The sequence below is a fragment of the Chiroxiphia lanceolata genome, chromosome 5 (assembly GCF_009829145.1).
Source record: "Chiroxiphia lanceolata isolate bChiLan1 chromosome 5, bChiLan1.pri, whole genome shotgun sequence".
Lineage (NCBI taxonomy): Eukaryota > Metazoa > Chordata > Aves > Passeriformes > Pipridae > Chiroxiphia > Chiroxiphia lanceolata.
Window position 1 is genome coordinate 14,537,898 of NC_045641.1, and position 287,733 is coordinate 14,825,630.

Here is a 287,733-nt window from a genome sequence, read left to right on the forward strand (position 1 = left end):
TTAAACAGGATCTTTGAAGTTCAGGTTCTCAAACTTTATCTTGATAATAGCATCTAAAAATTTGGAATTACGTACAATCTAATTAGCATGAGATTTTTCAATCTCATTGCTACAAGCCAGCAATAGCTGTGGAGTCACAGTACTGTCTAACTCTTTCCAGAGAACACATAGCACCTGAGACAGACCTTCAAAGGTTTTTTTTTTTTTCAAAAAACAGGGGCACAGTGTGAGAAGTCTGGGCCTGACAACAAAGGATGCTATAGTATCCCCACTTGGAAGTGACATGCTTTATGAAGAAAGATTAAGGAGCTGTTTTTCAGCTACACTTCTCTCACTACCTCCTCCCAAAAGTGATCACTTTGCTGGCTCCCCTCCAGCAAGGGCTTGAGAGGAATCAAAGGATGAGAACTGCAGAGAGAGCCTGCAGGCAGAGGTATGACAGAGAGCATCTTAATGGGGAAGAAACTGCAGACCAGAGATTTCTCTTGTGTAAGGGAAAACATAGTGGAGATACTGCAAGGACTTGAAACTTACTGGACACCAGACGTATAATAAATTACAGGATTCTCCTACTCCCTTTCACACAGTGAAGATAGGAATTAAAACACCCCAAAATCTGCATACACATTTTAGCAGCATTTCAGCAAATCACAGATCCAGAAAACTTCAAAACCTCTTCTGTTAAAAGGATTTTGTTTTGCAAATGTGTTTAGAAATTGATAACTACCTGACTCATCACGACAGAAGTTATTTAATGGTGTAGTACTAGTCACCTGTTATCAATGGTGTCCTTTGAACCTGTTTTGAGACTACAGAGCACAACATAAATCTGCCATAGCTTTTTGGCACTTCCTGCCAAGTACTTGCTCATACTCTGCAAAATTATGTAGACTATTAACCTGACATAAATTTTAAGAGTCTGGGTCTTCCCAAAGAACATGCAGAGGGCAGACTCATAAAAGTTCTTAACAGCAGAGACCAGCACCAAAACAGACAAAGAAGAACCATTCAAACCTCCACCTGAATTCAGGTACAGCAGTGCTGTGCAATTGCTGTACAAGGAAATGAACTGAAATAGTCCATGAAAAACAAAACACCTTAATAACTCTACAAAATGTCTCTTTGAAGAGACATCATATGCTTCATCATATCTGAGCATCTACAGCAGTGAAAGCATAGCTTATTCTCAATTTAGAAATAAATTTATGAGATAATCCTAAATATTTCAGTATGAAACAGCACATGAACCTTAACAAACCTCATGTTCAGCACAAGGTTCCCACAAGATTCAAAAGTAGTTATCATAAGATTTATACTAAGTCAAATATAAATGTAAATATTTCTAAGGACTCTTAGCTTCTAGTTTCGATTTAATTATTTTATAGACTTGCTTAATATGTTATTGCTTAATATGCTTAAAATGTTTTGACTAGTTCAGTCAATGTTGAACAAAGAGAACAGGAGTGCAAATGACTTAAGAAAACTGTTCTTCATCTGGAAACAGTTTTTCAACACACAGTGATAGGTTTTCTGCCCATCTGTTAAACCAGCCCTATCAAATTGTTTTGAGCACAAAAAAGGGGGATAGAAAAAAGGATTCACAGTATTCATTATGACTCACCCAGTATTTTTCACTAGCTTTGCTTACTAAGTGTAACACAGTTATTCTATGTTCTATTCTTAATATATATTAAATCCACCTCTAGATAACAAACTTTTCTTACTGCACCATAACTGTGATGAAGTGAAAGGTCTACATTTTTATGCCAGCAAAAAGCAAAAGTGCACAAAAGGGTTTTTGCTGGTGTAATGTATCCTATTTAATTCCAGAACTAACACAGGCTGACTTGGCAAAAATTTCATTTACACCACTACATGTATGCTGAAAGGACTACCTGGAAGACCCATGCCAGCAAAACTTTTCTAATGTAGACCAGACCTAAGCTACCCAGGCACCTCAGCACTGACAGAGCACGACATTGGCATATTCACCAGTGGGGCTCTGTAAGAGGCACCTATTTTGATTTCCAGGTAGCCCCTCAAGCACACCCCACCCAGGTAGACAGCAAGATGAGAATTAAGAATGATGCTGTCACACAGCAGTGCATGGGCTGCTGCTCAGAAAAAGTCTATTACAAGCAAACTGATCTTCAGCACAGTTCACACTGCAATCAAACTGCTGTGCTGTGAATTAGTATTTCCCCAGTTTTCAGAGTAAACAAACAACAACAGTGACAATAAAAGGGAATACATATAACAAAAACAAACTACTGGACAATACCTGACATTTTGAAAGAGAGATACTGAATCTGTGCAACTTTCTCAAGAAGGTCAGATGATTTAACGTGGGACTTGTCTACAGACAGTTACCTGGTTTTGGAGATGAGCTATTTTCATCTTAATGGCAGTTAAAGTACAGATAACCCGTAAACAAACCCAGCATGTCAAAAACAGTATCATAGCAAGTGAAAATATTCAAACCCAATTCAAACTACTCCATTTAATGATTGTATAGGTCTCATAAAACGAAAGTACATTAAATAAGCAAAAAAGATCAATATGACTAACAAGCACCTGCCTATTGATCAAGGAAGGAAACTTCCTTGATGCTTCACTCCAATTCACTGCTTCTGCTCACACAGCAGGGCTCCTCTCCATGAGTCCCTTACACCCCGACCCAGCGACTATACAAACTGCCACTCTCTTTTGTTCTTCTCTCATCCCATAAGTTTTGAAAATAGCATTAATACTTATATTAGATATACCATACTTATACTGTTTTATGACATCAAGACATAATAATAAATTCAAAAAGTAACAATAGGTGTTTGGTGTATGGATGAAGAATGGAATTGTAAATCAGCTTCTGATAGACAGGGTATTTTGTGCTGCAAAAACAGCTAATGAAGAATTATATAAGAGTTTCAAAAATACAGAACAAGGAAATCACAATAAAAATTAGGGGTGTTCAAGAAAAAATTATACCACAATTTCTTCAACATATTATGTTCACGAAAGACTTCCAGCTCAAATATGAAGATAGTTGGAAGGCTTGGGATGGAATAAACTCTACAAAAGAGGACAACAAAGATGAAACCATTCTTTACAAGGAAAAGTTGCTCTGCCATTGACTCTTATCATTCCACTTGCTCTGTGTTTGTCTTTTTATCTTTTCTTGATTTTTTTTCTTAAAATGTATTTTAAGACTTCAAAATTCACCAACAGAATTCAACAGTATTAAAGCAGTATTAAAAAATCAAATTAGTTTACTACCTTTTGTTAAACTCTTTCCATTTGTAGTTACAGAAATTAATGACAAAGGGCGAAAAAAGGAAGATACATGCTTTGTTCGCAAAATGGCTCTGCTCAATTCTTGTCTGAGTCCATGTAAAATTCATTTCTTTAATTTTCTCATTCACATTTAGAAAAATGTATTTAAAATCATAACAGATACCATGGCAATCTCAATCCACAGCATGCAGATCACCTCATATCTATGTGCAGTGTTAAAGAATGCTATCACAACAGAGATAAAGCAAAATTTAATTGGAAGAAATTATTTCCAGGAAATCTGATTAGATTGCAGATTGTTCTTTTTACTCGTTATGTCCCGTAGCATTAGTCAAAAATTATTCTGTCATAAGCAAATGTTCAACTGGCCCAGGTTAAGAGTCACTCCATTTACTCTTTCTGAGTTGTGTCATAAGGTCAGCTTTTTCTCACCCCTCTGGAATTTGCCAAGTCTTCAGAGACCTCCAGGGGAAACAGGGAACAGTAATGACTCAGACACTTACTTGTACATAATCTGACCTTAATACAGATTTTAAGAAAGGGAAGATACTGAGATCCGGTACCAGACCCAAGTCTGTTGTGATTCAGTTCCACACCAGTTTATGCTAACAATTTGAATTCCAGCTGCCATGGTTCTCTCCCTTCCTCATCTCCCAGCTATGTCATCTCCTTCCCTCCTCTACAGCCACACATGCATTCCCCTGAAGGTGACCCCTCTAGCTTTCAGCCATCATTCACCATAAGCGCCTCGCTCCCCTGGATACATGTTCATCAGCACCTATGTAAGGAACAAGTACCTGTAAATGGCAGAGATGCAAGGAGAAAAGAATCACAGAAGAACAATTTGTATCAGTTAACCAGAGACTGAAGCCGATCTTTAATCCACTGTGTGTATGAATCTCTACATTAAAGCAATAAAATACAGAACTCTGTAAAATTTTGGTTTGTACTGACATCAAGTTTTCACCATCTTAGTCAGCAGTTAGCATGTATTCGGATTTCCATTTACTCAGTAACTAATTAGCACTAATTAGCATATGCCTACAACATATAAAGAAGTTAATGCACAAATTAGTTGTGGTAAAAGCACTGAAAAATTTCAAATCAGAAGTGGAAATTCTTCAGAAAACAGAATTGAACAAAGTAACAAACTTGGAAGAAAAAGTGTCAGATTATCCGGTATTGAAACAAATACCTTCAGTAAAGGTAAACTGTGAGTGGGAAAAGTAAAGGAACTTTTAAATGGAAATTAGACAAATTCAGATTATTCAGATAATACCTGTTATCAGTCTTCTTCAATTGCTCGATCACTGCCCTTCACAAAAGTAGCTTAGGTGGATCCTATGTATATTCATAGTAATTCACTTACCTAATTCAGCTATTTACTCATGTTTTAGAGGGAGAGGGATTTATTACTTGGCAAAGGAGAGGGATAATGCTTCACTGTTTTACAAGCCAGAGAAGAGCAGAAGTCCCTAACCCCTGGAGCACTCCTGGTCTGTGGAGCAATGATGCAGTGCTCGCTCGGTGCCAGGAGAGCAAAGTTCTCACCAGCCTGCGCCCAGTCCTACATTTGGCACTGCAGCTTTACTTGCCTCTGTAGGTGTGTAGGTTATTAAACGATCCACGTGCACAGATCTCATCAGAATTAGGCCTCCTATGTTCCTAACTGCTCTTAAGAAACTATCCAATACTTGTGTATTGATTCAAAGTATTGATTCGGTACAGTTTAACATGCTGGTTGAAGAGTAAAAACAAAACCAAGCACTATCCCCTTCCCTGGGAAGCTTGGGGTTTTTTTAACATGTATAGCTTTAGTTCAAATCCAGGTTTCTCCAAGCAGATAAAAGCCTTTACTAATCAGTAAGGGCTATGTTTGGTAAACGTGAACATTACAGATAAGTATTCTGGTGAAATAATCTTCTTAAATTCTCTAAAAATATATTATTCAACCAAAGAGGATTCCTTTCCCCACTCCAATTACAAGTAACTAAAACAGGTGACTTTTTTTTACTCCAATATTTTATTATGGGGGTGGGAGAGGAGGGAGAAAGAGACTTCTATGGAGAACAGGTCAGGAGTAACACTACTGGCCATGAAGGCGAGTGCAAAGGCAAGAGAACATGACAGACATCAGGACATGGCAGAAAGGATGACAAGAACATCAGGTAAATAGCAAGAACCATCACCAAGAAACTGAATATAAAACTACGAAAATTACAGTAGACGCCCATTATAGAATAATTTTAATGAACTTGCAAAGACAGCATTTCAGACTAATTTAACCAAGGAAAACTAAATGAAATCTCTCTGAAACAAAATAGGCTATACAGATGGAAGTCTAGTACTGTGGGTTTTACCTCTGGGAGTTGCAGCCTGCACAAGATTCTATTCTTTCATTACAAATCTGTTGTGTGGGGGGCGGAGGAGGAGTAACTGTGTTACAGGGATAAAAAGAATAGCACAATTGTTGTAAGAACATCTAGTTTTCTCTATGTATTTCTATCCATCACAATCATTCTTCAACTTCACATCTATTTTTCCTCCTTACCTTACCCTATACTGTGTCAGTAAAGAATATTTTAATGCTGGGGGGAAGTACCCTATAAATAACAGTCCCTGAACAGGACATCACTAATTCATTAGCGATGATCATTAAACAGCATTCGTTTTAAGAGAACATAGAAAACAAAGAACGCTGATCAAGCTCCATCAGGAGAGAGAGGAGGACTGGCAGGAATAGCAGCTGTGCTCTAGCTCAGATTGGATTCGTGTTGGCAGAACTGTGAAATAAAGCCTGCAACATATTGTGCCTTTATCAAACCTGCTTTCTCAATAAAAGGCATCCAAGGAATTTAATGCTTATGTTTTGCTTTTCATAGGCTATTTTACTTAGGATGATTTGTGTACAACTGAATTTATAAAAGTCCAAGATGCATTTATTTAGAGATGCTGCTCCTTCGAACAGTGCCATCTCACACACACATCTCACAGCCTCATTCATCTCAGTATCTAAAAGTGCTCCATAAACGCCAATTGAACAGATGCCACGAATCTGAAAAACATTACTGCCTGAAAATTTTATGCTATCTGACTTGGTTACAATAGTATGTTTTATTACAAAGTAGAAAAGGCCATTGTAAGGGGAAAAGTGTAATTTAAACTATACATTTAACAGCATTTTGCATGTATCAATTTTAATAATACATTTTTCACAGTCAATCATGTAAAAGTCAAGTTCCTCCCTTGCCAAGGAAAAAAAAACCTAAAAACTAAATAAAAAGACCCAAAAATTTCTTTAAAATTTTTAAAAAAATTATATGAGATATATAAAACCCTCTAAAATTCAAACAATTACAGAGGTATTTGTAAGACACAGATGTGAAAAAAAAATTTCTCTTTATTTTCAAAGAAATGTGAAAATGAATATTTAGGATTACATTATACAGAAATTTATGCACATTTTGTACACCAATCAAATGAAAAAACTGTTGTTTTATTTCAATCTCTCATTTCTGGGCATAGAATACAAAAAAAGGAAGAAAAACCTAAAGAAAGAAAGGACAGAGAAATGTGTAGGAAGAGCTCAAAGCACATAAATATAATGTTGTTCTTCATGTTCCCTTGTAGAAAGTACAAAAGTAGGTCACCTGTTATGTGTTACAACACAGCAATGTAAACCAAATTCTGTTTTGAGTACCTTGGTGGGGAGAATCTTTTTGAGTATAACATTACATAATACATTGGTGCAACTACCTCAGCCTGCCTTAAATAAGTAGCACTTCAGAATTTGCGAAACTGGTGAACCAAAACTTTCACAGCTCAGACTTTCAAACCTGAAACTGGGGCTAGAAACAGAAGCCCGAGCACAGAAATTCACAGGAGTTCAACGACTTGTTATTTTCCAAGCAAGAATTCAGAGAACTTCCCTAGGAGTGGGACCACTGCACTCGTGCCTTCTCAAGTGGGATCACTTATCCAGGGAAACTGAGCAGCATAACTATTTTCCTTCTACAGGTATGTATACCAGTTCTTCTTTCCATCTACCCTTTCTTTGAATGAGCCTCATAACCCTGATTTCTGTGCTGCTATAGAACAGCAGACCATTATTTTATAAATAAAGCTTCAGATCAAAAAGAAAAAAAAAAGTGTCATTCACTGCAATTCACAGATGGGTGAAAGGACTGCAGTAATGTTCCAAGGCAGAACTGCCTTTTCTTTTTGCTTTTCTTAGATTCTGTCTGAACCTAAGCAAGCTGCCAATTTATTTAACCCGTCCACAAATGAAGGTAAAAAAGGATTTGTCCAAGATGACATATAGTTATAATAAACATAAAGCAGAAACTCTCAGATATCTTTGCCTATTGAATTCCCTTGGACATTAAAAATAAACTTCTCCAGACCTAAAAATGCTCTAATTGATTCAAAATCCAGCCTGGTACGTTCAGTCTGAGAACCAGATCATATAACAGTATGACAGAAACTTTAAATAAAGAAAATTCTACCATAGATCCGATTTATTCACATTTTGCACACACCAATAAGAGAATTACCTGTAATACTTACTTTTTTACTAGAAAGTCAACATCATGCTTTACATTTCACCAGAGAAATGTGTGTGCCTTGGTAATACAGATAGGAGCAGCATTCATTATATTCACAATGGCAGAATTATAATTTCATTTCTTATATTACCATGAGCAACTACAAAAGCAGGTTTTTAAGCCTGAGGCAGACAGCAGAGAATTCATTCTAGCAATTATGGGTACTAGTGCAATAATTAATATTTTTTGATGTATCAAAGATCATATCTAGATTATAAACAGAAAGGAGAGCATGACTTCAACACCACTTCTTCAGTCATGCTTACTTTAACATAAGTTCAAGCAAGGAAAGCCTAAAAAGAGCCAGAGAAAATATAATGTTTTCAGATAATTTTAAAACCACGTGCAACTACACAGAATGGTTTACATTCAGATGTTTCCTTCTTCAAGTATGAGTAAAGTGCTACTCTGTAGGTAATGATGAAGGACAGTCTACATTTCAAACAAGTTAATATTTAATAAATAATGAAAGAGAAATTTTATGTGAGTTTCATGGACTGTTAATTTTTTTCTTAACAATTGTAACTTGAAAAGATCCTTTGAGCGGTGGAAATTTTTTCCTTACTGCCATTTTCTCCACAAAGGTGGTGGGGTACCATGGAGATTTGTATATTTCATTATTATTAAGGGAGAATTACTTAAAACTAGTTCTAGCACATTCTGTTTAAAATCTTGTCTTGAAGTTGCAGTATTTGAGTCTACCCAGATTTTGTTTTTCACAGTAGTTTTTCCTCAGGTCTTTAAAGCTGTATATTTACACAGCCAATGATGTTCACCTTTTAAACAGTTAAGGAAAGGAAAGCACCACATTCAGATGCAATTGCTACAGCACTTTCTCATGAGACTTAAAAGAGCATTTGATGCATGAAGCTTGAAAGTGAAATGATTTTTCCTACTACTTTTCATTCATCATGCAAGGTTGCAGTTTGTAAAATTGCTCAAACACGATAGAGACTGCATTTTTTTAATAACTTTTAGAAGACAGCACTTGCCTACAGTTCCCATCTCTGGATCTTACAGCATTTTTGGCTACCATTTTAAGCATTTTTATAAAGGGAAGAAGTTGAACACCAAGTAAGTTGTCCAAGTAACAAGTTCACATTTAAACCCAGTTACCACACGAGTCCTGTGAACAGTGCTGTAACAGAAGCATCATTCTTTGTCTCCTAACTAATACTGTCCTGGGATTTTGTCCAATGATTCATCCATGCCCAGCCGATTAATTCATTTTTCCCCAGGTTTCTTTTCCTTTGACTTATTTCTACCCATGAGAAGAAATGGAGAGTTATGAAGTCTACCAAAGTGGGAAAGGTGAAGAAAAGAACTTTCTTATGCTTTCAACTATGTAATTTTTTTAAACTTTAGGAACCAGCTTGGTTACACAAGTGAAAATTCCAAATCCCGAAGGATTACTTTAATGAAAGGGTGGTCAGGCATTGGAACAGGCTGCCCAGGGAGGTAGTAAAGTCACCATCCCTGGAAGTGTTCAAGAAACAACCAGATGTGGCACTTAGTGCTGTAGCTTAGCTGATATGGTGGTGTTTGGTCAAAGGTTGGACTTGATGATCTTGGTGGTCTTTTCCAATCTTAATGATTCTATGATTCTATGATATTATTTCAGATTAAAAACATAAAAAGACAGGAATGACATTACTCCATTTGTACAAAAATCTAAATTTCAGCAGAGATTGATTCTAGTATTGTAAATAGATTTGTGTCTGTCTTTTCTCCTTCCCAATCCTCACACAGATAATGATATTACTTCTGACATATTTAAGCAGAAGAAATGCCAAAAGAAAGACTTTGGTAATTGGAAGAGAGGAGAAAAAATTATCACCATTGTGCAAATAAATAAAACCAGAGTCAAAATCCACTCAAACTATGGCTTGAACTTATTTTTCCATCGCCATTGTAGCAGGCCCATCCTTGGAGAAAAGCTCATTTTGGAAAGCCTCTGGGCAAAGGGTAAATTATCTTAAATTCAGCATTCCTTCTTGGTACCTTTTTGCAAGTAGGATTCCACTTTGGAGAATGCATTACGCACTGGAGAATCTCCATTAGGAGAATGCAACACTTAAACTGTTTCTGTTGTCAGAAAGAGTGCAAATTCATACCACTTCTAGAGAATTAAGTCAATTTTATAAATATTGTATACTTTTTTATATACATATACACATTCACACAAAATATATCCATGGTATAGGTATCACAGGAGCTCCAGGATAACAAGTCTGTGCACACTGTTCAGCTGTACAAGTCAGCCCCGCAGTGAGCGCTGCCTGTCAGTGGCAGTGGTGACAGCAGTTTTAATCAAGTCAAGCAATCACAGATTTCCTCAAGAGCAACCCAGAGTGTTTTGTGCCAGCTGAATCAGCACCCCAAAATCCCAGGTTTGGTAGAGGATCCAGAACAGTGTTGAGAAGGCCTTGGGAGGTGGACACAGCAGGCATTTTGAGCAGCCCAGTATTTATCAGCTAAACTGAACAGCAAAGAGTTGGGTACTGCAAGTAAAACTACTTGGATACAATTTTCTTCTCTCACAAGCAGCATAACAGAATTTCCTCATTAAAAGTTCAAATATCATTCAAATATCAAACCAAATAAATAAATGACTAACTCAGTAGGAATTCAAAAGACAAAAGGCAGTCAAAGGAATACATTTTTTCAGAGGGTAAAACAATAGCTGCCTGGCTGCTTTCTTGAGCCTCAGTCAAAGAACAGGCTGGCCCAATCTATGACCTGCTCAGTGTTCACAGCTTTAACATCTAACAAGCACTTCCTAGATAAGAGTAATCAGTGGAGATTAGAAGCTATACATTAATCTGTGAATGTATAATATTTGTCAAACGAGAAACCAGAATCTTGTATTATTTTGCAGGTGCTAAAATTACTCAAAAATAATAAATAAAAGCTCAAGCTAAAAAATTCAACTACATTCAAATTTATTTCTAACTGCTACTATTATTCCACTGTGTCAGTAACCAATAATGCTATCCCAGAGTAGAATATTACTGCCAACTTTACAAGCAAAAAATAAAAATAGGTTTTGCCAGAATTAAAACTGCATTTCTTCCCATTTATTTATTCATTCAACAGATGCATTAGCCAAGATTCTGCACAAAAACAGAATATTAAATTATATCAGCTGGATGTATTTCTAAAAAGAATCTAAAAAATTAAAAAGATTAGTGATTTGGTGAATTCATTTCTTCATCATCAACTAGCAGCTCTCGGCAATCTTAAAACATACTTTGAAAATACAGACGCTTTCAGGCAAGCACAGAAAGCGAAAAATAAACTTTGCATCGTAATCACAGATTTAAACAAAGATTTAAAATTACAGATTAGCAATTTTATGTGGACTCTCTACAGTCCACAGTTCTCTCTGCAGCTGCTGGTCCATGAAATTTTTGGGATCAATCCCATTTTCATTCTCATTTCTTTGTGTTGTGGATGTGCAAATCTACTCAAGGCAATTTTGTGCCCAGCTGATCACAGGATGCTATCCAGCAAATTGCCATACATGGCAATTGTACCCAACAGAATTACACTGTGATACCAAAGTGAAGAAATATTGATATTGCTGAAGAATTTTTTCAAAACCCCAAAAACTTAAAGCAAGGTTTACAAGTCAAGCTCTTAGCAGATTTGTACAAAAGCGATCATAAAATTCAACACTCTTAGTCCATTTATAGAAAAAGATCATTAAAAAAATGATCTATATGAAGCCTATATAAAGAAATCTGAAGGGCAGCTCAGTCACCCTTACAGCAATTCTCACAACTTCCCTGTCCTTGCGTGAGACTCCTTTAGTTCTCATCAAATATTCATGCTACTAACTCCATGCCTGGCTCATCCTAAATAGGCGTCTTTTCTTCTTCCTCCTGCCACATCACACGAACATGTAAGATACAGGTGGCATTGGGAAGGATAAGAGAAGCAGAAATGCACCAAAATACAAAGCACCTACATAATAATGAAAAGGTTTTTTTAGGATAGCATAACCCAAAAAACCAAACATAAAAGCACTATAACCAGTTTGTTCCATTCATAATATTGATTTGTTTAACATATAGGACCTATATGTTTATAGGTTTTGTTTATCAACTATATTTACCCTTAAATTACTAATTGATGGTGGAAGCAACAACTCCCCAAAGTCAAAATCCAGGTGAAATATTCTCCAAACAGGTTTCTGTATTTTTGTCCTGTGTTTAATAATCTTCCATGCATACTGCAAGGCCTGTTTCCTTAGAGATGTGGGAGGGGAGGGTTTAATTTCAAAAAGCTGGATGACGAAGTAGAGAATTCTATAGTGTTTCATCAATACGTTTTTTAAAATCTCATTAATTATTTGCATGTTTTGGAGGTTTGTTTCACTCTCCTACCCCCCTTCCAATGCAGTTGAGGGCTTAAAGCAATTTAGATAGAAGTAAAGTTAGTGCAAGAAATAATTTATATTCTGACTTTGCCAATACATTACTTTACTTTAGAAAAAATAATGTCTTGAGAGATAGATACATGAATTATTTTTCCACTCAAAACCCAATTCTCTCCTTATTACTCCAAAGCATTGCCTTGGTTTAACTTTCTTTGTCTAGTTAGACATAAAAAATCTGTGCTTAAAGACCTGCTAAGAGAATAAATGTGAAAAATTTCTATAGTCTGTGCATTCTTCAAAAAGAAATTGGTCTTGTATTATAGAGACTGGATAGATTCATGAAATAGAGACAGACTTTCCAGATCCGCCCTAGGCTTCTAGCACATAACTGAACTGTTTTTCTACAAAACAGAATAATACGAAGAGAAACTATGAAGCAGATACAGGATGCTCAGGTACTGCGGTCATGGACATTGGACAAGCAGCTAAAATCCTTAGTTTAAATGTTCATCCACTGTCTCTAACTGTCCATATAAATTTGCTCTAGATTAAGGGTACTGAATACAAACAAAACTTCTGTGTCTAATATCAATCTTTATTGCCACAAAGTACACTGCAATACCTGCTTTGCCTACAGGCTTCAAGATTACTGAGAGTGGCTTTTATACTCTCACAAACTGTCTGAAGTACTTGCTATCATCACAGCCTGTAACATTTATCAGGGTATGCATTTAACTGAGAGCCATAGAGTCCTTACATACAGATGCACTCAAAAACCACCGGAAAATCCCCATTGAAGTATTCTACCCTAGACCTGTATTGCTTATTGTGATAATGCCAGCTTAAAGATTTTGGAGTGGGAGTGTTAAATAGGGTATCAGCGAGAATCCAATAAATAGGTAGATGCCTAGAATTTTTTGATGGCGGTGAACAAAATAAGTTTCTGACGAATATATGAAAAAATTGCAGGTAAAAAAATAATTGCCCTGGTGGGGGGGAACAGCAAAGGCTGGCTGAGTTTTTCTTTCTTCTTCAAGAGCAAGACAGCAGAAAAGATATTACAACATTAAACAACTTTAAAGAAAACCATTTCCAATCTAACCACCAGCAAGCTTAAAATAGTAACCACTTTCAAAGGGCAGACTCTCCTTTCCTTTCATTCTTTCCTCACATTAAAACTAATCTGCTTGATTAATAAGAGAAATAATGTTCTCGATATCCAGTTGTCTCTCAGACAGAGTAATTTCTCACTGGGCACCATATCTACTGTGGAAAGAATGAGAACTAGAAAAGACCTCTACTCGTATCAGAACAGCAATTTCTTTTTTAGAAAGACAGCATGGTAACAGGCAGAGTCAGTCTGTAATAACTCACGTGGTTTTCCTGTTGATCGGTTGTTTCAGTTGCTATATTCCATCTTCCACTGCTCCTCCAGGAGCTCCTAACCAAAGCTATCAATTTGAAGAGTTGCCAGCCTACCTAGCAATAGTGAAGCTTCTCACCTTGAAAGGTACAAGAAATAATGCAAATCATTCTTCCTCCTTCTTACTCCAACTACACTTCATAGCTCCTATCACTGCAACTCATTTTACCTATATGTTTTAATTCATTACACAGACCATCAGTGAAGGCTGATGAAGAATTTGACAAGTTTTTTCTCCATAAACGTATTTGTTCATCATCCATCAGTGTAATAAAAATGTGACACTTTCAACCACTTTCAATTTCTCAGGATTTTATTAGCAAAACAAAATGTAGACTTCAAGCCTAATGACTGCAAAGCCACTTCCAGGTATCAACCACATACAAAACAAAACAGTATTTCCTTTCTCAGACATACCACTGACACTATTGCTCTCAGCCTTCTCCCAAAAAACAGCAAATGAAAGCATTTTTCATACAAGCTCTGGTTTGCTTCAGTATTACAGTAAGTGATTTCAAAGACAACAATTATGCAGTGAAGTTAAAAATACTTTAGAAGATGGAAAAAACCCGAAACTATGGTTTAGGCACAAAAACCCTTGATATTTGAAAGGCTTCACAGACAAAATTAGCTCTTCATATGCATGCATATGCATGCATTTTAACATAGTTTAGGTATTTATGTTAGACTCTAGAGCTACAATATATATGTTTTTAAAAACCCCAGAAAATATGATGGGTATTACATTTCACTTATTCACTGAAGAAAATAAGAGGTATTTTTCAATAATCAATTAAAAAAATTAAACTATGTTATGGATACAGATTATGAAAATGACTGAACCCAAACAAGAGAGGAAGAAAGAAAATAAACTGAACATGATACCAACATAAATCTCAATTTAGATCAACATGCACATCAATCGAGTACTTTTTTTAGCAGAGTAAATGTGAATCCAACACACTGCACTAACTTAGTTCACCTCTATCAGACTGATGTGAACAACAGTTCCTACATTTGAACCGGATGCAGGGGCTGACATGGTTTTAACCACTTAGATCTGTCATTCACAACAAGAAAGGGAATCTAACTACCATCCATAGATTTTATTTTGTTGTCAGAAGAAAGCAAAGTATGCTCATGTCACTGCAATTATGTGGAAACATGCAGAGTTACTGTGTGTGGTCACTGAACTTTGATTTTAAGGGTAGTAAGCCTACTGGATCTTTTTCACATGGTTTTTGTAGCTCTTCAAATCAAACCAGCCAAGGAGCTGAGCAAAACTGCAATGTATAAAGTCACCCTAGTAGTAAACCTTACACTGTGGGTGATCTTAACGAAATTAAAGGGACACAATTTATGTGATACCTCTTCATGTTGTGTTCACTCTTTACTAACGGGCAATTTAGATCATAAGACTTGTCTCTTAATTTCAGCTAGAAGAATTGTCACTACTAGGCATGCCATCTGAACAGTTTATCTTAATTAAAAGAAAATGGTACTCCCTTCCAATTTTAAAAAATTACTAGAAGCAAAGTCCATCCAAGATCTCTGATGAACAACTCTACAGAAAACCCTCGTCTTTTGTCACTTTGTTTTAAATTAGCAATTCCACATAAGGGAATTGATGTTACAGCAGGAAGGTTTGTAACCCAACCCCTGCATCAGGGGATTGTAACGGGGTATCTAGTGCTGCTCCGGCTGCCCATCCCACATACTTGGCTAGGCATGACATTCACACCAACAAGGATATCTGATGGAGAATCCTGAACCAGATCCTGAAGTTTAAACTCTGCATTTTAAGCTCAGCTACCAGTGAATCCAGTGCACTATAATAAGCCAGGCAGAAAGCTTACTGACACGTCTATACCGATGTTGATCTGTGATGCACTAGCACAGAGCTGTCAGGAGCTACGACTTGGAGACACAGCCACACAGCAGCAGGGAATAATACCAAAACCTTCTTCCAACATACAAAATATCTTGATGAAAGCAAAGAAAGCAACCATCTGGGACTTCAAACCACAAGGCAATACTTCCTCATTCTACAGCCACACAGGGTAAGGACTCCAGCTCCAGCACGTTCCAGCTACCGTGCTAAACTACTTTCCAACTTTGGGAATCAATGTTCTTTCAGGCACACTTGCACAAGCTCACACAATGCAAGCAGGTGGCTTTTTTCTTTGTATGTTCAAAGCAATGCAAATGATATGATGCCAGAACTTCCAAAAGCCTTTCCATAATATGGAAACCCTCACTAGAACTCAGTAGCAATTGCCAACTTAGAGCTAAGAATATTTTACAAAAACAGAAATCTCTCAAATTCTCAGAGTAGTCAAAGCACAATTTTAATGCAGGGAAAACTAAATTCACAGCAATATTACAATTTTTAAAGAAAATGAAAAAAAATCTTCAATTTTACAGTTAGTTAAACTTTTGCCAATAACTACTATGAGATGCAGCACCGTTAACTATGGATGTTTATACTAGAGGACAAATCACCTCCATGGGGAAAATCCGGAGTCAGACTGATGTTATTTGAATTACTATTAAATTTACCAGCCATATTTTGTTCCTGAGAATAACTGATAATACTTTTTTTTTCTTTTCACTGAAATAACTGTGCAATAATACACCAAGACTATGATTTAGCTATATCACTTAACCAAATTTATTGTTATGATATGAAAAGGATACTTTCTCTACATATGAATGATTTTGCAATTGGTTGAATTGCGCTGTTTTTGCAATTCTTCTTTGGTATCACCTTGTTGTGCAAAGCTAAAAGAAGATACAGTTTCAGTCTAAATAGCTAAAGGGCATTCTGTAACTTACACATTTCCTCATGAGTACAGAACCTTCCAGTGCTGAAAAGGTCAACAGCTGAACTAACATGGAATACTACTGAACAAATAACTTATGCCTAACAATTACACAAACCCAAATGAATCTTATAAGACATTCTTATTTCGTGGCATAAGTAGCTAACTTTTCCGTACTCAGGGTGCTATGCTAACATGAACTCTGCATCTTGAAAAATGAATATATATACATTACATAGAAAAATACAAAATATATATATACTGTTACAGAATTTTATATATATGGTTTATGTATAATATATTTTAATATCAGTGTAAAAATACTCGCCTTTTTGTTGCTTCCAAAGGTCTTCATCTTTGCAAATACAAGAGGAAGCACAGTGAAACAACCTATAATTAATCTGGAAAATCCAGATTTTTCTATGGACGTAATTCTAAAATGGAGAAATTGAGATCAACAATGTCCCATGTGTAAGACTGTTTCCTGACAACGGAAATATGGAGTTAAGAAAGGCGAAAAAACTCAAAACCCAACCTAAATAAGTCATTACAGAAAAATAACAAAACAAAGCAAGCTGTATGGCAATCAACAATAAGAGAGAAAAAATAAGCATTAAGAATAGGACATTGAATGGAAAATTAATTTTGTGGATGTCAGTCTTTACCACAGAAAAGGAATAACAGCCTTAGAACAGTTCTTGATAGAATAAAGAAATGAGAATAAAGTACTTGTGCCAAAAGAAAGGACTGTTATCATCTGACTCAGAACGGTACTTATATACAAATTCTAGCACACTTTTTTGTCATCTATTCAGCATATCACTCTTAAATAATAATAAAACCTTTATGACTAGAACTTGTGTACTGCACAAGAATCAGATTTACACCTTTTCAACATAAAAGCATGCTGCAATATGATCCAGGCCAGCAAGCCATAATTTCAGCATCAGGTAAAGCAGAACACATTTACAGATTCAGGATAACAAAGATACATCAGTGCAACTCCCAAACCCAAACAGCTATTATCCACTGCTTTTTTTCCTTGATATGGATTTTCAACAACAATTAACAAAGTTCTTTGCAACTGACTATCGAGGAAACTAAGATGCAACAAGGTAAGAAACACGTTTTAGATATGGATCACAAGCTGCTACAATAGATATAAACCATAAAATATCCAGAAGAGCTGTGTTAGAATTGGGCATCACACTGCCCAGAGTAGGTAAGTACAAGGTACAGAAGGATCTATCCAGCTGGAACTGTGCAGATGCACCACGTAAATAATGCTAAACAACAATCCCAGGGCAAGATGTCCAAAATCACCTGATATCCATTTTCAAAAGTAATTCAAGCTCTAAAGACATTATGTGGCACTAAAAAATTTGTATGAGTTAGGAGCCCAAGTCTCTTGCAAATATGAGAATACATGACATTTTTAGACCCAGAAGGAGTAAAATTCTAACCAGTCACCAAATGAGCAGCAAGATTCAGGCTAGGAAACAAGACATGTAGTACAAAGAAAGAAAGTGCTGCTGAAGCATTCAGGGGGCATAATCACAGAAACTGAAAAAAGAACAGTGCAGAGAACAAGGGAAGTGAGCAGACACAGTCTCCCAACTGCGCCAATAAAGATCTTCATGAACGCCCAGGATTTCTGGATGTTAAGATAGTTTGCGGTAGGTTTTATGTAAAGTTAAAGCCTAAAATGCATTAAGAGAATGCTAAAGCTCCAAAATCAAGGACTCTGATAGCAAACATTAGAATTGGGTACTTCATTTGGCCCTGATAGACCTTGTGATTCTAATGAGTCTTTTTAACAAAGTAAGCTTATTTAAAACACTGCAATACAAGAAGCTGCATTCAGAGTGATCTTAGCAACTCTCCAGCAAAGTTTAGACCTCCAGATCCACAGATGACCTGCCACCGTTTTGGAATGCAGTAACAGTCAATGCTAGGACATTACTTCCTCTGTGTGGAAAGTAAGACAGTAGATAAAAGGTGGAAGAGGACCAAGAAATACTCTATAACTTCCATATTTTTGGACTTCCTGCTCCCAGCAAAGCAGAACATATTCTAACAGATAATTATGACTCCTGAATTGAATTAAAAGTACTACATGGGTGTATGCTATGGTAATTGCCATTCTCTCTACCCTGTGTACTCTTCGTCTATTTAAATGCACTTGCCTCTGTTCCCTTATGCTCCACTCTGCTTCATGCTCCTGCCTCTGCATTTATTTTCCCCCCACATCAGACCCAGCAGCCTCAACCCTTCACAGCTCTATTTTCTGTCACCATCTGGGTCTCCCTCTCCCCTTGTGTTGCCATTCTCAGTCCTAAGACCCTTCACCACCAGTCTCCTGGTTCAGGACTCCTGCTGTTCCCTGATATTTCTCTTTTCATTATCCTTTCACCTCACTTTTCACTACCCTAAAAGCCAAAATACCAGGCAAATTCTTTCTCTTCCATTCTGTACTGACACAGAAACAGGTATAAGAACAGCACATTTTTCTGTTTATGCTGGGTGCCTGCACATGGCTCTTTTTGCCCACTCTTCCCTATCTACCCTTTGAGGATGATGTCATCTGTTCACACTATCTTAACTAGCATCTGCACAGCAATGGCTTATAAGCATGTCTACCCATCCACCTACTCCTGATTGCCTCCATATGGTACTGCTTCTTTTCCTGATTTTCTCTCCAGAAAACTCAAGCTTAATATATGTTCACAACTCAGCTCCTTATCATTTCTCTCAAACACTTTCTGCAGATAAAACTTCTGCCAATATCACCTCCTGTGATGTAGGTAGTCTTTCGTGACCCCTTTGCCTGTGTTTGAACCACATATCCATGCTGTATCCAAAATCCTGTTACAATCTTCCTCCGTGTGTACATCCTTTTCTTCCTAACAGTACAGTTCATCCAATACCTCCATCTTTGTTCAGGTACACACTGAAGAACTAGAAAGGGAGATGAAGATTCATCTGTTTGAATTTAGACGGGCTTCCTTACTAAGTCATACTGAAAGTGAAGCAAGTAAACCTCTTTAATATATTAGTATTTATGCTTCCATTTCAGGAATCCTCTTTATCACATCAACCCTTCAGAGTTATGCTGGTATCACTGGTTTCAAGCTCTTGGGAGGTAGACGATACAGGGACAGTTCAAAGGGCTCAATCAGTTGCTACTCAGCATAGCCAGCTGGTACCTACTGATCTTCGTTCAAAGTTTCTGCAACCTTTATTTACATATTTTCTGAATGTAAAGGAGGACAGAACAGGAAGCATGCTAGATGGATATGCAGCCATCTTAAAAAACAAATAAAGTATCCCGTTACCTAGAGATAAATAACATGTTGGACCGATGTCCGAAAAATAAAGAGAAAAAATAAACATGTCTGAGTTACACATGTTAATGCATTTTATAATTGCATTAACAACTTAAAAACAAAGGAGCCCATCAAAATTTGACCCAAACTGCCATCTTAATAAATGCTTATTTAAGAACCCTACTTTAATATTTAACACTTTATTACATTTTTTTTAAAAATTAAAAATCTTTTAAAACAAGAAAAAAAAAAGAAAAAGTCGCACACTCCCCATACTCAATTGAGATTAAAAACTATCCATAGAACATTTTATACTCAGATATTTTTAACTACTTGTTTCAGCAAACAGATTTTTAAAAATATTATTTTGGGGTTTATACTGACTTTATTCCCAAGGTTTATTTAGTCAAGTACTAGTCAGAACAGATATTGTGCTACATCTCTCATTATGTGGTTGTGAGCATTGTTTATACTGATAGAACAGATTCAGAAATAAGTTATGAAACAAAAAGTGAAAATGAAGACACCCCCTCCAAAGTGAAGGTCAAGAACATCATGTAAGACATCCTTACAAAAACCTGTTAAGTCTTTAGCAAAATTCATGAGGAACATACAAGATGTTTTTTAGAAGTTAACATTTCAACAAAATTAACAACATTCACTGCTATGTATACATTGTACATGGTGGTGGATCCTAAAAATCATTCTTTTCTGATTCATGAATTAACTAAATTATCAAGTCATTTTAAGGGTCTGAATAATCACTGTGAATCCTAACATTAATTTTTCTAATATACATGCAGGTACCAAGTTGTGCTGAAAATAATTTATTGAACAGAAGACCTAGGCGACCACTTGCATACAAACATGTAAGATGAGATTCAGCATGGCTTAAAGAAGCAGTATTATTTCAGAGATGTTCTTAGGACAAAAACTGGAAAAACCCCAAGCCACCAAAAACCCTCAGAAATGGAAAGTAGGCAAATTCAAACATAGATTGTTGGAAGCTTTTTAAGTAATAAACGTTTAATCCTTTTTTTCAGTGTCATGTGGTTTCCAGCGTACACAAAGTAAAGAGTGAAAAGGTAAAAATAAAACAGGCATACCCTTAATATATTCCAGAATTCATAAATCATTTGTAAATTTAGTCCTTTTATAAAAGAATCCTTATATAAATCGGGGGGAGGGAGGGCATCAATCCCATATATGAAGCACAATTTAAGCCCAACATCACTGACCAATCAAAATTAGTGAATGCACTGCATCTCTCTGCAGTGAGGAGAAGCGACAAGGTAGGCTGTCATTCTGCAAAAGCTGCCCATCGCAAGCTTTCCTCTCAGAAGCACTGCTCTTCTTTTTTAGAAAGCTTGAATCTCAGTGGTGTCTCTGGAGACAAGAAGCCTTCAGTATGTTAAATTACTTTCATTATGTATTTTCAGATGCTTATTGATTCTACCGTAGGAAGAGTGGGAGACTGCAGCAGCCTGTAAACCAGAACTAAAGCAGTTGTATACATTAGCAGTATGCTGAAACAATGGCACAGTACAGGCACAAATTTTCATTAAGGTCATTTTTTGAAGATATGCTTATTACCCTCTTTCCCTTCTACTCTGCTAACAAGTGAACAAAATGAATCCCTCCAACCTGGAACTGCTTCACCTGCATCGAGAATTTACCAAATCTTTAGTGGAGGTAAGATCTGTTCCTTATTATGGTATACAGAATAAGCAACATTTAACAAAATTAAAAAATAGGAGGAAAAAGCAAGAGATCAGATTCAACTTATATTAAGTACTGATATATTGTTATATTTGAGGCCAGGAAATATTCAAATGCTATTTCCCCCTCCCCATTAAAAATACAATGGTAGAAAAATGTTGTTCTGTATTAAAGTCTTATAGAATATTAAGACGCTGTTTTGTTCATACAACATAAAGACAGCACAGTTTAAGCTCATACAGTATTGGGAAAACAACCACATAATGCAATTGGGAATATGTTTTTCCTCCCTCAGCAGTATTTCCAAATATTGGCAGTTAAATATGTTTCAGATTTATTCAGTTACTCTTCGAAGGATCAGACAGTCTGTAATTAGTGTATACTTATTGTTTTATGAAGGTTGGCTAATATGACTAATTTCTGATTGCTTAAGAAATCTCCCTTTTTTGTTGTTTTCTTTTAAACTCATTTCTTTCATTACCCTGTATATTCAAGCTATTTAGTAAGAGCATGGATTTGCTAAACATTTATTTCAAGAAAGGAAATTGTAGCAGTGTGCAAATTAACCAAAAGCATATTTCCTATAAGGCTCATTAACTCTGTTCAGTTTCTCATTAAAAGACAAGAGAGTTGTATGTATAAACTACCTGCTCACCAGAGCTATAAAACTACATTTTCTAGCTGTAGTCACAGACACTCTACATCCAACAGTTATTGCTTCTAGTCAGGGGTTTTCGTAACCTGCACTATCCGGAGAACAGGAAACTTGTCCAAAACAACTAAATTCATGTAAGCTGAAGGAAGAATACAATTTTATTAGCAAATAGAGAACACACTGATTTCCTATGTAATCTGTAAGGTCCAATTTTAGAGATCTGTTATTCATTAATTAAGTGATACTAGAAAATATATTCTTGCATTACTTTATTTTGAAATTATAAGCCCTACTTTTAACCTTTTTTTTCCTCCCCTTCACAAGGGCATGCAGCAACTAATTCAGTTTTACAACTGACAATATGAAGAATGCAGTTGACCGGGTATCTTTGTAGCTGTATGACCTACAAGCAGCAGGATGCATCACTAAAATGTATTCTTAAGACATAAAGGAATTAGAAACAAAACATGGAACACACTTGTATTACCATTTACGTGCATGACACTTCAACAATATACATGGAAGACTAACACATCTGCTCAGATTTTCATTAAAAGAAGAGTGCAATGATTGATTCTTAAAATGGTGAGCATTTCTTAAAGAGGGATTTATAATTTAAAACCAGAATTGTGGAAACTACTGATGCATGAAGAGACAATGAAACATGAAATCTCAAAAGGAAAATATGCATACTTCACCAGCAAGCTGAATAAAGGTTTAACCAAGCTTTTTCTATACTACTCATTAAATAACTTATTTGTCATAATGACTAACGGATATTTTTCCCTCAATTTTATGATACTATGTATTCTCCTTAAATCAAAATAAACCAAATTAGGTAACTCATGGTTACTCTCAAAGCACATGAACTGGATTTTATGATGTATAGCAACTTCTTTGACTAAGCCATCACTCAAAAGTAATGAGCAGGAATATTACAGAAAGAAATACGGAACCATAAACTAAAGGATGTCTACATGCACTCTGAAAACAGAGATCAGAAATTATTTCTCTTTAAACCTGGAAAATAAAAGCAGGCTGCTACAAAATGCAACAGGGGAAAGAAATTAACATCACTTAAAAGAAGGTTTATTTGTTATTGCTGGCTTGAAACTCAGAACAGACACACAGAATATGCCCTGCTCTCTAGAAGTATCTGAGGCAATTAAGAAGTCCCCGTGTTTAATCAGGATTTTTTGCCGCTGAACTGCAGGAACAAAAAAAAAAGGAAAAAAAACCTGCAAGGAATGAAATAAGAGCCCAGCTATCACTTGATTTCCAGGTTACATGTCAAAAATCTCTCAGTGACACCATGTATCAATTTATGACAAGCTGCTGCCACGATCTGAAAGGCCCTTGAGGCTCAGAGAACAGGTAGGTCGGCAGCCCATGCCCCCACCTCTGCTCAGCACTTGCAGGGAGCAGGGACTTACCCAGACAGGCGATGGATGCGCTGGGTAAATGAGCTCCCTGCCTTCACGTTTCTGCTTTTATTTAACTGAAATAGAATCAATGCAGCAAGGAGGTGATGTTTAATCTATTCATTAAGACTCTGCACATCTGAACTTCTCTGTTTTCACAAAATTTCAGTTGGCATAATGTTACGGTGAGACTGTCATTTGTTTTAGCAGATCTGCTTTTGATTTCCTCCTGGCTTTTGCTAATACAAAAGAACTTCATTTATCCAGCAATGCATTTGGAATGGTTTCTTGAAATCCATTCACAGCCAGGACAGCATACACAGAGGAGATTGTATTCCTGAGGGTTAATATAAACAGAATAGAGGTTGCCTAAATTAGAAATGAAACAAAGCTTTTGAAATACTTTTTGTTTCATTTCACACCTGAGATTAATACATTCTAATTTACATCTTCTTTTATTTAAAAGGCACATGTGAAATAGCTGTTGAAGAATAACAAGAATTTTCATCATACAATTTACAATTAATAGTATTGTTCAATTGAGGCTTTTCAAAACTGTAGATGAAATCCATTTGCATACTGCATCCCAAGTGTGCTTAATTCATACCTTCATTTTAAAAGAGCTCATTTTTGTTCACCTTAGTGCTATCCATTTTAATGTATTCAGAACAGAACAAAGGTCGGCATTCAAAGTTATTTTCATGCCAAGTACGTCCCCTCTTAAATTTAAAGCTACCTAAAAAAAAAAATAAACCCTCAAGTATCATAGCAAGAAATTGAATAACTTCTCAATTATAAACTCAAGAGCTGCCTGACAATATAAACAATACAAACATCAGGTATTACATGCAGATGCTACATTTACAACTCACCAGCATGAGTAAAACAAAGCAGATGAGCCACAAAATAAAAAATCTCCTAGATGTAACAAATGCTACTTTTTTGAACCTCACTTATTCCTAAGAGAAACATGCTATGTATGTAAATCTGTTGGATTTAACTGTAGTTTGTAAAAAAAACCAAACAAAAAACAAAACAAAAATCAAAACCAAAACCCAAAAGGAACAATTTTCTAAGTACTATTTTCTAAAATCATTTTCTTAAATCTATTCTGGAATAAAATTAAATACTCAGCCACTCCATGTAGGTGCTTATTTCTTGAAGAAATTGAATATTCAAATCAGAAAAAGGAAACGTAGTCTTTTATAATAAACTCCATTTCCCCAAACCCACATAAATTTTGCATTTGAAATTTTATATACTTATATAAAATTGTTGCAGTGGCAAGCATCATGCATGCATATAAAAAATAAAAAGAGAAAAGTGATCAGAAAAATTCAAGCTCTGTAAAAATCTCCTGAATTATAGAACTTCCATTTCAGCCCACAACATAACTGTAAATTTCATAAGAGAGAGGTGACTAAATTGGCATAAATAATTAAAATGTTCTTTTTATGATACATAAACAACAGTGCTCCATGTTCCTATCACTTTCTTTTTCCACAAGAGCTTTTTAAAATGATCTTGAGCACTAATTTGTTAATACTTAACAACCTGCTCCTAAAATGACCCTCAAAGCAATACAAAGGCTATGCACAAGTACAGTTTATTCAACAAATGGGCCTTTTGTGAAAAACCACATCACTATAAACAAAGCCTTGCCTCCTTAAGTGGAAGCTTTTCACTTTTTTTTCTTTTTTTAAGCAAATCCTGCTTTCTTTTTAAAAGGAAAGACCTTATTCTAGATCCTCAGGCTTTTGAGTCCATGCCAACTAAAGCTCTAAACATACTGTAAATGAAGAGTTTGGTAAGAATAGTTGCTTTTCCTCCCTCCTCCTTCCCCAGGATTTGTCTAAAATAAGTGTTAAAAAAAGAAATCAAACAGATCCATATTTTATTTCACCTTTCAGGAGAAAAACCAACCGCAACAAAAGAATGTGTTTCTCCCCCATTCTGGAAGTCAACATGCAGTCTGAATCTAACATTACAGTTCGAGATGCCATTGATGACATCGATACCAACATGTACCGACCACTGTCATATCCATTAAGCTTTCAAGTTTCTCTCACTGGATTTCTGATGTTAGAAATTGTTTTGGGACTTGGCAGCAACCTCACCGTGCTGGTACTTTACTGTATGAAATCCAACTTAATCAATTCTGTCAGTAACATAATTACAATGAACCTTCATGTACTTGATGTAATAATTTGTGTGGGATGTATTCCTCTAACTATAGTTATCCTTCTGCTTTCACTGGAGAGTAACACTGCTCTCATCTGCTGCTTCCATGAGGCTTGTGTCTCTTTTGCAAGCGTTTCAACTGCAATCAACGTCTTTGCTATCACCCTGGACCGATACGACATCTCCGTAAAACCCGCCAATCGAATTCTGACCATGGGAAGGGCTGTGATATTAATGACATCAATATGGATCATTTCACTTTTTTCCTTCCTGATTCCGTTCATTGAAGTCAACTTTTTCAGTCTTCGAAGCGCAAGTACTTGGGAAAATAAGACACTTCTGTGTGTGAGTACAAACGAGTACCACACTGAACTAGGAATGTACTACCACATTCTCGTTCAGATTCCAATATTTTTCTTCACTGTTGTAGTAATGCTAATTACATACACCAAAATACTCCAGGCCCTAAATATTCGGATTGGTACAAGATTTACAACAGGACAAAAGAAGAAAGCCAGAAAGAAAAAAACTATTTCTCTGACCACCCAGCATGAGACCACAGATGTGTCCCAGGGCGGTGGAGGGAAAAATGTTGTCTTTGGTGTAAGGACTTCCGTGTCTGTCATAATTGCTCTGCGCAGAGCTGTAAAACGGCACCGGGAGCGACGGGAACGGCAAAAGCGAGTCTTCAGAATGTCCCTCTTGATTATCTCAACATTCCTTCTCTGCTGGACACCCATCTCTGTTTTAAACACCACCATCTTATGTTTGGGCCCAAGTGACCTTTTGGTAAAGTTGAGATTATGTTTTCTAGTAATGGCATATGGAACAACTATATTTCACCCTCTACTTTACGCATTCACAAGGCAAAAGTTTCAGAAAGTTCTGAAAAGTAAGATGAAAAAGCGAGTGGTTTCAATAGTGGAAGCAGATCCCATGCCAAATAACGCTGTAATACACAATTCATGGATAGAGCCTAAAAGGAACAAAAAGATTACCTTTGAAGACAATGAAGTAAGGCAGAAATGTTTAGTACCTCAGGTTGTCACTGACTAGATTTCAGTATTCACCAAAACACATCAAACGGAATATTTGAACAAACTGTAGAAAAATACTGCCAAATAAGAAAAAAAACTTTTTTAACTATTGGCGAGACTGTATATTTTCAATATGTATGTTAAATAGATTAGATCTTGTATATTCAATTTCTTCATTATGTAAGATATATGTTGCATGGCTGTTTGTTAGCGTAACACCATGTGTATATTTGTCAAAAATATTCAAGTCCTCTTTTTTTAGAAAATAAATAGCCTTACAGAAGTGCAAACTTTTAAAAATATTTGTATGGCTCAGTTTCTCTGTAAGTATAAAGGAATTTTTAAAGAAAAATTGCACTTGGGAATACTTTTCTAGAGCACCAATACAACATTTTGCATGATACGGTATATTTAAATTTAACTCGTAAATAGTATTGATCAGAGGTATTCTGAATGCTATGCAGCTACAACCTGGACACATTTTGACCTCATATTTAGATAGCTCCTTATTTCAAATTTCTCCAGCATGTGACTAGCATGCACGTACAGACAAAGCCATTCACATGATGTCCTTCAGTTAATGGTTTAGAATCAGTTACTTTTTATACGGGGGGAAAAAATTCATGCTCGTCCAAAAACGGAAAGTATTTTTAAGAAAAGTAGAAAGTCTTGTGTATACAATCTCAGATCCACAGTTTCTACATTTGAATAATTACACAGTAGGGGCTAAGGGCAAAGAACAGGCTAAATCAGGGAAAAAAACACAGACAAGTTGTTGGGCTTGATGCTAAAAGACAACCAACCAACCAACACTCCTATGCAAAGCTGAAGGGGTTTAGCTAGACCTCTAGTGTGACACGGGGACCTTTTATACCGAGATTTTTCAATCACTTTCACCCATCTACATAGAAGGATATGGCTGTTAAGTCCCACAGTTAAAGACGATGATAATTTTTGCTGCCCTCAATAACTCTTTTATTATTTTTACTTCTCCTTCAACGATGTTCAGTTCTAGCTATGCAACTACTTTGTTACAATCACCAATACTGCCAGCTACTCTACTCCTGTTTTCCCTGGGTGGCCATGGTATACCTTTCTTCTATATTCTCTTTTTCTATTTCTTCTTAAACCTGCACTGAAGAATCAAGAAACATTAAGAAGTTACCACCATCCTAACACTGTAAGCAAGAATTAAGATATTCACCCAAACAAGTCTGACAAGCTGTTTGCACCATGCCATCCTTAAAAATTTCATAATTTCAATGAACAGTGGCTACACTGATTGAACAAGTTACCAGTTAAGGGGGGGGGGGGGGGGGGGAGGAAAGGGAAACAAAACAAAAAACTGCAAAATCAATGAGCATGATTTCACTTGTCTTGTTACATATACTGACCAGTGTGTTACCAGCTACCACTATACTTAAAAGGTTAATTCTCAATAAGTACTAACTTATACAAAAAAAGAAAAGCAGAGCATAGCCTTGAATATGAGAGCTACTTTGACTAAACTATTACATAGAAAATGAGGATTTCTGAAGCATTTTTCTGAAGTTGCATACACGAAAAAAAGTGTCATTTTACGGGAACAAAAGGTTCTTTTCTGTTACATTCCTAAATTATTAATCATATGTGTATTGCCAAAACTGGTTTTGTGGTTAAAAAAATCCCAGTGTTTGTAATGTATCTTAGTTTACTTGGGCTCAGGCTTTAGCTTATCAGAATAGAACACTCAAAAAATAATACTACAGCTCCATATTCTACAAAGAATAGCCACTTATGATCATCCAAATTCTACCTAGAAATTTTGTTATCTGATTGATAATAATTGATTAGCTGAAATTACTGTGTAACATACATTCAAATATAATTTCACTGGCTTTTCTGTGAAAACTAGCCCAATGACACCTGCATTCAACTGTATCCATTTACTGTGTTGTTTTCATCTAAGCTACTTCTAGTTTCCTACAAGAATTGAAATCCTTATTTGAGAGGCTGCAGAAGTTTTATGCAATAAGCTTTTTTTTCCCCCATATGCTCTACATTTATCACTTCAAAAACATTCTTTCGGGAATAAGTTCTTCTGAGAAGAAATGTACCCAAAATACCTAAGTAGAAACTATTGTTTTTTTCTTTTTTGTAGCTCTTCTTCCTTTCCCTTTCAAGCTATTCTCTCTATTTTGAACACCAGAAGGAGGAAAAAGTGGGATGTTGAAGGTTAATGGCGTAACATGATTTCACTGACTACTTATCATTTCCAATAAAGCATTCTTATATCAAAAATATTATTCATTTATTTTAAAAGAAAGAAAAGAGAAATCATAATGAACACAAAACATAAATAAGTTTGCATCCCTATCTGAAATAAGCATGTAAGAAAAGCTTTCAGACTTGAAAGGTTTCTTGACAATATGACTTTACTTTTTAAAATTAAATAAATCCTCAAGAACTCCATGTTTAGTGCTAAAGCTCATTCATTAGAAAGTCAGATGCAACAAAGAAGCACTTCATAGCAAAGAGAAAGAGCAGCCTAGGAATTAGTCAAAGAGATTAAGTCCAGTTTTAAAGGCTATGTCGATCACAGTCACTGATTGCCTATAAGAATATAAGCAAGTTCATTCTTACATTTATTATCTTTCATCTTCATTAAACTTTAGAAAAATGGATTTATACCATGTTGGAGTACACTCTGAGAGCTGCAGAAGAAAATTCTGCATACAGCAGGGAGCAATATAAGAAAGGATACGTGCGATCCTATATACACACAGAAGCCATTACAAAACAGAATCGTACATGATCTATACCACACAACAGATTTAACCCAAACACACAAAATTAAAGAGTAAATAGTGAAGACACACTGCATATCCTACAGACATAGAAGAGGATTTTGAGAGGGATATGAAGGTGTGCCGTGGGTGCTTGACAGATAGACTAAAACAGAATGCAAAAAGAGGCAGCATCACTGGAGAAAAAAGGGCAAATACATGCCACAGTATTGTACAATCAGAAGCCCACTACATTCTTAAAAATGATCTCACCACAGTGAGTCATTAGTTCAATTACATTTCACACCACTCAGCCTAAGGCAAGCAGAATTGTACAGGACTACAAAAATACTAATTCCAGCAAATACATCTCAGAAGCACAAGCAAGCACTGCCAATTTCCACACGTTCTCTGTCCCTGAAGTATTAGTTGATATCTTACTATGTTGTTTTCTAACTGCAAACGCCTTTCCATTCAATTTTACACTGTAAAATGAGGTTATCCCACACTGAAAATACAAAAAAAAAAAAAAAAAGATGAGTACAGTACCAGTATCTATTAGAATATTCAAGAATCACACCTCCACACACTAGTATATCGCAAATCAGTAGTACAGAAATGTAAATACATCACAAATATCTAGTTTCCAGCAGGTAACATTTTTTATGGACTACAAAGCACTGCTACATAGACAGAAGTTCTGTTTACTTATTAGTTCCAGGGGAATAGGAGTCACTTCAGTGTTTTCTAAATATATTAGATTAAAAATGTATGCATCTGGATACACATCAGATCAATGCCTCTCCCTTCAATGTTACATAAATACACACATGTACGTAACACATAATTACTATATATCCACAGACACCAAAAGTGAGGCTCAACTTTAGCACCTATTTTATATTTGTAAGAGGACTTTTCGATAAGAGCATCATTGAACTGGACAGACAAGCACTGTGTCCCACCATGCATAGACTTAAACATCTTATCTTTCCCACAACCACCTCGGGTTTTGTTGTGTTGTTTTTTTTTTCTTTTTAAATGAAATAATATACTCAACAAGACATAGGACTTACCTGGACACAAGGAAAAAATTTTCTACTATGTTAACCATTACATATACTATTTTCAGTCCACATAATACTTCCTTTTCAACATCAATGTTTGTGCTAGTCATCAAAATTCTTTGATAACTGAATATTCTAGACATGTGTTTGTTTCCTCTGAAGAAACTTTCAGTTGCCAATTGCCATTAAGCTCTTTTGAAAGGAGAGAATACAGCATTCTTTAGCAAAGTTTCAATGCAGTATTAAAAAAACCTAGAATACATTAAATTACTCTTCCGTCACCCATTGGTCAAACAAAATACCTTCAACATATAGCTAAGGACAATCAGCTTCTGTCTTAAAACCTTCCAGCTTTGTAACAGCTGAATTCCACTCCCACTTCACACATTCTACCATAATATCACTGAATTTCATTGTCTTACACCAAGAGGAAAGAATAATCTGACTGTTACTACTTTCTCCTTTTTCTACTTCATAGAACACTTGTGCAATTCAAGAAGCAAAATTAAACACAAGGTTTGGGTTTTGTTTTGCTGGGAGAAGGTTGAAAAAAAAAACCAACTAAAAAACACATAATAACTGACTAGCAGGAAAGTCAAAATCACTCACAGCTAGTAACTGTTAAATAAGAAGAATGTGAAACAGGTGAAGAGGAAAAGGGCAGAAGGTAGAACCACTGTAAGGCAGCTACGGTCATCAGGACCACAGAAAAGTGGAGGGTAACATGCAACTCTGTGGAAAAAATGCTAACCCTATTTTTTAGATTATAACAGACAAAAATACAAGAAGAACTTATCTTTGTATCATCGAGTGTGATACGTGGTTGTGCCAAAGTTGCTGGGAGGAGAGGGGAGAATGAGACAAACAAAGGCTTTTGATTTAAAAAATTATACACAGATAACAGACAAAACAAGGGCATGCATTATTCTACTATCTCTTTTCCTACAGATAAAGTATACATTTTACTGAGTACAAAGGATATACAGAGTGCATGCATTACAAGAAGAGACCTGAAAGGTTATTCAGTGTCTGCTCCCAGCGATAAATTAAAAAAAACGCTATTGAATTTTCCCTTTAGTCAGACAATTTCAGTCCGGATGCTTTGAGTGTGTTTCACTACCACAGTATGTTTTCAATTACTGCTTCTTTATCTCAATTTAATTATTTTTGTAGAGTAATACATTGAAGGAGAAATATCATTAAACATCTTTATGTTCTTTGCTAAAATTACACTTCAGTGATTATTACAAATTGAGCCAGAATGGAAGAAATATCTTCCTGTATATTTATGTTATAGATTTCTGTACCAGTTGTTTTCATGTTTTACAAAGAAACTCTCACAAAATGAAAAGGAATTCACTGAAAATGAAAAAACAGAAGATTCACAGTGAAAGTTCTGTGACAGGTACAGAACCTGAAATTATTAAAACGTATTTTTTAATAGTTTGAATTAATTATATCCTTTGAATATAAGTGTTTGTATATCGCCATTCTGATTCCTGACACTGCGCAGCCAGGCAAGCAGCCAGGCAGGCTGACAGCACAAAGCTGTTGGCAAACAGCACACTCTTGTTTCCTTTTCAAGCTGGGTTTTTGGAAATGTACTTTCGGTTTCTGTTACCCTAATATGACCTCTAACTTCCTACCGCATATTGTAACAGTTTACCTTGATACTGTATCTGATAAACAAATCAATGTCACTGGTGAAACAACATTGCTGTAAAATCTGTCACTCTGGCTATGTCAGACTGTTATTAACAAAGAAATATTAGTATGGTTTTACTTTTAACTGTACCAGGATCTCTCACAATCTGTTGTGAGATTTTTCTTCAAATTAAACTCCAAATCGGTTAGTGGGGGGGGGGGGAAAGCACAGTAACCTATTGCTACTATGTACCGTGGTTTTCTTCCAAATCTTAATTCAGATGTTTTTCATAAATCCTTGTCACAAATAAATAGAGAAAGAAAAAGGGAAAAGTAATTAAAAAAGGACAGCTTCCCACATTAGTAAATTACAAATATCAGTGATACTTTCTGTACCACTATGCAATTACTATGGGCTGAAAACATGCATAAGGCAAAAGAAAACGGGAAAGGAACACTATTTGCAATGTATGTATCATCACAAAAAAACAGATAAGTGTGAGCACTGCTATTGTAAAACACCTTAACAATAATGAGGAAGATCTATTACTCCTGCTAACAGCTCTAATAGCTAATAAGTGAGATCTACCAATGAATGAGAACGAACAAAACAAAAGATGTGAAAAATTGTTGATGAGAAGCTTGATATGACCTGGCAATGTTCGTTTCCAGCTCAGAAAGCCAACTGTATCCTTGGCCTCACAAGCATCAAAGGAATCTGGCCAGCAGGCAGAGGCAGGTGATGCTCCCTCTACTCTTCTCCCATGAGATTCCACCTGGAGTACTGCATCCAGCTCTGAGGTGCCAACACAATACACATGTTGATCTGCTGGAGCATGTCCAGAGTGCCATGAAGATGATCAGAGGGCTGGAGCACCTCTATTATGAAGAGAGCCTTGAGAGAGTTGGAGTTGTTCAGCCTGAAGAAGAGAAGGCTCCAGGGAGACCTTAGAGCACCTTCCAGTACCAACGGGGCCTAACAGAAAGCTGGAGAAAGACTTTTTACAAGGGCATGGAGCAACAGTGCATGTGGAAATGGCTTCAAACTGAAAAAGGAAAGGTTTAGACTAGATATTAGGAAGAAATTCTTTACTCTGAGGGCTGTGAGGTACTGGAACAGGTTGCCCAGAGAAGCTGTGGATACCCCATCCCTAGCAGCATTCATGGCCAGGCTGGATTGGGCTTTGAACAACCTGGTCTAGTGGAAGATGTTCATGCCCATGGCAGGGTGCTGGAACTAAATGGCCTTTATGGTTGCTCCCAATGAACCCCATTCTAAGATTCTTCGAAAAGAGCCTGTGGGCAAAGGAAAGGTTTTAACACAGTTCTTTGGTTCACCAACAATAGCATACCAAACCTAAAAAAGAATCCTAATGGAAAACTAATTTTTTTGTGTTTTGCCAAAATATCACAAACCTGCACATAATATGGAGCTAAAATAAGATTTAGCATATTTAATGCTACTGCCATCAGTAAGTGAAGCGTTCATGAGATTTTTTTTTCAGAGACAACAGACTTTCTAGGAGTATATTTGCATGCAATAGAAACAATAAGTGTTAATTTATTTAAAAATTCATCTTCTGAACAGTTACCAAGCAAACATCAAATCAGGAACAAACATTTAAGATAGATAATTTCAACCATATGACATTATATGTCCATAAATATAAAAAGGAGCTGTACAGTTCATCTGCAGTTGCATCAAACATTGATGAAGTACAAAAAAGTGCACATGAAGACAACTTAAAGACATCTTTAAAAAGATTAATGTATTCAGAAGCTTCTAAAAAATCTTGCCTCAGTTGTACAGTGAAGATTCCAGAGCAGTTTTAAGTAGAATAAAAGTGGGAATGACTTGATTCAGTCATCGATTTTTTTGTTACACGCCAATTTTTTTTTCATGTTTCTACTGCATCTTTAGTTTGCGAGTCAGGTCAGCGAAAACTGGGGGACATGGAATTGCAGACCTGTCAGAGAAACAGTACGTTCTCAAGATAATGGGAAGTTCATTCTTTTAATGAGGTTAGATTTTCATATCTTTCCTTGAACTTACATGGAAAAAGATATGAGACCCTGCTGGTTTTCAGCTGAAGAGAGTTCACCTTTAAGATAACACCTTTGAGATAAATCAGATTTAATGCCTGTGGATACCTGAAGGTCGGACCCAAATGATAAACATGTAAGACAACTGGATTACTTTATGTTTCAAACCATAACTGAGAAGAGTACATAAAATTCTTGATCAATATTTGAAAATTATGTGCACAAGTCAGGAGTCAAAGAGGAAAAACTACTCCTGTGAAAACAGCCTATTTTTAAAGCTGTTTCCTATGAAGAATGAAATCTTACTTTACATTTCTCATTACTCTGTATTACATACAGTAACACCTTCAATGATCTTTTAGGCAAGACAGAAATGACAGTTACAGGGATACTGCCTCCCATCCAGGACCTGAATAAAGATTAGTCTTCAGTCTTCTTTTTTTAGCTATTTGGTTAGATTTTTTAGCCTGAACTGGCTCACCCTTTAACTAGAAATTAACAGAATAAAATCGGTTATTATGTTTAAGATTTGAATGAGTATTTACTTGAGAAATTACAACAAAACTGTTTATATAATCTAATTTTTCAATTATTTTATACTTCTGAATTTGCCAGGCCTCATTTTCCAGCCCTTAGCTCTTGTCGTTTCTTTCTCTGCTAATCCAAGAGCCCTTCTGCAGCCCTTTATTTTCTCCCCATGAATGCACCTCTACAGTCTTAATCTTCAAGAAAAAGAGCACATTTAATCTCCTACTGTGATACGTATAATTGCATTTATTCACAGGTAACCACAAAACTATGTTTTTATCTGTAGAGCACAATTCCCTATGCAATTTTCCAAAGTACAGATTTGCTTGACACAGCTGCATAAATGCGAGAACAGAAACAACATTGGTAAAGCAATCCCAGCAAGAATGCAGTCAAGTTCTAAAGCTTTACAGAAGTTTAGTACCTTACTTACCCCTATTCCTCCTTTCCAGCTCCCCTAGTAACAAAATTATCTACTAAGAATGTAGAATAACAGTGAGGTGAGGAGAAGATGGTTTATTTAAATACCTACTTAGGGGAACAATAAATTAAAGGATTATGCACACAAAATAAATCTACAATGCATCCACACAATTTCTTTAATTAACTAAGCAAAACACACAAATTTGTTTGACAATCCATATTTTCCATAAAAAGGTAATTGACTATCATTAATTCAGCTTTACAGCCCTGAATTCTTCTTTCAAATGAATTCAACTTGTCTACTACTTTTCTAGAGCAGCTTTGTATCTACCTGACCTTGATTTCAACATAAATACTGCACTTCTCCTCCTGAATGTTGGAACAACATAAGTTGGACTTTCTCCTTCTCCATTCAGTAAGGTATTAAAAACTAATGGCTTTGGGAACTTAATACTTTTGTATACCATCCTCCTTACTCATTGGATTACAAGAACAAATTACCCTGCCTCCAAAGAGATAGCAAGAGCTTTACTGAAAAATCTTCCTATTCTAAATTTTTATGAACAATCTGGAAACAAGTACATTAAAAAGTTTATTCCATGATAGCTGTCTTTCTGGTTCCAGTCAGTAATGGATTTTTCTACAGTATTTTAAATTTTTCATATCTATACTCTATACTTGTAATAGCACTCATTTGTGTTTATTCATTGTTTTCCAATTGTGGTTATTGTCTTTGCTTTGTCACTACATTAGAACAAGCCTTCAGCCAGGACTACCCTCTTTCTCAACTGCCAAAAAGCCAGTATTTCACAATCTAATACAGTCTTCTCAGCAAGCTTTCAGCTTTCAAGTTTGTCTAAATACATTTGCCTCCACTACTGAAAAGAAGATCCTCTGCACTGGAAAATTAACTATTCCAAAAATGAAACATTAAACACTGGGTTTACTCTCAATTTGCCCTATGCATCATGACTTGCACCTCTGGCAACAAGTGGCTTCCAAATCCAGTAAGTTTATTATAATAGAATCCAAAATAATGTTTCTCCTTGTTGATAATTCCTGTGTTGACTGTTTACCACTGGCTGCAGAGGACATACAGTCTAGGCTCCCAACACCACTCCTCCACACATCTCGGAAACACACTTTGACAGCAATGATTCTATTTTTCTAGTTTAATTCAGTGGGTTGTGAAAGCAACATCTTTTGGGTTTTGTTAGCTGGTTCTCAGATCTATATAAACTTACAGGTACTTCTACTGAAACTTCTCTTTCTATTGCCTCCAACGAAATTTTCCAAACATGATTTGCTACCAGCATTATTTGATCTTCTAGTAACCATTCTTAGCAAATGCTCACTTCTTTTCCTTGGTGATCAAAGGTTACCTGTCCACTTCATCCATTTCTATTCTCTCTCACCCTGCTGCTGAATCTGACTGTTCAAAAAGAAAAAAACCCTCTGTTTCGTCAGACATACCATTCTGAAGTGTTATTTCTAAATGAACCATGTTCTTCTGTATAACCACCAGGTTATACACTAATAAATGCTTCAGTCCCAGAAGAAAGACAAAGATCAATATTATGAACTGCTTCTCAGTGTTATTTCCTTGACCACTGAACAACTGATTGCACCACTGGCCATAGATAAACAAAAAGAAGCACATCCTTCCAGCTACTCTCGACCCACATACCTAGAAAAAAATATGTGTGACATTTCTCCACATCTTCCCATGGGGAAGTGATCATAATTGAACTCAAACCACCAAATCTGCTCACCTTAGAGATCATTACTTTGGTTCTGGGAGGACTACCCTGAATTTATTTACTATTGAATTTCCAAGAATGTAAATGCTCAGGAAAGGAAGAGGGGAATGCCAATTCCTATCACAGCTTCAGATGGTGCACATACAGACCTACCTGAAACATAAAATTCCCGTTTCCTTGCAGAACCTCCACTCAGAATAGAACACACAACTGGATCCACAGTTTCAGATGTATCATTCCAGCTGTAAATGGAGCTACAGAACTAAATTTTTCCATAATAGTTGTTAGTGTCACCAACTTGTTTATAATAGGTACGGAGTCCTAGCTGTTAATTGTTTACTTAAGCTTTTATACCTGTTGAAATACAGTAAGAATACACTACCAGTTTAGAGATGACATCTCTCTGCTTTGTTGATATCCCTGAGTTTATCTATTTTCTGAAATTATGTAATCCACCCTGCCTTTCTTTTCATGAACATACACAGACACCTGAGTAGATACTTTTTGCTTTGTTTATATAATATGTAAGAGACACTGCAAATTATTTTCAAAGTCTTGCCACCTATTCATACTTCTTACAATGTATTGGTAATTTACAAGACGCACAAAGATAATCTTTCAGAGATTCACCACTAACATCTGTCTCTCTTCCCTTCTCTCAGTCAGAAATACTTCTTCTAAACTTTTTTCACATCTTTGGTCAGTTAAAAAAAAAAGAAAGAAAATTGAACAAACACAGACTTTATAAAGTGAGTGCACAAAAATTACTAGATTCAAAGGCAGACATAGCCTACAGATATCTTTGGGTCTTGATAATATTTGTACGTCCCCTGGAAACTGAAACCCATAGCTTTCCTTTCTACTTTTAATTATGTAGTTCTATTTAAAAAGTATGACTATCCAGTAACAATACTCTGTCTCAAAACTCAAAGATGCCCTAAGATCTGCCTAGTTACACAACCGTAACAGTTTCATACCAATTAGAAATACAAAAAAACCTCTGAATTTGTATTTATCCTGTATTTGGCTGAACACAAGCATTCATAACTACAAGCTTATATGTGTTGCTGGTTCCCTCAAATCCTTTCCCATCACTCTTATGACACACCTTAGCTAACAAACATAAAAATACTTACTGTTCAAACACTTGAAATAGTCAAGGGGTAAAGCAAAAACAAGGTCCAAACCTTGCTGGAATATCATCCTTCTGGTGGGGAACAAATATCCCTTAACAGTAAAACGGAAACAGGTTTGGTATAATTTCTTTTCTGCTCTACAGGAATACTTTGAGAAGAGAGTAGAAGGAGAATTTTGTAATTAAAGAAACAATGTAAATATAGTTTTCAGATTTTAGAATTACACATATAAATTCACTAATTGCAAAATAAACAAACAAAAACTGGAAAAAACCCCTATCTTACGAGACTTGGCCTTTACATGTAAGCCCATTAATGAGAAAAGAGAGGATAGTGTAATTGCTAAGACCTTTTATAACTTCCCTTTACATCACTCCTTCTATTCTTCATTTCCAACCAGTTCATCTTTCAAAATTCCCAATTCCCTCTGTTTCAGCATTACCCCGGCGGGACTACAAACCCCGGATAAATCCTCTAGCTCTCAAAGCCTCAGAACATCTGATACATTACCAAAGCAAATGGAAAATACTGCAGTTTCATAAGTACTGGCTCAATCTCAAATACAGAACTGAATGTGCTACCAAGGCAAACACTGTTCTTGCCTCAGGTGCCTGACCATACACAAGAAAGTTTAAATGAGTATTTTATCAGCTGCATGATGGGTGCACCTTCTCTGCTGTCCTGTTAATAATTCCTCCTCTAGAAGAAAACACTGTGGCAGTCCATCACATCCCCTCTCCCCTTCCTTAGTAATTGTCCAATAACATTTCTTTTCCACTGGAGTTTTCTGAACTGTTAGAAGGAAATAAATCAGAGCTGTCAGGTCCCAGATTTTATGCTGTACCTGCTGAAACCTAGCTTAATGTAATACTGGCCTACAACCAAAACTTCTATACATTAGATTTCGACAATAACGATCATAATTTATATTAATAATGAAATAGCAGCAATCAGATTCAGGGTAATGGAAGACAAGGAGTTTGAAAGTACAAAGATTTCCAGAAATGTAAGGAACAAAAGGTGTGGACATCTGTAACTGAGAGAAAGAAAAAGCAAGACACAGAAAAGTCTTTGATGGGCCTGGAATAAGGGCAAAAACTGTTAGAAATACTCCACATGCTAAGGCAAAGGCAACTTGAACACATCGTAATTCACTTCCAACCCTCTGACAAGGTCTGTATACTTGAGATTGAAATTACAAAATACTTAGTAATACAGCAACATCTAATTTTTGAGTAGTTATAGCTAAAAGATTAATCTCATCAAAAGCAGGAATCAGCTTAATGCTTACATGAAAAAGTAGTTTCACAATTCACTTAATATGGCAAACTTGAAACTTGTTTATGGTTGTTTAAAGGGAACTAGACATCAAGAAAGCCCACTGTTACAATTAGACTTGGATTAATTTTCTAGAACTGTATGCATAAAGAAAATTAAATTTCAATAGGTTCAAATAGGTATGACTTTTGAAAACTGACACAGAAATGAAACTACAGTGATGCTATATCAACACAAAATCAAATTTTTAAAAACCTGAAAAAACCTGAAATGTAAATTCGAGCCCTGGTAATTTAAAGGTTATGCTGAAGAACAAAATTGCAACAGGATATTTTTTTCTTGTATCAATTCAAACTTAAGTCTTTTCTCTCATGTTCCTGTAATTATTTAGTGTCTTCTACTGAAAATGGTTAGAAAAGGAATGCATGCCAGAGATTAAGTAAAACATACTAAATATTTATCTAAAATGCTTTGTCTAACACCAGGTTTCCAAGTTAGGATTCCTAGTCACAGCAAAGCACAAGCTGATGGCGAAATCCGTATGTTCTGTCTGCCTTGTTCTAAGAGGATAAAGAGGTCTTACACCATTGGCCTCTTACTAAAAAATTAAAAACTGCATTAATTTTTGAAAGTAATTTTGTTACATGCACATTAATTTGGTATCTTACAATCAACTGTTCAAATTAATGAACTTGTTACATATTATCAAGATTTTTCTTTATTTCAAAAGTCAACAAGAAATAAATTCACCTTCCCACCAGAGAGGGTTTTTTTGGCCTGGAATACTAAGAATAAAAATTTGCTCAACAATTTCTTGCAAAATCTTCCATCTTATGGCAACAGAGCCTCAGGAGAAACAAAACAAAGCAAAATAAAAAACAACTCAACTGAAAGGGACAACACAAAATTGAAGAACATGGAGATTACACTCAGGTACAGAAAGGCACAGATATTTTTTAGTCCAAACAATTTCAGTGAAGGTCTGGCAGTGTTACTGCTAACACCACCGGGGACAGAAGAAAAATGTTTTAGCGGGATATTTGCACTTACTATGGATGCAGATGCACCACCTGAAGCAGTGGCACTCAAAAATAATGCAGATGGCTCTGAGCCAGTAATATAATTCAGTCATTCTCAGCAGGACTAATTACCCCAGGCAAAGAGTCATGCGAGCAAAGCCATGTAATTTCTATTAATCAAATCAGTTCACTTACCCCTACAGAACAATGCACTGTGCTACACAGACATATGCTGTATTATTCTAGAGGACACTTAGGTCTTGCACAAGGCAGTAAATTGTAAGGCACCTAAGTCCCTAAGCAAAAGCACCATGAAAGCAACTTTTTCCTCCAGACTGATATGTGTTGATTCTTATGAGAAAATGTGCACGGCAATATTAATATCAACAAATCTGTCTGCTCCGTGTACTAGCAGTGGAAGACTACACTGACATGAGTAACCAACTCCATCCTCACTCAATATAAGATCTGGCTTGGCAATCATACACTGTAAATTATTGCTTGGAACAGAAAAAACAGGATACAGGAAGAAGGTGGCAGTGAAAGGGAGCTGCCATAGTATCCATGGTAGGTGTTCAGACAGTTTACCACTGAAAGTTCAGTAATACTTGCGTACAGACACATAACATATATTTAATGTTACTTCAATAACTGCAGCAGTTAAAAGGAAATGGCTTTTACACAACAATATTTTACCTAGGGAACAAATATTACAGTCAGCCAATCTGCAATCACTTCAGAATAAGTCTCGGTGTTTTAGTCAGATTATTTATGTTACTTTAATGCTCAATTAATAAGGCACACTGGGGAAACAATAAAGGTAATTGCACCTTGCAATAGATATGGCTAACTGATATAAAACAAACCAGTGGGAACACCTACTACTAAAATTAGTTGTTTAAGTTTTCAACAAATTAGAACTGTTGCCTCCCAAAAACTGACTAACAGTGCTTAGTATTTTGATAAACACAAACCAATATTCATCACTGATCCCAAATATTAAAAAACTTACAAGAGTAAATTAACATTTTTCTTATAAACAGTCGAGCAGTTTGCATTCTGACATTTGCATTCACGTAGTCAGTATCACTTTCCTTTTTCCTGCTCATTGCATTCTCCTAGACAATACTGACATAATAGCTTTTGAGGGTCAGTTTTTGCAACACTCAAGTAACATCACGAACAGTGCGAAGTTTATGTGAATGTCAGTCACAACCAGAAGAGAGGTAATTGTGTCAGAGGGGCGAGATGAAGGTCTTTGAGGATATTTATCTAGTATTTCATCTGAAGGAGTGATAAGAGGCTGAACTAAAGTGATGGCATGAATTTTCCAGTCACACTGTCCTAATAATAATCCCGGAGGTGTCTGGGCACAGCGCCCGACAAACCAACTTGTGAAGCACATTTTACAGCGAGCATTCCAATTAAAAAACCCAAACAAACAAAAACCACAAACAAAAAAACTACACACACCACCAAAAAACCCCCAAACTTCCCTATACTACATTTTCTGTTAACAGAGTTGGGGGTGGGAGTAGCATTTCCAGGAGGAACAAAGGATTGGTTACTCAGTCCTCCTACTTCAAGGTAAAACCACCCCTATCTAATTGTCTCTGCTCATTGCAGGGGGATTGAACTAGACGAGCTTTAAAGCAATTCCAAGCTACTGCATGACTTTATGATTTTATTCCTGGTATACGCTTTGTCTAAGCTGTTTTTAAAACAGCTTCAAATACTGACTTCACAGCTCCCCTGAAATTATCATTACTGACAGAAACCTTTCCTAACATTTAAGATAAAAATTTTCTTTGCTACATTTCAGCCCCTTTACTTACTGTTTCAATCACAGTGGACATGGAGAGCCATTTAGTCCCTTCCCATTTGAAAATTTTTTATTTATCTGAAGAAAAGGTCTGCCTCTCAGACTTTCTTCTCCAAACCAGAGCCACACACATTCAGTTCCTCTACTCACTGATCTTCATCTCTGCAGAACTGTTACCCATACAGTCATTTCTCCTATTCCTTCTGTTAACTACTTATTGCCAGGACTTAGCACTTGCCTGGAAGAGAAATGAAATCAGTTCAGCTAAGACGTATCTCCAATTCACTGAGAATATTTTTCATTCTAATCCTGTTTCCCAACACACTTTCCATTCTTCTCTGCTTGATTATTGCTTGTAAATTTAATAAGCACATATACCGTATTACATCACTCAAATCATGAATGAAAACACTAGCCAGCTGCAGAACACATTTCAACAACACCCCACTTGACATACTGCTGGGCAACAGTGAACAACTGATAAAGACTTTTGGGGTAGAGCTTTCTCTAAACTCCTGCATTCACTGCACATTTTCATCAGGATTCTATTGCTGATCCTGCTAGTGTGACATGGTGTCAAGAGCCTTATTTAAATCAATGGTGTCAAAAGCCCTACTTAAATCAAACTAGAAGACAGTCATTGATCTCTCTAGTCCCAAGGCCTGTTATGCTGCCAACAAAGAAAATACAATTGGTTAAACAGGATTCATTCTTGATAAATCTATGTGGCCTACTATTTAATAGCGCTTTTATATTATAGACTCCAACAAACAATTTATTTGTTCTAGAGTTTCTTTGCTTATGGAAGTCAAGTTAGTTTGAATTATCTAAACAAAATCAGTGGCATTAAGTTCTATTTTCAATAAAGCAAGCTCTCCATTAGATTCTGGAATCTAATCTCTCCCCCTCCAGGAATTCCTAAAGAAAACCACTAAGAACAACGAGACTACTCTCAAAAGCAGCTGAGATACATTAGGATGAATATACATATTGTTTATATTTGTATTTATAAATATTATAAACCTTTATATACATATATATATACAACATACATGTACACAAAGGAACATGCTCTCCTTTTTTTGTGAAATAGGTCTATGTTTGAACAGCAACAGAGAACAAAAAGGGGAAAAATAGACTTTTTAGTTTTAAAGTATTTGGAAATATTTTGCTCTAATTAATGTCATTTTCAATGATGGGAAAAACACAGACCATATTGTCTCCCTCTATTAAGCATTATTTTGTATTACTGTATGACACAAACTGGGTGATGAGCTGCAGTAGTATAGATAACTTCACAGTCTTTACAACAATGTTCCTTTTCAGTGGAAACTCCGGGGTATTAAATGTAGTAGCAACACCAGAAAAACCCACTTAAATAGAGAAACCTGAATACTGGACAAGACAAGGTCCCACCAAGGCAAACCACAGGCAAATGAGGTTGTTTTCCTCCTTCCATTCCCTCTAATTTCTATTCTAATGGACATACCAGCTATATTCAGGTTATTTCTTGTTTAAACCCTGTATTACTCATATCATTTACCCCAGAAACGTGCTAAGTCCAATTTATTTCTAGTCTCCACAAGACAACTTTTCAGGCTCAAGATCACTGTCACCTTTGTGCAGATGTCACTAGTTCTGGGGTGCACTTCAGAAGACCAAGCTACCACCACCTATACTATGCCAGCTACAAAGAGGCCTTCCAAGCATCGTCAGATAGCTTCTTTCAAATTTTATTTCACCCCCTATCATGCATATCCTAACTAATTTCGATTTTCTCTAGCCCAAGCTATACCTCATCACAAGATACATTTTCTTGAATTTCCCTTAAATCTTCTATTGCCATGTTAGGCCTGGTGAATGAATTCCTTGTTTTGCCTTGCCTGCACGCATGGTTTTTGCTGTACCCATTAAACTGTCTTTATCTCGACCCACAAGTTTTCTCTCTTTCTTTACCCTTCAGATTCTCCTCCCAGTCCCACTAGGGATGAGAGAGCAAAAGGCTACATGGGGCTTGTTTGCTGGCTGGTGTTAAAACACAATGGGAACACAGTACATACACAGGGTTTTCTCCATTTTAGCTAGACTTCAGTAACTGACAATATTTTGCCATTTCTCTACAATTATTTAGCTTTAAAGCAAAGTCATTGTCCTATCTTTGTCTATCCTCTCTTAAGTTACATGAAATATTGTCCTGGAGCAATTTCTATACTGAATACACCCAAAACTGTGTTTTAATAGATCTCTTCTCCTTTATTTTATGGCTGCATAGTTCAGTCACAGACTCAGTCTGAGTTTACAAAAGAGCAAAATTATGGCTGGTGCAAAAGCCTGCCTACAAATATATGCTCACAAGGTCATTCAAACAAATCGATTAACTTGCTGTGACGTAAATTATAATACAACCATATACAGAGATGAAGAGTTTATGATCATTAAAAGAAGTCTAACCATTTATATCAATAATGATGACATCACTTATAGGTATCCAGCAAGGAAAAATAGACATCCTTGGTTGTCCAGAGCTAGCTCTGTAACTGACAGATGGAATTACCAACCTGCCTGTGCTTATGCTGGCCATTTGCTGCACAACTCAGAATTTTTTCAACTTAATCTGATAAGTTACTGGCTGCAGTTAAAGACAGTAATTTCTGTATACCCACATGGAAGAAAGTAGATATTTTAATGCCTGCAGAATTTCTTCTGTGAAAGGAACTGTATATAGCGTACCATTTTCCTGTCACATTCTATTGTTTAATCTTACTTAGGAATGTTTCTTTTCCACTTGATAAAATATTTGTATTTAAATATCAGCAAGGAGCGTAGTCAGGGCGTATAATTCACTGCATTAGGCACTGTGAGACATCTGAATACCATTGCTTGTTTTACCTATCTATACACTGAATCGTACTGTATAATGCAAAGAATCATCACTAGAGAAGCAGCTAATAGCTTATTCAATAGACAATCACAACTCTGTTTCTACTTTGCTAGAGAACCCAAGTATGTTGGGAGATAGAAGAGTTGCAGAAGTCCGGGTTTTAATTTTTTATATATATATATATACATACACGCACAAATTAATCTCTAAAATTACACAGGAAGTTAAGTTTTCCTTCTTACTGTGCCAAAGTGTGAAGTTAATTTCAAAGAATGTGAAACTCCAACACAGAGGAATTTGAGATCTACTTTAGCTTTAAGTAGAGATCTCAGTCAAAATATTATCAAATGCTTTCAGAGAAACTTCCTATCATCATCCACTGAAGCTGGAAATCTGCAGACTACTAGCAACTTAGAGTGTCCAATAAAAAAAAAACCTTCTCAGTAAAAGCTAATTGTTTCTTATAGTTTCTCTGACTGACCCATATTTCTATCTAATTCAAAGACTTTATATTTTTATCACAGCTTTTCCTATCACTGCAAACTGAACTTCAAGACACAACTAAGTAAAAGCTGTAAGTGAACTAACATAGATTTGCTGCAGAAATATATGTGGAATACGTATACCTAAACAGGCACATATACATTTGTGTCCCCCAAACATACACACAGAGTATAACAGTAATATAAAAATAAATTGCCAGTTATCCCAAGATTCTACCCAGAATAACTTATAAGCAATGGAAGGCATATTACAGCCACAGAAAGTGCAAGCCTTTCACAGTGAGATCACAGTGCGCTGATTTTGACAAAGCGGAAATTATACTGCACCACACATACAACAGAAAGGTAATAAACAATGGGAAGATTTTTTCTTTGAATGAGATGAAAGAGATATTCAGAAATATCTGGCTAAAACCACAACTTAATATTCATCTTGGCCGTGAACCCCAACTCAAAAGAAAACCTCCATGACACAGAGGTTCCTACCCAATACCAGGCTCTCACACCACCTATTTACTACCATCAGATGTTGTAGTACTTTTGAAGCCCTCCCAAAGTGTTCATATCTCACCACCGAATTACCAGTGCCCACTGTCTGTTCCCAATGCTTCCCACCCTCCTGCCACCACTGAGCACTGCATCACATTTCCCATCTTTCTACAGCACAGCATTTCCACAACCTCACCCCAAGCCAGCACAGCCTCACCGCTCTCCTGCCCCACACCACCCCCACCCCCCCACCACAGATCTCCCACACATCCCAACGCCTTCCAAGTTCAGAAGCACAGCATAGCACAGCAATGCCCCAGCCATACCCTAAGACCCACCCTCCCTGCAACACGCTACATTCCTGCTAACAGAAGACTTTACCTGGCCATAAACCATGTAGAATCAAGGATTAAATTAAGGACCACAAGCCTTGGCTACCCCCATGGACCATAGGATGAAACTCAAAAGGGCTCCCTTGAAGGGACACATTTCCCTTCATCTTTAACAAAAATTACTGAGATTTTGCTAAGCTTCAGGAGAAGACCAAGTCTTTGAAAACAAGAGACTCAAAAGACTGTGGCACTTTAACAAAAGAAAGTGCAAGTTCTTTTTTGAAAGAGTGAAATAAAAAAATAAAAGAGGAAGAAGAGTAGTAAAAGGCATTTTCTTTCAAAGAAAGAAATCCTAAAAGCTACACAAGATACACATCCCAGATTTTACCATTAAATTGTACTAATTTTTTAACAGGATCTAGCACTCTATCCCAGAAGACTTGTAATTCAGGTAGTTAAAAGACAGTATTACTTTATATATCCTGAATATGTAAACAGAAACCAAAATGGAAAGAAAATTTTTAAAATATCAGAAAAATATTCTATCTTAGAATGCTACAGTTGATGCTTAAGTGCTCCAGTCAAACTGATACACTAAATAAATATATAGACTTTCTGTTTGCAACACAGCATCTGCCAATTATAAGACTAAGTCATTGTCTAATAATTTTTTGATTACACAGTATAAAAAGAGCAGTACTGACAAATATGCACAATAAACCTCAGGATGATCTGAACATTTGATTGTTCAGCCCTCCCACAACCTATTTTTGGAAGCTGAAATTTGAATACTATTAACTCGAAGGAGAAACAGTTGGCAAGATACCATATACACCACCACCAACTGATCTCCTAGACTAATGGGATGCTCCTCACTGTGTCCTGCAGCAGAGTGTGGAACTTCCCAAACTAGCTCAAGTACGGAAAACAATGTACCAATGTAACATGATTCGTGAGAACTATCTCATCTTTCTTCCTATAATGTCAATAAAATACAGGGCAATTAGTCACTACTGCAGCAGGATGCTCCCAGTATCTGAATTCGGTTAGGCACCTGTGTATCATATTATCATATGGCCTTCATAAAGGTCACAGGGCCAGTAACTTTCTTTAGGATGTGAACCGTAATTTAAACTATGCCTTATCATAGTGCAATGTCTTCCAAAAGCCAAATACCTACCTGCTGCCTCTAAAGGCATTTTATACAAACATAAACCAAAAAGAAATTGCTTCACAAAGAAATTGTTGCCCAAAAGAACACAAGTTATTATGACAGAACTTTCATGTTATTAAATACCTGTATCTAGACAAGTCACATGGAAAAATGGAAAGTATTAATAAGTTCTGTCCGTGCCATTTCTCAGTTTAAATCAGGAAGCAGACAGCAAGAACCATAGCAAAAGGTTTTGAGTACTTCTTTAAGTCAAACACTAGTGTTAGTCATGTGAGTGTAAGCTAAAAATGCCTCTCAAAGTAACTAAGAAGGACTCACCAAGTTCATTGAGACTCTGGGCAGCTTTTGTTATCTCTCTGCTTCCTCCTTGCAGTTGTCCTTGAAGTCTCTTACTGAGATACAAGATGCGTATTATCCTGCGCAGCAAGTCGCAGGCAGCCTGCAGGGAAATCGTAGCATTAGGGGCTATTATCGGTATATCAGGATCACATAATGCCGGGCCACAAATATGGAAATAGGAAATATGTATGCAAACAAACCCAAGGAACTTCAGAACACTGAAATCCCTTTTTTTCAGAATTTTTGAACATCATTCTATGTTATAAAGACCAATACTTTCTAAAGCTGGTGATTACATTTATGGGGCTACTGAGATTACACTGTCATCAGCTGTGCAAAAAACAAAGGCAACTCAGAACCCAATGACAGAGGCTCGTTCTATTTCTAACTACAAGTGAGCTTTATTTTATACTGCACATCTGTCCTCAATATTCCTCCCCTCTCTAAGCTCTAGTAAAATTAGGAAATTGGCCTCGACAACCAAATATTGATCCAAAATAAGCAAAATGGCAGCACGTACTTCAGAGGACAATAAAACTTAATGGCTAAATTGTTATTACAATATTGACTCTTATGGTAGGAATATACATAAAAATTAATTCTCAGTAAAACTTTCATAAAGCCAGTGACCTTCACTCAACCAATTATTAGTTCACATTCTTTCATATTCTTATTAAATACATGGCATTCTTGATTAAAAATGGAGGATGGATGTAAGACACAGATTTTTAGGAAACATATTTGTGTATGTTTTCATTAGCACCAAATCAGAAAAAAAGGCACACCCGAATCAAACATAATAGTTTCGTAATTGTTCACTCAACTAAGATCTTGAAACAGGTTTTTTCCTACACATTAAATAATAGAGAAACTGTAAGTTAAATCAAGCGTAGAGTTCCTCTAGGGTTGGACTGGGTCAGTGGGGTTGGGAGGTACATGCTATGGGAACAGCAACATTCTGCAGTGGGTAATATCTAAACTAGAATTCAGAAATGTCACTCAGATTTCATTACAGTCATAGGTTCAGTCAAACATCTGCAATCAGATTAACAAGAATGGTAAGAAATTTGGAACAAGTCAAGATATAGTTGCTCTAGAGGTACTTTCTTTGGTACTGAAGGCAAAGTCTCCTGAAGTTTTAACCTTATGGATATAAAAAAATAATTTAAAATTACTTTAAAAAATATTTAGCATCTGAGAGTCTTTTAACCTCTTTTTCATACTCAAGTTAATTTCTTGAAAACTAATGTTAAAGTGTAACAGGAAAACATACACAAGTGAATCATTTCAACTAATATTCACTACAACTTAGTAGTCTCTTCCCTATGCCAGCACAAAACAATAAAAACACAAATATTTATAGTTTAATTTTATTAAACATCTAGACAGAACAAAAAGGAAAAATTAGAAAAAGCCCCCTTGAGGCAAATCAGTGAAAAGCCCAATTATTCTCTCTATTTTGGGCTCTCTACCACAGTCTGAAGTGCAAGTTTCCTAAGCATTCTAAGACAACCACATGACTTCTATTACCATTAGTGAGAACTAAGTGGGGCTTATCCTGCTTTGAGAGATTAATATATTAATTTTTATTAATTCATTTCTTTAATTAGAAAAATCTTAATCCACATATCACTTTCCTATCTGTGAACTAAATTTCTGCAAGATGAATCAGAAATAGCTTTTTATATAGTGCACTGTGCTTTGCCAAATAAGAGGCCATAGTATTACTACTTTGCTTTCAAATTTAATTACTTTCTAATCCAATTGTGTACCTCTCGCTAACGTTTTTCCCAAGGAATTTAAGTTCAGTTATTTTCTGACCATCTTTTACTTTACATGCCAAAAGATTATGTCTTTTTCATTGAATTGTTGCTCATTATCTCCTGTCTCAAGAAACAATCTTTTAAAATGACAATCAAACTGAGTATGAGATGGGAAAAGTTACATTTAGATACAGGAGAAAAAAAAAAATTCTGGCCCTGTGAATTAGGAGGAGGAGAAAAATCCAAAGACACTGAAAATGCATTCAACTTCACAATGATTGTTACTGCAGTGTGCCCTTGACAAAGAACCTGTGTCACCCAAGTATTTTCATTTACGTGAACTGTTCCACTTAATAAAACTCCCACTCACTGTAAAAGAATGCAACATATAAGGACCATGTAACAGAAATAAAAAATTTTATCTAATAGCGGAGTTGTTCACAGATGCCAGATCCTCTAACCTGACCACCTCCATAACAGAAGTCTGAATTAATTCAGCAAATGTTCCATTCCTGAGCTGATACAGTATGGTTTTCTAAAGGAGATGCTTTCAACCAAGAAGAAATGAATTCCACTGTTGAAGCAAGAATTAATTTGGAAAAGGCTAGTGGCCCTGGTTACACTGGTTTAAGTAAAATTAAAAATAAAAAAACATTTTTTTTGAGGTTACATGTTAGCTATCTCCTGAAGTTTAAAACAACATATCAGCAATAACAGACATTACTGCTTACAATTCAAGACATTGAAAAGCCTCTTACTTTTAATCTCAAGTTAATTTAAAGAAATTACTGAAAGAAGACTTAATTATAAAGAGAGGGACACTTGAAAATGTGCCAGTGTGTAAGCCATATGTGCAAGGTACTTCAATGAATATATTTTGTTGTTTATGAAGCCTGAAGAAAGAGGAGACTGCCCACTATCTTCAGACTACATTTACTATTTATTTACAGTAGAATCAGGATGCAAGCTGCTACTGGTAAACATTTTAAAGAGAGAATAATTTTAAAATACAGAATTATTATTCTTTTAAAAATGTTTTAAACATTTGGCTATTGTAAGTATTTTTAAACACCAAGATATCTGAAACCAAGAGACCATGTAGAAAACACTCAGTTAAACAGAGCTGCACAGAAAATAACCCTCTGAAGGACAAACTCTCTGTCTACACATTTCAGCTGTTAACTACTCCCATTTAGCTTGTGATCGACTATGGAAAGAGTCAGAAGAGGACAGTATGATTTAAAGCAGGAAGTAAGCCTGCTGAGTCTGCTGCTCCCTTGGGATGCCATGAAGCTCTAAAAGAAGAGCAAGACATAATATACAGAATCACACAGTAGAGATTTAGAATTCAGTACTAGACTTGAAGTTTTACTTGAAGTGAGAATGTTGTACTATATTAAAAACAATTAAGGATGGCAAAATCTAGCTTTATGCAAGTCAAATATTCCTTCAGTTTGTGAGTAGTCCCACAGCAATCAATGCAGAGGTACTAAAAAAACACCATCACGAGTACAAGAGGCCCTGCAACACCACACATTTCAGCAAAACACACCTGCCGACCCTACAGATTTTGACAGAATCAGCTGATATCACTACTACATTTGAAAATGTCACAAGCCACAAGTCTTGCATTTAGAAGCAATTTCATGTCCTAAGCCCTGCCACCACCAGGAAGCAAACTGTCTCCTGGGCTGTTCCTCTCCCATCCTCAACAAATGAGTCAGACAGGTAAAGGACACCACAGGACTGCATCTTGGGGAAGCAGGAGAGCTGAGATTTCCTATTGACTCAGCTCTCCATAAGTCCAGCTTCATGTCATAATTTAGGTGTCCTGACCTACAGTGTAGTGCAACATAAAGTACTCGCTCGGTATCTGCCAACATAAGGAAGGGAGAGCTGCTCTCATGCTGAGGATGGACTCTCACTGGCAGAAAAGCTGGAATCATCATTCCTCTTTACACATTGAGGTACCCATCCAAGTGGATTTGAATGCTAGGAAGGATAGACTAGCAGGCTTCTGACTAACAGCAAGAAAAGCCAGATATTACAAATCCCCTGGTACAGCCTGAGTAATGCTGACCCCAGATGGATGCTGCTTTCACACCACAGGAAAACCCATGTAACCCTGCTACAGCCAAGAGAAAGCAAAGAGCACCCAAGAAACATTTCCTAAGCTGAGGGACTCATTCTTCTCAGACATCCTTCTGCAGCTTGACTTTGTGTAAGGGCAGGGCAGAAATTACCTTCATCTTTAGCCCCAAATTCCCACAACCTTTTCCACCTATTCAACATACATCAGAGAACAACAAAAAATCTGCACCTAAACTACCATATGGAAGTCACGGAATTTTATCCAGTGACAAAAACTGTAACAGCTGGAACTGAAAACAGCAGGATAAGTGGCCAGCCAAACTGGCTGAACAGAGTGTTAAGAGCTTCCTGCTGAACTTCACTGCTACTGAAATGGATGTAGAAAGGAGCAGTTCAGCCAAGAGAGCTGTGCAGCTGCTCCACCAGCCCCCAGACTAGAAACTGCATAAGTCTGCAGCTTAATCTACTCTACGACAGCAGTCACTTGCAGATGGCAATCTACTTGAGTGTACATCCACAACTCAAAATTCAGCTACTAAAAGGTAAGTTCCTAGTTCTGCGAATCTAAGGGAAACTTGCAAAGACAAATAGTTCAAACAATAACTCACTAAACACTTGTGGGGTTGGAGTTGTGTTGCTTTTCAAACCATAAACTTAACAGAATACAGACACATGACTCCTAAAGATCTACAGAATAGTTTTCAACTGTTATAAAATTATCCATGGAAGTGTTTGACACTTATCTCACCATGATTGTGATAAGCTCTGTCCCACTGCTATCCTCTAACAGCAATCTACATTCCCCTGTAGACTCCACTTATATTTAAATGACAAGGACAACTATGAATGCGGGCTTACAAAACTCCACAACCACAAGTGACTCCTTAAGTTGCATCCTTGCTATTTGGGAAGAATTAATTCCCAAACTCTTTACTAAACTGCAGCCAAGCTCGCATCAACTTAGGGACTAAAAGCATCTTCTACACAACAGCACCATAACATTAAATACCAAAATTACACAAGCAGTAATGAGAATTTAATTAATCTGTACTCAGATAACCCTTCCCTCCATCTCTCACTTAAGCTAGTGCAAAGGTCATTTTCCTACCTTGCAATATAAAGCACCTCTCAGCAGCTCATGAAGAGACACACAAATAGTGATTTTCACTGAGAAATACTGACAACAAACTACAGGCTACTGGAGTAGAAAAAGACCACTCATGTGTGACAATTGTGAAATAACACAGGTTCAAAAAGGTTTTTTTAAAATATGTTTTTAATGCAACTTACTTGAAGTTTTGCTAGCTGAGCTGTGCGAGACACTATTTTGTTGTAGGGGTCAACAATTTTGACTCTAATTCTAGAAAGAAGAGAAATTTATTTATAACAGGATTAATAAACAGCATTATAGAACATAAGAATTTATACTTTCTAATCACAGAAGGAATGGCATCATCAACATCATACCTATCAACAGTACTTTGTAGAGCACCAATTCTAGTTTGCATCATTTGGAGGACACCTGCAAAATAAAGTAGATTTTTTTACATGGAACACTCGTCAATTACAAACACCTGAAAATGATATACAAAAATGGCACAACCCATTTAACACTATTTATTTGTCATAGTGACTAGACGGTTCAGAGAAACCGATGGACAAAGAGGACTGAGAAAATAAAAAATTCTCCTTTAAGGTTTTCTTCCTGTGCATAAGCATCTTTACCAAAAAGTAAGGTATCAATGTCACTGTAAGGTCATCTAATTTAGATTACAAACAGAGCAAACTACCCTAATCATGTTTATTCCAGATTAGTTTGGCAGAGCAGCACAAGGAAAGCCAACAAGCATGTTTGTTTTTTCTTGTTAAATTGCAAACAAAGTAGTCAAGGATAGCAGTCATTTTTGCAATACAGAATCAGCCTGCTGAAAATTTAATTAAGTTACACAAACCCAGGCCTATGAAATTATTTTTGTTCCAGTTATTGTTAGCATACTCAAACTTACTACGTTTTTGTAGAGCCCTGTTTGCAAGCACGTCATCAGTAAATTAGGTAAAACTGCAGCATGATACAGTAAGATGGAAGACAAACAAAACTACTGCTAATAGTTACATTCGGGTTGTCCTGTACTGTCCTGTACTGTCCTGTCCTGTACTCACTTACTTTGTATAAATATGTAAATTTCCATCTTCTCCCTATTTCAGAATTATTAACTTGGCTTAGCGACAGACTCATGGGTTCTCTGGCATTTATACATGAAATGGCCAGCATGCAATTCTCCCACATCAGAGGATGAAGATATGAGATATAGTGAAAGTCGGCAAAATAGGCTGCATTTTCTACTCTACTTTGCAATAACGGGGGAGGGGCCAGTGGTATGACATTGCTGCACCTATGGCTGTGATACTGCTGTCAAGCATACAGCAGGCCTCTTCCCAGAGGGCAGAATAAGGATGGGTGAAAAGGCAATCTACCTTCTCCATCGGCTGTGGAAGATACAGGATGATATCATTTAGCCTATCTTAAGATAACAAGCAGCTCAAGATACCTGTAGAACTACCACTAGACAGAGAAGAATATGTATTCCAGATCAGCGTACCATTAAAAAAGTGGGTAAGCCAGAAAAAGAAAGGACTCTACAAGCTGGGTGTATCAATTTGAAATATTTAATGAGATTCACTTTCATATAACCAAATGAGTATGCGTGCTGTAAATTAGCTCCATGATCTTCAATTGCTAACTTTCTTGACAAACATACCAAAAGCTACGCATTTCTAACTTCACAATTAAAAAATCCATTGATATCCACATTTTCTTTTCTCATTAAGATTGACTCAGTGTTTCCTTTAAGAACATAACCCTAAGTAAATGGATTAATTTCAACAAATTCTAGGTGAATTGGATTTTATTTTACTTGGGTTTATTATTGTAAAACATGCATTATTTACCACATCTGCCTTACAGAAAACTTGTCTAACTGATTAGTTGTTTTGAAGTACATCGTTCTTTCCTCAGAGCAATTTTAGGAAGGAATGCCTTCAGATACAACCATAATTTCAGAAAACACAATTTCACTGAGCACAAATTGTTGAAGATCGTGACTGAACGGTATTTATCAATCACAAGATTTACTACAGATTTCTATCTACTTTTTATTTGGAGAATAAACACATATTTCAGAGTTCTATGCTTGATTCTCCAACTGTTTGAAAAGTTATTCAGGAGCTACCATTGCTAGATTAAATAGCCACCTGTTTAATTTTACAGCTATAGGCAAATGCTGACAAATACTGTATCATCCAAGAAGTTCCAAAGGCTAAGGATATACTATAACTGTCAGTAACCAAAAACTCTGGTTATGCCAAAACCTGAAAGCAAAAAAAGGAACAAAGATAAATTACTTAGCAAGTTACAAAATGGAAGGGGAAAAGGGGATATGCTTGGAGCTGACAGGATATGCAATTTAGCATTTCATACAGGTAAGTATCTGTCTGCACAAAAAAAAACCCCAGAACAGAACAAAACCATATGAAGTTCCCAGCAAGAGATAAAGAGCAGAATGGCAGGTTTAATGAGCTCCTGGCACGAGACCAATATATTGCAACCATTTTCTATACAGATTCAGTGGCTCCTAAGTAAGGTCTTTGAAAGTCAGCAGTTTATGTTCAAAATTAGATCTAAAAAAAAGTGGAATAAAACAAAGGTATGTATCTAACTTAGTAGCCCCTTATAAGGAAAAAATATCTCAACACAGTTTAGATTACGTGTTAAAGCCTCTTTGGTTAAGATATGCAACCTATGCATCACATGCATATGCAACATAAAGTGGTGCTTACGACAACAGATATCTGCCAACGTTGCAACAAAATTAGGCTTATTTAGGAAAATATTTTAAAAGGCCAAAAAAGGCTTGATTGCTAAAGTTCCTCAGAACTAATTATTGAAATACATTTTCCTGTGAAGCAGTTACTACAGATAAGTATCAGCCAAATCTTCTTTCTCCCTGGAGCTCCATCTACTGACATCAAAAAAAAAGCTGCCACATGCTGCTTCTCAGAAGTCAGATCTCTAGCCTCAACATGAGGGGCCAAAGTTGGCAGTGAATGATATTCCCTGCACAGATTCTAAAAATGCTTCCTGCACTGTAGGAATAGCAAGGATAATATAACAGTATTTACCTTCCAGGGATTCAATTCCAGTTGCTTGGGCCAATAGATCTTCATGTCTTGCCACAACCTTAAAAAAACGGAATATAGAAATCAACAGAGAAAAATGGGGCCATGCACTTAAAATGAGGATTAAATATATCGTCATCATTCCTACTTTAAGTATTTAAGTATCACCATCCCTACATTAGGCAGACACAGAAAAAAGCAGGTACATCTTAAAGATGAAGGGGTTTTCGGAACACAAGGGTTTTAATTCACAAAAGCAGCAAGCTCAGAACAAGAAGAGGATCAGTGTACCCGACAACTTAATTAAAGCCAACAGAGCAATCACATTTCAACACATCTTCATATGTAATTGTAAATGTGAACTTACTAATCACACAACAATAACGTATATTCACCTTTTTCTTTCTATGTATGACATTTAGAAACTAGCTCCCAAAGAACTGGCCAGCAGGGGTAGGCAGGAAGCAGGTTATGAAACTACACACAAACCCATTGCAAGGTCCACTGTGGATTCATAGTTTCCACACAGAAAATGTCTTCTACTATTGAAACTCAAAAGCCTTTCTAAAGGTGTAGAGGTGTGTTAACACAGGTTTTATATTTGCCTAGCTACAGGTAAGTCTAGCTACTTTCCAGCAGAGGATGAAAGGGTGCAAGTTCTCCCTATCTGCTCACAATGTCATTCCAAAACATCTGTTAGTTGACATGATCATTTGGAAAGACTCAAAGAACATTCTTGCAAGGAAGAGTAGCACACAGAGAGACTGCAGAGATATGTATCTCAGTATACAGACTACAGCAACTGAAACTGTATGTGGCTTCTTGATAGGAAGCGTGGGCTTAACTGAGTTTTCAGAATCACTAATAGTTTAGCTGGAAGTTGTACTTTTAGTTACTACTTGCAGAGCAGAGTGAGCAATTTCAGAACTTACAAGATCACAAGATTACTAAATTTTTGAATATTTTATATCATCATGGCTAGGCTTCGCGAACGAAGATTTGGGAAGGCACTATCCACATTTGTTACAGGCACGCTGGTGGCTTATGAGGCCAATACGTGACAGACATATCCGATTGCAAAAGGCACAACAGAAAGACTCCTTAGATGGTGTAATCTGCAAGACACGGTTCTTTCTGCGTTGCCTTTTTTACTTGAGAGTGATCCTGCGTGTGTTCTCGAAGGAGACAGCTGCGTTATAGATGGTGTGTCTCCAGGCCTCCCGATTTGAGGCCAGAGTAGACCAGTTATGGTGATCAATATGGCCAAGGCTGAGATGTTGTTTCAGGGAGTCCTTGTATCTTCTCTTCGGGGCTCCTCTCATGCGGCAGCCGGTGGCAAGTTCACCATAGAGCAGGATCTTAGGGAGGCGGTGGTCCTTCATCCTTGAGACGTGCCCTGCCCACCGCAGCTGCATTCTCAGTAACATGGCCTCAATACTAGTGACAGCTGTTTGCTTTAGTACAGATGTATTGGTCACATAATCTGACCAGTGGATGTTTAGGATTGTACGGAGGCAGCGCTGATGGAAGCGTTCTAGGAGACGCAGGTGGTGGCGGTAGATGACCCATGATTCGGAACCATATAAGAGAGTAGACATCACCCCAGAATAACAGGTATGCTTTAAACTTACTTGTAAATGTAGCTCTTTATCCAACTGACTAATACCTTGCGCAAGTTTTGCCAGTTGTTCAGCTATCACAGCCTGATGGATAGACTGGGAAGTGTAAGCTTTCACATCAAAGTCTTCTCTGAAGAAGTCAGCATAACATTCTTAAAAAAAAATTTAGACTTTATATTAATTATATTATTAAATAATATTTATGGACCTAGAATGTACAGTTAGCTATCTGACCTTCAATTCCTCCGACTTCACAGTGTATGTTGTCTTCATCACATAATACAAACATGAAAAGGCGCCACAACCAAGAGAAACAGGTTTGGAGCCGATAAATGAGGTTGGGGTTTGGGTTTGGTTTTGGGGTTTTTTTTGTAAATGGTGGTAAAGACTCCTGTTCCTTTATTGCCGACAACCTCGAGTGGAAAATACTAAAAAGTGTCAGTATCTTCTTTTTCAAACTTTACAGCATTAATCAGGGTGAGGCTGTTGAGCTTGTACCCATAACCAAACACACGCCAATCACCTCCAAGGAACTGACACGTGGCACAAGGCACAACTTCATGAAATCATACCGGACTCTCACAACAGCGTGAGCTTATAAAACCATTAAGAAATGATACTGCAATGATGACTCTGGATCAAGCAAGACCCGGGTTCCCAGACACCGACTACAAATTCCATCAAGCACCCTCGACTCTCCTTCCACTGCACTCCTTCCCTTTAGGGCCGCCACACGGACCATCGCCCGCCGCTCCCTCCCCGCCACCCAAACTTTCCGTAACTCCAGAGCGCGGGGGTTCCCTGCCCGCCCCTCCCCGGGCTCCACCCGCCCGGCCCGACACCGCCCTCGCCGAGGACCCTCCGTCTTCCCCGGGCCGCCGCGGGCGGGGCCCCCCCGGGCGGTGCGGCCGTCGGGGGCTGTGCCCGGCACTGCCCCCCGCAGCCCGCGCCTCACCGTCCGCCCGCAGCTCGGCGAGGGCCGGGGCCGGGGCCGCCCCCGCCTCCTCCATGCTGGCGGTGCCGGAGCCCGCGCGTCACTCCCGAGACGCGGCGCGCGGCGATGATGGCGAAGGCGCGCGACGGAGCGGGCGGGCGGCGGCGGCGGCACGTGGTGATCCCGGCGGGAGCGGCGCGGGAGCAGGGACACGGCGGGGCCTCGGCTGCGGAGGGAGTTCCTTTTCCAGACGCCGTGCAAGTGAGCGACGTCCTGCGGAACGCTTCACCGGAACGCTTTTTTTTTTTGCCGTCACAGTTCAAAGAGTGATGTTTGCAGCACGGCCTGTGAGAAACAACTGAATTACTTACGTTTCAAACGCTGTTTGTTTTTCCAGATGCCGAAAGGACTGTTAATTATACATGATTGGTGACATCACAGAAGCTAAAGAATGCCGACGAAAAGATCCCATGGATTTGTTTCGTTCTGGGCAAGTTGTGAAGATATGTGCCCCCATGGTCCGCTATTCAAAGTAAGTAGCTGTCATGTCAGCTGATTTCAGTGTATTTTCTGTGAGGAAGTTTATCTTGACTGTAAAAACAAGTGTGATTATCTTTTCCTCTTTTAATTATTTAAAACAGGGGTAGACATGGGACATGTTTTATTTTACGATTATAACTGAACACCCCCACGGTACTGCATGTCAACAGCATTTTAGAACAGCTCATCAGAAAAATGCCTTTACAATTTACCTCCTAATTTTCTTATGTCTGCAGGTTGGCTTTCAGAACCTTGGTTAGGAAATACAGTTGCGATTTGTGTTACACACCGATGATAGTGGCAGCAGATTTTGTGAGATCTGCAAAAGCAAGAGACAGCGAATTCACAACAAACAAAGGTATTTCTTTAATAAACCATTGCCTTGTCAGACTGTTTTAAGTGGTGATAAGCCAAATCGGCCAAGTGTATGAAGCCTGTCACAACTTGACATCTGTTAATAGTTTTGGTATACTGTGTCTTATTGATTGTAAACATTCTAGGTGAGAGTAAGCACCATCCAGTGATAGTAGGTCAAATGAAATAGTGGAAAACCTTAGCTCCACCTGAAATCAAGGCCTCCAAACTGACGTAGATCCTGATAGGTTGACCGCACATAGCTGGCCAGCAGCCGTGCACCCACACAACTGCTCACTCATTCCTCCTCCATCCTCCCAGCAGCACAGGGGGATATTAGGAAGAGCAAATGCAGGAAAAAGTCATGAGTCAAGATAAAGGCAGCTTCATATGTGAAGGAAAGAAAGAGGGAAAAAAACCCAAGTGATGCAAAGGCAATCACTTTCTACTGGCAGACCAATGCCCAGCCAGTTTCAAAGCAACAGCCACCTTGGAACACAAATTCCATGTCCCAACCCACTTTCTTCTTCCCGTACCACTCCAGTTTTGTTGCTGAGCTTGATGTTACACAGCATGGAATATTCCTTGTGGCAGTTTGGGTCAGCTGTCATAGCTGTGTCCACTACAAACTTCTTGCCCATTCCAGTCTGTTTGCTGGGGGCAGGGGAAGGCAGAGTGAGAAAAAGAGAAAGCTTTGGCACTATGCAAGTACTTTACAGCAATCGCCAAAACAGTTTGTGAATTATCAACACTGGTTTTGTCACAAAATCCAAACTGCAGCACCACACAGGCTGCTATAAACAAACTTTAAATAAATTTGAAGATCAACTCCATCCCAGCCAGACCAAGTACAAGATGGCAGCAAGGTTCTTTTCCCAGCAATTGTTTCAGGTGTGTTTTAGTTACAAACATTTAACTCATTGCTGGGAAAAATTTTCTGATCTATAGCAAAATCAAGAGTGTTGCTATATGCAAAAAAATTAACAGACCAGACATTGATACGGTGGAATCAAGGATTTATAAAAGAAGCAGGGTTTCATATTAGCTGGAGTGGAAAGTGGAAGGGGTTGTTGATGGACAACTTGAGGTGTTGAGAGCAAGAAGGCACAAAGACTGGGAAGTTGAAGCATGGCTGGGGTCAATGGGGAGAAGCAAAGCTTCAGGCATGGTAATGAAACATAACCAGAACACATACAGAAATAAGTATAAGGAGTTGTAGAGTGTTATGGCTGTAAAGCACAAGATCTGCTGACGTGAAGTGACTGCAGTAGAACAGTATAACAAGGAATGAACCAGTATAAGCTGCAACGAAAAATGAAGAGTGCTGCTAATGGGCTAGTAAGATCAGCATGTAGGATCTATGAAGCGTGATGATTTAATCTATTCAGACCACAGAATTTGTGGTTTCATAAGTATATGCAATAGGGGAAGTACCGTTCACTATTTGAAATGCACTGACTACTATGGTGCATTATTCAAATAGAACAGAGCAGTTACAGAGAAAAGTCACATGGAGAAACACAGGTAGACACTCTTATTAGTAGAACTGAACTTCAAAGAAAGCATGAATAATTCATTGTGTGTAAAAATAAATGAGTCAGAACATAATTGACAGTATATGTGGCTCAAAGGTCCACAGTTACTAGTTGGTCCCCTTCGAATTTAGTTACGCTTCTGATCTACTCGAAGTCTGGTGGCACTGAAGTTCCACAGATCCAAAATGTATATTCTGTGGGGTGCAGGGACAGGGAAAGGAAGTTCTCCTTTACAGCTACATCCTGTACCTTTGCTACCTGATAACAAGGGGTACAGAATTAAATGTTTAAGGGTTGTAAACAACATCTTTTCCCTTCTCCCTTCTTTCATGCTGGCCTTAATTTTATAGGCCGCTAAAACACTCTGCCTCATACTTTGCCCAGATTATAGTATTTACGTTATTAGCATTTATACATTTTCTGTGGTTCTATGTTTAACTTGCTGGCTGTTTGGGGATTTTGTCTTCTAATTAGTGGAGTATGTTTGAAATTTCTGTTTTCTGTTTTCTTCTGCGTTAATGTTTCTCTGTTATGTATTTCTCAGATAGAGATACGTGCTCTTTGTGGCTGCTGCTAAAAAATTTTGTATGGTTAGACTCAGTATGTTTATCACTTAATGCTCAACAAAAAAAATCTAGGAGTGTGGGATTATTCTGAAATATTAGCTATAACGATGTAAATCTTCAGCTACAGCACTGTATTAAATGGACACTGTTTTGAAAATACACATGGGATTTTTTTTGCTTGCTGGATTTTTAGGTAACTCCTAGAAGTGTCTCAGCTTATTGAGATGGTACTGCTGGCCTTTCTGACTTAAGCTCCACTACTTCAAGAACTATTTACTTTCCTCTAAAACAAAAAAAAAATCTTCAGAAGCACTTGTGGTCTCTTCACTGCTAGAAGTGCACTTGCTTTGTGTATTTGTTGGATCATCTCTTTCCATCAGTGCTCAGATATCCCCCCTCTTCTTAACTGCAGCAATTGTTTATATGGAAAGTGAGTGCTAAGACTGCTTGAGGTATTTTTAGATGCCTTTAATGTAATGCAGTAGCTGTAAAAGAGGAGAGCATGTTCCAAATGACCATCTGGCTCTCTGCAGGGGCTTAGTAAATCAGAAGTAGTTCAGCAGACCCAAGCTGAGGAGCGCTGACACTTTGGTTTCTCACTTGAGACAAAGCTGCTGAAGCTGCTTCTGTGCATGTGCACTCATTCCAACTCTGCTTATCACACTGTGGATAAAACCCAGCCATGCTGGCACAGAAGAGGAAAAAGATGGGATGAGATGAGGAAGGGCAAAGCTTGTGGGTGGTTTAGCTCCTTTCTGAAGGGTTTTGGTTCTGTAAGCAAGTTTCCCACCTGGCAAGACAGACAGCCATGTCAGCACAGCAAACAAGCAGCATGCAGACAAGAAGGGGCAGGCTAGGAGGGGAAGCATGAAGGCTGCTGAAATGTAGAGAATACGTAGTTTCATAGGTGGTCTTTGTAGAAGATAATCAACTGACTGGTTGCAGCCAGAAAAAGTGTATGTTGAGCCAGCAGCTGTGTAGGGCACATATATTTGTCTGAATTTCTACCTCTCTTAATAGACATACTCATTTAGTATCACCTAGTAAGCTGCCATTATTTATTTGTGATCTGGGGCTTGCAGAACCATAAAACAGTCAAGTTTGGAAGGACCTCTGTGGGTCATGTTATCCAGCCCCCCAGCTCACACGGGGTCACCTAGAAGTGGTTGCCCAGGACCATGGTCAGACAGCTGTTCAATATACAAGAAAAATTCAAAACTTAGAATTTGTTCCTTTTATTTTCTGGGAATTTGTAAATGTCTAAATATCTTTTCATTGGAGTAGGTGATCATCCATTGATTGTTCAGTTCGCTGCTAAAGAAGCACAGGTTTTGTGTGATGCTGCACGTATCGTCTGTCCTTTTGCAGATGGAATAGACCTAAACTGTGGTTGTCCTCAGAGGTAAAGTTTTGAAAAAGATGGGTAAATACGATTAAATAATTTGAGACTAAAGAATGCTGGTCCTCATTTTTGTGGTAATTTCTGTCTTAACCTAAAAGTAGACAACAGCTTTTTAACCTGTCAGAGATGTCTGCGTGGCAAGACACTGTTCTGAGTGTTCCGAGATGCCCGTCACCATGGTGAGACTGGGAAAAGCACGTCTATTTACCAACTTGCCTTTTTTCATTTCTGAGATACTCAGTGTTGGCTCAGAAGTGAAGTGTCCATCCCTTCTCAACAGCTGTTAAATATGCATTACCAAAAAGAGCTTGCTGCAAATAATTTGGAGAGTGTTTTGAGAAATGATGTGGCAATTCCCAAAACAATGAGGCAAGTCCCCGATGTCTCAACCTTCTGCAAGTGAACGATAGTCTCTAATATAAAATTATACAGGTTACGTTATTCAGGAAGTGCAGAAAACAATTTCTTCTATCTTGTATTAGATTTATAAGTATAGCGAATTAGTGATCTGCTTCTCACTTGAATTGATAAAGATCTTGTCTTAACAGTGAAACAGAGTAGTAATGAATAAATGAAGATCCTTGCTAACTGGTTCAATTAAGAATCATCTATTACACGTTTGTCAGGCAGTGTTTTTCTAAATGAAGACCTGAAAAATAAGATAGGAAATGAAAAGATAATAATATGGTACAAATACTTAATTTCTCTATTCTAATTAGGTTGTCTTGACTTAAAATTACAGTATTTGAGAAAAATCTTTTCTGGAGAGATCTGGGACTTCGGAATGGAAGTGTATTTTTTTTCCTAAGCTAACTACCATTAAGTATGCCAACCTATAACTTCCTTTTAAGCCAAAAATGTATGCTTACATTTGAGTCCTTTGTTTCTTCTGCATATTGGTTTGAAAATAACAAAAGTTTGTGCACTTCATGTGCCTTTATAAAAAAAACTATTTAAGAAAAAAACTGCTGCTCTTAACTGGAAGCAAAGGTTATTTCCTGCCAATCAAAATAGTGTTTTGCAGTTGAGAGAGAACAGAAATAATATCCTCACTTGCACTTCAAAAATCTTCCTTTTCAATCCAAAGTCATTTTCTGGAAAAGAAAATGGAAGGGGAAACACCAAACTATTTATTTTATGTATGATCTAAACCATTGTTGATTAAATTTTAATTTATCTTCCTTGTGAGTCCATTTTGTGGACAGAAAATTGAACTGAAAGAGATCAGTAACTTGTCCAAAGTTCTAACAGCACAATGCAGACTGAACCAGGATCTAAATAATGGTACGAAACTGCAAACAAATAATCAATGTACAGCCAGTACTATCTCTTGTTATTCAACCACATGGGTTTCTGAAGGTCAGAAGGAAAGAAATTTGATGTATTTGACTGAAATTGATCTGCATTTTTTCAAATTAGAATACAAATGTTCTTTTTCTTTTAAAGATGGGCCATGGCAGAAGGTTATGGTGCTTGCTTAATAAATAAACCAGAACTTGTTAAAGATATGGTGAGACATGTACGAAATCAGATCGACAACCCTAAATTTTCAGTGTCTATTAAAATAAGGTAGGTCTAACTTCAGTGGTATATGGAAGAATCCTTTTTACTTTTTTAAAGAAACAATTTAATGTAATAGTTATAATATTCTGTTAATGTGTTATTACACTTTATAGTAATTTCCTGACATGTGACTATCTGGGGCAAGTAGTCCCAAACTTAGATAGCAGAACTAGCACAGCCTTTGACTCCTTACCCAGATAAAAAGCTGTAGGCTAGAGTTTTCTTGCAATCCAAATACCATAAAAGTACAAGATAAAGATAAAGGGTTCCATAAAAGAAAAGCAATGCATAGTCTGTATCATTACAAGAATTTACTTTGTGAGCTGTTCTCCACAGTTCATCAGTTTCTAAACTTCTGTAGACTTGTTTTGCATTGCTCTGTGTGCAGTCCAGAGAAGAGAAGGCTCCAGGGAGACCTTAGAGCACCTTTCAGTACCCAAAGGGGGCTCCAAGAGAGCTGGAGAAGAACTTTGTACAAGAACATGTAGCGACAGGACAAGGGGAAATGGCATCTAACTGAAAGAGGGCAGGTCTAGATTAGATATTAGGAAGAAATTCTTTACTGTGAGAAAGGTGAGGTACTGGAACAGGCTGCCCAGAGAAGCTGTGGATGCCTCATCCTTCAAAGTGTTCATGGCCAAGTTGGACGGGGCTCTGAGCAGCGTGGTGTAGTGGAAGGTGTCCCTGCCTATGGCAGGGGCTTGGAACTAGATGGTCTTTAAGGTCACTTCCAACCCAAACCATTCTATGATTCTATGACCATTCCATTATTCACTATTTCATCACATGTCCTGTGTGGCTTTTGCATGTTGGTCAGTTAAGTTTCAACTCAGTTTCCAGTTCTTTGGGAAACTATTTTAAGTTGGATTTTTTTTTTCACAGAATATGCAAAATTGTGGTGTTTGTTTTAGAATTTTGAATACCCTTCTCAATCTATAAAATTTACTATGTATATTACAGAGATGTCATGTAATTGGGAAATGCTAAATTAAGTAGCAGTTTCCATACATTAAACTCATATGTCTTAAAAAAACCCCAAACACTGTCTTTCAACATAATATTGTCTTTATACTCTTATTTATACAAATCTGTGGTAACTTCTTATGGAGGCTTTTTCTATAGTCCAGGTAACCTACTACTCACTGCTTTCCTTGGAATTTTAGGATCCATGAGGACTTAAAAAGAACAGTTGACCTGTGTCAAAAAGCTGAAGCAGCTGGAGTTTCATGGATTACAGTACACGGGAGAAGTATAGAAGAAAGGCATCAGCCTGTACATTATGATGCAATTAAAACAATTAAACAAAGCATGTCTATACCTGTTGTGGCTAATGGAGACATTAAAACTTTAAAAGATGCTGAAAATGTTCATCAGTTGACAGAAGCAGATGGTAAGATTGAACATACTCTATTTTCAAAGTAAACGTACAAATCAGATTTCAAAGTATTTATTTTGGCCGTAAATAGGACATGAGTTGAGTGATTTTCACTCTTTGAGGAGACAAAGAGCATGTTTTAGATGCTCATAAACAGAATCACTTGTAATCATCAGAGCACTAGAGCACTGCTGTTCAAAGCCACAAATAATGATTTCTGAGGCAAATTACAAAAGCTCTTTGCTTAATTATGCTATCTCATCATTCAGTAGTGGAGTTCAGGGGGACTTTCAGACACTCATTACATCTCTTTATGGAACTGATCATCTTTTAAAGGACTGTAAACTTCCACTTGGAAATCTCTACTTCCTGAACATGGGAGCAGATTTCTTGCAGTAATAATACAGTGGAAAAAGAAATACTGTTAAGCCAGATACTTAACAGTTGAGATGGTTAGCTTCAAGGAGACATTGCACTCTAATTTCAGTGGTAAAATTTGTGTTCTGCAGTTACTTAGTCACAATAGATTCCTGTAACCATCTGTGGTTTCAAGACAATATGGAACTTTGGTATATGTTTTGAAGAGGTGATCTGTATCCACATACTTAATATATTTCAACTAGAGAGCAACAGGATAGAGAACAGTGGTAGAAGGAAAAGTTCATGTGGAAGGTTTCTGCTGACGCTGTTGTGGTTTATTAGCAAAAACAAAAATTAGTTGAACCAAACTGCAGTTCTGCTTTCCCCGCAGAACAAAGCAGGAAGGAAATGCATCACGCACAGGAATGTTCTTATAGTCCAGATGACCTTCTTCAGTAGCAAAAATATAAAGCATTAAGGTTTTTCTATCATGTACAATGGCAAAAGAAATTTTTCATTTTTTATCATCTTATTTTTAAAGAAAATACTAAGTGACTATATATCAACAGTGCAGGAAAAAAGAGTCCCTTAATCACAGAAAAACTAGGATAGAAATTATCTGACAATATGGGATTACAGTTGTCTTGTTCAGAAAGATTTACTGCATATCAAGAGTCCTGATATTTACTGAATTGAGCAATTGAGCTCTTACTGGAAGAAGGATTCTAGGTCAGTGAGTAGACTTGAGTTGGACAAAAAAACCCTACATTTAGCATATTCGTGTCTATCGTGATTTTATGTTATGAGGGCAGGCTTATATGTGTGTAGCAAGTAAAAACAAAATACTATTTAAGTGCAGTTTCAAAAGTAGGGAAGAAAGGGCTCTGTGTCCTGTGTTTTGTTTCAAAATTTCTGGAATGTGGAATGTGTTGATAGGTGTTGCAGATTCTCTGAGGCCTGCCTTTTTAAATGGATTTCTCTCATACAGTTGTAATACTCATCCCCATTGTTCTCCAATTACTTGTCTGTAAGCTTTGGGTGGTTGTCCTCAGGGACACTATACAAAACCTACAGGAAGATATAGCATAAAATTTAAAGTAGAATGTAACTTACTGCTTTAATTTCCAATTTGAAGGTACAATGGTGGCTAGAGGACTCTTGGCAAATCCAGCTATGTTTGCAGGATACGAAGAGACACCTTTTAAGTGCATCCAGGACTGGGTTGACATTGCTCTTGAGCACGGAACTCCTTTTACATGTTTCCACCACCACTTAATGTACATGATGGAACGGATAACTTCAAAACAAGAAAAAAAAGTTTTTAATGTTTTATCAAGTACCTCAGCAGTACTAGATTACTTGCATGACCATTATGGTGTGTGATAAATAGAACTATTTTAATTCTGTATAAACTTGTATTTTGCAATTGTTGATACATTGTTAAAGTTTTAATTGGGTTCCTACTTCTTAGTCACATTTATCTGTTGTATTTTAAACACAGCATAACATCATTAAGATGGCAATTTATTTTTTTAGTATTTTTATGTGTACATTTTTCTCTCTAGAAAATATTCCAAATTCCACAAATGTGGAATTCGGTTTACAGTGCACTACTACATAGAGGGTATATTATTGTAAGGCTCCAGTAATTTAAATTTTCACCAGACAATTGCTTACAGCAATATTATTGCAAAACTAGGGCCTTTCTTACATGAAACCTCCTAAAATCCTCCTAAGTAATGCCAGTAATTTCAGACCAAAAGAATACAAAGGGAGCAATTATAGAAGTTTTTGCTTTAACTGACATAAGCTGAATTTAAATTTGAGTAGATTTTCAGACTTTAAGACTGTGACACTTTGAAGCCCAGCATACTATCCTCTTTTAAATTAGATGTTCCTTTTGCAGACTAAAACTTTCTAAACTTACTTACAACTTAGAAAAATTACATACTTGGTATAGGAGAAGAAATATGGAATAGATAAACAGTGATGGAAGGAAGGAAAAAGTAAAATGAAGAGGCAGTTTAAACTAAGTACAAACTTAGCCTGAAATTAAAACACAAGACTTGAGAGTTCAGTCTAACTAAATTCAGTTTTGTTTATGTACCGTATTATAACTGTATACAAGATCCCTATCATCTACCACACCAGAACTTTTTTAGGTCAAAGAAAAGCTGACAGATTCTCTCGGTAGGGCTCTTGCAGTCCTTTCTGCCCACTGGCATGTTGCTTATCAAAGCATGACAGCCACTTGGCTTTGAATCACTGTATAGGAGTGAAATAGTGAAAATTAGAACAGGATGATAAACATTACACACCAGCTGCATTTGTTCTGCAAGGGAAATGTCACAAAACTGTTACAAGTACAATTACTTGTAATCAAATAATTTGTTTTCTTTATATGTTTACACAAAAATTCATACCAAAAATTGCCTAGTTTTTTTGACTGTGATTGTTCTATGAATATACTTGTGAATAGTTCCAAATTTTCTAAATAAATTACTTGGGTTTTATACAATTGTGATTATTTTTTTTAATTATTATGCAACACTCTTGAGGAGGGAAGGTTGCTTTTGATGCTACTCACAAATAATTTAATAGTTTAAATATCTTAAATTCTCTCTTTTTTTAATGCAATGTCATAAAATACTTGGTCATTTTTCATTATGAATATGTCTGATTTAGACATATGAATAAAAGTTTGAAAGGCATGACCTGAGTCATCAAGTCTAGTTCACTATTTAAGACAGCAAAGTTACATAACTCTTCTGATACGATCACCTTCCTGATGTGTTAATAAATGGAAAACTACAGACGTGCTTTGCTATCCTAGGCTAATTGAGGCAATCTCTGCAACTTTTTTTGTTGTGATAGTTTCTCCACTCCTGCAGACAACTATTTTTTCACTCATCTCGATTCTGATGTTTTCTTGACATTAGATGAGCACAAATTTGTATCACATTCCAGGTAAACTCACAGCAATATCTTCTGCAGATAATATTTCTTCTAATGCCTCACTTTTCCTCAACTAACATTCATCATGTAAATTATGAGCTTCCAGTTTTACAGAAAAAGTTCTTACTTCCCAACTGCATGACTTTGTATTTTGTGCTGTCGAATTTTCAGTCTCAAGTTCATCCAATTATTGTGCAGCTCAGTTCTCCTCAATTCTTAAAATATCTCCAGCCTTCTAAAAAGTAAAACTATACAGCTGAATTGTAGAAGAGGACTTGTGAAAGTATTAACTAAGCTTTTTGTTAGCATTTTCTTCAGATTTTTATGATGTTGGGTACCAACTGTTACATGCTGCAAACTGTCCCATTAGCCACAAAGAGCAGAGAAAAAAAATTTATTATAATCAACACATTTTTTTTTCCCTCTATTAGTGGGAAAATTGAATTTTAGAGGACTTGAAATACCTTGACCTATTTAGGAACTGAATACTTGATGATTTTGAAGGCAGCAGTTGTTGTGCCTGTGTGAGATCAATCACAGGGATTTCTGCCTGAAGTACAAGACTTAGGTTGCTGTTAATATTGGTTATAATTAAGGAGTGCTTGATCTGGCCTTTTATGCATCATAAAAGTCAATGGATGTTTATCATCCCTTTTTGAGGGTGAAATGAATTGTATGCCTTCCCTTGTGAATTTTGCATGTATCTGAACACACTTCACTGTGTTGCCATAGAATAAACTGCAAAATTGAAGTCTTAAGCCATGTTCTGAACAAAAATACTGTTCAAATATACATAAATTGCTAAAGATGGGAGTTATTTAATTCCCAGTGTTGTTTTAGGATATGGTCCTATTTCTCATTATAAACCATATGAACATTGAAAAAATCCTAATTTCCAGTTTAAAGCCACTAGATGTAGTCCTTTCTTGTGTGTATTACTTGTAACATCACCAGGTGCTCGGTCTTCCTGTTTTCTAATATTCAAATTTTTAAAAGTTGTTCCGCAAGTAATCTAAGATACAAAGCATTGTTTCCTAATTTAGGACCTTTGCCTCCTGTAACTGATCTCACTCTTTATGTTAAGCCACCCTGCACAACAATGCCATATGCTCATAACTGCTGTACTTTCTTGCAGCTTTACCCTGCTGAAATAACCCCATCTCCCTCACACAGACCATACAATCCCATTTTCTCTATTCCCTATTGTTACATTTCTTAGGTCACTTCTCTGTTTTGGGTTGATCGTTGGGCAAAAGCAGCGTGTGATGATGAGACAGCTATCATAGGAGCCAAAGTAGAATAGAACAAGTTTAAACTTTGCCGTTGTTTCAGCAGTACATTAGTCTGATTTCAGTCCTCTAACCATCTGCTAATACACAGGCATTTCCTATTTCTGCTTCTGAATACTTTGTCACCTTACTGGTGGGAGAAGAAGGTATTCCTTGTGTAGGAGCACCTAGACAGACAACACCGGCCACCTGGATGATAAAAGAAGAAAATACTAAAGCAAAGGTATCGTGGTCCTGAGCTAGCCAGAGCTAAGATTAGTGAGTGTGAAAAGAATCATAAGGTCAAGCTGGAAAGCTGCTTGAGGCATTACTGTCCTTTGTGACTGAAAGCAGTCACGTGGGCGTTGTGTGGTATGTGTGGGGATAAGAAACATCTGGCCTGGCTTGATAGCTCAGACCCATGTTCTGTATATATATGGGGTAATAAAATTATGAGTTAGTTCTGCCTGGACAATGTGTCTGCATGCTTGTAACTGTGATGTTTTAAGGTTTGTGAGTTTTTTCCCTAAAGCAGCCAGCCCTTATATATATATTGTATGGTATCATATTCATCACACAGTGGTTCACTATAAGATAGGCAGCCTTAGATTAACAACCCAGACTTCTACAGCTCCAGTTAGAATTCCTTCCAGGAGTGGCAGAGTGCATTCAACAGGAGAAGTCTCACAGATGTTTGCAGGGGGCTTCTCTCTTTTCCTCTGATCTCATTCCAGTTTGGTGGGGAACACACATCAGCTGCAGTGGAAGTGCACAGCAGTCACTGCAGTGTGAGTTTTTCTGGGATCTTATGAAGCCCCTGAAGTGAAAAAGCAGACTCTGAGTCTCTGGCAGTGGGGATGAGCAAATATAGTCCTATGAGTATGAGGCTGGGCTACTGGGAGAGACAGCTTACAGTGCTAGTAAGAGCTGAGTAAGCAGCTCAGAAATCGAAACTGCATTGGAATTAAAGGAGGGAAAGTGTATTAATGCTTTAGCAGCTTCAGTATAGTGGCCGTAGGCAAATAGCTAAAGTGTAATAACCAGGACAAGAGGTTATGTTTTCTCTATGCTGCTGATCAAATATGTTTATGAAAACATGTTAGAAATATTACTTAAAACCCAGGCTGTTGCCACTGCATAGATTGGATTGAAATGGCTGGTTATATCCCTCTCCAATATTTGTTATGCATAAACAATTATTTGGGATGTAACCTTTCATCCAGACATTGCTTGGCAGCTGCTAGGAAAATGTTAACACACTGGCTCCATCCCCAGGCTGCAGACTTGGGAAATTTTAAGTAAACAATTTCAGATTGTGAGCAGCTGCAGACAGCTTTGCTCAAAACTGCTTATGCAAGAACTTCCTACCCCATGTCAGTTCCACTGGATTAGAGTAACAAAGAACTACTATTCACTGCATTTAATGTCTCATTCTGATGGAAATTGGAAGAGAATTCTCTGACAGGTAGTTGTGTCAAGAGTGGTGGTGGCTGGTGATGCCCAGGTAGACAGGGTAACCTCTTCCTCTGGCAGCACCTCAGCATCTATTAGGATCAATAGGAAAAGGGAATCGGGATCACAAGGTGATCAGGGGGGCACCCTTATGCAGGGCCAAAGGAGTGTTGGATGGGTGGCAAAAGAGATGGTCAAGAAGTGGGAAAATGAGTACCAAAGCATGGAAATAATACCTTGGGAGCCTTGGTACGCTGATAAAAAACTGCACAGGACAGTATGATAGAAAAGGGTTTTCTGAAGGAATATTGTTTTATTCATGAGGTCCAAACAGGCCTGTTTGACGGTGTTTGAGACTGTTGCTTTGTTGTTATCCTTATGAATAGTGGGCCTATTTTCCTCGAGAAAAAGATTTGCTGGGTCATAATACATTAGTGTTAGGCATGGAGAGGGGATGGACAGACACACACAGCATTTTAACTGAACTTCAGAAACTAAGGAGAAAGCTAGAAGAGCAGAGTTGAAGTCCCAGATGGAATAAAGTCGAGTCATGGAACAGTGGGATGATCACAGCAGCATTCCGCAGCAAAATGCTTACAACTATTCCCTAGATGGGGAGAAAAAAAAGAAAGGTAATATTCACGTCCACCTTTCTCAACGTGTAGATCCACGCATTTCCCAGCAGAGGTGCGGCCCGTCGGTACCTCCGCGCTGCCGCCAGACCCAGCTCACCCGCCCCGCCGGCGGGGCCGGGCCGGGGCTCAGCGCGGCGGAGGGGGCGGCGGGAGCCCCGCTCCAACGGGGTGGTACCGAAGGGCACCGACCCTCCCTCCCCGGTGCCAGCCGGCACCTTTCCCCGGCCGGGCCGGCGGCAGCTCCGCACCGCCCCCGCCGTGTCACTCAGCGCCGTCCCTGCCCACGGCCCGCGGGCAGGGCGGGGGCGGCTCCGCGCCCGCACACACCCCCCGTTCCCCGCCCGCCCCCGCAGCGCCGGCGGGAGAGACTGGCCCGCGCCTCTTCAGCCACGGCCGGCGAGGCCCTGCTCCCGCCCCTGCGCCGCCATCAGCTCCGCCGGGCGCCGGCGCTGAGGAGGTTCGAAGGCCGGGCGGGCGGGGGGACGGGGCGGCCCTGGGGCTCCCCGGCCGCGCGGGAGGCGGCAGAAGGGACCTCCGGGCCTGTGGCCGCCTGGCGGGGGCTCTGCCGGCGGCCCTGCCCTGCCCGCCGGGCCGGCGCGGCGGCCGCGGGATTCCGGCCCGCACGGGGTCCAAGCCCCCACGTCCCTGCCCTGGGGGTAGTTTGGGAGGGAAAATCGGAGCTGCCCGCCTGAGCCGCCCCTTTCCCCGCAGGCCGCCGGGACCATGACTTTTCAGTGGACGGCAGTGGCTGGCTTCCTGTACGGCGAGATCGCTGTAATTCTCGTGCTTTGCCTGCCGTTCATTTCCCCGCTCAGGTAGGGAGGTCTTCGGTGTGCTGGGCAGCCCAGCTGGTGCTTCTTATCACTTTGAGTTTATTTTACTCCTTCTTTTATGTAAATACCGAGCTTTGCTGCGTCTTACATTAGTTGTGAACTAAGCTGAAGGGATGCTGTTTGGGACTGGAGCATCAGGAATTGCAAGCCTCTTGAAGAAGCTTTATGATTTCTGCGTAGTGCTGATTCATCCGAACAGCGGTCGGGGTGCCCAGATGAGCCCCCCTGCTTTGTTTCAGCAGGTGGGACGGCTTCTTCCAGGGTTCTCGAGTAGCCAGCATGAAGGCAGGCATCTAGCAGTAAAAAAAAAATGAGAGGAGGATGCAGCTTTTTCGGCAGTTGTTTGTCAAATTTGTGACGAGCAACTTTATGTTGTACACTAGGCATTGTGGGTGCTGGACAGATGAAAGACGTCAGATACTCAAAGTAAGCTCCATAAAGCATGTTTTAAGGGCTGCAAGAAATCTGTGATACTAGTTTAGAAAAACTGAACTTGAGTTTTATGCAGAAAGTTCAAGATTACTGAAATAAAGGCCTCTATAGGCTTATATATAGATTAACAACATTATAGTGGTTCTGGAGCAACACAAACGTTAAGAAAACAGTAAATTCTTGTAAAATACATGCACGTAGCAAGAGAAAAAAACAAAATATGCTCACTACTCTTAGTCCCTGCGAAGGTCTGGCTTACAGCATTATCTTAAGATTGTTTCCTGTAAGTAGATCTTCAAATTTGGTAATGTTAATTTCTTTACAGGATTTAAAGAAAGCTAGCTTCTCCACAAGAGGCAAGAGAAGCAGACTTAAGATTTCTTTTCAGAACATCAGGATTTAAAAAAAAAAAAAAAAAGCCAGAAACCACAAAAAACTCACAACCCCCCCAAAACCAAGCAGGATGAAACCTTAAAGCTTTTTCAAAAGAAATAAAAATGCTGCTGTCTCAGCATTCTGTAAAAATTGTTGCATGTTTACTTTCTGCATCTTTAGATGTATTTAGAATGAAGAATGCAGCTTTTACTGTAATATCTTAAGGAATAAAAGCTGCTGTGTGGAGAGTCTGAATTTAACTACTTAAACCTGCAGAAGAGTCTTGAAAATGACTGGCTTCTCCATAGCGGATACCAGTAATTAGTCATGTTTCCTTAAATCCAGAAATTGAAACTGTTCTAAAAATCTAATTTAAATTCCCATTTTTACAAGTTGGCTTGTGGGGAGTTAAGCATTTCAACACAGATTATTGAGTTCTCATACTTTCTCGTTTTCTAATCAAAAGTGCAACTGTATGTAAGAGGGGAGAAGGATTATGGCAGTCATAATCATCAGATTATTAATGATTTATGTGATGAAACTTGCTGCAAGAATTTCTGCAGGCTGATGACACAGGCAGAGTACTTTGGAAATACTAAAATATGTTTCACTTGTGGTGTAAACAAGGCTTGAATCCAGTGTGGCTGAAAGGCTTTAAATTATATTAAATGAATACATTCCTGTACTCTGTTTGGAGCATTGACCTTTTCCTCTCAACAGTGATTTCTGAAAGTGTGAAATAGTTTTATCCCTTATGTGATATGTGCCAATTATCTTCTTAATGAAACTTGCAGAAATCTTGTGGGGTTAAAGCGTAGATTTAGCTGCTGTGACAGTACCGGGGGCAACAGCTCTGCTGTACTGGTCTTGGTGGCCTGAGAGCTGGTTCTGTCAGAGCAGCAAAGCATGCGTGGATACTGACACGTGTGAAACTGCTCTTCTTTGAAATTTGATTTATTCACTTCTCAGTCTTCAAGCAGATTCTTTGTCACTTTTGTGCCTACACTTTTTTTTTTGGTTAATTTTTTGAAATTTGCTAATAAGCTTATAAGTTCCTGGGGAGCAAGTAAATTGACAGTGTAAAAAAGACAGATCTGTACTACTAAGTGTAGTACACCCACAGTGGTGACTGGTATTATAGTTTGGAAGGATTATATTTATGTGACTTTTGTCACCAAAAGGAAATGGAGCATTAGTAGATGTGAATGTCAATACTTGTTGAGGAAAAATAAGTGCGAAAATAGTACACAAGAAGACTTTGCAGTAAAGAGATCTAATTTTTAGTCTGATTATAACTTGTCGGTGTAGTTGATCTAAGGTCGTACCTCAGAGAGTCACTTCTTAAGTGGAGGTCAGTATGGAGCTTGGAGAGTTGCATGTTTGAACAGTTTGTAAGTTGGCTTTGTTTGAGTTGTAGCTTGAAGTAAGCTTTTTGTTCGATACAGACTGTGGCTGTCTGCTATAAAGAACTCAGATTATATTAAAAGATTTAAAGGAGTTTTTTGCATGCACAATGTTAAAACAATCCTTTCTGGTGAACATTCAGAAAAAACCATGGGAGATGATGCTACAATCTAATTTAAGCTAAATTCATATTAGGTTGGAAACTGCTTTGTTAGAGGCCAAATTTTAACAGTTTCTGTGAAATGTAAATAGTCTTAACAAAAGTTTGAAATTTTACCTCATATAATCAGATAGTGAGTAGCATGTCTGTGTTACATCCCTAATGGTGTGAGTAGGTATTATTTCATTTGTGTGGTAGCACTGATTCTAACTTGCAGCAAAAGACAAGTAGGTGCTCTGTTATCACTGGTTGCAATTCATTTGAGCACATCAGATGTTCTTCGTTTGTGCTGCAAGTGTGAATTCTTACAGACCACTCCATGCAGTAATATCAAAGAGATGATTGTTTTAAAAAATAATAATTGTCTTCACCACCACTGGGCCTCTGAAGTTGCTTCTGTAGCCAGCAAATTTATGCTAGGGAAAAGGGATTTTAACCCTTGGCAGAATATAAGCATAAGACTTGTCTTTTTGTTGTCATTACAAGTTAGACTGTTATTACAGTCCTAGTACCTCATAATTATGCAGATTCATCAGTGTAAAAGATAAGCCTTCTGAAGAAGGATGGTAGAGATGATCCTAATTTGTGGAAGCTTTTAATTTTCTTTGGCAACAAGGGGTATAACTGGATAGAAATAAAAATGATGCAAGGGATTTTACAGTCTTTACCCCATCCCTGAGTTTATTGTAGTCAGGACTGAACATCAAGTAATTCTAGCCAAAGTAAAAGCTGAAATAAAACACACCTGCTATCATGCAAGAAGTTTGCAAGTTGAACCAACTATCTTTGCCTATATTGACTGCAAATAAAAAAGAGATGAGCAAGTTGGATTGTTGGAAAAGTTAAGTATACACCTAAATTGTATTGCAATTAAAGCAGCTGTTTAGAGACCTTAACAAGTCTCTTATCAATAACAAGGCTCTCTTCTGTGAGGTTGTTATGCTCTTCTTTTACTGCTTAATTATTTTTGAATAACACAATGCTGTTTTACAGATGGCAGAAGATTTTTATGATTCCTCTATGGAGCAAAATGGCAGTATTTTGGAACAAAATGTTCCTTACAATAATAGTTTTACTGATCGTCTTGTTTCTTGGTAAGTGTTAAATATTCAGTTTCTTAAGAAATGGGGAAAAAAACTTGGTACATGGAGTTCGTATCAGTAAATTAACTGAAAGGATTCATGCCTAATGTAAATCAGCTAATTTATTGAAAAGTTATACAATGGAATGAAAGAGGAGAGGGCTTATACTGCATCCACATTGGGAATCCAAATGCAATACTAATATAGTAGTGAATGAGGAGGAAAAACGGGGCTGAGTCTAGGCTGCTGCTTGGTTTCACTTTCTCAGACACGTAAATGAACATGTTCCACACAAGAATTTGGCTGAACTGTGCCTTCTTATGCAGTAGATGGCACTCTTTCCCTTTATTGCTGTTGAAGAATATATCAAAACACCAGGCTATTTGACTACTTTTGCTCAGTGCAGATACAAACCAGCTGTTGGCTACCTCTGTTAGGAGTAGATCCTGAGGTCTATGAAATAGGAGTAAAGCTTTAATGAAACTGGAGCTTGAATGGTGACCATATGCCTGATTGATTTCATGTAATGTCTGTCTTGACTGCTTTGTGAGGTAAGCACCTTGCAGTGATGAAAATTAGTTCTCCTGTGTTTAGGGATAGTAGTAGTTCTCCATGCATAGAAGTGTTTCCAGCACCTTAGAATGAACATGCTATTTAATTCCAAGCTACTTGAAATAAGAAGAAAAAAATGCATGGTTTTATTTTCTGCTGAGGGAAATATACAGATGCAATACATAAATAACAATGTTAGGCCAGACTGCAATACTACATTCTTAATATTAAAAAAGTACCAGAAATACAAATAGACTTTTAAAATCATTATTTAAGATTATGCTTAGTATTATTCTCATAAGTAGAACTTCAGTAAATGGCTTAAGTTTGAAAACTAATGGATTTCATTTACTCTCTTGAACTCAGGTCCAACTTCAACCAAAGTTTGCTTTTGAGTTGGCAATAGTCATTGATTTTGCAGAAAGATGAAGCTGGGCTAAAGTAAAGCAGTGATGAGATGCTTCCCCCATAGCATAAAGTGATAGGTTATTGCAGAAGACTCTTCCTATAGCACTGGGACATGCATTTGTTTACTCCTAGTATGTGATGCATTGTTTGAAGTTTTACTTCAGGGTTTTTTTCCCTTCTTAATAACTTAGGCATATGAAAGAGGCAGTCATAAGTGATGATATTCACATGTGTTTTTCTTTGGAACTGATTGTCTGCTTAGACAAATGCAGCAGCAGTTTAATAACATGGCCAAAATACTCTGCAGGAACTGATGATGTCATGAAATGTGTATATTTGTTGATGCACAGGAGATTTAAGGTGCTATATTGGTCGTAGGAATGTATGATGACCTTAAGTTTATATATTGTAATATGAACTCTTAACTGGGTTAGATTTTGGGTTTGTGTGGATGTAAGTCCTAATTAATTATTTTGTCCTTTGAAAAGTGTTTGCAGTGTATTAGCTATTTTGCAGAACTATCAGGAGTATATGATGAATGAAAAGAAGCTGAAAGATGTATGAAAAATGACTGAAAGCTGAAGCGTAGCTGACCTCCTCCATTCTGTTTATTATGTTATTACAGTTAGTAGTTACTACTGATGTTACTGTGTTACTACAATCTTTCTATTTTGATGGATGTTACGGAAATAATTTTCTCCCTCTGTGATTCAAGCATAAAGTAGACACTTGTGTCATTACTAAAACACATACTTATCTAACAAACTCTATATGAAATACTTGAGAAAATATTTCTTCTTTTCCCCTCTCTCCCTCATTTCTCACTGTTTGTCCAGGGGGGGATTTTAACTCAGTTGTCAGCAGTGACATTTCAACAGTATGGGGTCTTTGGTAACATTTGTAGAGTGTGTTGCTTTGGCCTGATGCCTGGGGACTGGGTGCAAGTGTTAGAAATGACTGTTCAGGCATGTTTTGGGCAATAGTTTGTCATATTTCTGGAAATATGCTGGAGCGCTTCGGTGGTTTATCAAGACCAGCCTTTAAAATGTATAAATACCATAAGCAGTGCCACTGTTTGCCTTATTTCTGTTTGCTGAGCAGAAAGTCCAGATACATATTTCTGGTACTAAGTGTGGTTTATCATACATGCACACCCACAGACGTGAATCAGAACGGACTGTTTTTGTTTGCAGATGCTGTTAGAGAAGTCAGGAAGTACTCATCCGTTCACGTGAATGAAAAGGCTGCAAACATCAATAGTAGTGCCTTTGATCACATTCAGATGAAACTCTTTCGATCGCAAAGAAACCTCTATCTCTCAGGTTTTTCCTTATTTCTGTGGCTGTAAGTATGAGATTTTTCTAGTATCTACATAGTATGTTTATTACAGGAACTGTTGCACAAATTGTAAAGTAAAGATCAGAAGGCTAATTTCAAGAGATTAAAGAATTAAGTGTGACCAGGTTGGATAAGAGGCAAGTAAGATCAGGGAAAATAATACCTTACAAATACTTGAAGATTGGAAGGATGTGTGAACAACACATGGAAAGAAACATTTTGAATGCTGGAGAAAACGTATATTTTGCAGAAGTTTCTTCAGGAAATACTCATTTCCTTCCTTAAAATTACACCCTTTTTTTGAACATGGAGAACTGAAATAAAAAAAAAATCAGAAACTAAAGTACTGTTAAAATAATGTTAATATCTTGCAAGCTGGTATTTTTGCATCCTGCTGTGTTAAGAAGCAAAACTTGAGCCTGACTTCAACCACTTCATGTCAAGCTCAAAGTTAAGACCTTTGGTAATAAGTTAAGAACTTAAGATAATATTCCAGCCTTCAAGAAAAGTTTCAGATATATTTCAGATCAAGCACTTTGTGGTAACTTGCCTCCTATGGTGTTATGATATTAAATCTGGTATCCCTTTCACGATGTTTAAATACAGCTAATAAAACAGTAAAGGAAAGAACAGTTCTATACTGCCCAGCAGTAGCAGCCAAGACAGCCTGTGAATCAGTAGCCAAAATAACCTGCTGGTCTTAACAGTGGGCAGGGAGCACATGAGCTCATTGGACACAGATAATGTGAATGAATCGAAACGGATGTGCTGGTGAAATGAGTTTCTATTTGTACATTTTTGTGGTGACTGGGCAAAGAATGCTAGTCCTTTTCTGAGCTACTTCAGTGAGCTGCTTGACATTGCCTAGATATGCAAGAAGAACACAGATCAAGAAAATCACAGAGATTTCTGACAAACTTCTTCCCCTTAGGGTGACGTATGGCCATTTTAGCTGATCATTGAGGAGCGTTGAACATAAAAAAGTGTCAAAGAAAAATTAATATGAAACTCGAGCAGGAAAACATTGGAAAAAACAAAGGTGGTTTTAGCCTTGCACAATAGTGATATGAATGCATCATGTTCTTTGTCTTCCTTTAGAAAGGTTGAGTAAATATGCACAAATATGTTTTTGATCTCTGCTCCAAGAGGAATAGCTGGGTTGTGTCCTGTGCAAGAGCTGGAAGCTGGTCCCCCAGGATCCTACTCCCACTCAGCTTTCAAGGAAGAAAACTTCTCATGTAGCCCCAGCAGATTTTATTGTGCATAAAAGTTCTGCTGTTGAAGAGATTTGCTTGATGTGTTTTTTTGGGCTATTGGCCTTTCACCAAAATTTAGAAGAAATAAGAACTCCTACAGTAGTGGCTAGATAAAAGGACTTTTCTTAGTAGAGCTATTTTGCTTATCCCTTAAACAGGCAAAATGTCAGAGAAGGTGAGGAAAGTGTTCCTTGGGTTGTCTTATCCTGCACTGCTACTACCGTCACCCAACCAAGTTCAGACCACATGTAGGTGTGAACAGGTACTTGGATGCCCCTGGTTCATTCTTTGGGTCAGTTTTAGTTCATTTCAGCACATCAGCCAATAGGAAAATTCCAGAATAGTGGTAGATGGAGATTCACAAAACGGAGGAGGCTGGGAGCTTTTCACATGTGACAGGACAATAAAAGCTCTTCATCTGTGGTTCAGCAATTGTGGAACACTGGGTAAGAAAAATGATCTCCTGTATTTGGAGGTATTGGATCCAGTTGAGCCCTCATATGCAAACTGCACAGAAAAGAGAAGGGTCATAGTCTCCAGAGACTGTTCCCTGGGTAGGACAGAGACACCCTAGTCTGACTTGATGTCTGGAAGATGCAGAGAGCCTACCAAGGCTTGTCTGGCCCTCTGTTACCCCATGCAGAACCAGAGAGGGACGAGAAGGGCTGAAAACTAAAGGCAAGCTCAAGAAAACATGGGCCTCCTGCTCACTGGGACCAAATGACTAAATATTTGGAAAAGAGTGAGGCATTGAGTATAACATGATCAACCTTAGGTTGCTTTGTTTCATACTGATAAGTTCTGCTGTTTGGCCTCCCAGTTCCCTGAGCCTTCTGGGATAGTCAGTGGGTAATGTAACATCACCCCCACTAGCAGGTGCAACTGGGGAGTACATAAGCAGATTGGGCACATAAAAGTCTGTGTTATCCTAGAATGGCATGTGTCCTTGCTGTGATGACCCATGGGGACCTCTGAGGAAAGAAGAGGGAGCTTGTCTTTCAGCCAGAAAAGAAGAGCCTTTGAAGGGAAGATCCTATTGGTTGCTATATCTGTGTAGTAGTAGCTTGTAGAAAAGATGGAGTGAGCTCATTTCAGTGGATCCACACAGGAATGACAAGAGATAACAGGTCAGGAACCTCAGAAAGAAAAGATAGAAAAGCACTTCTACTATCAATAGCAGTTAAACACTGGAACAAGGCCCCTGAATGATGGTGGAATCACCCATCATTGGAGATGGTGGGAAATCAACTGGACAAGGATCTGAGCAATCTGCTTAACCTGTCCCTACTCTGGGCAGGATGACCTCTGGAAGCCCCTTTCAACCTATATGATTCTATGATTCTGTTTTAGTTGTGGTGTTTTAATGACTCCTATAAATTAATAAGCAATAATAAAACATGCTAAGCCTTGGAAAAGTAGTGACATGGGGACCTTAACTTTTTTACTAATCCCCAAAAAAGTAAGAAAATGAGCTTTCAGTGAAGAAGCTGGGGGTGAGGGGAAGCTTACCTTGAAAAGGTCTACTAATATTTTTTCAATTATGAAAAAGCTAATTACTTGGACTTTCAAATTTCTTTGACAAGCAGCTGCATAGTTATATTACAGGCATTAATTTAATTTAGTGTTACTTTGGCTTGATTCAGCAACATACTGCTTTGAAAGACTCCCAAGATGAATAACAAAAGTAGTGATGCAAAGAGGCAATCACTAGATCAAATCTAGGCAAAGCTTAGATTTGAGGTGCCATATGCATGCTCCTGATTTAACTGTATTGGCAAAGTACTTTGAAGATTAAAATGCTCACATTGCTAATTTTATTCTTGTAAGGCCTTTTATAAAGTTGTGGGATTTTTTTGATTTTTTTTTTGATTTTTTTTTTTTTTTTGCACTGTACTCTTTACCATAACATGTTGTTTGGGTCTTCAATTTGGAGATCCATACTGTTTAAAATTAAGAGTAATTCAGCCTTTAAGCAAGCATGTCTGACCCCTTAATGGCTGTGGGTATTTAGGAGGAGAGAGGTTCTGCATAAAGTAAAAATCAGAATGTTGATGGATGAAAATATTTTCAGTCTCTCCTTTTACTGTTATTTGTCACGGATGAACCTGGATGTTTCCCTTCAAGTACTTGAACAGTTCTCTTCTGGTTTTGTTTTTATAGCTAATGCAGCAAATGAAAAGGGGTTGCTTTGGTTTTCTGGCTTGTTTGGTTTGTTTTGGTTTTTGTTGGTTTTGGTTTTGCTTTTTAAAAAGAAAAAAATTATGATGTGAATTACAGTTCTGTTCACTGTATTTCTTCACAGTGTATTGAGACGAACTGTCACCCTTCTTACTCAGCTGGCAAAAGAGATGGCATCTCATGCAGCTCTGGAAACGCAAGTAAATGATGCTACTGAAGCAGCCAAAAAATACATGGCCGAGAATGAAAGGCTGCAGGAGGTATCTTTGAGCTTCTTTAGTTATTTTCTTATTCAGCAAGTAGTTAGTACAAAATACTGTGAGGATGATTTGCTACTGAATAATATTTGTTCATTTTTTTCCCTCTGGTGGAAAAAGGAAGAACTATGTTCTTACAATATGTAATTCAGAATACCGAAAACAAATTTCAGTAGCGTTTTACTAACAAAGGAAACTGAAGTAATACAAATAAATGATGTTCTGCCTTTCCAGGACAAATTTCATCGAAGTACTAAGAGATTCTTAAAATATCTCTCTGAATTTAATCGTAATGAAGTAGAGGGAGACACTAATTTAACTCTTTATCCTGAAAAATTGGCTGTTTAGGTCAAGACTATAGCAGTGCAAGATGAAAAATCCTACAGTACAGCTGTTATCATGCTGGGTGTTTCTCCAGTCTTGTAAAATTGATATTTTGTAGTTACTGTATTTTGTATTCTTGTATCTTTTTATGGTGGGTTTGTATTTTGTATTCTTGTACCTTTTTATAGTGGGTCAGCCGATTTCCTAATACTTTCCTGTCTTAGTAGGACACTGCCGTAGTATTAATGAGTGCAAAAACATCTTACTTAAAAGAACCATCAATGGATCAAAGGGATGTTATTTTTATGAGAAGAATGGAGAAAATTAAGCTATCATTTTTCTGTTGTGGTTTAGTACACAATTGTGTGCAGGAAGGGAAGCAATCAAAGATAATCAAGATAAATGTATGAAATCTTTCCTTGATTAGTTTGAATTCTGTTTGAAGAGACTAAACCATAAGCTAGTGTGCAGATATGTGGGGTATGAAGACTTTTAGAGCACTCTTCAGTCTGGCACATTGTCAAAACAAAATTCACTGCACGTGTGTACAGGTTTCCTTCGAGTTTGTCTAACACAGCGTCTATGGTTACCAGCACTGTAATTTTTTTGTAATAAATCTTCAGACAAAGAAAACAGATTCTGGACAAAAAAGTACAAGAAGGATGTAAAAAAATGCAGTGGTTTGAGAACTGTTGTAAAACAAAGATCATTAGAGCATGTTAGGTGTTTCCTAAGTATGCAATGATTACAAAATTTTTTGATTTGGTATTTTGTCAAAATGATCCAGACTCCCTCCCTCAGCCATGGAATTTGTCTCTTTACTGCCTATGGTACTTTTTTTTTTCTTCTCTGTTTTGTTGGGATTTGGCCAAAAGTCCTCTTTTTTGTTCTGCTTTCATATTCCCTTAGCAACACATTCTCTTAGCCACTTGTAAGTGATAGCCAGAAACTGGGAACTGTATCCCTGTCTGTTTCTATTTGTGTATTTGATTGCAAGGTTTGCAAAAACACTGGTAGCCACAGGTCCCGGCAACATGCTGTGGCTGGATCTTCGTTGTGATGGACATGTGAAGTGTTTGGAATTGGAATATTTTAACTTTATAGACAAACTATGACTTAGATTTCTCTCATCCAGTGGCTTGTTCCCTGCATTTGTGTTTATTTGCAAGTGTGCTTCATTCTGCCATCAGAGAGAGGTGAGAGCAATTGCACAGAAAGCACTGGCTGCAAGTATAAATACTGTAAGTTTACTCTGGTGTGCGAGGTCTGCACTGTCTCCTGTTCAGAGATTCCATGGAGCGCAGGACTTAAGATGAAAGTTTACAGAAATAGCTATTTGCATATTAATAGAAAGAGGTGATCACAAAGTAAAGGAGGTAGTTAGCTATTGTTTTCTTACCAGCAGTCCAATGTAACCTCCACTCTTTGATTAAATAGCTTCTGGAAAATTTTCTTCAGCTCTTTTCCGTGGATTGTTTACCAGTCTTTATAAAAGGTTCTTTTCCTTCATCTTTATAAACAGGGTTTTTTTTCTTCTTCCTAAAGTAATCTTTCCCCCTTGCTCCCACCTGTGCCCGGTAAACTCTGATATCACAAGTTCACCTAACAGCTGTTTATCTCAGATGTTTCACTTTTTTTTTTTTTCCATTAAGCATTTTCCACTTTTTTGCCATTTTCATAACAGAGATGATGTGTGGATGGGCAGTAGAGGCAAGTAGAGAAAAGGGTCTAATTATGGGGTCTAATCTTACATCTTAATAACACGCATAAGTATAGTAGTGCCAGCAGTTCTATAGTACAGGGAAGATATGGCTCTTGTGCCTAGTGCTTACAGGGCTCTTCCTGAATCCTTTCCTAGTTTTTTTTCTTGAATTTCGCTGGAAATTTCATCTATATATTGAAGTATTCTGAAGATGAAGCAGCTGCAAACCTACAAGGAGAGAAATCACAATATTAGAACAAGTTGCACACAAATATGACAGTGTTCTGTCACTGGCAAGTCCTGAAAAATTCATTTATAACATAAACAAAAGTTGTACACCTGATGCAGAAATACTCTTACACAGGAAATAATACCATTCTGTTACAAGTATGCCATTACTATTGACCTAAAACATTGAGCTTCTTTATCTCCTTTATTTTTTTTTTTAATTCAGAGGGATTTTTTTCTAGAATGATCATCTGCCTGTATCATGTTGACATTTGATAAAACCTGTTGGTTTGCAAGATTGAAGTTGACATTCTTTGGGTGTTTTGCATTAATGTCAGGCTAATGAAAATGAACTTAATTGTAGCAACTGTGGTTTTTATTAGGCCTTGAGTGCACAAGGAAGCAGTAAAAAGAAAGAGTCAAAGGAAGCAACTCAGGAAAAGCTAAAGGAGGAAGTCGAATATTTGAAAGCAGAACTACAGAAGACATCAACTGGTAAGTATTAGTTAGGACTTCTTTGCAATTAAGAAAAAGATGATTTCAACACTGAACATCAAAAATGTATTCTAGGTATAGCATTAACTAACTTACTTCATCCATTTCCAGAACACTTGGCGTGGCGTTTCTTTACATTTGACTAGGAACTAGCAAAACATCACTGCCATCCCTGTATTTTAGTAAATGTTTCATTATGAAATATGTACAGTGTAATTGGAACACCTTAATTAAATTATAATTATTACCAAATTGAAAGGATATATTTAAGTGATGTTGACTTGTCTTCATCAATGATGTGACCAGGATGTGGAATCAATTGCAGGTTGCTTATAGGCATGAGTTTGATCTTTCGTATCATACATAGCAGCCACTCTCCCTATATGAAATGGGGAAGTATGTGGTTGAGGTTTTTTACTGTAACATAGGGTTTCTGTCAGATAGCAGAGAAGTCCTTGACAAGTATTCTAAATTTATATCTGTTCTGCAGCAGAGGTGTTAAGGTGTTAGCTTTTTAAATTTTTTTTTTGGCTACAAGAAAACATACCTTGCAATTTGTAACATAATACTTTTGTTACAGCTTCCGTGTTTAAGGTTTAGGTTGTCAAAACTGCTTTATAGGCAACCCAAATTGAGATAGAAGCAGATTTTACCTGTTTGGTTCTGTCTTACTGGGATCTGTCAAGGTGTGTGATGCTTATGAACACCTGCTTCTCTGAGATTGGTGTTTTTAAGATAACACTGTCTGTGATCTAGTAAACATTAATCAGATGTTCAGAATGTAACAAAATACAGATTTTCATGGTACCAAGTTGCATGTTGTCATCAAAACATAGCCTTGCTTTCATATTGCATGGCAGTGCTACAGAGCTGTAAGAATAACAGCAAATATTTCATGTATCCTTTTTTCACTGGGAATTCAAACTAGAACTGTAGAACAGCTGTTTTCAGCTAGGTTTGAAGCAACAACAATCTTTAAATAGAGAGTCTTATTAGTTCACATTCTCAGGCAGGTTTGATAGTGGGTTTTCCCTCTCCTGCTGTTTTCTTGAAGAAAGGGGGGGAAAACTGCCTTTGAAGTGACAGGATCAATGGAAAATTCAAATGCATATGTTTTATTTAAACTAACTGGTGGTATGTAACACTAATATAATGTAAGCTTTTCAGACAGGAATGCTAGAGAAAGCGAAGGAATAAATAGATTTACCTCATGCTGCTTCAGCTGCATTCTCCCTGTGAGCTGTTGTCCATGCAAAAGATGTATAAATTAAGGCATGCTTGAATCTTTTGTTAGGGCAAAAGTGGGGGAGAGAGTCTTTCTTAGGAATGAATAGGAAAATATTTACAACCCTTCCACTGATGCCATCCCCCTCATTGCCAAAAACCCCACAGGCATTACTATCAGCAGCTAGGTGGTGTTAAGGTATGTCTATCTTACAAAAAGTAAGTTTTCTTGTATGTTGTGTTGAGCAAACTGATAACCAGAAGGTTTCAAATCCCGCATCCGCAGACACAGGTTTCTACGGAGTGTTAGAGAAAGTGAATAGAATTTACTGTTTTCTTTTGGAATTCCTGCAACTGAGCAGGTGAATGTTGAGTTTCATGCTCACTACGTGTGAGCAATGCATTACACAAAATGAAAGTTGAGATTGAAAAGCTTGTTTTACCTCTTTTAAACTACTTGTTTCATGCTACTGAACTCACATGACTAAAGTGACCTTTCCTTTGTCTCCAATCCATGAAATTGTGGGGGGGGGGGAATGAAGAGTGTAAAGGATGTCACCAGTAATGAAACAAGGCAAAACTAGTATAAATATTAAAACTTCACTGGATTTGATTTTGGAGGTTTTCTTTTTGTTTATTTTTCAGCAATAGTATCAGTGCAAGTAGTAAGATTGGATTTTGTTCTTGTTTGGTTGGGATTTTGCATTTAGGGGTTTTTTGGCTGTTTGGAAGAAAAAACAAGTTTAATCTTTTTCACAAGGTAGTTTCAAATATCCATTTTTCTGGTCTGGGACGTACGTTAAGCTACTGATGCACAGTGATACATTATTTTATACTGGGCCACATGTTGAAATGTCAGTTAACTCAATAGAGTGGCACCCAGGAGGAATCCTAAATATAAGGCTACTTCACATTTAAGAACACAGTTTAGTATCAGATCGGTGCTGTGACTTCACTGGAGATCCAAATTTTCTCTAAGGTTTTGAGTCAGTATTTACAACTGGCAGAGAAAATACTGTATGTCTCCTCTTACTGAAATTATAGTGTAGACAGAAATTATTGCAGACTTTCAGGACACTCATCTCTAGTTCTTCACTTTTTACAGGAAACAGTCAGCTTCTTTTCTCAATTAACTGTAAGTGAAATCCTAAGTTAAGAAGACATTTTTCTACCTCCTGTGCTTTGAAAATACAGTATGGAGACTGAGTAGTGAAATTACTAAAATCTGAGGAAGGGTTGGAAATAAATGACAAAGATTTCAGCCAAATTTGCTTCCTTTTCAGACTTGACTTTCTTATTCCTCTTGATGCCTTTTTTTTGTTTTATTCCAGAAATGAAGAGGACTAGTTCCTCACTACTTTATTGCAGCTCCACATATTGTCGTCAGGGCTTTATAAGCACCCAGCAGTGGGGCTAGCACTTTGAGAGCCTAAATCCATTTTTAGCATACCTAGACATGTAATAACATGACTGTATAGAAACCTTTGAGATGGTAATTTATTGATAAAGTTGTATATGATGAAAAATGTCTCATTGATACCTACAAGTAAATATACATACTCGTTGGAGCACACAGCACAGATGTGAGAATTTTTCTCCTGCTACACATTAGACATATTTCTAACAAAATGTTGATTCAGATAATTAAAGGCTCTCAGTATGACTGCTAATCTTGGATTTTCTGGGGAAGAAAGAGATGCTAGGATATTATTTCAGGTTTTGAAAACTATCCACAAAGCCACAAGAAAATAAATTGCATGAAATTGAAAATGAAGTTAGAGCTGAGAGAAGTGTCATAAAGCAGCAGTCCTCACTGGGACTGGGGGCAGTAACAGGGCTAGCGGTGCATTAACTTTCTTTTCTTGCTCACAGATCCCAAACTATGGAAATGCCTGTGTGTGAAATGTCAGTTTGTTACTATTGGACCCTTTGGGCAGGAGGGAGACTTCTGCAATGCTGTACTATTTCAACTTCTATCACATCATTTTTAGTGAAACTTTCTTTATATATGGTAAAGGCTACAGCTTTGTTTACACAACATAAATTTATACAGAACATGTAATATCAATCAAGTTGTGTGGCAGAACAGACTGGTGACAGACCCCTTCGCTTTTCTAACAATATTTCATAGCAAATGGCATGCACCTTAAGTTTCTGTTGGCAGCTGATGTAGCACAACAGGCATTGAAGTCCCAGTATCTCTATGTCCAGTTATTTGAACTGTGGCATTAACTGCATCCTTAAACTGAGTCTGTAGTGCCACATTGAGACAAAATCTGTTCCATTAGGATTCCACTTTGTGAAATATGTACTGGTTCACCGAAGTCATTTAGATGCTTTTGAAGTTTAGTTCAACTTTTTCTGAAAATACTCTCTATTTATATATCATTGTCAGAGGCATACAGTGCGGCAGGAGGAAATACTGATGAAACTTCCGTGCATCCTTTGAGGTTTGTTTTGTGTACAGAATGTGTCACAAGTGTTTTTTGTTTCATGGTTGCATAGTGTTGTAGGAGACAGGAAGAGAGCAATAATTTATGTGGAGGGCTGGTTTTGAAATAGCTTTTAATTGTTAACTGTTCTAGAAGGTATGAATGTACAGATGTACAGCTTTCACTTAACAGTGAAGATTATTAGATGTTAGATAATTAACCAATACAGGCATTGGGAATACATTTCATAAAACTGGCTGCAAGGGAGAATTCACCTTGGCCTTTGTGTTGCCAGGCAGGCTACTGCCGTATATGAAAACTACGTTGAGCTCTACTGATGTACTCCAGTTTTAAAAAAAAACGAGTTAAAGGAATTGGCCACTATCTCGTGTTATTTAGCCAATGGCAGAGGGAGGTTTTAGAAACAAAGTCGGTCTTACTTAACCTTACTTTTTACCTGTGGGATCATAAGCTTGGTGGGAGACGTTGCACAACATCACACGCAATAAGAGTTGAAGGGAAGGGGTGTAGCTGCATACACAAGCGTGGGTTTGTTATACAAGGCTGTTTATGCCGTCCGGAAGATTCTCGTAATATCATTTTGTAACAAAATTTCATTTGAGGTTACAAAAGGTACTTGAAGCAAATTTGTCATTGATTTTTCTGGCCCTGCCTTTTTGTTTTAAACTCTATCTGACCATTATATCTTACGAAGAGAATTCAGAATTAGTATGGGATTACTTGACTGGAGTTGTGTTCCAGCCTTACAAGCGTATTTGTTGGCAAATCTTTTGTGCCATCAATGCCTAAATTCTTAAATGTGAATAGCTCTTTCTCAACTTGAAAATGCTTAAAAGAGAGGGCTCTTTCTTACTCTTTAACTAGTCCAAATCATTTGGGTTGTAGGCTTGTATTGTGAGCAATGCTAATGTAAGTTCCAGATGGTTTCCTTAGTAGCAAGCGCTGTAAGTCAAGTGATTTAGTCAGACCAGGACTAGTACTTGTGCAAGAAAACACCCAAAGAATCATCAGTTGGTTTTGTTGCTGTTTGGTTTTGGTTTAGTGTTTCCTTCTCCATGCTCATTGAATGAGAGGATCATAGAAATGCTACAGGGCTGCACAGCTGCTGGGCTGTGGTAATCTCCCCATCCTGCTTCAAATTCAGAGCAATATAAAGTAAACTATCTGTGCTGGATTAGGATACAGAGAATGTGGTGAGAGAAGGACAAGTTCTTTACTTCTCCCAGACTGTACATGTTACATTAGTTTATGGACCTCCAGTCACACATGTAACACAAGTGTAAAGGGATAAAATTTTCCACAAATGTCTTTCACTGAAACACTGCCCTAAGAATGTTAATTGTTGATTATTATTTTAAGGGAAGGGGAAGAAATGAAAAAGGATAGCCTACCTCTGACAGTGCTGAGGCTGGATTTGAGTTTTGGGACTTACTGACTATTCTTCTCATTAGTTGCATTAATGTGGAAGCAGCATCCTCACCTCCTGCCTGCTCAAGCCGTTTTTGGTAGGAACAGTCAGCTGCTGGGGTTTGCTTGCTGCCAGTGCAGCTGTTTTGTCTCCTGTGAGAAAAACCAACAGGCCAGATGGAAGCCAGAAATAAAAACTGACTGTGTTGTGCATACAAAGGATTTTCTGTTCCCTGCTGGATCCGTGTTCATATAATACAGTCCATATGACAAACAATGTACATGTGCCATCAACTGAGCTGCACTGCAGTGCTTGTTGAGCAATGAGATACGAACAGGCTCTGTTGCTTGACAAGAAGGCATCCAAAGAAATTGGTGTACTGAGGAATTCACATTGTCAGAGATGTGATGCTCCTTTTAATTGTGTGGTCCTAACAGGAACGAGTCTGGGTTTAGTGGTTTGTTGATGTTTTTGGTTTTTTGTCCATAGCCAACACAGGTGGAAAGGACAATCTGTTCCCTGCTTTTTCGTCTTCTAGGGTTAGGTGAGGTATTCCTGTCATACATCTGTTTTGGTCAAAACATTAAAACAATGCAGTAGCTTGTTAGCTTTCTTCATTTGTAGATGTTTTTAGGTATTTTGTTCATATTTTAAAGATAAAGTAGTTTTTAGTTGCAACTAAAGTACTGTGCTGCTGCTTATAAATAACTAAATTGTATTAGATCAAAAACATTGAGTTCCTACTTCTTCAGAAATAAGTTCTCATTAATTTTTACTACAACTATGTATAAGAATGTTCAAACAAAAGCAGAATTTCTTTCTAATTAGTAGATTCTTGAAGAAGTGAAATGGCATATACATACAGTTTTTTGTCTACAGCTTAAAATTCAGAAGTTTATCAAATTGTCAAAAATTTATTTTATTGATTTCCAAATTTTACTATTGAGTATTTTAAACAGTAAGAAGATCAGAGAAAGACTAAATGCATTGGGGTTTGATTTGTCACAGGTGTGGAAATTATAGTTATTCCAAATACCAGTACCTTTAGAAAATTTGTATTGATGCTGTCAAGAATACCATAAAGGATGAAGGATAACTGTGTGAGAGTATGGAAATTAAAGAAAGGATGTAAAGAGATAGGGTGAATTTTTTATCATGTTGGAATCAATAGACAGAAGTGTTATTAACTTCAGTAAATCAGAATTTCAGGCTGGGTAAAAGTCCTGTTACTGGAAAACCACTTGCAGGCTTCTGAAATGAGAACCATTTTTCATCTATACATTCAAATTAATTAAAAATAGCAGAAATGGAGAGGGAATTTTCCTTTTTGCATGTAAAAGAATGGTCAAATCTAGTTTCTGATGTTTTAGGAACTAGCAACCAAAGAGAAATCTGGTTCAGACCAAACAGATCTAGCTCCTCCTCTTGGGAATAGGCTCTTAGAGGTGCTGCAATTCTTGAGTGTCTTGGAGGTCTCTGGGAAAGAAGGCTCTGTCTCAGGGAATTCACAGTCAAAGGATAGATCCACATTTTTGGAAAAAGGAATTTGCAAATGTTCTTTTCTTTATTTGCACTGTCAGATTTGGTTGTTTGGGTTTTTTAAGTGGCTATATGAGCCAGCCTTATTAGGTCATTAACGACGTTTGTTTTAGCATGAATATATCAAGCTTTAGAGTATGCCTGTGCTCTACAGCAGAGAAATACAATGATACCTGAGATACCTACAGCAGAGGAATATGAGAATGTCTAAATGACATTGTAAGGTCCTGGGCTGCTTGGTACTGCAGCGTAGACATCTCTCAGTTTATTGTGTTGAGATTGAGTAGAGTAATAATTACTTTTTCTGATGTGAAAAGTTTGTTCACAGTTGTCTGTCCTCCCACCACCATTTCTGCCTTCTCATCCATAAATTGATGCTTCTAATCAATTTACTCATGCATGGTAAAAGAACAGGGTGAAAAGGAGGGGTCTGTGCTCCTATAATAATGTATTCTCTCCCTTCCCCCATGTTTTGTAAATAGTCTCAGCTGGTTTGTGACAATCTTGCCAAGTATTTGAGTTCCCTCTTTATTTTAGGAGGGCTGACAGTTTTGATTTTGGAGTTGTGGAGTTTCTGTGGAGTTTTTCTAAAACTGTCTCCTGCAATGTGACAGAATACTGTAGTCATCACTAACTTGTCAGCTCTTTCAACAGTTTATTGGTCTCGCCCTTACCTGTCTTACAGACCCTTCCTGTTCCTTGTGCTGATCTTACTGAACACAGGTCATTCTCTTTCCCTGTCCTGAACATCTCTTCCTGTGTACATCTGTGATGCTGTGTTTTAAATTCAAGCTTTTTTAGAGGAAGGAATGTCTACTGCAGTGGAGCCTGAATACACAACCAGGGCTCTGAGGATCTCCAGAAATACAAGTAATAATTAAAGCACCAATTCTGATATTTTACAGCTTTCCACAAGGCAAAAAATGAAGTGGCTGCAGTTAAAAAGCAATCTGATGGTGTTAAAAGAGAATACGATCATCTGATGAAGGAATATGAACGGCTTCAGGTGGGTGGCTCCAGATTGCTATACAAGCACTGTGTTTTGAAATTGTACCAGCAAAATTCTGCTTGTTTGGTGTTTATTGTGCAAGAGAATTTACCAAAATTTTTAGTATAGCATAAGGTTACAATGGGCAGCAGTCCTTAAACTTCATCAAAATAGTAGAATTTAGTTTTACAAGAATAGCAAAGTTATTAGCATTTTCATTTTTTGCACTTTGGCTGGCAAAGCTCAGGTCAAAATTGTTAGATTCAGTTTTGTTGTCATTTGGGAAATAAAATTCAGATAGTTTTGGATGTGATGATCAAATTGAAACCTTGTAAGAAAATTATAGGAATAGTAGTGGGGGGGGAGTATATACATAATTTATAAAAATAATTTTATTTTGTTTGCTCTTTAATCATGTTTTTGCAATACTGGATTATAAATGCTGCAATACTGTTGATATGTAAGAATAGAAAACCAAAAAACACAACAAACAGCCTAGGCTAAAAACAGGCTACTATAAAATTCAAGCTGAAGTACAAAATAATTAAAAAAAAAAAAAAAAACAAAAAAACACATAACCAAAAGTTCAGTTAGCTGTTTGATTGAGTTTGCATATGTGCATGGTCATAATACCCATAATATACACCCATGAAATATACAGTAATTATTTCTGATAGAACTGGGAGCCCTCTCTGTTCTTTTAAGTCGTCTGACAGATGTTCATATGCTCCATGCCTAACATCTTGTCTCAACCAAAATTCAATAAAAATGAAAGCTATCCTTTTTACAAGTAGTGATTTTGGGAGAAAATAAATGATTGATGTTAAAATTATTTTTCCTGCACTCTGTGAAACCACTTACTGATTTCCAGCCTCACCCTGTACTACAGAGATTGAACACACAGATCAGTTGAGCAAATCAAGACCACCATGCATGTCCTGTCCTTGTTGTGCTTCCCTGTGTAATGAGCCATAGTAGTCCTGCTACATTTCTAACAGGCTTGTGGTCTAGAACACACATCCTCACCATTTTCTGTGTTTACCTCTGAATGGAAAGAACAGAAGGTACTGGGCACACAGAGGGTGCAGCTCCCAGGGATAAATCGGTTGATAGCAGAAAATGCTTTCTGCTGAGTTTGCTGCGCAGTTCAGATGTAACATGAATGGGAAGCAGACCTGGGGTTGCACAGCCCTGACTATCCTGGGATCAGAAACACAAGTGTTTGTGGGGTGGTATTGATGGGAACTTCAAAAGGTGTATGGTGAACAAATCAGGTGTGGCTGCAAGGGGGCAAAACGCAGCATCTGAAGTCAATGGTTTCTGATCTTGGCCAAACTTAAATTGTTTATCTGTCTCTTTTCAGCAAAGTTTAAATAAAGCAGAAGAAAAGAAAGACCTGTAAGTGCAACTAAGATGGATGGCATCAGTACAGTTGCTTCAATCAGAAAAGCCTTGTGCTGTTGATGTTCCTGATGCGTATCTGAAACAAAACTTGATTTTTCTGAAAAGCACATGCATTGCAGGTCATTATTCAGATTCCTCTAATATATCTTGGTTGCCAAAATGTTCTGTGTTGCAAATAAAATGTTAGGTGGTGTACTGGATTTACCATGGAGTTTGTCACTGCTCTCCTGAGGAGAAATTCAAAAATCCACCTGAAGCAACTTGACTGTTTTCGAAGCTTTTCCCTCCCATAAGGGTAACAGACCATGCACCATTTGCTTGTAGCATTTGAGTGAGGTTGTATATCACACTATATCATAAAAACATCTAAACCTCCTTTTCAACACCTTTTAGGAGTTTTAAAAATTCAGTTACTGCTGTTTTGAAGAAGGTTAAAAGCTTTTCATCAGCCGTTCCACTTCAGTGGAAAATTGAATGACAATCAATCTAAGGAAAATAAAGAAAGGAAAACTGCATTTCTAAATCCATCTCACTAGCTTTTGACTTCCACTTAGCCACATGGATTTGAGTGTATTTTGACAAACAATATTTTGCATGCCTCTGGTTTATTTTTCTTTAATATTTGGGTTATTTCAGTTTTGGGTTGGCTGGTATTAGCAGTCTGTATTTTTACACTGTTTACATCTGTTTACTCTAATGTACCACCTAACTTCTTTTGCCTTGCTAAGTAAAAAATCTTTTTAAATGTAGACAGTTTGGTTTGGTTTGTTTTGTTTTCATGGATACGATACCTCAAATAAACGAGCACTGTTTTACATAAGACCTTTTTGGTATTCAGAAAGTTGTTTTGAGTTTCTTATTTGTTAGCTGGTTTATATTTGGAAGTTGGACATGTTTGTTATATTAAAGGGATTGTTTAAGTTCCTGAATTTCTGGGTTTGTTCTTATAAATCTCTCCCAGTATGCTATCTCATCATAGTTAACAGGTATGTTACTAGGACAAAAATACACTTCTGGCTTGGTGATGTTAACTTTTCTTGAAAGCACAATCTTCTTCATCGGGGTAGTTTTGATTGCTCTGGGAATAGAATTTGTTTAGCTTAGAATTTAAACACAGCTTATCAAGTAGTATAACACATAATAACATAGCATATTAAATAAGAATGCATATGTTTTAAAAAAAATATTTTATCTTTGCTGAAGCAGTACAGAATGTGTTTTCAGAGATTCTGTGACACTGCAGATTTTTTTTTATTAATATAAAAACTCTCAGGTAAAGTTACAGGTTTTCATACCTGCATACACATGTGTTTTGGTGATGTAGTTGAATGCATCTTTGGGTTTTTTCCCCACCCCTTTCTGAAATATTTAAAATTGTGGTGGAATGTTATCTCCAGTCAAATCCAAAGGCTATGGTTGGAAACCTTGGAGGTATAACAGCAAGTGCTGGTTTTAATAACAGAATGAAAAAGCTCACATCTGATTCTTACTTTAAGACACTAAACAAAAGCAAATATTACTTGCTTATTATTTATTGTTATCTATTCATTAAATTTCAGACATTTCTTCCTGTAATACTAGTAAATAATTGGGTAGAAAATTAGCAGCTTACTGAAAGATGTCATGCACTGTGCTCTTCATCCTTTATCTTAGAAAAATTAACACAGAATAAAAAATGTGTAGTTGTGAGGGCACTGATATTACCAGTACTTCTCCTTGAGGAGGAAGTCTGAATGCTTTACACATCTTTTTGGTGTAGGTCATGACTGAAGTGTGAAGAAGTGCAGGGTGGTAGGCACTGCTCCCTCAGAAGCTGAAAAGAAGCTGGGTGGTTTTAGATGTGCAACAGCCATTCAGCACATGGTGCTTACACACTGCCCTCTAATACATCAATCACCTCAGCCTCACAGTTTCCTTCTGGCTGCTTGGCAGACATGACTCCACTTATTGAGGAGACAACAGCTTAACACAAAAAATGTTGCATATCAGACCACAGGGAATGTTCCCTTAATTAGAGATTGCTTAAAACACAGACTTTCTAGTTTGGCTTCAGTCATTTCTTCTGTCGTGTTCCATAACTTGTATCACTTTTCTCATTTCCCTGTCACAGAGCAATGTATGACCATCATAATTTTTGTACTTGTCTGTTGTGGATGGTCACACACATTTGAGTTGCATTATCACATGCTCAGCTCTTTAGAGTCCCAGATTTGTTCAGAGAAAAATAATCTTTTGTTACTCAGATTTAAATTGTTTTGTAATATCTGCTATGTAGAACTCTATTTTTGGAAAGAACAAAGTTTCTTTTGTAAAAGTCGAAGTATAAATAGCATGTCTGTAAATCCTAGTACGTGGCAAATCCTTGAGCATATTTTTCATTTGCATTGTTTCACATCACTTTATTTACTTTCCGGGCTGTGGGAGTTTGGGTTGATCAACTCTAAGTACAGTTCTCTGACTGGTCATGTTTTAAGTTATGGTTGATATACAGGGAGAGAATGAATCAAATTGTCACACTTTTAACTCCTGATCTTTCAGGCCATTGGCTCAGATTTTGGTCACTCTGTCTGTTGTGTAGGAAAGAGCTGAATAAAAGCTAAATGTCCACTGATGGAATCAAAATTACTTTTGTACTCATGTTGGACAGTTGATTTATTCCGAGTATGTCTCCAGAAGTAAGAATTTAGAGTTCTTTAAATAATGTCATAGTAATTGTCTAGTTGTTTTGCAGCCTTTTTTCTCCTCTTTAAAAAGGTAGGAATGTGCATTTTCCATACTTTGGTGGGGAAGCATAGGAGAAAGTATTATAAATATATTTGCACAGGTTTAACTGATAGTAGCTTTCAAAAAATTGAGGGGTGGGGAATCCATCTTTTTCTATCCATCTCTTTTTCATAAACCCCTTTTTCTGCTGAGTCAAGAAAGCAGTGAGGTCATGGTGGGTGCATGAGAACTGACCTGAATATTAATAGACCTAACTGCATGCCTTGGTGTGTCCTTAAATAAAAGCACCTGTAGCTAGGCAGGGTTTTTTTCCCCCTTTTTCTATTTTTGCAACAAACATCTGATAATATATCTTCTTTAATAACATAAGTTGTGCATAGTCTTTTCTGAAAATGTACCCTTGCATTAACACTCCCTGTGTTAGCTGCTACAGTAGTCCCTGACTACGTAGCCTCATTGAAAAGACACTGTGCTTTCCTAGCTTTTTGTAAAGGGTGAAAGCTCAGCTTTTCTCTCTGCATTGAAATAACATTTCTTTTTCCAAATGTGAAGTTACCGTAGAAGTATTACGACTGCCTCAATTCTTGAGTGTTCCTTGAAATTCTGAATTTACTCTTTGGGACAGAAACCCTCATTTTGCCTTGCCTTTGGACAGTGCTTGTTCTGCTGGCAGCTGTAATCTGGGTCCTGATGCAACCTGATACAAGTAATTTTACACATAAGGTGGAAAATCAGCTCTCAGTTTTGTCATTCCAGTACTCTGTGCTGATTGTTGCTGTGTGGAACATCTGAAAACATAGTTCTAGAATTGAGCCTTCACAATTCAGGAATAATGCGGAATATTTCACTTTCTGTGATAAAATGTAATACTTGTGGTTTTGCTCATGAGGTAATGTGCAACTAGAGACAGGCACTGCAAGATGTATTCGTGAGGTTGTATTCCCTCTAATTTTGTCTCTATGATTGTGGCCCAAAGGAAATTTCTATTACTGCCTACCTGCAAGGGCAAGTCTACCCTAAAAGGATATTGCTATTCCATCTCCAGCTTTGGGAGTGCTGGGTGGAGCGGGGAGCAGGCTATACAGTCCAGTATTGCATGTGCTAAAGGATTCCCTGCTGGACTGTAGTCTGCATGAACCATGTGTGGGATGTTCAGATTCCCAAACACGCATGGGTGCCCCAGGGTTTAGCGAGGAGGAACCTCCCCCTTACATATAGTGGCTAGGGGGAGTTAAGATACTAGCACTAGCGTGTCTATTGGAAGTGAGGAGATAACAAACCCAGCTACTAGGGAGAATGAAAATGGGAAGCATCTTTCAAAACTCACTTCTTTGGAAACTGGACACCAATTACTGCTGTGATAGAAGTATGTCTGCAAGACCCTCAGCTTAAATAGTTATAACTTAAACCCTTCATCCTGCTGCCTGAGATCAGACTGTCAGTGTAGTCTGATTGGGTTTGCTCTTCTCTTTGAAAATACAGACAGAAGAGGCAGTAGCTTTACTGATAATAGTGTTTTGTCAGATAGTGTAATAACTTCTCACCTCAGTGGTAGACCATACTCTACATTTTACTTAGCTTAAGGTTTAAATCCATATTCCTGTAACTGTGGAAGAAGAAACAAGAAACAAAGTCAGTTGGGAAGGTACTAAACTACTCCTTTCCTTTTAAATTTAAGACATGGTACAGAAAAGAGACAATGTGAGAGGAAGAGAGGAACTGTTATTCTTGGCCAATAAGGACAAAATCTTAGGCTTTGATTCTTCTCCAGACATGACTTAGGCATTAGAAGTAAGGTCTTGAGAAGAGATCATATTGTGAAGCAGGGGACTTGGAAACAGGCTATGTATCTATCCCAGGTTGTTTATCTCGTACCAAGTACAAAATGAGCATGAACTAATTAGAAAATAGTAGCAAAGGTAAACAAAAAGATTCAGAAGACTGGTGCAGATTTCAAGCTATCAAAAAGGAAAACAAAAACAAAAAAAAAAACCAACCAAAGAGAAAAGCTAAAGTTGAAAAATAAAGGAAGAGCATTCTAGCATGAATGGTTAATGTTCCAGAGGAAGGGGATGCATCCTGAATGGGATCAGCAACATCACAGTTTAGAAACACATTGCATCTTATTTGACACAGATTGGTCTCTGTGTATGGGATCCATTCTGAGCTAGGGTTTGCATTCTTAAGCCTCTTCCTCAAATAATTGGCTTTTCAAATTCTGGTAAATGCATTGTGTTACCCAGAGGGAGATATTTTTTTTTTTCTTGAACCCTCTTGTCCTCGAGTTTGTATCCTTCTGTCCTGCCAATATGCATGGTCCTACAGAGTTCACATCTGTAAATCACCTGCAGATGCTCCTACAGCATCTCATGACCTGAGTTGCTGAAGCTTGGGATTCTGTTCAGGCAGACACATGCTGCAGGAAACAAATTTGCAAGGAGTGTGAGTTTGTCAATTCAGATTCTTCTGACTGTAGTCTTCCTGTGTTTATTGCACTCATTGCTGGCACTCATTTTGGGAAGCTGGGTGCTTCACTGCTAGGTACAACATTGCTCAGATCAAAACAGTTCAGCAGTTTACCCGGACGTTCCTTACAATGCAGCAGAGAGAAAGCCAGTTGCAGAATTAGCAAACTTTAACTGTTTTAAGACTACAAAGCATACTTTCAGCAAATAGCTTCTTTACAATTTAGTAATGTTGGCTTCAACATGTCTGAAGTTAGGACTATAGTAAACTGCTTTGAAACCAAGGCTGTGAAGAATATCCATGCCTGAGTAGTTTGTTGAAGAAATACTTTGCTTGATGCAGTACCCTCAGTGTGTGCCCTCGACATCTCCTCGGTGTTAGCTGAACCATTGACACTGATTCTGATTTCAAAAGGTCGCCCGGCTGAATAGGACACTCCTGCAAGATCTTGGCTAGGTTGTCTTCCACAGGTAGCATGGAAGAGCTGCAATGTAGCCAGCAGTATTTGGCATGCAGGACTGACTTTTTCAGCCCCAGTTCTATCTCCAAGCCTAAATTACAGCAGGGCTGCCAAGGAGTTCATTCCCTACGACCATTACCCCCTCCCCCGGCCCCTTGGGCAAACCAGAAGCTGCAGCCCCGGACCACCTTCTGTCGTTTTAGATGTGACACAAAGAACCCGCAGGCTTCAAACCACTTTTCCTTCCCACTGGGGTGGCTGGGTAAGCTCCGGGGTGGTTTGGAGAGCAGGTGCTGTTTATTAGGCGTTTGTATCTATGCACGGAGCCGACTCCTAAAACTTGGGCCATGGGATGCAGCAGGGCTTTGGGAGCTCAGTACCGGCTAAGCAGTGTGAGGCGCGGCCGGTCCTATCTCAGCCCCTTAGGCTCGCCCTAACAGCGAGCGCTCTGGCCGGCCACCGGCGGGCAGGAGATTCCTCAGGGCAGCAGGTGAGGAGGGAGAGAGACCATCACCTGTCGGCGGGGTCCGTGTGCGTGCAACCAGCCCCGCTCCCAGTGACCCCCGACACCGCCCGCGTCCTGCCCGCGGGCCGCCGCCTTTGAAGTGCAGCCCCCGCCCGAGGGGACGGGACGTGCCGGGGCTGGGGGTGGGGAGGAGAGTCCGCCCGACCGGGGCTGGCGAAGGGGCACTGGGGCCGCAGGGAGAGGGCGGACGGAGGCGGCGCCCGGGCCGGCCCGGAGCCGGGTCTCTCTGTTTGCCCGTAAATAAAGCGCCGGGCCGTGGCCGGTCGTATAAGTGCGGCTGCGGCGGGGCCGGCTCGCCCTGCCCCAGGCCGGGGAGCGGGCGCGGGCAGAGCCGTCGGAGCCGCGGTTCAGGACGCGGACAGCGCTGCGGGGCCGAGGGCGGCGGGGCCAGCAGGGGGGGCCGGCGCGGGCGCCTCTCGCCGCCCGGCGGCTCAGGCGGGGCCATGGCCGCGGGCGGGCGGGCGGCCGAGCAGCCGGCAGAGCTCAGCCACTACGTGGTGGCGCGGCCCATCTACAGCGAGCCGGGCTTCCAGGAGGAGAACGAGCGGCGGCCGCCGCTGCCGCCCACGCTCCGCGAGCGGGCGCAGGCGGCCTGCAGGTGGGTCCGGGCGGCGGGAGGGGACCCGGGGTGCCGGGGGACGCGCGGTCCTGGCGCCCACGAACTCCACCCGCCGAGGGATGGAGTGGCTCGAACAACGCCAGACTCGTCGGCAGACCCATCCCTGCTCCTCAGCATATCGAAGCTGCCGGCAGGGTGCTTCCTTCAGGGACCGCACTTTTGGCACCAGTACGTGCCTCGTCCCTGTCTGGAAGACACGACAGTGTCAGTCTCTGTCAGGAGATGACTGATGTGCATCAGCTCAGCTCAGCTCTCTGTCAGCTTGGGAGTCTCGGGGTTCTTGGGGCTCTCCAATTGCAGCCCCGTGGGGGGTGTCTTCATTACTTGTTATTCTCGCAGATGTTCTAGGAAAAGGGCCTTTCAAATTGCCAAGACCTTTCTGCCCATCCTGGAGTGGCTGCCCAACTACCGGGCGAAAGAGTGGCTGATCAGCGACATCATCTCGGGAGTCAGCACCGGCCTCGTCGCCACCCTTCAAGGTAAAGCCAGGCACGCCGGCGCCCCGCTCTCCAGGACCTTCCTATGAGGGAGCTGGCTCAACACAGGGACGTTATGCAGATGGAATTACAAATCTGGGGCTTGTTATTTAATACTAGATATTAGGTATTATTTTGCAATAAATAATTAACTTATTCCTTTTCCTCTGCGTGGCTAGAAGATTTAAATTTCCTTTCAGATGCTATCAAGATGTATTTAACTTTTCTTCCAAACGTTTTACTCAAAGAGTATCCATTCTGATATTTAAAATTTTAATTACATTGCCATGAATCAGATAGGTTATGTGGTCTTATTTCTCTTTCTTGGTTATCTAAGTCTGTAGTTCTCCTGCAGCTGCCTACAAAAATCTGGTTATTGTCCTAAAATAATGCAACTTTGATACCTACTCCTCTTTAAAATTCACCTCGTAAGGTTGTTCAGATATCTACAGAAGACAACCCTTAAGGATGTGGCGGTGTATTTGCATTTAAAAAAAAATTTAACTTGATGGATTTTCACGGTACATGGCTTGCAATATTTTTTCCTTACTGCCTTATTGCATTTATTAGTAAAGCATTCAGTAAATGAACATATAAGGAAGTGGCAGAAATAAGCAGAAATTAATTAAAATAAGCTACTTAAGGAAGACTCAAAGGGCTGAACCATCCAGCCTGAGGCAGCATCCATCAAAAACAAGACTACCTATAACTCTGACACATCCACTACATTAATTTATTTCATCGCAATAGAGTTCTTACACTATTTTCACAGTTTTTGAAGACTGAGGCAGGCAAAGCTAGCTGTGTCAACCCCACGCTTCACCTCAATGAAAATTCAGTGTTTGCAGAAGGGGGCAAAGATTTACATCAGGAACAAAGCAGGTTTACGCATTCCCAGTTAGCCACAAGTACTCCCTCTTGTCTGTTCCCTTGGAGCATGCTAGGAAAGCACAGACTGGCAGAAAAAAAGCGTTACAAACTGCTGCTTCAGACAGAGGGTGACCTGAGGAATAAAACAAGTGATTCTTTCCCTAAGAAATTCCCAAAGAGAGTATCTGAGCTGGAAGATCTTTGCTGAAGGTAGTAGCACACTTACAGGATTCCCCTGCCTTTTTAAAATGAACTGGGCTAGATGGACTTTTCATATGACTTATAACAGTTATTATGCTCTGACTGTAATCTCCTCATTTATTTTTTTCAGTGGTTTGATTTTTCTGCCAAATAGAATCCATTTGTAAAACCAATTTCTGAAATATACTGTTTGGTATCCCACCTATGTATTAAAAAAACCAAACCAAACCAACCAAACAAACAAAAACAAACAAAAAAGGAAAAACCCCCCAAATTAGTGCAAATCTAAACCTAGCTATAATTTTAAAAAATATAATAGTTCTGACATTTTAAAACATACATTATAGGGAAAATCAGCCAAAATATTTGCCAAAAAAGAGGCTTCTGGGATCTTGACATCCCTGAAGTCCTTAACTCCCAACAGCTATGTGTGTTGCTTGCAGCCCTCCCACCAGTCACAGTAGTATGACCAGGACTTCAGTTGTTTGAACTATTACAGGTTTTTGCAGCATCTTTGAAGGAGAATACTATACTCTGCAGTGGGAGCTAACTAGTGGGACATGATACTGAAGGCAACTTTTTTTATTATTATTTGCTGGATTTGACAGCTTGCACAGGTATACAAAGGAAGAAGAACCAAAACTCTCAAATTTGTGTGACTTACTTTTGGTAGTTCAGTTTATAAGCTGATACTGGAAAAAGAAGTAGCCTAATTTTCGCAAGGGCTGAATACACTGAAGCATATTTGTAGTGCAATAATTCAGAGCCTGTGCTTGAAATTTCTGTCTATAACTAGAACACTTCATACATCCCCCCCTTATCTCTCAAGAGGCAGACCTTTCACTCTTGCAACAATGTTCCCCACTTAAACTTCCCATCTGAGCCTGTATATTGTACTACCTGTGTGAATATAGGAACAACTTTCAATATTTACTCATCCAACTACCAGTGTGGGATATATGGTCATTTACAGTCATTGATACTCACCTATGCACCTGCAACTGATTTACAGACAAAACACATTCTAAATTGCATCTGGACAAAAGCAGTAAATCTTTCTGAAAGTCTATTCTAGAAAAGACAGGAGTTTGCTGAGAGATTTTAAATCTGATATTTTGATGATCTGTCATTTCAGGTTTGGCATATGCTTTGCTGGTTGCAGTCCCTGTTGGATATGGTCTCTATTCTGCTTTTTTTCCCATCCTGACATACTTTTTCCTGGGAACATCAAGGCACATCTCAGTTGGTAACTGCGTGTGTTCAAGTTTCAGTGAATTATCTATTACAAAATGTTAATCCTTACTGTGGACATTCATATTTCATACAATATAACTACTTTCTGAACCAAATTGGCTATGCTGAACATTAATATTGGTGGATCTAGGGAAATTAAGGCTTATTTCTTCTCTATACAGGCAATTGTGCATAATAGCTAACTTCAGTTGTGCCCCTGCTTTTTGCTTGAATTTGTGCTGAAGTTTAAATCTTGTCTTTGGCTACACTCTATGCAAGAAATGACAAGATCGAGGCCTCAGTAGGCAGTATGAATGACAGACATATTGTCTATCAGCTAAAGCTCAAGATGGCTAAAACAGAGCTCTTTTAGTCTTCTCTACATGCCTTACTTGCTGCATCCTTTTTGATTACTGTGGACAGTATCTTCTTCTTGCCTGTCGCAGAGACCCAGAACCTGTGTGTGCACTCCAGCCTCGCTCTAGGTCCTCATATCAAGGCTATGGGTAAACCTTGTTGATTCTTTCTGAATACTTTTAAATACGAAATCTGTCTCCTGTCAGTTCTCACATTTAAAATTCTTGTTACAGCTTGATCGCTGAAGTTCCTTTCTCTTCATTCCAACAAAATCTAGTCTTTCATCGTTTGTTTCTACTAAGAATAGATTGTTTCCACCCCCCAGAGCTTTGGCATGGTATTACGCTTTTTCATCAGTTTTCTTCTCTGCTGCATCGGTAGCATCTCTATGTTTTCTCAACTTTGTTAGCCTCTTTCTACCCTATCAGCTCACATTTGCTATCCAGATCTAAGTTGTTACGTCTATTTATGGTGGCATTCCTACTTTCTAGATTATCAAGCACTCCTTTTTTTATGCTATTCCCAATACTCTTATTCATAAAGGTATCTGTAAAATTAACTTATCCTTCTTTAAGACGTTTTGAGACATTTTCCTTTCCTGCAAAATTTTAATAAATGACTGCAACAAATATGATTACTTTTAGATTGTGTGTTGCTGACACAATGATCACTCCCTCTATATCTTGCCCAATGTATAGTTTCAGTCATCTTTAGCCAATGTAATAGCACACGGCTGCCAAAAGATGTGGTCCTGCCACCACGATCATGTTGGGATCCCTGACCATGTAGCTATGTGGCACTCTGGATCAGCTGAAAACTAGCCATGACAAAACCAACCGAACAAACCAACCAAACAAAAAACCCTGAAAAAAAAAAACCAAAAACCCAAGCAAACAAACAAAACCCAAAATTCAAATAAATGTTGCTTTCACCTGGATTGGTGATCTGCTTTGTCTCGTTGTGGTGCTGATACAAGGGAGATGGTTGGAACATGTTGAATATGTTGCCCCTTTTGGCCTTGGTACAGCCCTAAATTGGCTCAAGCAAAGCATGGAACTGCACCTGTACCTGTATGAGCAATGCAACTTATTTAAGAAAAGAATTGTATCTTTGTGTCATGTATGCAGTGCTGCAGCTCTGGGCCCCCTAATACTACTAATGTAGCCCAATTAAAATATTACATGGTTTTTCTGATTTAGAGTTTCTTGCCTAGTCTGATAAAAGCTTCTTTTCAATGTATGTTAAACTTTACTGTGTTTTGTTTGTTATTACAGGTCCATTCCCTGTAGTCAGTTTGATGGTGGGATCTGTTGTATTGAGCATGGCTCCTGATGAGCATTTTCTCATAGAAAGCATTAATGCTACAGGGACTAATGCTACTGGGACACTGATAGACACTGAATCCAGAGATGCACAGAGAGTGCTGATTGCTAGTACTCTCACATTCCTGGTTGGAATTTTACAGGTAAAATAGTTGACTTGAAGACACAAGGTTGACAGTGCTTTAATTGTAATGGGAAAACCTATGGCAGGAAAATACCTACCAGGCCAGTCAGACATTTTCCTGTAGTAAAACACAAAAATGGAGTAAAGTTATCTCAAACTCTGAAGAGCTTTTGGGGGATTATTGTTCTTATCCTGGGCATAGTCTATGACAGCCTGACTGGGAGCACAGAGAGCAGAATAGCCCTGTGATTGCAGACCAGAAGAACTAAGTGCTAATGGTGCATTTCCCAGAGCTTCCTTTCACACCTTTCTTCAGGTCTCTTTTAGTTCCTTGGATGGATGACACTAAGCTACACTAGGCTGAAATGGGGGAATATAGTCCTAAGACTCTGTATCAACAAAGAGAAAAGACAAAGCATTAGAAATCCCCAAATAAAAATGTACCTTTTTGTTGTTCAACAAGCTGTTATTCTTCATGATTTTTCCAGGTAATATTTGGAGTCCTCCAGATTGGTTTCATTGTGAGGTACCTTGCAGATCCATTGGTTGGGGGATTCACAACTGCAGCTGCTTTTCAAGTGCTTGTGTCACAATTGAAAATAGTCCTGAATGTTTCAACTAAAAATTATAATGGTGTCCTTTCCATAATATATGTAAGTATGCCCTTCTAATCTGTTTTGGTTTTATGACAGATTTTTTATATTATTGCTTATCTTCTGCTTCCATTTCACCCAGGAATGCTTCATATATATATGGTAAGTACAGGGCATTCATTTAGTTCTCACTCTTACGAAGATCTGCAGCTGTTCATTTATAGCTGTGGGGCTCTAAGTAGCTGCTTTGAGGGTTCCCCAGACAGAAAGTCTTACTGCCACCTTTTTCAGGCAGAGCAGTTTTTCACATAAAGTTTAAATGTAATTATCCAGCAAAACAGTTCTTCACTTCTGGAGACTACTTTTTGTCCCACCTCTTGCTTTCTGGCTTATTGTGGAGGATATTTCATAATTTCTTAACACTGTCAGGTCATCTTCCAAAGCTGGCCAGTCCCAAGCAGGTCATTCTGGTGGAGGGCATTGTTCTCCATTCCACTGTGTAGCCATGCTTGTGAATGCCTAAAGAAGGATGTGGACTCCCACTCTTGGGCCAGGTGCCTACTGGTTAGCAAATGTGAGGCTAAATGTTGCTATCACAGCCCCATTTGTTGATCTTACAGAAAATGATCAAAGGGAAAAATGTCTTGGCTGCACTACAGAAACACTGAATTCCTAGAGGTGTTACGTTACAGAATAGTATCCTTTCCCAGGAAAATTATTGAATTTGTCAGTGACTTCAGCATGAAACTAATCAGGTTCACAGTATTTTAGATCTTCCATAGTGCTTCATATTAGAATAGCAGGTTCTAAAAGAGGCTGTTCTAGGAAAAAAAAGTGTATTTAGAGATTTTACATGCCAGTTCTGGCAACCAGACTAACAAAAATACATCAGACACCTCGATCAGCAATAATAGGATGAATATAACTACAAGCGGCAAGGTAAAATTTAGAAAAAAAATCAAGTGGATTATTTGGGGGGGGAAAAAGTATTATGGGCCTTTTCAGAATTAATGAAAACTTGTTCCCTCAGAAAAAGGAAAATTAGGTGCAACAAATAATACACCCTAGAGCAGACCTGGCGGGGTGATGGATTTGTTAATCCAGCAGGTTTTCCATCTCTTGTTTATGTTTATTGAATGGGCGGTACCTTTAGTAGAACATATTTTTTAAAAGGAATTACATGGTTCTTCCAGCTCCTGCAAACCTGAGTGGAATGCTGACTTTTTAGGTTGAAGTTCAAAGCTTCTGTGTTCTTATAAGTGAGCCGAGTCAGTGTGTTTGCAGATGCATGTAGAGCAGAGAAATTGTGATTTCTGGTCTGCTCAACCAGTGACTGGCTATGTCAGCTTCAGCAAATTTTGGACTTGCTTCAAAAGTAGTGTTTAACAAACTGCAGCACTAAACATCCAACATTAGCAGAATCCACGGCCCAAAGTTACAAAGTTACTGTTTCTCTGTGAAGTGGGGTAGTGCAAGAGATGGTCAGTAAGAATGGGATCCGTGGTAAACAGTACAAAGGGCAAGAAGTGGCTTCAGTCAACCAAAGGAGGGCATCTGATCCAGTGTTTCAGGAAGGCTACTTCTTTAGCTTATAAAACATAGCCGATTAAACACTTAGATGCTTTATTTCAAAACCGGAGTCTTTTCAGAAGGGTGCTGCTGCTGCAAACCTCCCCTTGTCTTTAAACCAACAGCTCAGTACTGAGGTAGCTAACCTGGATGCAAGAAGTCTGTTTCTAACCCCTTTTCTAGTAGATCATTCTGTTACAGCTGCTTCACTATGCACGGAATAATTACATTTTCTTGAAGACAGCAGGCAAGTGAGAACTACCCTGATGCTTAGGAGGAGGACAGAGGAGTATTTGTGGTTTTTCTGTAATCATCCCTTCTTGTTTTCTCTGTACACTTACTTGCAATAGACAATAGGACCAAACGAGGGCATAGCAAGGATAAAGGCAGCTGCTTATTGCAGCCCAGCTGTGAGAGTGCTCCAGTCTGGGACTGAACTCTTCTGGGAGGGTTAACGTACTGTAAAGTGAGGTTTAGTGACATTTTTTGAAGTGTAGGATTCTTCACAGCCTGGTAGGACCTGTGTGTTCATACTCATTCTCTGTATGTCAGCAATGGAAATAGGAAACATGAAATCCTCAAACCACATGTACTGTGGCATGTAGTGAACCAGAGTTTTGCCCATGGATCTGGTAGCTCTCTTTTGACTAGAAAAATGAGGATCTCTGTGCTATTAATCAAAGTGAAGAAGCTGTAGATCTTCCCCTCCTTGCTCCAATACAGGTAGAGGTAAACTACAGGTAGGGAGTTAACTCTTCTTACTTAGTATTAATTGCCTAAAAATCGGGAAGCAGAAGCCCCCTATGTGGACAATTCTTGCAGTTATGCTTTTTCTGTTAAAGTCCCCATTAAATTTACTGATTCTGTAGCACCTTGACAATACATTACCCTCAGGCTTCTCCAAGCCTGAACAAAGAAGTTACTTGGCCTTCTCCAAAACCTCATGGATCTGGATCATCTCATGAGTATTTTCACATTCTTCAAGTGGACACGGGCATGTTTTACATTGTAATTTTTATTTTTCAGACTCTTATTGAAACATTTGAAAAAATTGGTACCACAAACATTGCAGATCTTATTGCTGGACTCCTCACCATTTTTGTCTGCATGGTAGTTAAAGAACTAAATGATCGGTTCAAACACAAGATACCAATACCTATACCAATAGAAGTTATTGTGGTAAGCAAAGGGGCATTATCTGAAAACAGATAAAATAGATGGGTCTAGCTACAGGAAGACAAGAAACCTTTTTAAGTTTTAAAACTCTTGTTTTATTTTATTGCAGACAATAGTAGCCACTGGCATTTCATATGCTGCCGACTTGGAAAAAAAATACAATGCAGGCATTGTTAAGAGCATTCCAAGAGGGTGAGTGTCTTTGTTTTCTGGGAAATAGGTATTATTTTAATTGGCTAAAAATGACAGTGCTAAGAGAAAAGACATGAAAGAAACATTGAGAGCTGTAACCTGAGTTTAGAACTCAGATCTGGAGATTTCCTGAGTTTTATTTCTGCCACTGTCAATTATGCCACCTAAATATAGTGCATAGCTTTCCTTCTTCTGTAAAACGAGCTTAGGAATGTCTGTCTGATTCATTAAGTTCATCTGATAATTAATTGCTTTGTGCTCGTGAAGTGACTATGTGACTACAGAAAATGTAAAAAAAAATAAGGAATTGTAATAAAGAAATTCTGCATAGATTTAGTTTCTGTAGACCTAACTTACCCCACTGTGGTTCATATTCATGCCACTACTGTTATCCCAATCAATCTTGTCACTTCCACAGTCATAGGAGCAAGGATGCTGAGTATTACACTGGTAGAGGCTTCTACTTGAAAGATTCAGAACACTTCACAGTAGTAACCTTCACATTCCATTTGGTATTCGGGGCTTGATTAATTAAAGTTTGTGGAAACACAGCAGGGGATAAAATGTTTTTGAGATCTTCTGAAGAAATATGTTAACAATAGTATGAAGTGTCATTAACATATTTATATAATTCATCATACTATTCAATACATTCTTTATTCAGTGCTTCAAAAAATGTAGTTTTTCACTTTGCTATCATAAGGCCAAATCTCAGTCATGCTGAGAACAATGGGAGCTTTGTTGCTGACTAATAGCACCAGGATTTGGGCTATGGTGAGCTAGATAAGCATGTTCTGTATGTCAATGGCCTGTTTCCACCTTTTTATTAACTTGAAACATTACACTTCATATTATAAGCAACCTGTATGCCTCCACCTCAAACTCCTTGACAATTCTAGTAAGAACAGAATTTAATCAAAATTGGTAACACTAATATATTTTCTAAATGCTAGATTTTTGCCTCCCGAACCTCCAAATGTCAGCCTGTTTTCCCAGATGATAGCAGCCTCCTTTTCCATTGCTATTGTTGCTTATGCTATTGCCGTATCTGTGGGAAAAGTATATGCAACCAAGTATGACTATGCTATTGATGGAAACCAGGTATGTATGACAAAAAAAATGTATAAACATAGTGAATGTAAGTTCTGTTTCATGTTGATTTATGTAGCCAAATGAAAGAAACACCATTCACACATGTTTTCCAGACGAGTGCTGAAGTCTGACAGGAGAAATTCTTTCAACTACTGAAAAAAAAATTAGCTGGAATGGCCACACAGAGATGAGCCAGATGTGCTCTATCTTCATTCTAATTCCTTCCTTCTGTGTTGCTTTAGTGACTTCAGTAGCTCTGAAAGGGTAAGCACTGTACAGAGGAATTTTCTGCTGAAGTAAAGTTGACATGGCCAGCTTTAGCAACCTGCTTTTCATTTCCTCTTGTAAGGCATATTTTGAGGTGTGTTGCTGGGGCAGGGAAAGGCAATGTCAAGCTAAGAAGTTGCTCTGGACAGCCTTATTTAGGCTTAGTCTACATGCAGGGTTTGTATCAGTTGAACTTTTCAGTTAATAAATTGTTGTACTTCTCAGCATGACACCAGTTACATCACTATAAATATAGTTGTAACCTAATAGATCAGTCCTGCAGCTTCACAAAACTTAATGCCTACCAGCATATGAATGTCCTTGAGTAACTGTCTGCAATAAATGGCTGAACTGCTTTAAGCATTGGTTTCTAAGGACACATAGCTAGAATGTGACATGAGCTGTGCAGTCACCAGCTCTTACAGGATTCCTGCACTTATTCAGTGTTTCCACTGGGGGTTTTGTGGCTTTTCCATGGGTGTGGAAAAAAAATGTCAGAAAGCTTCCTTGTCCTGCATCTATGGTAATTTTTAATTTTATCCTTTGAGCATATTAGAAGATGCACTCACTACATAAATAGATAAGCTGAGTACTTTGGCTAATGAGTCCTTTATTTTAGTACTAATGGATTACATAAAGTTTGATTTTGGAAACACTGTTTTGCAGTACATAAGAAATCGATGCTGGTCGTCAGTTTACAATCCACGAAGTTCATATCTGGTAACACTTTGTCTTACAGTTGCCCAAAAATAAATCTCAAACAATAATACATGATCCTGGAAGTGCTGTTTATGCTGTTCTGTTGTTGAATATGTTCTGCCAGCACTGGTGTGCTTTAACAATACTGTTAAATATTGTAGTAGAAGAATTAGTCTATAAAAGCAAATTGCCTTCCTTTCAATACTATGAATTTTACATATAGCAAAGGTTAAATGCAGCCTCGAATGATGGACAAATAGTTTACTTGATCGGGAGAAATTAAAATAACATCATAGAAGCAGGTAGTAAAATAATTTTGAAGGATGAGTCAATATTATTATCTGCCAGTGTTTATATTGTCTTCACAGATTCATAGATTAATAAGACCTAAGAACACTGGGAACTATACTTCCAACATTTTCTCACAGATCCCAACTGTTACACAGGAATAGGCATGAATCATATAGGTCTGTTCTGTTAAAGAACATGACTTCAAAATCCTACTCTTTTAGATGAAGCTTAACGAAAAACTTCCAGGAAATTTAATTTTGGAGAAAAGAAGGGATTCAAATCTTAAACTATATTTTTAGAAGTTTGCAGTGAGGAAAAAGCTCCTGTGCCTGTGTCATCTTGGTGAAAACAATGTTTCTGTCAATTACATGGGGTTGCTTGCAGGCAGGTCCCAAATTCCTTATTTCCCAGCAGAGGAATGGCCCAAATCCCAGGACATAAAGCTCCCATAGTCGTTGGCATTTGCGCACAACAATGAGCATCAATAGACACCAGCATCTGTGACTGGGGCAAATATATGAGAATTCTGCTTGGGACTCAGTGTGAGTTCATTGAGATGTTTAGAGTGAAAAACTTCTGGCTCAACAAACTAGAAGTTTTCAGTGAAATTGTGTTTTATTGCAGAGTTCCTTATTAGTTCTACTAATAATACAATGCTTTGTATTAGTTAAAGGCTTGTCTAAACTCAGTCTGTTGGTACTGATCAAAATAATTTGTTTAGCTGATGATACCTAGGAGTTAAATTAGACAAGTGTAATTCTTAGAAATGTTAGGAAAATTGATGGAAATAAGCTTTAAACACCTTTATACTCAGATAAATATGTCCATGTCAGGGGGAGTATACCAACTTCTTTGTATTGGTTTTCAGAGGTAGCTGCACTGGCACAAAAGGAATTTGTGTTAACATTTAACAGCTATTACTAGTTCATACTCTTCTCAATATTATTATGCTACTTACTTTATCAACTGCTGCAGAAGCTATTGTCATTCTCCATTGCAGAACTATCTTCAGACATCTGTATTTACAGCATCATCCAATTATCTTTCAGGAATTTATTGCCTTTGGGTTCAGCAACATTTTTTCAGGTGCCTTTTCTTGTTTTGTTGCAACTACTGCTCTTTCACGGACCGCAGTCCAAGAAAGTACCGGTGGAAAGACTCAGGTAATGACCTCTTCTTACTAGTACTGTGCACAGGTAAATTTAATTTTGGATAGTGCACAGACTTCACAGAGGGGTGAAAATAGTCCTAAAATGACTATGTTGCTAGCACATGGAAAAGCACAGGTATCTTAGCTCGCAGCTCGTGCTCTGGTAGTGAATCATTTTTGTAGCTCTGCCAGAAGAGGGCCATCAAGTTTTACATGAGTTACCTTAGAGGTCAGAAATCCTTCAACTCTAGTTTCCCCAGAATTCATTCCCAATTAAAGGATTGAGTTTGTCACAGTAGGAATTCAGAATGAGGGAGGAAATCTCTCTCAGCTGGCAGTGCTAAATTGAAGCTCCCATGTGCTGGCCTGAGCAACGCTGCCATTTGCCATTCACCATCAGCCCGTGTGCCATCTTTCTCATGTTGAGTAATCAATTTTGTTTAACAATTCTACAGTTTTGCATTTTTTAACACTGGAGAACTACAGGTTATCCAGCACCCCCTTTTCCAGCTGACACGCAGATTGCTCCATTTATCTATCTGTGTAACGTAACCTCTCTGAGAGCTACTACCTTGCATGTAGTTGTTTAGACTACCTGCTTGATTGAATTCCTTCTGTGTTAGCTGAAGTGTGTATAATGATTGCCACATATGACTAAACACAGTGACATTTTGGAGGGTCTCCTTGTTCCTAAATAAATGAATGTGCAACTACTTGTACCTTTGTCTTTGTAATCCTAGAAAGATACAGTAGAGTCTTAATAAGTTCATTTCCTGTAAACACTCTTTTCTTTGCAGGTTGCTGGTATAATCTCAGCTGGGATTGTTTTGATTTCTATTGTTGCCCTGGGGAAATTGCTGGAGCCCTTACAAAAGGTACTGTACTCTTCCTCTGCAGCCCAGCCACATCAGATGCAAATGCTCAACTATGACAGACAAGATTAATATCCCTCTATAAACTAAAGTGACTGATTAAAGACCAGGTTGTGGTTTATAGTGTGTAATGTTGAGCACTATCTTAATATGCACCTTTGATTCTGAATATCGCTTTTTCATCGTTTTTCTTCACAGTCTGTGTTGGCAGCTGTAGTCATAGCTAACTTGAAAGGGATGTTCATGCAAGTGTTTGATGTTCCGCGTCTGTGGAGACAGAATAAAGTGGATGCTGTAAGTGGCCTAATTTTTTCTTTTCTCCAGGAGGTTTTTTTCTGGTTCTGGTTTGCTTGATTTGGTTTGGTTTTGTGGGGGTTTTGTTTTTTTTTTTTTTTAGCTTTTTAATGCCATCAAGTTTCCTCTAACTACCACATAAACAGGATTTTGTAGAGTTAACATCAGAAAACTTTTATGTGTGTCCTCAAAATGCAAGTGCCATGAAGTCAGTTAAAAATTCCCCATTTTAGAGTTTGACACAGTATTCTGGTATCTTCTTTATTCTCTATACCCCAAGTAAGGGTGCCAATCAGGGTATTCATGTGCAGTGATGACACAGCCATCCTGTGTTGATATGGCTTGAAAAGCAGAACAAAGATGACCAGTTGCCACCTTTACCATTCTGATTTTATCTTTTGCACAGTTTAAGTGAGTCAAAAAAGCTGACCTTTCCTTAATTCATATACATATATTGTTACCACATTAGCATCCTATTTGCCTGCATAATCTCAGGTAGCCCTCAGAAAATATGTTTTCTTCTTGTAGCAAGACTAATCCAAGCTAGAATGTAGATTCATTTGGCATGCTAGGGGATGTATGAAGAGACTTCTCTTATGAACCATTATAACCATATCTCAGGGTACTTGCTCACATCTCCCACTGTGTTTTCCATGGAATAGACCTTCACTGTGGCTGTTAGGGCAGGAAAAGATTGCATGGAAGACATTTTCTCTGTGCAGTCCTTACTGTGGTTAGATCTTACAGTTAGTGTCATTGGGCAGTACCTGCCTTGGAGAGATCTGAGGTATTTTAGTCAATAATTTACTAGTTTATAGGCAAAAGATCCCACTGATTTCAGTGAGACATGTGAGCACTCAGCTTTTTGAAAGACTGAGTCTACTGCGTGTTCTGCCTGGGCAGTGACGTAGGAAGGAACTCAGGAGTGCACTTCAACTGTTCTGCCTGAATATTCAGTGGAGGCTTTAGAGAGTGCCATCAACCTGTTAATACAAAACACCTCTCTTTGCAACAGTTCTGATTCTTAGATATCACTGAGTAATCCCCTCCCCTCCCTATATGTCTGCAGGTGGGGCATCTTACAGTATTTTACATCCTGGTAAAATAAATTCTTCCCAATTTCTAAAGAAAGACTAACAAATATTGCCACCATTAGAAAGAAGTAAATACAATGGTTAACTGCATTGCCTTTAATTTCACCAAAGTAACTGGATCCTTGAAAAATGTTGTTATGTTAAAGAAACCCCTTATTTCCTAAAAAGCTAACCATGCCTAATAAGATAGTGATGGATAGAAGCATCTTGAAGAAAGAGGAAGACTTCTGTATGAAGTCAGCTAATTGCCAGTGTGCTACAATCATCTCCAAAATTAAATTCTTCTGCCACTCATGTTGTCTGGTCTAGTGATTCTTTAGTGTGACCAGGAGTCATATGTTGTAATTAAGAGACTTCACATTTGTTATTTCCTTTCCAGATGATCTGGGTTTTTACCTGTATAGCATCCATCGTTCTGGGACTTGATTTGGGATTACTTGCTGGCCTTTTGTTTGGATTGCTGACAGTTGTGCTGAGAGTTCAGTTGTAAGTAACACAAGATCAGAAGTAATTCTTAGTGTTATATTATGAAAAAGGAATACAATATGCTGAAAAGCAAGATGATTTGTGGCAGAAAATCTGCTTGGGTTTACAAAAATATTGAAATTAAAATCATCTTTTTTTTTAGAAAAAAATACTCTTTGTGTGCTATTATTTAATTAAACTGATAAAAGAGAAGCTGCATTATTTTATCGGTATTTATTTCATATCATGTTGGCCACTCTGGTGGTACTTAGCCATATGTTTTCTATATAGCCACATAGCTGAGTTCTGGAATGGGATAGGAACATTCCAGATAAAATATAAACAGATGTATGGCTTCTGTAATTAACTGATCATTATAGTAACTCTTAGCAGGTAATAGTACTACAGTATGTTGCAGATGCCAATAACTTTTTCACTTAGTGCTTATGCAAGGTCGTATGCCTGTAAAAGAAGAACAAGAGCATGAGAGTAAGAAAAAGTTTTGTGCTGATTTGTTGCTGCTTAAAGAACATATAGTGGTAGAATGGTGAGAAAGGGTAGATTTTAAGTACCTTATTTGATCATCATGTTACTTTTCATTGATCTTTTATCTGAAAATACAACATAACTCCTTACCTTCAGCCTGAAGTCCGCAGAATATGGTTACTAGCATTACCAAAGGATAGGTGCACTGTCAGCAAATGCATAAAAGTAAAGCCTTGCAGAAGTTGTTACACAGTAGTAGATTATAAAAAACGGAATTTGAAGAGCCTCAAAAAAACATTCCCAAATTCAATTCAGATGTATGTAATCAAAATATAAAAGGGAGATGAAGCTTTACAAGCTTCAAATCAATTTACTTCAACAGTTAAATTTATACTGGAGACTGCAAAATAATTTGGTTTTAATATTGACTGAAATAAAAATTAAAAAGGTTGGACAAAAAGATTTACGTAACCTGAAAAGAATGTAAATATATTGTTTCAGTTGATATGAATTGAAAAAAATGATCAATTTTTTTCAGAGTAAAAAAATTGTTGGGGTTGTTTTTTCTTTTTTTAATTCAAACTAAATTAATCTGCTTTTGAAATATTTTTCTGGTTCCAGAAACAAACTCAACAAGTTATCCACTCAGCTCTAAATCAAAATGGTGCAGGAAGTAGGGGGAGACTAAAGTACCTTGTCTTTAAAAGGCCCATTCACTACAGTAACACAAAATAGATCCAACACTTTTGCAATGAGTCTGTTAGTTTGGCATTAGAAAGCAAACTATGAGAGTCTAAGACAGTCTGTATGCAGCAATCCCTTCAATTCTGTGAGTGCCCATGTATGATGTTTATCTTAAATATCTTTTCTTTTTGTTTCTGTTAGTCCTTCATGGGGAGGCTTTGGAAACATTCCTGGCACAGACATCTACAAGAAGGTCAAGGACTATAAAAATGTAAGTCATTGCTGAGTTGTTTCCCTTCAGTCCATAAGTCAGTGTAAGAAAAAGTTGCGCTTTGCATATTGTGGACTTGAATTTGGAAGTGGAGTCCTTGAAGATAACAAGTTTAAGCATTAAATTCATCTTGATCCAGATGGTTGGTCCATATCAATGCTGGGGCTGTAAGCTTCTGAAAACTGAATCCACTAAATTATCTGCAAATATATGCAATTTTTGTGAATTAGATATGTAGTTGAATTGTTGAAACAGTTAAACTGCTTCTTATTAGTCAAAATATAGTTGTTGCTGCTAAACCTTATATTCTTTGGCAACAGGTTATAGAACCAGAAGGTGTGAAGATTCTCAAGTTTGCAAGTCCAATTTTTTATGCTAACATTGATGGACTGAAAAGCAGCCTCAAATCCACGGTAAGTGATATGTGATGGGTTTGGAAGCCTCTTAACTAACCCTGAGATTTCCTCAGAATTATATCTATGTTAAGTTAAATAATTTTGGTTCTTTTTCTGTAGGTGGGATTTGATGCAGTCAAGGTATATAATAAGAGACTCAAAGCACTGAGGAAAATACAAAAGCTAATCAAGAAGGGAAAATTAAAAGCTACTAAGGTAAACCTTTTTTTTTTCTTTTGATTCTTTCTCAAAGGATTACTGTTGCAGCTTATTACTTTAATTATTAATTTCTCTGTACTAATCTTTAAAATAAAGATAAAAAGTGTGACTTATTACAATAGTAGGAAGTCTATGACCTGCAGGAGACTTGGCAGAGCAGTGTGCCTACTGCCAAAGACCCCACAGCTCAAGCAGCTGTGACAGTCATAGTGTTAGCAGGAATGGAAGCAAGAGATACCCTGATCTTACCTCTACCCCTCACCACCTCAGATTCTCTCTGTGCAGTGAAAGTGCTGCCTCTTGAATGTGTCCATGTGAGCTGTATCAGTTGGCTGGTAGACTTAGCCTTCTACATCCTCTTTTGAGAAAGTGGCATATGTTTCTCCGAGTACAGATTGTGCATTTCAATAATTAAATGCTTACAGAAGTGGACAGCTGTGGGCAATACAGTAAATCTCCAGAACTGGAATTTAGAAATCTGTTTTCTGTTCTCAGTGAAGGATGCAGTATTTCCTGTATATATTTCAATTTGTGATGCAGTTAAATGCTCAGTTTATGTGACATTCCAGCTTTTGACCTGGAATCATATATAGTAAATCTAATTCAAAGCTGAAAATACTGATCTTAAATATCTCCTAGAAATGAAGCTATTGAGGGAGGGAATCACTCTGAGATACTTATTTTTCCAGATAATGGCCTGTTTGCAGGAAGATGCTCTTTCAATAAAGAAATAAAAGGAAAGGAAGTAATTATGTGCTCTACCTTGTTTTTCTTTAAATTATTGTATGTCACGCAACAGGAGACAGACAGGTTCTTTTAGGGATCCTTGCAGAATGGTGATGACACTAAATTATAGTTACAATTATAGCTTTATTTTTCTTAACAGAATTTTGTGACTAGTATAGCACAGAATTTAAGATTGGAATGGCACAGGATTTCTACAAACAGAATTAATGTAGTACAATTTAAAAGTAGCGTAATATAGAATTTATAATACAACTTAACTTACACTCTCTAATCACCTAGACCCTAACTTAACTTAGGGTTTCTCTGCAGATCAGGTCAGATGGTCTGATGCATCAATGTAACAACCATAATCTAGACTTTAAAATTACATACAAGAAGATGAGTCACCAATACTCAGAGAAAACAGAGAACAGTGGAGGCATCCCTGACCACAGGGGGGGTGTCACAGGTCTCACTCTCCAGCAGCAATTTTGGTCCTAATTTCCCACTTAGGACTTGTCATAGACAGTGCTCTGTGCACTGTTACACTTCTCTGTTCTGTGATGGGGTCATCAAGAACAACCAGGTGTCTGGGACCTTCAAGGCTGGTAAGGAAGGGAGTAATGAGTCTGATGCCCAGGAATCTTGAGGCCAGTAGGGAGGGGAAGAAGAAATCTGTTTGAGTTGTCTGCTTCATTCACAGGACTTCAAGGCCTGAGAGTAAAGGAAAAGGAAAAAATACATGACCTGCTCAGCTATAGAGAATGGCTTCCTGTCTTATAAAATGGCATTAGTTATGCTAACCATATTACCAGGATTGGGAGCAGGGGGTACTGGTCACAAGTATCTGTCCTGTTCGTTCTTGAAACAGAAAGTATCACAGGGAAGTATTTTCTCTAACTCCAAAACTTTCTCCATGATTAAATTCTATATTCCATGTACATTATCTGCACATTAGAATGGCATCATCAGTGAACCGGGTATTAATAATGAAGCTTTTGAGACTGATGAGGATCCTGAAGACAACCAAGATCTTCAAGTTCCCACCAAAGAAGTAGAGATCCAGGTGGACTGGAATTCAGAATTGCCAGTCAAAGTAAACATCCCCAAGGTGCCCATTCACAGTCTCATTCTTGATTTTGGAGCAGTAACCTTCTTGGATATTGTAGCTGTGAGATCAATAAAAACGGTAAGGGTGTTTTTTTTCTGATGTTTCATGAAAATGAAACTAGTCAATATTATGTAAATCAAGAGCTGTTAGCTGAAGTTAATTTCCGAGTTTTTAAAAGTCTGTTGTTGAAAAATATCTTCAAAATTTATACAGCAAAAGGTAAAATGTTGGTGTGTGTATTTTAGGTGGCAAAAAAATGCATTAAAAAACAATATGAAGGTTGCATAGTCAAGTACTCAAAAATCTTAACTGTAAAATGTGGTCCCCTTATATGCATATGTTATGAAATATTTTGGTTATATATTTTCTTTCCACATGCTTCCTGCTTTAATCTGGGCACAGGATGATGCTCACTCAATACAGAGGTAGTAAAAATTTCATCTTACCATCCCTGCTCAGTATTTATCCACTAATTTATTTATTCATTAATAAATTATGAAGGAGGGAAGAATTATTAATTTCTTTGTATTTTCTGTGGCTAGTATCAAGGGCTTCATCAACATTCATTATACTCATCTTCAAACATCACACTACATAATAAGGAGATAATATTCCTGGTTTAGGGAGAGGGAAATGAGGTGCAGAGATTAAGGCTAAGTATTTCCCTTATTTTTTGGCGCCGAGTTACAAGTCTGTAGGACCAGATTGTTCAGACTTTAGTATTTTAGGATATTTTGTATGTTCAGATTGCTGCTTTCACTAACTTAATTTTGCAGTTGGGACTGCTTAGCCTATATATAAATCAGATTTTTACCAGGACTCTAGTTTATCAATTAACAGAAAGGAATGGAATTGGTAATCACCTCTGAAAACACTATTCTAAGAGACTTACCTGACGCCAGGGAGACAGGGGTAGATTCCAGTCTCCCACTTTTTAACTCAGTGAAATACAGGAGTGGTGTGTGCTTTGCTTTAGCCTTCTGCATAGTTTCAATTAATTTCTGGCTCCTGAGACAAAAGAGATATGGGGTGCTTGGATATGACTCTTTCCATATGTAGCTTCTTCATCCAAGAACAAGTCCATCTGGTGCATGGCATGAGGGAAGAATCTGTGTAAAAAAACCTTCATGTGCCAGCGAATGATGGTATTGTATCACACATACATGGGGGGAAAAAAGCTTGCTCAGGCCCACATGCTCTTGTTTCGAGAGATGATTATTCATATTATGAGAACAGAATGAGGACCTTCATTGGCAGCAACATTTATGTGTGTAAGATGAATAGTTCCACTTACATAGTCAAAGATAGGCCACTTCAGCAACCAGGCACTTAACAACTGGATCATTAAGTATAGCAAAGTACAGCAGTACCGTATTTACAATGAAGAAACAGAATGTACAATTCAGAATGAAGACACTCAGAAAAAAATGAAGTGTGTGTGCCTACACATTACTTATATAGACACATATACATATATGTATTTTCTCCTTACAGACTTTATTTATTTATGTACTTGTTGTAAACTTTTATTTTTTTTAGATAATCAAAGAGTTTGAGAGAATTGATGTGAGAGTATACTTTGCTTCATATCAAGGTAAATACCCAAATATTCCTACTATCACTCATGCAAAGAATAAAGTGAAGATGAGAAGGAATCACTAGATGTGTCTGTGGGAGCACTTGTGCTAATAAATATGTGAATTACCATGCTGATAAACATTTTGGACTCTTGTGGGACACAAAGAATGGTGGGGTTTAAAGGAAATACGGAAAGTAAAAGTCAGGTCAAAGCTATGATCGATGGATTCATTTGGCTGTATGTTTGATTTCTGATTGTTGCAACCATTTTGATATTTATTTTTGAAATTACTTCAGATTGTATAAACAACTTTCTTTTATTCAGACAACCTTATATCTCAGCTGGAACGGAGTGCCTTCTTTGATGACACTGTCAGAAAAGACATGTTCTTTTTGACTGTCCATGATGCTGTGCTCTACATAAGGAATCAAATGACATACAGTGACAACAAAGACCCTATATTTGAGAAGGTAAGGATATCCTGTAGTACACTTCCCTTCCTTCTATCATCTAGCACTCATTCCTGCAATTTCCATTACAGCATGGCACATTGAAAACTAGACATAGAACTGTAGAACAAAAAAAAAAGTGAGAGTGTAGTAAATTGGGCAGTTTCTGTAGTACATGAATATTTTTCTAGATCAAAGGAAAGGTCTGTCTACTCCAGGAGCTTGTTTGTGAAAAGAACATGAGAAGCAGGACATATGGAGAACATTTCATCCTAAGACACACTTTCTAGTTTCTGACACCTGGCATCTTAAGAACTTCCTCAGCTGGAGGGTTGCATTTGTAACATTATATTTAATTGTCACTGATGGAGTTTTCTTCAGTGTGTCTATCATACTCCTTTTGGAACCTCTTCACACATTTTAACTTGACACTGTCCTGTGGAGATGGGTTCTCTCCTTTTTAATGTGTTATATGACAAATATTTCTTGTTTGGTTTAAGCCTGCTGGACTTCTGGATTGTTAGCTGCAATGAATTCCCTTTCCCAATACTATTCATATTTCATAGACCTCTGATCAAAGCTACAATCTCATTCTACTTGTGTGGATGTGTACGGAAGCTATTCCAAGCTAGTGTTCATTCATACTGCCCTTTTCTGTGCATTTCCTGGTTGCATTCTGTAGTTTTTTACATAACCAGAAAACTCTGTAGCATGTAAAGATGTGGGCCCACGTTAGGAAAATGGTCTTATAATGTCCTCCTCTTTTTTCACCACAATTCTTTCCCTTGCAATCACTATTACAGTATTATGAATAAATAGCAATCACAGTTAATATTACTGATAAATAACTAGGACAGGACTTTATTTTTTATAATTTTGCATATTACTATTTTATAGTAGAGATCAACATTTTGTGAATGCAGTGTATACAGTCTACACAGCAGTTTAGAGATAGATTCTGGTTTTATTATTTTTACAAAGCTATAACTAGACGTCAGCAGAGACAAGACCAAAAGCTCTGCAATTTTTAAGTTCCTCTCAGCTGAACTAAATCGACATCTTCATCAAGGAATAGCAAACAACAGTTCTTGTAAGTTGTGGAAATTATCTTAAGGTACTTCAGAGTAAAAATCAATTTCAGTGATATGGACAACATCATATTTCTCAATTTCTTTCCAAGATTGCACTCATGCAGGAGTCTAAAGAACCCATAGAGTTCACAGAAACAAGCCGGCCTGGTGATGAACTTGATGTTCAGGAAGAGGTACGTATTGTAGAACTGAATGTGTCTATCCCTCTGTCTGTAGCTTTGAGTCGTGCTGTGAGAGTATGGCCCTTAACTGTTATCTTCTCCGTAAATATCCTCTCTGGATACCTGGATGTCAGTGCTGAGTGGAGGAAGTGAAGTTTTTCTTGAGATGGTAGTAGATTATATCTGCATAAGCATCTTATCTCTGCCACTTTAGGGCTACTTTTGCCTTACACAGGCTTATAAATAGATCTAAACACACATTAGGTGCCTAAAAGACGACTTGGTAAGGCTTGAGGCACCAGAGTCCAGAATTATGCTCAACATCCCCCTTTCATTCCTAACGGCAGAGGGGGTCAGACAGAAATGCTCACAGATCAATATGATTGGCAAAAATGTCCGCTTTATTAGAGGAAAGGCAGCTTATATGCTGCCTGTGACATAGAGACATGTGATTCTTCCCCAGGTTACATTGGATACATAAGGAAAACACACTGAGCTGTAAAGTACCAATTGGACCACAGCAGGTGTCCATAACACTTGTTTTCCTGCCAAAAGAATTCCTCCTTCACCTTGGCACAAGGCCTGCAGCCATATTAGTGGTGCAGTATTTTTACTGTCTGCACCCAGCCATGCCAAGGTAAAGGTCGCAGAAATGCAATAGAAATTGTTCGCACAATTTCTGTCCTCTGACACATTCCTCCTTTTAACACAGCAGACACCTTCTTGCACAATCTGCTTTTTTTTACAGAAGTTACTTTCTCTGTACTTTCACTGAGTTTTTAGTTAACACATACACAAATTTTCCCAGGTGGTGTATACTCGGAACTAACCACAGCCTGTTTCTCTCCACCTTTTAAAAACCATTTCTCTAGGCTATGCGCAGACTTGCTTCATGAAGATGGACTGCTGGTACTGTCCTGCCTGTGAACTCACAGCAATATTTACGCACCAGTACTATATAAACATTTTCTGCAATGAAACCAATCTTTGCACTGGAAGAAAACCCTGATTGTTTTTCTGAATGATACAGATCTCTATAACTCTCCAAATTTTAGCTAACATTGTCCTGGAAATATTCTGGACAGCAAGCACTTTCCAATATGATACATTTTAATAAAAAAGAAAATCAGAAGATTATTACAAAAGATTTACTGAGTTTTGGGACTAGTCAAGCAGAAGATGCACTACACTTTTATCACTGTGTACAGGATGAAACGCTCCTTTGTGGTCTGCCCAGGAGAGCTGAAGAGACCAAAATCTTTGGATGGCAAGCCTTTTGTTCAGTATTTGTACAATGCCTAGAGAAAGGGCAGGAGTTCTAGCTGGCCAAGGCTTGGAATTGTAGAACATTAGTATGAGAATATGCGCTGTGTCACAATAATTTTTTCCAAGCAATTCCTTAAATTGCTGCAGGTTGTTAGACAACTGAAACAGGTGATAGGTGAAACAGTCACATGAAGAGAAAACAGCACTGAACTACTAAAAAATTTTAAATAGGATAAGTTTCAAAAGACACTTGGATACAGGCTCATTAGTTATGTATTAATCCCATTGTGGCAAATCATGCACTACTACTTATGATCATTCCTAAAATGAAGTACACACCGATTATTTTGGCTAGGTTACATAACCTTCATCAAGAGGCAGATCATGACATAAATTAAGGAAAACCTTAGTGCCCATGTGCTTAATGGAATCTGTAGAACAAGCTGCTACTGAGTGCAAGCAAGAAAGTCAGAATGTGACCTAGTATAGAGGTTTATGGATTTTTTAAATTGAATATAGGAGTATTTTTTTGTCTAATTAATAGTTATATTTTTTATATAGCAGATTTTTTCTTTTAATATTTTACATCAAACTGCTGCTGTTCTTTTACATTTGAAAGTCCATAACGCACAAGTGCAATCATTTACAAAAGATAAAGGATTTGACCTGCGAAACTTTAATTCTTACTTTCCGACTATATAAAGTAGATATGCAGGAAATTAATGTTCCTAATTTTCATCAAGAAGAAATGTATTTTGATGTAAAACAGACTGCTACCTTAAATTTTTTAGCACTGTGTTAATTTTTTTAAAGAGAAGAAAACCCTTCATGGTGAGGAAACCGATAAAAACAACAGTGTAAGAAATGCCCTGCTATAAAATGTCTTTAAGTTTAACAGTGTGGGTTAATTAGCTTCAGTATCTTCACATATTTAAGTCTCTTTATTTGATTACATCAGAGAAATTTTCGTACATCACACTGCACAAATATTTCTGCTGCAGGTTAATGTTAGTGGAAAATCTCAGGTGTAAAGCTAAGCACTAAATAAATTATTTTGTCCTAAGGACCTGAAAGAACTCCGTCAAAATCAGTGGGGAAAAAATCCTGTAAACTTCTGTCAGTAAGGCAGTATCTTACATAGTAAGTAACAGCACCAGACTGACATCTTTATTCTCTTAATTAAGGCAAAAAATTCAGCCTTCACAACAGTCAGTGAAGTTTCTCATTTCCCATGCAATACAGGCTTGAACTTAGGTGATGTCCAAGCCAGCAAACACAGGATTGTATTCATAATGGACATAGGCCATTGTATGTCAGATGGGCATCTCCACCATCTAAGAATGAGGCAAATCAGACCAATCTGCACCTCTTCAGATGGTACTAATAATTTCTATTTACACTAATGCTTTTGCCCAGGCTGTGACTTGATAATTCATGCTTTTAATGCTACCTGTCCTCCTCCTCTCCCATTTGCCAGCTAGGTGGCACTTCTGCCCGCCTTACTGACTTGAAGTTCCTTTTAGACCATGGCCCCAGCTTCTCTAAACTTGACTACAGGGAGCTGTTGCCAGTGCACAAGGCCAGTGACATGTTTCTTAGAAGCTGTACTGCCTTTCTAAAACAGATGTACATTTTATGTAAAAAGTAAAATTTTCTACCTGGGACTGGTAAATGAGCTTTCAGTTAATTGTCATGCAGGACACATACTATGGAAAAGATGGTAAAAAAAATGGTAGCAGTGATTTTTTTTTTTCTCAAGGGAACATACGCACTGTGAAGTTTAAGTATAGATTCTTACTTGACAGACGTGGGCTTACATTATTTTTTGAACTTTCTCTATTTCCTGACCGTACAGGTATTTAAAAAGCAATTAAATATTCAACAGTCTTCCAGTTCCTTTCCAAACAGGACGTTTCAGCTGTGATTGTGATAAAGTATGATGAAATGCACTTGTCTTTGGCCTGCATAATTCTTCCAGGCATGGCTGCATCTGTTCTTAATTTAACTGGCACAAAATATTCAGCTTTTTCTGAAAAACAGCATTTCACACAAAGCCTACAGTGGCATAGAAGGGTAAGAGGGTAATATGCCAAATGCATTCAAATCCCTCTTTCAGTGGGTCAGGGACTATGTGCTTAATTTTCTATGTATCCATCAAAATAATGGATTTTGCAACAAAGCTGAAATTCTCTACAGTTTTGTACTAATTAAAACGTCCATAATACAACTAGGTGTGCTTATCTTTTTCCAGTTGGATGAAGAAGCGGTATTTTTGTATGCATTTTGAGTATTCCTGTTCTGTCTTTGCATGTCAGGTATTAAATCTGGAGATGTATTTTTAAGTTGCTTTACCCTTTTAAAAAGCTGCATTTGAAAAAGTAATTGTATCCATTAACTAGAAAATAAAGTTGTGCACACTGTAAACACGCTCCTTGCATCTGCATGTTTGGGGGTTTCTTGTTTGGTTTTGGGTTAAGTTTTCTTATTAATTCTTATTATGAGGAGATAAAGGATATAATGAAGGGATCAGTGTCACGCCTCACTTAGGTCTGAGTTTTGAGGAATGAAGACAAAAGGGAAAACCTGTTCTGTTTGCCCTGTGTGAGTAAGACAAGAAATGTTAGACTTAAATGGCAGCTTTTAAATGTTAAGGCTGTAAAGATAATGAGCGACATTGTCTGCAGGGACACAAGATCCCAATCCAGGAGGTTTCTAGCGAGACAATCACCAATCTGAAGTGCATGGAGTTATCCCTGCTTTAGGGTTGTGGAAGGACTGCTTGAGGTAATTTTCTACTCATAACCTACGATTCAGTTCTATTTATATTTCTTTCTTCAGTGCTATGGAAGCACTCTATAGACAGAATCCCACCGAGTTACATAGGAATTACAAAACGCCAAGTTTATGGAAATTACGTTAAGCCCTCTCCTGAGCTACTGAGCTCCATTGCTGTGAAGCTTTTGAGTGCTCTGGAGGTTCACCGTTCCATCATTCCTACAGCCCGACTGTCAGGAATCTGCCGTTCCCATGTTAAAACTCAAGGCTGACCATGCGGTGTCAGACCTCTCCAGTGTGCACTACAAACCGGGGCGGGGGGGCCGCCGTAGATCCTGCACTGAAGAGACCCCTCTCATAATTTCACCCTTCTCCACGAACCCACAGGGTCGCGCCTCCTACTCCCAACTACTCGCGGCGCTCCACGCCCGGCACCGCGATCCCTGCAGGCGGGAGCGGGTCTCGGTGTGAGGCGGCCCCGCCGTGCCCGTCCCGTCCCGTCCCCCCCGCCGTGCCGGATCCTCCCGCGGCTGCCCCGCCCCCGCCGCGGCCGCTTCCGGGCGCGCCCTTCCGCTCCCAGAGCGCCGCGCGCCGCATCATGGACCACAATGGTGAGCGGGGGAGGCGGGGGTCTGGTTGGGCCCGGCCCGCCCGCACCGCGCCCGCCGCCAGACGAGGGGCGGCCACGCGAGTCTGTGGGCGCGGGGGCGGCGCCGAGGCGGCGGCGGCGGGACCGGCCCGGCCGCCGGGAGCGCCGGCGGGGCCCGGGCGCGCCGCGGTTTCCCGCGCGGCGGGGCCTGTTCGCGTCCCGGGCGGGCGCGGCGGCCCCGGCGCTGCCCCTGGCTCGGCGGCCCCGGCGCTGCCCCGCGCCGAGGGGGCTCGGCCGGGCTGGGGGGCCACTGCCAGCGGGACCCCCGTACCGGGCAGAGCTGAGCCCCGTGGGCTGCGCTGATCCGGCCGAGTGCCCGGGCCCGGCCGCAGGCTGGGGCGCTCCGGAGGTGCCGGAGAGACGCTCGTTTGGCCGCGGCGTTTCCAGGCATCGGTGCCCACAATGTGTTTTCTGGTGCCATAGCTGTGGCCTGAGAGGAATCCCTCTCGTGTGCTGAAATTTGATTTCGTAGCTGTGACCCTTCGCTGGTGAGCGTGCTGGCGGAGTGCAGTGTATTGGTGAGAGGACGTCGGCTTTTTGCTGGGGTATTCTGGAGGGGTTTTTTACCTTTCCCTTAGCAAAGATTGAATTATAAATCTGTATGTATGTGGTATCTGACCTATATAAATGGATTTTAATAAAACCTGAAGTGCAAAAATAAAACCTAAGGTGATGAAAGTGACATTTGAGGAGATGACATCGCCTCTAATTAGAGCTTCTCTAAGTAGTCTTAACAACCTTGGGATGTTTGTTGTATTTCTTTTCTGGACGTAATCCTGCTAGTTATGCTCGCGCAGACTGGAATTTCTTATCCTTCTGTGAGACATGAATGACTAATAAACTTGCTAGTTTGGATTAGTTGAGCAGCTAACTCATGTAAATATTCCTGGCTTGCAAGGGTATCTGGAAGAAAAGCATCAGAACTTAATAGCTTCCTTTGGCAAGTCAGTGGACTAAATAATACACAAGTTTTGGATTTTTAAAGTTTGTTTTAGTTGTCCCTATTTGCAAATGGATTGAGGTTCTGCATGGACTTTTTTTGGTTTATAGTGTTGTGGGTTTGTGTATTCTGGTGGAAAACAGCTTTACCTGTGATGTTGTGGTCCAGCAGGCCCCAGGGAAGCCCTGTGTCATAGTTGAGTGTTTGCAGGTTCATCTGGACAGCCTAAGCAAATAACAAATGACCAGAAGTAAAAACAAGCTTTATTGCTTTGCCTTTTTGCATATTGCCTTTTAGAGTGAAGCATGTCAACCACAGTGCTAAGAGGAATTTGATCTGTCAGAGGACGTTGAGGGCTTTGGGTTTTGAGGTGAAGTGACTGGCAGGACACAGTCCCAGTTGGAAGCTGACACGTTTCCCGGCTCAGGGTAGCTGCTGAATAATCCAGAGCAATCTCTTTTTCCTTGTTTTTCCTTCTACTTGTTGCATTGTAGAATGATTGTAGGCTTTGAGGGACAGTCGTTAGTGAGGCATATCACTAAAGGGCCCTAGTTTCAGTGTCCAGGTGCTGCTGTGCTGCAATCCCTTGGGGGCTCAGCAGTCATCCCGGTGCCGTACCCGCAGAACGGCAGGGCTGAAACAGCTTGTGGCTCACCCCTTCCAGACTGAGCATGCCTTGCTTTGAAACAGCTGCCAAAACAGCATTTTCAGTTAAAATCTAAGTGAGCTGGGAAGATTTTTGAAGGGCATAACTTTGTTTTTGTGTGACTAAGATGCTATGCAGTGGTTTCAGGAAAACTCACTGGAGGTTGCTGGTTGCAATACCTGCTCTAGGTTAGTGATTGGAGCCTGTACCTGCTGATGCACATGTTAGACTATTTCTTGCTTCCTTTGCCCTGGTACTCAAATTTAAATCTGGTTAAAGAGAATTCTGTGCATAGTGGGGAATAATTTTCAGTGTAGGCAGGATACAACCACATACTCCTAAGTACCCATATTTTTGTGAAACTTTATGATAAACTTCTAAGTGATATGTCAAGATGCTGAGTTAATATAGAAGCTAGTTTCCTTCCTGCTGTAATAAAAAATTTACATAAATTGTAAAAATTTTCTCAGAAAGTCTTTGTTGTCAGGGTTGTGCAACAAATTGACTCTTCAGTGCTATCCATACTGTGAAAGGAGCTATACAATTAATTTTTTTTTCTGCAATGGAGAAATGACAGATCAGCCAGCTTATTTAAATGGCTTTATTTTTACAACTAGACTTCCTAAAATCACGGCTGTTCCCAGTACAGTTTTGTGACTTGACTTCTGGAAGAAATTGTATGTGAAGATATTTATTTTCTAGTGATTGAATTTTGATATATTGTATGACTCTTAAGCTTTAAACATTACTTTTCTTACAACTTTCTGTTAATATTTAGCCTCTTTAGAAAATATTAGATAACTGAATTAATAGATAATTTTTGTTATTTTGTTTCATAGACAATGATTTGCAAGGAACAAATAGTTCAGGATCATTGGGTGGTCTTGATGTCCGTAGAAGAATCCCTATAAAGCTTATTTCAAAACAGACCAATAAAACCAAACCTGCACCTCGAACTCCAAGAAATATGAACAGGATGCCTTCGAAGACACAAGCTGGTGATGAAGGTAAATTAATATAAATTCCCTGTAGTAGGGAGTTGTATTATTCTGCAGCTTGTTCAAGACTTTATTCAGTCTTGGAGACTTAGTGTCCAGGGTTCTGTCCAAGTTCAAATTTCCAGGTACTGCTGCACTGTAGGGCTTAAATAGTGCCCATTTCCAAAAAAGACTGTCTTACTACTTTGTTTCTGTAGAATAGTCTCAGCAGACTGGAAATTCTGTGGCATTATTTGATGATTTCAGTATAAATGACCCATGCTCTTAATAGCAGCTGATGTCAATTAGAAAAGTGTTGTGGTTGGCTTGTGTCTTTCTTCTCTTTCTCCTTTCCACAGAAGAATTTGATTATAACAAAGAGGAGCGATACGAATGCAAAGGAGGTGAAATGTTTGGCAATCAAAGGAGATTTCCAGGACCCATCTTTTGGGACTATAAGGTAAAGTCATGGATTGGAAGTCGTGAATCTTGGCCTGTGTGTCACACCAAGCTGTAGGTAGTCCTGGTAGATACTTTGTTTATTAAAAGTGTTTTCCATTATTTTTGACTGATTAAAAATACATTCTCTGCTTTGTCCTGTTTGTAGTGTTCTTGCTTCCTTCTCAGCTAATTCAGAAATAATGAGTGTGTTAATGATAATTGAAATGAGAAGCTTTAGTAATGCTGGGGTTTGTTTTTCCACTCCCTTCTCTATCCTATCAGATAAACTTGCTGGGGGAAAAGGATGATACACCGGTCCATTTTTGTGATAAGTGTGGATTGCCCATCAAAATGTATGGACGCATGGTAAGTAAAAGTACCAGTGGAAAATGCAGCTGTGGTTTCCCCTTAGGTGAAATTAGATTTTACTGTGTCTGTGTGAGGCTTCTAGAGGTTACTGATTTCAGCAGGCATCTGAATAAACTTCACAATAGTATCAGGATGGAACAGGGAGCCTTCATTGCTGAAGTATTTTTGTTCCATCTGTGTGACTGATTTTGCTTTACCCTTTGATTAAATAAAGTTTGAAAATGTTAAACAAAAAATCATAACACTGACCAACAAAAAACCTTCAAGTTCCATGGGTTTTGATCTTGCACCACTTAGGTTTAAAAATAAGCTTTTTATCTCAATTGAAGACTTGCAATGAAGCTAGAAAACACTGCTCACTTTTATGTCCCTTTAAAAATCCCTGAGATTAATTTAGATTTCTAAGTGTGATGTAAGAGGCTTCAGGATCTGACTTAATGACGGTTAATGCTTTTAAAATTTCCCTCCCTTGCCAGCAGGACAAGCATAATCAGATTGCATGTGCAGCTTCTGTGGATATTCAGTGTTGGCATTAGTGCAAAATACAAACTTTTGCTGATGTTTTACCAACACTTAAAAAACCCAAACAGCACTACCCAGAAAACCCCAAACTCTAACATAAACTGTTCTAAAAGGTTTCTGCGTAAATATGCTGTAAACCGTAACCACCTCTATGCTTGTTCACTTCATAGATAACTTAGTTACTTTTATTATTATAAATCATGTGATGGAGGGATGAACTGTATTCTGCAAAATGACGAAGATATTTATATACAGTGTCTTAACTGAGCAATTTTTTGTCTCTAGATACCCTGCAAGCATGTTTTCTGCTATGACTGTGCTATACTGCATGAGAAAAAGGGAGACAAGATGTGTCCAGGGTAAGTTATCTCAAGATTTGTTATTAAAGGCAATGTAGGAAAGTAAATATCTTATTTCAGATACTTTTATTAGCATGGCTCTTATTTATATACATTTAGCAGAGGCAGTAGAGTACACTGTTCTTTCTAGTTTTCAATCCCATATTTTGGGATTGTAAGGGATCGGTGTTTACTTTGCTGTTCAAGTATTTGGGTAAGTAAGCTGTTACTGCTCTAATTTGAAAAGGAATAAACAGCAGTTTAATTTACTTAGTGAGAGTGACCCTTGTTAAGTCTTAATGCACAGAAGGAATTCGTGCAAGGGGGAGGTGCTACTTACAGAATTCTACCTCATTCTTTCATAGTTATGTTTAGATACTTAAAAACTAGATAAACTTCCAATCTGATGAAAAGTGGAGGAAAATGGTCAGTTCTAATTTGGCTAATTGTTAACTGATTGACTTTTAACAAGAAAAAACACATATCAAGCTCTCTGTGATGACAATAAACCAATACTCTCTTTTGATTTAGCTGTAACGAGCCTGTGCAGCGAATTGAGCAGTGTGTACGAGGGTCTCTCTTCATGTGTAGCATTGTTCAAGGGTGCAAGAGAACTTACCTGTCACAGAGGGACTTACAAGCTCACATCAACCACCGTCATATGAGAGCTGGAAAGCCTGTTACTCGTCCTCCCATTGAACCTGTGCATCCTCCTATTGCCCCACCACCTGCTGAAATTCCCGAGCGTTTCATAATGCCACCCGAGAAACATCACATGAGCCACATTCCACCAAAGCAGCACATCATGATGCCACCACCTCCTTTACAGCATGTGCCACATGAGCACTATAACCAGCCCCACGAAGACATCCGTGCTCCCCCTGCAGAGATGTCCATGGCTCCACCGCCCCCTCGCCCCGTCAGCCAGGACACCTTCCGCATTTCGACGAGGAAACACAGCAACTTGATAACTGTCCCTATTCAGGATGATTCGAATTCAGGTGCTCGAGAACCGCCTCCACCAGCCCCTGCACCTGCTCACCATCATCCTGAGTATCAGGGCCAACCAGTGGTATCGCACCCTCATCATATAATGCCTCCACAGCAGCACTACGCGCCGCCCCCGCCGCCACCACCACCAATTAGCCACCCGCTGCAGCACCCTCCCCAGGCAGCAGGTACTCCTCACATGGTGTATAGCCAAGCTCCTCCACCACCAATGACCTCTGCTCCTCCTCCAATAACCCCGCCGCCCGGACATATCATTGCCCAGATGCCGCCATACATGAACCATCCTCCCCCAGGACCTCCCCCTCCTCAGCACGGAGGCCCACCTGTAAATGTAAATGCACCCCCTCCCCATCACTATAATCCTAACTCTTTGCCACAGTTCAGTGAAGATCAAGGAACTCTGAGTCCCCCTTTCACACAGCCCGGGGGAATGAGTCCAGGGATATGGCCAGCTCCCAGGGGGCCACCTCCACCTCCAAGGATGCAAGGGCCTCCTGCTCAGGCCCCCCTTCCTGGACCACACCACCCTGATCAAGCCAGATACAGACCCTATTACCAATGATACAAGCAATTATATGAATAGAGAGTGCTATGAAGAGGATAAAATTATATACAGCAGCCTTTTAATTGTTTTGGGGTTATTTTGTTGTGGTTTTTTTAAAATACCGTCATTTTGGCTGTAAGACATTTTGAGGTTTGAATCTTAAATGACTTTTAAGCCTTGGCCGTAGAACTCTGACTTCAAATATTCTGTAGTGCTAAAATAAGTGGCTTAGTAGACCACAGTTGCATTTTAACAGAACTTCTGTTGCTAGTGTGGCTAAATTGTCCTAAGATGATCACTTGTAATATTATTTTCTGGAGAAAATGAACACGTGTTGTACCATTCTGAATATTGTTTTTGTTAAATCCAGTGTTTTTGTTAACCTGTGTACAATAATTAAATTGAAATATGGTTGTAAACATGGTGAGTTTTTATATGAAGTTAACATACACATAGTTCTGGGACACCATTTCAACACTAATACTTTCCAAATGGGTAACATAGTGAAATCTTAAGGGAACTTTAATATTTCTCCTACTACCTTTCACCATTACTCATTCAGGCTATAGTGAATTCATGGCACTAGAAATCAGACATGCAGATTTCTGCATTTACTGCGTTTCAACTTCTCAATTTTTTTTTTCTTTAAATTTGTGCAGCAAGGTGAGTCTATCAAAGATATAGCTTTGGGCATGACACAAAAAGATGTATTGTGGGGGTTTTGTTTGCTTTTGTTTGGGTTTTTGGAGTTTGTTTTAAAGCTAGTTTTGATTCAGAAGGCTCTGCTTACATGTAAACATGAGCTGAAATCAAACTATTGTATTTACCTATGGCTGTGTGTGGAAGTGTTTGTGAATTGGTTTGCCGTGTCTGTGAGAAGCAGCTCATTTTAGGTAGGAAAGTGGTGTTTGCCGCTCTCACTTTATACTGTATGCAGTAGGAAAACTTCTTCACATTTGGATAATCTGAAAGAAGTGATCTGAAATCCTGTGTGAAATCTCGTATGCATGTGAAGGCAAAAATGGCTCTGCCAGCATTAATTTCTTTTAGTAACTAACAAACACATGAGGAACTTTCAAGAATCCCCTTCTGTTACTGTTGACTGGGAGGAGGCAGACTTAGGCACATTTGTATTACAGCATATAACTTCATCTGGGAGGAAATCTGCATGTCTGGTTAATATCCTTTGACTCTGCAAAGCCAAACTCAGGCCTGACATACCTGTGTTAAAGGGACTCACTGATGATTCTGTGTTCAGGACACACGTGGTTCCTGAGGGCACTGCATGGCAGGTGTTTGTGCAGGGCAGTGCATTCACTCACAAGTGCCCTCTGTTTGGGAAAATCACACATTCTGAAATGATCTCCTACCTGTCCACTGCAGGTGGTGAGGAAATAAGGCAACTCTTTCTATCATGCTGGTTTTTAGAAGTAAGTCAGGTTGCATACTTCTGTTGTATATTAGTCTGCTGTGAAGCAGATGAAGGCTTCGAACTTAATATTTCTGTGTCCAAACCTGTTCTTGGAGTAACTGACGAAGTGCTTTTCTGAAAATGCTGAGGGAGTTTAATTGATTAAGGGAAAACAGCAGCTTTTGCTCTATCAAAAAGCACAAAAGTTGAATGTATGTCACTGTAGACAACGTGTGAGAATTTTTTTCTCTATTTAAGGCAAAGGTGATGTATGTCATATGGACAATGACATACCACCCAAAAAATCGGTGGGATCCCTCAAATTGTTTAGTGACTGTGGACCTAAAATCTTTGCGATAGAGGACTTAATCGAAAAGTCATCCTATACAGGCAGGACTTGGACTTGGGTCAAGTTTCTGTGTCTTGCTTATAAGAGGAAGACCTAAATATGTTTTTTATTGAGTCTTAAGCATACCTATGTAACCAAGGGCACTGTTGGTATTTTCATATTTACAAATTTTAAAGATGCCTCCATTGGTTGAAAACTTGTGTTAACTGTCTTTTTAATTTTTTTATGGGTTTGGGCTGTGTTTTGGGGTGGTTTTTTTCTTGGTTAGTTGGTTGGGGTTATTTTGCAAAATACCTGGTCACTTTACTGTGAAGTTCCAAAGTTCGTATATTGTATTTAATTGTATAATTGACAGCCCTAGAAATGGTGGCGTGTACTTGTGATTTCTTTGGATTCCTTAAGTCTTACTGTAAAGACAAACATTTGAATTAATTATGTTTATTTTGAATAAATATCCCTGTCTGGGGCAGTGATCTCCCTCCCAAGGCATTGCCAAGCAGATCTCAAGTTCTGAAGAGAACTTTGACAACCTTTAAATTTGTTAGCCGTTGTAAGTTCCTGTAACAACGTCACATAAGGGAACAAAAAGGAGTTTGATGATGGCTTGTGTCTCCCATGGAATGCAAGAAAGGGCACCAGCAGGTGGCCTGAAAACATCCGTGCTTTAGATGCTTGTCTCCTTACACTTTATCCGTGATTCCATCTGTAACTTTCCTTAAAGGATTGCCTGCAGCCATGCATACTTTACAATAAGCAGACTAATTGTGGGATGGGAACATATACTTTGTGGTGATTTTCTTTTTAATACTATTAACATAAAGATTGGTTACCTAGATGCAATAAGTGATATTTTTCATGTCTTTTAAAAGAGAAAAATTAAAAATGTGAATTATTTTTTAAAAATATGATCCAAGAGAATTAGAAAACCTTATTGAATGGAGTTTCCACTTCCTTTCACTTCCTGCTCTCAAAGGAGTGTCAAATTCTGTTTGCTAAAAACTGAAGTGTAAGTAACTTCACTATTCATTCCGTGAAAAACTGTCTCCTGTGTTATGTGAAGTCAGGTGTTCTCAAAAGGACAGTTGTGAACACGCTTCCCCTATGGATCAAGTCTGAACACACCCCTCTGTTCTTCAACTGTTTTCTGCTCTGTAAAACTAGTGCCTGATTTTGTATCGTTTCTCTCTCTGTGATTTGCTGGGCTGCTGACAAAAGCAGGCACAGGTTCACATGGAAAGTCCTCTCGAGCCTGGGAAACTGGAGGAGCACAGTGGATTGCAGCTGCCAATTAGTACTGAACGTATGGGAAATAGTTTTGAACTTTTCGCATATATGACACAGAATCCAACACAGCAGAGGAATGTGCAAGAGTTGGGTTCATTTTCATCCGGATTACATTTCTGAAGTAAATACCAGTATCATACAAGTTGTATTTTCCCTTTTCCCAAGTTTTTATTTTATGAGGTTAAAAACAATTCTTAGCACTTCATAAATCATCTTGATGTAGTAATTGTGCCTTCACAATTGTGAGGTTTTTCACTGTGTTCACATATTTTAGTCACACTAGTGATTCATACAAGTTTGTAAACTGAACTGACTGCATTCGTTAGGGCAGTGTGAGTGAGAATAATGAATTTTAAAGCTTCTTTCAGTCTTGACTTAGCCATAAGACAGCAACTTCAGAAAGTTTTCCTACTCTGAATTGGATGTCCTTATTCTCTAAGTATGGGGCATTAATTTGTTGGGTTTTTTTCATTAGTGCAAGAGATTAAAATATTAAAAAATGCAACATACATCCAGAAAAGGTATGGGTGGAATAGCAGCAGGAAGCTGGTAAGTTAGCTCAGTCATTATGAAACTTTAATAAGCAATTTTGATAATAGAATGGAAGTGATTCTTGAGTGCCAGAAGGACACGTAATACAGTTCTAGTAATGGGAAGAGTGATAATGTCTGCAAGCAGGCAGGAATGTTTCCATTTTTATGTAATAATGTTTCATGGAAGAACTTCAGCCATTTCTGGATTAGGTAGACTTTGAGGCATTTTCTAAGGAAGCAGAAGGGAGAAGATGCATAAAGAGTGAGAAAATAAACTTCATTCAGCACAAGGATGAGGAATAGAGAACTGTGAGTGACATTTCAGTGAAGAAGTGCTTAAAGATAACTTCTTTCTTAATAGAAAGTTTGAAATTGAAAAAAATTTCAATTTGCATGTTATAATCCTCTCTCTATTGGGCCCTAGACCTTGAATAAACTTTTAATTTTTTGTTTCTATATTTCACACAGGCAATCTCTTCTGCAAGACAAAGTGAAAACCAGCCTTGAGAGTAGGCTTGAGCATCGCAGGCTCTGTGGCTTCTTATTTTCCATCCCTCTCGCCGGCTGCAAAATGCCCATTATTTAGTTATGGAGCATCTGCACTGTGCTGAGGAGAGGTAGGCTCAGGATATGTCATGATGAATTAACACGATGCCTGTCAGCTTACCAAAAAGAAAGCAGGTATGACATTTGCCTTTTGGCTTAATTCATGAGTAAAATATTAAGAAGTGATATATGGTAGGGCTCTAACTGAGCAGCAGCAGTGCCTGATGGAGGACAGTTGGAAACCTAAATACCCAGGTTTCTGAAGGTCCCTGTCTCAAGAATGAAGCAGTAAATCTGAATCTCCATGATATCCCACAACAAGAGGTCTGTGCTATAATCTGCATGAGGGTAAACTGCTCAGAGGAATGTTAGTATTAGAATAACAGATTTGAATGCAGAAATAACCAGTACCTGGAGGGGAAATCACATAAAGCATCAGGAATATGCTGGTGTCAACACTGAAAAATAAGGAGTGAAGTGATTTAAGAGGATGGCAAGTAGCTGGTAGGGACATGTGGCATGGGAGTGCAAGGCTCTCTTGTCAAGGCTGTCTAAGTACCATGTCCATTCAAGAAATGGTGAATAGTTTCAGAAGGGGGATTTATCCTCTGGGGCTCTGTGCTGTGTCAGAAGTGTCATTAGTATTGGAATAAATTGTTCTGAAAAGGGCAATTTAGAAAAGAATATTTTTTCTTAAGCCTGTCAACAAATCCCATATGGTTTTGAAGTGCAACATGTGTTATTCCACCGCATACTGCGCTTCATATGCTGCTGACTTGCTTTCAGTAGGGATGTTTGCCTGGGTCTGTATAGGTACATATGAGCCCAGGAGTGGAAAGAACAGCCTGAGTCAGACAATTCAGATTAAACTGGTATGATGTGGTGTCATGATTTTCATAAATATGTTTAAACCTCATCTTAAAAGTAGTTTATTGTTTGGCTCCTCTTGTTCTAGCTGGAAAGAATGTTGCAGAATCATCTCACCATTGTAAAAATGAGCAACCATCTTCTAATATCTTGCTAATGTTTAATTTTGGCCAGTTTATTTTTTCCTCTCACAGGACAATACTATTTTTTATCTTGCATAGCTTTTCCTCTCTTTTGGGTTAAATCCTTGTATCTATTTCTCTTTTTTGCCAGTCCTTAGATACAGGCTCTCCATTCCACAAAGATTGTCATAACTATTTTCCTCATTAGTTGCAGTTTGATATCATCTTTCTTGAACTGGAGAACTCAGTCCTGAAGTTCAGAGTATTTAGAGTGAAATCTCCCCTGTGTATTGCACAGTAGCATTAATATCTTTCTTGTCCTGCTGGAAAATCTGTTCTAATATAATCTATGGTTTTTGGAAGGCTGCAGTAGAAAAGGAATTTGGCAATGTCCTGATTATACCTGTTTTCAGGTATTGCTGTGCTCAGTGTCTGGCACATGGCACATACTTGACAGAGAATCTGCTGTGTCCCACTCAGAAGTGCAGCAGGATTGTACAACTGCCCACCATCTGTCTGCTGTCTGCAGAGAGCTGCCCGTAGCATCTCTGTGATTGCCACCGAGGGCCACATCTCCCGTACCATGTTGGCACACAATCACCCACCACAGAACCACAGCTTGTTATTCATCTGCAAATGCATGAGTGTGTTTTCTGAAAGCTGAACTTCTCTACCTCACTCTTCAAGCTCACCTCATTCTTTCTGTATTCAAAACCTCCTCACTTTAATATTGACTTCCAGCTTTGTATCATTAGCAGAGTTCATCAGATAACTCCAGATTTAAAAAAAAAATAAAAATTAACAGATTAGTGCTCCCTCTGTTCTGGTGTTTCCTTTTCAAAGCTCCTAGTCATCACCTCGTCTTTAGCATAATCCACCTTTGCCCTTCAGTGCCTTTAGTCATCCCATCTTCTCCAATGACATCAAAAATTGCCTGTGTGGCAGGGCACGGAAGGCTTTACTCAGGTTCAGAGAGGTGATGTTGATATCATTTCCCTTTGGAAGGCAGTTTGTCTAAATGAAGGTGCCAATTGAACGTGGCATATGTATATGTACCTTTTTTAAAAACAAGCTGCATTTCTCCCCATTTATTTCTGTCTGGTTTTCTTCAAATTTTGTTTTTAAGATCTGCATACTATCGAGATAAAAACTGTGCTTCTGGTTTACCCAGAATACATTCTCTTCCCTTCAGCCTTTTTTCACTTCAAGTCCAAATGCATACTTTTGGTCACCCCAGCTTGATTAAAAGTTAAAACTAGGTTTAAAAAAAAAACTTCTGTGATTTCACACTGCTTTTTCTTTAGGACTCCAAAGATGGTTACGTTTCCCTTTAGGCTGAAGATTTTTATACCTCCAGCCCTTGTTATGCAAAATTAAAAGTTCTGTCACTTTGGGGGTTGTTTTTTTTCCTCTAGAAGTTGTGATGTAGTTCCTCTTCAAGCCTTAGACTTTCAGCGGGACTTAATTGATGGCAGTCACGCAGACTGGGTTGTGCAGAGTGTCATAGTAGACTCTTTAAGCTAAATTCCTCTGTGCATCTGTCCATAGACCCAAGCAGTCCAGCCTGGCAGCTCTGCACCCACAGCCCCTCCGAGCCCAGCTCTGGGGCCAGCGCCTCTGTCCACACACGGGGTCTCACTGATCATGAGCTGCCTCGGTGGTGTATTTGACAAATGCAGCCAGACGTACACAGTTACTGAAGTCATTACTTACGGATGTTCACTATAAACGTATCCTCTTGTGTGCACTTTACACCAGCCCAATCCAAATTAATGAGTCATGTTTGGCTCTTTACATCCTGTGTCTTTCCTGAACAACCTTCGTGTTTTACAATAGATACGTTAGTCACTGTGTACACTATGATCATAGTACTGAGCTGAGAACAAGTTTAATAATTCAGTCTACTAAATATCTTACCATCAAGAAAACTTTATATAAGTTATATACAAGTTGAAGATAAAATATCACTCCTAACTATTAGTCTGTGCTATAAAATACAAGATTTCAAATATTTATATGTTCTTTATTAACTGTACAAGTTGTCTACAAACTATGGTATGAAATAAGAAAATCTGTGTAATTTTAGCCTCCATATATGTACATAAATACATATATATATATACAGAGACACATAAAGACTAACAAGCCCATTCCAAAACTTGGAACATAACCACATGTAGTAAATCCTTCTTAAGGTATTTAAAAGTATCCTTCTTTTCTTCGTGCTCATGATAGCATCCGCATTCGTCTTCTGTGACATTGTTACATTGGAGGATATTATATTTAGAGAATTAAATCTAAAATTTTGTTTCTGTTGGAATCTGTAGGAAATAAAAGGAAATAAATTTCATCTTTTGAAAGGAATAGCCAGGGTAAGTTTCCTCTGGGGACTGATGTATAAGAATCTGCTTCTCTAAAGCATTTGGATGAGAAGACTGTGGTCTGACATTTTCTCCTTATGGGGTTGCTCTGTGCTGGATACTGTCCTTCTCTTTAACTCTGTGATGAAAGGCTGCATGGATCCCTTTCTTATCCCTATCTCCAGACTCCCCTTCTGCCTGAGAAATTTTGATAAACTGGACTAATGTTGACTTCTGTGCTACAAGGGCATTCCACCAGTGAGCTCCTCACAGGGGAGCTGTGGTGGCCAGGAGACCAGGTGGGACAGCCTGGGGAGACAGCCTTTGCCTGCTTTCCCTCTGCAGCCTCTCCATGCACACAGCACAGCTTGTGAGCCAAGCCCTGGGCCTCCTACTGCCGGAAGGCTTTGCCTTAAGTCAAATCCCATCAGTAAGCTGTCTGGATGCTTTCTGCCCTGGGCTGACACAAGAGCTCAGGGGTGAAGATGCTTTTGTTATCTGACATAGCAGATTCCCATGAGCAGCTTTTTGGGCTGTGTTTTCTATGTCTAGAGTGCCATAGACAGAGCCTTACTGTGCACTCCTGGCTGTGCAGTCCATTCCTGGGGATGATGACATAGTCATTGCTTCTACTGTTCTCCTGTAAAGAACACAGGGAGTTGTGGGTTAGGAAATGGATTGCTTCTTATTTTCTGATTTTCCTTTTTCACATTAAAGAAGCTTTGGCTTTCTAAATCTCTAGAAGTTGACCTAATGCCTGGGAAGTTGACCCAGAAGGAAGGAAGCTCTCACTCATCGGTCCTTTATGACCCTTGCCAGGTCTCTGGGTCAGCGCAGAAGGGCTGGGCCAGTTCAGCTAAGTGGAATTAGACAGTTTCAGGTGAGCAGCATTCTGGGTCTGGTACAGTTAAACAGATTTAATGTATGAAGATCCTTTCTTGCTCTTGATTTAAGAACACTCCCAGGAAGACTATCACCAAATTTGGCTGTACTAATTTATCTACACTGCTTTAGCACTCCTTGTGAAGGTAGACAGGGCTGGAAAGCCTACATGACTGCATGCAGCATAAATTCTGCCTTGCAGGAGCCACTGCGGTGAAAGGAGCAGTCTCTGCTGGATGAGTGGTGATAGAGGACTGCTGACAAATGGGCTGGGATCTCCCCCACACTGTGCTCTTCCCAAAGAGGTGACTTCAGGTGAAGTCTACCATGCCAGTCACCAGTAGGAATTATTCACTCCTTTCACTAGTGGTTTGCCAGTCACCTGGACCAGGGGCCACTCTTGCTTTCCAAATTTATTGAAGACCAGCTGAGTTTTAGTCATTAACTTTTCAAATAGAGAGACAGTGTAGCACACACTGCTGGATACCTGGCATACCGGAAAGGTACTAAAATAATGAAAGATGAAGATTGTAGTGTTACCTTAGTGAGCTTTAATTTTGGGGAGCTGGCTGTGTCCTTCTTCAGCAAAATGTGTAAAACGGCATCATGAATGGTGAGGAAAAACATGGATGACGTAATCTCCTCATCAAAAAATGCACTTCTCTCCAGTTTGTCCAGGAGGCCCTCTGTGAGGGAACAAAATCAAAGCACAAAGTGATATGCAGGCCTTAAAAAGGAAGAAATAGTGTATCCTGAGCATGCCCACTGCGTGAACATAGGAATTCCTGATATATTGAACTGTTTTATTTATTAGAGCTGATGGTTTCATCTTTATGGATGTGGAAAGGGCAGAACACAAATGCCTATCAGTATGTATATGTATGGCCAGTCTTCGCGAACGAAGATTTGGGAAGGGTCTTTACCCTTCGAGCCTGCGCAGTGGATTTTTTTAGGTGAGACACAGCGTGCGCTGAGCTGAGCCCACCCTTTAATCCTAAGGTTCATCTGCCGGGGCCGAGCAAGCTTGGACGGTGGCAGTGAGGTCCTCAGGACGTAGGTTTGTTTAGAGTGACCTTCTCTTAGATGGATGGCCTTACAGGGCTAACGAGCTCCACTCCTCTGACCGGGACCCGAACCCGGGCCGCGGCAGTGAAAGCGCCGCATCCTAACCACTAGACCACCAGAGGGCCCCGCCTATCAGTAGTGCCCTGCTTAATGCCAAGCAGGAGGGAGTTTGAACCCCTTTTCTTATTTAATGCCCAACCCAGGGTGTCCAATCACAGGTCTCACAGCCAGCCCAGAGCTGCAGTGGCCGTAGGTAAAATGAGCTGTTACACATGGTCCCAGTCTTTTGGGGACAACACGGGAGGGATGACACTTCCATTCAGCTGGGTCTGTTTGTTATCCAAGACTGGAAAGTAAAACAGTGGTGAATCTCCAGAGCCGTGCTCAGTGGCCAGCAGGGGAGGCAGTGGGATGAGGCACCTGCGGTGATGCCAGCGGAAAGGCAAGTACTCACCGTGTGACCCAGCAATGTAAATGTCGATGTCCAGCCGGACAAATTCTTTCAAAGTCTGTTAAACCAGAAGGAGGCACCATTTAGATATTGCTGGTTTTTGCAGTATGATAACAACCCTTATGGTGATTAGCCACAGCAAATATACAAACCACTTTAAGACATTTTAGATCTACAATGGCAAGTGGCTTTGAACTCAAACTCTGCTGCACCTAGAGGCAGGACAGTCCTTTCATATGGCTCCAGACAGCGACGGCCAATCCTTTTGAAAAGGGGCACTACTGAAAATGTTTAGCTCACAGAGAAAAAGGTGATCTTTTATGAGTTGTATGACTTTATTGTACCTACAAGACTCATAATGAAACTTAAAAAAAAAAGACTTCAAAATCTTCTGGGGAGATTTTTATAACTGGGAATTTGAGCAGAACTACAGTTCCCACTGACATGGTGGGTTTTAGTTCCTATGGAAATAGATTTACCCCCCCCCCGCCGTGTGTCTCTAGATAGTTAACTGTAGCTGCTACTGTTTGAAAATATTGTGCCTTTTGCTCTGTTCAAGATCATCTGGGGAAGCAAGAGCAGGAGCAGAAATTGAACTCCAATGCTTCAACTCCCAGCTGGGTATTTAAAGACATATTTCGTATCTACATTTCTGTAAAGCTTCCTGAAATCTTACCAAGTGAAGAAAGGCTACCACAGCCAACACTTTAATTCCAAAACAATTTATATTGATAATTTAAACAATTTCCTAAGCATTTTCTATGGAAAATGTACATTAAAATTCACATGCGCTCAAAGGTTGCCACTGACCTTCCAGTCCATACAGGAATGCCTTTAAAAAGCAGACTATAAACACAGAATAGAACCATAGAATCATCTTGGTTGGAAAGGACCTGAGAGATATCGCCAGTTCCAACCTCCCTGACATGGGCAGGGACACTTCCCACAGGAGCTGGTTGCTCAAAGTTCTGTCCAACCTGGCCTTGAAGACTTCCAGGGATGCGGCAGTCACAGCTTCTCTGGGCAACCTGTTCCAGTGCCTCACCACCCTCACAGTAAAGAATTCTTCCTAATATCTAATCTAGACCTGCCCTCTTTCAGTTTAAAGCCATCGCGCCTTGTCCTATCACTACATGCCCTTGTAAGAAGTCCCTCTCCAAGCTTTTTTATAGGCCCACTTTAGGTATGGAAAAGCCATATACCAAGATCTCCTCATAGTCTTTTCTTCTCTAGGCTGAACAACCCCAATTCGTTCATCTTGTCCTCATGGGAGAGATGCTCCAGCCCTCTGAACCTTTTCATGGCTCTCCTCTCGACCTGTTCTAACATATCTATGTCTTGCCTGTGCTGGGGACACGACAGATGAACAGGTGGGGTCTCACAGGACTGGAGTTTATTGGTCTCCAGTCTGGTCTCACAAGACTAGTTTATTCCCCAACCTCAGCTGATACAGGGGATTGCAATGATTGACATGCAGCACCTTGCACTTGGCTTGTTGAACTTCATGAGTTTCACATGGGCCCACTCCTGAAGACTGTCTATGTCTCTCTGGGCACCATCTCTTCCCTTGTGTATCCTGTATTCATAAGTTCTGTATGATCACTGTTTGTCTTGTGAATTATGATTACCTTTTTGAGGACTGTCATAGCAGAAAAATCGAGGAAGGATACTGATGAGAAATCCAGAATGATGCTGTGGATGTTGACCCGGGGCACGGTGATGCCAGGGGGGAGGTCAGTGCCCCAGTTGATCTGAATGGGCAAGTCTGTCATGTCGGTGGGCTGGTCCAGCTCCTCTATTTTGTTGTTGTCTAATTCTTCATCTGACTCATATGTATGGTTAGCCATGGAAATCAAGCCTTTCTGTGTCGACAGAGAAAAGTGTCATAATCAGTACTCTTTTTAAGAGCCAGCCAGGGTAGTAGTGCTTCTTGGGCAAGGGCAAGAGCTGTGGCAATGCAAAACTGATGTTCCCATGAGAAGGAGCAGGACCTACCTGCACCTTGCACTAGAAAAAGTTCTGTCTCTCCCTTGCCTGGAGAAATCTGGAAATCATTTAATCATCATCATAATCACTTAATGATGGCTTTTTATTGTTCCTTGAAGTCAATTGTCAGACATGCTTCAATTCAGTGATTTTGGAACTAGTCAACAAAAAGCATACAGGATTTGGGCTGGGAGAAAACCAGCTTTATCCTAACATTAATGGAGCATGATCGTCACCTCAATGGGATCTGATCCTGCCATTTGATGCCAAACAAAGCTCTAGTGGACACATACAAGCTCTGCCCCTGGTAAATCTGTAGGTCTCTAACTGTGAGAGCAATTTAAAATCTTAAAGTGGAAACTTGGGGAGTAGCATATCTAATTAGGACAGGAGGCTATGAGGTACTTCTCTGCCATGTAAAGCCAGGGAGCTGGTTGCTTAACTCCCCTCTGCTGGGGGTAGAGTTGCATTACATACAGGCGTCACTTGCAGCTCTCCTTTCTTCAGCATCTTCCTGATCTTCCTCAGAGCTTTATTGCGTTTCCTCAGGACTCTCAGTGGGTTGAAGCCAACCTACAAAAACAGCATTTTGAAAAATCAAAAACAGAAACACCCCAGTGACAGCGAGATAAGGACAAGGCATCTCATATGTCTTTTCTTTACAGTCATGATTTGAACTTGATGTTGCCTACCACTTGTCTTCAATTCAAACAAGGGCTCTTTCTTGGTTGGAAAGATGTCTACAGGTAGTGCTACACACCAGGCAGGCCTATCTGTGCTAGCTTTAGGACACTAGCATGGACAGCATTATAGCAGTGACAGTGCTGTAGCAAAGGCCACTAACTCCAGCAGGCTGGCACAGTGCTGGCATGTCCTACTCATCTTCATTATGAGATGGACACCCACGTGACCAAGACTAGAGAGTTCACAGGTTGTATCTGCTCTGTGCCAGCTGACCGCAGCATGGGTCATTCACACATTGTTTTTCCTGAAGAAGAAAACCAAATTTGATCATGTTGGCTGCGTATGTCTCTTGAACCTCCTTGCTGGTTTTAACAAAATTAGATGGCGGGTAAATTAGGCTAGTAAGGGTTATGAGAACACTAGATTCCTGCACGTCTTCTGCCTCATCCGTCTAGTGGGTAGAGGAGAAAGGTGTTAGAAGTACCAGTATTTGTAAAGAAAGAGAGTGGTGTGAGCATCTGCTCTCACAGAAAAGAACCCCCTTATGCTCTTCTGAGGTGAAAGCCAACCACATGTGTTGGATTCCCATGTTCCTCTTCCAGTTTCAGTCCCTCACATGAAGTATGAAATGCTCATTACCAGTGCTCAGGGTAGTTAACTCCCCACTAAGGGCAGCAGTAAGGGAAGGTTATAAGTACAAGTTGTGTTCGATCTGGGGGTGGTGGGCCTCGCTGGCATGATGAGAGCTCAGGAGTCCCGGGTCTCTATGCTGATTATGGAAAGACTGGCTACCTTCACCAGTTTGTTATGGAAGACATTAAGACCTCTTCGATAGAGTGATTTCATTCAGCATTCTTCTGACTGTTGTGGTTATGTTTTTGGGGCAATATGAAGTAAACTAGCCTTTATTTGGTGTAAATAATATAGATGACAGTAAAATAAAATTATTTCCCTTTATATTATATGTGTTTGCACTACTTTCTTGTAAAGAACTTAAAATATGTATTGTTATGGCACAACAATATATGGCATACATGTATATATATAAGTATATATATAGTATAAACGTTGCTATGATGTAAGTTCAGCATGAGTCAGGCTGTTCTCTTTCTCAGGAGTGCCTGCATACATGTGAGATTACAGTAGTGGCAATAATATTTGAATTAACCATGAAAATTTCACCTTTGAACTGTGGACCAACTGCATATATAGTAATTACTGGGAAATTGTATTCACCTTAATGTGCCATGCAACTCATATGTTCAGAATGAGAGCCCCAGACACTTACAGCAGTGATGAGTTTCTCTCTGAAGAATTCAATATTAGCAAAGAAGATCGGAGAGGAGCATCTGAAAATCTTCACTCCCTCTGGCTCATAGATCTGCACAATGAAGCAGAAGTGTAAGTAACTATGTCTGTTACAGAAGCACTAGTGCAGCAGATAATGAAAGAAATTACATTTCTTACATCAGTGTAATCCTTCCTGTTTCTGTAGATGTTACTTCTCCCAACGTTAGCCAAAACAGCGCAGCTTGGACTGTGATCAAAAACACACACAAAATTATTGGTATCCTATATCAAAACTTGAAGGATGGGAAGGATCAAATAAAACAATCTCAGCTGCAGTGGCAGACTGAAGCAGATCCCCACAGCCAAGGGTTTACGCTTGTAAATTATTTTTCCATATGTGGTTGCTGAGGCATGGGGCTGTTGGCCTTCTCTGTACAGAGGGAGTTAATTTATAACGGAAGGCCCTGAGATATCATTGCATTCAACAAGTACTCACATCTGGGAGCGGATCACCACCGTCAGCAGCTGGAATGCCATAGCTGCTGCTAGTCCAAGGTCCAGGCCAAGAAAGATGGTAGCTAAGAAAGTCACCACCCATATGATCTGTAAGGAGCAGCAGATGGCAATGGTTATGAGCATGTCAAGAACTTGGGTCGTGAGCTCAGGGTGGGAGCAGCAACAGATCTCAGATCTGGTCCAGGATATCCATCTGCTTTTGGTGAGGGCTTTTTTCTTGTAGAACAGAACCAGAGTCACCAACCAGCACCTGGGAGTGTTTCCAGGGATGACCATTTCTAGATAACAAAGGCCTAGAATGATAGGGGTGTGGCTGTTCAATAGGTGGTTCACTAAATGCTCAATAAAAATCCAGCAGAAAGGAAAGGCTACAAGTAAATCAGTGCAAATATCGGTGCTGTGGATGTACATGACTGATAAATGACTAGGTAATACTGAATGATTTTTAGCCTCAGAGCTCAAAGCATTTTCACGGTGTAAAAATATCTGTTTGATAGCCAGGAAAACTGAGGCTTGGAACCATTTGTGAATACAAGGAACTGGCATATAAGAAAGGCAAGAGCCTAAATTTTCTGAATGTTAGAGGTAACCAGTCCTGCCCTAGAGCCATGAGTTTTACCATTTGGAGTAAATCCTTCAAGTCATGGTTGGAATTTGTTTTTTGCTGTGTATCTTCCATATAATGTGTTGCATGAGTGTGCCTGAATGCATAGTCAATACAGTAGGTATTTAGACATTTTCTGTTATTTAGGCATTTTCTGTAATTGCCTTCTATATTTGACTTTGTATAATGTGCTATTTTAATAGATTTTGATGAAATGGATGAAAATGAAGTTAAGGGAGAGAATCAACTCAAAATAGGTAGGACAAAATGGGAAACATAAGCAAGGCATGTAAAAAAGGCATGCCACTGTTGTATTTTCTGTTTAGTGAAGTAAGACAGGTATATAAAAAAAAGATAACCTGTAAGAGAATTTGCATAATAGATGACTTTTTTAGAGCACTTAACTTGTGATGATGATGCTCGTGAGACTCAACTTACACAGTCAAACTTGTCTTTCCTCCATAGGATGCCTACTTCCTTAAACTGCATGAGCATTCCTTTCAAGTTGCCAAGGGCCAAAGATGCAAGGACTGACTGTTAAAAAGACCAAAACACATGCTGAATATCTAAGCAAGCAAAGAACATGTTGAACGTTAGGAATTAAGAGATCATACTAATAGGGCCAAAGTGCAGCTGAAGGGCTCCTAGTACATCACAACTGATGGAACCTCCCCAGCTGTGGTACAGGTGTCTGACTTGAGGCTGCAAATCCCACTTACTTATGGCACCTGAAAGCTGGTGCTGTGGTGGTTGATGTTCGAGTAGTTGTGTTTCCTTTGAAGGACCAGATGTAGTGGTCCTTTCTGGCATGATGTGGGAAAAAGAACCAAGTTTTCCAAAACCCTGCTTTGCTCCCCCTGAAGTCTATGAACAGTCAGAGTGACTCCTAGAGCAGCCCTGTCTTTGGCAAGCAGGAGGAAGCACCAAGTGAAACCAGTGAATACCTTCTGTAATGGTTCCAGGAGAAACCCAATGGCCAAGATCACAACCAAGACGATGACAGATGAGATAATACCAGCAATCTGCATGAGAGAACAATTCCACCATGAGTGCCTGCAGGCATTATGATCAGCTAGGAAAAAATAGAGCTGTATTTCATTAAACACCATCATGATTTGTTGTCTTCTATACCTGTGTTTTGCCTCCTGTGCTCTCCTGCACACCTGATCTCGTCAGAGCAGTGCTGGAGGCAAATCCTTTGAATGATCCACCAACTATATTACCCAGACCAAAAGCAATTAGTTCCTGAAATAAAAATAAAAAAGGTTGTTCTTAAAAGCTGGTTCATGACAGTTATTCACAAGGTAAAGCATTCCTAAAATTATTTATTTCCCATTGACAAATGCACCATATTGATCTCTGTTATTTGCCTACCTGGTTGGCATCTATTGAGTAGTCATGCTTGATGGAATACACTTTAGCCACAGAGAAGGCCACTGCAAATGCAACGATTCCAATGGAAAAGCCATCACCAATACATTTCTGGAGGATACCTACATCAGGTGCAACAGGTGCTTGAAACCTGAAAGACAAAAAACTCTACTCATTAAGGATACGCCTAAGGAGACAAGCTGTCAGCCAAGAGAGTAAGGGAGTGGTCAAGCTCATACTGAGCACTTTGGAGGGATGCAACACATAGCTGTGGGCCTGAACCCTATAAAACTTTGGGAAATCCTTAATCAGGACAGGGACTCTGTTTATCTGCACTCAGCTCAGTTTGTGTTTCAGCATGTTCTCATTTACTCGGCCAGTTCCAGTCACAGCTTATTTCATCTGAGGTGCACACACAGTTCTTCCTTCTGGTTACACATGGATGTAGGATCTGATACTGCACTGAGGCCCTCGCATGGGCAATTTACACATGGAAAGATTTCACTTAATTACAATGGAAAAAAACCAAACCAGTGTGATTCATTGAGGCTCTTTTACAACATCAGGTAATACTGGCTAGTCTCTCAGGCTATCTATCTCCTAGAAATTTTAGCTTTACCATTTTCTGCTGGTTTGTTTGGGGTCTTCTCCTAGGGAGAATGCTAGGTCTTCTCCTGGGGAGACTTTCCCTCTGGGCTTCTTTTTTTTTTCCCTTTTTTTTTTTCAATGAACTGAAATCTGAAGAAAAGAGACTCCTAAGCAGAAAAAGCTGTTCCTCTGCAAACTTCATCTACTAACACCCTTGAGGATACAGAGAGCAATGCTGTCCTAGTAAAGGTCTTCCTCCCTCTTTTTAACTTAACGCATGCCTATTAATTCTTTATGCCGAAATTCTGGCGTAGCCAGATGTACTTTATATATGGATATATACCCTATAAATGGTTATACTCCTGGAGGAGAAGACACTGAGGCCTCTGGAGGATAATGGTGCCTGATGAAATGCTGGTGGCTGGTCACAGGACCGGGCAGGAGAACTGTGCAGTGTCCTGGTGGCTTCCCAAGGCTGGTGGTGGCTGCTGAACTGTGCAAGTACTTCAAGGGAAACCAAGAGGTTCAGAAGTGAGTAGCCCAATAAAAGGGACAAATATGAACCTCCTGCTCAACAGCTGTCTTAGAAAGTGAAGGACACAATTAATTCATGTCTCAATATATTCCTTGATAAGTAGGAGATGTGCTCTAGTGAGTAACTTTTACATATTGAAATCCATTGAAAGTGTGTCATATTGTCAAGAGAAAAATATTTATTTACCTACTGAAAGAAGATGAAGCAGATAATTTTAATCAGAAACATAGCTAGAGAGAACATTTTGTTCCACTGGTGAATTGTAAGTAAATCACTTACCCTCCCGGTAGTTTTCCAATAACAGCTACATTAAATTTTTCTTCCAAGTTAACAAAATAGGAAATCAGTGCTGCTAAGATTGTCTGAAAGATAATAAACCGCACCTCCATTAGACACATTCACACAAGAGTGTGAAGAAACTATTAAACACCATTACCTTCCCTCTCCCATGCACCCTCCATCCTTAACAACAGTGGCAGAACTATTCCCCAGGTCTGCACATCCCTTTGCTATTCAGATGTCATTCCTGAATGACCTTACAGATATGAGTTTACATTCATAAATCACACAGATTATTACAGAATATCTTACTAACAACAGAGATCTTCCCACCCAACAAACAATGTATGTTCTAACAAGGTGTTGTAATGACTCTGGGAGAAAAAAAGTGCTACTTAAGTCTATACAACATCCTCCAGGATTGTAGAAGCTTCCCCCTGCCCCTACTGCTTGGAGTGGGCAAAACCTTCTGCTGCTGGAGGGCAAAATAATTTTGTGCTTGGCCATGGATGGCTGGGACTTCAGTGGCTGCTTGCAAGTGGGGTGCAGAGGGGCCCCAGCTGTGAGACTGCAGCTGGCTGGTGTCAGAGCCAATCTTGTCCAACTAAAAAATTCATAGTATATAACACCACAGATATGTTCAATTAAGAACAGTTAAGTAGAGGTAAAATATCTCACAATAGCTCACAGACGCTGTCAATTTTTCCTTATAGGAAAAATGATAATGCGTCATTTAATGGAGAACAGGAGAAGAAATAGTTAAAACTCTGCTTTCTGTGTCGTAACACGGAGCAATTGCAAAATCAAGGGGAAGTGACTTACCATAAGGAGTTCGATCGGGATGGGAGTTGGTAACTTTTCTTTGTATCGATCGTTCATTTCTTTCACCACAAACACGATAAGCAAGACAAGCAGGGATGTGACAAGGTCAGCGATGTTTGTATTTGTAATCTGGCTGAAAAAGCTCTCCAGAGTCTGCAGAATCAGGAAGAAACAAGAAGTGCTTTAGAAACTGTAGTGCCCTGGCACAGTAGCACTATCCCTTCCAGAAGAGCCTTTATCTGAATTGCTCTAAGGATTATGATGGCTGAGATTTATTCCCTGTGGCATGATGTGGACTGCAAGCCCCCATGAATGTATGTGCATCAGCCAAATGATGAAAGCATCCACAAAAGAACCTTTCCACTGATTTGTGACCCTCCCCTCCTGGCTTTCCCCTGAGGGAGGGTTGGAGCAACACACATGTGTGTGTGTGATGGGAAATGTGAACAATGGCACTGAAGAGCAAGTGCCTCTCTCCTTTCCTTGCTTCCTGTCCTTCTCCTTCCTCCTTTCTCATCCAGAGTCATATGCAAATAAAATATGTATAATATCAGTCCAGTAAAAATGAATAATTAAGTGCCTAAGGCAGAGTTGAATGCTTAATTGAAATATGCCACTACACAACAGTAAATAGTATCTAATTATCCCAATGGGGTGTAACTTGGTGCTTGGTAATAAATTTAAAGATTGGTCAAATACTAATCACTAATTAGTAAACACTAATACATCTCTCTTCTCTTGTGTTTCCTCCTGCTTGGCTGTTTTATGCTGAGTTCTGTTATTACTGCCATGTGATACACAGACACAGGTACATCAATAACATTAGCAAATAATGAGCTCTTAGCACTTACATAAATGATGCCTAACGGTTTAACATATCCAGGAACAGGTAGCTGAAACATGAATTTCAGCTGAGATACCAAAACATGGACAGCTGCAGCAGTCGTGAAACCACTGATTAATGATTGTGATAAATAAATAACAAGGAATCCAAACTGGAAAATTCCCAGAAGCAACTGAAATGCAAAATAAGCATACGTCAGTGGGATTCATTCATGTTTTTAAGCAATCTCTGCAATAAAGAGAACTGTATTTAATGGAAGCAGATATTTTCACCTAATCCCATCCATCCAGAGACTGAGGAATATACTATCACCAGACTTGCAATAAAAGTTGAGATTTAGCAACAGGGGGCATAACACTAGTAAGAGTAATTGCTAGAGCAGTTAAAATCCATTCTTTTTATTTTATAGCTAAAATAAACCTCCTTAGTTTTAGGGTTTTCAGTACCTATATTTTCACAGGGTACCACTGTTTCACAAAGTACAAATATATTGTTAGGAAGGGAGGAAATGTAGGAATTCTTTATTAGGACATAAGGATAAATTTGTTTGATTTTTTTAAAAGACAAATCCAAATATTTTACTATTGTGAGGCAGAGCTTGGTGCAACTGCATCATTAACTTATTTTCACAGCTACTTTTTTCCTATGCAGCAGGTTGTTTTTTGCTGTAGGTGTAGGTTGCAGCTGTGTGGACTGTAGGCTCAGGTCTGTGCAAAACCAAGGAATGTCTCCTAATCAGTGAGCCAAGGGGAGTTACACAGGAAGGGGAAGAGGATTATTTTGGTGACTGAAACAGCAGAAACCAAAGAGGAAGGTCAGCCTACCACCCAACTATTCATATAGGTGCATATAGATATGTGTAGATGCACACACACAATTGACCAACCTGAAAAATCCCAGAAAGAAAGGTTACAGATGCAGCCACCATCACCCTCTCTTGATCTATTGCTGAGATATTTGTGGAATTGCCATTTCCAGTGCTGTCATCAGGGACCAGCCTGGTGACGACTCCTCCAACCATCAGGCTCAGGACGGGGAAAGGACCTGAGCAGCACAAGGCACTCGTCAAGAGATCCAAAGGGGCAGCATGTACTTCTTCATCAGTGAGGAGGGTGAGTTGCTTGCCTGAACTTACCCACTGAGATGTGTCTGGATGTGCCAAAGATAAAATAGACCAGGACAGGGAAAAATGCTGCATAGAGTCCAAAACCGGGGGGGACATTCACCAGCAAAGCAAAGGCGAGACCTGTGAAGACAGAGGGCGAGGGAAGGTGATGTGTGTGTTGCAGGCTGCAGTCAGCAGTGCCTTGGCACCTGACCTAGCAGGCTGTGTCAGGGCACACATTTCCTGAAGATACCTTGTAGCACAGCCACGAGCCCTGTGTTGATGCCAGAGACGATGTCACTCAGGATCCACTCCCTGAAGCGGTATGCTGGCAGCCATGAGACAACAGGAAACAAGCGCAGAGCAAAGTTTTTGGCCTTTTGTGGGGAGCAGCTGTACAGGTACAAGAGGACAGAATTCTGTCAGTGAACAGCTCAGCTGAGTTGTAGACTGTTTTCAGAGCAGAATCGAAGAGAAAATGATTCAGGTTCTGGCTGCTAGACGTCAAAATCTCATGCAGATACAGCCGTGACCAATCTGCACTGCCAGCTGTGCTTCAAGGCGGACCCAGTGGCCTTCAAAAGTCCTTTCCAACCAAAATTCTTGTAGAATCGTAGAATGGTTTTGGTTGGAAGGGACCTCTGAAGATCATCTAGTCCAACCCTCTCAAAGTAAGCAGTGATGCCATCCGTTAGGTCAGATTGCTCAGAGCCCCATCTAAACTGATCTTGAACATTTCCAGGGATGGGGCATCCACCACCTCTCTTGGCAACCCATACCAGTGCCTCACCACCCTCATCATAAACAATTTCTCCCTTATATCCAGTCCAAATCTACCCTCTTTTAGTTTAAAACCATCATCCCTTGTCCTGTCACAACAGGCCTTGGTAAAATGTCAGTGTACACCTTCCTTATAAGCCCCCTTTAAGTACTGAAAGGCTGTAATAAGATCTCTCTAGAGTTTGTGCTGCCAAATGCCCAGAAAAAGAGAAGCTGACATACAACTGTGGGAAGACTTTTAAGGGTAACAGCAGCTAAAATTAATTAGAAAGATCTGACACTGAATATAGTTAAAGAATTTTCATTTGCTATGTTGGAATCTGAGATGGATGTCGTCAGGATGGAGTTCATGCTGTCCCAGAGCAGCTCAGGCTGTTTCTTAGATCCATATTTCAAAAAAAATAAAAATCTCCTTACCAGAAATAGACTTTCAGGTGGTCCCAAAAGGTTTTATGGTATCTGTGCAATTTCTCATGCTCTTCATTGAATGAATTCTCCGAGTACACAGGTCTGGCTACAACATAGTGATTGCCCACAGGTTCAACCATTTCTTCTGAAATGTCGGGCAAGGATGGCGACTTGTGTATGCTTCTCTCTGGCTTAGGCACTTAAAAACCTGAAATGAAGAACAGGGTTAGCTCCTTATGTACTGTGGGGAGGGTAGTCATAGCATAGCTGAGTGAACTCCAAACTGAGCGTTACCACCTTTGAAGATCAAAAGAGGGATGGTTGAGACACCTGCTTCACTTTGCCAAGGTGATCTCCTGCCCTGTTCCTCCTCCTGCTTCAGAGCAGTGTTTCACTGGAGCATGAATTATTTCTTTCTAAAGACACGGTCAAAAAGTGGAGATGGTTTTTGAGGTAATTTATCTCTGAGTCAGCCATCTACAACCAAGAACTTCCTCCCTCAATGGAGATTAATTTCCTAAAGAATAAACAAGCAGATCCCAAGCAGTTTCTCTTTGTGGCATCGCTGGGAGAGCTGGGAGCTCACTGAAAGCCACTGACACATGAGGGGAAAGGCAGAGCCAAGGCAGGGCTCAGACATCCTCTCGGATTCAGAGACAGGGCAGAATCTTTTGGCTTAGGTCTGTGTGACAGGCAGATCAGGCTCAGTAGTAAAAAAGCACAGTATTGCTGCTTGTTAAGTTATTTGTAAGATTTATTTCCATGGGTTATCTGGACTGATTCTCCTCTGCTTCATGTTCACAAACAGTTGTTCCAATATCTTACCTAAATACTATTTTCTGCTTTATCCCAACCCACATTTGCCTGTTTATATTGAAAAGAAACTGTTCTCAGTCAGTCCAGAAATGACCTCTGGAGCCCTCATTACACATGAGAAGATTCAAGATTCATTTCAGTTGATACCACTGAGTACTTTGCAGCAATTAAGTGACGCCATCCCTGTGCTGCCCACTATGCCTCACATTCTTCCCACATCAAATTCAGCTAAACAAATGCACTGTCTAAAAACATTTATCTCAGTTGAAGCCACCATTAAATATTTAATACAGTACTAGCCCTAGACAGAAGCTGTGGAACTTGCTCTTTGTAGCCACAGTTGGACTACATGATCATTGAAGGACCCTCCCAGCTGGAACTAATCTGTTCTATCCTATTCTATTTTCTTTTGACTCAGAGATGAAGTGTATCATAGAAAGCAAAAAGTCTTTTGTGACATTGATAATAAGGGATTTTTCTTTGTTTTCTGTCCCCCAGTGCAAATGCTACTTGGTACCTTGGTGCTTGTTGGCGGTCTCATGACAGATGCCCAACTAACACTAGTTCCTTGCCCAGGTCTATCGCCTGACTCTCATTGAAATACTCTGCGTGTATTTCCAATTCAGACTGGTGTGTATTCAATATTTGGAGATATCACAGGACAGGTTTGAATGTAGCACAAAGCTGTTTGCATAGTTATGAACAGAGGAAAAGCTTTTAATCTGTGACAATTTTGGCATTAAAATGTGAATCCCATCCTGAAACTTTGCTACAGTTCAGAGCCCATTATTGACTTATTTCAAGTGATTTCATTTTAGTCTCCCTATAGTTCATTCTGGGAAATTCATAAATAAGTGTAGAAGTCCAAATAATGTCAGATGTACCTCTTAGATATGCTTCTTTAGTTGACATACTATTTTTTTCACAAAGGATTCATTACATTGGCAATGGATTAAGCATTTTTACTATCTGTTTTAATCTAGAAAATGAGATCTGTAGTATTTTCCAAAAACTGGCAGGTAATTATTCTAACAGACCAATGCTCAAAATCTAAGCTGATTCAAGACACTGATCCAAAGTCAGTTAAAATCACACTCTGATCCTGTAATTGAACACTGCTGTCTCTGCCTCTGTTGGGATCAGAGCACCAAACCTGAGGTTGATAAAATTTCAATGAAAAAATTGGTTGATTTAGTCCATTCTGTGACAAATCTTGGTTACATAGATTTGTGGGAAGAAGTTTTATCTATTAAAGATTTTAAAATTGTTCTGTTTCCTAGTCCATGTATCTGCCTCTTAGACTTCTGTCACTAAGAGGAACATTGCTGAAAGTCCCGTTGACTAGTTTTGTTCATTACATTGTAGGGCACGAGATGTACTATTTGTACCCTTTGAAATGTTCACAAGCTATAAATATTAAAGAAGTGTGTGGGTGACTCATTTCAGACTTTCCTCAGTGCTGCAGCTGCTGTAGTTTTTGCGAACACTTCAGTTGTGCCTACTGCCCCTCCCTCAGCCATTCTTCTTTCCTCAGGCCAAATTTGCTGCCTCAATCTCAGAGAATATACAACATGCTTCTTTACAGCTCTGTGAATCTCCTTTAGTTTATTAGTGCTGGTCTTACTGAAGGTGTGTTTCGCATGTGTTTTTTACCTCCTCATTGAAATCTCAGTTTACAGACTCTCTGCTAGCTGAGCTTTGGGTTGATGGCTTAGAGCTGCAGGAGGAGACCAGGAGCCTCACCCCAAGGGTCTTGTCGAGCTGAACCAAGCAAGAAAGAGTCTGCATTAAAGACTGCAGTGCTACACAGTTAACATACATACATCGTCTACTTAAGTTGAACAAGCCAGCCTGAGTACCTGAAGTGTGGTGGAAGGTGCCTTCAGTCTGTTTCCTGGCAGGTAAATGACACCATGCAGAGCAGCACCTTGCTGTAGCTAGATGACCACTAGCTGCTAGTCACCCCCACTGGTTGAGCTTTTTTTGTCTCATTCCCTCTTTCATGGGCTCTGTTGGCAGTTGTCAGCTACCATGACTCCAGCCCTCCTCTTGCTCATTCTCATTTTCTTCCCATGTATATCTAGAAAGACAGGATGCCCTCAGCATAGGAAGGGTTTTTTTCAGCTGTCAGTAAAGTTACTTGTTTTAGGTGTTTTAAAGAAAATGAGGATATCATGAAAAGTACCAGCATGGTGAAGGCAAACATCCTCCACAAATCCCCTAAAAGAGAGGTCTGTACTCCAGTAACCCAAACTGCCTGTCCAGAGTGCCCCCATCATTAAGTTCTTGGGCTCCTCATGGGACATGACTAATTCTTCTGATGACTTCTACAACATGCCCACCCACACACGGGAAACAAGAGCACAGACCAAGCTCACGCTGCACAACTATTGAGTGGTAACAACTTTCACTCACTATTGACGGAGATGAGGTGTGACCTGAAACCCCAGAAATAACATTCTGGTTCAGTTTTATTCCATATAGCCTCTGATCCTGTTCTAATAGCCAGGAATTAACAGCATTGCCATCTCTCACACGTGAAAAACTCCTACTCCAGCACTTTGAACCTTTGGTAGCGTATATTTTGATGTGAGTCATTTTATTGAGGGGATTAACAAAGGGATAGTTTTTCCCATTTATTAATTTATCCTAAATACTGACTAAGAAGTACACAAAAATCTGGTAACTTCTATGAAATTAGATTTAAATTAAATATTAACATGCTCCATCCCACTTTTCAATCTGTGTATACCCACTAACAAATACTACTCTGCAACATAAACATTTGAAAAAATACAAAGAAATTCCACAAGGGAAACTTACATTGTACAAGAAATACAACAAATGACTAGAAGCATTTAATTTATAAGCATTACTTCACATATCCCATACCTAAAATGGCAAGTTAAAATTGTACCTGGTATGTCTTCGAGGAAGCTCTTCAGAAGAAACCACACCAAGATTTTATGGATAAAGATATCCTTGAAATTTTCAGAGGTACTACAGGTATCTTGTGCTGTTCTTCACTTCAGAACCTCCCTAAATACTGGCAGCACTTTAATAACTAACTTCAGTTAACTTTTACAAGAAAAGGAAGATTTCACTGTGGCCTTGACCATTGAGCTTATCCTCAGGAGGAATGATAAGAGTAATTTCTTAAAGTTCTCTGTGATATTGCTTAACTTTGTTTGGTGAACTGTTTCTGATTGGTCTGCAGAGACTCATTATGGGAAAATAGAGATGAATAAGACAGACTGTCTGTTGCAATCCTGTGCTGTGCATCTAACAGGTTTCTGTTGAGCTGAGGTGGCCAGAGCTCAGATATAGTACCCTTCATTTCTGAAGGAACATGAGTCATTGATGAGGCAGGTGGGCTGCTGGACCTGCCAGCTCTAAGAAAAGTGTGCCTTCCTGAACCTTCCTCTGAAGCACCTTTAATAGTCCCTAAATTGTCTTTCCAGAAGCAATTCCTGAATTCTCAGATCATTGCCAAAAGCAGTCTTTGCAGAGATTTTGGAAGGCCAGCTGTGATGTGGTGGAGGTGACAGCTATGGCATCCTGTGACAGACGGTGGAAGGCGCAGACCACATGTGTGGCCAAGTGCTGGGGCATGAATACGGTGTGGGTGGGTTGGACTGTCCCCCAGTTTCTTGCTCCCCTCCACTGTCCATAGAGGAACCAGGGGTATCATGCTCCCTAGGACAAAGCGAGTCTTTGTAAACATTTGCCTGAGATACCTAAAACCACCTAAGGAGATACCTGAAATAGCATTTTGAGGCCTCAGCCTGTAACTTCAGTTGCAGGTGCCTGTGTTCAGGAGAGCAGTGACCCTTCAGTGCTGAGGTGCTGAGGACACCATAGCATCAGAGTTCCCTGATGAAAAGTGTCCTTAAAACCCTTTCCTCAGGTCACGCTGCCATGCTGCACCTAGAAGTGCTTCAGTTGTTGATATCAATGTTATCAGAAAGACTATGGTCTGCCAGGCTCCTCCGCCCTGGAAGTCAGAGCTTGACTTTGTTGATTTGAAGTCACAGACCCTGACCCCGAAGGACGTTTTCATCTGGTGAAAGGGCACAGCATGAGGGTGGGCACCTTTTGTGCTCTGAGGGTGAGTCGCACACATGGGTTTGGAGGAGAAGAGGCAGGAGGAGCCTGGGATTCTGCTCTCAGATGGCGTGCCCATATTTCAGTCAATTATTAGACCAAGAAATAATGAAGTGTGGAAGATCCACAAGGTGAGAGCTCTATTAGACCATTCAATCAGGATTTCTTTCTTGTGCTTTAGCCCATGGCTCCAAGTTCCAAGAGTATAGATTTCAGGTGCTTTTGAAATATGGAGCTACACTTCTAACCAAGACCATAAGCTCCTCTAGTAAGTAAAGATCCCAGGTCACTTCCTAAAGTGTTGAGAGTTCCTTCTCTGTGGCAGCAAGCCCCTGGTGTTGGTGACTGCTGTCAGGCTTAAGGGATTTACTGCAGTTTGTGCAACTGACACGGTAACTAGCTTCGCCATTAAAATAACAAACACTTAAAATAGAACCATAAACTATAAAAAAGCCATAAAAATCATAAAACAATTAACAACTTTTGGCCTCCCTCCTCAAAGGGCAGGCATGGTGTGATCATAGAAACACTTTAAAACTTTTAATTCTTTGTATTAAGGGTATGTCACAAGAAGCTGCAACATAAAAGAGTAGAGCAGTTTTTTAAGGGCTAGGTTTAAACGCATGAGGGACTCTTGGCTCTAATGAAGTCAGTAGAGTCTTTGGCTTCATCATGTCCACCTGTAAATGCTTTACTCTTGAATTATTTCCACTAATTCACTGAAGAAATAAGGCTCTACCTGAAGTGATGAGGGAATAACACTTTAGCCTTTTTGTTTGCAGCAGTAATGTTGAAAACACAATTTTCCCATGATGGTGCAGAAAAGGTTTCATGCACAAGAGTCATACAGCAGGCAGGTTGACTCTGTCCCATACTGTGGAAGTTCAGCTGTGCAAACCCTTGATGTCTTTATACCAGGTATTCAAACACTAGCTAAATTCTAACCAACTGGGAAAGCATGGCCTTTTCTGCCAAGGCAGAGCAGCAGAGGAGGAAATGAAAATTTCTGATTGCTCTGTCTCTCAGGCAGCCCCATAAACATAGAGAGTTCAGAGATGTAAATCAGTCACAGACTGATCCTTTGCCAAGTCTCAAGCACTTTCAGCTTCCTTTTGTTTTCATGGGAGCTGAAAATGACCCATAGCTGTTGAAAGCCACTTGGTGAGCTGAGCTCTGAAGGGCTTCACTTGTGCTGTCTCTCATCCCAGCCAGGATGGAGAGGGTAAAACAAGTGACTGGAGGGAAAAAAAGCAGTATGTAAATGGAGTGGTTTACAACTGCAGAAAGAAGCTATTTTTCACAGAGAAAGAAGACAACAGTTCTGCCAGTGATGCATTTTACTCACCTTGAGAAGAGCTTCACTGTCTTTCTTTAATGTTAAATAAACACCAGTATTGATACTGGGAGATTAGCTGGCTAAGAATGTGGATAACAGCATGAGCTCATACAGATTTCTAGTGTTTCCTAATGTTTTCCTTCACCATGTGCTATATAAAGCTTCTCTTCTCCTTTGTAGCTTTCTGGTAACATCCTGTCTTCTGCTGGTCACCCTGCTGTCAGGTTCTGCCCAAAACCTTGAAGCAAAAGATTGCTCACAATACCATCTGCTGTGATGCTAGAAGTGCAAAACACCCCGAACTCAAGTTCTTTCAACTTTTTCAAAAATGACACTCAGTGCTACTTGGGCAGCTCAATGGGTAAAAGAAATATATTTCAGTCAGTAGTAAGTGTGGCAGGCAGTTTGGGGATGCACCGCTGGTGGGTGCCTGTTCCTCTGCTGTTTGGAGGAAGGACAGGGACCACAGCCTGTGAATGGCATCCTCAGGAAGATGTAAAGCCCCCACTGGGGACATCCAAGAAATAAAACAAAAACTGATTGGCCCTGAGAGGCTTTTATGGAAGGCAGAGGTGTCCCTAATATTTACAAACTCAGGACACTGATGCCAGAAGGAAGCATGATGTCATTTCACTTCCAGATTCTTATACGCTCTAGCACCTTGTGTTTTTTACAGCAAGTTTCTCTTTCTAGCACCCTGCAGCCCAGTTCAAATCATTCATGTTACTGAGTTGAATTCAGTGGTGATGCATAAAATGGTGTTAAGAAGAATAAGTAAGTTTAGTCAAGAAGCAAGTTTCAGGCAACAACAAGAAGATTGGAAAGGGCAGTGAGGTTGGGCTGGAAAGAGATCAGTTCCATTAATAATGATATTTCTGGGTTGCTCAAATTTATTGAGACTTGCAGAAAAAGGGGGTCTGAATTTTGCTTAATGACTCAGGAAGAGCTGACACCCTGCTAGGGAGTGGGTCATTGAAAGTTATCACTCCTTTATATAGGGCATACAATAAGCAGAAGTGTGTGGCGCAGAGGAGCTGGGAATTTCCAGTGAAAGGATTGGTGCCATATTCACATCCTTCTCACTTCTTTTTATTACACATGTGATTTAATTCCCTTTTTTTATGGACTTTAGAGTTATTGTGCCCTGAAAGCCAGCAATCGTGGCCTGGATGATGGGATTATAGGATGACATTGCCCCATAAAGAAGAGCACAAACACAAAATCCTGCACATTACCTTTCAAAACAGGGAGAGTTTTGACATGCTTCTCTGCCAACATTAAGAATTGTGCTTTGTTATTCAAGACAAAAGTATCATATTTTTATTCAGTTAATTTTCCTTTCTCTCTTAAGAATTTTCCATATTTTGCTTAAGGCAAAAATAGTTACTTTGTTTTCATTTAAAGCTGTCCGTCTCTTTTAATTTCATGAAGCAAATTAATTTCTTAAGCAACCTCTCACCTCATAGACAACCAACTAGATTAGACTTGCTGATTCAGGAGTTACCTGCACTTTTACAATTGCTAAATATAGCAATACATTATTTGAGACTCAATCAGGCTGGGAATTACAGCAATGGGAGGATGCACAGTCACAGAGCTTCTCCTGGCTGGCAGTGGGTGACTCATGGAATCTGCAGCGTCACAGCCAGATGCGTTGTGTCCTTCAGTAGAGATACTGCTATTTGTGCATGGAGTTACGTTTAATACAGATAGTAATGAGTGTTTAGATATCTGAAAATAAAGCAGAGACATAGATAGACTTGTTTGTGCTCTGCTGGAATGGAAGGCTCTTCACCCTGAGGTCCTGCCTGCCTGCTCCAAGGACACCTGATCCAGAAATGCTTGTGGGACCCTCATTTGCAAGAGCTGCTAAGTCATATGAGAGTGTAAAAGCAGCCTATGATCCACCAGGTTAAAGGAGAAGCATTGCAGAGCGTTCTGTCTACCTCAGGGTTGCATACAGTGTCTATGTATATTCCCTCTCTAGGCACATCCCAGCTCTGGGAAGCCACGGTGCCAGATGCCTGCAGCTTTCACTACAGCCCTTTCCTGATGAAAGTGTGCAGGTCCATGGTAGGACTAACATGGTAATGTGGTGCCAGCCCCAGGTAAAGCTGTGGTGTCCCCACTGAGTTGCCATAGATCTTTTTTCCTTCTGGCAAGCAGGAGCAGATGGCAGAGGAAGGACCAGTTTATTCCTCTCTTGTCAGGAGTTGATCAGCTGAAGCCTCAGAGCTGTGGCACGTATTGGATGGGGCCTGACACTGGAGTCTCTGTCCAGCACCGCTGAGCCAGAAAAGTCCCATTTTCTTACCCCTCAGCACTGCTGGACAATTTGCCCGTGAGTCCATCACCAAACCATGCCTTTGTCTGGTTTGTGCCTCCACAGAAGACAGTCAAGATAATGATCCTTGAAGACCACAACAGCGGTTGCCTGAATTTCAATTAATCCTAAAACAGTTCTATTAAATAGGAACAAAGTCAAACTGTTGTGAAAGCAAAACCAAAACCAAACTAACTGTAAATACCCAAAACACTGCCTGGCAGAGTATGACAAGGAGCTTCTACTAATGAGTGCCAGCACTGTATTTCCCAGGCAAGCTCCAGTCACTCTTCCCAATTTCCTCCTTAAAGTTCAGCTGAGCACATTTTTACTTGCTTATCTATTTTGAAACAACCTTAAAATAAACTGTTAAAATAACCTAAACAAATAATGTATTTCTATGTAGCTGGTAGAACATTTGAGTATATTCAAACATTAAGTCAGAGCCAGCTCCTTGTAACCGTTTCTGTTTGTGCTCCAGGTCTCCCTGTGTGATGTACCTTCGCAGATAGCAGTGCAATAAAATACTCCACTATCTCCAGATACTTTAGACTTGCCATTCCTTAAACTGTGTGAATTATGCCTGAAGTTCCCCTCAGGTAACAGTGACATGGATAAATGTATTTCCCAATATTTCACCAGGTCTCTTATCAGTTCTTGTGTTCCTATCAACATCAGCTTGTTTTGCAAGGATGTACAAAATTAAATGATCTGGGGTTTTGCTCATGGAGCAACATTGCTGTGTTCATCTAGCAGAGGGATTCATCTAACTGCAGGCTCCACGGTTCAACAGGTCTGGGGTCTACAATCCCCTACCTCATCACCAAGTGTTGGTTCCAGAGCCATCCAGGTGTGTACAGCCCCTCTGAAATCACATCTGGATTTGGGAATTTTAACCTTAACTCTCTTTTATTACCAGCCTGCTCTTCTCCTGGAATTGCACAAATGAAGTAGTCACAGGATATGGAGTATTTTGTCTTTTGAGCTTACATCAGGATAGTTTCAGATTATTTAAGGAGCCTTACTTTTCTGAATATTCTGGTAATTCTTAAGAGAGAGAATTCCAGTTCCTACATTGCAATGATTTATCACTGATATTCTCTGAAATTTTTGTTATTTTTCAACTTACTGTTAACATACTTTACTTTTTCCAGTTGTGGGCTCATAAACATTTCCATACAGATCTCCCAAGTATACATTGAAATCTAGCCCAGAAAACTCTGCTTTTTTACTCATGTCACAGAGATTCTTAGAAGTGAAGTAGCAGGTTCAAAGACCACATTCAGTAGTTTAGATTAATTTTTTATATTAGTGCTAGCAAACTGTAATAAATATTAAAGTACACGAAACAGTAAACAAAATGTTAAATATCTTTTAAAAATACTATTGTAATAAATACAAGTATGGCAAATTAAAGGTAATATTCAAGACCTGAGTTCAGTTGCAAGCAGAAATGAATTCTGTTAATCCCTTGCATTCTTAATCTACAACTGAGATCTCTTTCATGATATTGAAAAGCCCCATAGTACCCTCTGTTGCATTCAAGCCCTGAATATCTTTTCCATCTGCTTGTTTGCAGACTGACACAGGAAAATGATGAAATCTTTATACAGATGCACATGTGGCCTGACCTGGCATGCTGTCTGCTCAGGAGAAGGCAAAAGTAGGAAAGTGTCTATGTATAATATAATTCCAGCTGTAGCACTCCTTAGTAGCATGGCTAATTTGATGACGTTCACAAGAATGACTACTGAGAGATCCAGAAAAAACCAAGCCAAGCCAAACCAACCAATCAAAAACACCCAAAAAACCCAACAGAACAAACAACCACAAATGGAGCATTTGAAAAAATTTTCATTTATCACTCGTTGAAGCAAAGAGCAGCAGTAATATCTGTATTTCTGTATTCACAGTACCAGATCCACCAGCTCTGGGGCTCCTGGGCTCATCCACAGCATGTCTCATTCAGTCCAGCCCTGACTTCTAGTTTTTTCTTGCCCCACACAATGTTTGTAGGTGATACTTTGGCCTCTGTTTGTACAGGGAGAAGCCTCAGTGTTCATGGGGCTTAGCCGTGACTTGCGTATGGTTTCAGTTCATTTATTATTTTTTTAGCTGTTTTTTTTTTTCTGTAAACAGGGAGGCTTATTTGCTCTCTGTGCCAAACCTAAAGGAAAACTGGCCACCCAGAGCTGTAATCAGGCCTGGATCCCAAAGTGGCCACTACTGCAGTTCCTATCAGCAACATTATTGATAAAAAGGGCTGCACTTTGTCCAGCTGGTATAAAGATATGCAGAGCCACAAATCCCAAAGCCAGGTGTGGAAGCCATTTTGCAACCCGGAGGCAGTAACAGTGATGGGAAACCCCCCCCAGTGCTGGAGTGTTGGCACCTTCTTTTGCAGCAACCTCTGGGAAACAGATCCTGGCCGCAGTACCCACCACCAGGGCTGGTGCTCCCCTTCGCTCCTCAACAGGCTGCTCCAGGTTGTAATCAAGCCAGATCAAACAAACTAAAAATATGTGACTAATTAGTTTAGGATAAAGGCCACCTTGGAAAAGATAGTTGCTCCAGGAAATGAGCTTCTTTCTCAACAACTGGCATCATTCCCAGTGAATCACCAACAGGGCTTGGAGTACTGTGCTACAGGACTGAAAAGAAAGAGTCCTTTGGATGAAAATAAAGAGGGAATCTCCCCCATGCTGAGCTTCATGGAAAACACCTAAAAACAAGGCATTAAGAAACTGGTTAGCCTGAAAGGCAGCACTGGGATTGGGGAAAATGACTGTAATCTTAGGCACAAGTCTCTTGAAAAAAACCATTTGGGGGATCAAAGGAAGGGGAAGGAGACCTGTCCGCTCTTACCAGCCAATTATCAAAGTCTACAAAGAAGTTAATTTAGAGCAAACAAAAGGAGGATAAAATAAAAGTAGAATTTTCAGCAGGGCGTTTTCTAGAAGGGGGGAAGGCAAACACTTCTTGGGATGGGGCCATCAGCACTTGGGAGTCTCCACAAGCACAACCATGTGGTTATCTATGTAGGGAAAAACAGAGGCTGCTGGGTAGAAATCTGTAGATGGAGCTCTGGGGAGATGATTTTACAAAGAAAGGACAGACAAGTAAGCAATCCTTATCAGACTCTCCTTCACATCTCGAAAATGTCTTCCCTGTCTTGTTTCCCAAGATGTTTGTGTGCAAAAAATGGTCACACAGTCCATGTGCTTGGAGTGAGTTTGTTTGGGTGATGCAGTCTGGTTGTCAATAGAAATTAAAGGCTTGCTCTTCATAACACCATAAACCTGTGTGTTCTGGGAGCTTAGAGCTCAATCCTGAAACAATATTACAAAGTATCACAGAGTTTGAGGAAATTCTTCACCATCATATCCTTACAAAGGCATAAATTACAACTAACTTTAAAAGTTTTATCATTATAAATACTGTAGTGCCCTTTCATATGATCGTGGCTTTCATGAAAAATGCATTAAAATATTTATTATCAACTATTTATTATCTGCCTTTATGATCAAAAGTTCATCATATTTTATCTACTGTCTGCACTTGCATTTTGTAATATTTTCCAAGGTCTTCTGGAAAGACTTTTATTTATGACTTGGGGTATGCCTAAAATAAAACCCATGTATCTAAGTACAGCTGATAAGTTGTCCTTATCAGATGAGTTGTACAATGAGTTGGTTGCAGCCTAATGTCATTATCAGTACAAGCCCCAATTAAAATATCATGTGTCCTGGGAAAGGTAACCACACAAGTGTGTGTATTCCTTCATTTTGTTAAATCATTCTGTTTTACTAGCCAATCCAGACGTTTATTTACTCAGCTGTGTTCTCAGAGCCTGATTTAAACAGCACTGAGGAGTCAGATTGCAGCTTGTTTTGGATCAGCAGGATTCACTGTCCGGACAAGGCAAGCAGGGACTGTTGCCTGAGTTATGGATGCAAGGTATGGTGCAGCACTGTTGTTTCCATTGCTGCCAGCTCCCAATTAGCAATCACAATAAATAAATTATACACATGAAATTTTGTTGTCACTCATGACATTCTAAAGTGTTGTGTTGCTGCAGTTTGGGTTGGAAAGGCTGCACCGCCCAGGCCAGCCTGGGTCCTGATGGGCTTCGAGCAGCTCACCATGGGAAGAGACCTCCTGCTGTCAGCATTGACAGGCCTGGAAAGCATCCTGCCTCATCTATTGGGTGCGAAGTGAGGCTTTGCCAGAAGGAGTTCTATCTCCACAAAAAACCTACTACCTGCCTTGCATACTTTTAAGATGTTCCTGAAGTTTCTAGAACAATTTTCTTCCACCTGAAGCTAAGTATTAGTTAATTCCAAGCAACTAGGTTTTGTTTCAATGAGTAAACCACAACTCTCTACAGTAAGACATCTGTCTTGTATTGGCCTCATAAGCCACCAGCGTGCCTGTAACAAATGTGGATAGAGCCTTCCCAAATCTTTGTTCGTGAAGCCTGGCCATGATGATGACAGTAAGACATACCAACAATTGATGGAAATATGAGTGTGAAGCAAAGGAGGAAGTCAGAGCACTTTTAGGAGAGTGTGGGTAGAATGCTGAGTTGCAGATGGGTGAGATGGCAGAAGTAACCAGGAGAGAGAGTTTGCGGGGGAGGCTGATAGGAATCAAGGAAATACAAATTAACTTATGGAGGAACTTGGGTATGTGCTCCTGAGGGTTTTTTTGTGCCTGCAGCCAGGCACATGTGTGGAGGTGAGTACAGAGGCCCAACATCTGACCCTGCAGGGTCCTGCAATACCTTCATGTGCAAGAAGGGCATAGGGGACCATGGCCAGAGAAGACAGCCTGACTGCTTTCCTTGCACCCAAAATTGAGGTTTCACCCTTGCAAAGAGGGCTGCCAGTATGCTCTTGTGGAAGTGCGACCTTTCTGCAAGGCTACGTTGGAGGGCTCAGCAATCAGCCCCACTGAGGAAGAGAAGCAGGGAGATGTCCCCATTGCCCTGCTCCCAACCTTTCCCATACTCCTGTTAACCCACAGGAGAGCAGAAACACCTGAGCACTCATTCTGGGCCATAAACAGACAATTCTGGGCTTGATTTAGCCACATGACCTAAAAAAAAAAAATTTCTTCAGGACAACAGACATGTCTTCTCTTGCTAGCTGCCTACACACTGGAAAATGAAACTCTGTTGTTTGTACACGAGGCCATTGAAAGGTGAGATTTTTCCAAACAGGTGTAATCCAATTGCAGAACATTATGCTCAGCCTTGACTGCCTAGTGCACCGCAGAGCATTTTGTTAATAGTTAAGCTCAGTCTTTTGACTCTTATCCCAGAAGTTGTGGCAGGGATTGTGATTTAGGCAGGTTGTGTAAGCAAGACCCTGATGGGTCTGAGCAGCTGAACGGCAGTGCTCGCACGCTCCAACCAGGAGCTCATAAGGTGCCTGGGCCAAAGTCACAGCGGATGAACGAGGCTCATCCCAGGGAGCTGCAGTTAGTACAACAGTTTGGTGAAGCTGTCACATGAGAGCTAAACTTCACAGCATCCCCAGGAGAGTGAGGAGAGCCATGCCAGGAGGGAGTGCTGGTGTGCAAACAAGAGCCCAGCACACACTGTACTATGACTGAAACCTGTTTGTCTTTGTCCCCATGATCAGGGAGCACTGGGAGTAGCAGAGGGGGCCAGACACTCATCAGGGGGTGCAGAGGAGAGCAATTTTGATGGAGTACTAAGATTATACATGGTTGTGGAAGACTATCCGTGACATCCTATGACCTCACATGCCCTGCACTCCCAGAAGGCAAAAAAACCTTGGATAGTTTTAATATTATGAAGGCAGGATGGAGAGGATAAGAGTATCATGTCTGTGGCAGAGGAAGGAGGTGCAAGCAAAATGTGTAGAAAGAATAAATGACATGCGCAGAGTAGGGACTGTCTCTTTAAGGCACCAACAAGTTCATGTCTAATTTTCAGCAGGAGAAATTGAGGATGACTACACCAGGCACTCTGCTCCTGACAGATGCAGCTAAAAACCCTGTTTTTCTTAAGAATCTATATGTAAAACTCTCTCCTCACTTCCTAGACACACATCCATCTATGCCTGTGCCAGTTTTTATGTACATGTGTACCAAAATGAATACTAATAGTAACTCCAAAACAACCATTAAACAAAATGAACAACAATGCAAACACAACCATTGGACTGGTCTGATCATACTGGAAAATGAGCTGGGGCTCTTGCAACCACTATAAACCATTATTTTTATATAAATTCATATTTTATTATATTACTATTTATATATATGTATATAAAGTATTTTGCCCTGACAGTGTAAGAATACAGCATACGAAATGTCATTAAACTCCTTTATTCCTGGTTAGCATTTGAAAACTGATCCAAAATATAATTTTTACTCCATCATTATTTATTAATGTAAATCTGTACTTATAACATTTACAGTCTGTATGAAGACAAAGTGTTTGTAAATATGCCTCTTATTTAACCACTCCATTTTTTTTAAGATAATACTTCAGTTAAAGGAACATTACCCTGATCAGAAGAATAATTAATGCTTGTTTAAGTGTCATTTTTATTACCATTGCCTCATTCTATGGTTAAACATTACCTGAGGTATCTCACTATTAATATATTAATGGTATAAGAGCACTGTCACTTTTTAGGACCTTCCATTCAAGATTCTTTAATTGCTTTATGACTGTTAGGGTGACTTCATAACAACTTTCCTTAGTAGATAAACATCTGATATTTGCTTTACTTAAAATAAACTGAAGCATGTAAAATTTACTCAGTGCCATATCAAAGGATGTTTTATTGATAAATATTTTGAAAACTTCCTTTGCAAGGCTATCTTGTCCTGGGATAGCCCAGACAGCCCAGTGCAGCTCTTGTTAGAGGCACATACTAGCTCATGGCAATTGATGTTCTTCATTGTTCTGGAGTGAAAATGACCTTGACTGGGAGAAGCCTTCTGAAAGTCCAACCAAACTTTGAATTATTTCAAGGGGGAAAAATACCATCCTTACGTTCTGTCTTACTTGTGCCTTGAGTCCATGGTGGTCCTTGAGACTATTCCAGGTCTTAAAATCCCTGGACTGAAAAACCCTGCCCTAGAAATCTGCTCCTGCCTTTAGGCAGGGAAGCAAGCTGTGAAAAGAATGGGGATGTTTCTGGCAGAACTATTGCTCTCGTGTCACAGTCAGAGTGGGGCTGGATTACTGATACGATTTTCCATCTTCCTCGCTACCAGCCAGCTCGAAATCATCACTGTGTCCCTAAGGAGTCCGCACTGATTTGCTCCATGACTGATTAGCTCGCACAGGGCAGACAGCCATGTCCTTGAGTGGGTTGTGCCTCACCTATGTGACCTGGGTGTTCAGGTCCTCTTGTTTGTGTGCTGCCATTCACAAAGATGCCTTGTCAGATGTCTTCCTTAATTGTTTCCCAACAATGTCTCTTTAATCCATTTTAGTTATTGACTAGGCCACCAGCAAGAATACCAGAACTGCAAGAACTGTTGTTGACACTGTTTGGGAGGTCTGTGAGGGGCATTCCAGGTGTTTGTTATTAGCCTGTTAGACATTAATATGACTGTGCTTCGCAAATATGTTAAAAATGCAGCTATACAAAAGGCTCATGTACCTCTGTGCAAAGGACACTCTGAGGAGGAGTTCCTGATCTCCCTGGCTCTCACTATTAGAAATAAAAAAATGTAAATGAAACTAGAGAGAACCAAATCCAAACCCATATGGGGAATCCTTTTTCTCTGAGTGTCCGCCTCAAGGTAATGTTCCTGCCATATAGTGTCATTGAGGCCAGCATTCCAATAGGAATTTAGCAAACGAGCACTGACTGCCCCACTTCACAGCTGCACTGCTCCGTGCTGTGTTGCAGGTCTTTGCAATAAGCTCCCATGCATAAAATCTGCTTCAGGATGAGCTCTGGGATGGCTTCAGTCTAAATAGTTTAGGTATTTCTAAGAATATGATTAAGGAAGAACGCCTTCCTTTCCTGCCAGCTTTTATCTGTGAAATGTCCACCTCTGCTCACTGACACTCCAACTTACTCCACTTGCTCTATGTCGTGAGCCTCAAGGCTGCAGACCTGCTGAGAGAGAAGCCAGGTATTGGGTCTCCTGGTTTCCTCTTATCACTTTGTAAAAGAGCTCAGAAACAAACTGGTTTGTTAACAAACACTGGTTAAAGCAAACTCTTCAGACTGCAAAGTAAAGCATCCCAAATTAGGATATGACAGAATTCTGATTGCTTATGTGCATATGTGTTGGATAGAGACGGTAACTGCAGGATCTCATGGCTGTGCCTCACAGAGGCCTTGCCTCTTCCAGATCAAAAGAAGTCTCTGCTGGAGATGGATTGGATGGTTCATGGAAGAAGGCTGATGTGGATGCCCATAGCTGAACTGGTAATAGTCAGTTTATGGAAAAGACAGGCAACTCCAGGGTATGATTAGCCCATCTTCCCATGGTGCTGTCTGCAGGACGTACCTTTTGAGTATCTGCCCTCCTGCTATCTGCAAAGCCACTCCATGGGAGTCTCCCAGATGCAGGTGTTGCCTTTGCAGATGTGTAAAGTACAGTGATTTGTCTCCTATCCTTGGTGTGTTAACAGTAGGTGCCACTACAGGGAAGTTTGGAACTTGGACTTGACTGAGGAACAGACAGAAAAGAAACTGTAAGGAGAAGAGGGGAAACATGAGTGGAAATTTGGCAACTACCAGCGAAGACAGACACTGTGAATCCACTGTATCGTTTTCCAAGTCAACCTACTAGATCTCCCCTTGGCATAGTAAGAATACCTTTTTACAGCATAAATCAGGTTGGAGGAGCAAAAGCTTTGAAATGAATCTCTACTACTAGGCTTCCTCCAACAGCACTGTAAGGAGGCTCTGTAGTGGCAACACAGCGCACAGTCGATAACCCAAATCCTTCCCCAGCCCTAGTGTCTTTTGGAGTTTTCAAGTTCCCTCAGCTCCCACTTGAGGGACAGAAGTAATTTTAGGGTTAAGCATGGTAAATATGTTTCAGCCATGGGCGTGGACAACCTGGAGTTGAGCTACAGCGTAGTTCTAGAGGCACGAAGAGGTACGTCACCTTAGCTGCTGCTGCAAGAGAAATGGTTGTAGTAATACCTCCAGTGAGCCATGAAAACACCCCTCTAGAACTAACTGATAGAGAAAGCAGACCCATGTTTTAGGGTGTTGCTGAATTAATGTCTGAATATGGACAAGTTAATAAGGGCATTAGAGGGAGAAAAATCTCTGAAATAAAGATTCCTTAATCCTGTGGAAGGACTAGATCTGGAGTTCCCACAGGGGCTGACAATGTACTTTAGGCGACTGTTACATTGAGATATTGAAACATCTGGTGACCCAGAAGAGCAGTGAGGACAAATCTGCCCACAGAAGCGTTATGTTTCTGTGTACTGCTTCTTTGATTCTAGTTGAAACCAGTCTCAAAGATCCTCAAATATCCACAGAAATCTTCTTCCAAAGAAGTTGAGACTTGCTGAGCTTATCCAGGCCCTCCTATCAGCTGACACTATGTATAGGAGTATGGCAGCACTGTATTCTCACTCACGTAGACATACCTGAACTGGATGAAACTGGTTAATTTAGAATGCTGATAACAGAAAACATTCCAATCTTTGTGCCTGGTTGCATATAAACTCCTCCAGATCCTCTTTTCTTTTCTGCTGGGTTCTTGTATCCAAATATTTTTTTTGTAATTTTTTTCATTTTACTGGCTCACTGGCTCACTTTTGGCTATGCTTTAGCCTTCCTCCAGTGCTGAAAAGTTGCCTGCAAGTCCATGAACCTGCATACAAGGAGATGAGCAGAAATCACAGGGGTAGCACAGAAATGTGGATTTCAGGTCCTCAGCACCAACTGGTTTGCTGTACAAATCCACTCCTGTTTGTAGTGTGTTGTGGTTTAAACCCAGCCAGCAGCTAAGCCCCACTCAGACACTCAGGCCGTTCTCCTGTCCAGGTGCTGTGCAGTGCTTACAACCTCAACACTGCAGTGAACCAGGATGCAGGAATTACATTGTGTTTATCACTCTGCTATCACTGAGAAACCTCCAAGCTGTACAATATCATTATGCTTCAGGGAGACCTTTGACTTTCATAAAGTCAAGATGACCTAACAATGAAAATTTATTACTTCATAGATTTTCTGTAGAAATGAAAAAAGTGTCATTGGCTTCTGTTGCAAAATTTCCTGTTAGTTATAACTTCCAGCCCTTGCTCAGGGGCTTTAAAGGCCAAGTCCTGGATTAGGAGAGCAGAGCATGAGAAAACCCATCCCCTGAGTAGAAGTGTGCCATTTTCTTGATGTAACACATATCTCTTGAAGTATATCTGTGAGTAAATTTCCTGTTTGACAGAGCTTTCGGAATAAGAGAAAATTAAATACTGCACAGTCACTGCATTTTTAATGGCTTTGTTTGAGGACAACAGTGAGATTTTAACTAACATGAAAACTTTTATGAAAACTTTCCACTTCAGTTTAGATTTGCATGTTTTCCAACAACAGTAGAACAAAATGATTTTGTAAGTGTTTAAGAAATACAGAATATTTGCAATTTTGGGTTTGATTTTTATTGCAAACCTGAAACTGTAACTGGAAGTTTAAAACAAATGAAATTGGGGGGCTTTTTTGTTTTACATGTGAAAATTAACTGGCACTTTATGATCAGCTCTGGTATGAATGCGTATTAAGAAGTTTAAATGGGCAACAATAAATTAAGCGCAGAAAAAGGAAAACAACAATCATACATAACCCTAATTCTCATTGCAAAGACCTTGAATTATAGGCATTGCACAATTTTATCCTGCAGTGAATCATTTTTTTGCATAACCTACTAGAAACAACACAGAGTTTTTCCCATGAACAAACCAGGCCTTCATATATTGCATTGGCCTCATTCATAATCTGTTTTCTAATTAGGTCACAGATTTTCAGAAGTGTAATGTGCAGGAAACAGAATTTTACAAGGTACACCAAGTTACTGATATGCAAAGCCACTCACTGCTATTGCAAAATAAATGATACCCAGAAAGAAGTCAGAAGGAAGGAAGTTGAAAGGAAGGACGTCAGACATAGAGCTCCCACTGTCTTTCTGCAGTGCAGACTTGATAAGTTAAGCAAACTAATGACTAAAGGGAGATTCATCCCTGCCTCCCTTGAGGGGCAGCAGTGCAGTCGTATCCCAGGAACACCGAGGAGGACCCAGTTGAACAGCCCGAAATGCCCAACCAGCACCCAAAGTTCCTCAGGCCTACGGAGGCCTTCCTTCATAAATGGGGTGACCTTTTTTCTCATCAGCTTTGACTGTATCAAAGTTTGATGTTTAACATAGATCACCAAGGCCCCTCTCTGCTCAGCATATGGCAGAGAGCGCTAAATTGGAGGAAAATCCTTGACACCCACCTTGGGACAGGATGAATAACCCTCTCAATGAATAACCCTTGCCAGACTTTCTGCATCTCCCACAGGAGCCCAGAAGACTCGCTTTCTATTAAACCTGTTAAACCAGATGTCCGACCAAGACAGCTGCGATGGGATGAGATGAGTCCTGTGTTGACTGCTCACTTTCCCTGTGAAATAAAAGGAGACGCAGGAATCCTTGAAGGCCCCAAGGAAGATTGTCTTGGCCTTGGTGCGTGTGTATAGGACAGGCAGGCTAGGCAGATAGGATCTTCTGGGTGCTTATTTTCAAAGACAGCTTACCACCCAGGGAATTTAGATACTTGCTTTAGGAGGATGGTTTCTCTAGGTGCCTAACATTTAAATGCAAAGAAGTGTCACTCCCTCAGGTGAGGCAGCTGGATTCTACCTCACTCACAAGCTACTGCCAGGGGCAGGGTGCTAGGTGTTTAACCATGGTATGTGGCAAGGTCTTAGGTATGCAATGTTTCGGCTTGGACCAGTGCCCTTTTCTGCAGTCACCACGTGATAAGAGACAATCCAAATGGATCCTGCCACTACCACTGGCTCTGGCACCCTTTATTGGGTCTGAGACTCCTTTTTATCTTCCCTTTGGCTCAAAAATGCTTCAACCTCCCCAACCCCTACTTGCCTACGTGTGCTCCTTCAGAGCTCCAACTAGCAGAGGAATGTCCTGAACGCTTAACTCCCCTGCATCTGGGAGCCACAGATCTTTTTAAAATATCTAGCGAACAAAGTACATACCAAGTCTTCTGATACGCTTTGTCCCGCCTTTTCAATGACTATGAGATATGCTGCTATTTTGTATCTGGCCCAGTTTCTTTCCATCATCCTTCCTATTTATTTCACACTGCTCACATTTGTTGCAGAACCTCAAACAGAGGTCACGGACTTGCAGTAGCTTTCTCTGCACTTCTCTTCTTGCTTTACCGCCAGAGTGATAGGAAGCTTTTCTAAGCAGAGCAGTAAGCTGAGTCTGGAAAGCAATACAGTACCCTGCTTTGGCAGGGTATGTAAGGATGCAAAACAAAATGCCACCCCTGTCTCTGGATATACTTTGTCCTGCCATGGTGCCCCATCTGCAAATGTGTTTTGTTAATTACAGCTTTGTAAGGTGCAAAACACTCATGGCCACCATCCAATCCTTGGATGGAGTGTGGTAGATATTTTAATTTTGTTTTCTCAAGTCAGATCCAGTATAATAGTATATCTAGACTGATAATATTGATGTGTACAAATAAACACGTGTGAATAGGTATATATGTAAAAATCCAATTTCTAATGCAAGAAAATATTCAGTATTCCAAAGAAATAGAATGCTCTGCTTCTCTCTCTAACACATCCTTGCAGCTCTGTTAGTCTATGCAGCCATGTTGCCCTCTGCTGACTTCAGCCTGTGCTGGCAGCCTTCCTCTGGCTCCAAGTCAGAGCTGACTCTTGTTCTCAGGGCAGATAACCAGGAGACTTCATGAGGCAGTTTCTTTCCCTAAACAGAATCACAGAATGGTTGAGTTTAGAAGGTATCTGATCCAACCCTTTGCTCGAGCAGGGATGTCTAGAGCCAGTGTCCCAGTGCTGTTTCTGGATGGCTTTTGAGTATCTCCAAGGAGGGAGATCCCACAACCTCTTGGGGCAACCTGTGCCAGTGCTCAGTCACACTCACAGTAAAATAAGTGTTTCCTGATATTTGGAGGGAACCTCTTGTGTTTCACTCTTTGCCCATTGTCTCTGGTCCTGTCACTGGGCACCACTGAGAAGAGCCTGGCTCCACCCTCTCTGCACCCTCCCTTCAGGTATCTGCATACACTGATGAGATTCCCCTGAGCTTCTCTTCTCCAGGCTGAACAGTCCCAGCTCACTCAGACTTTCTTCAGAGGAGAGATGCTCCAGCCCATCTCTGTGGCTCTTTGCTAGGCTCTCTTCAGTATGTCTGTGTCTCTCCTGTACTGGAGAGCCCAGAACTGGACCCAGCACCTCAGCTGTGTCTCCCCAGTGCTGAGTAGAGAGAAAGGATCACCTCCTTCCTCCTGCTGGCAAGACTCCTACTCACACAGCTGGGATCCTGGATCCTGCAGTGGCAAGGGGACATTTCATGAGTACTTATGGATGCAATAAAAAGTTGTAGTGTACCCAGGTACCGTAACCACAGTGTTCATGAAAGGAGTGGTGCAATCAAAGAAAGGTGAGATAGTCATGCCAGGAGCAAGAGAACAAAAAGCACTCAGGTGTTCATGGTTTACAGGTACCACAGACCTACAGTCAAACCACTGGTCTTTATGATCTTTATTACTCAGAGACATAAAACCTCGAAAAAGCATTTTAGTCTCTGAACTTCAGCAGACTTTCCTGGAAAGTTCAGAACATTGGTCCCAGCCACCATGACCCCAAAGGACAGGTGCATAATGGGCAAGGCTGTTCAGGTGATTGTCAGGGCTGAGGTGAATGGGATGGAGGGGTCTAGCCCTGTGTTCCCCCTGTGCCCTTTTGCCTTCCACTGAGACACACTTTGATGCCTCCTGCATTACCCCACATTTCCTATACTCTTTTTCTGCTCCTGGGTGCTGTACCAATCACCACACAGTCAGTCTTCCCTTCAGTGGCCACAGTAATCAGCAGCATTTTCTCTAAATTGTGCAGCACAAACCCACAGCTGAGCCCTCCACCAGCACACAGGGAGTGCAAAGAGCTGCTGCATCTCTGCAGAGATTGCCCCATGGCATTTCTGCTGGGGCTTCAGCTTTGCTTTTGGAGGGAGACTGGGATGGGCAGCTGTGCTCTCTGCCCTGTCCTGTTCTTGCACTGGCTGCCCAGACATTGCTCTCTTAGCCAGATATGACATGTCCGAAGTATGTCCTTCAGAGGCTTCAGTCATTTCTTGTTGCAGAATATGGTCTTGTTCACTGCTAGCAATAACGACCTGCTCGTGGCATTCAGATTTATATCTGAAAAAAAAAGTAATTTCCTTAAAAATACTCATGCACTGCCAGCACAGAGGGGAGAGCTCCAGTACCCCAATGTGTATCTGCACTGGGAGAATCAAAACATGTTGGCTTAGTAATTTTAGCAAGCTACAGCTGGAGCATTTTTGGGTTTTATTCTGTTTGGTTAGTGAGGATGGGAGGAAACGATGGGGACTTGATCCTTGCAAGCATTGAGGAGTCTGGGATGCTTTTTCATCAGGCAGTTTAAGAATTAGGGGTTTAAATGTAAAAATATTGGGCACATACAGTCTCCAGTGTTCCTGGAGGGGCAATCAGAGAAATCCTTATGTAGAAAGACAGAAGAGGGATTCCAGCCATTGAAAACAGCCTTTCATTTTTCCCTGGCTGTGTGGGAAATAGCAGAACACTGCCACCTGATGGAAATACTGATTTTATGAAAGAAATTAGAAAGTATATCTAGAAAACTTGAGAACTTTTTTCCACAAAAAATATTTTCAATTTCAGGCAAGATAGGGAATCAATATTATGATCTATGTTGCATATTACTTACCTAAAGCCAAGTTTAGGAGTTTTTAGCATAAATTGAACAGAATACTTTCCATATTCTAAACTATGTGGAATTTGGTATAGAAGGAAAATGGTCTTGGACCATTGCTTTCTTCCCACAAGCAATGAAGGATTTAAGTTTTCAAACACCAATGTGCTGAAGTACAACTAACAAAGGATTGCAGAGTGTGCAATCTATTATTCTAGAAGGAAATATATATTCTGGAAAAATATAAATAGCATTAAATTAAACTGTGTTAATTATAAAAATGTCTCATTATTCTAGTTCATTTTTTTCCTGATTAAATAAATTGAGAGCAATTATTCCAAGCCACTTGAAAGTCTTTCCAAAATTAAATATCTTAGATTTTATATTTTTGAATATTTTAAAAGTTGAATTTATGTGCATTTCACTGTAAATTAGATGGGAGAGGTTTCCTTCCAAAACATGTAGTTTCCCTTTCTCTACCTGTGCCCAGGTGCTTTTCTAATGCAGTCAGTGTGGGTCTGGGGGCTGCTTTGCTCATCCCAATGTTCCCTTTGGTGCCAGGTGGGGCCATGAGTTCCCAAGTACCAGCACAGGTTGAGGGTTGACCTGCTAGAGGGTAACTGCTGAGAAGGACCTTGGTGGATGACAAGTTGACTAAGAGCTGGCAGTGTGCCCTGCAGCCAGGAAGGCCAATAGTATTCTGGGGTGCATTGGGAAGCAGGTTGAGGAAGGTTATGCTCCCTCTCCACTTGTCCAGAGTGAGGCCACATCTGGAGTACTGTGTCCAGTTTTGGGCTCCTCAACACAAGAAAGACATGGAGCTACTGGGGAGGGTCCAGTGGAGAGCCAAAGATTAGGGTACTGGAGCATCTCTTAGGAGGAGAGACTGAAGGAGCTAGGCTTGTTTAGTCTGGAGAAGAGAAGACTGAGAGGGGATCTCATCAACACATATAAATGGCAAGTTGAATATGAGCCAGCAGTGCCCTGGCAGCCAGGAGGGCCAACCATGTCCTGGAGGGCACCAGGTGCAGCATCGCCAGCCGTCAAAGGAGGTGATTGTCCCGCTCTGCTCTGCAGTGGTGTGGCCTCACCTTGAGTTTTGGTCACCACAATATAAAAAAGACATTAAGCTATTATAGAATGTCCAAAGGAGGGCCAAAACAGTGGTGAAGGGTCTGGAGGCAAAGTCTTACGAGGAGCGGTTGCGGTTTGTTTAGTTTGGAAGAGACTGAGGGGAGGCCTTATAGCAACTACAACTTCCTCACAAGGGGAAGCGGAGGGGCAGGTGCCGATCGCTTCACCCTTGTGACTAGAGACAGAATTTGAGGACACAACAACAAAATCAGTCAAGGGAGGTTTAGGTTGGATATCAGGAAAAAGTTTTTCTCCCAGAAGGTATTTGGGCACTGGAACAGGCTCCCCAGGGAAGTGGTCACAGCACCAAGCCTGCCTGACTTCAAGAAGCATTTGGACAATGTTTTCAGGTACATGGTGTGATTCTTGGAGTGTTCTGTGCAGGGCCAGGAATTGTACTCAAGGATCCTAATGGGTCCTTTCCAACGCTGCATATTCTATGAATCTATAAATATCTCAAAGGTGGGTGCCAAAAAGATGGTGCCAGGCTCTTTTCAGTGGTGCCCGGAGACAGTACGAGGAGCAACGGCCATAAACTGAAATCCAAGAAGTTTCACCTCAGCACGGAGACCTTTTTTACGTCGAAGGCGGCAGAGCAGCGGAAGAGGATGGTCGCGGATTGCCCCTCTCTGGAAACACTCCAAAGCCCCCGGGACGCGCCCCTGTGTCCCCGCTCCAAGTGTCCCTGACTCGCGGGGGTTGGAACAGGACGAACCCACAGCTCCCGCCCACACCTGACGGCTCCGCGCTCCGCCTGGCCCCGCCCCCTCCCGCCCGCCACTGCGCCTGCGCCTGCGCGCGTCCGCGGAGTCCTTGAGGGCCGGGGCGGTACCGCAGACATGCAGCGCTGGGGCCGCGTCTCCTGCGCGCTCGCTCGGGTACGGCGGCGGTGGGGCGGCCGGGGAGAGGCAGGGGTCGTACCCGTGCCGGGCAGCTCTGGCCTGGGGTTTGCTCGACCCCCGCACCCCGCCGGGAGCGGCCGGGAGGGCGGGCGCAGCCGCAGCGGGTGCGGGCCTTGTCCGCGCTCCCCTCCCTGCTCTGCTGTCACTCCCCTCGCGGCTCGACCGGGCGAAGAGGACGCGGCGGCCGCGGGCTCCTCACGGTCCCTGGGCACAGGGAGCAGCCTCTCTGCTGCCGTGTGTTTGCCAGTGCCCAGTGCCCGGCCCGCAGAGGCCGCGGCGGCTGCGGAAAGCGCCGCTGTCAGGGGGGGCGATCCCCGGCCCTTGGGCTGCGGGACCGGGGGCTTCGCAAATGCTTCCAGGGACATCCTCTGCTCCAGTTACAGGGTGATCCACCCTTGAGATGCTTGTAGCAGCTGTTCCGTGCTGTCCCGTTACCTTCTTGTAAAGGATAAAAAACCTTGCCCACCGGAACCTCCTCTGGGATGTTCGTAGGAAGTGGCTGAAGGGATGGTTACGGAACAACGAGACTCAAACTCCTGTAGATGTTTAATTTATGTCGCTAAGTGGTTTGAGAGCCCTTTGTGAAGGGTTGAAAATTTGTGCGGATAGAGGCAGCCTTAGGCGAGGCTGACCTGAGAGGAGGTGTGGTGACAGGCTGAGGTGGCAGAGCAACTTCTACCTCTTGTTCCAGTCGGTGCCTGCTGCGTCTCTATTCGTGCTGTTCCTGTTTTGGTTAACTGGTGGCAGTAATTGTGTTCGCTTGTGTGTAGCTGAGAGCTTATTTTTCCTCAAAGGTAAACATTAGTTTTTAAAACTAAGTTTGTTTCCCTTTCTAGAGAAGCCGTTTTGATCGAGTTCATCATGGTCTCCAGGGAATTTGTGCAGTGTCACAAAGATCCTATGCTGATCAAGGTAATTAATTGTCAAAACTTTTTTTTTTTTTTTTTTTACAAAACCAACCCAAACTCCCTACAAAAAACAAAGCATTACTTCAAACTCAGAAATCAGTCTTCCAGGTGACAGTGGAATTGATGTCAGTGTGGAGATTTGGATGAAAATAGTGGTTTATTTGCATTATTTAATGTCAAGCTAAACCTGTAAATAGAAGTTGTCACTGTTTGTATCTTATATAATTAATATTCCAAAGGAGATTGTGGTTACAAGATATCAACTAGGTACAAAGTTCATAGCTTCTACTGCTTTATAATCAATAGAAGTTGCATAGATACCTGTTGCAGCCATTTATTCCCCTTTATAAACTGGTTTTGTGGTGTTCAGTAATCACTTATCTTTTGCTCTAAACATCAGTAGAAGCTATGCTGGAAAAATGTATAATAAACTACTGAGACATCTTGGGTTAAGTTCTTAAAGGATTTGTAGCAAGAGGGATGAGGAATTCAGTTTCTTCATGTCATTTTACATTATGTTCCATGTGAAATTTAAGACTGGTTGTTTTTACTGTGGAATCAATACCTCCACACAACCTTTCCCTTTGTCCAGAAAGTTACTTTCAAGTATGAGATGTAACTTCCTTATCTAAACCAAGTTTATGAACTTGCATAATTTTTAATATTTTGCTATTTTGCTTTTTAAAACCAAATTTCAAATGTGAGTTATTTCAGAAATTAAAAAGTGGTGTTCCTACAGTGAAATTTTAGTTGCTGAAACAAAAGTAACTCAAATGTTCTCTGTTTCAGTTGATGCCGACGTCACGGTTATCGGCTCTGGTCCTGGAGGGTATGTTGCTGCTATCAAAGCAGCTCAGCTTGGGTTTAAGGTAAGATGAGACCTCACTCAGATAGCAAAATAGTCACCCAGGTGAAGGGTGTTTGCATGATACTGAAATTCTTCTGTTGCATCTTGGGCCACCAGATGCTGTTGACATCTTTCGTTAATCTTTTGTTACCTTGCTTACCCAGATTGTACAGAATTTGAAATGGAGATGTGATGGGATTACTGTCTATAGCTCTGCTACTGACAGAGCTGCTCAGGACAGCTTGCTTTTGATTGGAAGTGATAATTGAGGTGGGCTTATAGTCCTGTGAAAGAGAAGTTGGGAAAGCAGTGATAGGAAGGAATTTTTCTCTCAACAGAGTAAAAAAAAGACAAGACAATGACTGACAAAAAGGCCACTGGAAAACTCCTGAAGAACAGACTGAGTGAGCTCAAAAGGGGGAAAAACCACATTCAACTGATAGGCTTTTTGAATGTGGGTGGAGGAATTCCATTTCCATGTGAGAATTTTAGAGGCAAAAATATGTATGTAGAAATACTGCAGTATCTTATTTACATTTATTTGTGTTCATCTCTGCTTGTTGTCTTTGAGTGCCTTTTGGAAGAGGCAGCTTGTGTCTGTGTACTAATGATGTGTCATTGTTATTGTGAGAGTTATATGTGCATAATGCATTCTACATATTTTTAAACTTAACAAAAATCCAGAGTGTGACTTCAATAGGATATGTTTTTGTCTTCATTCCTTAACGTGAGACCAAGTGACTCTCTTAGCACTGCATTATTCTTCTCTTAATTACTTGGAAATCTGAGAAGGCAGTGCTAGCAGTCTTGAACATGTTTCTGCTGGCTGATATGTCACAGTGTTTCTGAATTATGAAGAATAGACTTCATGATCACAATGAGCTGGTGTGACCAGCCTGTAAGGACAGGAGCTGCTGTTGGTGAATGGAGCTCCATTCCTGGAACAGGGCCCCAGACAGCATGTAGTCTTCATCTTTCAGTATTTTCAGAACTTGGCTGTACAAGGCCCTGAGCCACCTGATACGTCATAGAATCACAGAGTGGTTTGGGATGGAAGAGACCTTTAAAGATCATCTAATTCCAACCCCCCTCCCATGGGCAGGTTCACCTTCCACTAGACCACGTTACTCAGGGCCCCATCCAGCCCAGCCTTGAACACTTCCAGGAGGCAACCACAGCTTCTCTGGGCAACCTGTTCCAGTGCCTCACCTCCCTCACAGTTAAGAATATCTTCCTGATAGCTAATCTCAATCTACCTGCCTTCAGCTTAAGGCCATTTCTGTCCCTCCATACCCTTGTGAAAAGTCCCTCTCCAGCCTTCTTGTTAGCCCCCTTTAAGTACTGGAAGGCTGATTTAAGGTCTCTCCGGAGCCTTCTCCAGGCTGAAAAACCCCATCTCTCTCAGCCTGTCTTCATAGGAGAGGTGCTCCAGCCCTGTGATCAACCTAATGGCCTCCCCTGGACTTGCTCCAACAGGTCCACATCTGTCTTGTGTGGGCCTCAGAGCTGGACACAACACTCCAAGTGGGGTCTATGAGAGCAGAGGGGGAGAGTCACCTCCCTTGATGTCTTTGGTGTTGACTGTGTTTGGAGCTGAAGGTTTGACTAGAAGGCCACCAGAGGAGGTACCTTCAAACTGAACTGGTCTGTAATTCTGAGTGTCCCTCAGAATTCTGGTCTGTCCCTCAGTGGTCAGTAGTCTCACAACTGTGTATCTTTGGGTATCTTTAAGCCTTCTAATGTATAATGTATCAAAATATAAATATATGAGTTTCCATTAAGTTTTACATCTGTCTGTGACCTACTGCAGATAACTGACTTGTCTTTATCCATGTCTGTGAATTTTTTTGGTCGTAATAAATACTTTTGCTTTGAGGTGTATGTTGTTACTCAGCTGTTAATAGCTGAAAAAAAAGGTGCTTCATGCTATGGGTTTTAATTAAGATTAAGGCCTTCAGCCACATAAATTCACGTTTGATTATTCTAAAGATTGTTTTTGTGGCTGGCTGTATGCCAGCTTTTCTTGCAACAAGGCTGTCCTTGAGTCCTTCAAATCGGTGATTAACAATAGGATACCACACAAGGAGGTTAAAAAGTGCCCTGGATTCTGTTTTTCATCATAGCAAAATTATTACTTCATGAGATTTTACTCTGTGCTGGTTCACTTATCTGTTGTTTGCTTGGTTTTATGTATCTTTTGTAAGATTTATATTTTTTGCTTTTTGCAGGTTTTTTTCTGTACTTGTAAGGAGAACGTTTTTCATAGAACTGAGTGTTGTATTTATTTGAGGCAACTTTGTAGATTTTTGAAGTAGGATAGCACTTAAACTTGTATAAAAGGATGAATGGTGCAGTGGGGAATGTGGCTGTCTTCTGGTGGAGAATTTTGTGACAAAGAACTATTTCGTGGGTTTTAAGTTAGGAAAAAAATGAGGGAAGGAAAATCTGAGCTGCAAAATAAATTTAGCAATTAAATTAATGAGACATTTGCAGAGGTAGGATTACTAGATAATTGCCTGATCTCTGTCATTAATTCTAAATTGTGATATATCCCCTGTTCTTTTCCCTCAGACCGTATGTGTAGAAAAAAATGCAACATTAGGTGGAACCTGTTTGAATGTTGGATGTATTCCATCCAAGGTAAGTGTACATAGTTTGTCATAACTCCATTAAAACCAGCAGACATTATATGCATCACTTTTAGGAAGATTAAGGAGTTTCTAAAAACAGACATACGTTATTTAAAAATCAAAATTGTAAAGTAAATGAGCTGAGGATACAAAAGGAACAAAAAGGGTTAAAATTTTATTTACTATTTCTATTACTCAGTAGAAATGTTTTATTTGCAAATTTTGCATTGTGGTCCTTCCCAGATGGGAGAGAGGACATGTATGAAAATCAGAGGTACATACAGATGTATCTCCTCACTCTGAGGTATTGAGTCTCTGTTGTAACCAGTAATGACTGTTGTTTCAGGCTATTATCTCTTGTTGTCTACCTGAACTGTTTCAGATGGTTGTACCTCTTATACCATGATCTCCTCCTATCAGTTTCTTAAAAATAAACCTGTAACTTTGTCTAAGATGATGTTCTTATGTTAAAGGAATGCTGAACTGTGTCACTAGATGAAGAGAAAGTAAATCTAAATTAGAGATTTTTTTGGTTTTGTTTGACTGCACCCTGTCTCTCTCCATTGACTGTAGCAAGAGCCTAGTTGATTAGCTCTTGAAATATTCATCTAAACTATATCAGTATTGTCACCAACCCCAAAGATGGCCTGGAGGATGGGACTAGTGGTGCTTGTGTCAAGTAGTGCAGGTGGGGAAAGGGTGAGTCCAAGGCATGCACTCTGAAAGGAAGGAGAAGGAAGAAGTAGTTCAGAAGAACCTAATATTTGACACTGTCAGTGCAGTTTTAAGTAATTTCAGACCTAGGCCCTTGTAAGAATAGTGCTGTTGCTGGTGAAAGGAGTCTGCCTCAATTGCACACAGCAGGTGAAGGAAGACACTGGTAATGTCAGGTTTGTAATGGCTGTAGTAAAAAACATAATATTCTTAACAAGATCTCTCCTAACTGTGTTGCTGTTTCTAATCTGTTTGCTCAAGAGGTTCTGTTAGCATGGGAAGAGAAAATACAATATAAATACCAAGTTCTTTTAAATTATATATTAATTTTTCTAAAGATTTTAATAATAGTTCTAATGAAGCTCATAATAGTGTGGTATACAGAGGCACTATTCAAAAATTTCAATCTACACAATGTTACCTTGAAAGTTTGGAACTCTGCCAGGATCTGTTTGACTTCTTGAGTCCCTTTTTGTTTTTCATCTGTAGAAGTTCTTACAAAAATATTACTGAACCCATGGTTAAACTTGAATGCTATCCAGAATTTGTTTCAATGGCAATAAACTTCTTAAGAAATGGATATGTAGGCTGCATACACTTAGGCAGTAACAGTTTATTCAAATATTTCTTTCTGGAAAGCCACCCAAAATAATACATTGGGCATGGATTTTTTTCTTTCTAATTGCTGAGGTCTTAAGCGATGGCTGTATCTTTAAGTAATGTAGATGTTACAGGTTTGGGGTGGTGACAGTTACGTGAAATGGAGACATTAATTTTTAAGACAGTTGATAAGACTTAGTCATAAAAATGGAATGATCTTTTTTTGACAGTATTAGTTTTACTCAAGCATATCTATATAGGCCAAGTGTCTCAAAATGTCCTTTTAATCCTTTAATGTGCCTGCTTTAGATTTCAGTCTGTGCAGACTTACACTGTTGACCTTTTTGCAAAGATACTGATAGTTTCATCTTAGGGATGGCTATAGTGAAAGAATCAGTTTGCTTAGTAAGATCCTCCCCTAACTATATTGTTATTTCTAATCAAAATACAATAATTAATGTTCTGCATTTCGAGCTGCTGATTTATAGCCATCCTTATAAAAACTGTGCTAATTTTATCTGTGAATTCTGGAAACCCACATACCTGAGCTAGCTCCTAGCAATCCAGCTTCAGCTCAGCTAGCTATGCAATTTTAGTAACTTAAACACAACAACTGAAAATTGAACTCACATGTGTCTACACAGGCAAAAATCTTAACAGGCATTTCAGTGTAGATTTTCCTCATCCAGGTTTTCTGTATCTTCTCTTTGGCAGTCAGAATCATCTTTCTTTTGCTCTAGTTTTTTTAATCCCTATGGAGTAATTATCACTTGAAATGTGCAGAAAGGATAGGTGTGGATTTAACCATTTTCTGTTTCTGTGTTAACTATGTAACTTTATAAAACACTCAGGAAGAGTTCCTGTGTACAAGTTTGGTGTTTGAAGTACACCTTTTTTAATTTCTACATCAGACTTTTTTTAATATTGAGAATGTTTTGCACATAATATCAGATTTTTGTTTTCTGATAATATAATAAATAACTCACTCTTGTGAATGTATGTCCCAGTTCACATTTTTGTGTCTTTTTTAGGCCTTGCTGAACAACTCACATCTGTATCACTTGGCCCATGGAAAAGATTTCGCTAATAGAGGAATTGAAAGTGAGTGTGAAGAACAACTGTCGGTGACTGTTAATATAAATGGTTTCCATCAACAAGCAAATTTAATCTTTCAAATCTGACTGCTGTGGTTTTCTGGTCAGAAAACTTTTTAGACTTTATAAATAATATACTTTATCTGGCATTTGGAGGCTTAGGGACGTGTGTTTGCTCCTCCAACCCTGAATAGATAAGTTATATTTGCAAAGTGTAATACTGATTTTTAACATAGGTATTGTTAAATGTAACCTTTAGCATTTAGTAGGGCCATTCAACACATCAGAGCTGTTAATTGTGTTGAGCTTGGGTCCTTTAAGTTTAAAACACAGCAATGCTTGATGTAAGTTTTCTTTTTTTTTTTTCAACCTTAGTTTCAGGAATCCGTTTGAATCTAGAGAAGATGATGGAACAGAAGAGTAGTGCAGTAAAGGCGTTAACAGGTGGAATTGCTCATTTATTTAAACAAAACAAGGTTAGTTTGGATTAAAAACTAAGGTATATCCATTTTTCTGATCTGAATTTCTTGCTTTTTACACTTCCATATTGCCACATAAATTTATTTGAGTGGCTGACTTGACAAGGGCAGAATTTGAATGCTTCTCTTCTAGAAAACTTTGAAATGATCAGTTCCTTCATTCTTAATCTACTTAAAAAAATAGCATACAATTACTTTGTAATTTGTACCAGATAGTGATGTAAAGATACGTGTTAGCAGCCCCTCTAAACATTAGTGAGGTTTGGATGAAATGTAGCCCAACTTACATAAGGAATTTGAATCTGACTTTACTGTGTTCTGATTGCTGAAGGTTGTACATGTATCTGGGTTTGGAAAAATAACTGGCAAAAACCAAGTCACTGCAACTAAAGAAGATGGCAGCACACAGGTTATCAATACAAAGAACATACTTATAGCCACAGGCTCAGAAGTTGCTCCCTTCCCTGGAATTACTGTACGTATTTGAAATGTTAAATGTACTTTTTTCCAATGTCTTATAGCCACATAATTTAATGTGTACAATTTTTTGCATCTGACTGCACCTCACCTTCTGTGTGTTTTCTATATAACTTGTAAAACCTCCATTTGTGCATGTCTTTGTCATCAGATTGATGAAGATAATATCGTGTCATCCACCGGTGCGCTGTCACTGAAAAAAGTTCCTGAAAAGATGGTTGTCATTGGTGCAGGAGTCATTGGTGTGGAACTGGTGAGAGTATATTTAAACTACTTGATCTTAAATTTATAAAGGAACAGGGCGTTACTTTTTGTTGTATTTGACAGTGTTGCTGTGATTTAACAGTGGAGTGGGTTGCAATGAATCTACTCAGACTTCAGAGCCTGCTAGCTCCTTTTTTTACCAGAAAAGCTGGGATAAGTGTTTGTGGGATTAGTACTTCTGCAGCTACTTAGATAGACGGAGATGAGAGGGGAACATATAGGGCCTCACATGTTTGTTTTTCTTTTTTGGGAGGGCAGGGGTGTGGGGAGATGGTGTTTAACTTTTGCTGAGGTTTATACCTGCTCTATGTATAGATGAGACAACTCTATTTTAAGGGAAGTTCGCTTTAACTCAGGATTAGTTGTTGTGTTTAGGAGTTAATCCCATGAAATTTTTAATGTGATGTGATTGTTTGATAAAATACGTACAATCAAAGGAGTGGAGACTTCGTAGTTCATCTTGGTCTGAGTCCTTTTGCCTCATACATACACAGTTCAAAAAGAATTTATATTTGCTAGTCTTGCAACTGCTTGAAACTTTGCACATCTGCTTAGCCTGCTGGCCATTAAGCAGGGAAGGAGAAAGCAAAGTGAAATTCTTTGTTGGATGGGTATAGGTGACTGCAGATAAGTAGGGTTTATGTGGGTTTTGTTGGAGAGGCTGATGATTGTGGTTATATGGTTAAATACATACAGAAGCAGCAGTTGTTCCATTTTATTGCATAAAATTTCCCTAATGTGCTTTGTTTTGATTAATTTCTAGTGCTATTACACCACAAGTAATTCCCTTTGGGTTTTGCTTTCAAAATCTTTGATTTTGAATTTCTTCTATACCTATAATGTAAAACATACATGAGTTATACTTAGTTATTTTGTTAGCTATTTCTTTAAAAGCCTAATTCACTAAATTCAATCATTGAAGTTTTGGGTATGCAAATACTTTTTTTTTTTTTTTTGGTAGAAAGGCTGGGGATAGTTGGACTCTTTTCATTTTACACTGTAACATTTGTAGAAACTGATCAGCGCTGTTAGGTGTTGTCCTCCTTTTAAAAGGTTTACATTCTGTGGTAAGTATTAGAGTAAAAGTGTCTGAAGTTTGCTTTTTAAAAACTCTCTTTACCTGTGTTGTTGTGACTACAGGGGTCAGTTTGGCAGCGCCTTGGTGCAGATGTCACGGCAGTTGAGTTCATGGGCCATGTTGGTGGAATGGGAATTGACATGGAGATCTCTAAAAATTTCCAACGTATTCTTCAAAAGCAGGGATTTAAGTTTAAACTGAACACCAAAGTTACTGGTGCTACCAAGAGACCAGATGGAAAAATCGATGTAGCGTAAGTGTTTAACATAAAACTGGGGGAATGCCATATATATCTTTCCTCCCAATACATCAAACCTGCTTAAAAATACAGTCTGATATTATTTTTTAAACAGGAAAAAAATGCATTTAGAATGAAACTTAATTCTTTAGTAACATTTAATTTTTATCCTCTATTGTAGTTTAGAGAGCTCATAATTTTGGATTTATTGAGTCCTAGGTTGTTTGTTCAAGAGAGAGTCCGTTGACTGGAGTTGCAGGTGTGATGGGATAAAACCAGTGTTGTTATAATGAGATCACTAACAAAAATAGAACTCTAAATTGTTCTTTTCATGAAAGATTTTTGCTTCTGGTATAATTAGCATAAATATCATGATTGTTTATACAGTCATTTTCAAGCCATTAATTCTTGGCTGCGTACTGTAAGGGTCATTTTGTCTATGCCTCCTCTTGTGTCAAAGTAAGTGTGGCAGAGATTTTATTGCTCTTGAGCAGAAATAAATGAAACTACCCAAAGAGTGTTATTTTAATGATCACACTCAAGCCCTTTGAAGTTTTATAGATGAATAGTTAGTATAGAAACACATAAAACCTATTTGCTTTGTAAAAGTTTGTGTTAACATATTCTTTATGCAGAAATTTTGGTTTAACAAAATGCTTGATGTTACTTAATGAAAGTAAACTTAATTGTTTCTTCACTGAAATCTTTAGATGGTGACTTGTATTTGCTGTATCACCATAGCTAGGGAGATCTTTCCCCCACTGTAAAGGTCCAGAGTTTGGGCTTCTTTACATGCCATGCTGATGCTGGTTGGATCTCTCACATAGTCTGTTTCTACATTTAGAGTTTTATTTTGTTTCAGGACTATGGTTTTGAAACACACTTCCTGCTTATCTTCACTTACCATGCTTTGGTTCTTGCACTCTGAGAGCACATGAACTGAACTTGTTCTGAGTGTAGTTAAACACAAGATGCACTTGAGGGGATGCATGTGATGCAGGGCAGCTGCTGATAAGTGTTTGGTACTCAGGCCTAAAGAAAGCTCAGAATACATGGCCCTACCCCACCTCAAATAAAAGTACTTTGGATGCCAAGTACTGAGCACCAATTGTTTTGCTGTATGGGTCATGCTACTTGCTAGTGAAAATATACCCTAAATTTCTGTAACAGTTGTTAAGAAATGTAGTAAGAGGTGTTGTCCTTTCCTCCCTCTTCTGCTCCTGAAGTCTTGCCAGGAGGAAGCATGGGGCAGGCTGAATGCAAATGCTTTGGGTGTCACATCCAGCCAGCAGGTCACCACCTGGGTCATAGCAGTTACTAGTCAGAGAGAGGCAATGCTGCAAGTTTACAGCTTAGTGGTTTTCTCCTTATTTTTCTATAGTGTTGAAGCTGCTGCTGGTGGCAAGGCAGAAGTAATAACTTGTGATGTGCTCCTAGTTTGCATCGGTAGACGTCCTTTTACAAAAAATCTAGGTCTTGAGGATCTTGGAATTGAACTTGATAAGAGGGGGAGAATCCCAGTCAATAACAGATTCCAAACCAAAATTCCAAAGTAAGTAAGACTAATTTTTTTCTTACTTTTTTTTTTAAGCAGAACACTTATATTTAAAGTTTAACCTACTAAAGCACTTTATATTTTTAATGGCAGAATATATATTTATTTTCTGAGGGGAAAACTCAAGATAATATGTTTTATTTCAGGAACTTAAAAATTTTATTCAGCCTTTGAAGTTTTGTAACTTAGAAATCACTGTGTATTTCATGTCACTAAGTACCTCTTGAAGTGTGTTCCTTCTGTGAAAACTGCAAAAATGTAGTATTTTAATCTATTTTGATTAGAGTTTTCAGTAACTTGTTTCAAACAGACTGTTATATAAGGTAGCCTAGGTGTGCTAGGATGTTTTTAAACAGTGTCTTATTCTGTTTCATTGGTCTGATAGCATCTATGCTATTGGTGATGTAGTTGCTGGACCTATGCTGGCCCACAAAGCTGAGGATGAAGGCATTCTTTGTGTAGAAGGCATGGCTGGGGGAGCGGTTCACATTGACTACAACTGTGTTCCCTCTGTGATATACACTCACCCTGAAGTGGCCTGGGTTGGCAAATCAGAAGAACAGCTGAAAGAAGAGGTACCTTTTGTTTTTTCAGACAAAAACTGTTTTTCCACCTTGGGTGTGGTTTCACTGTCTAGTAGTTTTTCTAGCTACTTTATCCAGCATTTCTGCATCTGAATTTATTGCTTAGGGTATGATTCCCTTCTGCATGCCACTCTCCCAAGAATCACAGTTTTAGTGACTTCCATTCTGTGACATTAATACTGTTCATTTGCAAATTAATCTTTAATAACCCCATATGCCACTTTTGGTGGTTGTTCTTATACATTGTGTCTCCTGTGTTTTATTTCTGTATTACTTCCGTTCATGTACTTAGCAAATTTTCTGTCTGGTTACATTGTTCTTGTTGGTCATTAACTCAAGGACATCTGTTTTGTAGGGTGTAGAATACAAAATTGGGAAATTTCCATTTGCTGCAAACAGTAGAGCAAAGACAAATGCCGACACAGATGGCATGGTGAAGATACTTAGTCAAAAATCAACAGACAGGATGTTGGGTGCTCACATTTTAGGCTCAGTAAGTATTGTACATTGTGCTGTCTTGGCCTTGTAAGGGTCTTTTTATTTAGTGTTGCACAGTTTTAGACTAGTGGTTGAGTTAGGAGAAGCAGTGTTTGTTTCTCTCACAAGTTTTGTGGAATGGGGTTTTTTGGTGTGTTGGTTTGTTGTTTTTTTTTTTTGGTGGTGGTGGGTTGTCTTGTTTTTTGGTTGGTTGGTTTGGGGGTTGTTGTTTGGTTGGGTTTTTTTTGTTTTGCTTTGTTTTGTTTAGTTTGTTTTGAGTTTTTTTTCAATGAATACTGCCAAACACTTGAGAGGACAGCAGAAATTACTTACTCAAGTTTTGGAAGTTGAGGGAGCTGAAAAGACTGTGGCTTTCTTGTTGGTGTTTTCTCTTTTCCCCTCTCTCTGACTTCAGGCATCAGCAAAGCTGGTATCCTTATCTTGCAGTCACCAGCTCTGGAGTTGTAACTTATGGAACTTTGCATAAAAAAACCTTTGAGATATTCCCTGTTTGGGAAAAGTATTTCCCCCGCCCCCTTCCCCAGTTAGACCCTAATCTTTCTCCGTTTCATTTTAAATTTTTTTTTTTTTTCGTAAGAGCTATGCAGAAACACTTCTGTACATCTTTGTGTACAGCTTTCTTTAAGAGAAACACTAAAACTGGTCTCAATAAAACATTATGCCAGTTATTCTCTCTTGCAGTTCCAGTAATTTAGAAATCAACATGACTTAAAGGAAGCACAACTTAAGTCTGACTCACACCAATAAATATAATTTTCTTCATTGGGAAAGGGCTGGGGGAAAAAATCTTATGATTGTGGATCTAAGTGCTAAAAATGTAACAGGAGACTTCACTATTTTTGACTCCTCAAAGAAATGTTACCCAAGTAAATATGCATACATACAACAAAGGAGGGTGCAGATGTAGTAACATGCTCTTGCTTACCTAGTTATCTGTTTCAGTTTCCAGGGGGACATTGAAGTTTTGGGTACACTTCAGCAATGAGGTACACTGTAGTTTTGAGACTGTGTATATTATCTATAGTGGAAAAATGCCCAGCTTTTGTACAACTCTCAGCAATGACAGAAAAAATACCCTCATTAAGAATTATATTTAGTTTTAAACTAGGTTTGAGTACAGTCACCAAAAAGATTAAGTACCTACAGCTTACATTAGAGCACAGCTGAAGTGCTAGTTAAAATACACAACTTTTTTAGCAAAAAATGCTTATTTACAAGCTGTTACTGATTCAGGAGAACCTGGAAAACTGCATAAGGATTTGTGCTAATTGCAAGTACTATTAAATTACAGGGTGCTGGTGAAATGGTCAATGAAGCTGCCCTTGCTATGGAATATGGAGCATCATGTGAAGATGTAGCCAGAGTTTGCCATGCCCATCCAGTAAGTCTTTCCTGATGTGACTGCTGAACACCAATACACAGACATGCTGTTATTACATGCACCTATTAATGACTTGTCTCAAATCTTCGTTTGCGAAGCCTGGCCATGATGATTAATGGCTTGTAATTTTTTGTGTTTGCTCTCTACAGACAGTGTCAGAAGCCTTCAGGGAAGCAAACCTAGCAGCGTCCTTTGGCAAAGCTATCAACTTCTAAAATGGAAGAGCAGATCTTTGTACATGTATAATACATCTCTGAAAACGGACTGTGGGCCCTTATGGAAGGTGGAGTCTGAGGATTTTAGGACCGAAATAAGTGAATCTCTTAATTTTAAACATCAAATATTTAAACAAGTAGAGTTTGGAGCAAGTGGAATTATCCAGTCTCTGTAAACTAAATACTTAAAATTACATGTTTATTTACATAATGAATGTTGCAGAAAAGCAGCCTGACAGAACTCACTTTTTCAAACCAAATATTTTGCTGCTGCATGGGATTATCAGGTGTGCTGGTCAGAACTCTGGGTAACTGTCCAGCATACCTTTATGTTTTCTTATTTGAAGTAGTGATACAATAAACCAGTTGAATGCTGGCACTTGTAATGCCACTGGCACTTAAAATGCCACTGTCACTTCCGCACAAAAATGTGGTTCCTTCTGAAAGGATTAACTTTAGTATTTAACCTACTTCCTATATATGAGTACCAAAACTTGTTTTGATCTAGTAGTGTTAGGATGTTGGGAGAAGAGGGGCTCATATAGGTCAATTAAAATTATATTGACTTTTTAAAGAGAAAATTACTTTTGTGTGTGACTCTCCAGACGTCATGTTTTCATATTGAAAACTCAAAGGGGAAAAATCGAGTGCTGATTGAGAAATGAAGGATTGAAGACAAATTCATCATACTGCATCCTAATCTTTTTTGTTCTTAAAGCATCCACTGTCCAACTCTCTTAAACCTGAAATGCTAAAACTGGGTAATGAAGCAGCACTTCCTTTGAAGTGCTGTGACGCAAGGGTATTCTGCACCTTCCACACATAAGGGCTGCAGTGTCAGCTCTCCACACAATAAGGACATACATTCTTCTCTTCTGTTTTCTATTTCGTTCTCTCTTTCTGTCTCTTCTGTAGCAAGAGAGCTTAATAAATATTTGACATGGCTGGAGGGTCTTCTTCGGTTTTGTTTGCTGATTGTATCCTATTAGTGTCTAGGTTGTTAAATGTGAAGAAACTCACAAAGAAATGGCATTTTGGAAGATCCTTAATGTATATAGGGAACGTGCTCAATTCCAGTAGCTCATTTTAAAGTTTTCCAGGGTGCTGCTTCTTTTTTTGTTAGGCTCTTCTGCCTTGAAGTAAACCTTAATATCTGCTGGTATTGTGCATGTCCTTTTTAATTATCCCAGTGGAATGAGAAGTGTACCTTCAGAAAATGGTGCAACAGCTACTTGATTGTATGTATAGACAAGATAGTTACATCTTTCTACCTTTCTTTGTAGCTTCTTATCCAAGTATTGATCCATTATCTGGAGTGATGGAAATGTATGCCAGCATTACCATTTTGTTAAGATACCAGTTCATCAGCAAAACACCAGTGATACTCTTCTTTATTGTGGTAATTTTTTAAATGTAGATGGCGTTAAACAGTTAAACAGACAGCTCACTAAGCTGATCACCATCTGATTCATGGATATGCTGGGTTAGTGAGTTAATGTGGATCTGTTTTCAGGTGGCAGTAGGAAGCTGCTGAAGGGAAAGCAAAGGTGAGACAACAGTGAGGGAAGAAAAGCTTGATTCTTCCAATAGATCTTGGCATTTCAGAATCACTTCTACCTGCTACAGGTAGATGTTAAGTGTTAATCGTGTGCTTTGCAACAACTTCTAGAAGCCCTGCTTTTTCAGAAAGAGCTTTGTGGCCACTCCCTCCACCTCCTTGAATACTTGTAGCAGTCTTACTGCAGTTCATACCTGAGGTTCACCAGTTACAAATCCTTGTATCTCATTTCGTTCATGTTAAATGAAGTTTGGAGAGTCACGGAAACTTTTAATCAAGAATACTGCTAAGACTATACCGAAGACTATATTTTTCCAGACACTTAAAAATAAAATTCAAGGCCTTAAAATTTGTTAGTTGGTTCTCTCACTGTCATTCCCATTCTAGTTAAGTGTACAAAGAGTGTTTGTAAAAGTAAGAGGGTCTACTGAGCCACCTGTCAGTGGTCTGATGGCTGTTAAAACCTGAGTGTTGCAAAGTTGGCAAACTTTTCAACAGCTGCTAAGTGTACTGGCAGTGAACTCCTGTATGATGCTGGTATGGTAATCAATTCCTATAATGGATATTTTTGTTGTAGCTTAGGGGTAATAACTTATTTAAACATCAGTTTGCTTAGTAAGTGATGTATCTTTCCATAGTTGTCCTGGCTTTCAGTGCTGTTTAGTGAAGGTTAGGTAAAGTGCCAGTCAAAGTATGTACAAAGATACAATCCTTGGGTCAGAGATAGCAGTGAGGATGTGCACATTGCACTTTTTGGTGCTGCTCTGTGTAGCTGATGGATGTTGTAAATCAGTTTGTGCCATCCTGTGTGTTTGTCTGAAGGTGCATTGTTGTACAGATCACTTTAAGTATGGTGAACCGGATGCTACTCTTGCACTTCTTAAAAGTCTTACTACTTGTGTTAAGTACAGGCTGTTCTTAGAGATCTGTCTGCATACAGCTTCTTAACTGGTTCACACTAAGTGCCCCGTGAACTTTGTAGTTCGTTTCCAGACAGGATTAATATTCCAGGCTTGGTTTGTCACATAAATTTGGTGCATTCACCCCTTCAGTACTGACCTCTTCAGTTTCCACTTCACATATCAAGTGTTCCTTAATCAGTGACATGAAACTAGTGTCAAGCCTAAACAGATATCATGCAGAGGGTAAATAATCCTTTCTGAGTACTGTGCTGTAACTAGCTAACCACACGTGGATGGTATTTCTTCATATAGTGGTAATTCAGTCTAAGTCACCATCCTATATTTCACAGTAATAGGAGCCCTTATTTAGAATTACATAGTTCAAGCGAGTATTTTATTAGATCTCTAACCAGTTTAAAAACAAGACTTGCTAAAGCTTTAACTGATGTACCATTGCAGCTACTGAAAATAGGAAGGAACTTAATGAGTCGTACTAGGTACATACAGAGATACAAAAGTACTGTTTATTTTCAACATCAAAAAGTTATTTGTCTTTGGTTCTGTGACTTTAAAGTCAATATAAAACCTATTCACCTTATCAGGCCTGAGTGTAATGTCAAAAAGAACTAGTATAATACTTGTAAAACCCATCCTGAACACAAGCATTTCCCACTCCCATTTATAAGCAAGTGCTATAAACAGCAACTTTTTGGCTGATTGTCTGTAAGAGGGACCGAACTGTCTCTTCCAGCTCCACCAGCTGCTTTGCTTTGTCTTCTAGAACTTTTTGATTGTTTTCATATGTATTTTCCAGATCTGTAAGCAAAGGAAAGGAAAAACCATCTTAATTTGGGGTGTTTTAATGCAGTGACATGTAAATTGCTATAGTTATGGATAAAGTACTATTCATATTTATTTTTATTGTGAAAGATAATCTGATTGGGGAGGGGGGGAAAGGCAAAGGCACCTTTTTGTTTCCTTAACATTGGGATGTAAAGCAACAAGGAAGTTATTTTCCAGAGGTGGAAATTCAAAAGTATACTTTGATTAATGGTGAAAATAATTGTCATTCTTTGCTCTATGGTGGCTTTTAGAGAACAGTGGTATGTTTTGGCTTCTGGTGATTAAGACTATTCAGCAAGTCACTGAAACTGTGCAGGAATAGCTAAGAGGGGAAGAATGAGTTCCTGGCCTGGCAAAACCAGAAGGAAAACCTAGTTCCCCTCCCTGGTAGCATCCCAGGGCAGATGGCCTCCTCCTGTTTCACTCAACCTTAATTGTCAACAGTAAATGTTAAATTAATCTGTAAACGGGAACTCGTGTCCTGATTAGCTTTTGTTTTAACAGCTTTTTCGGGGGGGGGGGCAGTACTGTTTGAAGATGGGAGTCTTGCTTGAACAGGTTAGTCATCATCCCAAGCACAGTAGTTACTTTCCTTCCCTGTAGTGGTTTCTGGGAGCAGTGATGGGTGCCATACCACAAGTTTGTGTCTCACCTATAAGTTTCAGCTTCTTTTATAGAAATCTCTGATTCAAAAAACTGTACTGTGTCCATAAAAATAAGGAAAGCAGATCAAGCTTCAGTAACAATTAAGTTCCTTTCCCCCCCCCCACTTCTGATGAATACAATAACAGCATGAAATTGTTTCATGTGCTTAGGTGCCACCTTACCTCCTCAGAACAGCCTTACCTTTGAGCAGCTGGAGTTTGCTGTTTGCTTGAGCCAGCAAGGCTTTAGCTTCATCTTGCAACATGCCGGCTTTCCTCCTGGCATGAGCCGACTCCTCAGTCTTCTTGGCAATGAGTTCTTCCACGGTTCTGTACTTGCCGCTCAGCTCCGTGTTGAGGACCTGTTCCAAATTCAAGCACAAGATGGAGCTCATGCGCCAGCCAGTACAGTGGGAGTTGGCATTTCCTCCCTCCACCCTTACTAATCTGGGTGGAAGGAGAGACTACGCTGTTAGCTCAGTTAACAAAAGCAGGAACAGTTTCAGGGTATTTCCTGCTTACTATTCAAGACTTTAAGGGCTGGGGTGAAGACTCATAAGTTGCTCTTTTGCAGATCTGTGGCTGTTTTATTGCTTCAGTACTGTCACTTGGCAGGGATTTATGGGATTAATTTACACAGTTCTGTAACTAATTAGTTACACACTTCTGTAACTAATGTACAGCTGGAAAGCTACACGTGGTAAGGAACTGGCACTGTTTTGGATTGAATGCTTGCATTTGGGGAGGAATACTCTTGTTACCCTTTCAGTAATGAGACAGCTGACTAGTTTGTGCAGATGAAGGTGCTGGAGGAGTCACAAGGTTGGTTTCTCAGCTGTGCTTTTCTCTGTGGGGTTAAGATTGAGAAGTCCAATGGAATTCAATCATTAAGCAAGTTAACGAACTGCAGCAGTACTACTGGAAGTATCTCACATTTACTTGACAGCATCTGAGATATTACTTAGTGTTTGGATACTGTTGATTTGATGGATAATACAGCTCTCCTGGCAGAAAATGTCTCTCTGGAGCCTGATGGGCTAACTACAGACAAGAGATGGGAGTAATGAAACTTCCTTTGGCAAATTGGTCAATTGTTTTGTTAATGAGCATTCTTTTGCTATTACAAAGGTGTTTAGCAGACATTGGGAGCAATGCCACCTGGTCAGAGAAAAAATCTTGCATCTCTGATATTTAAAAATTACTTTAGTTTTATAATAAGGTCATGATTTTTCTTGTTGCTTGATTCCATGTATGCCAAATTCTGGGTTGCTTGTCCTGAAGCTATTATTGTCATAGCACCATAAATACTCTATACAAGTGAAAAAAAGAAATTACCAGTTCTCCTGTGGCAGATAGTAAAGCTGAGGGCCAGAAACATCTGTGAAAGGCTGACAGTGTGACAGGTTTCCTGCAGCTATTTTGGAACCTGAAAACTTCCCAATACTTCTCTCTTTGTATTTGGACCCAAAGTAAAAAGCAGCTATCTTGGATAAGTGTGTAGATGTTGGGATTTTTTTTACCCCCAGTACATGACCAATAAATGTGATGGATCATATGTATTCACTGATGTTCTTTTAGCCAAAGCTAAAGGAACATTCCTGGCATTCCCTTAGCATCTTTCCTGAGCTTCTCACCTCTTTAACTTCTTCAGCATTTTGTTTTGCAGTAATAATTTTGTCTTCTATGTTGTCCACATTCTCTGAATTTGTAGCAGCTTTTTGCTTAAGGTCTTCAACACTCCTCTCTAGTTCAAACAGACGTAAGGTAGCATTGTTCAGTGTTTCTGCAGATGCTGCATTTTCAGATTCAATCTAATAGAAAGAAGGATGAGAGTTACACTTTCAAAAGACACTGGATATACTACTAAACTTTCTGGATATACTCTGCTCAACTAATTAGTTCATGTCTGTAGGTCTGATTTAAAAAACCAGTTGTTTTAGTTTTGCTAAAAATGGCCAATCGCAGTCAGGGTGAAAAAACCCACTGCTTGAAAACAGTACATATGGGGCTGCAAAAGCATTATTGAACATGGTTAAAAAGTATTTGATTGCATTATACATGCAAGAGTTGCCTAATCTGCTGAGAAAACTTCAGACCTTTGACTTCAGACTGTGATAGTGGACTTGTGAAGCTTTTAAACTGGCCAAGCTTCATGGGTATAGATAGCACTATGGTGTCCTGAGGGCCTCGAGATGAAATTTGAAAATACTTTATCTGACAAGATTACAGCACTTGCCCCTTCAATCCAGCATTCGTTTATTTTAGTCTGACGCTGCAACACACGGCCAGTGTGGCTTGCTTTAGCATTAGAAGGCTACAATCCTGCTCATTTTACTTGGACAGTGCAGGATATGGGGTGAGAAAAGCCCATATTTTGGTTCAGTTTGGTTTGGGGTTTTTTTTGTGGTTGGTTGTTGTTGTCTGATGGGGTTTTTGTGAGCAAATAGTCCCCTAGCATTTGTCATACTCACTCAAAAGTTGATGTGAAGGCAGGAATGGTTTAGATCCATTTTAAGTGCAGTTTTTGCTTTGCAGTACCCGAGAGCCTTCCCTAGGCAGGCTTACACCAGTTTCCAAGTATCAGACTTGGTGCTGTTTCTATATCATAAGAAATAGTAATAAAAAACTCACTGAGGTCAGCAGGTCTTGAGTTCCTTTAATATCTTCATCAGCTTGTTTGATGGCTTTTTCAGCTGCATTTTGAGCTTTTTCAGCTTCTTCCAGTGCTGCTTTCACCATGTCTGCAGTGACTTTAACATCTGTCGCACCTTTGCTGTGGAGCAAGAACAACTCTGTTAATGCTAAAAATGCTTTTACTTTGGAACTGGAAAAAACCCACACACTGCAAAGAAACACTTTTGCCCCTTAGTGAAGGAATGAAAATCTACATCAGGGAAAGTTAAACTGCACTTTCTCATACAATGAGATGAAACAGGGCTGCATACCTTGCTTTTTTAGCTTCCTCCAGTAGCATTTCTGCTCTGGCAATGTCTCCAGCGCTTTGCTGCAGAATGACCTCAACATCAGAAAGGCTTTCCACACGCTCACGAATATCTTCTGTCAGGGCTTGCAGCTGCTGGGGAGTGCTTGGCATCTCCATGTTCAGCACTTCATTAGCCACTGCCTCGATGCTATCCAGGTCAGCACTGTCTTCTAGTAAATGGACACAAATAACAAAGATGTGAGTAAAAGCTTCCCTCTGTCAAGTCTCAGTACTCAAGTTCTTGTCCAGCTGCTCCCTAGAGAAGGAAAATCACAGGAAAACTTCTTCCCACAGACTTATGGAAAATCAAGGTGTTAAAACTGCTTCCTTAGGGTGGAAATTCCCTCTTGGGAGAGGCCCAGCAGGTGTGGAGGCCCTGCTGGCATAGCTCTCTTGGAAGCCATTTGAAGATCTTGGTGATTAGCTGGGGGGGACCTGAGCCCCAGGAAACAAAGCCAACAGCTGCACGTAAATGTATTTGTGCTAACAGCATACTCAGCCCTGTGCAAACAGGGAAGGAATGGGTTTGCCATGCTGCTGCTTGCTGGCAAACACGGCTTTCATTTAACCTTTACATGCTTTCTTATAGAGAGATAAATTCACAGTTTCTGACTTTCTTCCCCTTTAATACTACTTTGTCTTTCTAGCCAGAACTTATGAACATACTTGGCTAAGTACAGCACTACAACAGCCTCAGCTGAAATGCACATAAGAACATGTCACAGTTTGCTCTCACTTTCCTATTGTCTTCGTTTTCTCATGTTTCCAGATTTCATCATAGACACTAAGTCTGTCTGGGGGGGGCAGGGAACAATAACACAACTATTGCATTAACCCTTGGAGGATGATACAGATCTAAAAACAGTTTTCACAAACCCAGAATCAAAATATAATCAAAATGTAAGGGTTTTTACGCATTAGGAAGTCTCTAATCTGCTTAATAAGATTTCTCAGATCTTCATTGCTTCTGTCCACTTGTTCTTTTGTAGCATTGGTTTTGAGCAAAACTGCTTGTGCATTTTGTTTTGCTTCATCAGCTCTCTGTTTCGCCTCAGAAACCTAAAGAGAGGAAAATGGAAGGCTTGATTGCATATCTTGTCATGCTTTAAGGCCTGTTTTAAAACAATTCTGTTGGAGTTAGAGGTAATAGTAATGAGGAATGCTTTTTCTCATAAAACTCACAGAACACTTAGAAGCTGGCCCTGATCCATACCCCCAGTGCTAGTTTAAACAACTCAGGCTGATGTTTAGTTATCCATGAAGCTTCACTTTAGCAAGCTCACTTGCTGAGGATTTTTACAAGCACGATGAGGTTACGCAACTCGAAGTATTCCGAAGTAAGCCAGCACATACTTTGTCAATTAGCCTCTAAATTTGTGTTACAAGCAAAAGGGTTTTTTTCTTTTTTAATATCTAACAATGGCTTTGGCGTATTACCATTCTAGAGAGTTGCTCAACTTCTGCTAACGCACTGAGGATGTCTCTGTCAAAATCCATAGCTTTCTGCCAGGCGTTGTGAGCTACGGTCACCAGCCCCTCGCAGCCGGGGCCTCCACACTTCTTCTTCCCTTCCTCCGTCTGACAGTTCAAGCCGCCGCACTCGGACTCGGCACAGGAGGCTCCCGGAGCAGTGCCACATGTCTGCAGGGACACATTAGACAAGGGAAGCAGTCACAGCCTGATTTCCATTGCTGAACTGTGGGGGGGCTGGAGTAGGACACTGCTGTACCAGAAAATTTCAGAGGTTGTTTTTTTTTTTTAAAAAAGGAAATCTATTTCCATCAGCAACATTGTACTGAGAATTACCCACTACTTGGTTAGTTTGGCAATGACATAACAAAGGAGGCAATATGAGAAAACTCCCCATTCTTGTGAGGTTCTTTTCACTTTTCAAGCCCCCACTCCCTTTTTGCCAAATGATAGTCACTGAGGTTTTGCAGCCAAAAAATCTCCCTGGGAAAACCTAGGGGCTGTGCCAAGTTAACTGCAGCTGTCTCCTGTGAAGTGTAAATGAGTCCCTCTTACCTGTTTGGCATGCAACCCAGCAGTAGCTAGAAAGCAGAAAGATTTTTTTTTGTGTGTGTGTCTATGGCTCTGTGTGTCTCATGATTACACCTCGAAGCAACTTGGTGTTTACTGCCTTGATAAACATCTACCCAAGATTTTCAGTCCTCAAGAACAGTCAGGCAGGAATGTAGGGGAAGGAAAGCTAAACAAAAAGATCTCTCTTGCCTCCAGAGAAAAACAGAGGGCTGGGGGAGTGGAAGGCATGGCTACTTGGGCTACTTGTTAAGGAAGAGACAATTCAGTGTGTGAAGAACTCACCCTCTAACACAGGCCTGGCCTTCCCCCGGGATTTAATGAGTGGTCCCCTGCAGCCTGCCTTCACTAGGGACTGTTTAGGGATTGTTCTCTGAATGCAGCTGGACAACTTCAAAGTGAAACTGAGGGAACACCCAGCCTCTCCCAAGAAAAAGCCACCCTTGATCGTATTTACAGATGAGTAGGCAGCTTCAACAGAGAAAATGTCCTTTTGACTCCAGCTCCCTGTTAAGTTCTGCTTTGTCTCAGGCAGGAGGAGGATGAGCATGTGGTGATGATGAGGTGGGCAGCCTGTCAGAAATGCTGCCTGGCTGGGAACCGTACAGGCCCAGAATGTTCCCTACAGAGCTGCAGAAAGGAAGAGGGAAGCCTAGAGAAAGCAAGCACTGAACTCAGGATGGGTTTAAGAGCTCATCAGATGGCTCTCAGCCCAGCAGATTTGCTATGCTTTTCTACATGTGGGAGCTCTGTCCACAGCAAAGGGCACTGGGTTAAGGCAGGGGTGATACAAAGGCCAGTACTTTTTTGGGGCTGGGAAGGATAGGGGGGAGACCAACAAGAAAGGCTGGAGCTTGAAAGCCAGTAGGTCTCAGAGCCTGCTGATTACACAGCCCAGTTCTAGCCCACAGAATACCCCACCAACCAAGCAACATGCATTTTTCATCAACAAACTGCATATCTCACTGTCACGCCCTACAGTTCCTCCCTGCCTGTCGCGTCTTCACAAACCCAGCTTTATTTTTGCAGCAGGTTTTATCCCAGTGATTCTCAGCTGTGTTCAGCTGTGTACCTTCTCAGCCACCTCGGAGAGATCCAGGCTCTGCAGCTTGCCTGCGAGTTCATCCAGAAGGCGCGACTGCTCCTCTTGTTTAGCCTTGAACTGGGCCTCCTTCTCATTGATTAAGTCTTCCACTTCCTGCCGCCTTTGTGCTGACAGCTCCACGGTGCTATCGGGATCAACAGTGGAGGCATTGACCCTCTCCTCTGCCTCCAGGGACATCTGGAAATACTTGGTGATACTATCCAAGGCTCCTGTAGAAATCAGATGGAGCTGATGAGAAATCTGCTAGTAACCCAAAGTAATGTGTATTATAGATGTTAGCAGATGACACATCAGGGTTACGATATCTCACATCACATTAAATGAAACGCTGACCTTTGCAGCTGTGTTCAGTGCCATTGCTAGGTTGACAGAATTCAGCCAGTTGTAGAAAAAAAAGCTTGCTTTTTTGATGGTGGACAGTGTGTCAAGTTGGACTTGGAAGTTAAGCCTTTCTCTGACTCTAGTGACTGAATTCAGCTTGCCTTAAGGTCAAAAGGAGATCCAGGAGGATCCTTTTAAGTTTTTTAGAGGAACAGTCTGTTTTCTAAGGATTCACTTATCCTATTAATTCTTACTGTGTGCTCTGGGATGTCTGGCTTATGGAGCCACTGCCTGGAAACTGGTCAGAGCTTTCTCAAGAAACAACTGCTTGATGAGCGATGCTGACTTACAGAACTGTTAGTTTGGCACAACTCCTGGAGAGGCCTTGAGTGGGTGTGAGGGACCCTGTGGGGATAGCCATACTCTGCACCTTGGGGCAGCTTTCCTTTGCAGAATGCCACAAGTCAGGGACTCCCCTGTTCTACACCCCACTTGCCTCACTGTGCAATATCCTATGTTCACTGGAAACAATTTCAGACTTCCCACAAACTAGGAAATTTAAAAGAAAAATTAACAAATCATTTCTTTGAAGTCAGCTTTCCAAATTTCCAAATAACTTGGTGACATTCCTCTTTCTCCAACAAATTTTGATTCTTGGCACATTTCAGTGTGCCAATAGGCATGCAAGGCTTGGGTGGCTCAGAAGAACTGGGCCCTTTACAGTGTACTCTTAGTCACAAAGACCCATTTTTTTCAAACAGAAACAGCCATTTAACAGACCAGGGAGAGCAAGGGTGATGTCCAGGCGTATTTTGGAATCTGTGGTGCGCTTTCTGCCGTTGTGTCTCATCTAAAATGTGTCAAGCAACACACTTTAAGGTAATTCTGTGCCCCGAGAATAAGTCAGCTTTGCAATGTGCAGATGGGAGAGAGACAGGGTGAGGGGGCAAAAATTCCTGCTGTATCAGCAACTCTGCTAATGCACAGAAAGAAGCTGTCCTCCTAGGAACTGTGTTTTATTACAAGTTAGAAGATTAACCTGGTATTTAAAACCACGCGCTAATTAAGTCTTTAGCCACCCCACTGCTTTCTGCCCCTCCCTGTGACACTCACCCCGGACATCAGAGATCTTGATGAACTCTAGCTGTTCTGCAAGTTCTTTCACGACGTGGTCGAGGCTTTTGGCATCTGTCTCCAGCGCGCTCAGGTCAGTGTCTGTGCTGTTGCTCTTTGCTGCTAACGCTGACAGGTTTTCTTCTATGTCAGCTATCTTAACTGTAACATCTGCTGTAAGCTTTCTGTAAAACAGGCACAGGACTCAACAGCGGGAGGAGGAAGGGTTGTAAGCCTTGATGCTTCACTGAAGGGTGGTGGCTAGAGCTGCACCTAGCTTCTGCCACGGTAGGACCCGTACTCCCTCATTGGAGCTCTAAGTGATTTGTAACAACATGCCTATCTAGAATACTGTTTTGTTTCCTTTATCACACAAAACTACTTTTTAATCTTCAGCACATTTATAAACTCAAAGCACCAAATTGCTCAGAAAACAGCTGCTTTGTGTAAGATTAACTGGAGGCAGATTCCAGAGGACTGGTGTAATGATCTTGTATCATGGCAACTGCATAGGTCAGAGTTGACTACTATGATCCATACATAATTTGCTTCCCATCCCACACAGCTACAAATGCAGTTTTGATTACTACGAGCTCATGGGACAGATTTGAACTTCAGGAAGCAGGCGAGGGCTGGGGGAGAGCCTGAGTCTTAACACAATGGATTCTTTTAACTTGTCTGTAAAGATCCCGCCCTCAGCATTCAGCGTGGCCTCAGTGAGCCACGGAGCAGGCTTTAGCTAGTGGGATAACCCTAAAAGGAAAAGCAAGTGAATGTTACATGTCAAGGCTGCTGCAGAACAGAAATGGGCATAGGAAGCTATTCCCATCCATGGTGATCACATCAAACCCAGCATTCTGAAAGAATCAGGCAGTATTTAAGCTCTGAGACAAATTTACAGCTCTCAATAGCCCAACAGCCTGCTGTTTTCCAGGACTCCTCCTAAGCCCAGAGAGGAGCAAGAACAGATGCATATATATGTGTGTTAAGGAAAAGCAGCTCCTCAGCTGCTCTGACCTACCTCAGTATACACAGAGTCCAAAAGCAGCAGCGACCCCCAGCTCTCCAGCTGGAGAGAGGGAGCTGTAGGGTACAAGCTATCCCTGATTGAGACATTTATGCTTTAATCCTCAGCCCTCTGCTTTGTGCAGTCCCCTTTATAATGCATAAACAAGTTGGAGCAGTTGTAGACAGGGCTAGAAAGCATCTGTAATCCTACTTAATGTTAGACTGACCCATCTCCAAAAGCACAGACAACTATCTTTTGTATGCTTAGCCCTAAAACAAAATACAAGGCTCCTAACACTGAGAAAAATGGAAACAATCCTTATTATAAAGCTGATACTTCCCCCCTGCACATGCTCAGAATTCAGAAAGGAGCCCAAGTTTCCAGCTCATCAGCAACACGTGGAAATCCAGGAATTTAATCTCTCCCTCTCTTCATTCTCTCACATAATAGCAGTGTTTGTCCTTTGCCCCAGGGCAGCACAAGGCAAGCATGAGTGGCTCCCTGGTAATTAGCTGCCTGGAGAGCAGTGGGAGCAAGACAACCCCTGCCCAGCACGTGGCAGCTGCACGGCTCCTGCCTGCCCCAGCCACGTTTCTGGGTTTCTGCTGTGGAATGGATGCTCACCGTGGGATGGATGCTCACTGCCAGTGCTGAGCACGGCCAGGAGCTCCACCAGCACCAGGACACACTGGCACAGCGTACCTCGCTGGGGAGACAGTCACTCAAGTAAATTCCATCTCACTGGAACTCCCACTCCTTCTCACGCTAGACTTATCCATGCAACTGCAACTGTACTCACTCTGCTTCCTCGAAGAGATTTCCAATGTTCTTCAGCGGCTCGGCTGCTGGATTTTGAGTGACGATGGTTTTAATTTCACTGAGCTTCTCCTCCAGCGTGGTGAGTGTCTGCTGGTATGGGCCAGTGACTCCAGTGATTTTGAGAGTATTAGCCCTGTCCAGGAACTGCTGGGTCTTATTAGCCAGCTCGCTGATGATCACATCCCAGAGGGCGAAGCACTGGTGGCAGGGCACGCAGTTGGGGAAGAAGCCCGAGTAGCCCCGGGAGCACTTGTCACAGCGCGGCCCTTCCACCCCTTCATTGCAAATGCACTGCCCAGTGGCACGGTCACACTGCGGCGTCTGGATGCCATGAGGGTTGCAATCACATGCTGGAAGGAAAAAAAGGGCACACGTGAAGACTACGGAGAGAGAAATGACAGCAACGTTGGCAGGGTGGGGAAAAAAACCCCATTTATAAATAAAGTGGTGAAATGAGTGCAGAAGTGGTCACTGCCTGGATTATAAAAAGCTAATTATGGATATATCACTTGGGTACAGGGGAAGTAGGTTTGAGTGTGAAAGGGGAAAGAGACAGGGAAAGAACTCTAGAAAGAGACCAGGATTTGGACATCTCAGAAACAGGAACAATAATGGAGCAAGGATAGACACCACTTCTTTCAGTGTTTGGATGTCAACTGGATAGCAACTAAAGACAAAGATCCCACTTTCACTCCTACAATGAAGAGCGAGTAGAGCAAGACTCTCCACACAGGAAAAGAAACAACAGGCAGACACACATCAGAGAGTCTGTGCATGAAACATGAGCAAAATGGGAAAAGGGAACTAGGAACAACTATTTACTGTCTCCTCCAGCACAGGAGTAAGGGTAACTGAGGAACCCAGCAGATAAAAACCCAACCACCTTCCCCTGCACCTCCCACAAACAGCACACTAAAAGGAGATAGTTGATTACACGGCACTTAGTTAAGTGGTGGAGCTTCCTTCCACTAGACACTGTGGGTGCTAAAAGCTCAGGTAGCTTCAAAGAAGAACAGGGCAAATCTATGGAGTAACATCCCTTGAGAGATCTTCTATGCAGAGGTACAGGGATTGGCTCAGGACATGCTCCTGCCACGGATGGTGGGAAAACATTCACAACACACATCAAAGAATCTGGCCCTGGGCTGACATTTTGGGTACACAGAAAATGAGAAAAAAATCTGGCAGTGAAAAGTATAATAGAACAAAGAATGTGGTCATGGGCAGCCCTGTCAGCCCTGAGGTGCTAATGACCAAGAGCCTACACACTGTTACCCTCAAATGGGAATGAGGATGATTAACACTATAATTTTTATTTTTTTTTTAATTATTGCACACTTAGAGCATCAGCTTGGGAGTTAATATTCACACCTTCCTGAAATTCGCTTCTTTGGTACTAACCTGCCATGGAGAGAAGTTACTTAATTAACTTACTGATGCACTGTCATTTCTAAAAGCACAGACATGCTTTGTACACAATAATGCTATCAGGAGAAGCGTTTCCATGCAGCGGGGCTGCCACTTGACCTCTCCTCCTTAATTACACAGGAGGCAGCGGCAGCAGAGGGCACCACCAACATGCAAAGCTTTTAATAAAGAGATGGCAGCAAACAACAGAAAGAGAGGCTTTGAAAACATGCACGTTTTCTGACTATCATCATGGCAGAATACACCCGAAGCAGTTCAAGAGCACATTCCTTAAACAGGGAAAGGACAGTGATACTTCACTTACATATCCATTTACCAGGCATCCTTGAAGGAGGTTAAATGGCTCAAAAAGGCCCATAAATCGATTCACACACCCCAAGCACATGCCCCCTTGAAAAAGGGGCAAAACACAAAGCTGTTTTCAAGATTGTACATTGTTTGCTTCAATGCCAGAACACAGTGGTGGTCTTCAGTTCAAAAATCACACAAAGAGCCTCAGCAGAACAAATCGCTCTTCAACAAAACTTTCTTGTACAATGTGAATGTGATAGGCAAGAGACAAAAATAACTTCTGCTGCTTGGACAATTGAGCAAAACGGTCCTTTGTTCTTTGAATTATACCCTGACACAAGAGATTGTTTTTACTTTACATCGAAAGTGCTTAAGTAGTCAACTCACCACGGAATATGTTCCCTGCAGGCAAACCGTTGAGTTCCTGTTTGAAGGTCAGTTAACCCTTCTGTCAACTAATAAGGCCCTGAGTATAATGATGAATTGTCCAAATTCCTCTGTATAGAAAGAGGCTAAATGGCATGTGGTTTTTCTCAAAGATCCTGAGGTCCGATCAAGTTACAGGAATACTTGCTTCTGGCAAATCAAATCACTATATTTACTTGTGGATTTAAAAAGCTTAAAGTGAAAAAGAAACACCAAAAACAACCCCATGTTAGTAATTCTACTCCTGAATACCTGCATGTTCACAAAAAGCAGATGACATGGCTTTAGTAGCATTTACATGGTAATGTGGATTCCAAAATCTCTGGAGCCAGAAAGTGCTGGGAAAGGAAGAAAAGAATTTAGGTACTGACTTGTTTGCAAAGTGAAAACCCAAACTCTGCAGCTGCCTGTTGGGAGATGATAAAGAGCAAAGAAGTAATTTATTCTAAATGCAATGCAACAGTTGGAAGAATCATCACATTTCCAGTCCTCCAAAACTCCCAAACTGAGTTTTGTGGGACCCATGAGAAAATTGTACAAGGCAGCTAGAAACATTACTGTGAGTTATTTCTCTTTTTAGGATTGTCTATCAAGTCCAGAAGCAGGCAATGCTGGCTCTGAATTACCTCAGAGTGTGAATCCAACATACATAAAACATCTTTCAAAAGTGCTGCTTTCACACTTGCTCTTTCTTTTCTTCATGATCTTCCCAAGTCATTAACCATGTACAGTACCACACCAGCTTTCAAACGTTAACCATCTCTAACACCTCTAGTGCACGAGTCCTGTACCTTGTGCCCTGGACACCATCATCGGGCTATTTTACACCCCAGCAAAGATCATATAGTCCAATGCCATTGAAAAGAGCATCTTCCCTTAACACCATAGTAGGGATCAAACCCTCCACTGACTTTAGCTGTGGCCAGCTCTCAAGAGAAGGAAAGCGAGCCCAGGTCAAGACCATATAGAGCCTTCTAGGTAGTGAGGAGCACCTTGAACCCTGCTGGGCCACCAGGCAAATAGCTCAGTGTATAGGTTTCACCTCTGCCTCAGGCAATGTCTGCCTGCCAAGAACTCATTGGCTTCAGTCTCTGTGAGACTGCAGAGCACAACTTTTTCCTGAAGTGACAAAAAAGCAAGTTTGCCTGAGTAAGCAGAGCAGGACACTGCAGTACCTCCCATGGAAAACACAGTGGAGGCAAAGAAGACTTTTGAAATAGTTGGCCAAAAATTTAAGGATTTTCAAAGGAGTATTTACTAAATTAAACAATAGGTTTCTGTTTTGAAATGTCATTTTGGAACTGGACGTATTGTTTTCTTTAATTGAATGCTTACATCAGAGATTCTTCTGTGGCATATTCCAATTTAAGTGAAATAACATTTTTGACACAAATTTTTTTAGCCAATTTCTCCAGTCAGGACCTGGAGATTAGCAGATTAAAAGACTGTAGCTGTGTCTGTTCACAAACGCATGTGCACATACACGCGTGCACAAATAGAGTATCCATGTGTAATTTTTATATCACTTTGATCAATGCATTTCTCCTCCTCCTTTTCCCTGATCCTAAAGATAGAAGTAACACTCATACATGTATATTGAATGAAATATTGTAGAAAACTAAAGGGAGAAATCCAAAAGAAGCAAATGACTAGTTCAAGAGGTTTGCTTTAAGCTCACAAGGATCTATGAATTGCTTAATCTTTCACCTACTCTGACAGCTTTGCTACCTTTCCCTCTGATTTTAAATATTTAGAACTCATTTCCATTTAAACTACTGTAATTTATTATGTAGAATATTTGCACATCACTTAATTTAAGCTAAGGTGTGTCAAGCAGTTAATACTACAGTGGAGATGATATAACGGATACTGAATGGGCTGTATAAAGACCAGTCTCAGTGTTCAATTCCTTGCTTGTTCCTAGCATCCTGCAATAAGTGTTCTGTTCTGTCTAGGATGATGTAGAAATCATTTTTGTAGAAATATTTTCTTTACTGCTTGAGACTGAGGAGAGCAAGCATCAAATGTTTAACTCCTCCACAGAAAAAACACAAAGGTTTTGTTCAAACATGATTTTCTGGCATCATATCCCAGTCACAGTGAGGCACTATGATAAGAAAACCATTCAGCAATTTGTAAGGTTGAAAGTTTTGCAAAGCTAGCAAATTTCTTTTGAATTATCAGCTATTGATTCAAATTACCCTGTAAGCATAGTGCTAACTCCTCAGTGTTATGATTTTCAGCAGGAATGTCAAGAAAGATAGCAGCCCAGAACTACTGGAGTTGTGCTGCATGTTAACATGCTAGAAGACCTTACCAAAAGGGCAATTTTCTGGAAACAATATAGATTACAAAATTTTATGACCACAGGTCAATTGAAATTATGAAACTCAAAGTGGAAATTGTATTTTCTTAAGTGTAGGATTTGTATAACTTTTTTTAGACCCTTATCACAGAAGGAAAAGAAACATCTGCTAGTCTTCGGTCAACACCATAAACACCTCCTATAAAAACAGCCTATGTGAATAGTTTAAGAGCCAGGTGTTAAATTAAGACTACAAACCTAATTCTCAAATGGCAATGTCTGCAGTGTGTATTTGATTAAAAAAAGGTTTTTTTTTTATTTTAGTTCAATTCAGTTCTGTGCTTTTACAATAGGGCTTGATACCCATGTCCAACACAAAAAACCAGCAACACCACCTAACTTCCAATCTCACTAACTGCACTCTGCTTTGTTTTTCAACTTATTAAAACAGTAATGACAGTAAAATTGTCATCTCATTTATATTACATGAAACAAACTCATAGCATCTACTGCGCAAAGGCATTGTTTGAGCTGCATCTGCAGCCACACCATATCTCAGAGGCTTCCTGGGAGCCTGGAGCCTCCTGCTAGAAATGTGCTTTGTGGGTTGAAGTCAGCATGGATCTCAGCATGCAGAGTCCTGCACTTCAGTTGCCAGGCTTTGGAAAAGCTCCAGCAGAATGCCTGGGAGACTCAAGTTTGACAAACTCTATAATCCTGTTATTTACTACCTTAGCAAGGACTCTCGGCACACGCACACGTTCACGCGCAGGCTCACGCAGAGCTGCTCGCAGCTGGAGCAATGGCCAGAAGAGTCCTGCAGAGGGGCTGGCAGTGCCCCCCCAAGCAGGCCACATCACAGCACGGCTCCTGCTCACTGTCATCCTCACAGGGACCCGCACAAGGCTGAGACACACCCTGTCTGGGCTTTTCCCCATCCTCTGTGCCTCTGCTGTGCCAAATTTAGTGAGAAAATACTGTGCTTTTTTGAATCACAAGGAGTAAGCAGTCTCTGAAGACCCAGTCCTACAGGCTCTCTGTGGGTGTATAATCCCCAATGGACATCTGTGGGTGCTGAGACCGCACCCAGTACCAAGGGCTTGGGATGCTGCCCAAACACAGGCACCCATCTCAGCTTGCCCCAGCAGTCTGGTCCCAGTGTGATCTCTGCAGACATGCAAAAGGGAGCCAGCAGGAAGCACAGACTGCAAATAAAGCACATTGATCAGGTGCAAAAACCTGCCTCCCCAGCTTCTGCTTCATCAGCTCTGGTCTTACCAAGGTTTCTACAATACAAGTCACAGCAGCAGCTGTCAATGGTCACTGCCATCACTGGGGGTGGCAAGGAAGTGTACCCTAGAGCCTTGTTTCTAGCAGAGCATGCTAGGACCCACATTCATAACTCACTGCTGCTGCAAGTGCCTGTAAATCCCTGGCCTGTCCTAGATGGGCAATTTTGTACATCTCCACATAGCTGTGTCCAGAGATTATTTGCAGGCACTTGGGTTTTTTTAGTATCGTAAAGGGTGTCACAGCAACATGAGCAATACAGTTGCCATTCCTCATCAAGAGCTTGTGCCTCTCGGTGCCAGCAGCCTGAAGACCTCTCATGAACAGATCACACATCACTGTCCCTGGAGTGACTGATTCTCCCTGCGGTTTCCAACCTTGAGCAGAAGCCACTTGCCCTAGACAGTGGAGGATCCCATCCTGGAGTCGTTGGGATTGACGTCCACACTTCTGCATCAGCTCAATGCCCACAGTGAAGGCTGATTGTCCACACTCACAGGGTTCAGAGCTCTTGCTGTTCCCCATCCAGATTGGTTTCTATTTTCTTCCTGAATGCAGCACAAAATGCCATATTGGCTGATTGGGCCAACATGAGCATGCCACTAAGGGCAGGTGGCAAACGCCATGGCCAGGAGTCCACATGTTCCCCTGCAACTGGAGCCAACATCTTTGAGACAAAGCCTCATCTCAGTTCCAGCTTCACCTTGGCCACAGGCCAGATTTCAGCTATTTTCCAGGCACACTGCTCTGCAACTCCTTAAACAGCACAGTTTTCCAGTTTGCCTGCAAACCACTTACCACTGAGATCTGCTACCTGCCCACACGGCAGCTGCACGTCTGCCAGCCTGAACATCACCACTCACTCTCCAGGGCTAAATGAGGGCTGAGAAGTTGATTGTCTCCGTGCCAAGCAAGGATAGGAGACTGGCAGGAGGCACTGACCCCACCACGCCGGGGAGACTATGCACCACACGGCTGGATGCGTTCCATGAGCGAGCGCACGCTTGGAGCCTGTCCAGAGCATCACGCTGCAGGCTGCTATGGCTCAGCCCTGGGCACCCGCTTTCCCCATCTGTCACAGAGACCTCTGTTGGATCTAATCATGAAGGAAAATCTGCATTTCCACCTGAGTGAGTCTCCTGTATCACCTAGGGTCAGAAAGTACAATGGGCTAGAAGGAGAATGTAGCTCTTGCGTGGTAAAACCAGGCTCTGAAGAATATATTCTCTCTTTACTTCAGAAACATTAAAAAGCAGGTTTTTACATGTTTGAAAGGCAGCAGAAACTCCATGAGAGACCACAAACGCTGGTATGCTGCAAAATCCTACTGATAAGACATGCAGATGGACACCATCAATAAACCTTGATGGAGACAACTGATACCATGAGACAATCACTGCCCTGGAGCCAGCAGGGTCAGCACGCCCCTCACCATGCCAGAACACACACAGCCTCTCCAAAAAGGCTGATCACCCCCCAAGAAACTTAATATGTACTCAGAAACTGGGACAATTCCCCAGTCCTTTCATCTGCTGCAGTAACCAAGTAGCTGTGACCTGCCTATCTGCCAAGATAATGGGCTCTAAGGTATCTCTATTGTAAGGGATTTATTAAAGACCACAGCAAGCACATTCCTCCCTGCAGGAAAAAATACCTTAACCTATTGCAAACCCTCCTGGCAAAGGTTCCTATTTGAACAGATCAGAGATACAAGTTTGTTCTGGTCTGGACAATGTTTGAAGTTTCTATTCCAGCTAATGAACAGACTTGTTTATAATGAAAGGACAAAGAGCATCCAGTTTTCTAAACAAGCAACTTCTTGGCGCTCTGTTTTACAGCATGTAGCTATGGCTAACCCACTGCATGATCTCTGCTCACTCCTTTACTTTCATCTGAAATATAAGGAAAGTCTCCTACTAAACAAAAAAAACTTATTTATTCAGGCCCAGTCTCCATAAGCAGACACAAGAGGAGAAAGTGCTCTTCAGCTACATACAACTGAAAGACAAAGGAAACTGGTTTCCAGACCAATTCTCAATCCCTAATGTTTGTGATATGTTTTCTTACCATGCTGGCTTACCTGACAGCATTGCTTACCCTTCTAAACAGAGAGGTTTGTTTCTAAATAGAGGTCAGACAAGAAAAATACAAGCAAGCCCAGAGCTGGGCCCCTGCTGTATATCCCGTCTCCCAAGGCACCAAAACCTCAGGGAAGACCCCCCCATGCCTTCCCCTCCCTCATTTCCAAGGCTTGAGCAGGCTGCTCCCGGCAACGGTGTCCCAGTGCAACAGGACCACACAGACATTTCCCAAAGGAGCAAGTGGAGCAGGCACCAGGGTTGAACTCACCTCGGCACTCCACGCTTGGGTCACCCCAGAAAAGCTCCTGGCACTCCCGGCAGGTCCGGCCTCCAAAACCTGGCATGCACTGGCACTGCCCTGTGAACTGCCAAAAAAGCAACCCATCAGGAGATGTGAGCACCTCAGCGGCCCATCCCTGCACCGGAGCAGAGGCCCAGCTGCCAGCACACGCCCGCACTCCCTCACCTCGTTGCAGGCAGGGCCGAGGGCGCGCGAGGGGTCACAGTCGCACTGCTCACAGCCGGTGCCGCTGGCCAGTCTCCACGTGTGGGGGGCACAGCGGTCGCAGGTCTGCCCCACCACGTTGGGGAGGCACCGGCACTGCCCCGTGGCTGCCTCGCACCGGCAGCTCTCTGAGCCCTCGCAGTCCTCCCGCACGGTGCCCAGATAGTTGCAGACGCACTCTGAGGAAAAGAGCACAGCACCTTGATGTCAGCCTGCCCTCTCGCTACCAGACTGCTCCGAGTTCACATCTAGTTTGTTCTCTGAGTCTCCAGAGATGTGGCAGATGCTGATACATCCCAGTGCCTGTGGCCAGGCCTGGCTGACCCAATGCTGAACAAACTCAGCACTGTCCAAGAGTCCTCCTCATATCTCAGGCTGGCCACCTCTACAGCTTCTGCCTTACCACACAGAAGGTCACAGGAGCCCTTCAATCAAGCAGCCCAGCCCTTCATGCTCTTCTCCTTTCCTCTCTCTGTACCCAACCAAAGATCAAGTCTGCCCAGCTCCTGTCAGCCAGCTAGGGTGGCAGATCTGCTAGAAGTGGCTGATGGTGTGCTCTCCCACCCAGTGACCACCTGTCCTGCTGGGCTGTGCCTGGTGCCACAGGAGAGCTGCGTCTGCCTCCCCATCACAGGCCTCTTTCCCACTGCCCAGCCACACCTGCAGGGACCCAGTGTAAACAAAAGCCAAACTCTCACCCCACTACCCTGTCTCTGGAGAAGAGATAAACAGAGATTGGTATGAAGAGGGAAGAGAAAACCCCCTCCCACAAAATCCTCCTCCTTTCAGCCCATGTAAATGTTGCCTCTGTTCTCCCTGTCAAACATAAAGGATCCCCCTCCACTGAGCTGCAGGGCAGCTGCAGGCAACTCCAGTTGGAGGTAATGAGGATTCCCTCCATCCCAAATGCTCCCAGGTAAAAGAGTTCAGGTGGCCACTGCCACTGACATGTCTGGTGCAGGGGCTGCAGCCGTGTGTCCCCACTCACTTCTGCAGTCCTGCTGCAGGGCGCTCCCATAGTAGCCCTCTTTGCAGAGGTGGCAGTTTGCACCCTCTGTATGATACAGGCACTTCACGCACGCCCCGGTTCTCTTGTCGCAGGACTCCGGATCAGTGGTGTCAATGTTGTTGTTGCACTGGCACGGCTGGCAGGCGCCGCCAATGTCATCGGGGCTCCCAAAGAAGCCAGACGCACATTCATCACATCGACTGCCTGTTTGAACAAACAGGCACAGTGAGAATTACCATCGCGGCTCGCTAGCATGCGGCCCCGTCATCAGCAAGACTGAGGCAAGGCCGTAAAGGCCATTAATGGGGCCATTAACTCGATCATGCTCAAAACAACTGAGGCAGCAACTTGAGGCAGCATGGATGGTAGCCCCCAAGTCACCAAGGCATGGTGCTGCAGTCCAGCTGCAGCACGCTTATCCCCTCAGTTCTAGTGCTGTCCTGTCCACTTGTGCTGACCGCTGGTCATCTCCCGTCACGCTGTCAGAGACAAGGTTTATGGTGGTGCTGTCATGGGCTGCACAAGCCTCTCTTCCCTGGCACCAAGTGAGGTGACCTCCAGCAGCAACCCATTGGTGCTGGTGCTGTGGTCACACCCAACCCATAAGAACATACCCCTTCCCACCGAGAGGTTCAGCCCAACCAGCCCCACTCCATGCACCCGCCAAGTACCTATGTATCCCACACTGCAGACACACACGACTTGCAGTGTGACCAGGTCCTGGTAACAGCCATTGGCAAACTGGCGTCCGCTCTCAGGGCCGTCAGGGCACGGGCAGGGCCGGCAGTGGTCACCCGATCCCAGGACAGGGTCTCCATAGTACCCAGCCTGGCACCTACACAACAGAGTACACAGCATACAGGGAATTGCAGGCAAACACACTGCAGCGTTGCTGTAACTAAGCTCAGGTTTTGCCACCACTGTGAAGAACCAAAGGGCAGAAACATCCTTATGGCTCTTCCTTGCCACTCACTCTCCTAGCAGCTGTGTCCACAGAGGCAAATTTGTCTGGCTTACACCAGTGTAAGAGCAGGAAGACTGAGGCTGGATGTCAGCCCTGTCACTGCAAGGCTTCTCAGAAGGCTTGCAATGGCTCTCTAAAAGCCTGGCATCCTGCAATGTGCTCTCAGTCAGTTAGGCAGGCACTGCTGTGAGGCGCAAGGCTGCAGGTAGGGAAGAGGGGTCCCCACTCCCAACATTCTCCAGGACCACCAGGGCTGCTCTGGCTCCCAGGGTCCAGGGGCATTCCCTGTGGCTTCACACCTGTCTGAGCACTAGCACCAGAAGGGAACAGCTGCTGTGCCCATCCTGCTGTGGGGAAGGAGAGGGGCCAGGGAAAGGGCACCCATGCCATACCTCTCGCAGTTGTGTCCCGCTGTGTGGTCCCGGCAGCTCAGGCACTCCCCGCTGTAGGGGTTGCAGTCGTCAGCGTGGCCATTGCAGTGGCAGGGCTGGCAGCTGGGGAAGCCCCAGAAGCCGGGCAGACAGTGGTCGCACTGCCGCCCATACACCCCAGGGAAGCAGTGGCACTGGCCCGTCTCCACATCGCAGAAGGCGTTGTAAGAGCCTCGGAGGTGGCACTCGCACGCTGCAAGGAGAGGGGGAGAGGGGTTGAGTTTCCATTACAAGTCGCAAAATCAGGGCCCCAACCATAGCACAGCCCAGAGCCAAGGGTTCAACATACGTCGGCATCCACTTGGCCCAAACCCAAAGGTGCCAGGGGCGCATCTGTCGCACTGTCTTCCAACAACGTTGGGACGACACTGGCACTGTCCTCCATTGGGGTCACACACGGAACTCAGGGAGCCCTGGGGGTCACACTGGCACGCTGAGCAGAGAAAAGCATTGGAGAGAGTGAGTAATGTGCCACAGGACATGAACCCCCTGCCTCATCCCATGTACACGCCTTTCCCGCGCAAACTACTCTGCCCACAAGCGCCGTCCAGCTTCCAGGCGCGGTTTGCCCTACAAGTAGATGGTTACGTACATAATGCGGTCTCATGCAACAGTGCAGAAATGCTGAATATTATGTTCTTGCAGACGTCCGTCATGGGGGTTTTCACAACACTCCTGCTGTTTTCCAGACACCGGTATCTTTGGAAGGTTTCCCAAGCACTGTTCGTGACCACATCTTCGCCTGAGCCTCCCATTGTGAATATGTCCAGCGATTTGCAGTATGGCATGAGAACAAGCTACAAAGCAATTTTATAATGACAAAGTGTCACTATTAATAAATAGCCTCCACCAAAATTCTGCAAATTGAGCCTTATCCCAGTTTCTACCATCCTTTTTTAGCTAAAAAGCAAACAGTCAGACAGAATTTGGAAGGGAAATGGTGATATTTCTTTAGCTTTGTGGAATAGTTCTGGTATCTGACAAATCCTTACCCAATCTACCAAATTTTAAACAGTCAAAAGAAAAAGATGGATGTTGACATTGATACTTATGACATATATGACACACACTAGCCTCCCCCAAAAGACTAGAGGTCTGTGGAAGTAGCTGCAGGCCTGTAAAATATTTCAAAAGCCTCTTAGCAGAAAAACAACCCACATATTTTGACACTAAAGAAACCTGAAATAAATTCTGCTCACAGAGTCAATAAGCGTGTATGGGTTCTCTGTCTCTGTATCCACTGAGGAGTACTGGGACAGCTCCAGACGGATGGTGTAATTCAGTCCCTTCTCAAAGCAGACAGGCCGCGGGAGAACAACGTATCTGGATTGGGAACAGGAAACAATTCTTACTTCAAACGTACAGCGCCATAAAGCATTTCAGGTGCCCCTATAAAGCAGTTGAGATAACGGAAAGCAGCCAAGACCGGACAGAACAAAAGCTACGATGGGAGAAAGGTGGTTTGGAGGGTTGTGCAAATCAGAACCGGAAAAGGTTATCAGCAAGGTAAAGAGTCACACTGATGTTCACTCACAGGCTGTGCAAACATCTCCCCCTCCCTTTACTCAGTGAAGAAACCAGATCAGAAAATAAGAATAAACTTAAAAGCTTTGATTCTAGAGACACATTATTAAATACATTTTTATAACCCACTGGAAATTTAATTTCACCTATTTTCATAGAGGCTACAGGAAACTGAAAATTGTTTCAATTTTTTAATTTTTTTGTCCTCCTTTTGGTTCATGCAGTTATACCAACCTGGACCCAGGTGACAGCGAGACGACCTGATTATCATCATCGGGAACCGTGTTGCCACACCGGCTACCTGTGGGAATCTTGCCTGGGCGCGAGATATTGACCACAGCTTTTTCCCACTGATCAGGCAACTGGGAAAAAAAAAAGCCGGATCAGCATCAAGCAATGATCAAAAACTCCTGGACTCATCCAGAGCTCAGACCAGGAAAAGCATGTGCACAGACAAGGTGGTCAGCTGCTCTTTGGGGATGACAGGGCTGCAACTCCAGTATCAATGGGACATCTATCAGCTGCAGGTATGGGCTGACATATGACAAGGCAAGTGGCCCTGGACATCCTCCAACATGACTAGGATTAGGTGGCCAGCAGCCCCACCTGTGCCATGGCATCACCGGGGTTTGGTGACCTCCTCTCTCCCCGCTTCTGGGTACTGCACCTCAGTATTCACTGCAGTCAGCTGCTGCCAAGCTCTAAGGAGCTGGGTGGATCTTTCTCTTTCCCTTCACTCTGCGAGTCAGAGCCAACAGCTTGCAAACTCTTGGCTGCAGGCATTCAACATCCAAGATAGGCAATTTGTTTCCTAAGGCAGATAACAGCATTGCCAGCCATTAGACGGCCACCCAGCCTATGCCAAATTTATATTCTAATCTGTCCTGATGGGACTTGTCACTTTTTAATTTGCTCATTAAACAGGTGCTGAAACAACGTAATAATGAAAGAAACTGTAAAGCAAATAACACTAGAAATAGTCAACATCAGCTTGGATTTTCACATATATCAGATATTTAACTGAGCGCCCATCCTTGTCTTTGAGCCCTGATGACCCCTGAAAGTGTCAGGCTCCAGTCAGTTGTGCACCAGGACAGCCAGCACCTGCTGGAAAGCAGCAATGCCATAATTCACAGGCATACCTGCGGCTCGTAGCGGATCAGAACATCATACTCCATGGAGTAGGGGATGTTGTCAATGTAGAATTCCAAGTACGCCCCCTCAGGGACCCTCACAAATCCTATGCCTGTCCATGACGGTGTGCGGTCTGGAGTGTACTGGCGCTCTATTACGTTCACTCCCTACAAAACATGGAATTTCAATACTGATATATTAAATTTGCAAACCCCACAGCAGTGTGCAAAGCGATGAGTTCTGTTGATAGGTGACTTCTGGATGGCAGCATCCCCAGTCTGCATCCCAGACAACACAAATTCTCTTTGTGCACATGTGCTCAGCATTGCCCTTCCACTTAACATACAAAAAGCAAGAAAAATAAAATAAAACAAGACTGCACAACTCTTAATACATTTCTCTGTTATGATGATGCAGAATTAAATTTAAAAACTTGCTGAGAGTAACTAATCCACCAGCTACATCATCTCATTCACTGTAAGGACTTCCACACCATAATTGTAGCAGCAGGATTCACTGCAGCGGCACATCACTGTTCCATTAACCACCCAAGCTGAGTGCTAATTGCTTCCTGACTACACCGGGCTGCTCCAAACCAAACCACTGCTCAAAATAACATTTGAAAAGCAGATCACAGCTCTTACGAGTAGGGTGTCACTATGAGTAGGGTGTCACTAAATAATAGAGCCTAGTCATTGACAACTGTTTCACAGCCAAATCAACACATGGTCACTCCTTTCAGTCTGAGGTGGCATGTTTTTAATCTGCTACTTTTCATAAAAAGCAAAGAAGAGGAAAAGGGTAACAGAAAATAGAAACGTGCGGTACTCAAATTTCCTGTTTCAAATGTATTTGTATCTACAAATAGTTATCTCCATAGAACGACATCCTGTGCATTCCTAAGGAAGCTGCTTCAGTAGAAAGGGATAGAATGCAAGGAAATATCTCTCTATATATGTATCACTTCAGGATGTCCCCTCATGTATTCTCACACTCTTTGAACAGAACCTGACTGTAAGTTATTACTCTTTGGCTTTGCACAAAGGTCAAAGCTCCCCAGAAAGGATGGCAGGTGGGAGTTGCGCAAGTGTGTGCAGGTGTGAGGAGTACAGGGGCTTGGCACCACCTGTAAATCCCTGCAACTCTGTGCCACTTCATTTTGTCTTATGCTGGGAATTCAGAGTTTTATTCTACCACCAAATTTGTGAGAAAGCTTTTCAATATTGGCAGCTTTTAAAATTATTTAGTTTTAAGATTTCAAAAGGCAAACCAGCAGTACATCTCCTTGCTCTGCTTGGCAAGGTGAGTTTTCATGCTGGGTTCCTCTATCTCTGAACCTCATAGAGCCTCAGGTACCACCTCTCCAGCTGGGCACACACAAATGCACCACAAATCCTGTGCCAGCTCATGTGCCCTCTGCTGTGGTACAACTTCTGTTCTGGACTGTCTTCCTTCTCTGCAGTTATCTGAGAGAAAAAATCCTCAGCCTTGGCTGAAACTGCAAAGTGGTTGCAGTTTGCCTGAAATAAATAAATTAGGACCAAGTGCCCCAATTGCAGGCAGACAAGGATCTGCTGCTTTAGAGAAACCATTATTTCCATCTCCCTGACTTGTTGCTGGAGGCAAAAGTAATAGATGTAATCACCTAGCTCCTGTTAATGAATTGAAGCAAGGCTGTGTGGTGGGCAACAGAAAGAGCCAGAGACTGCTGTACCATGCCAGCAGGCAAAACAAGCTAGAGGCAACCTCAATTACAAAACCAGTTCTTTGCACAATTAACTGTGGTTTTAGTAATTAATAAAAGAAAGGTTATTGATGTACTGAAACTATAAAAGCTGAAGCAATGTGCTTAAATGCGTGCTTTGTTCCCTTCCAGTTTCAGTGGCACCAAAGAGAAGAGCCAGTGTCTGTCCCACCACTCCTGAGATAAGGGGAGCAGAAGTGGGTGTGGTGGGTGTGCCTGCAGTCGGGTTCAGAGAGGGATGGTGACAAGGAACTAACTCTACAGTCATGATCAAAGAAATAGGTTTAAAAAGAAAAATGGCAGTTCCTCCCCCCTAATTATTGTATTATTTATTGATAATAAGATTGAAAAGCTAAAGGTTAATGGTTTTCTGATACAATTCAGCTTTGTGTTTTCCACACTCTGGAAGTTTTAATTACAAAACACTCAGGGTATAAAACAGATGCTTCCAACGCCCAACTGGTGAAACAACTTCCCCACACCTCTCCAGACACACTAGACCACTAAAAGTGCTACTCACGGGACCCAAGTTGGCTTCCTCCGCCTCGTAGATGTAATGATCGAGTGAAATGAAGTAATAGCCAGGCTCCACCTGGTTGCACTGACGGCCAAACATGTGGGGCCGGCATTCACACTGGCCAGATTCACTTGAGCAGCTAAAATGAAAGAGCAATGAATTTACAACACATCTTGGCTATGCTGAGACAGTGCTAGAGCTTTCTTCCGCTTTGACTTTTAAAGTGACACAGGAGGAGAAGCACTTCTGAACACAGCTGCATCTGGATACGAGATGCTCCTGGGCTCTGCAGTTGGGCCACCTGCACTACTAAAATGGCAGTGTGGTCCTGGGCACAGCCTTGGCTCAACCCAACTGTCATTCTCCAAAACAAAATCTAGGCTCAGGCTGGGGCAAGCATGGGTCAGAGATCATTTCCAGTATGCAGTTTGCACATGGTTTCCTCTGTTTGGATGGTGAGAGGATTTCGTGCTATGGATGCAGGTAGTTCCTTGGGGCCAGACAGCAGTCCTGGGAGCTTCACTTCCTACCACAGACATAAAGTGGCATGTCTGTCCTGCAAACTGAGAGCAGCCTTTGGCTCCAGGCTTGCAAGCCATGCAAGCAGCGTATCTGTTGGTATGGGTTCAGGCAGAGCAAGAACACAAATGACCCTGTGTGCCCCAGGATGTCAAGCTGCTCTTGCATGTTGCAAAGCACATCCCAAGGGGTCACCCATCAGCAGCTACGCAGGGGAGAAAATCCGTACCTGGCTGCTTCAGAGTAGGACGGACACAGCCAGGGATGTGGGACAGGGACATCATGAAGGAACACAGAAAGTCTGTCCACGGTGACATAGAGATTCTCTTCCTTTGTAATGAGCCATTTTATTTTCTCAGTACAGCTCTATCCCCAAACTGCCTTTGGCAGTTTTATTGTTCCCAGAATGTCTGCCCTGCATTATGAAATACCCTCGAGCATGTCATAATTTTGCACATGCTTGGTCACCTTTCCATAGAAAGAGGAAATACACCTCTTTCTTTAAATTTGAGTGGGATTTCAAAACATTTTAGAACGTTAAATGCCTCCGATTTCCATGGAAAATCTCCAAGCTTTTCAAGCCCCCACCGAAAGAGTAATTTTTAACTTAAACTGTTCTTGAAACTGCAGAGATTCATTTAAATGTTCACTTTGAGATGCCAGAAGTGCCTTAGCTGCCCCAGAAGAGGAGCTGGGAAGTTTCCCCTCCAGGGATGGCAATGACTCCACCACCTGGATTACACCATGGGAATGAACTTTGGGCAAGGCGGGGCTGTCCCAGATGCTGCATCCCACACCCTGAGCAGGAGCCAGGAGGCAGCAATTCAGCAGCTGAGGAACCCCAAGGAGGGCAAAGCTCCCCCTTCCTGATGACGTTAGAGAGAAAAGTCAGGAGCCAGAGCTGGGCTTTGCGGCTCTCCTGCGGTCGGAGGAGAGCACAGCTGCTGCCTGCCTGTGCCAGGATGCCGCACATCTCCTCCCCACGTGGTTTTGCAATCACTGGGCTCAGCACATGGGAAACGGGCTGGGCCATGTTACCCCAAATCCCTGGAAGCAGCTGTGCCGGGGGAGCTGTTATGGGCTGTGCAGTGTAACCCATCTGTGCACAGGGAGCAAGCATGGGGGAGTAAATAATCCCTAACATCCACACTGCTGTCTGCCAAGGGCTAATAATTCACCCAGGAGCAGACGGGAGAGATGGCCCGTGGGACATTCCCACGGCAATCCCTGATGCAGATGGTGTGTCTGTAGGCTGTGACGCCCTATAGGAGTCACACCAAGACCAATCCCACACTCCCCCAGTGTGGTCCCATGGGCTCCAGTGGGAAACAGTTCACTGACCCCCTTGGGAAACTTCTGTGGCTTTAGACAAAAGCAGGACATTTAAAAGAGTTTGTGGAGGAAAGGGGGGAGGGAAAAAAAAAGGGAGCGAAGGAACATGATGCTGTTGATAATCCTGAGGTCAGACACACACCTAACACAGAAAATTGCTCTGGTCAGAGGAGCAGGCTACCCAGCACTCCGCTGACAAGGCATCTAAACCAGGACTTTCCATGATGATAGTGATGGATGCATATTCAAAACTTACAATTTTCTCTAAAAAAAAAATCTCCATCTTCTCGGTAGGCACTTCCAGGTCCACACCCCACCCCATGCAGCACCACTAAGGCAACAGAGAAATACTGCGCAGCTAGTGCGCTTCCCCCAGCACTGGTGGGTAGACAGACCGGCCAAAGGGCCAGTTTGGGAACAAACCAAGAACCAGCCTGACTGTCCATATCACTGCCTGATTCCTGCTTTCATCCTGTAAGATCAAAGCTTTGACATAGACCATACCCCACGTTATGGCCAAGGCAGAGATTAATCTATGTCTCACTCCTACCCTGGCATAGTTACACTAAAAACAGTTTTACATGTTCACTTGCACCAGTGGCACAAACAGAAGTAGTTCAGTATGGAAAAGACATGGATGCCTCTGTCACTCTTGCTGCAATCAAGACCTGCCACCTTCTAGATTGGAAAGATGGTCCCAAACATCCTCCTCCAGGGCACGTTGAGCCCTGGATGTTGTGATCGCAAACAACATGCAACTCACTGGGTGAATGATTAAAGGAGAGTAACTGGGCTGAGACTCACTTGTTGTTCAGTGCTCCTCCCTGGTCACAGTCACACGGTCGACATCCATCCATGTCGTTGCTCAGGCCCCAGTGCTCAGGCTGCAGTAAAAAACATCACCAGCAATGTTACCTGATGTAGATTTAATCTGACACATCCAAAGGCAAATTTTTAAATACTTGGCACAAACTATCCCAGACTGCCCCCACAACCCACGAATCCTGCTCCCCTTGTTGTAGGTCTACCCCCACAACCACCAACACCACTGCCCCACCTGCTCTCCTCCCACCTTGTTGAGCATTTCAAGGGCAAGCAAGCCAAATGTGGGACACTGCCCTTCCAGGACTGCTACTCTGCAACTTGCTTGTTGGATGGGCAGACACACTGCTTTAGCTTTTCCACTGCTAGATAAGAGTCTGTCAGTGTTTGTACAAATACATCCAGTTATCTGACAGTCTGTTTCTGTAACACTCCAGCATGTATAAACACTACATGGAAATCTATGTGTATGAAATAATCCCTGCCTAAAATAATGGCCCGTATAGGAAGCAATTTTTTTGATAACACTGCTTCCCTGATCATTTTGTCTTTCACCCCAGCGAGGACTTCAGCAGATCTGCCCCAGATCCCTCACTTCCACAGAGCAACCACAGGTATCCTAATGTTTCACTCCTTACGGTCCCAGGAATTAAACTGGATGTTCTTGTCTGCCTTGACATGCATCCCAGCTCCCTGTAACACAGCACGCTGCTGACATCCTGAGGTGCCCACTCCAGCCTGAACGCCAGGCATGGGCTTTCAGGCAGTCAGAGACAGTGCTCAGCACCAGGCTCCACGCTTTCCACAATCCAGCCTCCCTCACACCACTGTCTCCTAATTTATTTTATGGTAAACTACTTGCCAGGCATTGATTGCACTGCTTTCCTGTCACCAGACGCTTACAATAGCAGTTTCCTGTCTCCGAATCACAAGGATTCCCCCCAGGGTGGGTACCCAGAGGATTACACGCACAAGCTAGATTGGGAAATACAAACAGGCAGGTCAAAAGGCAGGATTGGAGTCATATTTTAGACAGTATTCAACTTAAATATATACATTAAAGCTTCCCCTGAATTCCCCAGGACAGAAATTAATTGCACACTTTGCCCACCACCCATCCCAGTGAAACTTCCCTGGCTTAGAGACTATAATTGAAAACAAATAAGGAGGACTATGATATTTCTACTGAATACACAAGAAGGATCAGCGGGTGAAATGGGTTTTAAGGACCGGTCAACTCCAAGCTACAGCAAATCTACAATAATGTTTTTCCTTCAGCAAAAACATGAAAGAAAGGGAAAAAAAAAAAATCCACCCCACAAAACAATTTCTCCCAGCTCTAACAGCTCCTCAGAGAGCTTTTGATCACACATAAAGGAACATATGTTTTTACTCACACTGACAACCCGCTGGGTCATCGGCACTCAGGCCATAAAAACCTTCTTTGCAGAGGTCACAACGCTCCCCTTCAACAAACAATTTACAACGGCACTGTCCGGCAATGAGGCCAGTGGAGAAATCAGTGTAGCGATCGCAGATGCCACCATTTTGGGAGCCAGCTGGGTCACAGTTGCAAGCTAAGAAGGAAGCATCGCACGTGTTTTATTAACTGCTACAAAATAAAAGGCCAAGTCTCACACTAAGTTATTTAAACTCAGCTGCTGCGCAGAGAGACTGCATCCCTCTTGCAAGTATTAGACACGGAATGGGTTGAACACATTAGGACCAGGTAAATTTCCAGATTCTCAAAGAGAAAATGAAACCCAGCCAGGCTCGCTCAAGACCTCCAAGACAACCACTTTCTCTCAAGGCCATTCCCAGCCTGAGGAATGGGGCTGCACTTACGCTCACAGACGTCAGGGTCCCGCAGATCTCTTTCTGGGTGCTGGAAGTAGAAGGGTTTGCACTGCTCGCAGTTGCGTCCCATAGTGTTGTGTTGGCAGTCGTCACACACTCCTCCGCTGGTGTTCCCTGTCGTCATGTACACAGCCATGTCGAAGTGGCACTGGCTGGAGTGGCCATTGCAGTTGCACTCTGTGACAAAGGCAGAAAGCAAAGTAAGAGCCTGGTCCCGGGGCAGATGTAAGTCTGCAGAAAAGACACACCATGTCAACCAAAGAACATTCAGGATTTTACACACGGTCACAAGCTCCCAAGTAACAGCACGTAACACTCACAGCATGCAGTTCTGTGTTTTAGTCAAACTCACTTTTGCATGCGTTACTATTGCGACCTTCAGCGGGGCGCCAGGGTAAGTCATGGTAGAAATCCAAACACTGTTCACAGTTTAATCCTTTGGTATTATGTCTGCACATGCAGTGCCCATGGACCTGTAGTTGAAAAAAAAAGAAAGAAAAAAAAAAGAAAAAAAGAAAGTTGCTTATCAAAGGGAAAAAAAACCATTCTCCAATTAATGCAAAATACAGCTAGTACATAGGAGTGTCCTTTACCTGCCAAGGTAAGAATGTCCTCATACAAACTTGTCCTTCTTTCCTTACTGGAACTAGTGCCCAAATAAATGCTTACAGATATAAACAAGGAGAGCACAGTTCCACCTCAATAATCACAAAAGCCTCTTGGAACTAAAACTTAGCTTTTTATTAGCTGTTAATTAGCTATTAAAATGCATCTAGTTATATCAGCATCACTAGCCCAGCCCCGCTTTCCAGCTCTGCCTTGGTTCTCAAAGCAAAGATAAACAGTTTGGATGGGGTTTATCTATCAACCCCAGACTGCCTTCACTGTGTACAAAACAAGCACTAAGTAGACTAGACCTGCAATGATCATGTGACAGCTGCTGCCATAGTTCACCAGAACTACGAGCATTGAAGCCATGATGTTAAAGGCAAAGCTCGGGTGTAGCTAGTGACCAAAAGCACAGGGCAAAGGAGCATAATGGGTTTGACAGCATCCAGCGGCCCATGGACAACCCACATGACTTCCTTGTACACTTCACATTTCCACTGAGTTAATAACTGACGCATTAACAGGGGTGCTATTACTGCTTGTGAGGCAAAAATCATCCAGAAAAACAGACCCCAGAAAGGATGTGGCACTTGTGCAGCAGCGTACCAAGGAGGCAACTAGGATTTTCCTTCAGGGTCTGTGTTAATTAGGGTTACAGTCTCCACTTCTCAGCTGGTAACAACTGATACAAACACAGGACATGTTTGATTCCCATCCTTTGATGCCTCTATTTGCTCCAATTTTAGGGTAACCAAGTCAACACCTGTCTCTGACCCAATAAGGTTACACCCCCTTTCTTCATTCCTACCTTTGAATTTCATCAGCTCTTTAACATAATTAGAAAAGGAATGTTAAAACAATTTTCACCTAATCTGAGATCTCTGTGTTTGATTAACACCTATAAGGACACATATGTTTGCTGAGAAAGAATAATTAGAACAGTTTTTTGTTTGAAAATCAAGAGTGTGGAGAAGGGGTACAGAGTGTTATCTTTACAATTGTGTTCAAATCACTTAAAAGAGGCACAGACAGGAAGAGCTTTATGCAAAAACTGTGAATATTTACCATTCCTTCCACTTCTTCATCTAAGCCCTCCACGGGTGCACACTCACTGGCGTGTCCATAGCAGAAACAGTTCCCACGAACCACCATGTCGTAGATGGCATAGTAGTACTTCTCTCGGATCTCCATCCTAGAGTCCAAGAGATTGTCTCCCAGCGTGTGCAGCTTGACGAATTTGACTCTCAGATTCGTAATCTTTAACAGGTCTGCAGGGGGGACACACAAAAAAAAAAATCCTCAGAAACTCACAAAACCCATTTTGGAATTATTTACCAGATATCATATTGAATGGGAGGAAGCCAGGATTGACTTCCTAAGCACGCTTCCTATAGGCAGATTAGATCAGATTTAATTTCGGCACTTACATACTATAGATCACTTCAGACTCCCAAATTAAATAAAAAAGAAATTACATTATTTTACTCCAGACTGATAAATGTATAAGTAAGTTTAAGTTTAAGTAAAAATACTAGTCTACTTTATTGTAGACATGCACAACAACAAATATTAAAGGCACACAGAACAGCATCACCAAGGAGAAATTGGTTCTCTAAACATAAGATAGGCAAGGACTCGATATTAAGAAACTGCTGACAAGTGGACCAAGAGTCTTAGGAGTTACAAGCCTTTTGGAAAAAGTCCTAGTTGGAAATAAAGACACAAATAATTCTTGTTTTGCGTATGCCCAGCTTTGCTAGCAAACATAATTAGTTACATTTTGTGGAAAGAAGCAACACCCCATCACCGACCAAATACAAAGAAGTTCTTGAGGGATAATCCATGGGAAGACAATATTGCAGTAATTAATTCAGTCTACATGTTCACTTTGATATTGTGAATCTTGTGTAATTTCTTATAGCCTTGAACTACACTTGAAAGAGCATTTCAAGCCCATGAAAGCAGTTTAAAATGTCTGTTAAAAAACCCCTAACATTAAACTGGTATAGCAACCAGCAGACAATTCTCTACTGCAGATATTTCCTGCTGCCCGGGTAGCTTTGTACTGAAGGACAAGAACTGAAACTGAGAATGCACATTAAATGGGAGGTCAAGCTTAAGGCCAAGCAGTTCCTTCAGCCCAAATGCCCCACAGTTTCTCTTTGAGGCACGTCAGCAACAGATCTCTCTGCCTTTGCATTCATGGACTGCCATGACCAGACACAAACACTACAGTAAGTCGTGGTTCATGACCACATCTGTGTAGTTCAGCCATGCAGTGCTACCACGGTCAACTGTTCCAAAGCTTTGACTCAAAGCCCTGAAAAATAAAACGTGGCCCCACTGATTTTAGCTAGACATGCACAATGATCTAAGTACCTTTGTAGTTCTATTTCTTTGCTTTCTGAATACTGTACAATTACAGGATCACAGTCCAAGGTTTCTCTTGGCGACTGCATGTATTTTAAGAAGAGGGGGTCTTTAATGAAAATAAAACCCTTATCAATTAAGAAAAGGACCAACTCCAATGATGCATGTTTAGGGCAATCCCTTCAGTCAACAACACTGATTGTTATTTCATGTCACTGTCCAAGTTAGGAAAAGGAATCATACACAAAGGTATTCATATGACTTCAAAACTGCAATCAGAGCTAATGAATAACTTTGTGGCTTATTGTTTTTTGTAAGCAAGTAAGTACTGAAATGCTTTCTGAAAGGTAACTGCATACATACTTTGAATCCTTGGACTGTATGGATCTTCAATTCTAAAAGCAGGATCTAAAACACGATATATTACCTGGAGGAAAAAATCAAACAACAGAAGATTCAGCTTTAAAAATAAGAGACAAAAGGTCTACACAATAAACGTTTTGGAAAAAGAATGACTCTGACCTCTCCCTCTGTTGAAGGTTCGATGTCAGAGTATCGGGAATCACAAATTATGTCATCCACTTTCTTCATGGGTCCAGTTGAAATCCCAGGAAATGAGCTCTCACAGTCATATGCAAAATACCTATAAACTTGCCATGTCTCTCCAAAGTCAGACGATCTTTCAATCAACATTGCAGCAGGACGGAATGTCTAACAGTAAAAAAACAAAAGAGATTTTATTCAGTTAATTATTACTTGCATTTACATTGAGCGCTTTTTAGTGCAAGTAATCCATGTCTGAATTTTAATCTCTCTCCCTGCACTGTTTCCAATATTTGGAAATATTGCAAATATTTTTCTGATGATATCCCACTTTCTGCTCAGGGGCAGATATCTGAAGTAACACACATCAAACCACAGATGCCCCATCTTCAGAAAATGGCACTCAGTGGCCAAGTGTTTAAATACACTTAAAATAAATAAGCGAACTTGTAAGCTTTTTGGATTTAAAACCCTTTCCGAAAAGTGGGGGTTAAAGCAGGGCTTTAGGGAGACAAAAAGATTCTTTTCACTGCTGGGTCCAGCAAGAAGGACCATCTTCCACCTCGGCCACCACCTTGAGGCAATGGGAGAAACCCTAACTGATGCCACAGGAAAGAGGAACCAGCTTTCCTAGAAAGCTGACAGGTAAAAATGAAGAGATTCATTTGTCCACATGGGAAGAGCAGGGATCTAGCCCTGCAGGACCTGCAGCCCCCAAAACCTCAGCTGAAGGTTGCCACTAGCGCTTGCCTGTGATTCAGGATGTACAGGACATACTCTGCCATTCCAAGACATCTGTTTATAAAGAAACAAAGACACTTTGTGTACAGATGTTCCTTCTTCCTGAAGACCTTTCCATTTGCCAAATGAAAGCCGATACCATGGCCAATTTTTTTTTAGGAAAAAAAATCCTTGCTACTATATGATTTCTAGAACTCAACTGCTGGAGACACACCAACACAAACCCCAGCTTCAGTATGATTCCTTCTGAAGCCTCACTAGGGCTCAAACACAAGTTACAACTCAGCCTTTCTGCATGACTGCTGCAGGGGTTAATGGTTGGCAGCTCCAAAAAAATCAGGTCAAACAGCTCAGACAAAACTTAAATCCCAAATATCAAACAGATGCGAAGGACTATAAGACCTCTCATTTCCCCATGTTTCAGGGTTCAGGGTAAGGCTGTGATTTCCTTACCTTGAAGGTCATAATGAGATGAGTGAAATGAAATTCAGCCTCCAGGTTCAGCTGGATAGTCACGTTTTCCAAACCTGCAGGGGCAGAGAAAAGAAGGCGTGCAGTAAACAAGGACACCCACCAGCTTCTACATCTAAATTTTGCCAAAGCTCTTCGCTCTGTTGGCGCAGAGGCTCTTTTATTTACCAGTGGGCTCTTTTGTAAAAAACGAGTATGAGGGTTAGTGCATTTCTGAGGTACAAGAGAAGACACCAAGGACCTGCTGAAGAGTGCATCACACATGGGATTCCTGTACATCACTGGCACCAAACACGCTACACCCAAAGCGTGAGCCTGCTCTACCTAACTTCAAACTGCGTATCATGGCATCACTGGATGTAGGGCAGAGACCAGACTGAAATGGGCTGGGTCCTGGCACCAAAGCACCCAGCAGCTGGTACAACTGGGGATGCTGTGCCCAGACCTACACAATGACCCCAGGCTGTCCTCACATACTACAGCCCATCTGGCAGCAGAGCTTCTGCAGCCCTAACACCCCAAGGCTCACCTATGTCTGGTGGAGACCACTTCCCACTCTTTTTCACTGTCTGGACTCTCCTGTCCACAGTTCCTTCACAACCTGGTTTTGAGATACTCCTAAAGCAACTATCATAGCCCTGCTTTGCAATCACAAGAGCTAGGAAACTGGTGAAAAGCAAAAGGTTTTCCAAACTCTGCTGTATGACTACCTACGGTCAAGGACTCTACACAGAAAGGAAGAAAAACAGCTACAAATATTATTTTGCCTTGTGAAAAGACCTCTCAAAACAGCTGGATACTAATTATACTGCAGTTCAAAATAAAAAATAAAATCAAGATTTACAGAGAGGAGAAAGGGTAAGAAATAAAAATAATAAAACAATAAAGCAGTCAAATTTTCAACCAGCTGTAACATTATGTGAAGGATGCAGCAATGGTCCCTTATGCTGTATGCCTGAATAGAAGAAAACATGAATTGGACAGAAAGAATCATTTGTTTTTTATTGTTGAAGGACATTTTCATGACCTTATGAGCTAAGAACTTTTCTGTGTGAATGCTGCCAAGTCTGTTGCAAGAAACATGAATTATGTGGAATGCTAGAAGAGAACCACTGGAGGCAAGCAGCTTGCTAGGCTGATCTACATGATTAAAAATGATTTTGTGAAAACCTTTCTATAACAGGCAACAAAACTGTTATAAATATTACTTTCTTTTTTTTCATATACAGTAAGGCATCTACTGCCAATGCTTTTGCAGAAATCCTGTCCTGTCCAGCTGGCTTTAAAGCGTCAGGGTAGGACTAGTGTTTGAGAAACCTCAATGCCTTGTTTTGTGTACAAAGGCATGCCAAAAGCATAACCAGAAAAGTAAAACAGGCAAAGGAAGGATTAAAAAAAACAAAAAACAAAACCAACAAAAAAACCTCCACCAAACTAACATGCAATATGTTTTTTAACTGGCTGGCTTTTATATGGAGTTAATTTTATTGTTTCACATATGGATAAGGGAATTCAGGGAGCCCAGGAGGGACAAGGCAATTTGCAGGGTAAGAGATATCCCTGGCTTTACTCTCCTGGAGTAGGAAAGGGAAACAGGAGGTCTGCAGGCAGGGCGACAGCCCCCAGCTCTGCGCCCAAATCTCCTTCCACAACCTCTCTCCAGTCGAGCACGGGGAAGCCCTGCGGTGCTTCCTTGGCAGCGCTGCCTGGGATATTTACTCCTGGAAGGCTGCTCTGCTCCTGCTGCCCAAACATGAGTGAGATCTGAGGCCAGTGTGGAAAACTCTTTTCTTTAGGAAAGGATTCTTGCAAAGTGCTGGGACGGCTGTTTCCAGCACTCCTGGGGGAGTCAGGGGCTTTCATTATGGATTAAGGATCACTCCTGGGCACACAAAAGCAGCCAGTTTTACTCATCCCTCCTCACACAGCATGACTCTTCACAGGGCAGTAATCACCAGGCCAGAGATAACAGCAAACCCACAGGTATCCTTAAACAAAAGGAGGGAAAACAGCTCCCAGACCCGGAAATGGCTCCAGACAAACCCCATAGCATTTTCCGGACAAGCCCCATACCATTTTCCGACTGCCACCAGAGCTTCAGGCGATTTGGAGCAAACGTGGTGACAACATTTTCAATGCGATGACTGTCAGGATTTTGAGTCTCATGGAAGGGATCCTCAGAGTCACATATGAAACATTTTTTGTCCTCCTGAAACAACACGATAATCAGCATTACTGATTTTATCCATGGGGCAATAGTTGCTTCCTGCAGATAAGAGTATTTTCCATCCATATCACATTCCATTCATTTTGCCTGCAGGAGTCATCAAAGGTATTTTTTTTGTTGAAATACCAAGTGTATTTACCTTTATGAATTAATGCAAACTGTCAAATGGAAAACATGCCAGGAATTCCATAAACTTCATTTTTAGGGGAAGTATGTTTTTTATCAAAATTACAGTTTCAGGAAATCTCTTCCAACACAAGTATTCTCCAGCAGAAGCCAGAATCAAAGGCAATACCTACAGAAAATTGCTGAATTGCTTCTGTAAAAGTGCACATGTGCAAAACTGCATCTTCAACAACTTGTGTGAAATCATATTGGCTTTTAGGAGCTAGCTTGGAGATGCAAGTTGTTTGCATTAGGGATACCTCTTGTAAGGCCCAGTGCATGTCAAGGGGCCATCAGTGATTTAGTGATTGAGCCCTTTCAGCACAGGGTTGACTTGACTCTGAATCCAGATTGTCAAAGTCCTCCTTGCATCTTCACCTGCCATTGCAACTCCAAGTTCATAAACTCCATCTGCACACATTACAAGGTGTGCCCATAGAAACCCAGCTCAGAGCAAGTCTGGCATCTGCTACTTGGGAAAACCAGAAGCTTCTTCACCGGGATGACAAAACCCCATCATGGCTATTACTACAAACTGTGCTTTTTTTGCATTGTCCTAGTGCCCCAAACTACCACTTCATGATTTTGCAAGGTAGGATGCAAACCAAACCAAATCAACTGGAGGAAGTAGATGAGGGAGGGAAGCTCATTGCATGGCAATGAGGGAGTCCCAACACACCAGCAACCCATCACTGTCAAAAGCTACACAGGTTTCATTCTCAGAGCACATTTACGGAGACAAACGTGGTGCTTTATCAGCCAAGAATGTGAGAGCTGGCACGTCTGCACTACACAGGCTTTTCCTTTCACCAATGTGGACTTCAGCAGCTCCTCCCAAGTTCAGTGCTTCACCTACCATCAGTCCTCAAAGACTCCTCCAGCAGAGAGAATGGCAAGAGCAGGGGTTCCAGGGAAGATGTCTGCTACTGCCAGCTCCAGGTTCCTCTGCCCTAGCACCTCATGCCACAATTCATTCCTCCCACCAAAACTGAATCCTAGAAGACCTAATTCTGCAAAGCACTCAGCGCGGCCAAGTCTCATGTTATTAAGAGGATACTCGGCACCTTCCCACGATTTCTTCAATACCACCCACGATGGTTCAGAAGTAACCAGGGACATTCTAAATGCTGAACTAGGGCTGTGAGATCAGGAATAAGGGCAGAGAACTTCTGAAGTGAAGCTTTTTACTGTGGCACTTCAACATTTTTTGAGACAACATAACAAAGTGCCATTGTTAGTCCGTTCTACAAGTGATGCTAAACTGAAGTCAACCTCAATGTACTCTGAAAATGTTCCAGTGAAGCTAAACCTCATGTTAAATAAAGTATTAACTCTAGTAGACAAAGCACTATGGTAAAACTAAAGGCAGTGAAGGAGGGGTGAGATTTGGTAACTTCAGGGCACAAATGGGTCAAGTGCTACAGCCCCTCCTGCTTCCCGTGGTTTTCCTTCCAAGTGCCAGAATCCGGCCCTATTGTCTCCACAGTAATTTGTTCGGAGATTATCCCTTTACTTTCAGTTCAACAGAGTTCCACTTATAACTGATATTTTACTCTTCTCCACCATCCCTTCTGTCTCTGAGATTTTAAGCTTGGTGATCTGCTTCTGGCTTAAATAGCAACGAGCTCTGGATTTTCCACCAGATGTGCTGAGACAACCCTATTTACGTCCTTTCACTCGGAGACCATACACATGTAATTACATTACGGGGACTGTGGCCAAAACACTGCCGGGCCCTACAGCCCACTCTCCATCAGGAAACTGTCTAGACGGCTCTCAGCAAGCCTGGAAATAAAGCATTAATTGAACCTACTGCGGCACATTCCTCCTTCCATCCCTCGATCAGGAAAGGGGGGTCGGAAGCCGAAAGCCGCAAGCCGCGAGGGATTGCCTGGACCCGGGGTCTGGGGTCCCACGCGGGGCACGATGCTGCCCCACCGGAGCCCACTGCCCGCGCCTCCCTCCCGCAGGCGGCGGCTCGTCCCCCGCACCGGTCCGAGCGATGCCCCCGCACCGCGGGCGCCGCGGGAGGCGATGCCGCCCCGCCGCCTGCACAGAGCGGCGGCCGGCGCGGTGCCCGGGCGTGCTGCCCGCCCGCCCCGGCGCTCACCTGGAGGTGGCTCACGATGCAGTAGGGCTCGGGCTGGCGGAGGCCGCAGGTGGAGGAGGCGGAGAGGCGGGCGGCGCGGCCGATGAGCAGGTCGCCGGTGGCCGGGTAGCAGCTGCCCTCGGCGCAGCCGTAGCTGTACTCGGGCTCCTGTGCCGCCGCGGGCCACAGCGCTGCGCGGCCGCGGAGGGAGGGAGAGAACGGGACAGAGGGTGAGGGAGAGAGTGGGACAGGGGGTGAGAGAGGGCAGCGGGAGCGCGGTCAGGCTGCGCGCCCCGAGCCGCCCCGGCGGGCGCTGCAGGGGCGCGCCCGGCCCGCCGTGCCCCGACGGGCAGAGCGGAGCGGAGCGGGACGGGAGTTACCGAGGCAGCAGCAGAGGTACAGCGGGAGGCGGCCCATGGCGGGCGGCGGGCGGCGGGCACCGGCGGGATAGACGGGACGGGACACGGCGGGACGGGACGGGACGGGGCTGCCCCTCCACGCGCCGCCGAAAGCTGCTGCTGCTCCGTCGCTCCACGCAGGCGCCGCAGCTCCCGCGGCTCCCGGGCAGCGGCCCCGCGCCGTCGGGCGCCCCCCGGTCCTCCTCCTCCTCCGCCCCACCGCCCCCGCGGGGCCGGGCCCGGACGAGCCCCTCCCGCCCGGCCCCCCGCCCCGGGGCTGCTTGGCCCCGCCGCCGCGCTCGTTCGGTGCAGAAGCGCAGGGGCCGCTGCCGTCGAGGAAGAGCAACCCGGTCGGGGTGGGAAGCAGGGAGACAGCGGCCCGGGGAGGGGAACTGCCGCCCTGCTGCAGACAGGGAGCCCCGAGGGGGGAACGCCGGGCTCCAGCCCCTGGCCCACAGGTTGTGCCCTCCCCGCTGTTCTCCAGCGTCGGGAGCAGGCTCTGGGCAGTGTGCGATAACTGGGGGGGAGGGGGTGAGTGGGAGGAATCACCGATCGGGGGAGCCCTCTCCTTGTTCCTGTCGGTGGAGAAACAATGAAGGAATGGGGTTAGTGCTGATGGGGCTGGGCCAGAGAGGGAGGGAAGGGAAGGATGGAGGGATGGATGGATGGATGGATGGATGGATGGATGGATGGATGGATGGATGGATGGATGGATGGATGACTGTGCGGTAAGAACCAGGGTGTTGGCAGCTGTCACGTGTGATGCTCGGTGGCCCCACATTGCCCAGTGCTGCGGTGCCAGCGCACGTGGCTAAGGAATGCCCTTCCTATGCCATTCCTGGGGGTGGCGGCCGTGCTGCCATACATGGCCTGGTCTGGCCCTGGCACAGGCAGCGAGGCCCGTCAGATCAGCCGCTGCCAGGCTGTCACTCGTTTCACGTGGTGCTGCCTTCCCAGGGTCGCTGGGGCAGCTGCAAGGCGTAAATGGCCGCGCTGGAGCTGCCCTGCGCTCCCAGCGTCCCGTGTCGGTTCCCTGGGCTCTGCTGGCAGACACAAGGGGAAGGTTTACTAGTAAATAAATGCCAAGGAGCGAGTATGAAGGATGGATGTGTGGCTGGGAGAGATCCCCGGGTTTATTTACCCGAGGTTTGCTTTCACATATGTAACACGTGAACCTGTGTAAATCTTTACCATGTACCAGTGTCCCCCAAGAACACTTTGCCCTCACTATTTGCAGTGCCAGAGTGAAAACACACCACGGTCTGTCTGTCCAGCAAACCCTGCCGAGGTAGGTAAATATGCTCATTCTCGTTTTACAGATGGATAAGCAGAAACAGAAAGATACCAAATGACTTGCCCTAGAGGTTAAACACCAGGTCTGAAACATAACCCAAGACTCCTGATTAAAGAACTTGTGGGCCTGTTTCATTAAAGATATCCATGAAGTGAAATCACTCTAAGCTGACAGGAATTGTAATATTTTAAACTTCCTATGCAATGTGCTCTTCTAAATTGACAAAACTAATTCAGTTTCATAATCCTGTCATATTTTTCAGCTTCAGTAAAACAAATATTTTTGTCCCACTAACAGAAAATGTTTTAATTTGCTGTGGTTAGAACCTCTTCTGGTCCATGGCAGATGAGCAGCAGCATCACTCCATGTGCAACTGTGCAAGGACAGAGTGTTTCATTGCCACTGGACTTTTTTTGTCCCATATTTTTTCAACTTTTATTGAAGTTTTCTCCTTTTTTTTTTTTTTTGTCTGTTTCACAGCCTTGTAGAAGTCCTATCCTCTCCTATACCTAAAATTGGGTAAAATTGCCCTCCAAGCTCCCTGATAACTGCTGTGCCTAGGCTCCTTCATGCCTTGCCAGAGACAGCATGCAAATACTCTTTGTTCCAGCCTGGGAGTGACTCTGCCGTGTGGCATCAGGGATTGAGTTGGAGTTGCAGCCCCAGACTGGATGGCCACCATCCCTCATAATTGTGGTCACCTTTCAGAGGTAGCTGGAACTACCAGCGTTCAGTGTGTGCGTGATTAGGAGCAGAGAACTTGTTTGTGTCCATCCCTCTCTGCAGTGCTCACAACAAATAGCGAGTGGGAGTATTTTAATTTGTTTCTTCAAATGACAAAAATTCAGTTTTGTGTTGTGCTCTGTTTTTGTGGTTGGTGAAGCAGCTTTACAGCACTGCAGTGTCTGTGCTTGTGATGTGTTCGAAGTCTTCTCAAAGAATAAAATTTCAGAATTTTACCTCAGTGGGATCCACTTGATCACTTGTTTTCTTACAACACTGCAGTGGTTGAATGCCTGGCAGACAGAGCTGATGATATAATTTTGATTAAATATATCTTTGATTATATGTGGGTTTGGTTGAGTGTTGTTTGCATTTTGATTAGTGCTACTGAAGTCAAAATGCTTTACTGCAAGATACTGATTTTAATTTTTTTTCAAGAAACAGTTTTCTGAAGCCACTTCTGCCCACAAGGAACAGGTCCAGGGGGAACTGAAAATAGGTATTTTTGATCTAGATATAGCATTTTCCCATTTTCCCCACAAATTAACTTTGAAAAAACACTTTAAAAGTTTTTGTGCCACTTCCAATGGGGAATGCTGCACAGTTGTAAACCTCAGAAGCAGTCACAGGATGGATTTAAAGTTCTATAGCCGCTGGTCACATCAGGTTTGCTTCCTTTGTGTGTCTGAGCATGCTTGGAGGAAGGCTGGGGAGGTTAGACTCCACGCTGGCTTTCTTCCTGTTTCCGTTTTTCTTCCAGCGATTTCTGTTTCCCCCCATGGATACATTTAACTGCCTTGTGTTTACAGATTTCTCATCTGTACAGCTTGTGGAAAGCCATATGGCAACTCTCACAGCCAACAGTGGATTTTAGGAGGAAGTTCTCTTTCAATTTTCTGCTTGTGAATTCAGATTTTTAAAGCCATGAATGAAATAATTTTGGTTTATATGCAATTGGGAATTTCTGTCTAAGCACTTCAGTTTGCCTCTTCTGGGTGCAGTACAGCAGGGATGCATTGAAACCTGCAGAAAATCCTTTGTTACCTGGAGATCCGCGTGTGAACAGCTTGGTGTGTGCTCCGAGTAAAACAGAGATGTTCTATTGCATTATGGCAAAGTCAGCCTAAATACAGGCATCTGACTACAGCCTAGTAACTTACAAAGAAGCCTCACACCTCACAGATGATTTTTCAAAGTGCTAAAATTCAGAAAATGCTAACCTACAAATTATATGCATTCTTGCATTCAGGTGGCTTTGTTAGATTATATCAAAATTATAATTTCATTCCATCATTTTCACAACAGAAGCTATTATGTGTGGAATGCATGTTGCACACTGCCCTGGAGCACAGCTGGTTTGAGTTAGAGGAGTTATCTCCGAAATCTCATCCCTGCCAGCAATTCCCACCCAAGCCCCCCACCGCATACCAATGCTACTTTAGCTCTTGTAAACACAGGGTGATAACTATGCGGTGTTTATCTCCGTGGGATCGATAAGGATTGTTTTACGGGTGCTGCTGGCATGAGGATGGGTAAATGCTAAGAGCCCTGTATTCCTGCAGAGCATTCCTTGTTTTATAGAAGTGGTTTGGGCTGCATCCGAGCTCTGAAGCAGCACTGGGCTGCATGAAGTCCATGATGAATGCTCGCTGTGGGACAATCCAGCCAGGAATGACACGACTGTTTTTAACTGAGGAAAAGCCATCATTAGTCTGTTCTGTGTCCTGCAGGAATATGTATACCAAGGGTAGGATTTTGAAACAGAGGCATAGCTCACTTCAGTCTTTTTAAAACTCTATCACTTCTATAGCATCTGCTTAGCCCCAGTTTCCTTCTGTATTTAAATAATAAAAGGAATTACAAACTAAAATTTAGGCCAATTCCTACCTTCCTTATTGCTACAAAAAAACTGCTGAGTAAACCCTGACTTTTGTGAAGTGCTGCATGTGGGAGAAGAGCTGGAGAAACTGTTTTTCAACATTTCTGGCCCTTTAGAGTCACTGCTTGAACCAAAAAGCTGGAGTTATTCTCCAGTTGTTGGTTGCATTAATGAAAAATGTGGGAAACCCCTTATAAGCATAAGAAAAATAGGCATTGCAGGAGGTCCATTGACAAAGGAAGGTTCTTCCAGTTGCTTTCAGTGTTAAGCATCTGTGCACTGCCATCCAGTGGGCACTGGGAAATTGGCTCTCTGTTGCCCACTGCTAATGGGCTTGTGCTGCATGGAGGTACTGCCCACTGCATTTTCATAGATAACAGAATATGCTGAGTTAGAAGAGACCCATCAGGATCATCGAGTCCAGCTCCTGGCCCTGCACAGGACACCCCAAGAATCACACCATGTGCCTCATAGCAATCACACCATGTGCCGAGCAATCCTCCTTTTGGATTTCCAAACTCTAAATCAAGAAGCCCTATGCTGTGCACAGGAGTGTATTACAGAGCTCCCTTAAAGACTACAGCCTGATTACTAAATCAGCTGGTTTATTAAAATGTATTTCCTACTTCCATATAAACTCAAGTGGGGGGGGAGGGAAGAGAAAATTACATTATTCAGTGTGACAAAATTCTATATGCTCCTTCAGATGTAATTCCAGAGGACAGTCCCTTGTACCAGGAAACTCAGGAGGTGGTAATCATAGAGACTTCAGCTGCATTTTACCTGATGGTCTGTTCAGACCCTAACTTTTGCATGTTGCATACTTGCTTTCCTGCTCCATGATTTCATTTTTAATGGCTATCACTTTTTCCTCTAGTTGTCTCAGTTGCTCTGCCTTGTCTTGTTTGGTTTGATTCAGTTCCTGAAGCTTCTTCTCCAAATCTGGAAGAGCAGAGACAGGCAATGGTGCTCACATTTCTTGTGTAAGTAAAATCCACGGATTAACAGCATTTCTTTTCCCAGAAGTTTTAGAGACAATAAGCCCATTTCAAATGGGGAATGTTATATATGCAACTGGAGGGGAAAGTCTGGCTTCTGGATAGTAAGAGAAGCATGACAGCCTTAAAGAAATCAATTTCTCAGCATGTGCTTTTGTCCATCAGCTAGGATGGGGCAGGACACAGAGCTCTTAAAGGACTTGGTTTAAGTGGAAACACTCAAAGGAACAGAGTGTCCACTAATTTGTGTCAAGCCTAGACAATTCAGGCATAATGGGCTTAGGTCTCCCTTAAGGGAATGTTTTCTGCTGATCCCCATGAAGCTACACGAGTGTAAGCACACTGGTAATGAGTATTCTCTACCTGCTTCCAGCACCCTTGTCATAGGGACATTTGAAGTGACTGAGAGGAGCACTTAATGCTTCTCCTCAAGGTATATGTTCAAAATATTCATTTGGATCCTCTCCTGGAGAATTTGCTGCTGGGATGGAGTTTCAGCTTCAGTTTTGCTGATGTTACATGGTATTTTCAGATGTTGAGCCTGGCAGGATCCTAGACCTAAGGATTCCCAGCGGGAATGCCCAGACCTTTGCTACAGGCAGAATTAGGTTTCCTGTGTGCAGTGACATGAGATGGGCTCTTCATTTTTGGTGACTCTCTAAACCCACCCAAGGTGAGATGTGTGGTGGTGTGTGAGGGCTGGTGCCGGTACAGCCAGAGCAGCCACAGTCTCCACTGCCCGTGACCCCTCTGCTTCCCAGTAATGGCCCCACAGGTTCAGGGCACGTCAGCTTCAGTCTCCACAAGCCAGTAATTGTGCCTGGATTGTTCTGCCATTGCTCGGAGATAATGTCTGAAGGGGAACAAGTATGGACTGATGAAAAACAGCTACCCCGCAGCTCTGTAACACAAGCCATCACTTGGGTAATATAAGGAAAGACAGAGCACAGGTCCAAATGCCCAAAGCAAGTGCATAAATCAGGGCCTCCAACTAAGTCTACAGCCAAGTTTTATGCAGATTTTGCACTTGTCCTGTTTTTAAACTGACTAAATAAAATCTCTGCAAGTGCCTGTGTGGACAGTTCTTGAAGTCTGCTTATAACAACCAATTTACGTCAGAAAAAGCCAAATCAACTCAACTACTTTTAAACTGAGTAGCTTCAGGGAGGTATTTTCACCAGTTAAGTTGTTTTAAACCCAATTTCAGGTGAATCTAGCCTGTTAGTGTCTGTGGGCAAGGACTTCAGTCTTGAATTCATAACTGTCACAATGTTTACGACTTGCTATAGAAGTGAGAACACCACCTGTTATTCTTTTAATCTTTTTTTCAGTCTCTTCAGCCAGTTTTTCTGCTTCTTCTTTCAGCTGCTTCACTTTTTCCAGTGTTACTTTTGGAGGTCCTTGGGCTTTTAGCTTTTCTTGAAGAATGGTGTACTTTCTTTTAATGTCAGCAAATTCCTGTAACAAAACACCATTGCTTAGTTTAAGAGCATTTCAAAATTAATCTGTTGTACAGAAGGAGATTTTTATACTTTTTTTAACATCCTCTTTGAATCAAACTTTAGATTTCTCATTCTCTTAAATATTAAAACAATAAATCCTTAATGCATATACATCAAAAAATGCTTTGCAAAACCTGATAAAAATCAATTAAAACAAACTACCTGTGGAGTAATCTCAAGGAAAGGGAGAGGTAAGAATATAAAGAAAGTATTAAGATATTTAAAGCTTATGCTGTTTTTACTTCTGTTGATAGGGCTTTTCTGTACATTTCATTTTGACATAAGGCTTAATTCAAATTTAATTATCTGTAGCAACATCAGGATTTTTACATCTTTGGCTGGCTAATCCATTCCCTGCTGATCTTGGTTGCTGTTGAGGCTGCAGTTTAGATTTCACCTTGGTTTCTTATAACTTGGAAGCAGTCATGCTCCAAGCTTGTGCTGTGGGTGCTTGGTTCTTCTTGCAATTTTAGAAAATTTCTGGCTGCATTCTCAAAAAACTGAGCTACTGAAAAACACCAGGCCAACCAAAAATTCCAAGTAACTCCCACAGCAATTTTCTCTGAAGGAGAACAGTGAGGGATGAATGGCCAGGCTGCTTCCATCACTCATGTATTTTAATATCTGGTTTTATGATTTGTTCTGTTGTGTGTATTGGTGCCCATGGTGACTATGAGTCTTATACACAGTGCAACAAAAAATGTCATGGAGTAGCCAGAGAAATGTATATGTTTTCTTTCATTCAAGCAACCACAAGTGTATGACAGAAGCCTTAAAATAAAACATAAATTATTCTTAACCTGTGACATTTTACACTGCATGGCATAAGGAAAATGTTAATAGTTTTGAGGGCAGCAGGGTAACACTTCTGAAGCAAAAATACTATGAAAGATGAAGGGAATTTTTTTTCCCTTAACACGTGCCAGAAAGGCTTACATTATCAATATTCTGGGCTCGCTTGTGTGCTGCTTCTGCCTCTGCTCTTGCCTTTGTAGCTTGATTCTTATTCCTCAGCGTTTTTGCCTGCCAGGTGGCAATTTCGTCTTCCATCTCAGTCTGTTTGGCTGACAAGTCATTTAGTTCATTGTTTGTGTTGTTCACTCGGATCTCAGCCTAAAACAGAGCAATTGAAATCTCTGGTTTCTTATGCAACGTCCATCCAGCTTGCAGAGCGTGGTAATGAAGGAGATAGTCAATGGATTAAGAAGAAGAGACCCTTAACCAGTATGGAATTGGTGTCATATCTGTGCCACAATCTGGTTTTATTTATTTAAGTTTACATTAAGGAAACTTCAGGATGAAGTTTCTCTTCTAAAATATATGTAGCAAATAAAATATTTACAGCAAGATACCTGTGAGATTTGCGTTCTGATGCCTTGTATCTCTTCATTTAACTTTATGATGGTGTTTTTGGAGTGTCCTTGAGACTTCACAAGATTTTTCAGTTTATTATTAATTTCATCCACAGGCAGAACACCTTTAGCTGCTTTGCTAAAATGGAAAAATAGAATCTTGTGTAGTATCATGGCATGGAGAACAAAGCAAGAACATGTTTCAAATGCACCCATGCTGACATGCAAAAATGTTTCCTCAAATTCAAAAGCAAACATAAAATTGGGGTTTGGAGGTTCGTAAAGCAAAACCTCTGTAAGGGACTTTGTGTGGGAGCTCCTGAGCTGCTGTATTCAAGGTGGGGCTGGATGCTGTGGGCTGCATGGTGGTGCACTGCGAGTAGGGAAGACTCATGGGTGAACATGTTTTTTCTCCTGTTTGTTCTTTCTCACCCTTATTTAAACCACTCAGTGAACCAGATGTAATGCTCCACCAGGTCCAAGGTGGAAGTAAGTAGCTGCTTTGGCCTCTCTGACTCAGCAGGCACAGGAGCCAAGAGCTGGCAGGAGCTGCTTCCTTGCAGCACGTCGGCTCCTGCAGCCGAGCAGTGATGGCTCCTTCCTGCCGGAGAGGCCCCGTGGAAATGGCAAGGTGAAATCTCCTGTCATCTGAACTTTCCCTCCAATCACTAGGATACTGCCAGGGGTGTAGAACAGTCCTACCGTGCTCAGTGCCAGCCCAGCTGGAGCTGGCACTTCAATATGAGAATACCCTTCTTACTCGGCTTCTTGTGCCTCTACCAGCAGTGTCTGAGCATCCTCCGTTTTTGCATTTCCCTTATTGTTCAGGTGATACTCTTCACAGTGGTTCATAATGCTCTTGATTTTGCCAAGCATTCTTGTGAGCTCTTGTGGAGTCAGGGAAAGGTTTATTTGCAGAACGTAATTTGCCACCTTCTCAATGTCTTCTGGAGGCGCACTCTCATCTGCAACAGAAATGGAGGTGAGAGCATCCTGAAGTGTCTCTTTTTTCCCAGTGAAATGTAAATGGTCATTATGGCTGCCTACCCTTTGAGTTATGTGAGAGAATAAAGCTGACAGGCACAGCAGGGGGGTAAGAGAATTATCTCCAATATTTTGTAATTTAATATTATGCTTCCAGGTACTGCTGTTAGTGTTGTCAGAACTGGCTAAAATGAGGATTTGAACCCACTTTGAACTGAGTTATTGAAATTCTGTTGTAGAACCGAGCCCATGGAAGGTTTTAAATCAGTACCCAGCACAGCTAGATGTGTCACAGCCCATTTCTCCCTTGGCCCACAGATCAAAGAGGTACTGGCAAGACTGGGGTGTGAATGGAGCTTTCCAAGCTGGCCAGTGGGTGTAATCCCTTCCCTGGAGTTGCCACAATATTGAGAAAGTGGCTCCTTCCCTGGTTAATGAGAAAGGCTAAGCTGCAGAGGGAACCTGGGTCAGACTTGGATAGCATGGGAATTTACAATAAAAAACCCCTATATTTTGACAATTCCCATTGCAAATGAATGAGCTTGTCCTAGCTCTTTGCTAAGAGGCACAGGCACAAACAGAGCAGGCAACGCCTCCTGAATTCTCCTCATCAATTCTGTTTTCTGCTCACTGCCATTTATAGACAAGACCTTGTGTGATAAACAGTTGAAACATAGTTAATGTTTGTGCTAATGCTCCAGAGCAACTCTGCAACAATTAAATAGAAGATATTTAGTGTGCAAAGAGTAGTTCATTCCTGAGAGGTATTTTCTGTAGAAATATATTCTTGCAAAATCACCATTCACATCAATGTAGAGTACAGCAGATTTAATGTAACTTTATGCATCTCAGCTGTTACTGTTCTTAAACTTCAATTAACAAAACAAAGATTTGAAAAAATGTTTTTGTAATTGTTAGTACATGTTGTATGTCTACTAAGAAACATAAAAGAGCTAAAGGTGGAATTTTCAGTTGCTATCATATAAGACTCCGACAATAATAAGGAATTAAATGGACTTAAATCTTCCAATTCAATAAAATAATTGAAATGTTCCTGAACAAAAGGAGTTCTCTGTCATCTACCCTCACACACATTTGGATGTAGAAGTATGAATGCCAAAGGGCTGCCAACATGCAATCCATAGACATTTATGAGGTCAGAGATTCAAGAGATTAAAAAAATCCTGCCACATTTGAACCTCTTTGATGTGCATCTGGTAAAAAAAATTAGGGTCCATTTCTTACAGCATTTTTCGGCAATTGTGTGGGTGGAATATTTTTAGGGTATATATGGTTATTTTGTTATTTTTGTTATGAGAGCTGTGAAGTTCTACCAGAATCCTTTGATTCCTCGAGTTACAGCTTTACGGAGACGACGGAGCAGTATGTGTCCTAATTCCCACGCTCCCTATGGAGAGCCTCTATTTATGGGCCTGGAGGAAGGGGGTGGAATAACAATTTGAGGATTCGTTGGACATGCCTGGCCATTATAAATTGTATGAAATTATCTTAGTAGTCCTTTACTCAGATAAACCAGGAACAGAGGGAATTCAAATTGAGCAATGTAATAAAAGATAATCAGAATGTAAGAGATCTATTGTAAAATGAATACAAAGTACTGTCACCTGGGAGAAGGAAGCACTAGAAAAACGGGATTGAAAAAGGTCACACAGATCAGGAGGTGGACAAGAAATTTCATGTGTATACAGCTACATAATTTTCTGGCTATCTATTATGCTATACTATATTGCAATATATATATATATAATGAGTCAAAAAGAACATTGTATATTTACCTAATAAGAAGTATTTCACTTTTTGGATGAAATCCTTAGTGATCTCTCCATCAACCTCAATTTGATTCCTGGCTGTCTCCAGTTGCCCAGTTAATTGTGAGCCTTTCAGTTTGCTGTCTTCTGCCATTTTTCTAATGCTTTCAATCTGGAAATATTATTAAAAATAGCAGTGCCATTTTCTGGAGTTATCTGTCATTGCTTGGCAAGTTGAGTTCTGACACAAAAGTAATTTTGATCCAAGCCTCAGCTGTAATCACTTGATGTGGCTTTGAAAAGCAGTAGGAGCCCCCAATGGGGAACTCCAGAAGCCGCCACATCTTGCCCTTCATCTGGCCTCAAAAGAAGCCTAAATCAAGCATTTTTTCTCTCTGCAGCCACTGCTAAACCACAGCACCCTTCTGTTTCCAAAAGAAAGTGCTGAGTTGTTACAGTACTGCAGCATGTCAGTGATCAGATTCAGATCTGAGGAGATGTGATTGGATTCAGATCTGATTGTAGAAAACTTAACATCATTTGTCATTTCATATTGGACTTGCTGTTGAAAAAAAACACTTAAGAGGATACAAACAAGGAAGGTACAGTCAAGTTCAAGTCTTTAAAAGTTACATTTTGCCATTAAATTAGTATTCTTGATAATTTAAGGGACAGCTTTAGATTAATCATCAAATTCCAACAATATTTCCTTTGCTAGGGGCTTTGCCTTAAGGAAAGGCACGGGTACTGCCTCTCTGTGGTCTGCAGAGGAAAGAGATTCAGTCTTTCTCTGTGCAACAAGAAAAATGGTGATGTTTTTACTTTTGAATATTCTCAAAATAGTTCACTCATATTTTCATGGAGCTGCCTGAGGCTTGCGAGCACCAGAGGCAACGTCCCAGCAGTCTGGCACTCCCCACGTCAGCAGATGCCTTTTGCTGCTGCCCTTCCGTGTCCTGGGGCCCCAGACCTGTGTTCTGACTGCTCATTTCTGAACCCACTGGCTGTGATGCCCTGTCGTGTGCATTTTAAAAAGAGGAAATGGATGCCCAGGCACCCTGCAGGGACAGGACAAAGCCACAGCAGAATGTCATTTCTGTTGGAAAATGTGTTTGGCCTATAACTGTAACAGGCATCATGTCTGACTGTTAGTAAGAATGAACTCTTTACTGGTGTTTAGGGATTTGTCTTTTTTATTTCCTTGGCACATGTTGCATTAGCCACACTTTGCTTGAATTATTTTTCACTGCTACTGTGCAATACAGTTGACTAATTGATGCCTTCCTAAGCAGCACTGGGGACAGAAAAGCTTCATCTTGAAATTATTTACAAAAGTTATTTAATGGCAAACATAAGAGTAATATGAAGTTGTATAAATAGAGTTTAATGCTATGCACAGCAGTAATCCCATTGCAGTAAGCATGTCAGGCTACTGACAAATGGTTCCATTTGAACCTTTCCCAATAAAAATATAGATAATACTAGCCTGAAGCCACCAATTTCCATAGATACAGGGCACCATGACCTGTGAGATCTTGGCAGCTGTGAGGAAGAAGAAGACATAGCTAGAGCCACAGTCTCTTTGGGGGGCTGGCACCTAATAATCCCAGTACTGAACCATGATAGGTCTGTGATATAGGGACAGGGTCCATCATTATGTCACTGCTCTTTGTCCAAAGAGCAGGTGAGTTTTTGTAGGTTTGTGACATCCCAAATATCATCCATCCATTTCACTGAACAAATGTAGGTTTGATATACAGCACCTGATTCTCAGGTTCTTGCAGCTGAGTAGTCGAGTTATTTAGCAATATAGCAGTCTCCTCAGCTTTCCTGAATGCCTCAGTGGAAAGAGGAAGAGCTCCACTGCAGTTTAGGCCACCACACTGCCTGAGCCCAAGACTGTCCTGGCACAAAGCTCCCCGGCAGGCTGCTGTGACACAGGGCTGGTCTCCTGGCACACCACAGATCTGCAACGAGAAAGATGCTTGTCAGTACTCCTCTGGGGGCCTGAGATAAATTCCTGAGGGAAGGAAGATGTTTGACATCATATGAACATTAACATAGGATGGGATTTTCCCTAAGACACAGTGGTCTGGTCTCTCTAAAGATGGGTGTCACTGTCAGTCACAGGTCCCTTTCCCCTGATTTGAAGGATGCAATGGCAGCCCAAGGTGCTGAGCATCCTTGCAGGACTCATTTGTTAGGCTCCACATGTTGCACTGACCCTTGCTTCACCCTTCTTTGGCAAAATGGGTGAAACCATCCTCTGGCCATATCCAGCCCAGGGGTCAATGGCTTCTTCTAAAGGATCCAGATCACCTCTCACACAACATGCTACCATGTTTAGCTCTCCATGTAGTTTGACACAGATGTTAAGATTAAAGGCTTAGATGGATGATCTCTTCCAGATCTATCAGGACTGGCTCAAGGTACTATCAGGTATGTGTTGCTGCCCTGCGGAAGAAGAGAAATCCCCTCCTTTCCCATAGGTGATGCAAAGGATATGTGAGCACTCCCCATCCACTTCAGAGCAAAGTTGCTCTGCTTAGCTTAAGTTATTCACAGAGGAGGTTTGGGTTAATCTTTCTGAAATAACATTGATGTCCTCTTGAGACTAGAGTGCGCTTAAACAGTTCCTTGTGCGGGGTCTGCCCTGGGAACAATGGCTTCCAGAAGGTAGCTGAATAACTACAGTTGAGAATTGCAGCTGTTTCAGACGTGACTGCATGGCTGTGCCAGGGAAGTGTCATTTTCCATATTTAAAAATGCATGTAAGCACCCTTTCTAAAATAAAACTTACTACAACATCAAAAAGAGGTTTTTTCTTTAGATCCCGTTCAAAATCCACAGTGCCTACCTTTTCGTTCAAGTTTTGGATGTCAGGGCTTTTGATCATTTTGAGCTGTTGCAGCACATTACTTGCTTTTAAGACCTCATAGTCCAACATAGCGAGCATGTGGCTCCTGGTGTACTCTGAGTATCTTAGAAAAGGGGTTGTACCCCTGGTCCTCTGTTCTGCCAGCAATGATATTTCAAAGTGTTTCCTAATGTTGCTGATGGCCTCTGTAACAAGAGAAATAGCGTTTAGTACTAGCTGCATTTTGGTTGCATTTAGTTCATGTATTTACTTGAATTCTGGACTATTGGTGAGTGACAGGTGACTCAGTTTGTTGTCACTGGTGTTTCATTTGGGACAGCAGTGAGGGACAAGAACTGTCATTTCCTTAACCAAGCTTTTTAATCCTTTACTCATCCAATGCCAAATAGGAATACTTATCAATGCTCATAAAACCTGCTAAACTATATGAATATATGGTGGATCCTATGTCATTTGTCAGAGTCCAAGGTGTGTGAGAAGCCAATGGAATAGACAGAAGTATGGAGATCCCATTAATGACACAAACTGCTACTGCTCTGCATTCATCAGTAGCTCATGCATTGCTGCCATTGTTGATTTGATAAAAGCTCCTGTCATTTATGCTGTTTTGAAGTTTACACAGGAGAACTGTTTCTGCCAATTGTTAAACTTATGAAGTGATCAGCTCCCTCACTGAGAGTCAGGAAAGCATTTGTCCTTTCTGTTCAGCATAGCACCCAAGAGTTAAATGGTCTGCTAAACTGAGTCCAAAATTTAGAATACAAATGGGAATATATGAGGGGTTTTTTGGCTCTGGAAAATCCAATTTCAGGACTGATGTGATTAAAAAAAAAAGTACTCCATAATAAGCTCGTAGGCCAGGCAAAAAATACTTTCTAGCAAGAGTCTTGTTTGCTTAGTAAAAGCTTTTCCTTAAGTAGACTCAAAAGGGTGGAGAATATTACATTTTTTCGCAGATTAATAGCCTGAGGAAAGGACTCAAGCCTTTTGCAAAACACATAATTTACATCTGCTGGTGCTGTTGAGGCTTCCCAGATCCCCAGAGAATCCAAATTTGTCCCCAAATTCCTAGGCAGAAATATGTGCAGATCCAGAAGTGATTTGTCGGCAGTGAAAAAGCTGGTAAGCCACTCCATTACTAGTTGAAGTCAATGACAAGACACTGATCAAGTCCTGTGTGCTTTGATTCAATCTCTAAAGCCCTTGGTCCTGCTTTGACTGAAGCTGAACAATGTTTAGTTATCTTGTGGAATCAGGCCTATTTGTTTATCTTGTAATTCTTGGAAACAATATACAGTTTAAAGTTAGCTCCTAATACAAAATACCTGGCAAGAGACTGCTCTAACTCCATATCTAAGCCAGAGACTGTTTTCTGTGCCATAATTCCATTGGAGGAATATTTTACAGTGATTCAGCTCTCCATTAAGTGGCCCAAATGCATTTTCCACGTTTGATTTGTGATGGAGCTGTCGAGCTTCCAAGTTCCTTTACGTTAAACACAGTGTCTTAACCCAGGCTTGATTTACAGCCTAGGAAGCTGCTCTCACTGCATTACCATACCACAGTGGCTGCAAAGGTAGGGGCCAAGGCTGGAAAGCCGTAATTTAACAAGATCTCATAAACTGCAAACATTCTTTTAAGGACGCTTGTGTCTTGGTTTTTTCAGTGGTTTTTAATTCATCATTAGATATTGACATTTCCAGGTCAGCTAGCTGAATGTATGCCTGGAAGGAAAACTCTGAGTCCTGATCCTCTGCAAAGAGAGGTAGGTAGGACCCCATTCCATATATGTGCCTAGAGCACAAGTGCCATATGTGCCCCAGATGGTATACATGGCTATACCCTGCTCTACCCCAGCAAAAAAGAGAGAGGAAAAAGCAGATAGAGCCGTATGTAAGATGTTCTGCTGGTCCCAAAAGGAAGGTGGAATGAAGGAGCCAGTCTCTCTCCCAGGTATCAGAGAAACTGGTTATCTTGAGGGGAATGCTATTTTTGTGCTATTAGATGCATGGTAGCAGGACCAATGAATATTTGTGGCCCTGATAGGAAATTCAGCCTAAATTCAAGGTCTTCCCCTCCCCACACCCCCATGTGCTTTTTATAGGGCTGTTTATCTGTCTCCAGAGGCCAAAGATGAAGTGGGCTTGGAATGTGACCAGAGAGCACCATGGATGCTTCAGCTGCGCATCCACTGACCTCCCTGGGATTTATTGTTTCTTTGACTTTATGTCTTTCTCAGAGTCTACACGAGGATCAGTTGGATTGGGAATTGGAGCCTGGGAGAGCTGTGCTGACTGCTCGCACAGGGACCTGAGCGGAAGAGCTGTCCCCGGGGGCTCTGCCAAGTACAACAGGGCACGGGAGCCCTAAATCTTAGTTAATCCCTCTTCTACCCTATTCCTTTCCCTCTGCTTTGTATTCTGTTGACTTTTCCTTTTTTTTTTTTTTTTCCAATCTTGTCTAGACCAATCTTTTTCTTGCCTGAATGAAACACAGAGGAACTGTAAATGGGATTGCATTGCCTGCAGCTTGTGTCTTCAGTGGTGGGCATCCTGTCTTCTGGGGGTTCATATTGTGGCAGCCATCTCTCTGGAGAGTATCCTGCTGACCATCTCCTGCCATTGTGGGTGATCCAGCATCTGATAGAGATCCCTGACTGATACATCTCTGTCTTTCTCCAGAAACCAGTCTGGGACATTGTCATTACAGCTATTAGCAGCTGATGGATACTATACTTAGCTCAAGCACAGACGGTGTAATTCTTTCAAAAATGCCAGGGAACTCAGTTCTGCCTTCACATTTTTTGATGATGGAGAGCTAGTTCTGTACCACATAAAGTTATGTATTTTCCCATGGGAACACTAAGAAGTTGCACTATGACACTCTGCTTTAATTAAACAAACCATTGCTGGACTACATTCTGTAAATATTGCTAAGAGCAAGAGAAGTCAAAAGTGGTGGAAAAATCCTTTGCTGTTCTACTGCATGATCTGTGAGTCTGTACTGTAAGAGTGGGTGACTTTTATATCCCGATGGCATTACATTCGGATTCATGAGACTTTTGACTGATGGGACCCTGGCACATGCATCTGAAATTTGGGATGCTAGAAATCACAGCATTTTAAGATAAAAGAGAATTTGGAAAGTCATTATAAAATGTTGTTAGTGTTTCCATTTTTGTGCTACCATAGGAAGCTAAAATCTGGGGATCTTTGAAAAGTTGTATGGTTCAATGATGAGAAAAACATTCTGAAATTTTGTGGAAAATGTCCACCTATTTCAATTCATTGCTGGCTTACCTTTGAAGTTCAAGTACTGAAAACTTTGATGCAGATGTATTTTCTGTTGTAGAAGTTCATACACTAAGTCAGCTTCTTCTCCAATATCTTCTAAGTTCTTGTTAAGGTCAGGAAACTCATATGACAAACTGTGAAGGGGATCCATTTGTGCAACCTTTTGTCTGAAAGGAAAACGGCAGTTATGCAGAAGTTAGACTGGATTGTTCTTAAACTAGAACTGAGTTACACAATATTTTAGAGGGCAAGAGATACATTTCTAAATGAGCAGAAACATTTACTTTAATGGCTTATTTAGAAAACTTTTAAGATGAACTGGAAAATTCCAGCATTTAAGTATCTGTCTGGGGGGGATAGAAATATATTAAGGATTATTTTTTCACAGATCTATTGAAAACAGTGACTTTGTAGTCCAGCATCTGTGTGCTGATCAGAAGTGGGACTTAATGCATAGAGATGGCTGGTGGAGTCTGGGAAAAACTGTTTCTCAGCCAAAGAATTTTTTCAGGAGCAGCTTAGCCCTTACTGAAGGTAGCCCTGAAACTCCCTGATGCCGGAGAAGGCCTCCAGTGAAAGGACAGGATGTCTCAAAATTCGCTCAGTTTCAGAAATGGCATCTTCAAAGGCTTTGAAGCGCATGTCGCAGCTGGGCATTCGTCCTCCTTTATCTTCCAGCTTTGCAGCAAACCTCATCAACCCCTGAACAGTCTGAGCAAGGGCAGCAATTTCAGTGTCCCACTGATCAAAACAAAGGTGACACTGACGGCAAGAGGGAAAGTCTTTCTCAAAGCCCCGGCCGCACTGGTCGCAGAAGCGGCCGGTGACCCCAGCACGGCAGTTACACGCGCCGGTGGCCTTGTCACACAGGGGCTGGCGGGTTCCCTCGGGGTTACACTCACACACTGCAAGAAAGGGACAGCAAGTTACACCCAGTTGTTCCTTTTCTGTGAGATTAATGCATGCAAAAGGTATAATTATGCATTTCAAGATAATAAAAGCAAACCAGTGTTTGAGTTAGAGCAAAGTGGACTGCACAGCTAATGGCTCTTCTTCAGCTCTAACTTCCATCGTAACCATAGAAGTAACAATAGAGGTAAATAATATAAACACTTTTGTCCATCTCATACATGCAAACATATGAAAGGTTATTTTTCTAGGTGTATGTCCCATCTCGCCTGTGAAGATAAAAGGTAAGCATTTATTTTGAGGCAGTTTCTAATCCAGTTGTCCCCAGTTAATAATACTTACAAATGCAATGCGTCTGGGGATTGCCAAAGTAGTTTTCCTCACATTCATCACAACGTCTTCCACTGTAGCCTGGCTTACATGGACACTGGCCTGTAAACTGTAAAGACAGTTAGGATTTTAATAACTTCTGCAGAGCCATGTGGCTGGATATACATTATTTACTGTGCTTCTTTTTCTCCTTGTGGACTTATAGCCGTATGACACTGCAGCAAACACTGCTTGCCCACAGTCTTTGAACACCATGGTTTATATAGCATTGGCCCACCTTTCCCATCTTCCTGTCTTAAGGGTTGTGAAAACAAATGCACTTTGAGAGGTGGCTTTAGCTTTACTAATCTGAAGATTTTGTATCTTCCAGTCTACACATGCTCTTTGAGAACTCAACCTCTATTATCTGAGATGATTCTTTTGCTTTGCAAAACAGACTAATTTTTTATTTTTGCTAGATCAAAGTACTCATCTTAACATTTCAACTTTAAACTACATGAAAACCTCAAGGGTATGTTATGCACATGCCCTAAGAAAATTATTTGTAATTCAGCTATCAAATTAAACTGCCGGGAATTACTGCTCCAAAAACTGCTATAGCTCAGAAAAGCAGTAGCAGGTCTTTGAGATCAAGAGCTAAATTTGCTAAAAAAAAAAAAAATAGTAAATCCACTAAATAAACTGGAACAAACAGAGAGTATATTGAAAGGAAAATGTGCACATACACCAGCAAGACCTTAGGATAAGCTCCTGGTGCTCTGAAGTCAATAGCAAAATTGCTGTTGACTCCATGGGAGCACAATTTCACCTCTCTATTCTGAAATGCTGTTTTGTTTTTCCTACATTCTAGCTCTAAAAAGTGCATGGGAATTAAATATGAGAAAAGGTGCTCTACCAGTCTGATAGATGAGGCATGATTAATGTAATGGCCCCAGCTGCTACTTTATGAAAATAAACACTTAAAAAATACTCATAAGACTCTTGAGTCCAAGCCTGGATTTCTTTCTTCCATATATGTATATTTATGAGGCAGTTTTTTCCTATGTGATACCTTTTTACAAAGTGTTTCTAAGGTCCACTTGGCAAAGAAACAACAAGCAAAGAGAAAGTTCTTACCAGCAAAGCCACAATATCGGAACAGGGTGTTTGATAAAATGACTTATGGTGGGATTGTGCCAACCACAAACTTCTAAAGAATTTTTGTTTTCAGGGAGTATGACCAAAAACTGCTCTCGTTTACAAGAGGGACCTCACTGTGCCATGCCAAAACACCACCACCCTCGTTCCTGGAAAGCAGAGTAATTTTCTTGCCTGGTTGCACTGGTTGCTTTGTGAGTTTTTTGGATCACAGCCACAGGTCTGACATCCTTTTCCGCTAGCCAGGTCCCAGTAGCCAGAGACACATTGGTCACATGTGGCACCCACCACATTGGGCAGGCAAGGGCAAGCTCCTGTGGCTGGGTCACAGAGGCAGGCTGCGTCCCCCTCTGGGCACATGGCAGGGACAACACCTGCCTGATTGCACGTGCACCCTGGAAAAAGAAGGACAATTACTGCAGCAGATGGTAATATGGACAGCTGATGGACAGTCAGAGCTGTATATAAAGCCCATGCTGTAGGTTTACTTCTAGTGACCTTGAACACATTTTCAATCTCATTCCTATCTTTCTGTAACATGTTATATATTGCTTTGAGAAAACTTACTGCGAATGTTCAGTACTTTTAACAGAGGCACAAAATATGAAGATGCAGTGAATTTTGAATCTTATTAGAATGAAATGTTAAATACACTGGGTGAGGGGAATCTGATTTACAGTAGGCACTATCCAGTGTGGGAATCCCTAGTAAGCCAAGCAAGATAAGAAGCCTTCCTTGTGAGGAGCAAAAAGTGCTTGCTTAACCATTTCTAACAGACATCGTCCAAGAATGAACAAGGGATGGGCTTGGACTGTATTTCAGAGATTCCCAGAAAAAGAGTTTCCTGAAAATGCCTATAATTGTCTGGTGCATAAAAATTAGAACCTTAATCAGGCACTTTTGTGAAATAGTTTTGAGAAACATTCAGAAGAAGCTTATGCCTTGCTTTTCCTTACACTTGTGCCTTTCTGTTAAAACTGCTGAGTTACTGATAGTGTTCTCATGGAGTCTTATAAATTGCCTGAACAGTCTCATTCTAGCCACTTAATGAAAACAACTGCTAAGGCAGGGAGCTCAGTAAGGGATCATCTGGTTAGCTGAGCATTGCTTAGTTGGCATCAGCCAGCAACATGGATAAACAATTATCTTTTATTCCTTTACTTTTGATTCTTTCCTGAATGAGCTGAATGCACATTTATTTTGCTAACAGGGAGTACTGCTTTCATTTCACAAATGAGTATTTCCTAGGAGTGATATTCAGTATGCGATTTAGTGAGACTTGGATAACATAGAATTTAATAGATGCCACATTAAGTTATTTGTATCACTCATATATTTATATGTGGTATATAGAGAAATATATTTGGTATTCTTATATTTTGCTCTATTCATCTGCTTTAGTTTTGTTGTCCTTCCAAGGGCTAGCTTCTCCCTTCTTTTAAAAAAACTTTTCTTGGTAGGAACACACAGTTGCAGTGCTATTACTTACTTTGACAGTTTTGATTGAGAGCTGAGCCAAAATAACCTGGTTTGCAGAACTGGCAGTTTGCTCCATGGGTATTATGTAAACACTTGATGCATTCCCCTGTGACCCTGTTACAAGACTCTGGGTCTGTCAAATCAATGTTACTATTGCAGGGACATGGTGCACAGTCAAGCCCAGGGCTGTTTGGGTTTTTATAGAACCCAGTAGCACACTCGTCACACTGATTGCCTGTCAGAGAGGAAGGTAAAAATATTGATGGGAATTCAAGCGAAACATGTAATTTCCAGTAGTACTGTTAAAAGATTCAGACTGTCCAAATGCACATTTGCAATGAAAAATATCCACCTGTTTGAGACTGTTGCCCTTTAATCCTATAATCACTTTAAAGCACAGCTTCCACATTGAAATCTGATGGAAACTCACTCTCCTTGTCCCAGGTTGTTTCTACCAAGGAAGTCCTTTCAGAAGGACTAAATAGGTGCCCCCTCACACAACACCTCCAAACATCTTTTTCCAGCAAAGTCCATTCAATGGCATTAGTCATGGCTGGCCACATTTACAGGATTTTCCTTGGTCCTTCCCTCCCACAGCAGCATTGGAGGGCGGGGAGTGCCCAAGAGTTCAGACAAACTCTGGGATACTCTGCCCTTGCCTGTTGGCATTGCAACTACTTCTGCAAGACATCCCAGTGCATGTCCTGATTGGGGTGCTACCTCTCTGCATCTCAGAAACCTTTCTGGACAGGCTGGTGTTTCTGGAACCCCATCTACCAGCTCATCTTCAGCCAAGGACTCTGTTCCTTCACTGTGGTCCTCAGAATCAGAGCCTTTTACAATCTGAAAAGTGAGCCTGCTGCCACAGAGGTGACCAAGAGCCTTGCTGGAAAGGAGCAGAAGGAAGAAAGTCCAGAACTGAGGATTGAGGTGGTTTGTGAGGACAGAAGTCCCCTGGCCAAGTACCAACAAGTGTCATTTTGGTCCTACAAAAATTACTAAAGCAAAAACTGCTCTTGACTTGTAAGGAAGCTTGCCTAAGTAAGATGACAGCATTGGTTTAGTTTTTGGTAGTGTTTCCCATTAAGGCTTGCTCCCATCATGGAAGATCTTTCTAATGCCCAGGGGGAGGGAAATATCTTCAACTTTCCCTTCAGGAATTCAAGCTATGTCAACAGAATCTTAGGAAGCGAGGCATCAGTGTGCTGCAAAAATATCTGCATTTGAGACAGCTGAGAATAGAAACTTCATTTCTAAAGTGACCATTTGAATGATGAAACAGTCACTTTGGGGCATAATGTCAAAGACTGATTCCTCTATATGGAGAAAAGATTTTCTCTGATTAGGAAATCTTATCAGCTCTTTTTAATGCCCTGTTTTTTCTGATTTGGGCTTCCAATGCTTCTTTTTCAGAGGTAATGAGCAACTGCATTTCTTCCCCCTCTCCTCACCAGATTAATGTAATGCCCCTGGAAAGGAGGATGTTTCAGAGAGTGCCATCAGATTATTTAATGGCTTCACTGTATTCACTTAAATGAATCCCTTTTTCAAACACTAATTGCACAACTCCCATTCTTCCTAGTCAGGATTTTCCCACATGATTTCAGTTAATTTGTGTGTTAACTCTTCTTAGCCTTTTTATTACCATTACCTAACTTGTCATTTCTGAACACATGATGAACGGAGGATGGTCATTTTCCTCTCTTACATTAATTTGAGTAAAATCAGAACCAATCCTTATTTGCTTTGTACCTGCATGTCCCTCGAAACAATTGCAGACTAGTTGTGCAGACTGGGAGTCCCGATAACAGGAATGTGCAAAATACCTATTGCTTGTAGGTACCCCTGGGCACATGCATGGGTGGCAGGGTTCTCCTTCCAGAGGGTTTCCATAATAGCCATCCATGCACCTGTCAAAGCAGTCAACACAAAGCAGTACAAATTGTCAAGTGCTCCTTTCAGTCCATGCAGGTGAATCAATTTATATGCATATGATTTATATATATATATGTACATGTATATATATTTAATTAACATTCCAGGTCATTGTAATGCTATCTCCATTAATTGGTACAGATACATCAAGCTTCAAAGGTGTTCTAAAATGGAAAATCAGAACTACATTCCCAAAATCTGGAGCAAAAATTAAAAGACACATGTTTTCTTTTCAAGGAATATTTATGAAGACTTTCACCTACTCTGGAACAACTTCAGTCTAAATGATTATGATATGACATATCACACATGCTCTACATACGCAGCTAAAGCTGACAGATAAAAATTCCATGTATTCATCTATCACTTACATATATCATCCATTCCATACAGACACACACACTGGGTGGCTGGCATGACAGTAGAAAGTGCTGGCAGAGGCAAAAAAAGCAATGATTCATTAAGAGCACTCAGAGAATATTGCATATTTTAGATGCAATATGTATTGAGCCATGCTCTGTCTGACATGTTCTGCAAACCTGGGGTAATGGCTGTTTCAAAGTGGTGGTGGCTATGCTGTTACCCAGACCAGTTTTGGGGCTTTTTGGGGCTCCCTGGGGACTCAGCCACCTGCCCACCATCGCTGCCTCTGCCTCCATGTCCCAGCCCCCTGTGGTTTTGCAGCTGCGGCAACGCAGCGGCTTCTGAAGCATCCGCAGTCTTTGATCTGCTTTACTATGGCAAATGGAAACACAATTCACCATATGCATACGAGCCAGGCTAAAAGACTTGGCTATTTGATTATCCTCACCCTGGGGTCTGAAGCTCCTGCAGAGGCACAGGGCAACAAGTATTTCAGTCTCCCATTTTAAATCTATTTGCCACCTACAAGCACAGTAGCCAAAGGCTGTATTGTCTAAAAGCACTGCAAGAAAAGCTCAATAGGTTTCACAGGGAAATCCTCTTAAAAGTGAATGACAAGGTACAACCCATCCAAACTAAACTAAATTAATTTAATTTTGATGTTCATGTTGAACTCTGATAGTGCTGACAGCATACAGAATAAAAAAGAGGAGAACTATTCTGAATGGAGCTGGAACATGTGGGAAAAGTAATTTGCTGGTCATATGAAACTAATATGGCCAGCAAACAGGGCATGTTTATTTAAGCTCCTCAGAGATAACTGCAGGTATTAAAATGAGTATTCAGGATGAGGTTAGCCTCTTGTTTGATGGTTAACCTCTTGGCTAACCTCGTGCTGAATTTTAAATTTAAAAGCTGGCAATTTGAAAGATGTCAGAAGCTTTGTGCATGTCTTCAAGCACATGGTGCTATGGCACTCATCTCTCAATTGCCTTCTTGCAGGGAGCCTGCTGCAATGCTGGGTGCATGCCATGCCTGCAGTCCGCCCACAGGCACTGCATGCACAGTCCCACATGCGTTTGCCAAACAAATAGGTACCTGACGTATAGCAGCTAGGCCCAGCTTAATCCTGGCTTTGGTATATGTTTCCTGTTAAGGCCATTGATGCATTTGTAGGTCCCCAGCTACACAGGCATTTCGGAGAGCACCAATGTTTGGGTGAGCTTTGCAGTGCTGCCCATCAGGTTACCTCTCACAGTGGCTCCCAGCCGTAAACCCACGGCAGTCCAGGCACACTCCGGTCAGAGGGTCGCAAAGCTCCGCATTGCCATTGCAAGGGCAAGGACGGCAGTGGGGAAATCCGAAGTACCCAGCCAGACATCGGCTGCAGCGCTGGCCATCCACCTCCCGGCGGCAGGAGCACTGCCCCGTCACCTGGTCACACAGCGTGCTCAGGGAGCCTTGTGGGTGGCACTCGCACGCTGGAAAACACCAAAAGCAAAGCTGTGTCCTGAACGTATTCCCACTGACGTGTCTCATCTCTGACACTGCTCAAAGGCAGTCAAGAAGCGGGGATGGAAAACTCATTATTCATGGAAACATCTTTTATATTGCTTCACACATAACCCTGGATTCAAAGCCCTAAAAAGTTCGAGTATGCATGAAGAACCAAGACAGTGGTCCTGGTGCTGGCTGCCAAGTACTCACCATAGCAGCCATGGAAGCCGAAGCCATAGCTGCCCGCAGAGCAGGTGTCACAGCAGCGTCCCACGACATTGGCTTTGCACTGACACCGGCCCCCCCAGTTTACTGCAGTTGGCATTCAGCGACCCCTGGGGATTGCACTTACATGCTGCCAAGGGGAAAGAGAACCAAAACAGGCTTAGTTATCAAGGAGTGTGACTGCTCTCATCAACTTGCAGGTTTCACACTTTAAAATAGGAAAGAAAGAGCTTGATTATTCTTATCAGGGGTTCACTAACCACTGATGGTCATGGCTTGGATTGTTTGATGGTGTAGCATCAATGGTGATGGTATATTAGGCACCAGCATAAGTCTTGGTGTTGCAGTTGCCACATTCAAGGCACTGCCTTCAGCACACATTTGGGATAGGACAGAAAGGGCGTAGCAAAATGTGAATCCAAAACAGAGAAATCCTGAAGTCTAGAAGGGTTTGATATAAACCTACCTCTAGCTGCAGCACTGGACATAACCTGCAAGTTGTACTCAGACAGTCTGCATCTGTGTAGTGTTGGTTTCTTTCTGGACATCTTGGACTAACTTATACAGTGAAGATGCTCTGATCACTCACAGAGGATGTTTGTCCAGGATGCTCTATAAAGCACCAGAAAACTAAAGTGCCATGTTTTACTAGGAAATCCCACCACTTTGGGAATTGGGCTAATGAGGAGTTAGCACAGCCCAAGCCTAAATGAGGGGAGTCTGCAGCTGTACAGCCTTGACCTCATCACCTGATATGAGAGTGAAGCATTGACCCTTCTAAAACTGCCCAAATCAAGCAGATGCTATCACTTCAGAGGCATTGCTGCAAGGCTCCCTGAAAGTAGGTGGCCATCAAAGTTGTCCAGGAAGACCCCTTCTGTTAATGGAAGTGCAGGGAAGTTCCATTTCTCTGGACCCAACACCTGGGAGATTTCCTTAGCCACTAAGCCCAGCTACCCTTTCTACGGGGGTCCAGGAGGCTGCCTGGGAGCTTCACACCCCACCTGCCACTGCCCTCTTGCTGGAACACCACCAAGGTTTTCTTGGTGAATATTCTTCCAGTACATCAGCTTGTGTGCCATCATACCAAGGCATCCAGCTGGCCTGCATCATCCAGGGAGAGGGCTTAAAAACTTCCCTGACCTTTTACAGCAGCCAGAAAAGCAGGAATTTTACTGCCTTGGCCGTATGATAAAGTCACATCTCGATTCAATGCTCTTCAGAAAACACACAAGCACTGCCATGGTCCCTGTCGCTCTGCTCCACAAAGCTCATCAGGTGTGATAAACTCCAAGAATCATGCCACCAAAAGATGTCTGCAGCCTGCTCAGGGTTCAGCGAGATATATCCTGTGTATCCACACATAACACGTGCTGATCTGCTTCACTCACCTACACCACCATGGGCTGAGAGCTCGTCAGTCAACATAACCTACAAACTCAAGGGAAAACCAGCAACTGTCCCAAAGAGCTGCCTGTGCAGGCTGGTCCTTACCGACGGCGCCGTTGTGAATCCGGGCTGACATGCTCACTATGAGCCGTGCACACGCTTCAGGCAGGACGTGAGGTCCAACTTCGGATGCAATTTCAATGCAGTGATACTTCTGGTACTCATCTAAATCCTTTTCACTGCATAAGTTCTCCACGGAGCTGATTCTGGGAATAAGTCCAAGCTTTGGCATTAAGAGGGAAAAGAAAATATTTTTGCTTAGATATATTGAAAACCAGAATTTCCCACATGCTCTTAATGTGCTTTGCATTGCAAGGACAGAGGCCCGGAGCACCATGTTTCCAAATCTGCTGTTGTGCCACTCTGTCATCAAAATTCATATTTATTCTGAAGGTCTAGACATTCCCTGAGTTCTTCTAATAAAAGAGACTGTATAGAAAAATATAAAATTATAATAAGACCTCAGATATATGCTCAGAACTGGTTTTGCTTCTAAGATGGGCTGTGGTAGTGACTCCAAAAGCAGTATCTGGCCAAAATTTTTACTTGTATTACTGTGATAGAGAAAAATAAGCCGAAGGTTCCATGTCCAATTATGGCCAGCCCTTGTCAGATCCCGTTCTACAGAAGTAATTAGAAAAATGGACCTAAAAATAATTTTCTCAAGAGAAGGACCCAAAACTAACACCCAGTTCCTGACTTGGTGGAAACTTGGGAAATGTCTGGACCTGATTCCTGAGAAGTACACAAATAATTTTACTTTTCCAATCTTTAAAAATATCCATGATCCAGACAAATTAGAGAGATTTTAAAAAACATAACTAATGAAGAACTGCTTGAATTTGTATCCCTAACCACAGCATCTTGTCAGCATATGTGGAAGATGTTCATAATAGATGAGCAACAGATAGGGATACATACTCTGACTATCAACATATGCAACAATTATGACTTGATGAACTATTATGGTATTGCTCCATGAAAATGAAACCAGATACAATTCTGTCTTTCCATACAAAAACATGCAAACACAGTGACAATGGAGGTAAGCAGAAGCTGAATTTCTATTGAAACACACTGTAAATTATTTTAAAATATTTTTAATAAGTCCATGTAAAAAAAATATCACAGCGGTACAAACACAACCTCAAGGGACTTTTGACAGAACTACTCACTGAGTCAATCAAGATGTATGATTTTGCCCTTGTGTCAGAGGCAGAGGCCTGAGAAAAATACACATCCACAGAATATTCTCTTCCCGGCTCCAGACAGACTGGAGTTTGCAGAATTGCAATCCTGTTTAGCAGAAATGAAGCTCAATTATAGCCAGCAGTCAGGACAAGGCAAGTCTATGGGATGCTGTGAGCGTTCCCTTCCCTCTGTGCCTGCATCCTAATGCCTGCAGCCAGGAGCAAACCCTGCTGCTGTGAGGAGTACAGGCTCCATGCTTGCAAGCTTTGGAAAGCTGCATGACTTCTGCCAAATGATTTGCCACGCACAATTTAAACCTGGGGAGATTAAACTGAAAAGGGCAGGTTTTACTACTTCAAGCGAAGGGGGTTGCAACTCACTGTTCATATTCATCCTTTCTTGCCCCTGTTTAAACAAGACATTGTTCACATCCTCTTGACTCCTCTCTATTCTTTATATAGGTCCAAGCTGAAAAGCTGTTTTTTAGAAATAGTATCTTTTAGAAATAGTATCATATATATAGTCAGTATTTCCCTTCTATACTGAGGTAGCTGCAGTTGGATCTTCACCAAAGCAATGACTAAGGCCAGCAAGATCTCAGGCTGCTCTCCTGGGTTGGGCAGACTTTTGCCAGACTGAGGACTGGGACATCAGTCTCTTCCTTAGAACCTACATTGTCCTGTGGTGTGACAGCAACAGAAAAGGCCACACGTGTTTCTGATATTCCCACTTTCCCACACATTTGTTGCTCTACAGTGCTTTAGTAAATGATATATACACAGAAAATACACAGGCAAAAGGACAGGAACAGTCAGACCTCTTTGTAGCTGGGAGAGGCAACACATGTGGCTCCTGTGAAAGGATCTTGTTTTTGCAGCGTTGACCTGACAGGGTACCAGTAGGCTGGATGGCAACACTTGCTAGCCAATCTTCCAAGGACTATAAACAAAAGACAAAAATTACGATAATTTTTTTGTATCTAAAAAAATCTACTTTCTCTTTGTCAGGGTTAATGAAAGCCATCTGAAATGCTTTCACGTGGCAGTGACATAACAGGTTTTTCTCTTCATTCTTTACAGCACTAAAAACCAATGTTATTTGAGAGAAATGCATTGTGTTTGCAATGGCCAATTGAAAAGCAGAGATGGAAATGGGACCTCAGCTGGTTCAAATGAAAAGAGCTCTGTTAAAGTCATTGGAGTTGTTTCCTTTCTTAGCACAGTGTTATTCTGGAAATATTCTTCATTAGCTGCCTCCTCACATACCTAATAAGAAATAACAAACATAAAAGAGTGTATAACATATGTATTTAAAACTCAACTCTTCAATCCTTGGAAGGAAAAAGCTACATCAAACCAGCCCACTGACAATTGTTCCCATGTTTTAAGACACTGGGAGTTTTGTTTGCCTCAGAGTGACAGTCAGAAAACAGAACACAATAGACAGAGGGATAATCTCAAGTGCTGGGACTGTCCCAGAGATTTGCAAAGCAAAAGAGTAAGGCACAGACAAAAGCTGGTACCAATAAAACACTTGCCTGTGTTTTTGAAGACATGGGTGTGGACCTGGTCTTAACCAGACTTGGATTAACAGATTTCCCTACACGTCTTCATCATTGAGAAATCTTCTCCAGGCAAAAAATAGTAATTTGGCTATTTTCCTACAATTTTCACACATCTCAGAGCCCAGATGGTGCAACTGGGAAGCTGGATGCCTGCAAAAGCCCTGGATAAATATCTACTCAGATCACTTCTGCCTGTGCACATTTTCCTGCCCAAAAAACACCAGCTAGAAATACAGGGTGCCCATCTAAAAGGAACTGCATTTTCCATGTGTTTGATTTGTGAGCAAAAGTCCAGTCCAAGCAAAGGTGCCAAAAGAGAAACATTCGGAACATGAAATCTTGGCTGATGCTTAGAAAACACTTGTAGGGCTGATTTTTCACATTTCAGTGGAAAGGGATAAGAGGATCAGTGGAGGACGTTATTTGGTTGGTAAGGCAACTTGTTACTTGGTGAAAAGCCAAGTAATTTTAATTTTAAATATAAAGAATAGGACAAGTTGCTCATTCTATTATTGATAAAACAGACCCTGCATCTATCACAACATCACAAGACATGCAAGACATCACAGATACCTCAGGCTCATAACGAATTGTGATATCAAAGTCCATAGCAAAGGGAACATTGTTGATGGCAAATCTCAGCCCAGCTCCACTGGGAACACGGGCAAAGCCAGGTCCTGTCCACGTCACAGATCGACCAGCGCTGGGCTGCCTGAAAACCACCGCTGAAACAGAGTCCTGTCCAAACTGCATCACACCCTGCAAAGACACACCGACATTTTCAACGACCTGCTAAGTCAAATTACAAAGAAACAAACTCAGAAAAAAGAAAGGAAATATTTTTGCCACACTGTTCACTTATTTTGGCCATGATTTAATCTCATTTTCTGAACAAGTTTGGGATTGACAATCTAAGAACTCTCCCATACGTAGGATGTTTAGGGTCACATGTCAAGAAAAGCTTCCTATGGCTTTGCAACAACAGCAATGAGAAGGACTAGAATCCATCAGTCTCTGAATATTTCGCTTCTCCAAACATTCACATTGCAAACCTTTCATACGTGGCTGGACTCTTCATTATAAAAAACAATTGCCTTTCATGGGGACTCTTCTCTTCTAAAAATTCATTGAACTCGAGCCTCCAATGTCACTGGGCAGCGTAAACCAGTCAGTGTGAACCACAAAATGTCTGGCCCAACTGTGTAGCAAAAAAATTGACTTAATTTGTGTCAGAATTATAATGTCTAGGACTGCAAATCCCTCGTGCTGAGGCATTTCCTTGCCCTTTGTCACAAAATAAAATTTTAGTATTTGATGTAAACTTAAGTAACTACTCAAGTACCAATTTACCTGTTCCAGTCCAGATTTTCTTACAGTTCGTTTCTTGTTCCTGTTTAACACAATCTTTCCATTTTCAATAATGAACTCATAGCCTTGCTTCTGCAAGTAGATGTCACACCTTGGAAGAGGGCTTGGCTGAACCTGTGAAGTAATGAGGGAGGAGCAGCACTGTCTCAACAACGTTGACAGGTAGGTAAGCAACCAAATGAAAATCCACATTCTTAAAACAAGCTCTCAGGGTGAAACTCAAAACTACGGCCCAGCATTTGCCAGAAAACCTTTTCCCCCACTCCCTTAAAATTAACTTCCACTTTCTCTCATAAACCATGCCTCAGACATCTGTTTTCCATTTAATTATTGGACTGTAGGATGATTACTGGTTGTGATAACAGCTAAATATTTGTGGATGTGACCTGCAAATAAACATTTTTTGTTATTTGTTCTCTATAGCTTCTGGACAACATGTCAGGGCAGAAATGTTAATAAAAGCATAGGCAGAGGAAGGGATGCATTCCAGGCTTGTACTCTGCATGGGGAACAACTACCCCCATGCTGAAGGGGAAACAATAAATAAAAATTAATTTTTCTAAAAACATTACAGATGGATGCCAAATTCTTGAGGAAATTGGGCTACAATCAGTGCCTTTATATAAGGCAGCAGGAATGAGTCCAGTGGAGCAGAGAGTAATTTGATTCTTCTCCTTTTGGAGATTCCCAGAAATATAACAGTTTATGATAATGGTTGGCAACTCAAACACTTTCCTCTAATTTAAATAATTAAACTGTTTTCTCTAATTCATGTCAGACCAGCCAGCACTTGAGAAGCAGCAAGGGCAGCTTTGTAGGTCACAGCACGTTGTAGGTACTGCCCCTTTGTAACAGCCGCATTTATGGGATAATGTCCATGAAAAACAGAGATGAACTGAGGATGGTCAAGGGACTTGCTCTGCATTTTCCTGCTAAAGAGCCACTCCAGCTGCTCCCCAGGCAAGGGCTCCTTCTCAGCCTCAGCTCTTGTGCCACCACTGTATGGATCCCCTCTCAGTATGACACCTAAAAAGCCAGCTACCTACCAAGGGTGCAGAGCGAGAAAGGGGCTTTGCATGCTCAGCTTCATAAATGTAATAATCCAGGGGTAAGAAAAAATAGCCTGGAGCTGGCTCATTGCACTGGCGGCTCACGATGTTGGGAAGACACTTGCACTGACCATCCTTTGGCGAGCACCTACAGCAAAATGGTAAAGGGAGGATGTCAGAGAGTGGCACAGCTGGGTCTTCACAGCACAGGGGCAGCTCAGATCCACCCTTGTTTCTGCTTTGCCTCATTTCTCCCATTGCCGGATCACCTCTGTTATTAAACTTCTTCCTACCCCCCACCCTCTCTGTTTCTGATGCTGGATTCATTCAGTCCTACTGTTCCATCACTTTGGAGACATGACATGTTTTGTCTTTGTCTGTTCCATACCTGAAGCACTGATTCTTTTGTTTCCTGAGCATCTGTTACTATCTATTCCTATATCCATTTCTTTTATCTCTTTCTGTAACTATCACTGTATCATGATTTTTAATCACCTGTCACTCACAATTATAGAAGCAGAACATGAGATCAGAAGGACCTTTGATTTGATGTGAATATGGAAGTTTCCATATATTTACAGTCATATTTAACACACTAAATTATTTATCTACTCTCAAGGAGCTGTTCTACAGCATCAGATTATGTGTTCCTATGTCTGAAGTCTAACAGCAGTAGTGAAGACCCCTGCCCAACAGACTTCTGAAGTAATTCAACTGAAACCAAGCTTGCTTCTAAAATTATACATTTTGAACAGCAGCCAGAAAAGAAAAATCTAGCATTTAAGGTAGATGTAGGAAACTAAGGTAAAAATGTCACCTCTAACTTACTTCTAATTTATACAAATATTAGGGTCTCTGGTTCTCTCAAGCCATGCATTTTATATTTTATATTAAACACATCTTGACTCAAGCTGATTCAAAGTTGGTTTCAAAGGAAATAGGTAAATCCCCTTATCACAAGTAAATTTCCAAAATCCCAACGCGACTTTACTCTGTTTGTATATGATGAAATTACATCTACAGGCTATTTTCCCATCTGTACCAAGACTGTATTAACCTAATCAGAAAATCTAGCCTAAGAGCTTATAAAAATTAAAACCAGGAAAGAACTTGAAGAAATTTAACTTACAAGTTATTCTGGGATCCACCAATATCACAGTCACATGGAGAACAGCCATTCAAGCTGTTGCCAAGACCCCAGTATCCTACCTGGGTTAAAAAAAAAAAAAATCTTTTTATGATAAGTATTTAAATATGTAAAGAAAAACAGAACTCATTCTGCTGGATGAACAATGCTCTGGAGCACTACTGTGCTGCTGCCTGTGTTTGGCCATGGGAGATTGCTTTTCTTACCGGATAGCATAGGTGCTCAGTCACTGCATGAGACAGATATTTACCCATTTGTGCAAGCAAGTTCTCTGTAAACAGCAAAAGATGGTCTGAGGACATGATTTTGCATTTTCTTTCCTTCCCGGGAGCGCTTCTCCCAGTCTAATTTGATTGCACAAATGTTTGTGAGCAGTGAAAAAGAACCAGATGTCAATGCAGAATGGTAGCATACAGCTGTAAAATTATTTTGAAATTTGACTTATTGTGTAATTTTCTGGCAATTAATAGGTGTGAGGTGGGTGAGGAGACTTCCAAAACCACATGCAGAAGTAATAACAAAATCTTAATACGTACGAGGCATTTTTCACAGCGTTGCCCTGTGGTGAACCGCTGGCACAGGCACTCTCCTGTGGCAGGATCACAGATGGAGAAGGGCAAACTGCCAGAGGGATCACAGTTGCAGGCTGCAGGGACAGAAATGTGTGGTTACCTCTGCAGGCTCCAGTGACTGCCGGCAGCAGGACTGGTGTTTGCTTTAGATGTGGCATCAGCATGACAGGCAGTCTCCATCCCCCAGACAGACACTCTACAGATGCACATGCCCTGGCACCCTGCAGCCCACTGACTGCCCTTGGGAAATGGACATTTCCTTTGACAGGCCTCTCTCCAGGGGGAGCAGGGGCACTGGCAGAAAGCCCTGTGCAGTGGTTTGCTGTGTGCTTGTGCTGGTCTGCACAGTCATTGCGTGTGTCTGAGGACCATGGTGTGGGCATAACGTGCTCACAAACCCACAGTGCGCCTGGGGAGGGGCGGGATGTGTTTTTCAGCAAGCCTCTCTAAGAGGAATGGCTGGCTGGAAGTTCTCATGGCAAGGCAGCAGCTTCTGCCATCTTGACACTGTACTGCAGAGTCCAAATATCCTAACAGTCTGTCTGTGGCTTTTCATGGACCCTTCATAGAATTACAGAATCATAGAATGGTTTGGGTTGGAAGAGACCTTAAAGATCATTTAATTCCAACCCCCCTGTCATGGGCAGGGACATATTCTACTAGACCAGGTTACATAGAGCCCCACCCACCCTTGTCTTGAATAATTCCAGAGATGGAGAGTTCACAAACTCTCTGGACAACTGGTTCCAGTGCCTCACCACCTTCCCAGTAAAGATTTTCTTCCTAATATTTAAACTAAACCTACCCACCTTCAGCTTAAGGTCATTTCTCCTTGTCCTGTCCCTACATGCCCTTGTGAAAAGTCCTTCTCCAGCCTTCTTGTGAACCCCAGACCTGGAGGCAGTATTCCACATGGAGTAGAGCAGGAGAATCACCTCCCTCAGCCTAATGGCCCCACTTCTTTTGATGCAGCCCATGATACATTTGGCTTTCTGGGCTGCAAATCCACATTGCTGAGTCATGTTGAGCTTTCCATCCACGAATACCCCCAAGTCTTTCTCCCCAGGACTAGTCTCAATCCATTCTCCTCTTAGTCTGTACTTGTGCTTGGGATTGCTCTGACCTGCATGCAGGACCTTGCACTTGGTCTTGTTGAACTTCATGAGATTATACTGATTTGGATGCTAAAATGATTTTCATGTGTTTATCTCCCTTTTCAATTAATTTGCATATTTAACAACCCTTCTATTAACAGCAGCCTGATCTATTATAGTATCCTATGCATTCTGAAAGTGATTTTGCATCTTTTCAGTTGCAGGAGCTGCCCCAGAAACATTACATGGCATTGACATTTAATTATAGTAGGCAACTGTGTATTCCGTGACTCAAGTAGTACATTACTGTTGCATCTGTGCATTCAACTACCTTCATATCTTAAAAATGGTTTGAAAAGAAGGATGAGAGAGGTGTTTTACATACGCTGGCAGCCCAGGGGGTCACTGCCACTCAGCCCATAGTAGTTTGCCCTGCACTTGTCGCAGCGAACACCCTCTACATTCTCCTTGCAAGGGCACCGGCCCGCCACCGTTCCCAGAGTGGGATCTGTGTGACTCTCGCAGGCGCCGTTGTGCAATGTACCTTCTGGGTCACAGTCACATGCTACAGGAATGGTTAAGGGGATACATAAAAAAAGCACAGTTAGATGTAAGCATGAAAATGCAATTACAGAGTTGCTAGTAATCCTCCTTTGGCTCCTTAAGGACTTTTCATATCAATCAATTGCTACAATTAAATTACACTCAGAGCATTTTCCCCATCCTATGTTAATACTGAATTTAGCTCATCTTTCAGAAGTGCTTTCATGTCTGAAAGACTATTTTTCTTGCATATGGCGAGTGTTCAGCAAAAGTTATTAATCCTCCCATCATTTTGCACCCCTCCTGCAGTACTTGAAGGCCCTAGAAGCAATATGACTACTGCAATTCATATTTATATTGATGTTGCTCAAGAAAGCTGATAGCTCTGCTGGATTTCTAAGCTCAGCAATAAATTGGAATATGCAGCTCCTTTAACAGTGATGGTTTGAGGATACTGTCATGCAGCTACTTTGTAAGACAGTTTGGATGTTGTAGGTTTGGTAACAGCTTTACAACCGTATGAACACTTAAGCATGGGGATGCCATAGGGTTCAGAGCAAAGAGAACCAGAACCACGCTGTTTTGAGTCATTCTTACAGAAGCTAAAAAGGGACGCTTACGGAGGCACGCCTGAGGGTCTGAAATGACTTTGAGTGGATCCTGGTAAAAGAAACCTTTGCACTGGTCACAGTGTTGCCCGGTGGTGTTGTCCTGGCAGTCCTCACAAACCCCACCGCTGACCCCGCCACTGGCCTGGTACACGGCCATGTCAAAGTGGCATCTGCTGGAGTGGCCGTTGCAGTTACAACCTGAAACCAAGACAAACAGTGGGGTATTTCACACCATGACTCCTGTTGTGGTCTGGCCACCATTGCTGTCTACTGCTAAAACAGGATTACTGGTGACTTGTATGATTTCAGTGCCCAACAAGATGATAGCTTCCCAAGCCTTGTGTGTTACAGCTGGCGGAGAGAACTGGGCCCTAAACTTGGAGAAGAACCCATGTGGGTGAGTGTGTCTGATACGCAGCAGGGAACACTGCTCCACCAAGGAAAGCTCTAGCTGAATATTTGTTACAGATCCTAATACATTATTCTTGTACATCCCACTTTACTCATTATTGTGAAAATAAATAATTTAGCCTTTTCTAAATTCTTTCACTCACATGAAAGACACTGTGCAAGTCAGTGGATGATCTTTTTTGCATTAGGTGTTTTTTCCTCTCTTTATTGTTTTTTTTCTCTGTATGAAAAATAAGAACATGAAACAGCTCTACTTCTTGTAAGGTAACACAGCACTTATGTGGTGTCTATCTGTTTTTCTGGATGAGGCATGGAAAAGTCTCCCTCCCAGGAACCTAGCCTTCCCATTATGCGTTGGACTGTGATTGTGCTACAGCCACCTCCAACTATTAAAAAGGAAAATATCATGTTTGAGTTACGTTTGCAAGCATTATCTTCTGTCCTTTCAGCTGGTCTCCAGGGAGCATCATTGTAGAAATCTTTACATCTTTCACAAGACAAACCTTCAGTGTTATGGTGGCAGATACATCTCCCTTGGACCTGTAACGTGGTGAGAAGAGCTTGGAGATGAGATGAGAAGAGGAGAGGAGAGAAGAGGACAGGACAGGAGAGGATCTGTTCGAGGTATGCCAGCAAGATCAGGAAAATTCAAAGCTCTTTGGCTCCCTCAGCTGACATAATTCTTAATTATTTGAGTAAAAGGTCTGGAGAATACCTGCAAATTTTAACCAAATAGTTTTAAAGCCACTGAGCAACATTTAGAAAAAAATACTTATAGAGATATCAAGGGGGACTTTAACCTTTTAGATTCTCTCTCTCTCCTTCCCTACATATCTTAACATGAGATACATATTTTCCAGGAGAAAAAAACTCTTGTTCCTGGAGGGAAAGAATTCAAAATCATGTTCCTGGAATTTTTAATAATCCATTTTTCATGGATTAGCTTTGCATTATCAGCTATTCTTTGTGCCAATGCCTTCTCTCCTGCTGCAGAGCCCCCAAACCCAGCTGGAGAGTGGAATGCACCCAACAAATGGCCATTCAAGTCTGCACACACCATAGGCTACTTACTGCATTACGTTTGCACCATTACAGCTGTGGTATTTGGCTGCTATTATCAACATGTCTTGTCCCAGTTGCTTTTGAAACACCACCCTAGTGCCAACAAAGAGACACCCTCTGTGCATTCCAAACTAGGGCTTTGAAGGAAGAATTTGCATTGAAACATTTAACAACTTGCAGTTGCAAATGGTCAGTCCAAAGATTATCAGAGATCTTCCTCTCCCTCCCTCCATCTCTTCCTTCTCATAAAATACCAGGTAGGGACCGCCCTTTTTGGAGACAGCATTAATGACGCACCATCCCGATTGATGGAAAACATCTCCCCGCAGATTCTGCATGGAATCACACTGGCTGGCATGGCCATTGCAAAAGCAGCTGCCCTGCACAACCATCTCATAGATGGCATAGTAGTACTTCTCAAGGGGATCACTGTGCCTTCTTCCAAGCAGAGCATCCCCAAGGGTGTGGAGTTTAGTAAAATTGATCCTCAGGTTTGTCAACGTAATGAGCTCTGGAAGGAAAGAAGAGAGATCAAGAGACCAAGGTCACTCTAAAATGAACAGCATGAAATCTTCAGCTTGGATCAGTCATCCAAGAATTCTTCCATAGTGAAGAAATAATAGAAATGATCCAATATTGCCAGGACCACTAATGTGTACAGTGCCAGGGCAAGGACCACTCCTGGCACACAGCTGTGTAAGCATTAGCACCCTCCTTGATATGGCTCTGCATTTTCCCAGCCACTGGCTTCATGAGTTCATGTGCACCTCTGGGATTGCTCCCAAAGCAGCGTGGATTGAGCCTGATCCCAAAATGAAAGACAGTTTAGCTACATGGATGAACTTTGCAGAGCTCTGCCATTTGCCCTCAGGGCTAGAGAACAGGACTGGCCCCATTTTATTTATTAATACAATGTCACCGTAAGATCTTTAGGTACTTATAGGTACTTAATTTTCAATGTCATTGACTTACACTACCTGAGCTGTTGACCTTTTCAGTGTACAAAACAAACAACACCAGGAAAATATCTCTGGAGAAAACCTGTAGTGTCCATACCTTGGATATAGGGCACATATGGATTTTCTATGTCAAAGCTGGGATCCAAAGCTTTTAAAACAACCTGCAAAACAAATTGATACAGCTGAAGAGATGGGATAAGCACCCACCTAAGGGATCAAATGACAGGCTCCTCCCTTTACCACATACAGACAAGAGACCTTCAGCTGCAGTAACAGAGCTACGTGTGATCTGAACTCATACAAACACAGCCACCTGGCAGTACCTCGCCTTCAGTTGAGGGCTCGATGTCTGAATATCTTGAATCACAAATGACGTCTCCCACACTTTTTGCTGGACCGGAAGAGATGTTGGGAAAAGAAGCTGCACAATCATGTGCAAAATATCTAAACACTTTCCAGGACTGACCAAAATCGGTAGAGCGCTCAACTAGCATTGCTGCAGGCCGAAATGTCTGCAAGAAATATTTCAAGAATTCCTTAAGCAGGCATGGATAAAACATCTCAGGGGTTGTTATACTGATATTCCTCTTTGGGGGATGCTAAAATTCTCTGTTTGGGATCTTGTACCTCATTACAGGGCTACTGTGCTGGTTACATGATTTTCTGAAAAAGCCAGATTATTCATTAGAACCTCTCTCTAGCAGAAGGGAAGGGTAACCTTCCATGTAGATACAAGATCGCTTTCTAAGTAAGGAAGTTTATCATAAAAATGTAGAAATTTTGTTAAAAAAAAATAAATATTGTAGCCATCTGTGTCATAACGGTTAAGCATGAGAAGGCTGAACTAAATTGAAAGAGCAACTGCAGTTCAGATATGTCCTAAATTTTTAGGGTTTAATTTTACAATTTTTTTTTCCACTTTAATTCTCAAATTTATAGAAAATAGGACCAGAAGACATATGAATAGGAAGCTATTCAGCCTATCCTCCTCCCCTAAGGCAGGATTAACTATAATTTAACCATACTTGACAGGTGTTTATTTAACCTGTTCTTACAACCCTCTAAAGATGGAGCTTTCACTGCCTCTCTAAGCAATTTATTCCTCTGGCTAAGTAATTAGTGTTTAACGTTACATAAAATCTCTGGTTAAAGATGTACCTTAAAGGTCAGGATAAGATGGCTGAACTGGAATAAGTTTCTAGGTCCAGTCTAATGCTGACATGGTCAATGCCTGAAAAGAGAATGAAAATGAAGATCACAATGCATATATTGAAGGAGTAGCTGAGACAGTTTTCCCATGGGGAATTTAAAGATGCCTTTTCCAGCACAGTAGTTAGACTCTTTAGGGCATCACCTGTGCACAACCCAGTGTGTGGCTGGATTGCTCTCCCCAGGGCAATATGATTTTCTGCCTTCCTGACACTGTCACTGGCAGTGCTGCAGGTCACTGAGACTGCAGGACCTGGTTAAAGGTCCTGTTCAGATAATTCAAATAGTAAATGATGGTGATGGTTCTGGGTTTCTGTGTTCCTGTGTCTAGTTAGGTTTATTTTTTAAAATCCATTCAAATAATTTACTTATTTCTAAGGAAAAAAAAAGAGAAACTCAATAAAACTGTGGGGTTTTCTTCATGCTAAACAGAACTGTTAAACCCTCCTATACTACCAGACCTAAAATTTATCATAAGCAGAACTACTACACCAGACATCTTCCAAAATTGCAACAAGTATAGAAAAAACCTCCACAATTCATGCATTCTCTGCAGAGAGTTGCAGGAGTTCAGCCAGTACCCCCACTGTTCACATCTGCATGCAGCATCCCAGGGCTCCTGCTGACCAGGCTGTGCATGAGACCTCATCCCCGAAGAAAGATTGGGAGAACAAGGAAAGCTCTTCTCACAGCTGGCCCACAGCTTTATTGGCAGTGGTGTCCAAAGCTAGTGACAGATTCTTGCTAAACTCCATGAAAAAACAAGGTTTATAAATTTTCGGCTGGATACTCAAAACAAAGGTAACATATTACCTTACTTTTTCTATGCCTTAATTTCCAACCAGTCAAATGTTTTTTACATATTCACTGTATGTCAAATAAGATAGAGTAAATGTTATTCCTCCTAGCATAGTGCTTTACACTATTTGTTTTTAAATGGGTATTTGTGTTTTACACGCTGTCGTTACATGACATCACATCTGTAGGCAAATATATCTTTTGCCACAAATCACATTTCCCTGAAAGGCAGACACCCTGTGGAAAATACATGGTCTCCATGTATAATGATGCATTGCCACTGGTCCTCTGGCCACCTCTTGGAGATACTGTGCTTAAAACTTGTCCATAGAAAAATGGACTTTCTGATATCCTATATTGCTACACGTAAATGGGTTCAAATCACTCAGCATTACTGAATCAAAGAACAGATGTGCTGTTGTTTCATCTCTTCATAAAAGCAATATGGTGAGTGCCAATGGCATAAAGAAAACTCATAGCAACATTTTGAAGTAATATTTTCTCAAAGAAACTTACCATTTTCTGACTGCCACCACTTCTTTTTCCTATCAGGCTCAAATGTTGTGATAACATTTTCAATCATGTGACTGTTGTGCTGGGTATAGGGATTATATGGGTATCTGGAATCACAGAGAAAGCACTTCTGTTCAGCCTAGAAAACAAAATGAGCAGAATAAAATATTAATTTTGTCTCTTCACTAAAAATCAAGTGGATGTACACATATTTATGCAATTGCAAGACTGGCACCTGTCACGTTGCTTTGGGTGCCTGTACTTTTAATCACTCAGGCTTTCATATATAAGGGGTAAGCCCAAGAAAATCATTATATGCATGAACCATGTACATAGTAAGTGTTGGTCTTGGTCTGCCACAGGTATTCTATAAAAATTACACTTTTTCAGTTGTGGAGAAGGGATCTCAGTAAGAGCAGGTACAAAGTAAGTAGTTGGCCTGGGCTGACACCACCACCCTGATCACTGTAAGTGTATTTTGTAGGCATAGGGAAACTGCAGAAGTTTAAAACCAATGCAAAGGAGGAAAATTAGCCTTTCAATAGGATAAAAGGGTCTTGTTTGAAAATGTTACAAGCAGAAGATGAAGGTAGCAATGATGAGCTAATATCTCAGTTCTGAATAATTTTGTCTGCAAAAGGGCTTTGATAGTGAGGGCAAGGAGCTCCTCTTTAAGGTGATGAGTGGGGGATTGAGTGGGAAACTAAGGAGAGGTGACAAGGTTAACATTCTGGTCTGGGAGATGAGCCGTGCTTAGCCATAAGGACAGCCTGAGCACCACAGGATCACAGCCAGCAGCGCCCCAGGGAAGTAGGGTGGGCAGGGCTGGATGTGCCACTCCATGAGATTTGGGCAGAACCTGAGTGCAATGGCTCAAGGATAAGACAAAGCAGAAGGTGATGCCCAAGGTGTGTGCCTGGCTTGCAGGGACGGTGGCAGGAAGAAGAGTGGATGACACAGCACCCCAGAGGGAGCTGAAGGAGGAGGCATGGGTTCAGTGCCCATGGGTGGGAGGCTGGCAGGGATGCTCCTGAAAACAGAAAGTGGAAATCAGTGGCAGGAGCTGGACTGGAAATGACCCAGAAGGGGATGGATAGAGAGGCATCCCACTTGACACACTCAAGATCCACAGAGAAGCATTGGGAATGGTTTATACATCTTTGTATTGTGAAATCACCTGGGAGTTATTCACATTTAAAGAAATTAATAGCTGTAGATTAACAGGTATGGTATAATTCATGTGTTTTAAACATTATGATAAATATGTATTATATTCAGTCATTCTATATCACCCTTGACAAGTGTATGAATACACAGTTTAGAAGACGAGAGAGAAATACAAAAAATACTCTGTCATCTCATTTCACAAAGCTCTGGTAAGAAAGCACTTGGCAGGACTGCATTCACTCTCTGATTTATATAGATGCATACAATATGATACTTGGTCAACTTATGTTTAAGGTTGCTCCATAAAAATCTACTCCAAAGGACAAGCATGTGTATGTCCATACAAGCCATGTCTGGTAGATCCCATTTGCCTCTGAAGTGTTGGCTTTATACTCTCCTCAGTGCTGTCCCCTTTCTTTTCCTTTCAAAACATGTGTAAGTAGTAAATTCAATCATAGAGCTAAAAACCACTTAACCTAATTTAGAAATAAAATTATATATTAAAGACTGACAATGATTTCCAATGCTTCTTTTCAAACACAAAGCACTTGAATTCTTTTTTTTTTCCATAGGAATTTTCAATAAGACATCCCAACTGACTCCTGGATCTTGGTAGCTTGCCATGTTGACTAACACCCACTTTCACAAGTAAGGTTTGCTCTTGTCATGATGCCTGACACAGGCCATCAAAAGGGGAACTGAGGGAGGAAGAACTTGGCTTTACAAGATGAATGATGCAAAGTTCCTGGCCTGCCTCCAGCAAAGCACTCAAAATGTGCTGGTGAGAAAGCGAATTGAGTCAAGTGGGACTGAAACACTATTGGTGACACACACATTTAAGGCGAGCTGATGGAACAGAACACATTGCCAGAGCATAAGTCTCTCTCTTTTGAGCTCTGCAAAGCAGATTTGTAGTTTTCACCCTCTTCAAGAGACAGCCACCACGGGTCAAGATATGTTGAAGCAGCATTAAATCACAGGGATTATTGCGGAACAGCTGCTCCTTTTCATGAGTCTGTATTACATAATTCAAAGGGTAAGTTACAGGCAAGCGAAAATATTAATTTTTTATCGCTCTTTGATCTCCTCCTAAAAAGCAAGAATAAAAGGCAATCATCCAGCTTAAGGGCCAGAAAGATGGCTCAGGCTATTTCAGCAAAGGAAAGAGGTATTTATGCTTTGCAGAAAACCGTGGTTCCAACATGCAACTTGGAGCAGTGCCTGGTGCCATCTCCATACCTTACTCTGCAAATGTGTCACACCATTTAGCCAGAAGGTCATAAACTGTAATTATTTTCAATTGCTCATAAATGAAACTGTATTTTAACTTCCTCTTCAGCCTAAGCTCTTATTTAGTGAAAATATTTCTATTTGTGAGAATCTATTAGCTCAGTGGGGCCAAGTCCTCCAGGACGTGCAACAGAGGAATTCCCATTCCTTCCTGGCATAGCTCCCATATGCTCACTGGTCCCCCTCATCACTGTGGCCAGAAAGTGAGAGGGATCCCTCTGATGAGCCACATTTTCAATCTGCAAACCCACCTATATGGCCAAAGACTGGACTACAGCATTGGTCTTCCCTTTTCAGAGACAGCTTTCTGCTTTCAGCAACACTGGTCTCATTTCAGATCAAAGGACACGAGAGGACATGGTGTGAATCTCTGAACAGGCTGCCTCAGGTTTCAACACTGTATGGACATGTCCTTCAGTGAAGGTCCACCAAGGCAGTGCCTGCCTGTGGGACTCGACTGCTCCTGCACTCACACACACACAAACCATAGTCTTCACTTCTGAGGCATGAGCAGGAAGAGGACTTGCAGAGAAAGCTCCTTCAGAAATCCCTGTGCTCAATCCTTGTGTGTCTCAGGGATGTTTCTCCCCCTTGAGAAGCTACACATCACCCTGGAGGCTCTTTGCTGCCAAACCCTCCATATGTGCTGCAATAAGGCACAGCCTTCCACCAGACTTATGTCACACTGTCTGATGATTATTCAGACAACTCCCACAGAAACTTCCTACTCTGGGCAAATTCCCTGAACAGATGACAATACTGTTGGTAAGCAGAGTTCAGTTTATTAAAAAAGAAGGAGCAAACCAACCTCTAGGTAGCCCACAATACAGTACTTCTGAGGGCTGTTCATCCCACAGGTTGACGAGGCTGTCAGTTGCTTGCTGCGACCCCAGAGGAGGTTCCCAACAGCTGGGTAGCAGGACCCGGCATCACAGTCGTGCTGTGTATTCTGGGGTCTTATCAGCGCTAAGCACAAAAGAAGATCAAAGAGAGATTAAATTGCTTCATATACTCAGCAGTATTCTCCAGACAAAATCATTTAAATCTCAACACCAGCAGAAAACTAAATTATCCGTTGCCTGAACTCCTTTTGTCCTTAGTAATACCTTTTTTTGAAGAACTTTGGTAATGAACGCGCCTTCTACAAAATAATAATAAAAAAATATAGCTAGCATATTGCAAATCCATGCTAAAACTTAGATTTTCAGCACATTACTTTTCAGTAAAAATGCCAATCTGCCATAAGCAATAATTTATTATGCTTCCTACACTGATATGCCCATTGACAGCATTCCTACAGCAGAATCACAAGCATTTCAATTGACTCTGTGAGCAGAGCCAGATTGGGATTAATTCTGCTGATTTGTGTTGATTTCCAAGTGATAATGGTGGACCTGAGACCAATATTGACATCAGTGGTCCTCAGATTTTCTGTTAATTTGCAACAAATCCCTTGTCTAATGCCAGAACTCTCTGTTCAGACCCCGTGGAATGGTCCTTAATAATTAAACAGAGTAATTCTGAATTCTCTAAATAATTGCAGCAGTTTTTCATTTATTTTGCCTGAAACAACTTCAAATATTTTCCCCATTATATTAAGACTTCCCTTACAGGGCTTGTCCTTTTAAACAAGTTCTGTCCTGAAACCCTGAACAGGAATGGGTACCTTGGAGGCTTTATCTTTCAGCTTTACTTGGCTCAACTTGTTATAAAAGGTGCAGTTAAAAAACCCCAAAAATTGATACAAGAAGATCCCACAGAACACCAGAAATGGTAACGCAATTACCACAGTAAAAAATACAGCATTTTGCAGCCAGATTCCAGTCTATGGCTCAGGCTATAGTTAGATTATGACAGAGGCTTGACTTTTTCAGTGTAAAGCAATGCCTATGTTTGGTTAGCCTTCTCTCTTTATTTATACAGATCCACACTCATTATTAATTAGCTGATATTGATTGCGCCTCTTGGGCCCTGATTTAGATTCAATTACAACATGTAACTTTTCTTTGTACTTAAAGATTTCATATCACTCGTGGGTCCTAGGTAGGAGAGAGGGGAATAAGGACTCACTGTCATGTTTCTCAATAGTGCCTTCTTAAAAGAAGCACTCTAACGAAATCTTGGAGATATGTAAATCACATGCTAATATTTTAAAGTTGGCCTGAGTAACTGTAGCATCTGTACTTACTGAGGTGTAACAGGATGGCCAGCCCCAGCCTCATGCCTCCCAGTGGAACTCAAACTGGCACCACTGCAAGAGAAGAACTGGTGGGTAACTTGGTGCTCTGCCTCACTAGGGCACCCTTTGCACATAGGGGTACCCGGAGGGGTACCTTATTAAAGTGATAGAGCCATAATAAAAATATAGAGACTAAAAGAAAACCCTGGCTTTGATTTAGTTCTAAAAAAAGATCTTTACACTTAGTGTAAAATAAAACCAGAATGCTATCACCTAAAATACTGTAGCACTCAAATACAAGCAACTTAATCCTAATTCGATTCAGCAGAGCTGTTTGCAGAGATCTAACTCTTTCTCTGAAAGTTCTTGTTTCTATTCATTAACTTGAAACAAAGACAGAGGTCCTAATGAAGATGCTACTGAGAAATGCCTGATGTCAGGTGCTATGAATTTTGTCAGAGACAAGATATAACCACATCTTAAAGTGTGGTGAAGAAAACCAGGTAATTTCAGCATCAATGCAAAAGACTCATACAAGGGAACCTCAGCATGAACCCAAGGGAGGTTCATTGTGGCCTTGTGGCACCCTTCCTCTTCCTACCTACCTGGAGGAAAGTGAGACTTGTCAACACAAAACCTTGTTGGAAAAACAAAGGCAGCCATGAGTATAAAAGACAACCCAGCATCCTGCCATCAAGTAGAACTCCCAAACCAATCCTACTCCCGTCTTTGCACCTTCCACCTCTTTCTCCATCTGTAGGCACCAGTGTACCCTGAAGCAGCTCTGGCTGCTGGGGCATCCCTGTACGAGCAAAGTGCCACTTCCCAGTTCAGTTCTTGTTCCTCTGAACTAAGATGAAATATCCTCCCAGAGCAGGCAGAACATAAGAAAGGGTAATCAAAGCATTTCAGTTGTTACTGGCTCTGTGTGGGCTTGGTTCACACAGCTCTATACAGCACACAACACAAGAGCCATACCTAGATGAGTAGCTCAGCAACCACAGGTAGGGAAAGCTATCAAGGGTCGGCAGGCTTTCATGCTGCTTCAGCTACTCTCACTGCCAAAACTGCAGAGAGCCTGGCATGTGACAGGAAGATGATGCTGGTGAGCATCCATGCAGCTGTGACTGGCTCCCTGGCTACACAGAGAGCTGGCCACAGATCCACTGTCTGAGGCAAAATTGAGCAAACTGCTGTGTTGGACTTTAAATTTTATACTCTGTCAGAATAATGGACAGACTCAGAGATGATTTGAGCTGCAACCACTGCGACAGCACTGTAGTGAAATATAGGTATCCACAGTAAGAGTGATCTTGGCAGGTACACATCCCAATTCCTACCCTAACACTGTGACATTCAGTACCGATGATACTCTTTAAACATGATTCCCTTTAACAGAGAAACAAGGACCAGCAAAACCCCAACATATTTTAGTTCCATGCTTAGCAGGAAAATTAAAAGGTCTTACCTGGGTTCCAGGCAGCCAAGTGTTGCGGCTGGAAATGAGCACAATTGACTGAGGGAAGCAAGCAAAGGCAAACCAGTGCACTTCAGCTGGAGGAGACAGCGTGTCCCCCGAGGCACCAAGGTGTAGGTGAGAATGAGATCCAGCCTGCAACCTGTCAAAAGCTTGATTTGTGAACTCTTTCTGCTTCTGGCATCAGCAAATATGTTCACTGAAAGACAATTGTGACAGGTTAAGTTCATGGCAGAAAAAGTTCATGCAATTGAAAACAGAAGGCTGGGATTCCTAAAGTGCTGGCACACAACCCTTTATCTGTTGTTTAATTAAACATATGTTCAGTTAGTCTGGTTTGAAACTAAACATCGAATTCTTTACATCTACTCAACATCAGAAGTCTAGTGGCACTGTGGTATCTGAACATGGGCTAGAAAGGATGATCTCTTGCAACAGAGGTGTGAATCGTCTGGCAGGGCTAATTTGGGGTTCCGAGGTGACTGTAAACATGCCCACCAGACAGGTGTGATCACACTCACGTGGACGTATTGAAACAACTTTGAATTAGTTCAAGCTCTGGATAATTGTTGTGAGCACTACGGTTTTCTCAATTTAAAGGTAAAGACAACATGGCAACATGAGCTACAACTTTGCATTCAGCACAGGCTTTGCCTGTAAATGTCCCTGGCAGCAAGCACAGTGCAGGGTGATGTGTGGGATACAGAGCGGCTGTGGGAAATGAGGTGATGACGGAGCTCCAAAACGGTGTTCACCAACTCATGCATGGAACTGGCCACTGTTTTTTGGTGTCTTTGTTGAAACCTGTGGCACTGTGATTCCAGTTTCAAGAATGGCAAGTTGTCTTGATACACATTTTTGGTTGTGATATATTTGTTATCAGTTCTCCTCTGACTGCTTGTAAGTATCATCACATCCTTAAACAGAAGGTTTTCTATATGTGTAAAATATGTTAATCATTGCTTTTCTTTTGGCAGTTCCTATTCTTTTGGGAAAAAAAGGTATGTGTTCTTTAATCCTATTGCAATGCTCAGTGCTAAGTGTCCTCTGCCATCACTTTGATTGTTCACTGTAGCAGAAATAATTCTTACACTTGGATTTTTTGAAATTATTTTCCTCAAATGCATGTGGAAATTACTTGTGAGAGACATTTTTCAGGCTAATTTAACCTGCATTTGGTTTGCACTCATGCATGATTACTTACTGTACAGATGGCTCATACTTAGTGGGTTTCAGTATTAAGAAATGTAAGACTAAATTATATATTAAGATATTAAATTTACTTTTTATGTGTAAGCAGTATGTCAAACACTCTCTGAAAGAGTGAAATACAACTGAAGAAACTATTATTATTATGATGCTACTAAATTATAAAATGGGTGACATTTTATTAGCATATATGGTAGGGAATTCAGAATTTGTTACAGAGAAGTTATGTGAGAAGTAAATATCAAGCAAGATTTATTTGCAGAATATAGCCAGTCCTGTGTTCTGATTTATGTAGGACCCCAAGCAAGAAAGAGGTTTTAAACTGCTTGAGGCAGGGATTAAGAAACTTCTTTCTTGCTTCTTTAATCTCTCCACTGGTAAAGGATCTGGATTTATAAGGCATCACTCGTCCCATGCTGGCTGGAGGGTAGATAGCACTGGTGTGTGATTTTTCAAGTCATCACAGGTCCGAAGGTTGTAATTTCTTAGGCCCAAGGCATATCCGTAATACACACAAAGGACAGGAATTGCTAGCACAGCAACATATGTTCCCTTCACAGACACCAACTAGCAGTGAGTGGAGAGGGCGGGAGCAGAGACACCACTTGAAATTTTCAATAAGAAATAAAATTATTCGAGTCAAGGATTACTGTTGCCATGTGAAAAATAAGTATTTAATCTAAAAAAAAAATCACCTGGGCTTCCTTTGTGTCAATGGAGAAAGACAGGAATCCCTACAGAGTCCATCCTACCACCTTCTTTAGACACTTACCTTATGGGGATAAATTCCCTTTCAGAGATATCTGCTGCTTTCCTTTGGTTATGGGCAGCCCAATTCCCTAGCTTAGGGCAGATGCCTGTACTTTAGGCAATTAAAATGTACTGAGACAAATCCCATCCATGGCCAAAACCTTAAATGAAATCTAATGTTCTGAAAAGCAAAACAATCTTGCTACATTTCTCTCTCCCCTGTTTTGTTTCTCTCTCATTTCTTCAAGCATATCTTATGCTTAAAGTGTACTTTCTTGAGGCAAAGACTGCATTTTTGGAGTTTCTACATATTGGGAGAATGTAGCAATGAATAATAAAAACAGAATAAATTGTACGTTTACAATCAAATAAGAGAAGGGTTTTTTTTTAATAAATCTGATCAGGAGAGAGCTAAGGGCAGCAGAGGAATATGCTACAGAGCTCAGGTGTGTCAGGAGAGGGAGGCCACTCTATCCCCCAGCTTCCTCACCTCCACATCCCACTGGCTGGCTGCTCCTCCATATCTTGCATCCTGAAGCAAATGACTAGTTTTAAACTTGCATTTAATAATTATTTTTAATGAGCTTTTCCATAATTGAAAAGGATGTCAAGTCTATTTATAATTTACTTTCTAACAGTCACAGCACCCCACAGTGCCCTTCACCTTTTGTGTGCAAGTCAGGTGTTCGAAGTCTTTGCGTTTTCCACCTTGAACAAGAAATGCAGTTTCAACTCAAATATTATCTCCCTGGCAGGCACAGCATTGCTGATAGTAGTAATAAACACTAAAGACAAAAAAGATAGAGTGGATTTGTTTAAAATATCAGTGTGATTTTCTAAGTGTTAGTCAAGCTATATACATTCAAAATACATTGCACATTATTTCCTAAGAACCTGACATTTCCAAGCTGGCAATATGACTGGCAGTAGGAGAAATCTGTCACATACCCTGCTGCAGTCTCATGTTTACTCATGTCTCATTTACTCAGTGAGTTCATGCAGTAAAACAGGACAAGGCTGTTTCTAGGAACCTTCTCACATCAATAAACACAAGTGCTTGAAATTTTTAATTTTTAATTGTTTTGCTGACCTATTAATCAGAAACAGTTTTTCTCCCTAAATTCAAGAGAAAAAAATGGATTATTGCACATAAAAGCATAGCAGAGAGGACAACAAAGAAAAAAAAAGAAAAGGAATATGCTCAGGAATAAACAACTGAAGATAAATAAGGAAAAGAAAGCAAAAGAGCTTTTCCAGCCTTCACAGGGTGTTGCAGACTAGTCTCCAGGGCTGCCTCTGACCTCTCTTCCTCTTCTACCCTCCCAGCTAGACCTCCAGGGTGAACCCCAAGCTGGCTTCACCCTTTTATTGAGCATGGGGGTATTGACAAATCCTGTTTACCAGTACCCAGCTCAGGCCACTGCATCCAGATGCCATGGGATTGCACCCATCAGTACCACACTACATGGGATCAGAGACACAGCAGCATTGATGCCACATGTGTGGACAAAGGCTGAAGGTAGAGCACCAGCTGTGGAGAACTGTTAGACCAGCATAGCCATATGGTGAATCTGAACTTGCAGCTGCTCTGGATGCCCTCCCAAAGGGGCCTGTTCCCTTACCACAGTCCTCATGAATAGTTTTTCCCCCTTGTGGCAGTAATCATGGCTTATCAGGCCTTGAGCTAGAGCTCTGCTCCGTTTTGTACATTGCCAGGATAGCTATGGTGAGCTTTTCGATACATTTTTCCAGTTATGATTTATCATATCTGAATAAGAAATTGTAAAAGCCCATGGAACTAGCATCCCCCCGATGAAGCCACTACTCTCCGTGTGGGAATGCAAAGTGATGTCCAGTCTAGGAAGTCACAAATAAATCTCCTCCCTTGGCATGCCCTGCTCTTTTCTTACATATGGCAGCATTTCCATAGCTATTTGGAGAATCTCTGTTAGTTCCTTTACAGGTTTTGAGACACCAACAAAAACCTAGACTGAAGAAGTGCTTCACCCTGGAGTATTTGCTTCTACAGGCTGTTGTCACCCACAGCTGTCTGAGGCCTTTACTGTGTCCCTGCCAATCTTCCACAGGGGAACAAAGGGAAAATACCCCAAGGAAAGCAGATTACCCTCCCAAGCACACATTCTGGGTTCCTGGCTTTATTT

The 287,733-nt window shown here is 40.8% G+C and overlaps 10 protein-coding genes and 3 long non-coding RNA genes across 20 annotated transcripts; 8 read left to right on the forward strand and 5 right to left on the reverse strand.

The window, feature by feature from the left end:
- Positions 1–21,084: 21,084 nt before the first annotated feature.
- Positions 21,085–27,162, forward strand: GPR22 (G protein-coupled receptor 22). Of its 4 annotated transcripts, XM_032688801.1 has the most exons (4): positions 21,085–21,139; positions 21,287–21,539; positions 22,546–23,595; positions 25,553–27,162. In XM_032688801.1, the coding sequence occupies exon 4, from the start codon at positions 25,578–25,580 to the stop codon at positions 26,877–26,879; it is 1,302 nt and encodes a 433-aa protein (XP_032544692.1). In that variant the 5' UTR covers positions 21,085–21,139; positions 21,287–21,539; positions 22,546–23,595; positions 25,553–25,577; the 3' UTR covers positions 26,880–27,162. The 4 variants fall into 4 exon arrangements, with proteins under 4 accessions (XP_032544692.1, XP_032544694.1, XP_032544693.1 ...); XM_032688803.1 differs by lacking the exon at positions 22,546–23,595; XM_032688802.1 differs by lacking the exon at positions 21,085–21,139 and having other exon boundaries at positions 21,146–21,539; positions 22,546–22,806.
- A 2,620-nt stretch (positions 27,163–29,782) lies between these two features.
- On the reverse strand, positions 29,783–58,778 carry LOC116787309 (conserved oligomeric Golgi complex subunit 5-like). Its single transcript, XM_032688807.1, has 7 exons — positions 58,668–58,778; positions 57,725–57,864; positions 56,097–56,154; positions 53,385–53,439; positions 53,208–53,277; positions 48,043–48,163; positions 29,783–30,133 (listed from the first exon to the last, which is right to left on the reverse strand). Exons 1-7 carry the CDS (start codon positions 58,720–58,722, stop codon positions 30,078–30,080), a joined length of 555 nt encoding a protein of 184 aa, XP_032544698.1. The 5' UTR covers positions 58,723–58,778; the 3' UTR covers positions 29,783–30,077.
- DUS4L (dihydrouridine synthase 4 like) lies at positions 58,775–69,383 on the forward strand. Its single transcript, XM_032688804.1, has 7 exons — positions 58,775–58,907; positions 59,044–59,178; positions 59,423–59,544; positions 62,926–63,043; positions 64,490–64,612; positions 65,770–65,996; positions 67,477–69,383. The coding sequence occupies exons 2-7, from the start codon at positions 59,069–59,071 to the stop codon at positions 67,722–67,724; spliced, it is 948 nt and encodes a 315-aa protein (XP_032544695.1). The 5' UTR covers positions 58,775–58,907; positions 59,044–59,068; the 3' UTR covers positions 67,725–69,383.
- Positions 69,384–72,955: 3,572 nt separating this feature from the next.
- Positions 72,956–95,620, forward strand: BCAP29 (B cell receptor associated protein 29). Its single transcript, XM_032688806.1, has 8 exons — positions 72,956–73,108; positions 73,363–73,466; positions 76,849–76,949; positions 79,091–79,241; positions 82,794–82,929; positions 85,564–85,675; positions 93,205–93,305; positions 94,651–95,620. The coding sequence occupies exons 2-8, from the start codon at positions 73,375–73,377 to the stop codon at positions 94,687–94,689; spliced, it is 732 nt and encodes a 243-aa protein (XP_032544697.1). The 5' UTR covers positions 72,956–73,108; positions 73,363–73,374; the 3' UTR covers positions 94,690–95,620.
- A 5,678-nt stretch (positions 95,621–101,298) lies between these two features.
- SLC26A4 (solute carrier family 26 member 4) lies at positions 101,299–126,699 on the forward strand. 2 transcript variants are annotated; one of them, XM_032687722.1, is made up of 21 exons: positions 101,299–101,465; positions 101,826–101,965; positions 104,169–104,279; positions 104,713–104,772; positions 105,898–106,088; positions 106,558–106,722; positions 109,258–109,410; positions 109,517–109,599; positions 110,553–110,700; positions 112,998–113,111; positions 113,896–113,973; positions 114,169–114,264; positions 115,738–115,844; positions 117,195–117,264; positions 117,585–117,677; positions 117,780–117,875; positions 119,563–119,793; positions 121,255–121,309; positions 121,619–121,764; positions 122,924–123,007; positions 123,868–126,699. In XM_032687722.1, the coding sequence occupies exons 1-21, from the start codon at positions 101,311–101,313 to the stop codon at positions 123,889–123,891; spliced, it is 2,400 nt and encodes a 799-aa protein (XP_032543613.1). In that variant the 5' UTR covers positions 101,299–101,310; the 3' UTR covers positions 123,892–126,699. The 2 variants fall into 2 exon arrangements, with proteins under 2 accessions (XP_032543613.1, XP_032543614.1); XM_032687723.1 differs by lacking the exon at positions 104,713–104,772.
- Positions 126,700–127,580: 881 nt separating this feature from the next.
- On the forward strand, positions 127,581–135,833 carry CBLL1 (Cbl proto-oncogene like 1). 4 transcript variants are annotated; one of them, XM_032687725.1, is made up of 6 exons: positions 127,581–127,647; positions 130,111–130,278; positions 130,608–130,708; positions 130,972–131,055; positions 131,866–131,939; positions 132,450–135,833. In XM_032687725.1, the coding sequence occupies exons 1-6, from the start codon at positions 127,635–127,637 to the stop codon at positions 133,489–133,491; spliced, it is 1,482 nt and encodes a 493-aa protein (XP_032543616.1). In that variant the 5' UTR covers positions 127,581–127,634; the 3' UTR covers positions 133,492–135,833. The 4 variants fall into 4 exon arrangements, with proteins under 4 accessions (XP_032543616.1, XP_032543620.1, XP_032543619.1 ...); XM_032687729.1 differs by having other exon boundaries at positions 127,593–127,647; positions 130,611–130,708; XM_032687728.1 differs by lacking the exon at positions 127,581–127,647 and adding an exon at positions 128,020–128,230.
- Positions 135,834–136,595: 762 nt separating this feature from the next.
- Positions 136,596–159,005, reverse strand: SLC26A3 (solute carrier family 26 member 3). Its single transcript, XM_032687724.1, has 21 exons — positions 158,889–159,005; positions 155,165–155,363; positions 154,221–154,360; positions 153,998–154,108; positions 153,749–153,906; positions 152,870–153,034; positions 152,019–152,171; positions 151,197–151,279; positions 149,798–149,945; positions 149,555–149,668; positions 149,368–149,445; positions 148,862–148,957; positions 147,800–147,906; positions 147,481–147,550; positions 147,302–147,394; positions 145,807–145,902; positions 144,972–145,205; positions 143,347–143,401; positions 142,368–142,513; positions 141,520–141,585; positions 136,596–140,906 (listed from the first exon to the last, which is right to left on the reverse strand). The coding sequence occupies exons 2-21, from the start codon at positions 155,293–155,295 to the stop codon at positions 140,883–140,885; spliced, it is 2,268 nt and encodes a 755-aa protein (XP_032543615.1). The 5' UTR covers positions 155,296–155,363; positions 158,889–159,005; the 3' UTR covers positions 136,596–140,882.
- LOC116786769 lies at positions 141,711–149,461 on the forward strand. The gene is made up of 4 exons (XR_004357076.1): positions 141,711–141,825; positions 147,280–147,414; positions 148,627–148,680; positions 148,889–149,461. It is a non-coding gene; the product is annotated as an uncharacterized LOC116786769 (long non-coding RNA).
- A 17,345-nt stretch (positions 159,006–176,350) lies between the features above and the next one.
- On the reverse strand, positions 176,351–180,575 carry LOC116787106. The gene is made up of 2 exons (XR_004357170.1): positions 180,391–180,575; positions 176,351–176,694 (listed from the first exon to the last, which is right to left on the reverse strand). It is a non-coding gene; the product is annotated as an uncharacterized LOC116787106 (long non-coding RNA).
- DLD (dihydrolipoamide dehydrogenase) lies at positions 180,568–195,168 on the forward strand. The gene is made up of 14 exons (XM_032688407.1): positions 180,568–180,697; positions 181,558–181,633; positions 182,419–182,498; positions 185,048–185,116; positions 187,452–187,521; positions 187,890–187,990; positions 188,325–188,468; positions 188,622–188,723; positions 189,875–190,065; positions 191,432–191,602; positions 191,991–192,180; positions 192,545–192,682; positions 193,979–194,068; positions 194,218–195,168. Exons 1-14 carry the CDS (start codon positions 180,659–180,661, stop codon positions 194,281–194,283), a joined length of 1,527 nt encoding a protein of 508 aa, XP_032544298.1. The 5' UTR covers positions 180,568–180,658; the 3' UTR covers positions 194,284–195,168.
- Positions 195,169–197,108: 1,940 nt separating this feature from the next.
- On the reverse strand, positions 197,109–237,582 carry LAMB1 (laminin subunit beta 1). Its single transcript, XM_032688376.1, has 33 exons — positions 237,395–237,582; positions 237,036–237,205; positions 234,607–234,742; positions 232,516–232,589; positions 231,301–231,489; positions 231,142–231,205; positions 229,474–229,676; positions 228,152–228,272; positions 227,788–227,976; positions 227,340–227,519; positions 226,805–226,917; positions 225,925–226,004; positions 223,273–223,408; positions 221,017–221,175; positions 220,109–220,236; positions 219,550–219,673; positions 218,943–219,147; positions 218,640–218,783; positions 218,312–218,543; positions 217,627–217,790; positions 216,935–217,159; positions 215,908–216,125; positions 215,710–215,806; positions 207,601–207,970; positions 205,793–205,977; positions 204,326–204,567; positions 202,651–202,854; positions 202,128–202,272; positions 201,176–201,383; positions 200,862–201,003; positions 199,865–200,041; positions 198,433–198,592; positions 197,109–197,559 (listed from the first exon to the last, which is right to left on the reverse strand). Exons 1-33 carry the CDS (start codon positions 237,429–237,431, stop codon positions 197,423–197,425), a joined length of 5,358 nt encoding a protein of 1,785 aa, XP_032544267.1. The 5' UTR covers positions 237,432–237,582; the 3' UTR covers positions 197,109–197,422.
- On the forward strand, positions 197,423–223,521 carry LOC116787108. Its single transcript, XR_004357172.1, has 3 exons — positions 197,423–199,033; positions 207,324–207,327; positions 223,511–223,521. It is a non-coding gene; the product is annotated as an uncharacterized LOC116787108 (long non-coding RNA).
- Positions 237,583–241,913: 4,331 nt separating the features above from the next.
- On the reverse strand, positions 241,914–283,660 carry LAMB4 (laminin subunit beta 4). Its single transcript, XM_032688377.1, is given in 38 exon segments — positions 241,914–242,250; positions 243,611–243,764; positions 244,745–244,921; positions 245,161–245,299; positions 245,921–246,125; positions 247,941–248,085; positions 249,677–249,880; positions 250,771–250,976; positions 254,091–254,251; positions 254,614–254,989; positions 255,336–255,432; positions 256,635–256,855; positions 257,950–258,174; positions 259,692–259,849; positions 261,487–261,718; positions 261,945–262,038; positions 262,040–262,089; positions 263,454–263,631; positions 264,584–264,704; positions 265,417–265,538; positions 265,757–265,864; positions 266,737–266,922; positions 267,514–267,645; positions 268,578–268,728; positions 269,710–269,789; positions 270,264–270,373; positions 271,779–271,958; positions 272,557–272,745; positions 273,378–273,498; positions 274,314–274,531; positions 275,077–275,140; positions 275,303–275,491; positions 276,138–276,172; positions 276,175–276,210; positions 277,503–277,638; positions 280,765–280,922; positions 282,145–282,207; positions 283,604–283,660. Coding segments are annotated over 37 exon segments (5,532 nt in total). The 5' UTR covers positions 282,179–282,207; positions 283,604–283,660; the 3' UTR covers positions 241,914–242,110.
- Between the last annotated feature and the right edge of the window lie 4,073 nt (positions 283,661–287,733).

What these genes read in the sequence shown, in the direction of transcription:
- GPR22 (XM_032688801.1), top strand. Translation starts at nt 25,578, where the DNA reads ATGTGTTTCTCCCCCATTCTGGAAGTCAACATGCAGTCTGAATCTAAC.
- LOC116787309 (XM_032688807.1), bottom strand. Translation starts at nt 58,722, where the DNA reads ATGGAGGAGGCGGGGGCGGCCCCGGCCCCGGCCCTCGCCGAGCTGCGG. An exon ending in TGGAATTGAATCCCTGGAAG is followed by an intron (nt 53,440 to 56,096) that starts GTAAATACTGTT and finishes TTTATTTTGCAG; the next exon opens with GTGTCCTCCAAATGATGCAA. An exon ending in CTCAGCTAGCAAAACTTCAA is followed by an intron (nt 48,164 to 53,207) that starts GTAAGTTGCATT and finishes ATTTCCCTGCAG; the next exon opens with GCTGCCTGCGACTTGCTGCG.
- DUS4L (XM_032688804.1), top strand. Translation starts at nt 59,069, where the DNA reads ATGATTGGTGACATCACAGAAGCTAAAGAATGCCGACGAAAAGATCCC. An exon ending in CGAATTCACAACAAACAAAG is followed by an intron (nt 59,545 to 62,925) that starts GTATTTCTTTAA and finishes TCATTGGAGTAG; the next exon opens with GTGATCATCCATTGATTGTT. An exon ending in AACTGTGGTTGTCCTCAGAG is followed by an intron (nt 63,044 to 64,489) that starts GTAAAGTTTTGA and finishes TTTCTTTTAAAG; the next exon opens with ATGGGCCATGGCAGAAGGTT.
- BCAP29 (XM_032688806.1), top strand. Translation starts at nt 73,375, where the DNA reads ATGACTTTTCAGTGGACGGCAGTGGCTGGCTTCCTGTACGGCGAGATC. An exon ending in TTTTCCTTATTTCTGTGGCT is followed by an intron (nt 79,242 to 82,793) that starts GTAAGTATGAGA and finishes ATTTCTTCACAG; the next exon opens with TGTATTGAGACGAACTGTCA. An exon ending in AGGAATATGAACGGCTTCAG is followed by an intron (nt 93,306 to 94,650) that starts GTGGGTGGCTCC and finishes GTCTCTTTTCAG; the next exon opens with CAAAGTTTAAATAAAGCAGA.
- SLC26A4 (XM_032687722.1), top strand. Translation starts at nt 101,311, where the DNA reads ATGGCCGCGGGCGGGCGGGCGGCCGAGCAGCCGGCAGAGCTCAGCCAC. An exon ending in CCTCGTCGCCACCCTTCAAG is followed by an intron (nt 101,966 to 104,168) that starts GTAAAGCCAGGC and finishes CTGTCATTTCAG; the next exon opens with GTTTGGCATATGCTTTGCTG. An exon ending in GTTAAGAGCATTCCAAGAGG is followed by an intron (nt 109,600 to 110,552) that starts GTGAGTGTCTTT and finishes TCTAAATGCTAG; the next exon opens with ATTTTTGCCTCCCGAACCTC.
- CBLL1 (XM_032687725.1), top strand. An exon ending in TCAAAATGTATGGACGCATG is followed by an intron (nt 131,056 to 131,865) that starts GTAAGTAAAAGT and finishes TTTTGTCTCTAG; the next exon opens with ATACCCTGCAAGCATGTTTT. An exon ending in GGAGACAAGATGTGTCCAGG is followed by an intron (nt 131,940 to 132,449) that starts GTAAGTTATCTC and finishes CTTTTGATTTAG; the next exon opens with CTGTAACGAGCCTGTGCAGC.
- SLC26A3 (XM_032687724.1), bottom strand. Translation starts at nt 155,295, where the DNA reads ATGGTTGAACCTGTGGGCAATCACTATGTTGTAGCCAGACCTGTGTAC. An exon ending in ATCCAGACACATCTCAGTGG is followed by an intron (nt 153,907 to 153,997) that starts GTAAGTTCAGGC and finishes TGTGCTGCTCAG; the next exon opens with GTCCTTTCCCCGTCCTGAGC. An exon ending in CTATGACAGTCCTCAAAAAG is followed by an intron (nt 143,402 to 144,971) that starts GTAATCATAATT and finishes CTGGTTTAACAG; the next exon opens with ACTTTGAAAGAATTTGTCCG.
- DLD (XM_032688407.1), top strand. Translation starts at nt 180,659, where the DNA reads ATGCAGCGCTGGGGCCGCGTCTCCTGCGCGCTCGCTCGG. An exon ending in TTCCAAACCAAAATTCCAAA is followed by an intron (nt 191,603 to 191,990) that starts GTAAGTAAGACT and finishes TTGGTCTGATAG; the next exon opens with CATCTATGCTATTGGTGATG. An exon ending in AAGAACAGCTGAAAGAAGAG is followed by an intron (nt 192,181 to 192,544) that starts GTACCTTTTGTT and finishes TCTGTTTTGTAG; the next exon opens with GGTGTAGAATACAAAATTGG.
- LAMB1 (XM_032688376.1), bottom strand. Translation starts at nt 237,431, where the DNA reads ATGGGCCGCCTCCCGCTGTACCTCTGCTGCTGCCTCG. An exon ending in TGACCCAGCGGGTTGTCAGT is followed by an intron (nt 226,918 to 227,339) that starts GTGAGTAAAAAC and finishes TTCCCAATCTAG; the next exon opens with CTTGTGCGTGTAATCCTCTG. An exon ending in TCGCTGTCACCTGGGTCCAG is followed by an intron (nt 219,674 to 220,108) that starts GTTGGTATAACT and finishes TTCCCAATCCAG; the next exon opens with ATACGTTGTTCTCCCGCGGC.